The sequence below is a fragment of the Syngnathus acus genome, chromosome 6 (genome assembly GCF_901709675.1).
Source record: "Syngnathus acus chromosome 6, fSynAcu1.2, whole genome shotgun sequence".
NCBI classification, from domain to species: domain Eukaryota; kingdom Metazoa; phylum Chordata; class Actinopteri; order Syngnathiformes; family Syngnathidae; genus Syngnathus; species Syngnathus acus.
The window spans coordinates 7,744,665-8,033,022 of NC_051092.1; the positions used below are offsets into that span (position 1 = coordinate 7,744,665).

A 288,358-nucleotide genomic window follows, 5' to 3' on the forward strand; every position below is an offset into this window, starting at 1 on the left:
AATTATGTTTGATAATTAAGGATGTTGCCTTGATAGTTTTGGTCACATCACGGGGATAGCTGAATGAAGTTTAAAATAATAATAAAAAAACAAAACATGTCTGGCACAAGAAAAAAAAGACACCTATTTAATAACGTTTCACAGATACGTTTTGAATTCATTTTATGCTTGAGATAACTGTATGATTGATTTGTGTTTACGAATGAATAAGTTTAAACATGATGCGTTTGGAGGAAACTAACAACAACACGCACCAAACGGTACCGGAAGTGCTTGCTGCTGGCGGGAAATATGCTACTGTTAGGAGGTTGTGGAAAGACTGTTTACCTTGTTGTGTTGATCTTGCACTATGAAGGCAGACGTGGACAGAATTATTTCCTTATCCAATGCTGACAGTTCTGGAGAACTTCAGAAATATTTGTCCACTCTCACTGAAGGCAAGGTAAACTGGTGTTGACATGCATGAGTTGCACTGTTCGATCAAATATTTTCTGGTTAGTAATGGAAAACACTTTTCTGTTTTGAAGTTGACTGCGCTGATTTCCAATTGTGCACTAAAGGGAAATACGATCGGCAAAATTATTAAAGCCATTTTCAAAGGTAAGAACTTTTGGATATTTTTACTATTTATCCTTATTTCGTGTTGCACGATTAAAACGTTCCTAGTTTGTGAACTCCTATACTGACAATGGTAATAAAGCAGATTCTCATTCAGGTTTTTTTTGTTTGTGAATTATTGTAAAATATGTATTTGTAACCCCTTTCTCTACTCTTTATCATCATTCTAGCTATTAGCGTGCTTCTGGATCTAGACCACAGGTGTCAAACTCAAGGCCCGGGGGCCAGATACGGCCCGCCACATCATTTTATGTGGCCCGCGAAGACAAATTGTGCATCAAATTTGTGTCATTACTAGAATTGCAAATTGTCTTCACTTTTAATAATATCTTCTTTTTTAAACATGTGACCAGTTTTTACTCGTCTGATTTGAAAACGAGTTGTCAGTTTGTTTAGAAGCTTTTACTGTATATAATATGAGGTGCTCATACATTTATTTGGGTTGACAGTCATAATGGCCCTCCGAAAGAAGCTATGACTACAATGCGGCCTGTGAAAAAAAATGAGTTTGATTCTAGATTCTAGACCCAAGTGTGACTTTTACACATCACACACATAATCGCTGCCAGATAAACAATATATATGTATGTTGCCACTTGATTTTAGGCTCACCACCTGGATCTACTGATGGGTCAAAACGAAGACTCCTGCTTTATCAACATTGCATCCCTCTCTGTGGGTCTGGTGACCTCCAAAGTGAAGTGGCAGCAGATCTCATTGGACTGCTCATGCTGGAGGTACAAAAGCATAATTCATCTTACAAAAATGCAACAGAGAATAAAGCAATTGAAAATATGAACACGTTCACGTCCAAGATAATTGTGGAAACTGTTTTTGTCGCAATGAATGCCTTTACAGTGTATTACTTGGTTGATAAGTGTTTGATTGTCTTCTGTAAATGCAGACGCACACTCTGGTTGGACCCTGTCTTGCACAACTAGCAAATCTATTTGTTGAAGAAATCAAGGCAGGAAAAATAGGCAATGGCAAATCCTTGGAGCTATTTCCTACTGTACTTACTGCCTTGACAGCTTGTGAAACATTGTCGTACGGCAAAGGTTCGTACAAATAGTGAATGAGTATGCTAGTATACATTATATATGGTTTAAACTTTGGAATTAACTGTTTTCTGTTGTACCTCTTTTTTTAAACTTCAGGTGAGCTCAGTGGTGAGCAATACAAGAAACAACTAATCAACAGCCTTTGCTCTAGCAGGTGATGTAATGCAATAACTCATACTTTCAGCCTTACAAAATATTATTTTTTTACTCATAGCAGCTCTGTGCACCAACATTAAGTAACAATGGCAATTTGATTCAATCACCAAAAACTAGTAAATACTGAACAATCATTTACACTCGGGGTATAAACTCACCACGAGTTGTATTTTTGCTGCAGATGGGACACACAATGTGTTATCCACCTAACTACAATGTTCAGGTAACTTCTCGCTTTAGTTGTATTTACCAACATTTTCAAAGTCGTGTTTTGACCCTTTTGAATGTCCCTGCTTTATTTTAGAGATGTGCCCCTGTCATCGGATGAGTTGCAGTTTGTGGTTCAAAAAACGCTGCGGATGTTCAGCAAGCTCGACCTGCAGGAGATTCCGCCACTTGTTTATCAGTTGCTCTTGCTATCTGCAAAGGTAGAATTGTGTGTGACAGGCATGTCTTGCTTTCAAGTCCTCCATTCAGTCTAAAATGCTATGCTGCATCTTTTAGGGTTGCAAGAAACAGGTCCTCGAGGGAATTGTCAGTTATTTTAAGCAGCAAGACCTTCACCACCAAAAGGAGCAGAAACACGGAGAGTGGGTGATTTAAACAATGCAAGTGACATTGCCATTGCCTTTCATGACTGTCCTTCTTCCCATTTTCAGGAACTTGGATTTAGAAGTTCAATCTATTCCACAGGACCAATTAAGATATGTGGAGGGCACTGTTATTCTCCACATTGTTTTTGCTTTGAGGCTCGACCACGAACTTGGGAGAGAATTCCTGAAAAGCGTCAAGGTGCCTCATCTGTCACTTCCTAAAACTGACAATCGAATGAATACGTTTCATGGATGTCATCAATTGTTCCTTTCCACCAGGCTTCCTTTGGGGACTTTTGCCCTTTCAGCGTGGCTGTATTGCTCTCTGTTACACGAATACAGCTCTATGAGGAAAAGGTCAGAAGTCACTATCATGCTACTTTTATCTTCATCTGTCTCTTGTTAGCTTATTCATGACAAACATTCTCTGGTTTCAATAGGTGTTTACACTTTTCAAGGGGGCAATCATCAAGAGCTTCAAAGATGAGGAGCTACTGCAGGGGTCAAAGTTCTTGCAGGACCTTGTGCCTGGTCACTTAAGTGTCGCTGAGATGATTTTGGACACGGTGAAGAGCAGGTGTGGGCAGGAGTTCATTTGATCATAGACAGCAATCAAAATATGGATAAAGTAGGGAGAAATGTGTTATAGGGTCATAGCTTTTATTAACTGTACAGGCAATGTCATCAAATGCTGTCACTATCAAATATTTGATCAATTAGTTATCAATGAATTGATTTAATTTGACAGCTCTAATGTAATCATTCATATCTTTGCATGACTCTTTTTGTGCAGTGTCTTTGGATGGGATCATGTGACCCAGGGCCTGGTGCAGCTGGGCTTCTTTCTAATGGATACGTTTGGACCTAAACCCGGACCATTTGGAAAGCCCAATGAAGGTTCTTCTACTGTGGCCCGGACCCCCACTCAGCTGGCATGTAAACTTGGAGGTCAGGTACTCCTCCAGGGCTTTAAGGTAACTTTTCTTTTTTTTGGGGGGTGTAATATCTGTACTTTTTTACTGTACTGTCATCCTGTGATGTGTTTTTGCGCTGTAAGATGCATGAGGCAATCAGAGGCGAGATCCTGGAGCAAGTTCTGAATCGACTGGTCGCAAAGACTGCCTCACCTGTCAATCATTTTTTAGGTAACGCAATGTTCAATCATTTCCCACATTGTTGTGTACACTTACACAGTATGATCCAATACAGTTCAAAACTCAACTTTACTCTTTGTAAAGGCAGGTGGGATTTAAGGACACCACTCTTGTATTGCATCTCAGTAGATTGTGCAAGTGGTCCTAATGTTGTGGCTGGCAAGTGGAGCTCTTAAATGAAAAAAGTGCTGTCGGGTCTAATTTGATTCGTGTCTGTGTGTCCTCAGACCTTTTCTCAGACATTGTAACCTCCGCTCCAATGATATTGCTGGAGTCATCCTCCAAGGTTACCGAGACGTTTGACCATCTGTCATATCTCCCCCTGCCCACTGTACAGGGCTTGCTAAAAGCTATCCAGGTACTAAAACCACGCAGCATACAAATACGTAACTAGAAACAGGTTCTAAATGTTTTCACTGTTTGACTCCCAGCCTCTGCTGAAAGTCAGCATGTCCATGAAAGACGCATTGATTCTGGTGCTCCGCAAGGCCATGTTTTCAAGGTATGTGGACTGTTACATTGCATTCTTTTTTTTGTCATTGGAATTGTATTTTAATGTTGAATATTTGCCACATCATGGTAGCTACATACTAGCCAAATGGGCATCTTGAGATTCCTGTTAAAGATCTTTTCTGATTCTTTTCCAGTCAGTTGGATGGACGAAAGTCCGCTGTTACTGGCTTCCTGTTGCTGCTGAAGAACTTCAAAGTGCTTGGCAGCCTGGCCTCCAGTCAGTGCAGCCAGACAATCTCCTCCAGCCAGGTAGGTCATTACTTGATGCATTATTTGTATGTGCATTTAAGTGATTCAAGTTTGTACGACTGCCTGAAATTGTTGAAAGGGTTAGTTTGTTTCCACATGTTGGAAAATTGCCGAATTTTTGCAGTCACGGTCATGTTTTCCAGCGACCTAAGAATTCTGAACATGAAAAAACGCACGACTCCTTTAAAGCACATGAAGCTAGAATTAAATCGTAATAAAGCAAGAGGGCAAAATACATATGCTTATGATATAAATTCTGCCAGTTGCTCAACTGTTGTCCCGTAAATCCAACCAGATCCAAGTGGATGTTCATTCTCGATATAACGCTGCTGCCAATGAGGCCTTCTGTCTGGAAATCTTGAGCAGCTTGCGCCGTTGCCTTGGCCAGCAGGCTGACGTGCGCCTTATGCTCTATGAGGTTTGTGATGTTTTTTTAAAGTCTTGTGATCAACTTCCATTATTTTCTATACATTTTGCAGGGAATATACATCGATTCAGATTTGAACGTCTGAATGGTTGCTTTTGCTTGTGGTGATTGTATAGCTGCGAAACAAATGCGTAACGAGTTCCAGCGACCGCCCGACAGCAGAAGCCAACATTTTAAAACTGCATAATATTACATTGCATTCTTGTTTAAGAAAAGATGCATCCCCTTTTTGTATGAGCTGTGTTGACGGATGTGTTACTCAAGGGCTTCTATGATGTTCTTCGTCGGAACTCCCAACTTGCAAGTTCCGTCATGCAGACGCTGTTCTCACAGGTTGAAACGTCTCTTACTATTCGTGTATGATGACCATATCATGTTATATGCGTTTTAGATTTTTGGTTTGTTTGTTTCCTAGTTGAGGAAGTACTACGAACCCGAACAAGATCTTTTGCCCCCGGTGAAATTGCAGCCTTGCATCACAGCTAATGCAGAACAGATCCACCTTCAGGAGCCTCTGGTACCGTTGAAATTTAGTGAAGCTGGTTTATTGGTTTACATTCGTTTTTAATTATGGCTGTTCTACATCCCTCTGGATCAACAGACAATTATTACCATGTCAAAGTCCTGTTAGAATCTTACCTCAAGAGTGGAAGCCTTAATCTGTAATTTTGTGTATCTGCTATGTGACTCTTTACAATCTCAGGCCCACCTGGTAGGCTGTACCGTGCAGTGTCTGTTGTGGCTTTTAAATATGAAGCGATCAGCCAAAATCAGATCCGACGACAGTGATGATGATGATGATGATGACGAGGATGAGGGGTACCAGTCCGAGCTACAGACGATCCTAGACAGCATCACAAAACGCATGATCAAAAGTGAAATGGAGGACTTTGAACTGGTACTACACCAGAGTCAATTGTCTACACTTGAAGCGACCCCATTCTTCCCAGTTCCATGGTCGTATTCTGTTTCATCAGGACAAGTCAGCAGAATTCTCCACCGCATCCAGTGTTGGTGTGAAGAATAATATCTACGCTGGGCTCGTAATAGGACTCTATGAGGTCCTCTTGGAGTACAACTTTGTCAAAGGCAATTACAGGTATTTGTCAATTCCTTTTCGTGTTTCATAATTATGTGGGGAATTTCATATCGGGAAACTTTGTGGGACACTTGTAGTAAAAATGCCTTTGAGGAGCTGTTGGAGCTGTTTAACCGCTACAACAAGCTGTGTGAGATCCTGAGGGAGAAATCCGGGAAAGGTCGACAGCTGTCAAACAAGACTCCTAGAAGTTTGCTCTCGGTGCGCTTCATATCGACTCTGGTCACTGCGCTCTTTAGGTATGTACACGTGCACTTTGTATTCTTGTGAATGTTTTCCTTGTTCGTTGGCCAAACAAGCATAGCTGAGAAAACAAATGAGGTGCTCTAATCATTTTTGGGAAGCCAATTTGAATGGATTGACTTATTCGCAAGTGTGTGAAAATTGATGCATCTGCCCACCCTGCGTAACATTACACTTAAAATTGGGGACAGCATACCCAGAAAAGCTCTTCCCAGAGCGCATGGCTGTTGTCAAGCAGTAGACGTAGTATGATGATAAGTACTAGATGCAAACATAAGTACAAAAACATATATACTGACCTTGGCACAGGTAATAAAGAAAGAATATTGCGGTTTCCAGAGACAGCTCTCAGAGCAGAGAGGAGGCTCTCAACGTGCTGCGCTCCAGTGGAGAATTTGTACGTTATGCGCTTAGCGTGGCTGTGCAGAAGATCCAGCAGCTAGAAGATAGCGGAGTTACTGACGGCCCAGATGGCCAAAGTTCAAACTTGATGTTCCGCTTCCTGTGTGAAATGACAAGGTAAGGGATCATTTTGCTGCATTTGATATACATTCAGGGAAGACGTGTTTTGACATTTTGTACACAAGATACCTGTTTGTAACGCGACGACCATTTTACAGCGTGCTGATGTGGCGGTATACCAACGTTCCCAGCGCAGCGGAAGATGCTGGGAAAAAAGAAAAACGATCCAGCCTGTCACAATTGAGCCTGGAAGGCCTTCTCGGGATATTCACTACCTGCCAGCAGCGCTACCCTGATAAGATGTCCAAACTTCTCTCATTCATTGGTTGGACTCTCAGGTTTAATAGAGATAAAAGACATGAGAGTGTAATTTCATTGCAATCTGTTTTATCTTTTAGACAATTCGGAGGACATTGCTGAGTCAGAAGATTGCGAACAGATGACGTACTCTTACATTCGTCAATTTCAGGTCTTTATTTCCTCTCGACATGTTTGCCGTGTTTTTTTTAAGCACTCAATTTTTTCACGCATTCCAAACTTAATTTTGATTAAAGACTCAAGTTGCTGACCAGTTCAGGGTGTACCCAGCCTTTCGCCCAAAGTCAGCAGGATTAAGCTCCAGCTCTCCTTTACCTTGTACAGGATAAACTGTATCGATGATGAATGGCTAGATTGCTGCTCATATTGTTTAAAAGTCTCCACTCATTGACCGTTTCGTCGTTTGTAAACAGAGAGCGCTGTTCGCCCAGTTGAGTGGAGGAGAGGAGGAATTTAACAGCAAAGAAGCTCAGCTATTGGTTAACATTCTGAGCGTGCTTTCACTCCAGCTAAAGCCCTCCTCTCAGCAGGTACACATCGTACTTATATTTAAATGCTCTTATGGTAGATCTGCTAACATTTGCATCAAATAAACAGTTTACTCAGATGATCACATGGACAGTGAAAATCTGCAAGGAGACCAGCGTTGGTGAGTTAATGCCAGAGTGTGTCATTGTCTGGTTTTGATTAGTTGTACTAAAAGATCTCCTTGTTTTCAGAGGACTCTGCTTTGTCAAAGGGGCTGCTTTCACTTCTCTTCAGCCTGCATGTTCTTTTTAAGAGCCCTACCAGCTTGTTGCTCGAACTCTGTCAGGACATCCATAGCCACCTCGGAGATATTGATGAGGTACAAATTGTGAGAGATGCTGTTGCCAAACTGAAATGTTGGACAGCAAGAGTTTGGATGTCTGACGCAATGACAATGTCGTTATTGCCGCATCATTACTGACTCTACTAAAAGTATAGAAAATGGGAGGGATGAATGCATACCGTCATGTCAGCCTTATTGTTGTCTTTATCAGGATGTTGAGGTAGAAAAGCAGTCCCACTTTGCTATTGTGAGCATGAAAACGGCATCGACAGCAGCAGTAAGTGCTCCCCGCCCCTGCCGCTCCCCTTCGAGAAGCCAAGTTACTTTCTCATAACAGACATGTTTGTCATCTTTTAACTCCAGATGCTGGTCCTGCCTCTAGTGGACAAGGTGCTAGATGAAGTGGACTGGCTAATTGGCAAAAGGAAAAACCAGTTGGCTACTGACAAATCAGATCCAGGTAGGATTCCTTTTTTTTTTTTTTTAAACAATAATGCTCACTGGCAAGTTTAAGGCTTTCTTGTCTATGAATAATGCCAACAAACACTGATATGTTTCTGACAAATAGAAGCGGCCACGCAATCTGCAGGCCACCAGGATCCGGTTGAGAAAGCAGTGACACTGCAGCTTGGAACCCTTCTGACGGCATTAAACGAGTTGGTCCAGACCGCATTGCAGCTTGGAACCTGCACCATCACATTGCTCCGAGCGTTGAGTCGCACTTATACCATCCTCACCACGCTGGTTAAATATGTATGTACTCTGTCTCCTTATTGTCAGGGATGCAAAATTCACAGGAAACATTCTAAACTTTCTGTGGAAATTAATGGGAATAAAGCAGGTAGCTTCCAATAGTCACCTAATCTAAACAAATAGAATTACTGAATTATGCCCTCATGTGGGCAAGGGGCTATTTTGTTCTGGTTGCTTACAACCAAATGTTTAAGCCTCAATATAATACCTTTCCATTCAATTACCCTCAATTCTCAGTTAATTCACATTCAAAAAGTTTTCAGTTTGGATACTTCCACAATTTCCCATCTTAATTTGAAATTTACTTTTTTTTCCATTTCTGGTCTTACGGTACCCAGTTTGATATAAATGTTTTTTCTTTCTTTGTAGTACATTCAATTTTGTGCCAGTCAGAGTGCTAGATTACCTTCACGCTTTGAAAAGCTGGTGAGTCTGGGCCACATGAAGGAGTTTGATGTCATGCTTATTATTATTTTTTTTTAATGTTTTTTTTTTTTTTTTTAACACAGGTCAAACTGTCTGGATCTCATCTGACTCCACAATGCTACTTTTTCATCACATATGTTCAGGTGCGGATGGATTCAAATGATCAAAATCGTTCCGTGCATTGTTTGGACACCAGCTGTCATTTAATATCAAATACTGTTGGTGAGTGTTTCCATTAATTCTCTGCAGGGGGGAGATTCAAGTGTTGGAGGGGCAGACAAGAAGAAAAAGAAGAACGAAGTGAACACTGCTGCCACTGTAAGGAATTTGTATTGACAGTGATCCCTCACCACTTCGCGCTTCACCTTTCGCAAATGTGCTACTTCGCGGGTTTATAAGTGACGGGAAAACGGCGTTTAAATACATGCTGAGAGCGCGGCAGCCAGCCTGTCACAAACGAGGCGGTACAACCATGTGCAACACGGACTGTTTATTTAGAGTGGGTGCACGTGGTGACCAGTCAGTGAGCTCGCGTTGTGCGTCGTGGTGGCATCTCGTTACACAGCGGATCAGGAAATTGGGAATCAGATGGAAGGCGTGTGTGTCAAAGCAGACAAAATGACGACAACCGACTGGCGAATGGTGTCTATATACACACACCCTAATCAGCCCTAACCACGGGATAGATGGTGGCTAAATCATTCCCTTATGCTGGTCAGTATCAAGTGAGCTGGAGTTTATCCAAGTTGACTTAACTCTCTCAACTCTTGAATGTTATGAATTTGCTTTCACTGCCGGTGCGCTACTAAGCACAATAATGCTGCCCACAAGCCTGATAATACATTATAATTTTTGTTAAAAATAAATGTCTATAAACTGTACAATATACATTTGAAACGAAAGCATGACATGAATACACCCATGTTGTTTTCTGGGTAGGCAAAACTTCTGCGTCAGACCAAGGCCATACCAAACTTGATCTTCAGCATTGAAGAGTATGAGAAATACATGATCACACTCTCAAAGAAGTCAAAGGTATGTGTGAATGTTGGGGGGGGGGGGGGGGGGGGGGGAAGTGTGCAACAAAACAAAATCTTTTCAACAATTGGCACTGTCCAGGTAAATCTGATGCAATACATGAAACTGAGCACCTCGAGAGATTTCCGCATCAATGCTGCCACTCTGGATGCAGCCCTACAAGAACAAGACGACACTGTGGAAGTAAGCGTCATCTCCACACAAAGGGGGGGGGGGGGTAAATCTGTCCCGGCCTGCTTTCACCATTTGTATCCGTTTGTGTTCCTTAGGGTGAGTCACAAGATGTAGAAGAGACTCAAGAACCCAAACGGAAAAAGAAGCGAAAACAATAAGCCGCTCCAATTGGTTACACGCATCACTAAGCTGATGAGCTTCCAGGCATCTCTCCATTTTGCGTTCATGTTACGAGAGTCCTTCACCTGGTCCATAAACTGTTATCTTCCTTTATTAAGGGAGCCTTTGGTGATGTCAACTATTTGGTAGATGTCCAAGGCTTCACCTGAAAGCATATCTTGTATGTTCATCTGTTTTCTCCAACTGTGCAATTTAATTAATAAACTTTATATTGAGCACATTTTCTATTACTTAACACATAACTGACTTGTAGAGGTTCTCCCATAGTTGCCATTAAACTGTACTATACTGTATCATTGGTGCTAAGTAATAAATTAACTTAATTAGCTTAATTCTTGATCTACTGTAACTGGAAGCTTAATCGATAAATCACTCATTCCACAATATATATCCACAGTCTCACAAGATCTAATAATAAAACTGTAATCAAAAGTCAGTCACAATTATAGTGAAATCTATGCTTGAGATTTTATGTTTGTAAGCAGTGTACTGACAGCTGTTTAAATAATATGGATCACCTCACTCAACTACATGACTGCACTCTGCTAGAATGGCTGGCAGTTTGCAACTACCAACGTTGAAAATAATTGTCGATAAGTATGCAGTATTTGGTTTGAGGCTCACCAGGAGGAAGGCCATATTTTCTTTCCACACCCGTAGGGTTGGAGGGGGTCACACAATCCATCGTCACCTCTTTCCTCAGACACGTGTCGATGTCAACCGCACTGAAGAAAGCCACAGACTGTGGAAGGTCCCGCATGCCTAAAGCGTGTGCAAACATACTCCTGCGGGAGACAGAAGAACACAGAATACTATAAATCGCATTTCCAACAATTTAGTTTTGAGAGGCATCCATCCCATCGTTTGTCAGACCTGGTAAGAAGGTTGGTGATCTGCAATGCCAGTGCCGCTCGGTATCGATCTTCGCTGCGGACGAGGTAGCGCACCTCGTCATGGATGCTGATGCAGAAGCGGCCGTCGATGTCGTGCTCCTCGAAGAGCCACCTCATCGCCACCAGCATCAGATGAAGGTAATCCACTGCAGAGCTCTGGACCACCCAGTTCACTCTGCTAGTAATGAACTGACACGAAAACAAAAATAAACTGGCATATATATATATATATATATATATACACACACACGAGATCTCACATGTTAAATATCTAAGCCTTAGAACGTGCACTGCAGGTGAAGCTATTGTTGCAAACTATAATAGTAAATGTTAGACAAATAAATTACCTCTAACGTCTGTAGATTTTTTTTTGGCTCGGTTGCGTCACTCACCTCATCCTTCACTGCTTTGGGCTCCAGAGCTCTGCTTATCCTGCAGCCCAGAACAGGTGTCGCTGGTTGGTCTGAATGCGCAATGCTCTCCAGTTTGTTGAACATGTCTGACTCTGTACCCCCAAACCATATTCGTTTGCTAACTAAATCCCATTTCCTCCGCCGAGAGCTTTTGGGTCAAATAGTAATACAGAAAACGTGAATAATAATCCGAGATTTACAAAACTGTCGTTTAATCGTCGTCATTTCTCACCTCTGTGAAGCCAGTCGACTGATCTTCCGCAACTCTTGGAGGGAAACGCTGCCATCGTCCTCCCTTTCCACCTCAATTCCCAGCTCAGTGACAAGCCACTCACCTTCGTCTGATAGTTCATATCTGCCCCAAAAAAAGAAAAACACCACAGAGATGCACCATCTTGTCATTTTGGAAAGTGCTTTGTGTTACGAGCATGGTAGAGAACAATTTCAAACTCTTAAGCCAAGGCACTGCATTCCAATGAATGAGAGTACCTGCGTAATCCCTTTGTCAAAGCATACATCTGTCTGGCCTTATTGGCCGCATCTGTCTGACTGAGGCGATGATTGAACTGCATCAGCAGCCTTTCGGCAAAGGGCTGCCCGGCACCGTAGATGCGGCCATAGTTGAACACCTTGGCGTGCTCCCTGCTGATGCCCACGGCGTCAGCGGTACGGCTGTGCAAGTCGGTGGCCTGGCTCTTCTTCCCTTGAAGTGTCATCCAGCCAAACGCCGTACAACCTGAACCGCGCAGAAAGATCTTGCGTGACTGGCTTACAGGTGCGACATAACGTGTTTTTGTTGTTACAGGTTGACTCTAGTTTCATCACTGAAATAGAATTAAGCCTTTACGGCTCCTCATATGAAGTTGACTTTACTTTCAAAAGAGCAGAAGCTGGCGATAAACAATACTCAAGATAAATAAGTAATCTGTAATATAATTTATTTATTTAGGTTAATTTGAGTACTGCATATGCAAGATAAATAAATTATACTAATTCGATTTACTCACGGCACTCTCAATGAATAAGTTAAACACAAGGCAACAGCTTTGCATGCATATTGTATTTTACATGCTAAAAGTCTTCAGAAAGCAAAGACAACCACTAAACAAGCTGCTGAAAAAGCCAAAATATGATTCAATTTGCTACGTAAGAAAGAATGGGAAGGATAGGCCGACGTAAGAAAGAGTGTGAAGGGTAGGCTGTGTCAGTGGTATGATTGACAGGTCCAGGGCGTACAAGTCCGCTTCCCACCGTGACCTTGAACAATGGTATCAAAAAATGAACAGATAGATGCCAAATCTCACCATGTACGCCTGCAAAGTGGGCCTCTCCGAGCACAGCCGCAATCCACAACTCTTGAGAGTCCACGTCGGCTCCAACAAGGTGGTAACCTGGTGGTGCTTGCACCATCGCCTTAAGCTCACTGCCCACTCTGTCCCGCTAAGGACACAAAACAGATAGGCTGTGTTTGGAATACTCATTCCATACTCCTAAATTACTTCATAAGGATTTTCATTTCAAACACTACACAAGCATGCCTTTAAGTATTTCCTGCTATTGCATAATTATGACGTATTCGATTAAGGTCAAGATGATAAAAAATAACACAAGAACCAATCCTTATTTGTGCTTCTTATACTAAAGATATTTTGCTGCCATAACCTATAAATTGGTCGTAGATCCCCGCGGTCAGTAATTTTCAGTCGGTTTCTTTGCTTGGAAAGAAGCAAGGTGACTGCATGATGTTGACCGCCAGAATGCGGTTTATATTATAAGATAAAATTCTGAACATTACATGCTTGAAATTACAAACCTGAGCTTTTGCTTTTGTAGTCTATGCTGTCGGATCTGACTGGGCCAGAGCGGCGTGTTGTGTACAAATCGACTGCCGCCCCCCTACCGCCCCTTTCTTCCTCACCGCCCCCCCAGATCTTTCCACCGCCCCCAGGGGGGCGGTACCGCCCACTTTGGGAACCACTGATGTAGAGTGACTACAAATTTGAACAGCACTGCAAAATGGCATAACCATTAGATGTGTACATAGGGAGTGATGAGTGTGTCTCTTACGCGTGCATTACTGGCAGTCAGCCACGTTGGCTCCACAGCCCTTCGTGTGACAGTTCCAGCAGTGACCACCTGAGGTAATATCGCACCGTACTGCCCCTCTTCATCAAAGTCTTTGTGCCTTTGGAAACCACACCAATCATTGTATGAATAATGAGTTCCCTTTTACTTTTCGTGGTCACTACTGATACGACGCAATGGTAGTAGACTACTAACCTGCTCACCACACGAGGAAGCTCTCCTTTCCGTAGCCATAGAACCATCTGGGAGCTAGAAAACATGATATGTTCCAGGTTGATTTCAAGCAATTTTATATGATCTAAGCTTCTATTTGTAGTACTAAAATGTTTTGTACTTTTTGTATACAACACTCTAACAAGGAGGAGAACAGCAAAATTCACGATCCATGAATCAACAATGTTCTGTGAGATCAGACCTGAAATTTTGCAATGACAAGAAACTGTATACATCCAATGAATGCTACCTTATGCGTTTATGAGCGTTCCTCCAGAAGGACATCATTTTGTTGATCTCTAAGGCACGTGTGGCATTCGTTCCACTCCTTCCCGCTCTGAGAGTCCATCCTCCATCTTAGGAAGGAAGTCTTTTGAAAAAGGACTGCCAACGTTATTCTGATTACCATCCTGAAAAAGACAGAGATTTGCGAGTTTCACTAACTGACTAAGCACTGACACCTTACCTTATGTGGTAGTTTAAAAAACCAACACCCAGGTATGTTTATTTCGTTGTAGGGGCCGATTCCTTGGTGATAGTGGCAGTGACTGTCCTCTAGGACAGGGTGGGACTTGCGGGTAGGTTGTGGCTTCTGTAAAAACAATAACTACGTATAATGTTTTATGCGACATTTTTAGGACATTAGAACAAAGGTCAATTTGGATACCACGTTTGTCAGCGCTTTCACTCCTTGTTCCTCTGTTAATTTCTCCAGTGATCCGTACTCCTCCACCTGGTGGGGGGGAAATATTTTTTTTTAGTAGGAAGCCCTTTTTGTAGCATCTGATGGAAAAAAAAATATATATATATATATATATTTTTTTTTTTTTTAATGGATGTTTTTGAAGCAGCACTGTGAGTCATATCACATTCTGCTTCGGTACCTTTGCCCAAACAGCGCTGTCAGTCCACATAAGGTCATCGGATGGTGCACAGTCCCCAAACTCAGGCTCCCCCTTGCAGTTCTCATCACAATACTCTCTGTAAACATGCTCAATCTCTCTGTAGAGGACAAAAACCTCAAATACATCCTATGCAGGCGACATTTAGTAATTAGATTAGTGGTTCTCAAACTGTTTGGGTGCAGAGGAAAGTTTTCCAAGGACCCCCGCCCCATAATTGCAATGGCACTTGATCAGAACTAAGGTGAGTTCCCAAATGCCATGGGAGGTGTTATCTATTTATGTTTATGATTAGACTCTAAACCATAACCGAATTTGATTGAAAATAAGTTCAACGTGTGTTCACAACTGACCTTTTTTTTTTTTTTTTTAAAAAAGCCACTCACTTTTTCTTTGAATATTGCCAAACCCATGGTGGCCTTTGTGAAAGCAGTCCATGTTAAATTATTTTGTCCCAATGTGCTCACACTATTTTTGCTGAGTTCCCTTTGCCTTACATTGCTATCTAGCCAGGGAAGACACATTTATTTGAGATGTCACAATATCAGAGCCCTAAACTGTCCTAAACTATAGGAGACAGTAATTAGCTTGGTATGTTAATTTTATTGAGAAAAAGTCTCCACAGAATTTGCTGCAAATTATTCTGCCTCAGTTTGAGAACAACTATTTTAGCGCATGCTCCACAACATACCTGTGAGGGCAAACGGCTGGCCCGATGATTTCCTCCAGGGAGTCCAGGTTATCCCTACGTCCCGGAACCAGATACCCCCAGCCATGCTTCTCTGTGTAATGTAAGGGAAATCCGTCCCATGTCAGACCCATCAGTTTGGGGGTCACTCTCATCTGAAGACTAATGAGGTTTGCTCCAGGAGACCAGCTGTCTGCAGACATCTTTTCACACAGCTTACGATACCACCTGATGATGCAGTTGACATTGAGGAGCAGTGGAAAGTGAAAGTAAAATTGTCACTGTGGAGATCTGACCCAGGATGTCCAGGCAGGTGTTGCTTTCTCTTAGGAAGTCGAGTCACTGTTTTCTTGAGTTTATCCACAGCTAGCCTGCTGGGACAAGGACCCGCTGCAGTGTCCTCTTCAGATGGTGGCCCTGTATCTTGTAGAAGTAAATCAGAACATAATGGCTTTTTGGAATGAAGACCTCTATAATCTGGTTAGCCACACTTTGAGGAGATACCTTCCATCCAGTCTGCAAGAGGAGCAGCAGTTTGGGATTCAACTGCTTTTTCAGATGACTTCTTTTTGCTGGCTGGCAGCTTTTTCAGCTTGAATTCCTGCACATCCCACTCAAGGTCCCAAAGCCAAGGATCATTTCTGAATCTAGGGGAAAAATACATAAAGCATGAGATAAGGAAACCTAAAATATCTGTTGCTGTAATTTTCATGATATTGAAGTATTTGTAACATCTGGGATAACTGATGAGAGGTGAGAGGGCCTGAGTGATAATCTTGGTTCTAGTTGATCCCTTCTACTTTTTTTTAAATAGGGTTGAGTTTGGGATCCATGCATCCAAGCCTTTACGGTTCTGACTTTTCATACTGGTATAGAAGGTTCAGGTTAATTATATTTTACTCTCAAGGACTAAGTATATTATTCTGACAAAATGCAGTTCCAGAAATGAAGGTTTTTGTCTCACCCCTCGTCCTCCAGAAGTTGGCATGCATCATCGGCTAGAGTCATGAGAGATTTCTTCATTTCCCTCTGGAGCTCTTCGTAAACGTCCTGGGAATCCTCCAGGTATCGCCCCCAGTTCTGATTGACAGGAAGGTAGCTCACACCCATCTCCAGCATTCCGGCAAATGTTACTGGATGGGGACATCTTGTTTTGGGGGGGGGGACAAAACAATTATTAAGATCCACCAATTACTACAATTTAAGAAATATGTATTCCGAGTCCCAACCTCTCCATGAAGAGGGGCAGCTGTTCAATGAATATTTGATGGGTGGCCTGCACATCTGAGGCGCAGTACCGCATTAACTCCTGCAGGGGACAGCAAAGACAATGCTCCGGTACACTGTTGCATTGATAGCTGGATGAACAATGGACACAAAGTCAAACAGACCTGGAAGTTGTTCCTGACATCCATCATCGAGCCCTTTACAAAGGTCTCTCGTATCTCTTTCTGTAATGGTGGCCCTCCCACATACAGGGCATGGACATCAGCTAAATTGTTGATGCTGCCAATATTCACCCAGTCCCAGAATCCAATCTAAACACAAAAACATTAAATTGTGAATGTTTTCATTAGTTTATGTCTAAAACAATACCAACCCAGTGTCAAATACACAGACCTTGGGACTGTCTCTTTTCTGTCCCATTTTCTTCATGTGCTGGCTGACCTCTTGTAGGCCCACCTTCTTGCCCAACTTGTTGGCCATCCATAGTGTGCGCTGGAAGCCCGTCAGGCCCGAGATAGCCATGTGAAGACTCATCGTGTCCATGAAGCGCACCTTAGACCCCTTGAGAAATGAATATGAATTAAATGTCCTGCTACTCATACAGCCATTTTTAAAACATTCACCTTCAGTAAGTATTGCTCCTTAATGTGAGATCGGTCGAAACTGACATTGTGGCCCACAATGAGCCGTTCCTTCCACTGACCCCCTGGTGGACGGACAGTATTCATTGCTGTCTCCAATGGGATGAGGTCAGCGAGGATGAGCTCGTTTGACCAGGAGTAGCGCTCTTCGATCAGACGCTTGCTGCACCAAGAGTACCTAGTAATGGACACACATCAACTTGCATGACCGTACAGAACCCAGGCACGGTGGTACACTGTTACAAGTACCCCAATTTACAAGTTTTTAAAGTTATGAGCCTTCGCTTGATTTTGTTTTTGGTTAGAGATGAGAGCAAGCTTTAAACACACCACCATTCGAGTGATGTGAGAAAAAAGTCACTGATACACTCCCGACCATTTATTGAACGGGACTGTCAAAGAAGACAAATACAAAGTGAAACTGTTCGTATGGAGCATGGTGCGGACGCTAACACTACATTGAACAGAAGGCCAGAGCCCAGATTCGAACCCTGAACCTCAGACCTGCTTATCACTAGTTCACCACGTTACCATTTGCATTGAGCTTATCAACATAATCATTAAACTTGGCATGCCCTTACCAATGTGTTGGCGATAAAGCAACTGCCAAAGTTGGACACCGTCCCTCTGCCATGCACACCTCTACATCAAACACAAGTGCTGTCTCGTCTGGGAAGTCAACCCTTTGACTCTCCCCATCGGACCCATAACGTGTCCAGCCGACCTGCCATGCCCACTCCTGAGGCATGGGAGGAAGCTCTGCTTGCTGCAGCTCCGCCGCCGCTTCCAGGTAAGGAAGACTCTGCTTCTGGGCCAAAACACGGAAGTGCTCATCAATATTGTCCCCGTACATTTTGGGAAGCTTCAGCTCTATGTCCTGTAACAGTGCCGTTTCTTTCCCCCACAGCTGATGCTTCTGCAAGTGCTTTATAGCGTGTTCCACATCTTCTTCTCTGTACTCGGGCACCGGGCCTCGAAAGATCTGCTCGTGGAGATTTTTTGAGAGCATCTGGATGTTAAGGGGGTTCAGACGGGTCTCTCCTGTGTCCTCGCCCTGCACTGAGCGGGGCTTTGTGGAGCAGAGGGAGCGGGACCATATCCCTTTTGTGGAGATGATGGACTTGTGCACGGAACAGCGGATCACTTTCAACGTCACAAGCAGCATCATCTCATCTGGATAGATCGCTGCATCCTATGAAAAACATTCAGAACCGCATCACTATACTGTATTTTGTATTTGAGCCTCAAGCTCATGAAAAACATTCAGAACTGCATCAGTATATACAATGTTTGACTTGCACTTCAGCCAACAGTCGGATGAAGCAATGGCTTAAATATATCCGTGTAGTCTTAATAAAAGACGACCAATTTTATAAGACCGTTTCAAAAACGCGGTGAGCAGTAAGCAATCAGACAGATATTGATATATGTGTACAATGATACTAGGTGACGTCTTTCTATCAACTTACCTAAGTCAAATCATGATGGATCCATCCACGTGTTACCAACTGCAATGTTTGGCTCTTGCTTTTGCCTCGATTGTGAGCTAACGAGCCAATAGTTTCTGACTTCAAGTCTGCCTAACTCTCACGACAAGACAACGACCAAAAGCCACATAAATACGCACAAATTCATTAAGGCTATCAACCACAAATGTGATAAAAGTGACGAATAGATTCTTATCGAAAGCTTCCGCTGCTTCGGCATGCTGTCAAGTAGATGACAATGCTTTAACGACATCTAGTGGTCTGGATGACCGCGTTTACTCCGTTTGTTCGTAAAAGTAATGTTGGATGACTTTGAAAAATTCTATTCAATTGCCTGAATTCTATATTAAGTGCCTGGTATGCCGTTGAATAATATATTTGCAAATTTTGTGTGTCCAGAAACCGGGTTAGTTGGCTGTGTGGCCTAATGGATAAGGCATCTGACTTCATACTCAATCATAAAATATTGTTTTAAAAAAATAGCAATTATGCCATGTTAAATAATCGTTTGTAATAAAGTTGAATGTTACACTTCTATGCACTGATTATCCCTGATAAAAGTAGCCACATTTTCAACATTCAACAGAAATCCTTCTATTGACACTCACACACAGAATTCCAACACAACCACTTTGGTGTCTGCAGTCCATTAAATATTTCTTAAAGCAAAAAATAAGGGCAGATAACTTTATCCAGATATGTTCTTTGCTCCAATGTTCTCTCTTTAGACAATGGTTGTGTTTGAAAGTGTTCACTTATTCCCTACTCCCTGATCACAATACACGGTAAATTTCAAAGAGTATTTAAAAAATAGACTACCGCAAGTTGTATGCAGGCTCCTTTTAGTGATATGAGAAAGAAACACTGCTGAGGTAACAATTCAGTTGTATTTAACTTTTAAGTTCAATACAAATGCATTTCTGTGTAATCTTGAAAAAAAGAATGTAGGTACAGTTATAACTCTTATTTATTTTAACGCTTAACTAAATCATTAGTTTATTATTGGGGTACTTGAAGAAATCAATCTTTTAGGTGGCATTTAGACTAAAAATCTGAGAACCACAACTATAGAGTAAATCTTAGTCGTGGTTCTCAAACTTTTTTTTGGATCAGGGGTTTTCAAGTGGTTTTGTCCAAGGGACCACCATTATAACCAAGGAGCAACTCGGGGACCACTGCTTTGGTGGAATATTATTTTATTTTGCACCGAAAGAGGATAGACCTATACAGGCTATTTATTTGCATCTGTATGTCTATTTTGGGAATCTCAGACATAATTTGGACAGATAAATGATTCACAAAATTAGCTGGAAAATAAATCCAGTCTAAATAATTTGATTTAAAAAAAAATATTTTACAATTATTTTCCATTTCCAATCTTGCGGACCACCTGCAATCCAGTATAAAAGGAGGAGCATCTCCAAAAGGCTCAAGGTAAGGATGGGATGAGGGGTTGAGGTTCACCATTTTGTGATCCCTAATCATCCACCAGTTTAAGATCAACATTTTTTACTGTATAATTGAACATTGAAAAATGCTATAAAATAATATCATCAAAATATTAAGAGAATTCGTAAAAATATCTGCCTGTAAGCGGCGAGGCCAAAAAGCAACAATGAATGCCTGAGACCTTTGATCCCTCAACTTGCACAACATTAAAAAAACTGCATCATTGTGCAAAGGATATTGCCACATATATAGGCTCAGGAACACTTAAAAAGTTAGTTAACGCAGTTGGTCGCTATATCTACAAGCGTGAGTTGAAACTCTCCCAAGCGTAGCGAAAGCCATATATCAACAACAGTGTTGCCAAAAGGAAAGGTCAATCAATCAATGTTAACAGTTTAAACATCAAATACATTTGTAGTGAGTGTATTGTACTAAAAACGAGTTCATAATGATTTACCTTTACACATCCATTTACACAACCTCCCAAATTCATCAAAAATTAGGTTTGAATACAAAGATAATTACCATGTGAATGTTTTCCTCACAAAGATCAGAAACATTGATTTAACAGGGTAAGGGCACCATGTAGGTGATGTGGGACAACCCACAATTAGTACTATGCATTCAAACAGCACTACAAAATGGAGAAGTGAAAAAATTCTAGTGTGGATAGAGCGTGATTCTAAACACGGCCAATTCCTTTGACCTTGTCATGGCCTAATTTTTGACTTGATATGTTTGGTTATTCCTGTATTCTGTTGTCAAATAATACGATTTGTACAAACATCTCAAAGACCAGAGCAACTGAAGGAGTTAAACGGAAAACAATGAAACACAGAGTCAAAAATCAATATACTCATTTACAACATTTATTTTACAATAAGGCCGCAAAATAACAAAGGAATCTGTTGCACCAAAACTATATATTTTATAGCGGTAACATCCTAACACTTTTAACACTCTTTGAAAGCAGTTGGACTCAGCGATTGGTCAAACGGGGCGCTGGTTGTGACGTCATCCCAGAGCGGCTTGACTGACAGAAGAAGCGCGCAGCCTGGAGGAGAGGGAAAAGGTGGATGAACGAGGATGGACAAGGATGCTCGGCCTGGGCCCCATGCGAGAAAAAACACCCCGTGTGGCATATTCAAGTCGACTGTTGGTCAGGGACTTTACAGTCTCACAAATAGGTAAGGGAATGATTTTAAAGGAGACGATTTATGCCTACATCACTGGTTTGCTTCACACCATGAGTCTTACTGCCGTGCTGCATTCATGGAACGCACGATGTACGCGCTCACTTCGTAAAAATATAAATGAAAAATACGTAAGACAGATATTATGACTAAATATAATAATCTTCTACGTAATAATATCGCACACAATATTTTGGCGTTGTGTGCCTAACCCTACAGTTGTAAAAGTAGGCCAATGACATAAATTGAATTAAAAGTGAAGAATCGGGGCTGCTCTACAACATCAAGGAGACAAAACGAAGTCTGAGGACCTCAACTTTATCAAATGGCGAGTTAGGAAGGACTCGAGACATGGTCCCGGTCATCTTGACATTTCACGCCTTCGCCCCTTTCTTTCTTTCGCGACCACATGCAACGTGAGTTTGAACGCTTCCAAGTGTTTAATATAGGTTGTAGAAAAAATTGACGTTCAAAAAAGGCTACAGTCGCGGCCGCGTAAATCGCTTTAATATCAAAGATATTCTGTAATGTTCGTGGAAATATAAATGTGATCACGCGTCTCTAACGAAAGAAAAATAATGGACAACAAGGGTTTGATTTTCAATGTTTTCCATGACTAAAAATAAACTTTATTAATTAATGTTAAATAGGCCACGTGGACGGCTTTCGGCGTATCTTTCTATTTTTAACGGGGACTGTAATATGATTTGTTGTCATTTTGTGAGCTGTTCTTAAAATGTAACAAAATATATTTATCATAATATTTGAAAAAAATATATGCGTTTATTTTGCCCTGTGTTTTAGGATTATTTCACAAAATGCTGTAAATGGATTTTGACTCATTTTGGAAATACACTGACACGTGTTTACCTCCTCTAGATGCTATGTGGCATCCTGTGTGGTTACAACAATCAGAGATGGTTTGGGAGTCTGTTTCTGTCTTTGGTTATCTAGCTGTATGAGTGTTAAATACCTGTCATAAAGCTAGATAACCGAATGTAGGAATGACTTCCAGAATGAACCTTTAAAGAGAATGAAAGAAAGAAAGCAAGAAAGGCAACGAAAACCGGCCTTTACCTCAAAGGTAAGAATTTTCTTCTTTCATTGAACGTTTTTGCAAAAATAATGCTATACCCTTGATGATGTAAAATATCAAGCGGTCAGCATGTAAACTGTAATTTTGCTTACATATTCGAGCACACGTGTATACCACTGGACATAAGAAACACAATGAAAATCACAAGATACGTGCAGCAGTAAAAAGAAATCAAGGACTGTGGAGTACAAGCATAATAAACATGACAGTTTGCAACAGTATAATATTATAATTGGAATGTCCAAAATCAGTAAAGCTACAGAGTAATGATAAAAGAGTCAAGTGGACAAATATTAATGGGTAATCTTATCTAATTGGAATGTCATGCAAATGTAAATATGGCACATTGAATGACCACAAAATATGAATTCAAATCATATTAAAGTGTTCAGAAATATAAAATGTGTATAATCTTTGGGTATAATTGGATTTCACACAAGTGTATTTTGAGGATGCACATCACCAAGCCACTAATCAATCCAGTGGTATAAACGGCTTGTTTCAAACAGGTTTGGATCCCGAGTTAGGCATCAGGCTCCTTTGTTAAATAAGCTAACATACACGGTGGGCACTTTGTTTGATACAGACTAAAATACTCATAATGCCTGAATGACCTCGATTGGTGCATAAGATTGTCATAAAGTGCCGACGTGAATCTTTTAATTTCATTTAAATGTAGAATATCTCATGCGTTTTGTTGACAGAAGAAAGAAAAGGGGAAACGAGTGATTTGAGCCGTCAATAATGTCTCCAGGACTACTAATGATGCAGTGGAGTGGTCTCAGACCCTCCGGAGACCAGGATTAAAAAAAAACACTTGGCATTCGTGTTTAAAAGCTGTAACCAATCTTTGAGGTATATTGTAGCGGGCCTCAATGAGAGGGGGCGGCCCATCCTGTAGAGAGGAGCTGAACTTTTCAACTTGCTCCTTGAGTGTCATGCAGTCCATATCCGTGTGAGCCACTAAAGCCTGAAGAGCACCAGAGTGAGATGAGTTTGCATTCAGTATGTTAACCACCTATTGCAGTGGAGCTCGCTGTCTAATTGCTTCGTTTCACTGCAGGATATTAGGTATGTGAAAAGGGCTGTGGTCGGAGTCTCTTCCCGTTCGAGGTTATTTATGGGATGCCCTCGGGCACCATTGTGTCATTCTCTGTACCTCGACCACACAAACGATTCTTTACCTACATTCTCGCTCATGTGATGAGCAGCTGAATTTTAATTCCATTTTTACGGCAACATTTCATCGCCAATCTGAGAGTCAAGCATCCAAACGTTCTTTATTAGATTTCATCGTTACCAACGATTCAACGTGTGCTCGTTTTCTAAATCCTGACTGATGTTTTCGTTACAGAGTTTCAATTAGTGCCACTCTTGAAAAGATGGTGGAAGCATTGTTAAGCGAAAAAGAGGACGAGGTCGACGCGTTTCCTCCGCCCTTTCCTTTTTGCCCAGAAGCGATGGGATGCCATCTGCGTTGCCAGTGACAGACACTGTGCCCATTGCCAAGAGGCAGACAAAGACCTTGGCCGATCTCGGATCCTGGCCGCCGTCTGGAAAGCCATCTTGGGAGATGTTGCCGCGATATCCAAAATGGCTGCGCTGACGTACAAGGTGGGTTGCGTCATCCATTTTATGGAGGGTAACACTGGGCTTAGTAGGAAGTAAGTGGGAGGACGAATGACTACTGTGTGAGTGTGTGGACTGACTGATAGAAACGTGGATGAAGAAAAGATGAGTTCCTTATTTCTTCCCCAGTCGCACACACGCACACACACATGGCCTCCCCCCTTTTTCATCTTTCCTCTTCCTGCTAATTAGCAGTTAGTGGGTGATAGTGGGAGGCAGGGAGGGAGGGTGGCTCAGGGTGGTGGTGATAGAAGGGGGTTGGGTAGCAAAAAAAATTAATGAGCTGGCACTAGTTGAAGGAAAGCTGCCACCCTCTCTTGTCACGGTGCTCCTTTGCAAACAGCATGGTGGATGCCATGTTGTCATCCACCTGGCACATGTGATTGACACATGTTGTAAAGTACCACATTTTATATGTACATAGTATATCGATGTGTGTGTGTGTGTGTGTGTGTGTGTATATAATAAACAATTTTATTCATATACATAAAAAAATATATATTCATATATATCAGTAATTTTACTGATGTGATATTACTACTTTAATCCTACTTTTGGACTTGTGTGTGTGTGTGTTGAGTGTAGGTGTGTAAAATCCCAAGTATACATTAGCACATATATTTTGTGAGTTTTCCATTCATTCACTGATGTCGTTCAATTTCAAATTATTGATTTTCATTAGTGTGATTGGTTGGTATGGATATCTCTAGATTAAAAAGTATTACGATATGTTGTGGATAAAAATTGAGTGTATTCACAGCCATACACCTTATCGCAAAATCTCCCGATGTCATATAGCATGCATCTGTTGACATCAAATATTAAAATTCCCTGCCACCTTACTTACGCACACTCTCGGTCTGACACGTCCGCAGTGCACACACACACACACACACACACACACACACACACACACACACACACACACACACACACACACACACACACACACACACACACACACACACACACACACACACATACACACACACACAGTAGGAGTTGTATACATACAGATAGGCATAATTCAACCTAAGAGCTGGGTACAATATTTCATTGCAAAGGGAATGTTTCTCAGTATTGATGACACTCAGAAAGGTATTCATCCATTCGAATATTATTATTATTATTATGGTTGCAGAGAGTGGTGGCGTAGAACTGTACAGCACTATATAGAGTTGGACAGTGTCACAATTGCGCATTATCACTTTGTCCTAGATCAATTTGGATTCAGCTTTTGCGTTGTGTTGTGCTAATATTGTGACCGTCGGTTGGCTGCCCGGGCATCTCTGCAGTCAGGAGCAGCAAGCGGGAACACGTGAGCATGTGTGTGCACCGCCAACATGCGCAGCTGCCATGCTTGTGTGTTAATGAACAGCGTTGTGCGTTTTCACATTATCATTCAAGTCCGCTCTCTCTCTTTCACTGCCCTCTCAATAGCTGTTTAGCACCCCCCCCCACACATGTCCCCCCCATACACTCTTCTGACACTCCGCCACACCTTCCCCCCTTCTAAAAAAGCTCCCTTTCCCACAGTTGTGAGAGCTGGTGCCCCAGCGGGCCCGACCTGGGGGGCAGGGTGGGAAAGGCCCTCCAGACTAGACACGAGCAGATGCCTGAGACATTAGACTGTCGTGCGGAGCACCGAGGTCGGGCGAGGCGCTGAGTTTTAATGTGTTTGCAAGTGTATGTGTGTTTGATATGTGTGTTTTGGGGAAGGGGGGGGGGCTGGAGTGCCACCTGACTGTTCATTAGTCTAGTCATCCCCCTCTGCATGTCTGAAAGGCATGGAGATGCGATGCAGTTTTTCTCTACCAATTGAGAGGGATTCAACACACATTCATACACCGCAGTCACCGACCTACGCCATGTCACTCTTGGTTTTTATCGCAGGTGGAATGCAATTAGAAGTTGGCCACACATTCGCAGTCTCAATCTGATTGTATGTTGCCTGCAAACCTTTTGACTTATCTTAACGTCAGGCTGCAATTGATGTTACCATGATGGTCTGAAACATTTGAAATGGCACAAACGTATGTGTGCCTGTGACCCAGTCTGCATGACAGGCCCAATGATGGATCTCACTGATAATCATTCATAATAAGCGTCAGACGTGCAGATTTGTAATATATTATGCTACCCATGTCTATTTTTTAAAATGTTTGTAGTCATACACAGTGAAAATGTATTCTTCACTTGATTACGTAGGTGCAGATAGAAGAGAAATCATGATATAAAGGTCAAGTGTGACTCAATGGTGAAGCTTGCTGTAGAAAACAAATTTGCACAATGCAAATGTGTCAGTAGCTCATCTGAGTCTGAACAACCTTAATCCAGACACGCAGCTACAAATTGCACATCGTGCACACCCTCATTCATGAACCACATATTTTTGCTGAAAACAAATGGTTACAAACAGATGAGAATGAAACATGGGGTTGAAATACAGATCAAGATGGTCTTAAAATGAATATAGCTGACCACGAAATACTATCAGCTGGTCTGTTGTAGAGCCAAGTGTGACCACATCTCCTCAAAGGAGAGTAACTTACTCCTATCAAAACTGAATGCTTATATTATTATTTTTCTGTTTTTTAAGGCAGGGGTGAGATGATAGTCAAGCACTCAATAATTTGGGTGCCTGGTGATTGAACATAAGCGTCTGGATTTAATCTATGAAAACAAAGAGTGTTTTCAATCAAGACTATCCATCTGGCCAGTAAAGAGGATTTAGCACATGAATGTTTAGAGTTCCCTGCACCATGAGCATTCAAATCTTTATGGTACCTACTCTCCGGTGCATGAAATGATATTAATAATTGTGTAGAATTTGTGGTAGAACTAAGAGATAGATAGATAGATAGATAGATAGATAGATAGATAGATAGATAGATAGATAGATAGATAGATAGATAGATAGATAGATAGATAGATAGATAGATAGATAGATAGATAGATAGATAGATAGATAGATAGATGGAAGGACGGGATAGATGGCTGGATAGATGGATGGGGCTGCACAATACCGTATTGGCCCAAATATAAGACGACCCTGATTATAAAACGACCCCCTCTTTTTCAAGACTCGACTTTTTGAACACCAATTTTAATTCTTATACAGAAAATAATCACAGTACATCTGAAACAAATGATTATAATAATATATTCGAGAGAAAAAGCATGTTATTTTGCCTCATTCAAATCATGCAAAAATTGTCTATCACATCTTAATATCTGAACATTTAAATATGTAAACTAAAGTGCAATCACATTTGTAAATGAATAGATTCTGTTTTTTGAAATGTAAATCAACCAATCTACTGTGATAAAATAACAAAATTGCAATAACTGCATTAACCATCAAAGTGAAGTCTAACTGTAACTGTAGTCTTGAAACAAATCTGAATAAGGAAAAACATTGCAATAAAATAATGCAAACTGCTACCGCTATTTTTATTTTTCTTCTTTGTGACAGGGGTTCGCTTTGGCCTGGGGAGTTAAGTTCAGCATTCGCGTTAAAGATACCTGGCACCATCTAGCATTGTGAATGGGTATAATGTCTAGACCCCGAGTGTAAGTCGACCCCCACGTCTTATTTCAATGCAAAAAACACCGTCTTATATTCAGGCCAATACGGTATATCAAAAAATATCATCATGGTGATAATGGCCCATGCAGTGTGCATATTGGAAAGACGTACAATAAGTTTCATATGGGATTGTATGCGTTTGTCTGACTTTGACCAATCAATGCATTTCTTTCATTCGATAATGGATGTCAGGTACATATTAAATGTACGCACGCACGCACACACACACACACACACACACACACACACACACACACACACACACACACACACACACACACACACACACACACACACACATATCTCTACAAACTATTGCACATGTTACTTATTGACATGAGGATAAGCACACTAGTTTGAAGGAAGATAGTCGTCATTTGTCTATGGGCTTTGTTCTGCTTTTTGTGCTACTCTAAGGTCCTCCTGAGGCTCCAGCTCAGCTTTGGATCTCTCACTGCCGTATGAATGTTTAACACGCTGTAATATTTAATGCTCAGCTCATGGGCAGAACCCGAGAGTGGGGGCTGCCCTGCCATGTGGGTCAAGCAAGTGTCACATGGGCTCTTTCAATGCTTCTTGCACTAATCTAGCACAAAGCTCAGCGTTAAGTATCTTTAAGAAGGATGGCGAGACGCATGCTTGGATTAAGAGGAATCTCCAAGTTCAGGTCTTTCAGCAGAATTAGGTGACAATACCTTTAATACTTTTTTTTTCTAATCATTTCTTCCACCATGACAATTATTGGCTGCGTTCTGCTCAGACGTGATCATTCATCAGTTGGCTCCAACATTTCTCCAGCGTTAAGTTCAAGTTCATGAGTGCGGCTGCCGAGTGTGAGAGGAGACAGAGGTGTTCCCTGCATGCCTGTTGGAGGTTACATAGCCTTTGACCTCTGCTGCCGTTGCTAGGGGAAGAGGCTGGCAGGCACAGTAATGTAGAAATGAAAAGGCCGAACTGTCATTGCTTTGTGGCTTACACACACGCACACACACACATGCACTAAACGTCCATTCACGTTCACAAATGTCATCTGGAAGAAAGTGCAGCTTCTTTTTTCAAACAAGAAAATCACTTACAGGAGGAGTCTAATAGTAAAAACCACAATTGAGTAGTTTGGGTTATTGGGCAATCACAGACGTTTTGAAATTTTCCCTCAAAATGAATTTAAATGGAATAAAATCAAGCTGTGATTAAAGTGTAGACTTTCACAAACTGACTTGAGCTCATGCTGTCTATCTATGCAAAATGTCTCAAGAAAACGGACAGAGTGACATGTTTATTACTGCCCAGTTTGTGATGCACCATTGTCATTTCTTCCACTTATTATAAGTGATAACTTGGATTTGTGCAATTATGTCACTCTTCTCAAATGTGAATCCATTGTGACCGTGTATGTTGTTTGTATGCATTTTGAGAAAGTGTCAAGCCATCTGATTGGAATAAGTGTAAGTCTCTGTAAATCTCTGTAAATATGTGAAAGTGTGGCCTCATTTAAGGTTGCATTCATTGGGGGGGAAGGGCCCCCCCCACCCCTCACGAATAAAGGAGTGTGTATTTGCATATGCTGCATGCTGTCTGCAGAAAATAAAAGGAGCAGGCATAAAAAGCTATCAGAGGTGGACAAAGAACAAGGACAAATCCTTCATTGTGGGCTTGGTGGGAGAAAAGGCTTGTGTGAATTGGGGAGTGGGTGAAAATTGACAGAGAAAGAGTTGGGTCTGGTTCCCCGTGGGGATAAAAGCCTTGCGATGCCTCCATGATAGAGCTGGAAAAAGGGAGAGAAAATCATGTAGATACAGAAGCTTAAAAAAAAAAAAGGCGACTTTAAACCTGTCTCAGCTGATGTTTCGTATTTACTGTCAGCCCATTCAACAAAACTCATCGATGCACTTGTATTATTGAAAACGTATTTCTGTTTGTTTCTTTAAAAAAAAAAAATCCAATTTACATGTTATACATTCTGTATACTCTGTGCACTTGGGCCAGGTTGAAAAGTTGATGGAGTCTCTTTTTTATGTCCTCAGGATGGTGATGACAAACTGTGGAACATCCAGCCTGCGTGCATATTTTGGACCAAAATATCATCACCATTTTTTTTTCAAAGATATAACTCATTTCAACCTTAAACTAAGATTTGTTGTTATTTTTAAACCTTTCTGCACGTTGTAATGTGTTATCTTAAATAAAAACAATGAGAAATATGTGCACAATGTTTTCAGTGTGATTTGAAGTCTTAATAATGAAAAATGATGGATACTTTTGAATTAAATTAAATAAACACACAGAATTCGTTTATTGATTGATTGACATGACATAACTCAATAAAATTGTGTGTGTGTTTGTGTGTATACTTCATGTACACACACGTACACATGTAATCAAGAATGAATGAAGGTAAATAAAACAATTCTCCCATCTTCATTAGCATGCTCGAAAAAAGTAGGAAGGAGAAAAATAATGAAGACTTAAAGTTTTAATTTAAAACCATAGAAAATAGTAGTGTATTTTATTTTGAAGGGTAATGTTTCACCAGGCATGGTAGTGCTTTAATACTTACTTTTCTAAGCATCCGAAAAAAGTTTTACTTTAGTTTAAAAGAAACTGGACTGAGAAAAAAAATGCGACGTGCAAGATTTGCAGGCGTTTTTCCTTGTCGCGCCTTTTGAAGCCAAAAATAAAATTTGAATTGACAGCAGCTTCACGCGTGTTTTTAATTCAAATAAAATACGTTCGATAGCTTCGTTGGTTTGACATGAAAAATCGGTCCGATTACATGGCGTGATACCTTGTTCCCACCCAAACAAACAGCATGTGAAGACATGAATAAAAACTGCGGGATTCTCTTCCATTTAATGCTTCAGGTCCACACTCACGTTTACACACGCGCGCACAACACGCACGGATTATACACGCGCACAGGGTCGACACGGGATTGGACTCCATCCGTTTCTTCAAATACAAGAAAAACAAGTGCAATGCACACATTTCACAGGAACCCGGTAAGGTACTTTCAAGGCCTAAACAATTGGAACATGATGGGCCAGTGAAGCAACGTAATATTCTTGTATTGAAACTCCACGTTTATTTTCTTGCAGACTGAAAATTTAATTTTTATCCTTAACGTTTGAGAAACTGAAAACTACTTGTAAATTTGTCAGTCTATCCACCACACTAACAGTATTGTATGAAGTAGGATATATAATATAATATAATATAATATAATATAATATAATATAATATAATATAATATAGAGAAGTGGTTCATGAGGATGGATGATGGATGGATGGACAGGGAAAAAAAGTGACCAAATCTTTTTTGACATGGGAATATTCTAAATCCCATTGTACAGTTACATTTGGACATTAATTCACATAACTGTAAAATAAAATGGCTAATGTAATCAAATACTTGTATATTCAGTCTAAAATAACACGGATTCAGTGATGATGGGGAGGAGTTCATGGCGCCATGTTTTCCATACGTCTCAAATATTGTAGCAGGTCCTCCCTTTCTGGTTGAATGCAAAGCAATTAATGAAACCAGCCTCTGGAATGCTGAAATAAACACATGAATAAAACTGCTCCACTGGAGTATTTTAATTATTAAAAACTTATAGTGTGTTTTAAAGTCTGTATGCGTACTGCCATTTATAATTGGTACTCCCATCATCTGTATTGACCATGTAGGCTAAAATCGACCTTTTAATAGGTGTCTATTTGTTTTGGTGAAGTACTTGCAGGACACTAGGGGTCAGGGGCCGTGATCAGGATGGACCCCCAGAGGATAATAAACAGACCAGAGAGATGCTGAGGTCAGGAGCCAGAGTCAAAGGTCAAGGGCTGCTAATTAAGAGGCTATTTCCAGCCATTTCCCGGTGACCACTGGCTGCAAAAAGTGCCAAGAAAAAAAACAACAGTAACGTTCTAAAAAAGAGATGAGTCAGCAAAGGTGCAGAAGAGCAAAACAGGAGCACATTTCACTTCATGGAAATGTTACATTGTACATAATAATAGTCTGGAATATGGAGCAAAAGCAAGAGATGAGAGCTCTGATGCAGCAAGAGTTGAATGATTTCTGCCCAGTGAGTGAGTCTCCACATTTTGGAGGGAAAGTCGCTCTGAGCCGTTTATGCTTCGTGAAAGAGTCTGTAAGCGAAGCTTTAGCATAAGAATGGAGACAGGGGCCTGCGAACTCCTCTGAAGCCGACCATCCTCCCACTCTGAATAGTGGGCCATTCATTTGAGCCTTGGCCCTGGCCTAAACTCCCAATCGAGCTGATTTAACGTATCCTACAAGGTGCTCCTCATGTATACACGCCTTCCACACATTTAGTGCCTCGCCTTGTGAGTGAACACAGGCACTGAAAAGCCAAGGGGGGGCTTTCTGCCATTGGGTATTTGTGCAATTCGGTTTTCTCTCAGATAGTCCTCAATAATCTGGATTTTTTTTTATTTTTATTAGTTTAACTATCTTGATTTAAAAAACATTTATTTGGGTTTCCCTAGGGGAATTATTGCTTAGTTCTGGCTTGCATTTGAACTCCTGAATGGAGCTAAACAAAACAATCAAAACACTGTTAAATCACAGAGAGGTGTTTCTCAGTAAACCTGAGTTATCTTTGTGGAGTCAGATTTTTTTATCCTATTAATTCTGTCAGCTTTTCATTAAATACGCAGTCAACAATGTGGGTTCACATTGTTAAGTAAACTGTTGATAATATACTCAAAAGAAAAAAAAACAGGGGTTTGCAGCGTTTGCAGCACGCATTCAATGAACTTTGAATAGTTCCGATCTTTTTTTTTTAACCCATTTCGTCTGAGGTGCATTATTCAAGATATATTGATGATATATTATGCTCAAAAGACCACTGTTATGATTGGTTTGGAATTTTAATTATAGTTAATTTGTATTTAGTTTTTACTTTTGTTTTTTAAATTTAGTTAGTTTTGATTTGTTTTCAGGGTGTCTTTGTTAGTTTGTATTATTATTATTTATTTTTTTCAAAAACACAGTTTTAGTTTAATTTTGGTTAGTTTTAGTAATAGGTTTTGCTCTTTCTTAAAAAATGTGTTTTGCTTGTGCGCAAGAATAAAACAACACCATGGTAAGTAAGGTGTAGTAAACATTCAACAAAAACATTACATAAAACATTTTGATAATTTAAAATTGAGCCCAATGGCTTGTGTATAAAATGTATTGCAATAGACGAAAACGAAGGACATTTTTGGTTCAGTTATAATTAGATTATAATCTAAACAGATTAACGTTTCAGTTCGTTTTCTTTTTTTAAAGCATTTTTTTTCATTTTATTTTTTTTAGGATTTTTTCATTCAATTGTAGTTTAAGTTATTTTCTCGCTCACTTAACTAACCTTGCAAGGGACAAATTTGAATCTGTGCAAGCTACTATTGTTTTATCGGCCCTGCACAATGCGGTAGGTAACAAGTTACCACATGCTAATAGTCTGTGATTGGCTGGCATTCACAGTCAAGAGCTGCAAGCTAACATTTGCACTGCAAGCTGAATGCATGAAAATATATCATGGTCTTTGGTACCCATTTTAAGACAGTAATGCAGATACAAAATTATTTAAGACTATAAAAAGATACTACATGTCGTTATATTTCCCTGCCATCATTTTGAGCTGTGAAAGCACCTCAGGAATTCAAAGGCACATTCCAACAGGCTGGTTTTAGGTCATTTATCATTCAGCATTTATATGGACGCAGGGGACTCGAACCGTGTCTGATGTGTGACTGCTGTGTTAGCCTTTGACCCCAGACTGTCTGGAGGGCCGTGGTGACAGAGAAGTCAAGGTCAAGGGGAAGGGGGTTGGGGAGACGGGAAAGGGGACGGGCGGCATCTGACGAGTGGAAGGGTTCTGTGTCTGGGAGTGCAGAACTCAGACAGTCTCAGGCATCTAAGTGAGGCCAGGCAGGGTCCTTCGTGGACCCCTTTTACATCCAAAAGGCTGCACTTTATCTGCTGCACAGCCCTGGAGGGAGAACTGATGTCTGCACAAAACACAAACACTCACTTATCCTCCTACATGCAAATCAACACAAACTCATTGATTGAACATTAGGACCGCAATCAGCTGTGTTTGTCTCACCTTCATCACTGTTCTACAAGGAGGATGGTCCAGTTCCGTGCTTAAATGCTGACTCAGTATTATTTTCTTTTTACGATGAATTGTCGGATTTTACGGCTTGTGATTTTGCAGATATACCGCGTAGATAATATAAACAATTTGACTGAGATTTGTGCTGTTGTTTGTACGTGTGTATTTTGAGTGGTGAAAAATAGCCGTTGCGGTCACTTTCTCTTTGTGTCCAATGCTTCTGCATAATTTCCCAATAGTTGCACTGAGTAGTACTTTAGTGTTCTAAAAAGTTCTTATTTTCCCCAAAATATCAAAATATGATTGTCACTACAAAAAGAGACCAGAAGCAGCTCGGCAATAAGTATTAATTGATGCTACTTTTTGAATTTATTTACATAACGCCATCATATACTCCGTCTGCTCTCACTGCATAACTCACCAAAGTGCGCACACACACCCAGTCACAGATATAATGTCACCTCCCTCAGACCTCCTGGGTGATCTGCAGCGGAGCGTGTAGCCACCTGTCAATCACTTCTTCTCGCCCGCCTTAAGAGAGACATTTGGCCTGGGACAACAACAGCCCTGTCCCTCCCCATACATTCTGCCTCTCTTAGCAACCATGGCTGGGTGACTGAGAGGCTTTGTCCCCTCACAACAGGAGCGCGCCATTGAACCCAGATGCCCGTAGCAACCAGAATTAGAGGTTGCCAAAAAGGGGTATTTTCTGTGAAACTAGGGTAGGGTGAAAGCTCTGTTCTCGTCCATACGTCTGGGATTCATATCACAGGTCTGAATGGAGCCCCCTCCTCTTTTTTCAAAAGCTGGTGGAACGGACCGTAAGAAGGGGCTTGCGGGGATCGAATAGGATCATGCTTAATCTTCTGTTCCTCGCCACTGTGGTCTGATCGAGACATTTAAACAGTCTCTGTTGACAATTAGTGGAGTGGGTAGATACCTGGGGCACACACAGGTGGGAGCTTTCACAGATTTTTGGTGTGTGTTTCGGGAAAACTAAAGCCTACAAAACACATGTCGCGAAAACAGAAAGGTTTTATACCAAGGGTCCCAAACTCAATGTTGGAGCCACTGGAGATAAGTCTGGCTGTGTCTGGGCCACATCGAGTATTCCACAAAAATTCGGTTTGAGTATGAAAAAAAAAAAGTACAGCTAGTCCAATCTTAAACAAACAAACAAACAAACAAACAAACAAACAAACACCCAAGCAACGCCGAGACAAAAAACGTAGGGCCGCATATCATTAAACTTGAATGGCAAGTAGGTGGCCGCAAAATATTATCCAAATGGCCCATGGGCCGCAAGTTTGAGACCCCTAGTTTAAATACCTGTAGTTTATAAAAACATTTATGGACTTGCATAGGGCTTCATCAAGGCATTTTATGGCTCAGTTTGTTAGACTTATAACACAAATCCCTGAAAACATTAACAAGTGCCGTTAAACCTTGGAAGGTTGATCTTGCTAGTTAATAGACACAGTGGAACTTTAAAGTTGAAAACAACCCTGAGGCCATCTATTTCAGAATTTTCCCAACACGTTCAGGAAAAACATGGGAGTTGAAAATTTGGCCCAACTGAATTAATCAATTAACTGAATAGCCCTGGTGTACATGAACCTGTTTTCAACCTACATGATATCATTCCCGGAGCAACCCGACTGCATGTCACATGACGCACAAATGCAGCGTTGAAACTGGCCTTCATTTCCATGGCGACGGGCTTCTTTCTTATTATTGAAATATTTATTTAGGAACTCCAAACATGTCAACATAACCTGAAGAAATAAAGCACTCAAGGTTTTGTGTTTTTTAGAATTTGTGTGTTGACCAACATATATAAATTAGGTTTCTGTTTAATGTATTGACATATCATAACATGCCATTTAGCCAACAGTATCTTAGAAATGTATAGATTCGTTGCATGGGTAGCACTTAAGTATTTTTGATTCACTCTTTTTTTTTTTTTGCACTCCGTTGTTAGAAAAGAAATTTGTGACGGCAGCTTTGTAGCAGACATTGCTCCACTCTGTACGACAGCAATGCATTTAACACTGACAAGCTCACTCGCCCAAGCTGTCGAAAACGAAGATGAACAATGTGCATAAATAGGACGCTGCCTATTAATTTGTACAGAGATAGTCCACCTGTCCAAATTCGCCACGTCTTACGCGATCCACGGAGGTGGAGCTTCCAGGGCTGTGAAGGACCCAGCCTTCAAACCGGCCTTGGAGGATGCAGCCAGTGAATTTGGACGCAGCTAATGTCTGGACCAAGGGTCTGAAACTGCTCACCTGAATGTTTCAGAAGTTTCTCTCCTGCTGATTCAAATGATCAGCTAATCCAATTCTGCAGTAGCCTGATAATGTTCCTGACTATTTGAATCAAGCAATTGCGTTTCCACTATTTTCAATAGGGAAAAAAATCTCAGAGGTTGCCCCGCAACACAGGGCAGACCTCTAACGTTCCACTGTACTACTTTTGCCATGAATGGATATCAGCAGGCACCCTCCCACAACGCCCCACAATGTTAATTCTGTCTTTCTATAAATTTCATAGCCATGTGTAAAGGATTACAAACTAATCTCAACCTGCAAACACTATGGCTGGCACACAGCGTAAACAGACATTTACTGGCGTGCTCTTTATCATTAATGAGCGTCTCTGTGGCCCCTTGTTTGGAAGTATGTTTTGTGCACTTTCTATTCTGGAGGCGTTGTTCTGTACTCCTTTCCCACCCTCTCTATATCCCCCCCCCCCCCCACCTGTCAATCAAAACATCATGATAGAGCCATTTGAGCCCAAGACGCTCAACTTGGGTCTCATGAGGCCCCTGGGCCTAGTGCACCTGCACCTTTAAGGAGGCTAACTGTCATTTAAACAATGCCTTGAATTAGTTCTGCATTTGTCCTTTAAGTAGATGGAGAATAAACATGAGTCAAGTTGGAGCGGGAACTCCAATGTGAAGGGCCGTGTGTGTGTGCGTGTGTGTGTGGTATCAGTGCAGAAATGTGGGAACCGTTTCTCCCAGTAGGGCGGCTTCTCCTTTAATTGGAGCACTTGTGGCATCATTACCTCCTTTACTCAAACATGCTCCTGAAGACAAAAGCGGAAGACTTAAGATGGAAGCCCGTTTTTGTTACCACTGAATGTGGAGATAAACTCCTTGCTGCTTTTCATTTGTGGGAAACATCTAAATGAATTACACAATGCCTGTTTTCCGTACTGGTCATCCTCTGTCAGATCGATGGAATGAAACACTGACTTTGACCTTTATTACTTGCTGCCCTTTGAACTGAGGTCACATTGAAAAGGCAAGGGCATGTTTAGTCACCATAGTGCCCCTTGCATGAGTTGGAGCCTTCTTCACAGTCTGTCTGACCCCTGGCAAAAGTGCTTGCTGGAGATCTAGGAAATGCCCTTCTTTTTGTGTATAAACCAACATTTTCTTTCAAGGGCATTTGACACAGAGTGGATACACCTTGTCCATTCGTTGAAAACTCAATTAGGATTCTCAAGAGAAATGACTGAATAGAAAAACAAAATGCATTTATAAAGATGTTGAGAAATAGGCTGTGTCCTTATGTCCAAAATATTCCTTATATAATGCACTATATAGGCTTTACGCCATTGACTGAATGTGCAGTGAGAAAAACAATGGTGAACTCAGATTTTGCCACAACATACTTGGAACATTCGTGTGCATCGATGGTCACTCAATCGGTTAATGTAGACCACAATGCATTGTGAGCAGGAAGTGTGGCGTCAGTGAATAAGGAATTGGGGACACCACCATCGTCTTCACAGACTAATGAGCCTTAAAAAAAGTAATAGAAACATCTCTTGGTGCAATTTGATATAGTAAACTAGTTAAAATATTTTGAAATTCAACACCTTTTTGACACTTGAGCAAAATCAGTCAAATCTGGAATTTATAAGTTGCAAATATTTTCTTTACATACCATGAACACACAGCAAAAAAGATGATCTTGTCCAGTGACTCATTGAAGTTGACGATTTTTATACATCCAAAAATAACATTTACCTCCCACAAAAAATCTCACTAAACATTAAAAAAAAAAAAAAAAGTCTCACACGCACCAGAAATTCTCTCACTATACCAAATAACAGGCAGGCAGACAGACTGCCAGACACACAAAAAACTCAAAGTCATACATCAAAACATCCATGTGAAAAATGAGAGAAATGTTTTTAGGCCTATACAGTACCTCATACGTTCAACCCAAAATTTAAAACCATGACATCAAGCAAGTGTGGCTGGATTCGACACACAAAGCGAACCACAAGCGAACAATGCAAACAGCGTTCCAGTGATCCATTCTAATTTTACCCGTCATCACACAAAAAACATTTTATCCGGCATTAACATCATTGCAATCTGGAATTCTCAGACAACAACAAATCAACATTAGCTCAGGAAAGATCAGTTATTGTGTCCTGCTTGTTTAAGGGGCCAAATTCATATTGTGAATTCACTTGAGTAAATACTGTCTTGAATTAGACCATGGAAACCATTTAACTAAACAAACCGATCAATTGACCGATTATTTACACGTTAGATTGTTTATCCAACCTAAATTTCTAGAAATATACTCACCGGTTGGACAATACACATTTTTTTGGAATGAACTATTGTATCAGTAAGATTATAAAAAGGGACTAACAGAGAACAGCAAACCACCATCATCAAGACATTGGGTCAGTTCTGCTCCATGGTGAAATTTGACTCAGTTCTAAAAATAAACAAATCAATAAAGGCACATAATTAAAAACACCAATTATACAGTAAAATGTGTCACTTCAAATGTGTCATTGACGAAAATAAAATATTTCATATGTCTCATCGAATGAGGTTATTTACCGTCAACGTTGCATCTCCAAGGTCATCTTGTGCAAGTTGCATGCGCGTGCGTGTGTGCGTGCGCGCGCGTGTCCGTGTTCATTTTTACTAAAACCAGTGCTGCCACCAAGAGGATAATAAATGCAACAATAGCACCTCGCTTAAAATATTGTACTAATGTCAAACTAGTACAATTATATTTTAGTGTGTAATTATTATTTTTGTTTTTGGTGCTCAACGTTTATAATTTGGGTAAAACGTTTTTAAAAAGCTTTTTCAGTGTTAAGAACTTGAAGCTGAACAATATTGCACAATATCCACAATCTGTGTGGTGCAGTTATTGAAAGATTGAATGACTATATGAATATATTAATTTAACCTGAACACCTACAAAATAAAACACTTACATATCTTTGTTGAGCATGTGATTGTTGTACTGTAGGACTGGTGGAATACTCTCCTCCTCATCAGGCACCTGCAAACAATTTCAACATCAGTCAGGGGTAGCAACTCTGTTAACTGTCATTTTTACCGGTCAAGTCGTAAAATAGAAATTAATAATGCATAATCACAGCTGCTTTCTTCATCACATTTTATCATCGATGAAGTTGCACTTTCTGTCATTTGTGCTAGAGCGGAGCTCGTTCCTATTTATTACATTGCAACTTTGTTGTATTCAACTTAACTTAGTGATTTCCCGCTAGTCGTCGCTCCAATGAGGTGAGTGAACAACCGTCGCTGACTCTTGGTTACTATACTATACTAAAATGTGTTGTGACTTGTGAAAGGCACTTATTTATGACATTGGTGGAGTCACTAACCTCCCAGTAGGGTTCATCATCAAAGCAATTGTCATCCGCCGGGTCGCCCCAGATGGGTAATCTTAAAATAGAACCTGTAAAGGGTGCAAAGACGTCATGAAAGTGCACCAAAACTATATAAGGACCTGGAGAGTTTTGCGGTGTATTTAGCTTACCAACCATGATGCCTCCACCCACACCGAAACAAACAGCCACACAGATGCCTGCAGCCTGATGACCACCTTGCCTTGTGGGGGTCATGTGTTCAAAAGCACCCTCAAAGTCAAAGGTGTTAATCAGTCTTTTAAATAAAAAAGAAAAGAAAAGATTCAGGGTGGTCAAAAGTCTGACTTCATCTAAAATCCCATGATGCCGACATGCTTCTCACCCTTCTTTACCATACACCGACTCAGAGGCAGCTGCAGCAGTAATAGCGCCCACAATGCCACCTATGAGCCCTGGCATGGCGTGGAGGTTGTGGATTCCACATGTGTCTTGAATCTTCAGGTGCTTCTCCATAAATGGCTGTGAAAGAAGTGTCACAAAGTGCAGTTCAACAACTATGAAGACACACCTCTACTACAGGTGACAGCATTTTGACCCTAATCAAAAGTGGCTGATGACCCAGTCTGCGCTTTTACCAAGTTCTCATTCTATGCTAAATGGTATCAATTAAAAATAAATCATCTTTAAAAAAATTAGGATTATGTGGACAATTGCATATTTGGGCCTTTTTTTGTTACACTGAACTTTCCCCTAATGAACAACGACAGTGACAAAAGTATTGGTACACCTTTTTAATTAACTGTACGTCTTGTTATCTGAGGGATTCATTGATTTTTTTTTCAGAATTAACTAATCCATCAACCCCTTCATGTCATGTTGCTTTGTACTGGAACAGAAATGGTACTTGTATAGAGTACCGTAATTTTCGGACTATAAGTCGCACCGGAGTATAAGTCGCACCAGCCATAAAATGCCCCAAAAAGTGAAAAAAAACATATATATGTATATAAGTCGCTCCTGAGTATAAGTCGCCCCCCCACCCAAACTATGAAAAAAACCGCGACTTATAGTCCGAAAATTACGGTATACAAAGTATACTTGTATACAAAGTATAGAAGTGTTCTTGAAAAACCAAGGGAACTGAACTTGACCAACATCAAAATGCTCGTTAAGATCAAATCTAAATGTGAACAATACCGTGAGGAAGATATAACCCAATGTGGAAATGACGCCGCAGCAGAACCCAACTATCAGAGACCCGTAGGGCATCAGCATAAATTCTGCTGCAGTTCCCACCGCAACACCACCAGCCAAAGTGGAGTTTTGAATGTGGACCTGTGCAGAAGACAAACAAAAATGTTCGTGAACTAAATTAGATTCTCATCAAGTCCCTCGGGGAGTGTTACCATGTCTAGTTTGCCGTGCTTCTGGAAGAGGCTCGAGAAAGCCACAGTGGTGAGCACTGTTGCAGCCAAAGCCAGGTAAGTGTTGATGGCGGCTCGGTGCTGCCCGTCGCCGTGGTCGGCGATAGCTGAATTGAAACTGGGCCAGAACATCCACAGGAAGAGAGTTCCTACCCATATATATGTATATAATATTAGGAAGAAGTCAGAACAACAACAAAGCATTTGGTGACGCCAGCCAACCTATCATAGCAAAGACATCTGAGTGGTAAACTGAGCCCTGAAGACGACTGCTCTGATCCAGGTTGGGTCGATAGAGCATCCACGAGATGGAAAGGCCATAATAAGCGCCGAATGTGTGGATCACCATGGAGCCTCCCGCATCTCGAGCCTTCAGGTCAACAAGGGTTATTTATTAGTCACCAAACAGGTTTTTTGATCTGTGCATTCCTTTCAGAACTGAGCCTGACTTGGTTTGCTGGTCAGCCGGGGAGAAACAACCACTCAAACGAGTGCTCCTACTCACGTGTATAACAGTGAGGATGATATATTCCTCCACAGCAAACAATGTGATGCCAAACAGGGTCAAGACCATCAGCTGGACTGGACTGACTTTACCAAGCACGGCTCCATAGGCAATCAAGCAGCCCGCCACACAGAAATCTGCATTAATTAAACTTGAAGAGACAAATAGAACATTGAGGAGTCACTAAAGTTGTAAATACTGATCAGCTTTCTTAAAAAAAATCTAAAAAAATATTGCGAAGTTGACTGCTTTTCTTTCTGTGGAAACAGTTGGTGGAATCCATCAAACATTTATTCGGTATCAAAAAACTACTATGAGCATCACTTGTTTTAAATAATTGGATAATCCAGTAATTACAATTAGGTTGAAAAGGAAATCGGTCTATCGTACTTTTCAACGCCAATTTTGATCTTTCCATCAGTGTAATCCAGGGAGTGGAACCAGCCCTGCATTAGGAGCGCCCATTGGAGGCCAAATGCTGCGATGAGGAAGTTGAAACCCACGGCGCCAAAACTGTAGCGCTTGAGAAAAGTCATCAAGAAGCCAAAGCCCACGAAGATCATCACGTGGACATCTTGAAAACCTTGACAAAAAAAGCTGTGTTAGGACATCGGTCACGCACAATTACGACACAATAATGGCACAATAATGGCTCATTATTTAACATTTGTATGACAGGGGGAAAAAAAACTGTCAAAAAAGCCTTTAAAGGGAAAGTTAGTCCCCAAATTTTCCTTGTAATAATATGTATGTTCCGTGTAGCTTGTCAAGTCAAAATACAGTGTTCTGATTAATGTTTCTTTTGTGGAATATGAATTCAACAGGCAAAATCCACTTGTTTTTACCCATGTCAGGGGGCGGACATTATGCAACTTGCAGGAAGTGGCAAAATGGCAGCCCCCTGAGATACATAAAAACAAATGAATTCAGCAGCTTAATTCACATTCCACAAACGCAATATTAATCAGAATGCCGTGTTTAGGCTAATAGGGGGCACATACAACATATTATTGTAAAGAACATTTTAGGGTTGACTTACCCTTTAAGGTTGCAATCGTTTGACCCTGTGACAATGATTTTCAAAAATTATTTTCTAAGGAGGAATACTTGTTTGGAAAGGTGATCAAAGTCAACCAAGGTCCTGGACTGGATTGTGTTGCACTTTATATTAAATGTCTTAAAAGTCAACTTATAAATGTATTTGCTCGCATTTTTTTCCCCTTACAGAATATGAATATATTCTGAAACTTGGTCAATATATATTTTGTTTTTATGAAGACTAAAAAGGTGTGTCTATTTCATAGCTATTTCATAAAAGTATTATTTATACATTAGATTTCCTTTTTATATTTAGTTCGTTTTTTTAATACAAGTATTTTGTGACTGTAGATCAGTGATCATTGTTATCTATTTGAAAGGGGATTTTTTTAACAAGTCCTGCTATTGGCTCTCTGATGGATACCAGCATCACCCGCTGGTGTCCTTTACAAAAACATGACCACAAACCATTTGAGACATCTACTGGCACAATATGTTGTCACTGTGAAACATTAGGAGACATTAGTAACAGCATTGTGTAAAGTGGAATGCAGGTAAAGAAAACGGTCTTTATTTGCCTCAATAATAATAATAATAGAAAACAGCTTCTTGACAATATTACCTATGGTGATTTGTGAACCAACACAACAGGTTGTTATTGATCTCATCATGAAACAAAGAGAGTATAAAACCAGGATCTTATATTTATTTTAGCAAGCCTGGTGATAACGCTAACAAACTAACCTCAAGAGAAATAATCACCTGTTGACGTCAGCAATGTCAACTCATTGCATATAAATCAATTGATTCCAGTCCATTGTAAAAAGTCATTTGAAATTATTCTCTAAAAGTAAAATACAGACACTTCATTCACAAATACTTCAAGAGCAGAGGTTGTATTGAACAATTTGTCATGGAAAAAAAGTGACACTGATTGATATGAATTTACTTACTTGGGTATCTGAAGTAGAAGTCATTCTCAATGTCACTTGATATATTTTCTATTTTCCGGTGCTCTATCCAGTGTGCATCAGACTCCTCATCATAACGAATAAAAACTCCAAACAAGATAATCATAGCTGTTTGCCAAACGATACACACTGCTGGAAGACTAAGACGAACATTTGTATTTTTAGTACGATCACAGAATTCTCTGAAGCTTTGAACGCTGCCCATCCTGTTGAGTTTTCTGGTTTTTTTTTGCCAATTTTGTTTGGAAGTTGATTGATTCAGCTTGGATGTGCTCAGGTGCAGTTCCTAACAAACTGAACGCCAAGCTCATATGAAGGTGAGCGAAGATGAGAGGACACTCCCACAGTAACTCCCTCGACACTTTCTGGAAGGCTGACATGCAGTGCCAGGAGGTAACCGAGTACAAATAGTATTTATGCACTTACAGGAAGTAAATATTTCAGGTATCTGCACTTTGATGGATTGCTGTGTTTATTTTTCAGATGCTTTACTTGTACCCCTGACCTTTGAAAATAGATGTCAGGACTTTTTACTGCTTTGTCATACTAGGCTTGTTAATTCTTTTTACCTAAACTGACGATGAGACAAAATGATGTCAACGCAGAAAGGTGAAGTCACATGCTGTTCATATCTTCATTGATTGAGATATTGGGGACTTATAAGGCAGTTCAATAATTCTCCAAATAGAAAAAAACACAAGGTGTATTTTTCCATTTCTGTTATAAATTTTAAAGTGATAAAAGAACAACAAATAGATTATTTTGATATCAGAGGTCAAGCCAGCTTGTTAGGTCTTAAAAATTGTGTGAATTGCTACATCGTTTTTCCCTCTTTTTCTCAGTACGAGACTGTGAAAGTTTATAAAAAAGGGAAAATATTTTGCTTGCTCACAAGTTTTCTCCCCTGAGTTTTTAAAACAAGTAGCATACATACAGTTATTAGCAAACAATGGTTCCACCTTTGAAATGATTTTTTTTTCTCAAAAATGATGGCATATAAACACTATATGGGGGGATGGTATTGGTTACTCCTCCCACATCACAGTGTGCATGCATGTTTGTGGTGTGTGTGTGTGTGTGTGTGCGATGTAATGGAGATTTCATGGAGGGGTGGGGGGTTGTTCTCATGACCTCAGTAGTCAGACCCTGTCAAGCATGCACTGTAAATAACGTTTCCCACAAGACATGAGAAAGGTGCTTGACAGGTTTGACTCAGTCAACCATTACAGCACCGGGCTCAAGGTGAATACAGGTGACCACAGAACAGTTAAGTTAACACACAGAGTCAAGATTTGATGCAAATCCTGTAATTGACACAGCCAGTTTCACATTTTCACCATTAATTTAATTATGAATTTATCAGAAATTATTCATAACGGGCAGCACACTAGTTGGTGGGTAGTGACGAGTAAACCAAAGTTTAAGTCGTAGTCTTATGATTTTTTTGATCAATTATGTGTTTTGATATTGAGGAAAAACAAGGTCGTCATCATCAGATGAAAACACACCTCGCTGCACTAATCATTTGTGTTGGCATCACTGTCTTGGTGATGTCATTCAAGCACATGATAAAACTCCACTGGGATCATGCTCGACTTCGATTCATATTGGCCTACACGCTGATTGGGAAGATTTGGTCTTAGTATAGTGGAGTCCTTTTTTTCAATATATTGTAGGCTACTTTGGTTCATATCATATATTGGGTTTCTGATCAAAAGATGAATGTAACCCAAAAGGTCAGAATTACATCTTTTATCTTGTGATATTTACTGTACACTACATCAGTATATCTACTTATATCCATCAATCACTCAGTATATGTAAATATTTTTTCCCTTTTACTGAAAAATAAATAACGGCCTCCTTGACTACTAATAATCTCTCTCTGGTTTTTATCATTATTTGGGAAAACTGTTGGCATCTTTGAAAGTGACCGCACACACACTCTTGGCAAAGTTTAAATTTGTCATTTATTAATATTATAAGGACTGAGCAGAACTCAACATGTTTTGTCAAATCATTACAGTGTCATTAAATGATGAGTCAGCTGCTTTTCCAATTGTAGGAAATCTTCATGCGGGAGAAGATAACGCTGAATGATTTCTATAACACGTGACTCAGTGGTGAGCTCATAGGCCTTCTTGTTCTTAAATGGTAGATGTCCAGCAAGCTCGCATAGTGCAACATTGAGAGCGGACTCCTCTTTGGTACCAAAACAAGCTACTCTGGGCCACACGGCAATGCGTACGCCTTTTCTTAATAACTTGTCATCATCGTCTTCGCAGGGTGGGGCTCCTCTGGTCATGAAGAGGTTGTGAGCGACATTGGCCTCCACTAGAAAGTCAGTGACATGACAGATGGCACTGGCGACATCCTTCACTCCCTTGGATTCGGTGTAGAATAGAAAACCTGCAGGAAATCCTCCCAAAGTATAAAATCCTTTGTCGGGAATAAGCGGACGGACAGGAATAGTTTCAATCCTGAGCTTATACTTCAAGTAATATCCATGAAGATGTAAATGATTGACAGATGCAAATGCCCCGAGACTGTTGAAGCCTACACGAAAAGATGGATCAGAGCTGAGCAGGACCGATTCAATACCAACTTCAACGGCAAACCTTGTGAGGATTTGAGGAAAGCAGCGTGCTGGATCTGGAACAAAAAGACAATGTCCAAACTCCAGAGGACTGACATTGACCAACACAATAGTCTTACACGATTGACGGCCAATTTCATGCCCTTCCTCAGATTCCTTAATCATCTCAAATATGATCTCATCTGGATTGACTTTGTTAAAATGAAACAGCTCAGCATTGAAATCTTGCTGAATACTTAGGATCTCTTGAGGCTTTCTTCGCTCTAGTCCTCTCTTGATATTTAACTGGGCAACAAAACCACAGGGGCCAGGCAGGATACGTGTCTGTAAATCGTCCAAACGATAGCGAAGGAGCCCCCTCTCCATCCTGTCCATCCATCCAGCTTGAATGGCAGTGTCAAACCTCGATTTCCATGCCGACGTGTTATTGGTATTGACGGGCACATCTTTTGTAAAGTCTTGATTCCAGTAAACAAACTGGACTGGCATGGCTGTGGAGGTGGGGTGGAGGGTGTTGACGTTTTACATTGCTTGCGTAGATAAACAGGCTGGCGTCATCTTACGTCTAGTCGTATGCCAGGTGTTTGGTTCCAATTCATAGGGTGAAAGGACAATAAATATTTCAGTCAGAATATCAACTACAAAGTAAATCATACGTATGATCACGCAAAACAGGTGACTTACATTTGTGCACGTTTAACTAATGTTAAGCTCCTGTTAGTTCCCGAATAGTTACGTTGGTTCTTCGTCGTTGGTATTCGTATTTCCGGTTTGAATTGCCAAAATAAAAGCTATCCACAGTTTTCCGGCCGTGACTTGAATGTTAATTGTGTTTATTTGTCGTCATCATCACGATAATATGAAGCGAGTAAATGTTTGAATAAGATATAAACAACAGTATTGTACATATATAGGCAAACAAAGCGTGTATCCTATATTATTTTACAACTGTTCAGCCCCTGTCACGTTTCTATTCTTTCTATCGGTTACACTTGCATTTCCTGCTTGAGGTGCCAAAATAAAAGTATTATAACATTAGTAAGAATGCTATAAATTGAATTTCAACTTTAGTGTATTGTTACAGCCCCATGCAATACTCATCTTGTTTATTCACATTGCTAAAATACAGTACAACTTCGGATCTCAACGCTAATTTGTTCTAGAAAGAGTGTTGAGAAGTGAAACCGTTGAGTTCCGAAGCAATTTCCCCCATTAGAAATAACTGAAAATGTAATAATCTGTTCTCAGCCAGCAAGATTTTACCCTTTTTTTTTTTTTTTTTTCAGAGCGAAAATGCATAGGGTTGAATATGCTATATAAATTAAATAAGAAACACACCATTAAAAAAAAAAAAAATTTAAGATCTACATAATGTGACATTGATTTGGCGCTGAATCTATGAACACGAATGAATGGAAGGGGAATCCAATTCCGTAAGAAAAATCCGGTCGCTGCATTTTGTCAGTGTTTTCCTTTCTTTGTTTTTTCCACTGGGACCTGGCCGGTAACCCCAGGTAACCTCCTTAGTAACACTAGCAGTTTTTATCACCTCTCTATTCCTCAAAAAAGAATTAATGGTCAATCTCGGCACTTTGAATCAGTCCATCACACAAACGCCTCTTTTATACTTGTCTATGATCAACATTTTCAGCTCTATCGTCATTCTCGCCATTATCCTCTTCTGCTTTTCTCCTGCGTCTTTCTTGGGATCCATGTTTTTTCTCTGGCACAGTGCAACCTTACAGTGCTCTACAACCCACCAATTGTGATTCCGGGGTTCCACTGTACTGTATGTCTATAAAATAAAGAAGCAAACAAACTAGCAGAATTACGTTTCATTATATCAATGTAGTTAGTGTAGCAGTGTAAATTGTCTGGTTGTGGTTATTTATCTATTTATTTATTTACTCATTTATTTTTTGTCTAGTCACGTCTGCTTACTGTTTTGTAACCCATGGTTTGGACTAACTTTAGAAGCAGCAGCTGGCCACTCAGTCATGTGTCTATTTTAGCGGCTGAGTAACTGCATGCTTTTGGAGATAAAGCAGACGGTGACTGCTGGAAGTTATATGTGTTTGGCTGCTTGGGAGCACTGCTTCATTTCATAGTATCTCAAACAGCATTAAGATAAGTTGGTTTTGTTTGTTAGATTTTTTTTCTTGCCGAGTAAAAGGACAACTACTGTGAAATAAGGATGGAAGCAGGAACAGACAAAGAAGTAAGTCCTTTTTTTAAACTTGTGCAAAAAATATAACAACATTGTATGCATTTTCGCTTGTATATCGTTTAGAGTTTGCATCTTTTCATCTTGGACAATAATGCATCTGTTTATTAAAATACCATGCCATACTTTAACACATTAGCATATTAAAGTTTTTCATGGCACCATGTAAGAATTACGCATCAGTGCTTTAATTTAATTCACTGACATCGATCTATTTTGTAGACAGGAAATGAAAGAAATGATACAGCTCAGCCCCTACATGATAGTAATCCCGAGTCATCCACCTCTGCTATTGTTGAAGGTATGCAAAGCACACATCTAGTCATCATAAAGTTTTCACTGTAAATTTGATTTATGACTGCATTTTGAAAATATAATTACAAACTCAACATTTCTTTAAATCGTTTAAATCGTTGTGGGATAAAGCCTTACATGATGTTTTATTTATTTGCTCTGAGGTTCTACAGGGCAGATGGCTGGGTCTGTTGAAAGGAACACACAAAATCCCAAAGACCAGTCTGCTGTCGATACGGCAAAGGAAACGGCTTTAAAACCAACCCTCCAACTGACTATTACTACGTTTACAGTGAAAAATGGTGATGATTTGAAAGTCGAAATACCAGTGCTGGGTAATCCAGCCCCAAAGATAGAATGGAAAAAAAATGGACAGGCCGTCAAAGAGACATCCAGGCTGGAGATCTCAACGACATCATCGATGACAGTTTTTCATATCAGACACGCTACCAGGGAGCATGTTGGTCAATACTCCATCAAAGCAAGCAACAATGCTGGAAGCTACACAGGAGAAATCACAGTGGTCGTTCTTGAAAAGCCCGACCCCCCCATTGGGCCTGTGAAAATTGATGAAGTTAGTTCCGACTATGTGTCCATTTCCTGGGAGCCACCCGAATACACAGGAGGCTGTCAGCTTGACAACTATGTCGTGGAGAAACGTGACATTACTAACATGGAGTGGCAAACCGTATCAGCAACGACAGTGCGGACAACAATCAAAGTCACCAAACTAAAGACAGGTAGTGAGTATCAATTCAGAGTGTTTGCAGAAAATAGGTATGGAAAGAGTGCTGCCATCACATCTTCAATTGTACTTGCACAGTACCCATTTAGTGTGCCTGCGGCTCCTGGTACACCTTTTATATCCACAGTGTCAAAGTACAGTATGTTAGTTGAATGGGCACCCCCAGGCAGAGATGGAGGTAGTGCTGTCACTGGCTATCATCTGGAGCGAAAGGAGAAAAACAGCATCTTATGGACCAAGCTGAACAAACTTGCCATACCTGACACCCGATTCAAAACGACTGGCCTGGAAGAAGGCATTGAGTATGAATTCAGAGTCTTTGCTGAAAATATTGCTGGACTCAGTCCATCGAGCAAGATATCTGACTGTTATGTCGCAAGAGATCCCTGTGATCCACCTGGTAAACCTGAAGCTGTTGTCATTACAAAAGAGAATATCACACTCCAGTGGGCCAAACCTAGCTATGATGGTGGGAGCTCTATTACAGGCTACGTCGTTGAAAAGAAGGAGCTCCCAGATGGCCGATGGATGAAAGCAAACTTCACAAATGTTATTGAAAATCAGTTCACAGTTACAGATCTGACGGGAGGCCAAAGTTACATGTTCAGGGTCACTGCCAAGAATGGTGCAGGTGTCTGGAGCAAACCTTCTGAATGTGTAACCATCTTTGCTGAAGATGTAATTGAAAGACCTTCTGCGATTATGGACCCCAAGTTCAAGAGTACAGTTATTGCTCAGGCTGGGGAAACACTTATAATTGAAGCGGATTACTTTGGAAAACCCCTTCCCGAAGTAAGGTGGCTGAAGGATGGTGAGGAAATTAACAAAGCTACCCCAAGGACTGATGTAAAAAACACCATCACTCATACAACACTGACTATCAGGGACTGTACACGAGTGGACGGGGGATGCTTCGTCCTGAGTCTCACTAACATTGATGGAACAACATCTATGCCGGTTAATGTAAAGGTGCTGGACAGACCCGGTTCCCCAGAAGGACCTTTAAGGGTGAAAGCTGTCAGTGGTGAAAAGTGTAATCTTCATTGGAACCCCCCTTTAAATGATGGCGGAGCCAGTGTTTCACATTACATTCTTGAAAAAAGGGAGACAAGCCGTGTTACATGGACAGGAGTTGATCCTCATGTTGAAACTGTCAGTTACAAAGCAACCAAGCTGACACCCGGGAGAGAATACATATTCCGTGTTTGCGCCGTGAACAAATTTGGTGTCGGGGAATATCTGGAATCAGAACCTTTCATCGCACAAAATCCTTTCAAAACACCCAGTGCTCCTTCTACCCCTGCTGCCAGTGCTGTGACCGGAGACTCTGTCATGTTGACGTGGGAAAGACCTGAGACTGATGGGGGCTCTGAGATAGATGGCTACATCCTGGAGAAACGTGATAAAGATGGTGTTAGGTGGACAAAATGCAACAAGAGAAGACTGAGTGACTTGCGCTTCAGATGCACAGGACTCACAGAGGGACATTATTATCAGTTTAGAGTATCGGCAGAGAATACTGCTGGTGTTGGTGCACCCAGTGAGCCAAGCGATTATATTAAAGTGTGTGATACATCATACCCTCCTGGTCCCCCTACCAACCTCAAAGTGACAGACCATTCGTGCAGTACTGTCTCTCTATCCTGGTCCAAACCTATCTATGATGGTGGCGCGCCCATTAATGGATTTGTTGTTGAGATGAAAGAAGCAGCAGATGATAAGTGGCTAACATGCACACCAAACACTGAAGATACAAAAGACACCATAAAAGGTCTGAAGCAAAATGCGGAGTACAACTTTCGGGTGCGCGCAACAAATGCCAATGGAGTCGGCGAACCGGTGGAATTACCAGGGTCTGTGGTTGCAGCTGAGAAACTAGAGCACCCCGAAATTGAGTTGGACACAGCTTTGAGAAAGCTAGTTAGTGTTCGAGCCTGTTCAACATTACGTCTCTATGTTGCTATCAGAGGAAGGCCGGAACCTGAAGTCCAATGGTCAAAGGAAGGTGGTGCTCTCAGTGAGAACGCACAAATAGAGGTGACAGGCACCTACACGTTGCTGATGATTGAAAATGTGAACAGAAATGACACAGGGAAATATGTATTGACTGTTACGAACTGCAAGGGCTCTAAGTCAGCATTCGTCAATGTGCGAGTGTTGGATACTCCCAGTGTACCAACAAACCTCCAAGTGAAAGATATTCAGAGAGATTCTGTGCTCATCACCTGGGAGGCTCCTCTCATTGATGGAGGAGCAGTGATTTCACATTATGCCGTGGAAAAGAGAGAGGAGAATAGAAAGGTCTTCACAAGTGTGTGTAGTAACTGCACAAGGAACTCGTATAAAATTGACAACCTCCAAGAGGGATGTTTTTATTACTTCCGTGTCTTGGCTGTAAACGAGTATGGAAGTGGACAATCAGCTGAAACAAAAGAACCTGTTAAGGTTTCTGAAGTGCCTTCTCCTCCTGGGAAAATTACACACAGCGATGTCACCAATGACAGCGTAAAACTCTCATGGGAAAAGCCAGATCATGACGGAGGCAGCAAAATTACATGTTATATTGTCGAAATGCAAGCAAAAGGACATGACAAGTGGAGAACCTGTTCTGAGAGTAAAACACTGGAAACAGTCATTCATGGGCTGACAAAAGAAATGGAGTATTTCTTCAGAGTTAGTGCTGTGAATGAAAAGGGGAAGAGTGAGCCCAAGCTCCTGTTGACACCTGTTACCGTGAAAGACACAAGTGCTCAACCCATTATTAGTTTGCTGTCAAGCACATTTAGTGTGAAGGCAGGGAATGATTTGAAAATTGATGTGCCATTCAAGGGTGTACCACAGCCCACTGTAACATGGAAGAAAGATGGCAACATACTCAAAGAGACCTGCAGGGTCAATGTGTGTACATCAGAGACATCATCTCAAATCATAATCAAAGATGCAACAAAGACAGATGTTGGCCTGTATGAGGTAACCGTCACCAATTCCGCTGGAACGACATCTGCTGAGATCCATGTGAATGTTTTTGAAAAACCTGGACCACCGTGTGATCTCACTGTGGAAGAAGTGAGCGCTGAATTTGTGGCTCTGAAATGGCAGCCCCCTCATTATTGTGGAGGATGTCAAATCTCTAATTATGTTGTTGAGAAGAGAGATACAAACAGCACAATCTGGCAGACTGTGTCAGCCACCGTTGCCAGGACCTCGATAAAAATATCCCGTCTGACACAGGGCAGTGAATATTACTTTCGTGTTGCTGCAGAAAATCGCTACGGGAAGAGCTCCTTTGCTGAGTCTGAACCAGTTATTGCTCAATATCCTTTCAAGGTTCCAAGTCCACCAAGCAATATCTCTGTTGTGAGTGCTTCAAAGTCTCTCATGGTCATTACATGGGACCCAGCGAGCAGTGATGGTGGCAGCCCGATTATTGGCTATCATATTGAACGCAAAGATCAAAGTAGTATTCTGTGGACAAAATTAAACAAAAGTCCAGTGACAGAGAACAGATTCAAAGTTACAAACGTTGAAGAAGGCCTCGTATATGAATTTCGGGTCTATGCTGAGAATATTGTTGGTGTAGGTCCCTGCAGTAATACCTCTGAGCCTGTTGCAGCGAGAGACCAGTGTGACCCCCCACGAAACCTCACAGTTTCCAACATAACAAACTCTTCAGTTTCCCTCTCCTGGGAGAAACCAAACTATGACGGTGGGGCTAAAATTATTACTTTCATTGTAGAGCGGAAAGAGCTTCCGGATACATGTTGGCTAAAATGTAACTTCACCAACTTACTTGATACCTTTTGGGAGGTAACTGGTCTCACAGAGGGTGAACAATATGACTTCAGGGTTCTTGCAAAGAATGCAGCTGAGCTCTTCAGTGCACCATCTGAGGCCACAGGACCCGTGACTGTGCAGCATGATGTGGAGCCACCTAAAATTATCATAGAGGACAAATTTAAACAGGTTTTGGTTGTCAAAGTAGGTGATCTCCTAAGAATAGATGCTGACATCTCAGGTCGCCCAAACCCTACAGTGTTATGGTCAAAGAATAGTAGAACCATTGGCACAAAGGGTAGGGTTGAGATTACAACAACCAAGACGCATACGTGTCTGTTAATCCGGGAGAGTGTTCGAAAAGACTCTGGACAGTACACTCTGAGCCTCCAAAGTACTGCGGGTACCACATCTATTTCGTTTACATGCAAAGTCTTAGACAGGCCTGGTCCTCCAGCTGGACCCCTGCAAGTGTCTGGACTTTCAGCGGAGAAACTGACTTTATCATGGGGACCCCCTCACGAGACAGGCGGTGCAGAGATCATGCATTATATCGTTGAGAAGTGTGAAACCAGTCGTGTGGCCTGGACTCTTACCTATGGTGACTTGATGGCAACTACTTGCAAAATAACTAAGCTGCTTAAAGGGAATGAATACCTCTTTAGGGTGAGGGCAGTAAACAAGTATGGCGAAGGGGAGACTTTGGAAAGTGATCCCATCAGGGCAGTCGACCCCTTCAACATCCCATCTGCTCCAACGGATGTGGAGGTCACAAGTGCAACGAGTGACGCTATGACTATCTGCTGGAAGAGGCCAGTATCTGATGGAGGGAGCCGAATCAGCGGGTACATCATTGAGAAGCGGGACAAGCAAGGCATTCGTTGGCTGCGTGTTAATAAGAAGCCTGTCTACGACCTACGAGTCAAAGCCACCGGCTTACATGAAGGATGTGAATATGAATTCCGGGTTTTTGCAGAGAATGCTGCAGGGATAAGCGAACCCAGTCTACCATGTCCTCTCACCATGGCAGAAGATCCACAGTTTCTGCCTTCCCCTCCCGGAAAACCCACACTTCTCGATTCTTCCAAGTCCTCAATCACTCTGTCATGGAACAAGCCGCTGTTTGATGGAGGAGCACCAATTACAGGCTACAAAGTTGAATTCAGAAAATGCGCAGAAGAAGACTGGTCCGTTGGGACACAAAACACAGATAAAACTGAGTTTAAAGTAACTGGGCTCACTTCAGGGACAGAATATGTTTTTGTTGTTAGATCAATAAATAAGGTAGGCATCAGTGAAGCCAGTCGTGAAACGGATCCTTATGCGACTGTGGATAGAGTGGAAGAACCTAGGTTTGATATTAGCACTGACATGAAGAAGACCCTCCATGTCAAAGAAGGAAGTGACTTCACCTTCACCGTGCCTTTCAGGGGCAAACCTATTCCCAGTGTGACTTGGGAAAAAGCAGATGTGGATTTAAGAATCAGAGGACTGATCAACACCACCGACTCCGTCACCTCCATCACTGTGGAAAAAGTAACCCGCGATGATACAGGCAAATACATAGTCAAATTGCAAAACGATGCCGGGAATGCCTCTTTGACTCTAAGTGTGAAGGTTCTGGATTCCCCTGGTCCACCAACACATTTAGCTGTTAAAGATGTTACCAAGAACTCTGCCACAGTTACTTGGGACATTCCTGAGAATGAGGGAGGAGCCTCCGTTAAGAACTATCTTGTTGACATCCTGGACATCAGCAGAAAAGGATGGACAAGACTCACAAACAGATGCCACAGGTTGTCCTACAAGGTGACTGACCTGGAGGAAAGGGGGATCTACTACTTTAGAGTCACCGCTGAAAATGAATTTGGAATCGGTGTTCCGGCTGAGACGAGGGAAGGAACAACAATGACAGGTAGAGTCTGAAAAAAAAAACATTAATAATGTTGAGTTACCATCTAAATAAGTTGTTCAGTCAAATAAATCTAAGAGAAAGAATTATTACATGCTGTTTTAATTATGTTAGCACTTTGTTCCACTGTATTCCATTGTGTGATTGATTCTCTTTTTATGTATTTCATTTTAGATTCAACAAACTGGGAAACAAACCCGGGTGCTTAGTTTGTGTTTCCTCCAGAGTTGAGCTGAACACTTCGGCATGTTGAGAAGATTGCTGAGCTATCCAAACTTTGTTCAATTACAAAAAGTATCAGTTCTTTGAATTCACGCATATTGTGCTGTAAGTCAAACTAATATGTTTTTATAGCATTCTTGTCCAAGTTTAATGAAATAAAATAAAAGATGACATAACCAGTTTGGATTTGAAATTGTAAAACATTAGTAATTTATCTGTTTTAAACATCCAGCCATCCATCTACAAACCCCAATTCCCGTAAAGTCGCAACCTTGTGTATAATGTAAATAAAAACAGAATACAATGATTTGCAATTTTTTTTTACCTGTATTTAATACACTAAGTCAAAATATTTAATATTCAAACTAACAAACCTTAGTTTATTTTACTTTTTCTCTACTATTTGGAATCTGATGCCTGCAATATGTTCTAAAAACGAACAGAGGGTCATGATTATTACTGTTACACCACTTTTCCTAACACACAATTGTTTTAGCTTTGTAGGTGGAATGTCTTGCATTCTGTTTAACAACAAAGTCACTCTGTTTGTTGTAAGACATGCAGAATGTGGCTTAGCATTCATTGTCTTGCTGAAATAAGTTTGCTTGGATGGCAGCATATGTTGCTTCAAAACATACTTAGCATTAATGTTGCATTTGGTCATGATCCGCTTTGCCTCTAAACGTTACGATTAAAAAAAAAAACTTTGGGCGATATTATGTGAATTATGTACACGATGAAAAGACAAATCAATGCGAGAAACGTCTTTGTTTACAAAAATAATTTCCACATTTCAGACTGCATAACGACTATATATGTAGACAAAGCACCGCGTCACTAACCCTGAGAATACAAAGAAATGTCTTTTGGGACTTTGGTGACCATAGATTGTATGATCTTTTGGACTTTAGCTAACATCCGTACGGGGAGCTTGTCAAGCATGAAATGGTTAACAGGCTCACCGGAAGTACAGCGGCAACACAGTGTTTATAAGACAAAAAAAGTTTAACGTTGGAAACTAACTATAGTACAAGATGGGGACAACGGCGAGTCAACTCGGAAAGGATTTGCTCTCAGAATACCAAGTAAGTGATCAACGATAAGAAACGCGATGCCGTCCTGGCTGATTTCCTGCCAAACAAACACTTGTTCCACCCAGCAACGTTAGCCAACTTAAAGCTATTTTAGCGTAACCCAAAAGAAGCAGCCTTCTACGCCAATTTTCAATTTGAAACAACAGTGGTGTCTCATAATGTTGAATCCGAAATCAGAAAAGTAATATGTTGCTAACACCATGTACTATAGGATTTCCAATATTTTGTGGGTGACTGTCATTCTACTTTCAGGAGCTGACGTTTTTAACAAAACAAGAAATTCTTCTGTAAGTGACCATTTGCATGCCACACGCTGAATATATTTGGTGTTTGAATGGCCAGGATTAATACGGTAGCTGCTTATGTAACACAATATTATGTTGTGGCTATTAATACCAGGGCGCATAAAAGATTCACTGAGCTGCTCATGAAAGATGAGAGAGACCTTCCAAATGCCAGGGTGCCCATGGAGAAGATCCTCACCCTTCCAGAACTCAAGGTACAATGTGTCACTGCTCTTATAGCGGAGTCATTCATCTGGTTAAAAGGAATTTCGCAATGACCCTTGTACTTGTTCCTGTTTCAGTCCAACCCATTTCGAACGAGGATCTGCCACGTCTTTTCAACATCCGAAGCGAAAGATGGAAGCCTCACCTTTGAGGACTTTCTAGATCTTTTGAGTGCCTTCAGTGACTCGGCAACACTGGAAATCAAGTCCCACTATGCATTCCGTATATTTGGTAAAAATGTTGTTAAAGAAACTTAGCATGTGATTGGTTTATTCAAAGCAATAGCATATTTAATGCTATTTTGTCATCGTTAGACTTTGATGATGATGGAACTCTCGACTGTGGTGATCTGGAGAAACTGGTCAACTGCCTGACCGGCGAGACCGATGACACGAGACTAACCCCCGAGGAGATGAGACAGCTCATCAATAACGTGAGCGAGATCCTGCAATATGGACACAACATAATCAAATGTGTAATAATACCGGATGTCGTTTAGATTCTCGACGAGTCAGACATTGACAAGGATGGAACTGTGAACCTCTCAGAGTTTCAGCACGTCATTTCAAGGTCACCGGATTTTATCAGGTGAACATGAAAATGTAATTAAAAATGTGTGTCTTTGACAAATCAATTAACATATTTCCAAAATATTCTCCACAGTTCCTTCAAGATTGTGCTGTGAAGACAGAAATTGACCACCTACATTTATTATTGTTTAATCAGTTATATAAAGTAGTTATTTGCTGTAAATTTCTATGGAATTTATTGACTTTACTGTTATATGTAAAACACCTATTTGTAATTTTTAAATCTCTCTTTATATTTCCATATAAAAAGTTTTACAAAGTTGTCAAGCTTTTTATTGAGTGTATACAAAATACTTGTACTGTAATTCAAGTCTTAAATTGTCACTTTGTACGATACAGTGCAAAGTCCATGTTTAGCAATAGGATTCCATAATATTTAAGAGGCAGCTACTTCCTCCCTGACGACAGCAGCAAAAGTATTCCATGCCCCACACGTCACATCGACAACACGCATTCGTTGTTCACTGAAGAACTCCACACGGCGCGGCTCATCTGAACAGGATGTCTCGTATCCAAGCTGACCGTATTGACCTGAGGAGAAAAACAAGGAAGTTACCATCTCTCTTGTAAATCAAATGTAAATTATGTATGCTGCGAATATTAGAGTTGGATTCAAACTCACCCCATCCCCATGTGTAGAGGTCACCTGTGGCTAAAATGAGAAAGATCACATTGAAAACAGAAGTCCAACCCCAATTCAATGTAAAAAAATGTCTCGTGTGAGTTTGATAGTTAAGAAATTGTTTGGAAGTTGCAATCTTAAAGAGCGATCTGTGCTCTCTGCATGCTCTGAGCCTAGTTTTCACATTGGGAGTAGTAATTTCATGCGGACATAGGGAAGTGACATCATGACTTACATGTCACAGCAGCTGTGTGACGGGAGCCACAGCCAACTGTCTTAATCTCACACGATGGAGTAACGTCCAGTAGTGCTGGGAATGCCTGGATAGATATGAACACTTCTTCGTCCTTCTCTCCCTCCGGTGTGTCTTTACATAAAAACAAGTTGGTAACAAGAGTTGAAAGATCTGTAGTTGTTAAACATAGTTTCATTTGGAAATTTGATTTTTAAGACAACTATTGTGATACAAATGCTGTTGATATTCTTCATGCGACATATCAAGCATCATGCATGTAAATGTGATTTCAGCAGTAAGGTAAGACAAGTGAAAAATGATCACAACACACATTGGAATGACTGACAGAAAATAATCCAGCATTTTAAATATTTTACATAACCGACCTGCTTCCTTTTGACTTTTTTGATGTTGCTGTGCCCTCCGAGCAGCTCGCGAGGGAAGTCCAAGCTGGCCACTCTCGTTCCAGCCCCACACATACAAGTCACCCCCGTCTGTCAATACATTGAAATACCATTTGTGGGCATCCCTGATTACACTGGCAGCATCACAAGTGGTTCTTACCACTAATGCAGACAGTGTGCCAGCCTCCTGTGGCCACCCAGCTCATGGTCATGCCCCAAAGGGCCTCCACCACTCTGGGCTGCTCTTCAGATGAGAGGACACCGTGCCCTAATTGACCGTGACTGTAAAGTAGTTAAAAAATGATACAATAATGGTGTTCTGTAGAGCAGGGATACCAAATCTTTAATGGGAAATTTTACTTTAAAAAAAAAAGTTAACCGTATGCCATCTCGTTGAATCTGTCTTTGTTCATGTAATTAGGCCAGTGAGGTACACTACTGTTCAAAAGTTTGGGGTCACCCAGACAATTTTGTGTTTTCCATGAAAACTAACATAATTGCACAAGAGTTTTAAAGTGTTTTCTAATCATCCATCAGCCTTCTAACACAATTAGCAAACAAAAGAAAATTAGTGTTAGGGTTGACAATTTATTTTGATCGTATGATTATGTTGAAATGTTGATTAGAATCATTTACTGTTAAAACTTTCCACCTTCCCTTGACTCGTTAAAACTTTCCACATTCCCTTGAGTTGTTGAAACGTTCCATGTTGTGCAAACGTTCTTGCTTAGTTTGTTGTCTAAAGATGCTCCACCAGTATCTGTTTATAAAACTTTGTAAAACAAAGAGATAATACCCTCTGCACTGACTAAATCAGTTTGCAGAGGCGACCCAGAAACCTGTTCACCCTCACCGCCACCCTGCTTTCTCTCAATAAATAGACTCCTGCAAGAGGCGAAAGTCAGACAGCTTTCAGGCGCTCTTCTGTGACACAAGAGTGATGATGGCTTTCTCCGCTTGCAAGCGTAAAAGGGGCAAACTGTCTCTCATGTGGTTCTTGCATTAAAGGTATTGAAGAAAACTATCAATTAGACCACTGGAGGGATGGTTGCTGGAAATGGGCCTTCATACATCTATGTAGATATTGCATTAAAAGCCAGACGTTTGCAGCTAGAATAGTCATTTACCACATTGACAATGTATAGAGTGTATTCCTGATTAATTTAATGTTACACTCATTGAAAAATAGCCATTTTATTTAAAAAAAAAAAGAGGACATTTCTAAGTGACCCCAAACCTTTGAACCGTAGTGTACACACTGTAATTATTCCATCTTCCGTGTATCCACTTATTGCTGGTGATTTAGTTACTTATTTATTGTCAAAATATGCACCTTGGCAAAAACGAGGCTTAGAAACACTGCGCGAGATGACCAAAACTGACAAGTGTCTGAGTTATACCTGCCCAGTCCCCATGTGTACACACTTCCAGAGGCACTGAGGAGAATGCAGTGCTCTGCACCCAGAGCCAGCCTGGTGGCCCTCAGGTGCGGAGACAATGGCCGATAGAAGGGAGGTTTTATGGCAATGTAACCATCTGGGACTAACGGCAGATTCGGGGGCGTACCTGGAAAGCATCAAAGTGTGATTTCAGTGAAGATGTTGATACAAACACCCAAATCTATCCAGAGGATGGCGCTATGGTGAATAGCGTCTTCCGTTTAAACGCCACAGACTACAGCAATTATTACCAGCGCTTTCGGATGGAGTTTTGACTTCCATGCTCCATACTGGGGTCTTCTTCTCGTTGTCCAGGTCCCATGATTCAATTCTGTTTGGAAAAGCGAGGATTAAGAAAGACTCCCCGACAGTGGCGTCCGTGCACCCTGTCCCACAAATCCCACTCGCAGCGTTGAAACCTGCCAAGCACAAACCTGGCAACACAGCAACGTCGAGCCATTTTCAGTGATAATGCATCAACGTAATTTGGCATTTTATTAGCTAAGTGAAACTTTTCATCGGTCGCTCACCATTTGCGTGAAGAGTTGCTCTTCGACTCCAGCTCGCTCGGAGTCCACTTATTTCTCGACAGCAGCTTCCGTCAACATGACACTTGAACTCAAATGGCGTTATGACTTTAACCCTGTTGGTAGTGTCGTCGTCTGTACTAACAGGTTCACATATATGTATCTGTCCAAAGGCGTTGAAGCCGAACCCAAACCAGGGCATTAGAATGGCTTAAGTTAGGTGACTCCAGGAGAACGTCAACGATGCAGCTTCCCTCAAAATGATTGGTATTGCGCATGCGCATTCACAAAAAGTCACGACTCTGGTAGTTTATTGTGGAGTGTAAATAATAGTTCATAAAAACATGCAGTGTCAAATAATTGTATAATTGTATGAAAAGTGGACCACGTTTTTTGTGCATTGGTGTACATGTCATTGCAAATATACATATTTTGATAGTGTGATAAATACAGTACTTTTTTTTACCGAAGTATAAAACATTGTGACAAAATGATAACATTAAAATGTCATTGCTGCTTCCTTTACTAAATTTAGGAAGTTCTTGGTCTTTTAGGAGTATTTCAGCAGGAAAAACATTGAAATGGCTGAAATGTTCAGGTACTAGGTATTGCTCTGATTTAAGCTTTAGTTCCTTCCTGCATGTCCTTTCCCTCTCTACTCATGATGATGCCGTACTCCATTGCCTTATCTAGGCAGTTCTGAGCTACCTTTGAGGCTGGTACTGATGTGCCCTGTCTTCCCTTTGTCAAGACAAACAGAATCTCCAGGACTTCACTCTCAATAAGTTTCTCTGCCAGACTCTTCTCAGCTCGCATCATGTTAAAAACAATGACCGCACCGCGATGGCACAAGTCAGTTATTTCACTGAGTAGCAGTGCCTGCAGGATTTCCAGCCAGTGGGTAGTCTGAAAAAGAGGTGTGTGAGTAGCAATGTGACGGTCACGGTGAGAGACACAAAGCTTTGCTCACTGTTGTGGTGATACGAGCACAAAGCTCAGGCTGCTCGGCAGTCAGCATGGCTAATGTTCCTGAAGCGGCTCTTCTCAGCCTTTCGTCGTCCTCGCCACAGTAGAGTACAAGGAGCTTCAGGCGATCGTTGCCAGTGGCAAGGTACAGCTCTTGCACCTGATTATGCACATCAGGCGCAAACACACCGTTAGGCTCCCGAGTTCAGCTTTTCAACACGTGCATCTGATTGTATGCCATACCTCTGTGCTCAGGATGAGGTTACACATGCACTCTGTGGCAGCTGCTCGGACCAGGTCGTGCTCCTCAAACATGTAGCCTTCAATTTTTGGCACAGCCTTCTCTTTTATTATCTTTTGTCTGTGGGGAAAAAAAACATTTCAACAAAAGCAGCAACAAACCAAACGAAACTAAATTAAAATGTAATAGGACGAGAACTGTTGAGATATATTTAGAAAATCAAGAGAAGACAAAAGGACTAAAACAATGAATTAAAACGGTCTTCCAAACGTTCTCTTGCTTTAGACTGGTGGCAACATTTAATTGCACTTAGTATGCATAGTAAAGCTTCCTGCAGTCACATTTTGTTGTTAAAAAAGATGAGATGACTCTGGTAAAGTATACTTCATGTTCAGACCTTAAAGTGAACAACTACAAATGACATTTTCTAAGAAGACACTTCCCCCTAGTGGCCAACCTGAGTCTTTCACTGATTCCAGCCAGGTTGGTCAGAGCCATGAGTGCCTCAAAATTCTGTAGCAGGGTGCAGTGAAGATTTAAGAGACTGAGAAGAGGGCGCACAACCTCATAAATCTGTAATAACAACACAAGATCAGTTTAACACCAAAAATATAGTTTTAAAAGCAGAATTACATTAGTGGATTTATTTTTACCCTTTCTCCAGGGAAGGCAATCTCTGGATTAGATGTGATAGTAATTTTGGAAAGTGCTTGTGCTGCTTTGACCTTTCCTACATCAGTGTTATCAGTTGTCAGTGGGATGAGAGCCTATGGTGGAAAACAACATTTGTACATTAGATTACATGAGACCCTAGGTATGGGCTCAACCAAGCATATTGATGTACACCAATATACCTTTCCCCCACCCTGGGCTACTACTGTGCCTCTGTCTTCTTGTCGCTCCACTAAAGCCAAGAACACCCTGATGGGAATGATGACAAACAGACTGAGTAAATGTACACAATACACACACACACACACACACAAAAAGAAAAAACGCTCCGACCAACTTCATACCTGGAGATACATTCTCTACAGGCATCTGTGAGAGCCGGACTCTCATGTTTAACCATACACACTAATGCCGAAACCACTCCAGCCTCCAGCAACTTTGTTAGCCGCTTCTCCACATAGGCAGCTGCATCCTGACAGATGACAAAGTTTCACATGATCTAGTTTTACACAATAAAAACTACAGTATGTATGGAATTCTGTTCAAGCGTTGGATCTACCTACTCACAAACATTTCAGGAAAAGAAGCAGACAACCACTTTTCAAAGGGTATTGAAACGTTACCTTGGGGTGCTCCTCCGGCACATGCTGCTTTGCATACTTAGCCAGCTCGACCATCTGAGGATCAGGCTTTTCCACTTCATAGCTGTTAGTGCAGTTTACCAGAGTGGAGCCTACAGCGAAGAGTACTGTTTTGTCCTCAGACTGCAAGAAAAATAAAGGCAAGAATATTCACGTTATCCAAGATTGGTACAGTATGTGTGCTATACTGATCGTAGTCTCACATACTATGGAGCAGGGGAAAAGAAAAACGGATAAAAAAATATATATATATGTAACAAGAGTGAGGAATTAGATGATGTTTGTGTCTAATATTACACTTGTCAAATGAAACCTTTGCTAGTTCAAACATGGCCTGAAGAGCATTTCTGTCTTCAACAAAGTCCTCTTTCACATCAGCATCAAAGGTGAGATAGGCGAGGCCTTCCACGGACCATCGCCGGGACGTAGGAGGCAGCGACTCATTACAAAGCCACCTAACGGGAAAGTATTCGACAACCACCACTTAGCAACACAATAGTCCTAAACAGAACTCTGTTGGAAAATGAAGAAGTTATTCTTACTTCCTGCATTGTTTGGATAACTTTAGTGTGGATCCTTCGGCAAACTGCTTCATGCTGAAATCAGTCCCTCCCGCTGATCCAAGCTTGCACAACCCCTGAATAACCATAAAGGGCCATTGTTAGATCTGTTCGAAATTTAGAGACGTTGACGTCATACACCGGTTTGCTTACCACCAGGGCTCTCACACGTATTCTGTCATTCTCGCTTTTCTTGTAGAGGTCCTTGAGAAGCGCCACACCATTGGCTGTGATGAAGGAAGCTCTCTTAGCTTTACCTGCTGCATGAATAACAGACTCCACTGCTATCTGCTGGTGAATCACATCTTCAGAGGCACATAAGGATATAACTGCATCCATCATTCCTGACATCTCCAAGGTTCGGTTGCCGACATCGCTCGGCCCTTGGAGGAGCACAGATACGGTCTGGATGGCTCGCAGCTTGCCTCCAAGGCCCGTTTGGGTAAAGTGTTGTCTAAGCCAAATATAAACAGCAATATGTGAAGGAAGTTACCATTTAGATATAGAGTGCAATTTCTCTGTTTGGTAACACAGTTGATTTGTTTTTGAGCAACCTGGGTTACCAACTCACCGAACGTAGTCTTCACACAGATTATTGAAGTTCTCCCTCTCCTTGTCACTTTGAAGATCGTCATAAAGCTTGGTAAGCAAGACTGAGCAACTCATGTGGGAGTTCTCGGTAAGTGTTGGCCCTTCTGAGAGCTCAGGCACTGATGCAGCCACCTCCAAAATCTTATTCAGCCCTGCAAGAGTTGAACCAAGTAAATCCATGCCACTACACAACAGAAAGAAAATCTCTGAAGTTGCCTTTGATAAGCAGAAACCTCTATTTCCTCATTGTCTCTTACATCAACAAGACTCAAAAGGTGAAATATGGCTTTATGGAAATGAAATTTTCTTAAGAAGTGACATACCCTGGTCAATCACCCATAGTGTCAGGGAGTTGTCTGGGTTCTTCAAGGACTTGCGGGGTACTTGTTTGACTAGAAGGTTGATGGCGTTGTCTCTTCCAGGTCCTGACACGTTTGACGCTGGCATCATCTCCAAGAGGTGACGCAACATCGACCGAAGCTCCTTGGATGGTTCTGTTTGAAAAATCCACACAGCCCACAAACATTGAATGTACTTTACCTGAGAGAAGGCACCTCATCAAATACAGTAATACTTGAGAAACATCTTTCTGTTGTACTTGAATATCAAATTCTGAGACTCTGGTGAAAGAAATATTTAATGAAACAAAAATGACGAGTCCAAACTCACCAGGAAGTATAGCTTCCTCCTTTCCCCTGATCTCCCTCTTCATGCCCTGCGTGAGAGCCTCAAACATCACCTTCAGCAGGTGGCAGGTGGCCAGTGAAACAGCAGAGCCTCCCGATCCCATGATTGCACACAGTTGCTCCATGCCCAGCTCGTTCACTATTGCCATCGTCTAGGAATAAAAGCATACATTCCAGCATGAAGACCAGAAATGCGGTGCTGTCTTTCAGTAATGCAGACAAATATGGACGTTCAGTATAAGTCAAGAAATTAAAACGACACAGTCACAGACATAGGCAACAACAGTACACTGCAGTTTTTTCTCTAGATTTTCTCATACAATTGAAAATGTATGTCAACTAGACAGGCTGTTTTAAATAGCCGAACTCTCCCAACTAAGTCCACTACGACAGCCTCAAACAAAGACAATCAGTACAGAAATCGGATGAAGGGAAAATTTGTTGAATTTACTCTGGACTGATGCTCAGTACATAAGCCAACCAGAGTCCTCAGAGCAGAAAGGACAACATCCTCCTGCTTTGAATGAAGAAGCTGGTCAATCAGCTTCACGCCATCGTTACGGAAGATCTGCTCAGCTCCTGCGTCTTCTCGAGATAACACCACCAGATTTTGGGCAGCCTGAAATCAGTCAATTGACCCATATTACTTGAACAGTAGAAACACATCATATCATAGAGTCTTTCCTGGGAAGGCAAACCTACCTTTTGTCGGTCAGAATCTTTCACAGATGTATCCACAAGGAGTGAGAACATCTGTTGCACACGTGCATCTGTGGAGTTTAACTGTAGTGACTACAAAGATTAAAAGCAAAAAAGGCTGGTGAGCACTGCCTTTTTTCGGAAGATCACAGAATACTCCTAAGGGTATTTTACATCACCTTTTGATGGATCTCTGCCCCCAGCTGTCTGAGGAGATCCTGGAATGCTTTGTTTTTGGGCTCAAGCTGGGCACATGTCTGTGCATCCACAAAGGCCTGGTCAAAACGTCCAAGTTTCTGGAAAGCCTGGGCCCTCCGAAATCTGGCTTTCACATCGCTTGGGTCAGTATTGAGAGCTAAAAGACAAACAAACAAAGAATCAAATCATTACAAGAGGTAACTGTGCACATAGAAACACTGGCTATACAATTATATTCACATGCAAAACCTAATGCGATCCAATATCAGGTCTGTACTGTATATTAAAATTGACCTTTACCAAGACAATTATCCAAAGTTTTGCTAGCCAAGAGACGTATACATAGTGCAGTATACTATATCAGAACAACAGGGTCAAATTAAAATGATTGTAGCAAAAGCATGTGAGGTTGTCAAACGTGTTTCTTGTACTCTCACCTATTTTTAAGCTTTTAACTAGGGTGGTTAAGTTGTTCAGCTATTGAATCGTGGTTTTCAGATTTTTAAGTGTACCAAATGAAGTGCCCAGTTTAGTGGGTGTGTATCAGGGTGTGTCATTGAGGGCAATCTCTTGTAACTACAATTGTCTGATACATTTTCCATGAATCAGTGCAAAACATCTATAGGACATACGCCATGAACAAGAACTGTATTACATTTGGAGGCATCCGTCTCTGCCTTGTTATAGTCCTCCATTTTCAAGTAGCATGCAGATCGGTTGCGGTAAAGTACAGCGCTTTCTTGTTTGTTGTCACTCAGCTTCAGTGCTCTGGTGTAACAAGACACAGCACCCTGCAGATCGCCGGCCTTGAAAAGCTTGTTCCCCTCTTCCCTCAGGGCTGCAGGACCCTGAAAGGAAAAAAAAAAAAAAAAAAGAATTCAGCTCACCACTGACTCCGATGTGACTCGAACAATGCGTCTGCTGTTTCGTGACCCAAATTTGTTACCTTCTCGTTTTCTGTTTCGCTCATCTTCAAAATGTTCCACGCGGTTCGGCGTTGAGTATTTCACGTTTAACTTAAAGCTACTCATAAAAAGTACTCGCAAACACTTCTAGTAAATTATTAACGAGCTCCACTTCCGGGTGTATGTCGCGAAACGATGACGTTTGGTGTCGGACGCGCCACCTCCATAGGCTGCAATACTATAAAAGGAAAACAAGCACGCTCGTACATTGTAATCAAATATTTTGGTTGTGGTTACATCCCCATTGTCTGTCCTCAATATGTTCTAACCCAGATAGTTTTCATTCTTTTTGTTGACACGAATTTTGTTTAATAAATAAACATCTTTGATGAGTAGGGTAAATAACCAAAAAGCCATTGGAGATCATTTAAAACAGTGTAAAATAAAATAAGCATTCACACTCACATTCACACAAATAAAGAGTCTTCAATGAACCTAACCTGTGTTGAGAATGTGGGATGAAGTCAAAACAAAACAAAAACCAAGCATGGGCAGAAGGAAAACCCAAGCATGGACAGAACATGCAAATGTCAGAAAGGCCAGACCTTTGTAACCCACGCTATTAAAATAACATAATTCAATTAGTAAGAGTAAGTATTCCTTGGGGAAAAAGCGTCTAACTTATTATCTAATGTAAACAAACCAAAAAAGCAGCTAAAAATATACAAGAAGAAAATTCGAACATTATTTTGCCAAATGGTGAGTAGGCCTCCAAAGACATCTCACAAACAAACCATGTGCTCTTGATCACATTTTGTATTTAGAGATATACAAATAAATAAAAATCAAGCCGTTTTCAAATTTTGGGTGTTGATTAAAGCCATCTTTAAATTGTACACCATATGATGGTTTAGTGATTAGTACGAGACCAACGTGGCTTTTAGATGAGTCCACAGAAAGGAAGAGGTTGTTTGCTGACCGCAAGCAGCCGAAGCTGTCGACCAATCATCGTACTCTCCTCCTTCAAGCTTTTGCAGCAGCTAACGACGCAAGCTAGCTAGCTAGCTAGCTGCTCACGCTAGTCGTCTACTATCATCGGTTAGCTGTCAGCCTTGCTTTGACTTGTATGTAGCCTGAGCCACACACGTACACACAAGGCACGCTCCTCGCTTACGGTCCACTTGCCCCATTGACAGGTAACGTCAGAATTCCTAATTTTAAACGTCAGAATCCTCTAATAAATCACGAATTTCTTTTGCACGGGATTAGACGAAAACTAATAGGTTAGCTTTACTTCACTCGGGTAAGGTTATATTGCACGTAAGCCACAAGCCAACACTTGTCGTGGCAAACACATTGATGACGATTGTTTTGCTTTATACTTTAATACTGTGAAATGGATCTATAATCCCGCCATGCTCGTAAATCAGCGTATTAGGTCATTTCAATTGTATACCTCGTCACTGAGTGCTAGCTTGTTCCATTGCAGTATAGTGGCGACTTTTGGATTAGTGACACATTTATGTTGCTTACAGGTTCGTTCAGCAGCTGCGTGTACAATTGGGAATCTAACGTTTGCGTTCCGTTTCATCGACGTGCTTTCTTGTCTAAAACTCGTCAAAGTTAAATCTTAACAGAGCTGCAGCCTTTTGTCAATAACAGAGTTTGGTGGGGTTGTCATTGTTTACACAGTAGGCGCATTGCTCAAACTGGGTAAATACTACGCACGTGATTGTACTTCGTCTGCCTTTGGTGAGATGACATTTGGTGGTATGGACATATCATATCAAGATTATTGTTTGATCATTTTCTAATAGTCAGCTCCTAGAAGTGAGCCGATTAGTCTTGTTGGATTGCACACTGTGCTGAACCGGGAAGATCCGCTAGAGCTTAAAGGAAGTCCACTCCCCACCATCTGCTTCCCTACTGTTTCCCCCTTTCTTTTTTACCGTGTATTGCATTTTCTCACCACTCTGTTCCTGTCACGTGTACTCAATGGAGCATGTTAGTTTTAATAGCCTGATTACAAAATGTTGCACGCACCATTAATCTTTTTTTTTTTTTTAAATTGTTTCAGCAGTTAAGGAAGATTTCCTCTTGGCCACTGTGATCAAGCACTGATTTCCTGCTATTTTCAATTTGATGACAGCACTGTGAGGACACCTTTTCCCCCCGGAATGCCTGGAGCTGCTTTTGAAGAACCAGAATCCGCTATGAAACAGACAAGTGATCAGACTTGTTAAGGCACTGGAAGGGAGCGAAGAAAACCTATACTGACTGATTAGCTGCTGCTGCGGCAGTGGAGGACTGGACCAGTAAGTGCCGGCCCACTGGGAGTCACCTGATGTAGCAGAGACACTAGACTTCCTGTTGGATCTCTTCCATTTGTTTTGAGCTTGTTTTCTCCGTTCCTGCTGTCTCATAGATTTGGATGATCGAGCACAACGACCATTTTAAAGCAGCCCGCTGGTGGCTGTGGCCTGGCCAGAGCTGATGGACTTCTTGCCAGTTATTGCTGATTTATTCGCTTAATTCAAATCCACTGCAGCCATTGCCCACTTCTGTGTAGTCGCCAGTATCATGAATGGAGGCTGGAGGACACATTTGTGAGGAACTAAACCCTTGGGATTTTTTTTTGATTTTTTTTTTTGCCCAATGAAGGGGTGTTTTTTATTTTGAGCCCCATTTTCTGTGTTGCTTGAAAAAGCAGCTGTGGTTTCTATAGAATCTGTAGAAGAGCCTGTAGAAGATGAAACTGAGGAAACAGGTGACAGTGTGTGGAGGGGCCATCTTCTGTGTGGCTGTGTTCTCACTTTACCTCATGTTGGACCGCGTCCAGCATGACCCTGCAAGGCGACAAAATGGTGGAAACTTTCCACGGGTAAGAATAAATGTACACGGCTCTTTGGATTTTGTTGCATGATATGTAGTACATTTCATTTAGTCAATCTCTTTGGGATTGATTGCTAAATTGACCTTTTGCACATTGACATTAGGCAGAAAGTACAGGAGAAGATTCAAAGTGTCAAATAACACATTGTCTTGTCATTTGTAATTGTAAATAATAAATATTGTCAATTATCACCATTTAGCCGAGCTAAGGTTTTAGAAAACATCTAGGAGCCACCATGAGCCGTATTGTGGTTCCCCTGCCAGAACCGGCACTGGCTCTAGACATACATGTATATTCTTCATATAAGTATCAGTGATGGTTTCCGATTTATTTAGTGTCTTTATACTGTATTATTTAAGCTTCTAAAAGAAGAAAGTATGCATTATTTTCAAGTACTAAATAATGCTGTTATAGCACCTGTGACTGCATCTTTTTCATGGGTTTTTGACATGGATGCGTGGTTTACAAAAATGGATGGGTAACCGAATTACATAGCGTTAGCAGGGGCCAGTGGTGGGTCCAAAGACTGAAGAGGGATGTCCTACAGCCGTAGTGTTGTCGGGTTCCGTATGGTAGGCTTGAATGACAAAGTCGGCGGCCATGACAGCATAGAGTTGTCCGTGCCAACTACGTGGATGTCTGTTCAAGATTCAAGAGTTTTTTATTCGCCATGTTTGAGCGTGCCAAACAAGGAATTTGACTTCGGTAAAACACACCCTCTGTTCAACATTTAGGTGACTAACACTCAGGACATGTGAAAATGGCAAACACATGAACACGGCGGATATGGCAGCAAGCTGACATTGGTGCCGTCCCTGGGGGAAATTTACAATTTTTCGGGGATAACCGAAAAAAGTGAAAAATTCTGGAAATCAAGAAGTCATTGTGTTAATTGGCATTATGGATAATGATAATTAAGCCTTATAGCTGTAAAGTAAACCAATTATTATTATAATAATTATTTAGGGTTAGGGTTAGGGGTGTGAGAACTGGTGAATTGAATGGGGTGCGAACAAGGAAAAAGGTTAAGAACCACTGCTCTAAGTGGAACCGGAAGTGTCTGGTGGCGAGGAAAGGTTAGGGGAGCTCTTTGTCAAAGGTGCTCTACTTCCTCTCGTCACGGAGCTGCCTGCTGAAGAAGGCCAGTGGTTGCCAGACCCCGCCAACTAACTGCTCACAACCACTGCAAGGTCTGTCATGAGGGCGACCGGGGCAGTTGGCGGGTGCATGGTGGCAAAGTCCTCTTCAGCGATCGCAAGCTTGGCTGAGTCCAGGTGCCGCCCACGAGCATGCATGCAGTGATGATGTGGTGCTCCATGTCTTGGATAGGCGCAGCTGCCGAGAACGTGGACTTGGTGAGGTTAGGAAATTCGGGCATTCAATATTGGTTTTCGGCTTTTATATGCAGATGTCTCCAGATCCTCAGAATCTTTTAATTATATTATGGACAGTAGATGATGAAATCCCAAAATTATAAGGATTTTTTCATGTTTTAGGCACATTTTTTTCAGGACATTCTGGTTGAAATTCAAATTGTTTGAGTTAGCTTTTCAGTGAACATGAATATGGTTGTTCCGTTAAATTCAAGTGCCCTCATGTTACCTTGTTATTTGTATGTTATAGAGCCAAATTTCAGTCCTGCAGAACCGGATAGAGCAGTTGGAGCAGCTGCTCGAGGAAAACCATCAAATCATCAGTCACATAAAAGACTCTGTGATGGAGCTCACAGACACAGGAGCAGTGTCTCCCAGTGGCCACCTGCCCTTTAGGAGTACCAATGGCTCCTGGGTCCTTCCCTTTGACAGGCGCCCCACTTTCCTCGCTGTCAAGCCCCAGGACTGTCAGTTGGCTGCAGGCAGTCACAGTCAGGCAGATGTTCAGGTGAGCTTACTGCAATTTGGAACAAATGCATACATGTCACTTTATTCAGTCAAATGTAACCTGTTTTTGTGTGTCTGTATGTTACGTATTCATTTTCAGATGTTGGATGTATACTCCCTTCTCAAGTTTGACAACCCGGATGGTGGTGTGTGGAAACAGGGATTTGACATAACTTACGATGCTGATGAGTGGGACAAAGAACCTCTGCAAGTGTTTGTGGTCCCACACTCTCATAATGATCCAGGTAATCACCTCAAGCCCGCCTGCATTAAACTGATCAATTTTCCATTTTATTTTATGGAACATTTTTCACCTGTGGTCTGGATCGGTATTTTTCAGAGTGGAGTATGAATACTTGCAGTATTGCATTAGAGGTGCCACATATTAGGCAAAGTTTGAAAGAGTCTGCTCACTTAGTTCCCGTCCCCACAATCAGACTATTTGTCTGTAAAAATGATTGTTCTGTTTGAGTGGTGTAAAGAGCAGATTTGTCCCCCAAATTTTGGTTTATTTCTTCATTTGTTCTGTCTCTTATTTTTAAACTCATGCATTTATTGTGGCGCAAGCAATGTAAAGCAGGAGCTGTTGGGGGCGGAGAAGTTACAGTTGAAGAAAAAAAAAAAGATACGTACTTCCCATGCATGTTTTTTCTTAAATTGTAAGTCAACTTGTTACCAGATAGTTCTAAATTGTACTTTGCCATGTATGGAACTAAAGAGTGCATGGAACGTGTGACTCTGCCAATTAACTCTGTGGACAAAATAGATTGACTTGTAAATCATGAGCCATATTTTATATCCGTTTCTGCCCTTTTCCCTTACTGTTAGCGTACCTGGATTTTTTTTTATGGTGGTAACAGAAATCTATCTTCTTGTTAGGTTGGGTTAAGACGTTTGATCAGTACTTCACAGACCAGACACAACATATTTTAAACAACATGGTGGTGAAGCTGACTGAAGATCCTCGCAGAAAGTTCATCTGGTCTGAGATTTCCTTTTTCTCCAAGTGGTGGGAGGGTGCAGATGCACAAAAGCAGGAGGCTGCACGCAAGTGAGTTGGTGCTCCATTTTTTTTTTTTTTTAATTCCGCCAGCAAAAAAACTAGCCCAGATGGCTTTAAAGCAATGACGCACTAGCGGATTGTGAAAATAACTTTCTATCTGGGTAATGTGATTTTTGCACATTGGGGCAGGATTCTTTCTTCTCACCTGCTTTTTTATTTTTATTTTTTTTATATATTTTTTTATAAATCTCTCTGTTCAACAGACTCATCCTCGAAGGACAGCTCGAGATTGTCACAGGAGGCTGGGTGATGACAGACGAAGCCAACGTTCATTACTTTGCCATGATAGACCAACTTATTGAGGGACATCAGTGGCTGGAGAGAAACATAGGTGCATCAGACACTATCCGTGTTACTCTGTGATGGTTAATGTATTGTATTATTATTGCATTATAATGTGTTATAATGTCGTTAGACTAAAGTTAAAATGGTTCTAACCTTGTCACTGTCCCATCATGAAATCTTCCAAGGCCACATTCAGTTTGTTAAGCCTCAACAGGTGATTTAGGATGAAACAATATATAAATTAGGGATGCCCGGCCAGAGCAATGAGGGTTTGAACTGTGGACTTATGAACACCAAGACTTTTTGATACTGACTGTGTATATCTTTCCAAATCTGTACAAAAAAAATCCACCAAGTCAATCCGACTGATATTTGTAGCTTGACCTCATTAGATCTATTTACATCAGACATCTCATGAGTGTTACTGAGTGTGACAGTTTTTTTGAGGAATAAGCTGAAATCCATCCTCATCTGATTTGTAACTACAGGAAACGTCTGGGGGGAGGATATTGCTGCTAAAGAAAGCAAAACCAGTTACCGTATTTTTCGGACTAAAAGTCGCTCCGGAATATAGGTCGCATTAGCCATAAAATGCACAATAACGTGAAAAAAAACCCATATAAATCGCTCCGGAGTACAAGTCGGATTTTGGGGGAAATTCGTGTCACGGATCGGCGTGGAAATGGAGCAGGGCGACCAAGTGCAGCTATGGACATGATCGGGGACGAGTCGTGACAATTTGCTCCTCGGTATAAGTCGCCCCCCCACCCGAGCTATGGAATAAAAACGCGACTTATAGTCCAAAAAATACGGTATATAAACCAACGGTTCATAACTTTTTCCTCCCTGCATTGTGAATATGAAACGTTATTTTTACTTTTCCAGGGGCAACCCCCCACAGTGGATGGGCAATAGACCCTTTTGGGCACAGCTCTACGATGGCCTATGTGCTGAAGAGAGCCAACCTGACCAACATGCTCATCCAGAGGGTCCACTACTCAGTCAAAAAGCATTTCGCTGCCACACGCAACCTGGAGTTTATGTGGCGGCAGCCCTGGGGTGAGTTAAGCACAGAAAAAGATATGTTGTAATGTAATACAAACCCAAGGAGTTAAACTGTCATTGTTCACTCTAATAATAGTAATGTGACAAGTGGCCGCCATCTTGGAGAATTTTCTAAAAACAATGGAACAAATGCTTCCCACGCTTCTAAACTCCTCCATAACAAATACATAGAAAACCTATTGAGGATTCTCATTCTTCACCTATTGATGTTTCAATTTTTAAAATGACATTAATAATTATTTGTGTTGTTACTAATAATGTGTTCATTATTAAATGTTAAGGTAAATTTTCTCAAACTTGTTAAAAATTTGAAGTCCCCCTCAAAATTCTTCTGTGAACTGTTTATTCTAAAAGCAGTTCCTTTTGCTTCAAGATGCATGTTCTCAATGGGCGGCATGGTGGCGCACTGGTTAGCACGTCCGCCTCACAGTTCAGAGGGTGCGGGTTTGATTCAGCCTTTGGCCCTCCCTGTGTGGCGTTTGCATGTTCACCCCGTGCCTGCGTGGGTTTCCCCCCAGGAACTCCGGTTTCCTCCCACATCCCAAAAATATGCTTGGTAGGCCGATTGAGCGCTCTAAATTGCCCGTAGGTGTGAGTGCGAGTGTGGATGGTTGTTTGTCTCTGTGTGCCCTGCGATCGGCTGGCAACCGGTTCAGGGTGTCCCCTCCGCCTACTGCCCAATGACAACTGGGATAGGCTCCAGCACGCCTGTGACCCCAGTGGGGACAGGCGGTATAGAAAATGGATGGATGGATGGATGCATGCATGCATGCATGTTCTCAATCCAAGATATTTGAATGCTTACTTGTATTCCCTTTCCAGACACTGGTTCCAGTTCAGACATCTTATGCCATATGATGCCCTTCTACAGCTATGATGTGCCTCATACATGCGGGCCTGACCCAAAGATCTGCTGCCAATTTGACTTCAAGAGGCTACCAGGTGGCCGTATCAACTGTCCATGGAAAGTGGCACCAAAAACTGTGGTCGAAGCAAATGTAGCAGAAAGGTGCGTTATACTGCTGTAAAATCTTAAAGGGATACTCTATTTTTAAGCCATGAACAAACGTCAGAGAGAGGGCATACAGGGAGGAAGGTAACTATCCAAACAGATTGTTCTTCAGGCCTAGTAGGCAGCTTTTAACAGCCATAAATAACATCTGACTGCACATTTTACTGACTAATGGCAAATGGCTCTCACCTATTGTGACCCTGCTATTTCCAATGTTGTAGTAATTTTCTTAGAAAGCTGGTATTGAAGACTGCACATGCTGTCTACATCAATTCAGGGCACAACTCCTCCTGGATCAGTACCGCAAGAAGTCCAAACTTTACCGTAGCAAGGTGCTCCTCATCCCTCTGGGGGATGACTTTCGCTACGACAAGGCCTTGGAGTGGGACCAGCAATATACCAACTATCAGAAGCTCTTCGATTACATGAATTCTCACCCTGAGATGCATGCCAAGGTGAGAAAGGAATTTGGCAACTGTCACAGCCACTATTCTATTTTGGTTACTGTTTTCCATGCTCCCTAGCTTGTAGTGACTATTTGAGTGGACAGGACAAACTTTTATATGGTAATGAATTCTATTTAACTTGCTGAGGCAACAAAAGACATGTCATGGATCAGTGTTTAATTCAAAGCCCAGAAAGTCTGAGGCATAGGTATCAGTATCTTTTTGTTCTGTTCTGCGTTTCGGTTTTAGCAATGTATTTTCTTAAGGTTGAACTTTTCCCGCATCTCTGCTTCCATCTGCAGGCTCAGTTTGGAACTCTCACCGACTACTTCAATGCTTTGTATAAATCCTATGGATTGGCTCCAGGATCCCGACCTACAGACTTCCCTGTGCTCAGTGGGGATTTCTTTGCCTATGCAGACCGAGAAAAACACTACTGGACTGGCTACTTTACATCCCGGCCCTTTTATAAGAGCTTGGATCGTGTCATCGAATCACACCTCAGGTTTGGTCATTCCATTCTCTCATCAGTCTTACTTTGCAAACTGTGCTTTGTGTGTGTGTTAACTGTTCAACAGGGAACTTTGCTCTTCTTGGAATACACTGCAAACAAGCTCACATATCAAATATCCCTCACATATTCCTTGCTTACTTAGACAGACAGACTAGATGATATGACTCTGGAAGTTCCCTTGAAGGGCTAGGCAAAATACAAATTCAATTCACAGGATGAATGTGAATTTGAATTGACGCCATCCCAAACAGAATGTTGACTTGCATTTGAATGACAGAAAGTGGAATTTAATTGAATGCAATTCAGAGTAACTCATTCTCATTACTTGTCAGGTGTGGTTCAAAATGTTTGTAGCCATTTTTCAACTTAGATAGAGCAAGGTATTCCCGGAAATGAAGTGCCATTCTCCCTTCATATCAAACAAAAGTGTTCACAGTATAATTGATCCGTTTTATCTGAGTAGGCTTTTAATGTTAAAAAAAACTATTACGCCACTTTACCATTGATTTTAATGATTGTGTACATCGTCTTTATGAAATTTAAGCTGTAAATACATTTTTTGCTGTAAATCTTAATTGTGAAATACACGTAAATTTTGCATCATGAATTTCTTTGAATCTCAGTTTTACTTCCTGCAATTTGAATTTCAATTGTATATATGCTCCCTGTTTGCCACCTCACTTCAAATTAAAATTCAAGAATTCATTCATAATGTAGGGGTTTTCAATTCTATTCTGACAAAAACATGAAGGGAAACCAGGGCTGTACAAACTAGGCAGAGTCACTCCCGCACCATATTGGGCAGTGGAGACCTTGTGTGGCTGTATCTGTCCACGTGATTGCATTCACTGCACCTTTCTTGAGCAGAAGCTTTGAAAACAAACACACTGTACCATCAGTGGTGTATTTCTGTAGTCATGGAACAAGAAATGTTCAGTTCCAGTTTGACAAAAGTCTGATGTGATGTTTATGGTTAGGAAGCAGATAAAGTCTCTCTCGCACAGTTTCTCGTCGTAATTGCAAGTGTTATGCGTGTTTCAGGGGAGCTGAGATACTTTACAGCTTAGCGGTCGCCAACGCCCGACACCTGGGCATGGAAGGACGCTATCCGGTCTCAGATTACGCCCTGCTCGTTGATGCCAGGCGCTCTGTGGGCCTCTTCCAGCATCATGATGCCATCACTGGTACTGCGAAAGAGAATGTTGTTGTCGACTATGGCACCAGGTAGGGAATGACAGTGGCCGTGATAGACAAATTAAGATGAGATGAGTTCACTCAAGAAATAAAGATAAGAGAAACATTTTGCCAGGCTGGCATTGTAAATGAGAATCCTTTTTCAATTGCCTTATCTGGATTAATTAAGGTTAAATAAGTTTTTGTATGAAAAGGATCATTTAATCCTCCTTGTTTTACAGGTTTGATACCCAGTCAAAAAATAACACGGCATCTGATGTTGATTGCGTGATGATTGTCTCCTGTCATCCATAGATTACTACGCTCACTCATCGGTTTGAAGAGAGTTATCATCAATGCTGCACATTTCCTAATAATGAAGAACAAAGAATTCTATCGCTTCTACCAAACAGAGCCTTTCCTAGAGACGGTAAGAGCAAACACTGGAGGTGATTTCTAAGAAAACAATAAACAATTTACATACAACTTACGTAGCATTTTACTGACCTGGAGCCATGTGCTCAGTGTCAAAATGGGTGCATATTTATTTTCATGGGGCAAGTTTGATTGACCACGTTGCGCCTCTCTAGGCCTGTTTTTTTGTTTGATAATCTCCTGCACTAGTCCCATTGAGTCAATTTCTGCTTCTGAGATGTCGAGGACTGCACTCATTTTAAAGGGAATGAGGGGAGCTATTTCGATTAGCTGGGAGCCACCTGCGTTCCATCCCATGACCACGCAATTGCCGAGGCACCGGGGAACACCTTTTTGTACCTATGCTTGTCTGGCGAAATACCAAATGAAAAAAACTGCACTTTACACTGGGCAAAATAGGGCACTCAGTGTTTTGTTCCATAGTGACAATGGTTCAAATGTAGGTCTTGCTGTGTGGTGTTCTCTTCACTGTGTCCTTGTGTGGGTATTTTCTGGGTATGTCCTCCTAGTCCAAAACCATTTGGTAGGTTCATTGCTAAAGTTCCCTGAAATGAGAATGTGAGTGTGCGGGGGTTGTCTGCTCTGTAATTGATTGTCAACTTGGATAGAATCCAGCTTCCTTGTGACACTGAACAGGATACGAAATTAGGTTGATGGATAAATATTGGTCTTGTGTGCGTTTGATTTTGTAGGATGACAGACGTGCTACTCAGGACTCCCTTCCGCAGCACACTTTAATCGAGCTGGATCCGGCAGGGCCAAGGTGAGGCCCATGTCATGTCTAACATGACGCCCCCTTTCCTTCAGGTCCTTCAATCCCAAAAGACTGATTGCTATTTTCCATTTTGCTGTCAGATACCTGGTCCTGTTTAACCCACTTGAGCAGGAGCGGCTATGTGCCGTGACCGTGTTGGTCAACACTCACAAGGTGAGGGTGCTCACTGAAGACGGACAGACTCTCCCCACGCAAGTGAGCGCTCAGTGGAGCTCAGCCAATCAAATGAGTGCTGAAGTGTTTGAGGTGAGAGATGACTTTGCATAAATCTTAATGATTGTACTCGGTAGTACAAAATACTGATTGAAACATCACCACCTATTTCTACTACCGCAATCCTTTTCACAGGCTACATTCATGGTGCGTCTACCATCGCTGGCGCTCACGGTCTTCCATATGTATACCTCTCCGGACTCGCCCATGACTCTGCGCTCGGACACCCTTTTCCGGCTGCCGCAAGGCGCCCTGACTGCCCACGCTTTGGACCCCCTACCTGTTCGGTCTCAGCAAAGTGACCCTCAGACCTTCTACATCAGCAGCCAGTTTCTGACACTGGGCTTCTCTGGGACCACAGGCTTGCTGGAGGTTTGAGTCAGAACTACTCGTCTTTGATCTCAGTGATGCTCACTTTGCTAAATCTGCCTCAACCTGCAGACTATCAAACACAAGGAAGATCCCCAGGAAATGAAGGTTCAGATGCACTTCGTTCTGTATGGAACTCATCCTAAGGACAAAAGTGGTGCTTATCTTTTCATGCCAGATGGAAAAGCAACGGTATTGACTCACTTTCTGTGTTCTAAACCCCACAAAGCTTCTCTTGCCCCTATAAGGAGCAGCCCTTTTCCTTCTTGCTGCTTTCAGCCCTACGACCACCAAAAGCCACCTGTTGTACGTGTAGTTGAGGGACCTCTCTTCTCTGAAGTAGTGGCAAACTACCAACACTTTCAGCAGGCAATTCGTATCCACAACGTGCCAGGTAACAAAACTTTTATGGGCTCTTTTCAAATTGCAAATGCAGAAGCTGTCGTCTGTTTACTTTATGAAACTACTAGGGTCAATGTGTTCCGAATAATAGGACACTTACACCCCATTAAAATATGTTTGTAAAGTCCTTCCTTTCGCTTTTCACATTGTGTTTCCAGGTGTGGATGGTCTCTCTGTGGACATCACCACCACAGTGGACATCAGAGATCAGACCAACAAGGAGCTGGCCCTGCGACTGGTCACTGACATCCAGAGCGGAGATGTCTTCTACACAGACCTCAATGGCTTCCAGGTCAGTGTGATAGTGTTTTGTTAGATATTACCTATGCATATTCTGTCGCAATCTCAAAATGTTAAGAAGCTGTCACCCACCTCTCGTAGATGCAGCTTCGTCGCCGCCACCAGAAACTCCCCTTGCAAGCTAACTTCTACCCAATGCCCAGCCAGGCCTACATCCAGGACAACCATCACAGGCTTACGCTGCACACGGCACAGGCTCTGGGTGTCAGCAGCTTGGAGAATGGTTTGCCTTTTATTTGATTTGATTTTGTTAATTGTTTCTCACTCACTCTCCTATTGTTGTATGAGTCGTAAAGGTTTGAATGTGCAGTGTTACTTTACGATCTCCTCTAGGCCAGTTGGAGGTCATTTTGGACCGCCGACTGATGCAGGATGATAATCGTGGGCTGGGTCAAGGCCTAAAGGACAACAAGAGGACGATCAACCGCTTCCGATTACTTCTGGAGAGGAGATTGAAGGGAAACAAGGTAAGATTCAAGATAGCAGATAAGGGGGAGATTTTTTCCTCCTTTAACAGCTTCACGTACACTGAACGGACAAAAGTATTGGTGCAATTAAAAAAAGTTTTTCCATCATTAATGTTCAGCTATGACCTACGTATACATCTCAATTGGAAAAAAGACCGAAGGTAAAGTAAGCGTCTATGACCAAACCCAGAAAACGTGTGAGCCATGACATTTTCAAGCTGAGCCCTTAGGCACTGTGCTGTCATTTTCAATCGCCAGCCAGTGGCACGCCATGGAAAAATGGCAGCCCCCTGAGATGGATAAAAGCAGGTGGATTCTTCTGTCTAATCCACATTTCATGAAGATCAGTATTAATCAGAAGGCCTTGATTAGTGGGGGTGTATAGAACATGTTATCGTCAAGAAAAGTTTGGACTTCCGCGTTCGAGGACAAGTTTGATCAAAATCCTCCAAGGGATTTTATTTAATTCTGTATGTATATTATTATTACCAATGGTATTATTATTTTGTTTACATGTTCAAAATAGGTAATCAATTCTGTTCTGTCTATACCATCGTCGTCATGTTTTCCGCTCGGTTCACATTTCATGCATTTGTTTTCCATCTTTTTCCCTTGTGTTGCCTTCAGCCTGATGGCTTCTTTGCAAAACTCTCTTCCTTGTTTCACACTCTCCTCCGCAAAATGTTGAGTGACAGAGTTGAAGAGGTAATGTTGTCATGGCAACACTGCTGATCATCGTCCCCTTAGTTTGTGCTCTGTTGCTCTTGTTTTCCTTTGTCATAGGTCCTCATAGCTAAAAGTAACAAATGGTACTTTTGATCAAACAAATTTTACCGTGTAGCTCTTCAAACCCGCTCATGATTCTTTTGGATATAGTGTCTCTGCTTTAGAAGTAGACTTCAACCACAGCCACTGTGAATTGATAGTTGTGTCTAAAATGAAACAAGAAGCTACTGTCTATCACGCTAATCATCATCATTCCTTATTTTCTGTGCCCTTCTTCAGATGACAGACAACTCCGTGATGATGAGCTTCCCCTCTCTGCTTGGTCACATGACCAACGCCATCCTGAATCACAATGTTCTGGCGCTACCTGTCCTGCCTAAAAGGCGCGGCGTGCCTCCTCTGCAAACCTTTGCGCCACTCAAGTCAATGCTCCCCTGTGACTTTCACCTTCTAAACCTTCGCAGCATTCAAAGCCAAGTAAAGAAGCCACCTTGAGTCTTAAATTTGATCTATTACAGCTTAACCTTTATGACTGAACATGCATTCATTCAAGTGTCACCATTTCTATTTGTTTGCACTCAAGTGACATGATTCAGATATGTATCACTGGCAGCAATACCTGGAATCAGATGCTTTAATCTTCTGATAGGAATTCTGTTTCTTCCTAATCTGACAGGTATCAAATATGCCAGTTCAAGTGAAGCGTACTTTGACAGAAGGGATCTACCGTATTTTTCGGACTAAAAGTCGCTCCGAAATATTGGTCGCATTAGCCATAAAATGCACAATAACGTGAAAAAAAACATATATAAGTCGCTCCGGAGAATAAGTCACATTTTGGGGGAAATTTATTCGACAGAATCCAACACCAAGAACAGACATGAACGAGCAACAACAGGCTAAACGATAGGTATGATAACGTGAGATAAACAGAAACGAAGAGCTGAGAACGGGCCTGACGTAACATTTAGAGTTATTCAAATAACTATTACATACACTACCGTTCAAAAGTTTGGGGTCACAAAATTGTTTGGGTGACCCCAAACTTTTGAACGGTAGTGTAAATATTATTATAATAAAATATTATGAATTAAATATTATAAATGATATCTTATATTTGTATAAGATTATATATAATCTATGAATATAAGTATACATATATATTATAAGATTTTTTACACAGAAGATTATATATATAATCTATAAATAATTATCTAAATAAATATATACACTACCGTTCAAAAGTTTGGGGTCACCCAAACAATTTTGTGACCCCAAACTTTTGAACGGTAGTGTAAATAACACGTTTATAAAACCATCTGTGTCACTCCAATTCATTAAATCCATCGATCGTCCTTTGTCAACAATGGGTGCGCGCCGCTGACGGCGCTTGCATTTCAAAAATATTCCACAGGCCCATATAACGATATATAAATTATATATCAAATAACTATTATATAAGCAATAATATTATCAAACCATCTGTGTCACTCCAGATCATTAAATCCTCGCCCTGACGTCAGCCTCGTCGTTATTCCACAGATCTAGTATATAACTATATTGTAGGTTAACAAAGTACAAGGACCCAAGTACCGGCATCGACTTACAGGCGTGTGGCGGCGTGGACTTCCATCCCCGGAGTTGGCACTTCCAGCCACAGAGGTGGAAGAGCGCTCCATAGGGCGTGCGTAAAAGCCATGTCCGAGCCCCATCCACCGTCCCCGGACAGCCACCCGCCCGAGCGCCGGCCCCGACTTCCATCCACGGAGGTGAAAGAGAGCTCCGTAGAGTAGGACCAGGCGTGCGTAAAAGCCATCATAGTTTTTCAAACCTTCTGTGTCACTCCAAATCCTTCAAACTCTTCGTCCTCCGTGTCACTTACAATCAAAGCCGCTAATGATGCCGGTTGTACGTGGGACCCTTCGTCATCTTCGTCATCACGTGATCGAATCTTTGTCCTTTATGTAAAGAACCGCCGCGCCGCGCTGCTGACGTCACTTGAAATTCAAATTACAGTAATCCCTTGCTACATCGCGGTTTCACTTTTTTTTTTTAACTTTTGAAAATTTATGAAAGAATTCACATATAAGTCGCTCCTCAGTATAAGTCGCCCCCCCCACCCAAACTATGAAACAAACCGCGACTTATAGTCCGAAAAATACGGTAATCAGCAAGCTCTGCAGAAGTTGTATAATGATCCTATTATCACGCGGTTATTTTATTTTAGGTTCATACTTTTTGCACATTTTTTACTATTTGCATTTCTGCTTTACAATGTCACTCTGTGCAGTTAGTGAAGATTTCATGGTAACAGGTTGACCATGGCACAGTTTTGTGTTTCTGCAACAGCATAGGAGCAAAATTATTTCCAACTCCAGACAAATAGGAGAAGGACCAGTGTTCTGAGTTTGATTTTAGAGGTTACACTGCTATTTTTCTTTTAAGTGGAATCTTTTGTGTGCATGTGCAGGACCCCAATGCTCCATCACCATACACAGCTTTAATTCTTCACCGTCTTGGCCTCGACTGTGCTTTGGATGTTCCAAGCTTGGGATTCAACTGCACCACCACCCAAGGACAGGTGAGGAGCCCCTTATAAAATCCAGTTGTACCTTGAATTACCATTGCCCCAGCGTACAAGGTAAACATTTTTTTTTTGAGCTATGAGCCTGTCTTGCCAAAATGGACTATTTGCACCTTGCATCAGACACGACCATAACTGTAATGGTGTTTGTTCCATTATGATTTATTTGTTTGTTAGTAAAAAACAAAAAAAGCTACATTGATATTTTCTAAAATAATGTCCAGTTTGATCATTTTGTAGGAATTTTATTTGCAGACACACTTCCGCTTTTTCGCATGCATGGTATGGTTGCTGCCCATATTGCTGTCCTCTACTGAGTAAAGCAAAACAATGGTGAACAAATACTAGCATCGGGGAAAGAGTCCAAATACCTCACAAAACAGCTTTTGGACGTACTTTTCAATTAAGTGATTACGAAAGAAAGAAAGCAACATTTTCACGTTATGAAAACGGTGTCTCATGAGAAAGCTCACTGGTGTGTCTGGCAATAGACGACGGTTGAAAAAAGTGCAGTGCTTATCATATTTCCTCACAAGGAGGCTAAATTGGAGGACCAAAAATGTCAAAATAGAAAATACATAGAAGTACAAATAAAAAGTATAAAAAATAAATAAAATTAATTGAAATTAAAACAACAAAATAATGAATACTACCAGAGATTAAAAATTAAAAATAGAAAAATAAATAAATGAAGAAATAAATAACAAAATATGAAAATAGAATTAAATATCAGTCAACAAATATATGTATATATATATATATATTTTTTTTTTTTTAATGCCGCAGACATTGTCAGCATGAAATGCAGAAGGAAATGTTTTTCGAATGAGGGGGCAGTCTTAAGTCTCTTGAGTTGAACTAGTTGACTGTTGGTTGCTGGACATGTAAGTGCACAAATCCAGTCGCTATTCCTCAGCAAGAGCAAATGTACAGGGAGGCGGGGACCATTGATGCTGAATGGAGAAACATATGCTGCCAACAAACGTTTATCAGGGTAATCATGTCTGCCTTTTCCATTTGTCCTCTTGTGTGCAGCTGAATGTTTCCAGCCTCTTCAAGAACTTGGACCTGCAGCTGCTGCAGCCCATGTCTTTGACCCTAATGTACTCTAGTCCACCACTGGCCAACCATTCCACAGTCAGCCTGGATCCAATGGAGATCTCAGTCTTCAAGCTCAAACTGCGCTAGGAGCTAATGTGATCCTGCAAGCTCAGAGTCTTTGGACCCACAACTGGAGCCTTGGAGCTTTGGACCAGAACAGGGCACTCTGATTTGGCTGTGACAAACGCATTGTGCAGAACCACAAACTCTCATGAGAACACAGCCGCAGTGGGTTCTACTGCGTAAGAATGTGTTTCAGCCTGGAACTGAACTACTGAATGTAAATATCCCAATGATGTGCAAGTGGTAGTAAGAGGGAGGAGATGGTGGGGTTAAGGGGTTCATAAAAAATGTGTGCAGCAGGAGTGCAATTTCCAAAGCTTTATTTGTTGTATTATGAGCTTTTATTTTTTTAATTTTCTATGCTCACACTGATGTTGGCAACATTGAAATCACTTTTTTTTTCTCCCCCGATTTAACGTTACATTTCTTTGTTGCCTCAATGCAACAAAGACGATATCCTGTGTGGATATTCAGAGATGCAAGTGGGTCTCCACTCTGTGCAGTAACAAGTAGATCACGTAAGCGCGCTGCTCATCATTCAGAGCTTCCTTGACATCGCGGGCGAACATTTGTTTTAAGCCTTGTGTTGGCATGTCACAACTGAGTGGCTGTGTGTATAGTTGTGCTTCACCAACACTAGACTGTGTGTGTGTGTGCGTGCGTGTTAGGGGCCACCACTTGGGACATGTACAGTTAGCGGGATGGAGCAAAGAAGCATCAAGATAGAGATGACAGGATTTTTTTTTAATCATATTTTAGTCACTATGGTGGCATCAATGCAACTTTTCATCTTGCTGGAATTATTATGGCCATGCCTCACACAGTGTTTGGAAAGTCAAAGTGCACTTCTTTGTATTATGAGAAATACAGGGGAGTGTCTCAATAAAAATGTAAGTGCACTGACTTTCTGTACATCCTGTAGCTGTATGTGATTATAGCATTAACAAATCTAAACCAGTGCCCTCCTCCCATTTTTCCATCAGGGCCCAATTTATGGTAGTACTGATTTTTTACTGACTGGCAAACATTGAGTGCTGACTGTGGGGGTGGTGGTCTTGTGTCATTGTGAATTCCTGATTGGCTGGGGTGACCCCATGTATTGCTGATCGGGACGTATATGCTCTGCTATGAATGCCCCCAGCCAATTTATCTGTGCGGCCTGGTGGTTGGGGACTATTGGATTAAACAACAAATCTACTGCTGGCGTAAGACTTTTTTTTTTTTTTTTGCACAGTGCTATCATTTATGTATGCATGGAGTATGTCAGGGAAAATTTGTGATGCTGTAACTGCAGGTTCAGCTCGGTAGTTGAATGCAAAGTGATTTCGATTTCAGCCATTGGTTTCTAATCCGTAGAAATCAAACTGAGGTTTTTGCTGTTAACTTCCTGGGTTTGTTGTCTTTAAATAATGAAGTTCAACCCCACGGAGATTTGCAATAATTAATAATCCTATTTTCAGTTAGTTTACATCAGTAATACCCATCATGGTGAAATCTTATTAAGTTTGGTCAAAAAAACGACACGTCTGAAAATGGACTTTAAAGAAATGTCTTGTGAAAATTCCAATGGCCTGTTTTTCCAGCTGATGGTTTTATCAACTTTTCAAAATTGGGAGGCAGAGCTGAGTTAAAGTGTAGTGACAAAGTGTAGGTGGCTGATGTGTGGAACACTCGGTGCTACATACAAAATCCCATTTGCATTTCGAACTGCATTTTCTCGAGGCTGAGTCTGCTCAGCATGGAGTTATGGACATACATTCTTATGATTGGGCATTAAATAACTGTTTGGTTAGTTCATTTCCCTCAGGAGGTCTGTCACATCATGTGCTGCTCTGGCTTCTATTAACATTTCAATGTGACCACATTTAAGTTCCTGCTCTTTTGTCCCTAGATCTCTAGCTCAGCTCTTTCACAATGTGTCACATGGAAATTGTGGAAATTTGTCTTAATAAAATAAAAATGGTTTAGAAGTAATATATGGTGGCAGGCTATCTTCTGTATTCAGTGTCGGTGGAGTAATAATGTGGTGAAACTTAAACCTAAACTAAATAATTTAATAAAATGGAGAAGGGGGGAAAAAAAAACAGAAGATCGAGATTAGAAGAAAACGCAAAAATGAAAAAAACTCCTTAAACTACAACTTGTCCTATATACAAAATAGAGAAAAGGAGAGAATCCTGTTTGTGCCTTTCTACTTGGGCTTCCTGCTTCTGTTAGATTATGAATTAAAATTGAGTTGAAATATTAAACTGTATGAATTACAATGTTAATTATTTGAAAATATTTATTTACTCGAGTCATGGAACTGCACCTACATGGAGTCAATTTCCTAAACTAGTTTAATGACTGGTCTCCCTGCAGGGGGCAGCATTGAGTCAGTTCAAACGCTGTCCACTTGGCTCCGGCAGGAGCTACACAAAGCTGAAGTGATAAAATGGATAACCATGTATTTCCCTTAGAGAGCATATTCTATTGCTTTGAAAATATAGTATCACGAAAAAGTATGCCCCTTCTAATTTAAAATTAGTATCTGTCCATATTTTTTTGTGTAAAAACAGTCAATGTAAAGGTCAGACAAAGATAACCGAAGTAATTATAAAATGCACATTGTAAATGGTGACTTAATTAAAGGGGGTATTCAAAGCTAGCGGAAGAGGCTGGCAAAAAATCACATTCATAGCAGAGAATAAATAATCTATGGACTGACAAAATGAAAGGTCAACTTTTCGGTATATCTATCATACATGAAAAAGAACATCGTACAGTCAAACATGGTGGTGGCAGTGTGATGCTCTGGGGCTACTTTGGGACCTTGATGACTTGTTCTGATTGAATAAGACAATGGATTCTCGGTGACTCGTTTCTCGATGTGTCAGTTATAAAATTGCAGATCCTTTATTCTTCGTCCTTTTATTATAAATTCATTCTGTCTTAAGCCTGATTCCTAATGGATCAGTTGCTATGCATTTGCAGTTTCCCTTCCTTATATGCGTTGTCCTGTTATGTCAAACTTTATTCTGTCCTGATCTCTTACAGCAGGGGTGTCAAACTCATTTTTTCACGGGCCACTTTGTAGTCATAGCTTCTTTCCCAAATAAATGTATGAGCGCCTCATTTAGAGTAAAAGCTACAAAACAAACTGACAAATAACTCGTTTTCAAATCAGACGAGTAAAAACTGGTCAAATATTTAAAAAAAAAGATATTAAAAGTGAAAACAATTTGCAATTCTAGTAATGACACAAATTTGATGCACAATTTGTCATCGCGGGCCACATAAAATGATGTGGCGGGCCGTATCTGGCCCACGGCCCTTGAGTTTGACACCTGTGTCTTACAGTATGTAAGCTCGGGTTACTCTGTGAGAGTAATTGAGTGAAGGGGAAAACAATTTTTAACACCACTGTAAATGCTTTTTGTTTCTGCAAGATAAAAAAGGTATAAAAAAGTGAATGGTGGGAGCAAGCAAATATTTCAGTGTAGGGCCACATTCAAATTGCTAATTCAGACAGACAGACAGATAGATAGATAGATTCTGATATTACCTCACCGCACATCATTGCACAACCAACTCCAGGTGGCTGCTAGTTTCTGACACATGCCTACTAATTGGGTCTCATAGTATCACAGTGCAGTTTAGGAGTTTACTAGTAAGGTTTATTTGTGTACTGTGTTATTTGTGACACTATTAACAAGACACGGTCAATCTACTTGTACGTCTTACTCGTACGGCTAAAGTGCATAGTAGGACACGGAACTTAAGGTGGACATTGATTATCAAAAATATCCTCAAATAGCTGTGCATAAATGAGTGCTGGTGCTTCGTGATAAAGCTGAAACGAGGCCAGGGAGATGTTAACAGCCATCTGCTTGCTTGGAGAGCAAATACAATTAGCAATGCTAAGTGTGTGTCTAGAATATAGAAAAGACAAAGCGGTCTTTGCAAACACCGACGCCATTTTATTCCAGCCTGAAACTGATCTCCATGATATATTCCACTGTGAGTTAAATAGAAAAAGTAATAATATAAAAAAATAATACAAGATTTCATTTGAACTTAATCAGTGTAATCTGATTACGTCATTGTACGAGGGACCATGAAAAATAAAATGAATAATAACAAAATGGTGGTTGTGATCCAATGAGAATAAAGTTTTACTTTTAATAGTTTTAATGTGAAGTGCTTCAGGGTAGCCTAGAGGTTAGTATGCCTGCCATACTGTTCTGAGGTTTGGGGTTCAAATGTCAGCTCAGGAATGGAAATGCAATGGATGAGTGGATTCCGATAACTTGGCATTTTTACCCTTTTTTTTTTTTGCACAGTGGCCTCGATCGTCCTATTACGGCTGTTATACAAGGCAATTGAAGGAAAAATAACTTAATTTTTGCTTACAAGGAGTCCTCACCTTACCTGAGATGTTCTGGGAATAAATCAACATTGCTTCAGGCTAGAAAAGAGAGCAGAAATATCTTGATAGTAAAGCACTTTAATCGGCAACAAACATGGAGAAAATTTCTGGCTTTCTCACTGTAAGGACCTGAGCCTTTGTTCCGAGTGGCTGTTCTGTTCTGTTTAAATGGCAGAAACCGCCTTGGGAGGGACCACAATGGAAGCATGTCTGGAATGCTGTAAAGCGCTGCCCCACAAACATTTTCTATACCACACTTCAAATTGTATAAATACAATAAAATACTGCGTTGTTGAGTGAAAGAAAGCAAAATGTATCAGTACTTAAGATTCTGTGAAAATAAATACATAATTAAATACAAAGTCTTTTGCTATGGCGCCATAATGTCTCATTGCAAAAAAAACCCAAAAAGCTCAAGCAGGGGTGTCAAACCTTTTTCTATTACTCAAACAAATTCAATTACAATTAATATTATGTCCACTAGCCCGAAGATGATCTGCTTGATCTGTTTGTTTACAGGCAATTCTAGCGCATGTTCTGTGTAAGGGCCTTTATCATCATTAACCTTTTTAAGAAAACTTGTGGCAAACTTTTGCAGGCCACAAAAAATGATATGTAGGGCCAGATCTGGTCTGCAGGAGTTTGACAACTGTGAGCTAACTGCCTAATCTACTTTACCATTATATAAATAGAGGATTTCAGAATTAAGCAAGTGACACATTAACAAATACACAATTATTAAAAAAAGGTGGGCAGAATAGGTAAGACATTTGGTGGGACAAGTAGGCCTTCGTTTTGTTTTCCTCCCCAAAGTACAAATAATATTTAATCGTGTTGGGGTCTGAAACGGTTACAGGGGTCCTCGTTTCCAGACGAAGGATGTTTGACGGTACGAACAAATCAGAGTGAAGTGGTGAAAGAATACATCTCGCGACACAAGGCGCTAGCAGTTCCTTGATTATTTCATAGTGTTCGTTTTTCCCATTTTAAATTTATTTAAATGATCACTTGATTACATGAAAAATGTTTCATATCAAACATTAGTTTTACATTAGTTAGTTTTACTTTCCCTTTTTCACAGTAAAAAATGAAATTCACGAACAAGAAAAAGGCATTTTGTGTGGAATATGCTAGAAAAATTAAGGGTGCATTTCCGAGGAAATTCAAATGCGTGTCGCAAGCGGTGCATGTTTTTGGTTCTCAAATCTCAATTTCAATAAGTTGTTGTAATATGTAATGCGGGGGGAAGCCCAGAGACGAGTTATGCAAGCAGAGTGAGAAGCCTGAATTTATTCAGATATTCATAATTCAATTGATTTAAATTTTTAGGAACACTACAACAAACTACATGTTCTGACAAATTCGGAGGACTTCCATTGTAAACCGAGGACCCCTGTATCTTGGGATGGGGTCATCTAGATGGCACTCTGCGTCTTGATGAAAGCTGTCCTTTCGCTGTGACCTTCGACTTCCTCACTGTCTGATTCAGACTCGTAGGCGGTCATGTCCTCATCCCCCCACACAGTGGGGATTCCCTTGTAGCATATGCGAGCCTTCCTCTTCTGTCCTCGGCCCGGTCCGAAACCAAAGCCCACATGTCTATCGGGCAGTTTGGTCCTCCGGCCAGAAGAGACTCCACGCGAGCGCAGTTGCAGTATCAGAAACACTCCGGCAAAGGCCGTCAAGATAAAGGCACAGCTGAGGATCGCCACAACGACGGGAAAGTGAGAAGACGAGCGAGGATCAGGTGGGGCCACCCCACCGACGCTTTTATCATCATCATCATCTAATTTTGGATCCTCTCCTCTGGGCTCCCCTCCGGCAAGAGGAGATTTGCGCTGCACCTGGTTCTGATGCAGGCAGGAGGTGAGGACTAGGCGACTGTGAGGAGGGCAGGACAGACAGTCCGTGGGCCCCGTGGCAGAGCAGCTGAGACAGGCGGGATGACAGGGCAGGCAGGCTTGTACTGAAGACAAGTCGACCCAGTTCTCGAGAGAGAGATTGAGGAGCTGCGGCCCCGACGTGAAACCAGGAGGGCACAACTTAACGCAGCCTTGGAGGAAGAGTGAGAAGCCTGGGCTGCATTCTGTGGCAGGAGCAAGACAAAAACATGAACTTTGTTTTTGCACGTTTAATCTAAATCAGGCCTTCAACTAAATGCGGGCTGATTACTTCCTGTCTGCTGTCAGTCGCTCGTTTGCAATTTAAACTGACAAGCTATATTTCCTTGTGGGCTTTAATGGAGTAAGTACGCTTTGCAAACATGTATTGTCATCAGAAAAAAAGCAATATCCACTTCAGCGCTTCATACGTAATAAAGCGCAATTTTACTTTGCTCAAGACTTTTCTTGGTATGTGACCCATATAAGTTGTTGGTTCCCCCGATGTGAAGACAACCGATGACTCACCGATGCAGATCTGCTGGGCATCGAACGTCTTGCAGCTGTTGTTGGAGGGCCGAGGGAAGTCCGACGACAACGGGCTGACCCCACTGGACCCTGTGCCCCACAGAGTGAGTGTGAATTGACTCAGCACTCCTGAAAGAGATGGACGGACCAACAGGAAGTAAAGTTTACAATTTCTAAAAAAGGAAGTGGTGGTGTTATTAATATGATGGCAGTATTGCTGCTATACATGGAAATGCATTGAGAACACTGACTGCTATTTTTAGACAATTCTGAAAAGGAATACCACATTTGATACATTTTTTTTCATGTTTTGACTTGTGGATGCGAGTGTGCGAATATAAAAGCGTTCATAAGATTTTGGAGCTTTACTCGGCCATTATCCTATGCCATTATTCTGAACAAAATCACATTGCTTTCACGCCCAGCTGCTCTGAGAAAACGATATAGGGGCTGTTCAGGCTATAGGAACAGTGCCAAATGGATATTTGTGTGAATCAGTTCATTTAAAACGACTGACACACATGAAGGATCATTTCACACGCTGGGGTGGACTATTCCCAGTGTTGATGAATGATGTGTAAATATACAAGGCAGCATCCTAATGGGCTCTCTTTTAGTCAGTGCCATTTTTTAATAAAATACACTGAAATGCGTGATGAGGACACATAGGGGGACGTAAATATATGCTGTAAGTTACGTGACCACAACACCAAAGACGGCGCAGACAAGAGAGCAGACGCTCTGAGCATGCAAAGCCTCAGGTTGTAAAATAATCAGTGAATATTCTTATTATGCCCTTTTTTAGAAAAAAACTAAAAAGGTTCATGTAGCTGATGAGGACTTCGCCAAAGGGTGATGATAAGACTTGTCGGGCAGACAAGTGCCAAAATTGGCCAATTTTCAATTTGACATTTGCATGGGCATTCTTTGTGAGAAAGTGGCACGATAACACAAATGTTATCTATCGCACTTTTCAATTTCTCAGTGCCTTAATTCCGTGTTCCTTGCTTTTGTAGTTTCCTAGAACTGAAGGAGGACAAAAAAGGTTGGGCAGTACTGTGGATAATTTGCCCTTCAGCAGACAATATACCAATTAGGAAGATAACAATATGTTGGCATATTATAAAACCACCGTGCTCATTACCTGACACCAAAAGAAGGGTACAATCTTAATTCTTGAATATGAAAACGAGAGCCGGGGATTTTAGAAAAACGTGGTGCTGATGAGGGAGAGGAATGTGACACAGAAATGACAAAATAAATAGAAGACCTGATCACGGAGTAAGACGATAACAATTTTCAATGAGGCTGGAAAAATAATGTTTTCCATCTTGTGCGGCAGCAAAGGTCAGTCAGTTTCAGTCAATACAGATGAGAGATAAAGGCTTACTGTCACAGATCGGACGGAGCAGGGCTAGCAAATGCAGCTTGGACCAGGGTTTATACAGCAAAACAATCTAATAGACTCGGCAAACTGACATGACTTAACGAAATAACAAAATGACTAACCAACAGGGACGCGAAACAAAGGACGTGAAGACATTAAGACACCAGGAACCAAACGACATCAAGACAACAACACATAATGATCCGACGGTGCGTGAGGGGCAGACAGGACTTATACACACGACAAGTAACAAGAGGAAGGTGAGAATAATCAGACTAATCATGGGCACACAGGAGGGGAGGGGCGAGCACACAGACAGAAACCAAGACAGAGACACATAGTAACACGGCTGGGGTCGAGACGTGACACTTATCATGTCTTTTTACTCTTAATTCTAGTGAGAGACTTTTACTGTAGCATATCTGCCTACTTCAAGGATTGACATGAGTTATTCAGTTAGTTAACTACCAGGATTATGCCAAAAATGTGATAAACTTTTATATATATGTAGGTGTGCTGACCAATAGCCCATTTAGTTTTGCTGTAAATCCAAATGATTGTTTTATATTTGCTCCTTTGGCCATTTGTATCATGGTGGAAACAATTCCCTTCACACCAAAAATTAAAGAAATGGTACGATCCCTCCAAATACAACATACTGTGTATTTGGATGCAAAGGTTTTGGCACTTCTGTGAATGAAAGAATGCCTCACAATGGTCACAGAAATAACTTGAATGTAACAAAAGTTCAAAAAATTATATTAGAATTAACCAATGAAAATCAGTCCCTGCTTTTGAATTGTGGTTCATCAGATTTTTAATATTTATTATTATTAAATTCCAGGATCACTTTTTTTTATCAATAATTTATATCCGCCTCCATTTTGTTCATCGTCTATAAAGTCCCCTTTGGCTCAAACGATGGATGTTACAATCTGACGCTAATGTACCTTGACCTTGGGGGTGACCTTCAATTTCTTTGGCTGTTGCTCTGGGCTCTTTGGTTGCCATTTGTATTATCCATCACTTCAATTTCTCCTTCATTTCTCTCCTGCGGCCAGGTTGAGGGAGGTTGGCTACGGTCCCGTTGATCTTGAATTTCTGAATAATACTTGCAACATAGGAGCATCAAGCTGCTCGGAGATTGTCCTATTATAGATTTTAACATGCTTGTCCTTAATTTTCCTTTTAATGCCCTGAAACAGCAGCAGTAATGCTAATTAGGAAACACACTTTGGTTAAAGATATTTCATCAGCATGTTTTTTTTAAATCTGCTGAATCACAATTTTAATTGGCTGATTTTCTTTAATTTTCAAAAATGTATTACTTTCATCAGATTCAAGTTATTTTTCTGACCACTGTGGGCTTTTCTCTCATTTGGGGTTACCAACAATTTTGCCCATGTTTGAGTCGACCTTGCTGTTTATTCTAATTTATTTTGTGTTTTATTGAAAAGATTAAATGGCTGCAAGAAGGAGAGTTTTTTTTGTCTTTTGAATTTGTGTGTGGGTTCATATTGAAGTCCATCCAATGCCGTGTACTTGACTTGTCAGAGAACACTGCAGCTATAATTGGAAAAAAATCAATACAGTGTTTTAGAATATTATTTCTCCACTTTTGTTAACGGTTCAACCTTGCCGGAGATCAGTTATCTACAGAGTACCGTTGTGAAATAGTTTATCCAATCATCCATTTTTTACATTCTTTTTATGTTCAGGGTCACATGTGAGTTGACTTCGGATGGGGTGAGAGGCAGGACACTTTCTGAAAAAGTCGCCTGAAGGACATATGTATAAACAAAATTAACATTCTCATTTAATTGTCCGATAATGTTACCATGAATTTAATGCAATGTGAGAGCTGGCTAGAGTAGCTGAAGAAAAGCCATCTAAACCTGGGGAGAATATGCTAACGCCACACAGACTAATGTCCAGCTCCACCGTACCAATATTGTAGTTCAAATAAATAAATAAATAAATAAATACAAAAAAATGGTCTTGGGTTATGGGTGTTTGATGTGATGTAAGTGATAAATAATGGAAGCCAATTCGGTTACCATAGTCTCGGCTATTAGCAGCAACATTTTCTATTTCCAAGGTCCATTCCCCTTGAGGATCCTCATCCCACGAGTGGGTGGTCATAAAGGCCCAGTCATTGAATCCCTCAGTGGAGAAGTCATTTGGCCTGCAAGAATAGGGACAGTATTTTTTTTTCTCTGTATCGAAATGAAAAGTGTGTTTTAGAAAGTGTTATCGAGAGCAACTCAATAGTACTGAATGGAAATAAAGCAAATCCTGCATGTTTATATACCTTCATTAATATTATGTCCAATGGAACGTTTCTTAATAGTTCCAAATTTTTGTACTAAGTTCATTTTGTTTTTACTTGTTAATCACTTCACTGGTTCTTTTATCTCAAACAAATTTGTTTGAGATAAAAGAACCAGTGAAGATTTATTTTAACAGATTTTTTTTCTATTTGTCTGTCAGGACTCTGCATCACAAATTCTAGGTTTGTACACCTCACATGTGAAATTCAGAGTGGAAAAAAAAGTGTTTCTTTGTGTACCTGGGAAACAAGAGGGTAGAGCGTGTGCCCAGTGGACTGATGAGATGAATAGCCAGCTTGCCTCTCTGGTTGTGGAGGAGAGTAAGACGAGCCTGAACGTGCTCCAGAGAGCTGACATAGTCTGGCCGTCCCCAGCAGGCATCCACGCTTTTACTGAACATCAGCCTGCTCCCGATGTCTCTGCAGATTTGACAAGACAGCTTAATGGTACGTGTCTACACAAATAAATGTGCCACTCCTGAGGGGCAATATGGTGACTGATGTGTCCAACACTCACCTTGGTTCTGTGAGCATTGTGTGAACACACTGGTGCTGTGGCCCCACTCTGGTCCAGTTTTGCGCTAAAGCCACCATTGCGCCAGCATCCAGGAGCCCATAACCATATGAGTGACTCACTGTGGGGGGGACGGGGTGTTGTTAGTAAACACAGTTCATTAGCATTATTTTCTAGTAAGGGAGACACAAATTGCAAATCAGCCTTTTAATCACTCATTGCAAATTACCAAAGAAATTACAATGTACTGAAGACCTACAGCATACATGACCTAATAAATTATTTTACAACAGCTGTATTGTGAGATTATTGCGGTTAGTAGAAAAGATATTCACAAACCTATCAAGTCCAAATTTGAGCTTTTTGTGACTCTACAGTTAAAATTCTTGACTACTCAGTCAGTCATCATCCCCGGCAAACAGTGTAAGCAATACAAAGACTGTAAAACATCTCTATACAGCTCAGTGAAAATGCCACATTTTTGTGGTCTGATAAAATGAGACTGGCATAAATCACTTCAGGGTGGCACGGTGGTTGACTGGTTAGCACATCCGCCTCACAGTGCAGAGGTTGTGGTTTCGATTTTGAATCCGACTTTCCTGTGTGGAGTTTGCATGTTCTCCACGTGCCGGTGTGGATTTCCTCAGGGTACTCCTGTTTTCTCCTACATTTAAAAAACATGTATGGTAGGCCGATTGACCACTTCAAATTGCCCATCGGTGAGAGTATGAGTGCGAACGGTTGTTTATGTGTGCCCTGCAGTTGACTGCTGACCGATTCAGGGTGTCCGCCGCCTACTGCCCGATGACTGCTGGAATAGGCTCCAGCATGCACGCTACTCTTGTGCGAAAAAGTGTTTCAGAAAATGGATGGGTGGATAAATCACTCAAAGGTTTTTCAACCATCAATGTGACCTATGATTTGTACTGTTTTAGAGGAGGAACACAAATAAACTGAGCTAACAGTGTTATTTCCACCCCTCAAAAAGATTTATTTTCCTTTTCCTTTTAAATTGACTCATACAGTTTAAGGTCACATAAATGCTAGAAAAAATATTTATCTTGGAAAAATCTTCCATTTGAACTACATCATATTTTTTTATAGTGATAGAACACAATAATGACTACTGTAAGAGATTAACTTGGCAAACAGGGACCTGCTCCTACTCACTGGGGGAGGCCTGTTTTACCATTTCTCCCTGTCTTTTCCTGTCCTCTACCTCAGTTAAACTTTTCCTTGCAATCAGAACTAAAAAAAAAAACCCAAGGCTATAGAATAGTTGCCTAATACTGTGGCATAATACACCAAGATGTGTCATCATTGTAACAGACCATCGCAAAGTTAATAAAATGCTTATGAATGCTACTGACGATGTTGGTTGTCACTTTATAAAGGTCAGTCCATTTATTACATGCATCGCCTCACTGACAGACCTGCCACATTCAGTACGGCGAACACACAGAGCATACGCATACATCCGACATTTTGGTGACGTGTAAAATCAGAAAAGGATGCTTTTGAAACAAAATCATCAGTACTACCTCTGCGTCCAACTCCATTGGTCCTCCAGTCTCCTGCGTTGAGACGTTTGGGTCGGGCTGTTCTCACCACCAGGTGCTGCATGTCCCTCCAGGTCAGGTTCATACTGCCGAAATGTGGGAAAGAGACCACTTAATCTTCATGTCACTTAACAGTAGAAGGAGTAATTTAGTTCCCGTCATATATTATGAGCTGTCAGACTTGGCTGACCTCTAACTATACAGCAAAAGGAAGGAAGCAGTGGAATGTGAAAAACATTCAGCCGTCTGTAGCCCTTGCTGAAATATAATTCAGAATGTTAAAATGGAGAGGCGGAATGTTTTTCGAATATAAGGATCATTTCAGTTAACCATGACAACTATCCTGTTTCACACTATGGTTTTAACACTGGCTTTAAAGTTCAGTGAACGCAGTAAAACAGGAACGCGTCGAGACATCTTTGTAATGACCGTTACTGAGCTGTATGATGCTGTAGAAAGGATACTTAATGTTATGTATATAGAATACCAAGAAGTTGAATGAAAAAGCCCAACACAACAGCAGCGTCAGTGTCAGCTATACTGTAGAATGGGGATGTGTTTTTAATAGACATGATTCCCCATTATTTCAGTGACACTTAACAAGTAGTGGCAAGGGTGACTGATGGAGAAATGGAACAGCAGAAAGATAAAACATCCTTTTGAATGAATCTATCTGACAGGGAGGGCAAATTCATAGATGAGATTACAGTGTGATAAACTGAAACATTGTCACAGATGACAGTCTGTAGTCCCCGCCAGGAGATCAGCGTTTGAAAAATGTCTTTTTGTAAAGCACTGACAAATACAAATCACAGGCATGGCCTTTGAACCCAGCTCCCACAAACATCTTTGATATGATATTAGTACTCATGAAAGGGAAAACACGCTGAATGTGATCTTTGACTACCTGCCCCTTTGGTCAGACATACTTTGACATAATTGTATAGAACATAAATTGATTTGAGTTTGAATAAGATCAATGATTTGTAGAAGCCTCAAAACGAAAACACACCAAGTACGAGTTGAATCTCAAATTCAACTGACAGCACTCTTGAGTTCAAATGTACAAATGTAACATTTATTGGAAGAGTCGGGTTCTTCATTGTTAATCGGAATAATTGAATATTGAATGAATTGAATAATGTTTTGTATTTTTTGCCCTGACAAGAAATGTCAAAGTATCACACAGAGATACTTACTTTCTTCACATCTTTACTTAAATAGCCCTGTGGGGGTTTTCAGGGTTTCAAATAAAATGCTGCCAGCTAATTGCTAAAATGGGAATTACAAGCATTATGAAGATAAGCAAACTAAATATGCCAAGATAAGATAAAAGGCAAGCCTATCATGGAACACATTAGAATTGCTGAATTTGGAAACCTGGATGAGAAATAACGTGACACACTTTCTAGTGTAAGACGTCACAATCAGCTGTAAGATATTCTGATGTCTTTTGGGGATAAAGTCACTAATTTGTCTGGCTAATAAAGTGATTATAAAAAGATCCGTTTGCTGGGTGAACAAGTGGGTTGGGTTTTAGGCTGACTGTGTGCACACAAATATTCATATTAACCTCTGAGCCTACAGTGATGCATACAAAATAAGGTTAAAGAACATCTGATGGGCCATAAGGCTGGCTCCATGGAGGCAGAAGAAGGGTGATTCAACTTACTTGGCCTCCAGTGCCAGAGCAATGATTCCAGCAGCTAGTGGTGCTGAAGCTGACGTTCCTGTGTGTGAATCGGTGCACTTTTGCCTAAGGTCTGTTGTCACCTTGGAGACAGACATGGAAATTGAGAGATACATTCAATTTTACACATCCACTATTCCACTTATGTGTGCTGGAAAGTCACAGTGAAAGATGTTGAGTGTTAGTCATTGAGGGCCCGGCAACCAGAAGACCCTTTAATGAGCAATTGGTAACAGGAAAGAAAATGGAAGGGTCAGCTTGTTTTTCAGTCTCATGTGTCTAGTAATGGAACCATACTACTAGAAACCCCAATGGCAATGTTTACTTGAGAACAATGTAGTCTCTGCATTTTTGCAGTTTTGGAAATTCAATTCAGACAATCCCCATGCACATATCGGGACCAAAATATGCCTAAAGACAATCTTGTTTTAGTCTGGTGTTTGCAGGCGCGTTCCCGTTGAAGATGATAATTTGCTTTCAATTGCCTTATCTGGGAAAATAAAGGTTAAATGAATAACAAATGTGATTGGCACAACATACATAATTAATCATTCACACAAAACTGGTTCTGTTTCCAACCGCAAATACATTTAATACATATATTGTACACTACCAGTCAAAAGCTTGGACACAACTTCTCATATTATTGAATATAAAACTCTTTCCAAATCTTTGACTGGTAATGTATTTGGTTTCAGAATTTAGAATATGTGACTAACATGTTTCCACTGGTCACAGTCAGTCATTGGTGAAACGTTATCACAAAGCCACGCACAAACAAAAGTCAGTATGCTATTTAAATCAATAATAGTAGTAACTTATTTGGACAAGGATGTGCAGGAAGAAGATGTTCACATCTTCTGGTTGTAAAAGGTTCGGCCATTCAGTTTTACAACAGCAGCAAGAGCGTTTTCAAAGACGTCCACTAGTTTTTACGAACTGAAAACTTGCAAAAAGGGGCAAAAAAACCTTGTTGAAGGCTTATTCCATTGTCAAATTATACATTCTATGTTTTTACCAAAAAATACGAACTTATGTCGTATAGATGGCTTAAGAAAGTTGAGCAGTAGCTCTTGATCCATAGGATATTTTAACAAGCATGTCACAGACATCTTAAGACACCCAGGAAATGTTTCAAATGGCGAATATCTCTCCTATTAAAAGAAAATACTATATATATATACATACATATATACATATATATGTATGTATATATATATATATATATAGTATATATATACATATATATATATATAGTATATATACACACACTATATGTATATAAATCATGCATTCAAATCAAACATATTTTCTATCCATGCATCTATTCTCCATACCGCTTATCCTCACTCGAGTCATGTTTACTAACCATCTGTCAATATTCACAGCTACATTTCTGTTCATCCTGGGTGTGAAAGATATTACAAACTGAGATACAAGAGGCATGGGCCCTGAAAACAGAACACGAAGACAAACTAAACAGAGCAGAAATGAGGATGATCAGATGGATGTGTGGTGTGTCAATGAGGGAGGAAAAGACCAGTGCAGAGCTGAGAAAGAAGATGGGAGTGGAGGCCATAGTGGATGTGCTGAGGAGAGGCAGACTGCGATGGTACGGACATGTAGTGAGGAAGGACGAGAACGACTGGGTGAAGAAAGTTATGTCGTATAACGGAGAGGGAACAAGACCCAGTGGCCGACCTAAAAAGACCTGGCAGACGACCGTGGCAGCCGACATGAAGGCACTCGGCATCAACCACGAGATGGCCATGGACCGTTCCCGGTGGAAGAAAGCCATATCGAGAACCCAGTCCAACCCAGCGGTGCCTGGCAAGCGGACTTTAAACCGATGATGATGATACAAGAAGGGATGTCAGTTAAAATAAATTGCTAAAGATACTCTTATCGCCATTTTTGAAGAGTCAAAATGTGTTCTCTGGCAAATAAAAACCCGATGCTACCAATACAAAAAGAAACAAAGGAGGACATCTATACATTTGTTTTGGCCCGCCTGCAGCATGCATCCTTAGAGAGGATTGATAGTTATCTGTTCCTTGTCCCCGAGGCAAGCGTTTTTTGACAAGTCGCGCCAAGGAGGCATGTTGCTATTTCTCAGTCATTGTCAGCTTCTATTTTAACAACAGAAAGATTCCCTTATGCGTGTCAATGTTAGACAAGGTTTGAGTTTGAATATGTAAGCTTCCATCTTGTCTTGAAACACAATACATCATTTTGACATTTGGACAGTTTCCTTTCGAGCACAAAAGCCCAGATTTTCCATGAGTGTATACTGTGTATTTGCGTACACCTACTATCTGTTTTTCCCCAGGGTCTCCGGAGCTGAAGGTGGTGGCGAGGGTAGATGAACAAGGCTCGCTGTACCATGGCACATTTCCAGATTGTGTGGTGCTGCTGATGGACAATGTGTAGATGCTGTTGGTGTAGCCGTCACAGTTGCAGTTGTCTTGCTCTCTGCCGCCGTTTCCAGAAGCCCACACAAAAATGGAGCCTAGTCCACCACGTCCCTGAGGTAAAGAAAGAATGAACACATTATTCCAAATGACCGCACAACAGTAATTATGAGAGACATAGAGAGAGCCGATTATGCCCCACTGCTCAAATGCCTTGTTAGTTACATGTTGTCTTTGGAAAGTGAGCTGTACAACCATTAGTCTTCTTATCTTTTCATGTGAGGCACCGTGTTAAAACAGAAGATATAAGGGAATAAAAAAAATCAAACGGAATATTTAGAGGCCAGATGAATGCCAAAGCGATAGGTGCCGATGAGACTGTTTTGCTCCAGTTTCCTAAAGCACTAACAGTATATCACCCATTCAATCTGATTAAGTGTTGCACTTTACAAGCAGCCTAACAATCGTGAGGTGATTTATGTGTCATAATAAGAATATGACCGAAGTAACAAATTATATACTCTGTCAGGTTAAAAAAGAAATTTATTTCCACACGCACCAAGAATTTGGTCTTGCATCTTTATCGAAAGGTACTTATGACTGGAATGTCTAGCCTTTCAAGAGATAAATCTTGGTTGCCTTCATGCACTGGTTACTTTTCATTTTTAGAATACATTTTTGGAATGGAGGTGGCGCACTGGTTAGCACGTCTGCCTCATGGTTCAGAGGTTGTGGGTTAGATATCACCTCCGGCCCTACCTGTGTGGTGTTTCCATGTTCTCCCCGTGCCCGTGTGGGTTTTCCCCGAGAGCTCCCACATCCCAAAAATAATGCTTGGTAGGCCGATTGAGCACCCTAAATTGCCCATGGTGAGAGTGTGTGTGTGTGAATGGTTGTTCCTTCGTCTTTGTGTACTCTGCGATTGGCTGGCAACCAGTTCAGGGTGTCCCTTGCTTACTGCCCGATGATTGCTGAGATAGGCTCCAGCATGCCCGCGACCCCCGGGGGACAAGCGGTACAGATAATGGAAGGATGACTGAATGGAATTTTTTAAATGTCCCCACCAAAGGCACACAGAGTGATGCTGCCCTTTCATACATTGATGGCCTGCTTTTTGCAGCTCGTAATAGCTGCAGGTCTATGGACCAGTTCTGTCCTTCTTGGCCATACTGGAATAAAAGGGAACGGGGGAATCTGCTGTCAGCAGTCCACAACTTCAAAGTAGCCTTTGTGAAAATGTCCTTTCGTTTGAGCGACGTTTGGACGTTTGTTGGATAAGATCATCTTATCTACTCATTTTAACATGATGCAAATTTACACATGTATGATGGCAATTTACCAGAAAATCCGATTCATACCCAGCACTAAAGACATGAGGTAGCACAGAATTGCTGAATTAGACACACCATTTATATATACTATACAGTTAAAGTAGAGTGGAAGTCAAAAGGGTTTGATTTACTAAAGGTCCGTGGAGAAAATGCAGGAACAAACTTGAATGCCCACGCAAACAAATGTGGAAGCTGATCTTCTTACGAGGTGCAACCAGGATTGTGTCTGCCAAATGACCAATATTGCAATACAGTTAATTTCATGCGTTCTGGAAGGAGTATATTCAAATAGACAAATACTATAATGGTTAAATGATTTAACGCCTTTAAATACTGTGTCTGAAAGGCAGGAACCAAACCGGCACACGCAGCGGTGCCAGCATAGCACAGGCAAAATGAAAACCGGCAGGCAGAACTTTTCTGCTTGGGCTATTGTTTTTTTAAATGCCAAAAACAACACCAAAAATGTCATGACATATTGTCTATTCAGCAATGTAATTTGGGAGCTTCTAAGGGCTGACCTATAGCCAGTCTTAGTCAGGAGTCATGCCATATCCTCTGTGACAAAACTCCTCTCAACTTTCATTCTATCTGCTTCTGGGTCATTCAAGTTCTGGTGCTGGCCTCTCTCAGAGCAGTTTTTTGGGTATATGTTTTATAAGGCAATCTTTCGAAATATTGGTGAACACAGGCAATACACGCACGCATATGATATGTAGATATTCACACATGAGTTCAAACAGACAAGAACATGGCTTTTATGGTATGATATATGCAGATATTCACACAAAGCTACCACATGCAGTACAGTTTGGGCCTATTCATGTATGCAATTTTGTTGCATTTTCACTGCAAAAATAGCGGAGGGACCAAAAAAAAAAACCTGTTTTGTTCACTACCATATTTGGAACCCTTTTCTTGAAGTATTAATTACATGGATGCATTATGCAGGACGGGCAAGTCATTTTTCAAAGGGGCCGTCTGAGAAAATGGTTGTCGAGGGCAACACCATTCTTACCTCAATTGTGTTCACTACGAATGTAACGTCTTATAAAGCAGTCAATTGTGTTGTTTTAATAAGATAATACTAGCTTAGATATGGAATATAATTAAATAAGCCTTTGTTAAAATATTGCTTCATAAAACAAGAGTTACAAACGCGTACAAACACGTACAATGCAAAATTGAGACAGAAAGATCGGAGTAGACAAACATGTCGACAAAGATGCAGTAATGACACCAAGAGAAATGAAACAGAATCAAATAAAACAGAATACAAAAATATGAAGGGAGCTCTATGCAAAGGCTTTGCAACATGAATGAGGCATTGCTTCAAATATTTTAAGGATTCATTAGCTCTAACAGATTGTGGGAGATGCCTTCACAGAGCTGGGACTAGGAATGCAAATGTGCGATCAGCTTTTGATTTGTGGTGTGTGTGTGCGTGTGTGTGCGTGTGTGTGCGCGTGTGTGTGTGTGTGAGGGATAGATAAAAGGCCAAGATATGTGGAAGGGAGAGGTCGTGTAGTGGAATGATGAACTCAGAGATGTAGTAGCTGGGGGGGAGGTCATGTCGATCAAGAGGAGCTAGTAGTTTATTCTGAATTTTATTGGAAACCAATGGTGGGAGGCCAAAACAGGGGTTAGTCTAAGCTTTAGCAGCTATTTAAAAAAAAAAAAAAAAAGCGACGCGCGGCAATATCAACAGCAACCTTAAAACTGTTGGTTTAAAAATTGGACAGACCCAGGAGGTTGTGTCATTTTGACCCAACTTTAGGTTGTTTTGCAAAATAAATAAATAAAAAAAATAAAATAAAAAAAATAAAAATAAAAAATTGCGTTGCTTTGTACAAAATAATGAGAATTTTGGGGCAAAACGTTGAGTCAAATTCTTGCTGGTTCGGTCCAATTTTCAACCCAAATTGGGTCATTTTTAACCCAGCAATTTTAAGGGTGTAATGACAGGTAATGTTAAGTTGTCTGACCAACCTTGGTGATTCCCTGCTGGAAAGCCTCCTTGGCCAGCTTAGCAGGGCCGTCCAGAGATTTGCCATCATCTTCTGGGCCCCAGCTGGCACTGTATATGTGAATGTGCTGGGGGTTGAGACCAAGAGAGTGGGCCTCTACCACGTCTGTCACCTCCCCATCCAACATACGGACTCCTGTTAAATGCACACACAGAGCAGCTCACGTTAGGTCAGCAGTTAAATATGGGAGGCAAGAGAACAGCAGAATAAATTGCAGCCTTTGAATGTTTAAAACTAAGGGGAAAAACATGGAAGACAAGCACAGGAAACGTCTCATCAGTGACAAGTGGGAAGAAAAGGAAAATACAGATTTCTTTTAAAGCTTGTACATCTGATGAACACCCATCTAAAAAATAGGATAAGAGAGCCTGCAACAGAATGGTGTGTCCAGAGGGTAGAACCAAAATGAAATATTTAATCACACCTAAGCACACCACTGCCTTGGCGTTTGATGTGAGCAGCCTCAGATCAGTCCCGTGGACATTAATGGCAGTAGAAAGGTGTGAAATGAACCACCTTCAAATGAAGTCTATTACTGGGACTACACCCGCGGACCTGAGACAAGACAGACATCCACATTAAGACTTCAATAATCGATTCAGGACAACCCGCTGAGTCTCTCCGGCAGGGCTGCACACAGATTAAGTGGGATCGCTGTAGGAGGAGATTTTGCTTACAAAGGTTTGAATGCCAAATCGCAAATAGTGACACAAAGAAAAGATGTTTACTCGGTCATCATTATGTACACACTGTGTTGCAGCAGTAGACATAATCACTGTTGTTACAATTCTCTTTTACTTCCTACAGCTCAGCGACACTGCTAGTGTGAGTACTCAGAAGCGTGACCAGGTCAGAAGTAGTGTGCTACCGCAAATGAATGAGTGTGCGTGGAAGAGAGATGCATGAGCAAATGTTAATTGAGCCAACTAATGTCAACTGGAGTGTTTAAACGCTTATCACTTTATCATTACTCAGCAAGGATACAACCAATAAAGCGTCGTTCTTTGTACTCGTGAACATACAGAACAACACAACACAGCCGCTCTTTAGCAAGCTCTAAGGACGTGAACAAATTCACAGAGGATTAATTATTGAAAAGCACGGCCAATATGTTGCTCAGTCGAGAGACAAATGTTAATGAAGACAAAGAAGGAGAGTTATGAGGAACATCTGGAATGGGGCTAATTCATGTTCCTCAGGGCCTGCATGCAACATCAGGCTGGCTTCTATCATCATGCAATTTAACAGATCATCTGATGCCAAAACCTACAACATTTTTCCTCCAGTTCATTGTGAGACTATCAGAAGCATCTAAAAAAAATGAATAAATCATTTTGAATACAATTCCAAAGTCAAGCACCACAAAATTGAAATTGGAGCTCAACCAAAATGTTCTGGAAAAATACGCTTCCAAGGTCAAATCATTAGAACTTTTATATAATGTATTTTTTAGACGGCCCCCCCGATCTGAACCCGAGCGGTGTTCTATTGTTGGACTTCTGTGCTCGACACGGATTTTCAATAATGAACACCATGTTCAAACATAAGGGTGTCCATGTGTGCACTTGGCACCAGGACACCCTAGGCCGCAGTTCGATGATCGACTTTGTAGTCGTGTCATCGGATTTGCGGCCGCATGTTTTGGACACTCGGGCGAAGAGAGGGGCGGAGCTGTCAACTGATCACCACCTGGTGGTGGGTTGGCTCCGATGGTGGGGGAAGATGCCGGTCCGACCTGGCAGACCCAAACGTTCTGTGAGGGTCTGCTGGGAACGTCTGGCGGAATCCCCTGTCAGGAAGAGCTTCAACTCCCACCTCCGGCAGAGCTTTTCCCACGTCCCGGGGGAGGCGGGGGACATTGAGTCCGAGTGGACCTTGTTCCGCGCCTCCATTGTTGAGGCGGCCGACCGGAGCTGTGGCCGTAAGGTCATTGGTGCCTGTCGTGGCGGCAATCCCCGAACCCGCTGGTGGACACCGGCGGTAAGGGATGCCGTCAAGCTGAAGAAGGAGTCCTATCGGGCCGTTTTGGCCTGCGGGACTCCGGAGGCAGCTGACAGGTACCGGATGGCCAAGCGGAACGCGGCTTCGGCGGTTGCTGAGGCAAAAACCCGGGCATGGGAGGAGTTCGGCGAGGCCATGGAGAATGACTTCCGGACGGCTTCGAGGAAATTCTGGTCCACCATCCGGCGTCTCAGGAGGGGGAAGCAGTGCAACGTCAACACTGTTTACAGTGGAGATGGCGTGCTGCTGACCTCGACTCGGGACGTCGTGTGTCGGTGGGGAGAATACTTCGAAGACCTCCTCAATTCCACCGACACGCCTTCCATTGTGGAAGCAGGGCCTGGGGACTCTGAGGCGGACTCTCCAATCTCTGGGGTTGAAGTCACTGAGGTAGTTAAAAAACTCCTCGGTGGCAAGGCCCCGGGGGTGGATGAGATCCGCCCGGATTTCTTAAGGGCTCTGGATGTTGTGGGGCTGTCATGGCTGACACGTCTCTACAGCATCGCGTGGACATCGGGGACAGTGCCTCTGGATTGGCAGACTGGGGTGGTGGTTCCCCTCTTTAAGAAGGGGGACCGGAGGGTGTGTTCCAATTACAGGGGAATTACACTCCTCAGCCTCCCTGGTAAGGTCTATTCAGGGGTGCTGGAGAGGAGGGTCCGTCGGGAGGTCGAACCTCGGATTCAGGAGGAACAGTGTGGCTTTCGTCCTGGCCGTGGAACAGTGGACCAGCTCTTCACCCTCAACAGGATCCTCGAGGGTGCATGGGAGTTCGCCCAACCAGTCCACATGTGTTTTGTGGACTTGGAGAAGGCGTTCGACCGTGTCCCTCGGGAGGTTCTGTGGGGGGTGCTTCGGGAGTACGGGGTACCGAGCCAACTGATAAGGGCGGTTCGGTCCCTGTATCACCGATGCCAGAGTGTGGTCCGCATTTCCGGCAGTAAGTCGGATTCGTTCCCAGTGAGGGTTGGACTCCGCCAAGGCTGCCCTTTGTCACCGATTCTGTTCATAATTTTTATGGACAGAATTTCTAGGCGCAGCCGAGGCGTTGAGGGTGTCCGGTTTGGGGACCTCAGCATCGCGTCTCTGCTTTTTGCAGACGACGTGGTGCTGTTGGCTTCTTCAGGCCGTGATCTCCAGCTCTCACTGGAGCGGTTCGCAGCCGAGTGCGAAGCGGTCGGGATGAGGGTCAGCACCTCCAAATCCGAGTCCATGGTCCTCGATCGGAAAAGGGTGGAATGCCCTCTCCGGATCGGGGATGAGATCCTGCCCCAAGTGGAGGAGTTTAAGTATCTTGGGGTCTTGTTCACGAGTGAGGGGAGGATGGAGCGCGAGATCGACAGGCGGATCGGTGCAGCGTCGGCAGTAATGCGGACTCTGTACCGGTCCGTCGTGGTAAAGAGAGAGCTGAGCCAAAAGGCAAAGCTCTCAATTTACCGGTCGATTTACGCTCCTACCCTCACCTATGGTCACGAGCTATGGGTCGTGACCGAAAGAACGAGATCCCGGATACAAGCGGCCGAAATGAGTTTTCTCCGCAGGATGTCCGGGCTCTCCCTTAGAGATAGGGTGAGGAGTTCGGTCATCCGGGAGAGACTCGGAGTAGAGTCGCTACTCCTCCACGTTGAGAGGAGCCAGATGAGGTGGCTCGGGCATCTCATCAGGATGCCTCCTGGACGCCTCCCTGGGGAGGTGTTCCGGGCATGTCCCACCGGTAGGAGACCCCGGGGACGACCCAGGACGCGCTGGAGAGACTATGTCTCTCGGCTGGCCTGGGAACGCCTTGGGATCCCCCGGGATGAGCTAGATGAAGTGGCTGGGGAGAGGGAAGTCTGGGAGTCCCTCCTGAAGCTGCTGCCCCCGCGACCCGACCCCGGATAAGCGGAAGAAGATGGATGGATGGATGGATGGTATTTTTTAGAACGACTCTGTACAATACTCATCTTTTCATGCATCAATTTTTTTACTGCTTGTCCTGTTCTGTTGAACAGATCTTGATTGGAGGCATGTTACAACCTGAATTGGTTTCCAGACAATTGCAAGGGAGACTGACAACCACTCACACTCATGTTCATACCTTTGGGAAATTTAGCATCTTGTATTTACCCAACTTGCATGTTTTTGGAATGTGGGTACATGATGGTGAAAGGATTTTTATCAAGCGCATTTCACAACAGCTGCAAGTGTAAGAAGGCCCTTTACATATAAAGGTACAGTGAAAACAGTACATTATACAACACAGTAGCATAGTGGGCATAGTAAGCGTCGTAAGTGTAATAATAAATAATAAATAGAATAAATACAATAAATAAAAAAGAAATAAAGTAATAAATAAGTAAATAAGTAAATAAGTCAAATAAAATGCACAATGTAAAATACAAACTGTACTTGGATAAATGTTTAGAAACAAACAGCAGTTAAATGGAAAGCCATCAAACTTTAAAGTAAAACAACTCTTGTATTCTATCTATCTATCTATCTATCTATCTATCTATCTATCTATCTATCTATCTATCTATCTATCTATCTATCTATCTATCTATCTATCTATCTATCTATCTATCTATCTATCTATCTGTCTATCTGTCTATCTATCTATCTATCTATCTATCTATCTATCTATCTATCTATCTATCTATCTATCTGTCTGTCTGTCTGTCTGTCTGTCTGTCTGTCTGTCTGTCTATCTATCTATCTATCTATCTATCTATCTATCTATCTATCTATCTAGCATATGTAATACAATAAGACACAATAAGAATATCTTAAGTCCACGCACCATCACAGTATAATCAGTCTGATAATTCTTGTGTTTATTATCATATTTTTTTTTTATTCAGACTTTGTGTGAGCACATTTAAAAGAAAACAAGATAAATAAAAAAATACATATATCCTCATTAATACGGTGCACTCACCTCCAATCTTAGCATTATAGGCCACACCCACGCCACACACACCATTGTTAGCTGCAGCTGCCACCTCTCCTGCACATCGAGTTCCATGTCTTTGAAGAAAGCAGAAATGAAGGTCTATGAAAGACAATTCATCCAGCCATCCATTATCTGACACCAACATAATATTTACAATTGAGTGCTGAACAATTAAAGTCTGTTAGCCCTGAATTGAGATCATTTGCAGGTTACCAGCATAGTTAGTGCCCCCAAAATGTTATTTATCAATAAGAAAACTAGGTGTTGTAGTTTCCTCTTTGCAGAGAGATGATATATACTTCAGGGCCAACTACCTCAGTGCGTGTCTGAGTTGCAGACTCTACTGTATTTTCTTTGCTCGCAACTACGTTGCTTGCTGTGCCATGGGCTTTTGTGCTGCAGGTGACAAGGCTGCAAACCAACATTTCCACTGTTCTCTATTGATTTGCAAACTTAAGTCGTGTGCAGCATAAAATGAGATCACAAAAAACACATAATACATCTTAGTCCTCAGAGATGCTGATTAATAAATGTATTAAAGTGTGAAGCTCACTGCAGACATTCTTTTCTAATCAAACTTGGTTTGCTGTAACAAAACATTAGAGGATGAAAAAAAAGCTGACGTTACTGTAGGCCAGCTCTGGGGCAAACTTGAAATCTGACTGTTTAAAGAAACCGTCCCATTTCTCAATAAAATGAAACCTCTACTAACAAACGTTTACATACTTATGAACATTTTGAGATACGAATCGGAGCCTCAAGAATTTTTTGCCTCTTCTCATCAACCAAATTCGACTTCTGAACCCGTGAGTGACTCTCTCAGGGCATGTCTGGTGAGATTGTGACGTGTGTGTATGTATATGTCATTTACCCATTTTCATATTGTCTTTACCCTTCGCTTGGTCACTTCGCGTGTTTCTGACAAGTTCATCGGTAGTTTATCTGGAATCTTTGTAGTCAATCATGACTCCTAAGAGGGCTAGTGCAAAAAGCGGCGAGGGGAGTCAGAAGAGCAACGTAGAAATTAAGCATATGGTACATGTCTACCCCCCATCGCACCCCCCGTCTCTCAAGCGTCTACTCCTATAGCAAGTCGTAACTTCTTTCAAGGTAAAGCACTTAAACATGAATCTTCCATTTGACATTAATTCTTATGGGAAAAATGGCTTTTACGCCATTTAATATTTAAGAACTTTTTGACCTACGAACGCGATCACGAAACAAATTAAATTAGTAAGTAGAGGTTGCACAGTAAATTCTGAAGGCCGAGGGCAGATTAAATTGAAATGGCAGCACATTGAGGTCAAATCTGAAGTGAGCGGTGACACTGACAGACATCGACCCATCTCTTTACCTTGACAGCCACACCTCTGAACTAATCTATTTGATCAATGCAGATTAATCATTCATTTAGTAATTTATTAATGCGAGTGCTGAGTTTTAGAGGGCACATAATCAATGATGAAAAATGCAGCAACCTATCACAAATGTATACTCCCCTATCAGTGATACATGCTAATAAAGTCTGTAAGATATAATTATGACCTTGGCACATTGACCGTTACGATGCCGTACACACAATAATTCCCTTGCATCTATCGTCTATACCTAACGTTACTGGCTGACACTTTCAGCTATAAAATACAGATGAACAAATGCTTCTCATTTTAAAATTCAGTCCTCTTACCTCATTAAAATGTTTTAATATGTGATAGAGAAGGCTTGCTGTCTCTGGGACTTACTATCTCAACAGTATCAAAACGAAGGTAATTACAGCCACAGTGCTGCTATGGCAGAGCAAAGAACAAAACAAAACTCTTTTTGATCCAAAGTCACTTCACAGGGTCAGAGCACAGCAACGCCTGATTAAGCACTGGAACACAGTGATGTATCACCATCATGTTATTCCCACTCCATCACATTTCCAACTCACCCAGGGCCTGATTTACTCGGTGTTTGCACAGGAAGAATTGAACTTTTCTGCTTTTGAAAAAAAATAAAAAATAAAATAAAATGCCAGAAACAAAAATGATCACATATTGCTTATTCAGCAATTCAATTTTGGAGATTCTGATCATCCTAAGGGCTTTTTTGGAGGCAGTCACAGTCATATCATATACAATAACAATTTATTTTTTATTTTATCCACTGATCGGTTGGCACTTTTTAAATGTCGTTGTACATGTGTGACAATGACAATAAAGATCTATTCTATTCTATAAAAATCCTTTTAACTCCAGACTTTTTCATTTCTGGGTCATTTCAATGCACTGAGAAAAGTGGTACTGGCCTGTCCTAGAACCATTTTCTGGGTGAGTTGTCACAAGTTTTAAATGAAATATTACACAAGTTGGACACATGTACTCTGTTCGAGTTAAATCAATCAAACCATAGCTTTTATAATGTTGCTAGCATAATAAATCGGATCAGAAACATTTCCTTTTGTTTGCCTCTTCCCCTTACTTCCAATTCCATTATTTGAAACTTCATTTTGCTCTCCCAAATTTTCCATGCTGACACCCATCAGAACTACCTAAAGCATAAAACCCTCTTTTAAATATATTGGAGGATGTTAAACATAACTTGTGCGTGTAATTAAATGCTGCAATTACTGTCTGGAGTTTTTATTTCCAGTTGACTGCTCTTATAATATATTAATGTAAAGCAGTTAATGGTGACTTGACGCTTCCTTCATTAACTACATACTGTACGTAATCAAGGGGCAAATTGAGACTCATTATGCAGGTAACAGCATGAGCAAAGAGAACGTTTCCTCTTCAGACACCATAGTGGAACATTAAACAGTAAAAACAGTTCATTTGAGTTCAACTCTTTTTATAGGACTAATTCAGTTGATGCATTTTTGTTACTCAGATTATCTCTCACAGAAGTGATCTGAAAACTTGAACCTAAAACTTGAAATGGAAATACAGTCCACAACACAAAATCAAGAATCCAATCAAGGAAAAACTGGCCAGTATGGGTGTTTGTCCTTGACTTGTATATCTGACGGTGTTTTTCTTTTATTTTAATGTTTTGATTGACTATTTTGACTTATTCATGATGTTAAGACAAGAAAAAGGAAATATGACGGTAGTAAAACGGAACAGGAAGGTCAGGTTTGCTTTACATTTTAGATGTCCATTAAATAATAATTTCCGTTACCTAAAACATCAACTGTACAGTGCGTTTAAAGTTTCTGATGGTGCAAGTTTGACCCCTCAATAGAATGATAGTAATTTATTATCATTTTTTATGATTTCTTATGCCGACTAGTATACAACACTTAGACTGTACTTTGTTAATATTTCTACTTCTACTTGTTGAACGTTACCAAAGTACACAATTCAATGACTAAAGTGCTTATTTAAAAAAAAGAATCCAAGTACAGTATGTCATCCGATGTAAATGTTATATCACCCAACCATCAATTTCAGTGAAGATGGAACGTTCTGTAGAATGTAAATTAAAAACTAAAATAAACAAATTTGCAAATCTGTTTCAACTTGTATTCAATTGAAATAATTAAAGACCAAATTTTTTTTTTGCAAATAGTATTTTGAATTTGATGCTTGCATCACGTTGCAAAAAAGAATCAATTCAACCTATAAACTTTTCAGCAATGTTTTTCTTGCAAGCCATTATATTCAAATATGTTTCTTCAAATGTTTTATACTGAGAACCGATTAGTTCCAGTGGGTGAAGCTGAAATGATACCATTTACTGTGTAACGAGAGCATTCAAATGCTGGTGGAGCAGCACAGCCACAAGTATACCCTTGCTTGTGTTGGGTTTTGACTGTGAGTAGGAAGCGAGAAAGCATGACCAAATGTGCCTCTCAGCATGGCCATGCTTGGCTTAATTGTAGGGATGTGTCTCTTGGCACCACTTTTGATTTCAATCTGTTTCTATGGGGTGTCTCGTCAATGGTGCAACCCAATAGTTTCTGCTGTTTTTTGCTCAGTTGCAGTGTAAGACAGCTCTGTCCAAAAGAATAGATTGGAGATAAGGATATGGTGAGAAACACTTCCAACCACAAAGTTGCATTCTCTAGCATGCCAAATGATTTTTTTGTTTCAATTCAGGGCTTCATTGTTTTAGGTTTGATCAAACCAGACACATAAATTCATTGCTATTTCTAATGCGCGCTCTGCCTCTCAATATCAACATCACACTGACATTAGAGAGACAATGAAAGAAAAAAAAAACCCGAGCACTGTTCTGATTGAGAGCCTTGCTGTGATCAGCGAGGACTAACAAGAACCCAGCCTTCAGTGTATCCTGTCTCCATTCCACTAATATCTGTCAAAACTGCCAACTCATGAAGCACAGAGCCTGACATGCTAATTATAAACAAGGGAAACAACCTTTGTGTCAGCGTTTTAATCAAAGTGGCAGCCTGAAAACCCTCCTTACTCCCTCTTGCCTATGAATTATCTCATAAAATTTGATTGCAAGGGAGATATTGAAATTACTCACATGCTGTACTATATGTTCAGTGTTACTCTAAATCACTGCAGACTTTATTTATTTTATTTATCTCATTGGTAACACATAGTGAGTGCACTTTAACTGACTCGGTAATAGAGTATGTGAGTGAAAGTGTCTGATTTTAATAGGGTGCATGTGCATCTTTTCAATGGTGATGGTTTGGCTCCATATTGGAACTGAATCAGAGGCGGTGAGTAATCCCCTGCAGTGGTGCTTTGTTCTGTCACAGGATATTATTAATGTACTTTTAAATAAACAATTTTTTTTGGACAAGAAACAACATTTCTTATCACAATTACAGTCACGAAAGAATAAAAAACTCCCACCACATTTAAAAGGTAAAAACATAAAGTGGCATGTACCATGCCTGAAAGAGAAAATGCACGGCAGCAAAGAAAGCTGCAGTCTTTGAAGAAAACAGACAGATTTAGAACAAGATTTGAAAAGACATGTAGCCTTTCATGTACGCCATGGGGTTTAGACTACGGCCCACTTGTTGCCATGGGCACACCCACACGCGTTGAAAAGTGTTGAAAAATTAACACACATTTTTCTAAAATCAAATTTGTTTTATTTTTATTATTCTAGTATTTATTTTTGTGTTAAGAAATTGTGTGTTCTTCATCAAAAGAAACATTTATAAAATAAAAATAAAATGGTGTCATTTTGCTTGATTGATGATAATCTAATCTGTGACAGACAAGCAAGCGGCAAAGTACACTGTATTGCCAAAAGTTTTCACTCAACTGCCTTGACACACAAATGACCGTAAGTGACATCCCATTCTTAATCCAAAGGGTTCGTATTGAACCGTTCATTGTGATGTTGGTCCACCTTTTGCAGCTATAACAGCTTCAACTCTTCTGGGAGGGCTATCTAAAAGGTTTAGCAGTGCATCTTGTCCATTCTCCCAGAATTGCATTTATGAGATCAGGCACCGATGTCGGGCAAGAAGACCCGCTCTAATTCATACTGAACACGCCGAAGCATTCGTCACACCACCAGATTTTGGACAATTCCACTCTCCTAACTTTCCTCTTTCGACATGACATTGCACCAATACATAAAGCAAGGTATGGTGGGGGCCTGCACAGAATATCGACCTCAACCTTTAGGATGAAGCAGAGCGCTGACTGAGAGGCAGGCCTTCTCATGCAACATCAGTGTGTGAATCACACTAGGACTGAGGCATCGCAAAACCACATTACAAGAAAGAGTGAGATTGAGATTTAGGCTTTATTCCTTGCTGGAGCTTTATGCTCAACATTGAAGCATGGTAAATATTTATGAATGTAATCAAAGGCTTGAGGGGCAACCTAAGGCAGGTGAAAAGTTTCGAACAAATCAGCGCCAAAATGGCTGCGAGGCTTTTGTGTGGAAGCCAAGGAAATTGGTATTTTCTAGACTTGAGTATAGGCCAAGCAGCACCTTCAAACTTGATTGTAGTGAAGTGCATACATATTATCAAGCTAAATCGTGCTATTTCTTAGCCTTTTTGAATGCACTTGTTTGCTTTCCTCATTTAGGGGTAGTTAAAAGTAATACCTTGGCAAATTGATGAATTCACTGCATACCTTACCTGTTCTCATTACGCTGAGTGTATCTTGGTTGTGGGTCAGCATCTCCATCATTGACATCATAACTGGCCTCCGGATCCTAAAAGACCAGGAACCAAGGTTATAACTCTCAGCATGTTTCAAGGAGGTTCTTAATAATGCAAAGTCTGAATAAGTTGACTAACATAATTGTTGATGAGATCTGGGTGGTCTTTCTCAATGCCGTCATCCAGGATAGTCACCACAATACCTTTTCCAGTGTAGCCCTGAGCCCAAGCTACTTTGGTATTTAAGTCTTGATGAGTCAGAGTGGACTGAAGACATATGGTTATTAGACAGGTCAACATCATGTGAGACACAGGAATCTTCTCAACAAGCCGTACTCCTCTGGTAAACTAAAATCCAGTTTAGATTTTTGATTGTCGATTTACATGTATTCCCAGTGGTGTTAAAAAGTATTTCATGATTCATGGTTTCACAAGGGAGCAAGTAAATTACCTTTTCACACAGGGTCGGGTAGCTATGAATAGTTTACCTTTAATAAATCAAATCATTTAAAAACTGCATTTATGTTTACTTAGGTTATAATTTTATACTACTACTACTACTACTACTAATAATAATAATAATGATAATAATATAATTCAGAATAATAGTGTCGAATAATAGTGTCGAAAACCAAATCTGAAGACAAATTAGAGATCATTACACACCAGGTACCACTGCTTGGAAAAATCAGGGTCGGTTGGTTCCTCAAAGACTTCTCTCCTCTTCCTCCTTTTCACCACTTGCTGCTCCGCCCATAGAACCTGAGGTGTGCAAACATACACAAGCACAGACACTCATCATTTTGGCATTGTTGGACTTTAATGTCATAGGATATTGCAAAAGCCACCAAACTTTAGCTCTAGTTGTGTGCAACGAGCCTAGCTACAAGTAACAAGAGACAGATTTCGCACACTGTTGGTGAGCATGTTTTGTGTGACTTAATAAGACTGCAATCTTTTATTACAATCCAAGTAGCAGGTGTTTGAATTTTTTCTACCCCAAGTCTAAGCAGGGGTTTCAAACTTAAAACCCGGGGGCCATTTGCAGCCTGCTGGATGATATTTTGCGGCCCCCTACTTGATATCTATTATTTTGTGGAACACTTGACGCGAACAAGTTGAGTTTGAGACCACTGACCTAAAAGGCAAAACGTGTAAAAAGGGCTGCAAAGACATACTGTGGATATGGAAGCCAAGCGATAAACGTTGAACTCTTTCATACAAACTACATTTGCAATCCCTCCTGTCATTCTAAGTATAAGTAGCGGTTCAGACAAGCAGCGAGTTCTCCTGGGAAAACCGAGCTGCTTGTATAAGGCAAAATTGTAGGCGAGGAGGACAGGAGATGTGCTTCGTTGTTCTTATGGTAATTATTTTGCACTCAAAAGTCCAGACAGCTTGGTTTGCATTTTTAAAAGAGAGTTTTGCGCTTTAGGTTGAACCACTTTGATGGTTTTGAAGAGCACTGTGAAAGCAAAATGAAGATAGTAGGGATGGGATGCAAAGTGTTAGTGGTAGAGGCAAAAAGCCTATTACTGTGTTTCAGAAAAGAAATCGATCAAGCTGATAATTTTGGGGATGACAGCAACCAAGTGTGTGACAATTGGCTGTACAGGTAGTTGTAAATGTTATCAATCCAGATGTTAGATTTTGAAAGTGGAAATGAATTTTCTTCACAAAGTTTCTTCTCTCTACTGACTCTCTTTGTGTCGTGGTAATATTCTTTCATTTAATTCTTTAATTCTTTGATTTCTTGTTTCATGGTAACCTTGTCCTACACAATGAGCTGTTTAGATGGAAATGCTTTCAATACATCAACGGTGGTGGTTCAATCATACAGTAGTGGTGATGCAACTCAAACTTGGCTTAAAGAACGAGGGCATCAATGTTGCTTCAGTGACAAATCAATATTTAATTTCCTTATTTACGCGTAACGGACATCTTGGCACCAGCTACCACAGGGCACATTGTAAAGTTGTGTTGGCAAAATTAAACGCAAACAAAAGCGCACATGTTCTGTCTTTTAATATTTTTGTCAGATGGGATTTTATTGAAAATATTTGATTGACATCAGCTGCTTGCTGTGGCTGGTATAAAAATTAATTTGTAAGTACATCTTGGGTCTTTTTTTGTTTTTGTTGTAGAACCTCAAAGTTAAAAAGAAAAACTAAAGGTTTGGGGGATTTCTTTGGAGGGAGCCATAGCTACCATCGACCGGCAGCCCGAGTTTTTACTGAACTACTACTTTACTAAAGTGTTTAAATAATTTAAAATGGCAAAATTGGCAAACAAGGAAATACCGGTTGTCGTCATGTTTGATGACGCAGATCCAATATGGCATCAAGTCGATAACGTAACAAGCACTGTCCAAATTCTGCAGGTTTTGTTCACTCGCAGCCTCCGCACTCAAACATTTTGTGTATTTCCCCTAGGTGTTCACTTTACTCAAGACTGTAGGGTGTAGTGCGAGTATTTGGACGAGGCCCTTGAGCACATTTACTTTTGCAAACATTGCGTTGTGAGTGACATCTCTTTCTGCTGTACATGCGGGTCACTTTGGAGATGCATATGTTCATACATCAGACGAAGTGAGGTCACATCTAGTTTGGAATGTGAACGCTAACACACACATCCAAAAATCGGATTCCAAAAATCCAAATTAAGCCTTAAGACCGGTGTGAGAGGCCAACAGCGTGTAAACAAAGACATTGGTACACTGCCTAGCTGGGCTTTATTGGCGACTGCTTAAAAGGCTCTGTAAGAAAGAAATCCATGACAGTGGCTGCCTGGCAACACAGTGAACGCCCGGCAGCACGGCACTATGTTCATACCATTTTAATCAAAGAAAGGGTAAAAAATGATTGCTTTTTTTTTTTTAACCAAATCAAATTAGTGGTGGAACATGGTTTTATAAAAAAAAAATTATATAACAAAAATTGTTAGCAAAAAATCCATATGCTGAGCTTGTTAGTGATAAATGGACTGTCATGACAATATGGATTTTTTAACCTAATATACATGTATCTAGAATGTGGGAGAAGGCCAGAGTACCAGGAGAAAAAAACAATGCAAGCTCCACACAGAAAGGCTTCACTCATTCAAATTCAGAACATTTGACCGTCAGCATAATGTAAAACGTCAAGAGTAAAAATACATGTTATGCTAACTTGTTCTCTATCATTGATGAGCTTTTGCATTTTCTAGGCCTCTGAGCCAGTGTGTTCTCAGTGCTGTCAATCATTACTACTAATTAAGTTTTCGGGGTCGTTCGATATGAGCACGGATGCTACAACAAAGTTTCTTAGAGCGTTGCAGTTACAAAAAAAATTCATCTAAGTCAGCTGCATTTACACCGAAGCCCGGATTGTTGTTGCTGAGTCAGGAGACAGAGACATTGTCCGAGAGTATGGCTTTTCAGCTCGTGCTCAGTCTTAAAGTAATTACATTTTTTTACATCCTTGGCTGTTTGATGGTTTTAGATGAAAAACAAATCAAACGTACTGTAAGTTGCATGGTTGTCTTTAGTCAAACGTATCAGCCAAGTCTTGAAATAGAAGTGAATCTAGTCGAGGCATTCATCAAACATCCTCAATGATTTTAGTGCTAGCTTTCCTACAACTGAAATGCAGAATATTCTGGAAATGACTATAACTTTCCCTTCTTGTGGCTAATGCTCCATTTAATTTTTAATTTTGGTGAAGATTTCCCATGTTAAAATGTTACACTAAACCCATTTGGATAACAATCATATGAAAAATTAATTTCAAAATGAGGAGAGGATAGAAGCATTAGTGGGACTTGCCAAAACAGATTAAAATGAGCTGTCCTTCACATCAACATCAGTTTCTTCTAATGATTCACATGCAAATTGATTTTAAGCCTCAGTAATTAGCTGTGATTGAATGAAAAAGTCTTACTTGTGCATCTTGTTGCAGTCTGATGTGCAGCCCCGTGTGTCTAGAAAAAGCTCGCTTCTCCACAGCGTGATGTCTGAAGTGATAATAATCTCCAAAAACCTACAGAAATACAGAAATGTCAACAGTAAATATGTTTACAGTTTGTTTAAAGGTTGCTAATTGGTAACTGTGTTGTGATGGACATTACATTTTGTCACTTGCACTGATGTATGCCTTGGTACAAATGTTTGGTGGTGGTCGGACTGGCAGCCAAGCAACATCCATCCATCCATCCATCCATCCATCCATCCATCCATCCATCCATCCATCCATCCATCCATCCATCCATCCATCCATCCATCCATCCATCCATCCATCCATCCATCCATCCATCCATCCATCCATCCATCCATCCATCCATCCATCCATCCATCCATCCATCCATCCATCCATCCATCCATCCATCCACCTATCCATCCATACATACATAGATACATGAAAATAAATTGTGTGCACTAATGCACAAAAATTTAACAACAAAGGAAAAGTAAAGAAAAGTCTTCATTGAGGAAATATTGCAATATGTACTGAGGTGCCACTGGAGAGTGACTCACCTTCCCTGCCTCGTGAAGCAGAAAAGGAGAAGCAGAAAGGCAAAGAAGAAGGGAGGGAAGAGTGGAGTGAGATGCAAGATTTGACAAGCACACCAAGAAGAATGGATGTGTTTGAAGAGAAAGACGAGAGAGAGAAGACAACAGGATGAAAGCCCTCTTGGGGCTGCCGGCTGACTGACCAGACTGGAGGCATGAAGCCTCGTCTGGAAGGATTGAGAAAGTTGCCAGCTGTCCCATTTGATTTGAATTTAAAAATTACGACGGGACAACAAATCCGATGAGAGTAAATCACCCTTATTACTTTGCAATGTAACAAGTCATAATTTTCTTTCGAAGTGCATACAAATCTACATGGCAGGCCCATTGAATTGCACCATTTCCAAAGAGAAAGCTTCGTGAAAAAGCTCTCATGATGCAAACTAAAATGCCAACATAAAATACACATTGCTGATTCAAACAATTGTAATGAATTTAAATCCAGCAACTTGTCACCAATGGTGTCTATCAAAATACTGCATCCTCTCTGTTTTAATGTGTAAATGAAACTTTTACACCAAACAAATTTGAATGACAACAGCTGCATGACTATGTGATGAAGTTTAGTGTGTTCATGCAACAATTGTAAATGGAGATGATAGATTCAAACCACTGCCTGTCAAACGTACCTTTATATAATACACAACACCACCAGCACAGCATACTGTAGGCTGCATATACGTACATATATAGAGCAAACTGAGCTTTATCTTTCACAGTACACTATCAATGTTTGCCTAAAGCTATCATTACAAACACTTTGGACAGTTTTGAAAAACTCTCTTTTTACGAAGTCCAAGGCTGAAATAAAAGCCCTCACTAGTTGGTTAAAAATTTACATGGGCTACCTCCTTGAGTCTTAAAATAATGAAAAAAGACATAAAAGGAAACCCCCTAATGAATAATGCAAGACATAGGTGTGACCCATGAAATTAATGGGATCAACATCACCGTTAATAACGACAAGGCAGCAGAGTGACTTGTGCTGCACTAAGGCGGTGCTTCTGTGGAACAAACCTGTTTCTAATACTTGCAGTGCCAAGGTATTTATACATTAGACCAAGACTCTATGGTTCCTAATAAATAATGAGTTTGCATTAGATGCTAACTGCACTCTAAACTACTCACTGAACAGTTTCGGAAGTTCATATTTTTCAAGTTCAGGGTTCTCACTTAAATTATTTCGCTCTCTTTCCACCCTGTCTACACCTTCATGCCTCAAGGTATAGTACAAACAAATGTGCTTTGAATCCTTAGTAAATAGATCCCCAGCTAAACTGTTTCTATTACCAGAAAAGCCCATAAGTCCCACCAGAATCCACCAGCAAAAGACTTTGAAGGCTCATTGGAATTTTTCTATTTAAACATTTTCATGGAAAATTTCATTAAAAGGTAGGGATTGAACAACCAGTTCTTTTTCTATATTCAAGACGACTATAATGTGATGGCTAAAATTGAAGAACAATCGAACAAGCTATAACCATCATTGCGCAGTGGTCAAGTCGATGCTTTGCCTAGTCAACGAGTCGTTGCAAATCGTATAAGGATAACTGGAGAAATAACGTGCTCATTGGAAATGCGCTGCATCAAAATGTTAAATAGTGCATTAATAATAATGAATACAGTGGACAAGCATGTACAAGATTTGAGGATTTATATGCTCTTTACAGTCATCCCAAAAAAATACAATGTACAAAACAGGCAAATGCACAATTGCTGGTGATACACGCGGATATGTGCATCCATTGCTGAATATAATGTCATTTCACTTCAATGGCTTTAAATATAAATATAAAAAAGCGAGAAGTGTTATTTTAACTGTTCAAATGCTGTCAACTTAATAGCAAGCCCTCTTGATAGCTATCAATACAGTGAAACCTCTACTTACCAATGGCCATACTTACAAACTCTTTGCGATTGATTATTTATTTTGGGCGTAAAAGTAAGAAGACAAAGACAAACAACTAAATATAAATAAAATAGCATTTTAGCTCAAAAAGGAGTGGGAAGAAGACATGCCTATACTCCCAGAAGCCTGGAGTCTATCAGACCAGCAGCAGAGAGCTCCTCCGTGCACCTTGCGCCTCTTCATTTTGAATTTATGCGTTGGGTGTTTATCCCGCTGAATAAATAGCTGAAAGTGCAACAGTGACTGTTGCTGCGGTCCTGCCCCCTTTTCTTTTACTTCACTCAAGTGGCAGTGTATCTGAAACTAACCCTAACCCCAAGCCCTATAAATGTACACATGAAAATCCAGCAAAATGGGTGGATGGATGGATGGATGGATGGATGGATGGATGGATTGACAGACTGATGGACAGATGGTGTAAAGTCAGGGTCAACTTCATGAGACAAGTGACATCATTAGCTGACTACTATAAAAGAAGCACCCAACCTTGACAGATGATGCAAAGCTCCAACTGTTGTTTCACTGAGATGGAAATAATAGACACAATTATCGAACTGTCACCATCTCAATGGGCTTTTATTTGCTGCCATTTGTTATAGGGCATTTACACAAAACGCACACACAGTAAGTAAAGTAAAAGAAAAAATATGACAGATTTTGATGGCCACACACACACACACACACACACAGACATGCACACACGCTCGCACGCACACACACACACATACACACAATTTGCAATCGACCCAGTTGCTATCTTTAGACAAATTACAGCTGAAAGGCCTGGTCTAAAACCAGAGCTAATTGGGTATTTTCAAATGAGAGGTAATTATTTGTTTACATCCTAGCTCTAACTGCAGCCTCCTTGCCTCGACTGCATTCATCAGGAAAATTGCCTTGGGAAAAGCTAAGCTGTGAAAAGCCTCAAACAATTATGTGGGCGCATTGCAAAGATTTTATGTGAAAATATATCACAAGCATAATAGAGACACACCAAGTAAATAAGCTGGTCACTGGGCCACTGGTCGAATTTACCTCATGTTTTTTCTTGGGGTTTTTAATTCAAGTCTGTTAAGTATGCATGTTAGCTTCCTCATTATTGGTTAAATGTTTATATCTGCCAATTTTCTGTATGTAAATAACATATATTTCTGTACATTTGAGTCTGAAGATGAAAAAAATTATAATTCAGGTGTTTGGGAAACCCTGCATAAAAACACTCTCACCCAAAATTAAATACTGCAAAGACATGGAATGTAAATTCTGTAATCACAAATGATAATGTAGTTTCTACCCTGATTAGTTTGAATAATACATAATAAAACAACTTGAAACAGACAAGAGTATTACTGGATATTAATTACTGACAATGATGAAATTTGCTCACAGAAATCAGCCATTCTTTACATTTAAGGCAGAATTAACAGTTGTTTTAACAAAAGAAACCACCAAATGCCTTGGCACCTTACTCGCCACCCCTACTTTCAGAATTTAATCAATAAACATCTATTAAAGAACAGGTCGTGCATGATGAAGCTAAGCTTATGAAAAATTAAAGCACGTCAAATCTCGATGGAAAAATTAAAAGGAAAAAATTAGATCACATCATATTTTCAAAAAAATCATGTCAAATCTCAGTGCACCATCCAGCAAAAAGTCTCTTTTCTATTCTCTTGAGCCGAGACAGAAACAGAATTGTAGAGTATCGTACCATCATTTCTTGAGAATAACACATCCTTTTTTCTTTTGCAAACCTTCACTAAATTTAATTTTCAAAATAATATTAGGGAACATGATGGAATCATGTTTGAAAAAAATTTCAGCAAGAATATTAAAAGATAAAAAAAAGTACGTCTTTTTTAGGCTTTTTAATGACCGTATAAAGAACATAAATTTACAGCAGATAAAGAAGTGTGGTTGGATCTACTTACTAAGACATGATGAAAAATATGCCACTGTGATGAGTGCATCTGACAAAGAGCATAAGCAATGACGCATAGAATTATGCAAATAAGGGCAATCTTTAGAATCTGTATTGCCATTGCAGAGGTTTTCTTTTTTTTAAATATTCTTATTTTATTATTTTATTTCATGACGGTTGGTGCGAGAGTGATCAGTTGAAGCGGCTGCTGTTTGTTTGTCTGTCTGTTTGTTCCTGAACCATAAGACAGGAAATATTGTAGTTTGGGGTTAGAACTGGGGCTCCCTTTAGTCTTTCAACCTCAATGCATCAAAAGAAAGTTGCACAATACCATTTTGGGTCTAGAGTCTAGACAGTGAGTAATTCATCCCTGACTCAAAACTCTTCTGTGTGTCTCCATCATGCAAAAAATATGTACATATATCTATCCCCTGCATCTGCTACATATCAAGAGTGTGGGCTATTGGACTAGAAAATAGATAAAGGTCCAGACTGATACTTGTTTGTACAGAAGATTGAAAAGATCAGTGGTACTATCACTCAGAACATTTTTAGCAAGATAACTTAATATCAATTCATCTATTTGTAGATACAAGACTGGAGGCAGGGATGACTGTGGGTGTATTGCAGCAATGATGAAACACAGGAAGGAAATATGTTAAACAGGCTCATCTCCGTATTCTGACCTTCAAGGGCTTAGCTCAGAAAAATGGAGGCTGTCGGCACTTTTAAACACATAGCACAAAAAGGCAAACCTACTTAGAAAAAAAGTAGGACTTGTACCAACCACACCATTCTTTATTGAGATTAATATCTGCAATAATACAATCCCTCCCTCCTGTTTGTTGTTTAGATGGTGCCCTACTGAATAACATCTTAGTCCTTTGATGCTACTGTATTATTAAAAGGTGCAGCCTGCGATGTTCAAGCTGGTAGAACGTTGGAATGCAGCCTCATTTAGCTTTGCCCACCCTATCCTTATGCCACTGGTCAAAGCAAAGATAACACTGACTGCAAATGATTGATAGTACAAATTGATAGCATGTTCACACACTGTAGGTGTTATTTTATTTCGTTTAACCCTTTTCTCAACACATTGCCGCGTCAAGTGCGTCAAAACAGAATGACTGAGACTGGTGCAAAGAATTGTGATCAGGACAAACCCACTTAGAGTAGTAGTAGCTGGTTTCCAAAGATAGGGACAAAGCATAAGATAAGGATAAAGAATAACAGTGACGGTCACACTGACATTGTCTGCAATAAATATCAGCTCATGTTTCATTATTTTTTTCGCACAATGAAATGACTAAGGAATACTGTAATGTGCAAATCAGTTATCAAATACTGCCATTGCTCTCATACAGCACAAATGGCTTTGTATTTAGGAAGGGATACCTGTACATACATGGAATGACATTGATGAGTTGTGACTATAATACAGAACATAAAAAAAGTGTCTCTTAAAATGTAAGTTACTCTCAGTTTCTCCTTATCGGGAGTCTCCACAGCGAGCCACTCGCATGATATAGTTGGCACAGTTTTTTCAAGTTCAGGGAAATGCTGGTGGACTTTAGGAGGCCCAGGCCTCATCCAGAGCCTGTGGCCATCAATGGAGTCTGTGTAGAGGTGGTGCAGACGTGTAAATATCTTGGAGTGTTGCTGGACGACAAACATAACCAGTCAGCTCACGTGAACGCTTTGTGCAAGAAAGGACAATGGCAATGGCAACAGCTGTACTTTGTCTGTCTGACTGTCTGTCCGTCTGTCTGTCCACACCAGATTCCCTTCCTGAGGCAACCCATGCATTCTTTTTCATCTGGGCTTGGGACCAGCAGTGGCTGGAAATCCGTGTATAGCGTACAGGGTCTTGCCGAGAGACCCAATTGAATGTTACCATTCGCCCTGTGTTGCAGCAGGGAGACATATAAAATATGCAGGACACCAGACCCTGAAGATCAGGATTGAAGATCCCTGCTCTATACAGTCATTTGTGCTGTGCTTGGTGTAAACATTTATGTGGCTGCACTGACAGCAAAAGAGACCACAGAATATCGGAAAGACCTCTGAGCATGGTCTCATGACAGCCTTCATAATAATGATAAATAATGCTTTGCTATTGTGCATTATGACTAGATCTCTCGGGACCTCTATTACTCACAAAAAGGGAACATACTGTTATTACAGCAGATTAACATCCTGAATGTATTTCATATATAGAAATACACATTCATGACAGATCAGCTGACAAATTGCATTACAGTCATGCAGCATTTATGGAGGATGGTTTTGTGCTACTTCTATCAATTTATTTTGATAGATACATCTAACAAAAAGCTATCAATACTTCATGTATAATCTTGCAAGTATAAAGGATACTTTAATCCACTTTACAGTATAAAGTGGGTCTGCGTGCACTCAGAGCTCATGCAAACAACGATAACACACTGGCATACACACTGTATTCATTCATTCATTCATTCATTCATTCATTCATTCATTCATTCATTCATTCATTCATTCATCAATCAATTCATTTGATATATATTTTTTTTTAATTTAATTGTCAAGCCAATTTTAAGACAACCTAAGATAAAATGCTTTTTCTAAATGACAATTTTATACATTAAGGGGAAAAAAATCCAAACAGCCCTGTGGAAAAAGTAAAAGAAAATACCTTGCCAACATTAATTCTTTACTTAAAAAAATAAAAATCCCGATTTACAAAGATAGCAATTGGTGTTACATATACTGGATAACTACCATGCCATTTCAGACAATATTCAGAGAAGCCCTAAGGCATTTACATTTTAGATAAAGCTGCTCATGCAGCACTGCAGCTCGACTGTGCACTATAGATTCACAAGGTGAATGCAATTGGGACAAAAAATGTCAACGTACACTGCATTCATCCCTGACTCTGAGAAGCATTTGTTCCACACAGCATACATTCTCTACTGAAGCCGGGGATGTTCTGGCTTTTAAAAGTGTGTGTGTGCGTGCGTGCGTGCGTGTGTTTGTTTGTGTGTTGTGCATGCGCGCAAGAGAGAGCATTGTGCAGTGGTTCTTAATCTGGGTTCAATTGAACACTGGCAGTTCAGTGAATGCGTCTCAAGGGTGCAGCAAACAGAAATATTTGGTTTTTCAACGCCATATACTGTAGTTGTGTGTGTAGAATGGAAAACCTAAAAGTGAAGCACATTTTGAAGCGAGCTCACAACAATGCCTTTGAGAGATGACACTTTGACCTCAATAATGGGATTTTAACATGAATGAAAAAACACTCTTTCATTAAAAAGGTCTATGCAATCGCTATTCGTTCGACTATAGTGACAGAAGCTAGCACACTTCCTCACCCCAAATGTGGAAAGGATAGGTACATATAGTCCGATGTTCACTGTTGCTTGACCCATTTTAGAAATGCATTTTTGATTCTATAGTGTATCTTTAAGAGATTTTTTTTTACAGACTAAAAATTATTTTTTCATAATACGACCCCCCACCAATTTTTCCAGATACCATTTATAAAAAAAAAAAAAAAAATCACCATTTACAGCTTTTGAGTTAGCAGAAGATATCCTTGATTTTGTGAAAACTGATAACACATATGTCTACATTTCCCTTCCTAGCAACAATTAATTGGGGACACTAATATTCTACGGTGTTTGAATGCAAGCAGATGGGAAATGTAGAAGTGGGAATCAGAACAGCTGCACCAGAATGTCTATCCGCATTGTGCAATGCCCAAAGGTAGAGCTCAGAACTCTATGTATTAGTCTGGCTCATGGTAAAAAGTCAAACAGATCCAAAAATTCATCAAATCAACCCAACACATGTCATATCACCAGATGGTTGTATTTTTATCAAGTAGACTGTGCCTCTAGCCACATCTAGTTTAAAGGCAGATAATTGCCTACGGCAGCAGAGTCTTGGATAAGGTCATACCAATCGCTTTAATTCCTGCAAGGATTAATTAGTTGTATTACAGTTGACAGCTACTGACTGCAGTTGAAGCATATCAATATAATTGGAGCATTTCTGTGATCAAATCAGCGCAGCAACTGCATTGCAGTGACGGATAATTACTTCACACATTTAATTGTAGCGTCATTACCTTCACTTAACTTATTCAACTGCAGCTTTCTGAGTATTGCAAATGTACAAACGATGGCAGAAGAAAAGTGGTGCATTTCACAGGAAACACCTTCACACATACAATTTAACAGTTAACTAACAGAGACTTGATTTGAGATTTGGCCACAGAACATTTTGCTGTGAAGCAGCAGCACTGCCTCTAGTCAAAAGAGAAACCACTGTTTTTCAGACGTATTCACTGCTTCTGAGAATCCAAGTCAGAAATCTAACCCATTTAATTAATATACAAATATATTATTGTAATAAAATATTGGGGATTTTAATGAATGTGTAATTACAAAAAAGCAACAACAAATCTGGGCAGTAAATGGCAAATACACCAGGTTTGTTGGTTTGATGTATAGTGTGGGTGAAATAATGTAGAGGCAGAAGTGCCTTGTGACTTGACTTTAAAAAAGCCTCTGAAGAGGAGACAATGTTAAAACAAGCAGATACTGTCTCAGAGGAGACTGCTTTCATCTGCTCTCTTACTCATCTAGTCAGCCGTCACCTTTAGAAGTATTTGTTTACTTCTTCACAAAGCAAATTTTGACTGCAATAATGCCTGACATTGTCTCAGTAGTATTAGTTTTCCATCCATCCGTCCATCTGTCCGTACGTCCATCCATCCATTTTCTGAACCGCTTTTCGCACGATGTTCGAAATTCCTGGAACAAGTGGAAGATTGTATGCCTATCAATTCTTGTGGAGGAAGTGGAAAGGCCTGTGGGAGGCCAAAAGCAGCTGATGGCTATAGGGAGGCCAAGTGGAATGCACCTTTATGGTCAATAAGGCAAAAACTGCATGTCTCCTTGGTGAGGTATTCTATTGTATGCATGTCTGGAGAGACCATGTCTACTGGTTGACCTGAGAGTCTCGACTTCCTTGCTTAGACACCAAAGACCACAAAAGAAGTCGGATGGATATTTAAAATCGCATATACCTATTTTAAAACTAAAATCAAAAGTCTTGGCTAGAGGTTTAATTCACAATGGAGTGACGCATTTCAACAAGAGGCAGCAATAAGACAAGCAGGACTATTTTCCTGAGAACGAGAAGCACTTGATTAAAGTAGAAACTATTGAATGGAGGAAAGTGGAGGATGAAAAACTAAAGAGAAAGCGCTTGTAACATTAAGAGCTCTGCAAGAACTTCTTGCAGCTTAATAGTGTAAGTGACGAAAAGAAGGAGAGGTTGAAAAAGAAAAAGAGCAACAGTTGTCAGTCATTCTTTATTAGTTGTTTGAACACAAACAAAATGAAAAAAATACATAAAAAATGCAGTGTAATATTCTTTATTATTCACCAAGATATGATAAGATATCTAAAAATTTAACCATGGGGGGGAAAAAACCCTCCCCATAACAATACACAACCCATAACAATCATTGTTATATGGGATTCCAAAAAAAGCAGATAGAAAGACTTCACAGCTTTTCTCTGGATAGGCTGCCCTTATTTTTCCTTCAGAGTCTTGTGGGAATTGACAGCAGATACTCCAAGGGCAACCATCGTGCTTTTGAGCTGCATAACACTGTGGAGTGTGAGTTGAAACATCTCAAAACACAAATGAACTGGAGAGAAAACAAGGCGATGTGACTGGGGTGGGGAAGAGTGGTACTGGGGGGTTGCAAAAGCAAGCTAGAGAAAGATACTTTGATGCATCTTTAAATAAATCATTTCATAGCTGAACAAATGAGTGGCAATAGACAAGCACACAAAAACCATGCCTCCTGGCATGCCTAAATGATATCTTCTGATATATTCATTTTGACAATTGTAAAAGACACCTGAAAATACTACAATCAACTCTCCAAAGCCTAAAGTTAGAGCAAATTGCATGCATGCAGTCACTTGAGGAAGCATCTGTCATTTCTGAGCAAAACTATCAACTCATCCCACACAGCCAGAGACAAATTATCTGACACATCTGAAGACCGCAGACTGGGCTGTAGTATTGTTTGCTTTGCGACAAGATCATGCAAGTCATTTGATGTGAACTGGAAAGAAGATGATGAATTGACCCAGCAGGCTGGTGGCTCAAACGCAAGTTGTCTGAGCATTGAGAGAAATTGGCAATAGTCCTACAGCCTTGGCAATATAACTATCCAGCAGAGAGCAAGAATATTTCGGCTTAATTTTGCAGCACTGAGGGAATTATGGCTCGATAGCTTGATTCTGATTTTGAAATATTAGATCTTAGACTCATAATATTGAGTTTCTGCCAGCTTGATGCAATTCTGGCAGCTGCCGCTGTTGTGATTTTATTGCTCCAGCGAGTATGGAATCAGAGATATGGCGACTTCTATAGCTTCCCACCATTTGTTATCTCAACAGAGGAAGATAACATAATTTGATGCACCATGCACCACCGATGCTTTAGCCACACTGGGAAAAAAAAGAGTGGTAGGTGGGAAAACTGGAATGAGGCAACCAGGGCTAGAGTGGGGGGTTACTTGAAAATTGTATTCCTTCCGAGACAGTTCCAAGTTACAGGTGTAAAAACGTATTCAGAAATGCAATCCAAGTACACCTAAATCTTGATTTCACGTGGACTTTGGGGTCCAGAATTTGGGGAGCAGATGACAATATCAGATTGAGTAAGTCATTTTGATGCTATGTGAATTGGATGGAGGAGAGAATAAATCAGCCACTAATTCTACTTGTGTGTCTGGCGACACTTTTTGACTTGTGAGTGACTGTGTGGATGAGGTGCTTCCCTGAACTTCCCGCTTTCCGAATGAAAACTAATCCGAGCTATCCTTAACACTGTAATAAAGCAGTAATAAAGATCAAACAGCCTAACTTTTTATTATCTAACGTCTTTAAAGTGATCATGGAGTTTTATCAGATCACTAGCGCTAAGGTTTATGCGCTCGTCATATAACTTCATACGTCCTTCTATAGTCCATTTAAAATGCTACTTGAAAATATATTTACAAGGGCACACATAGACAAACAACCATTCACACTCACACCAACGATCAATTTGGATGGTCTAATCGGCCTAAAAACCCCAAACAAACCTGAAATCAGGACTGGGCCAAATAGTTTTCAACTGCGCTGGATAAAGTATCAATAGTTATCATGTGGTTGTCAATAACAGCTCATTCTTTCTATATCTAATTTCTTATTTGCTTGAAATAAAATGGAATTTGTCAACTGGTGCCAAACTATAAAACAATTAAGTACATGGAGATAGTTGGGTTTTGAAAAATCAATCAGGAAGCATACCCTACCCCTCTACAATGCCTCGTACTAAACACTTACAAACACAATTTCTCATCCTCAAGACAAGTCAAACACAATTAAACTGAATTACGATATGCAAAACTACACATTCATCAATATACTATACATTTGTACATTACTGGACATAGAAGTGAACACCTAATCAGCTTTCTGATGATCCTATAATCACATTAGAAAGAGAAATCCAATTAGCCTCTATTATACATCCGTTCCCTCAGCCTCCCTTTGGAACTACCACCATGGATGACAGAAAAATGACTAAGACCTTTCCAGTCTTATCCCCCAGCTTCAAAATGCCTTGCCAGATGTATTCCCTCTCATAACCCTTGCTGTACAGTCACTGTACTGTCACATATATTCAGCACATCGTTCCTCTGGAGCAGCACCTTCTCTCAGTGGCCAGAGACTAAAATAATAAAAATGGCTGATGAGGCACTGCGCCAAAAGGAAATCCCAGACAATGAAAATAATACATAATGTAACAACTCCATTTTTTTTTTGCCTAGTAACATCAAGCAACATTATAAGATTTTTTTTCTTTAATCCAGAAATTTTACTCAACATAACTCACCACATGGTATCTCCTTAGAGTGAGCCCCCATTTACTGCAGTTGGTGGAGACCCACTAGAAATAGGTTTAAATCTGTGCAGTCGAGAGACTATATAATACACGGTGGTCCCTTAATTTACAAGCGACCCAATTTGCGAGTTTTCGAGTTTTTCACCTTGAGTTCACTTGAGTTTAAAATGTGATTCTACACCGCTCCAGTCAAGTGAAAAAAATGGAGCAGAAAGTGTCATCCTCCACTGCTCCAAGTACAGTTAAAAAAGTAAATGAAGCAATAAAGTTCGTATCTCACTGAGTGCCGAAGGTTAGTGAGTGTTTGCGCACAGCCCAAATGTTGTTTTTCCGTCAGGGTTCGTTCAAGGATGCAACAATTCAGGTTCAAGTTTATGACATGGCACTGGCCTGTAACTCATTTTGTATTCACTCAAATTACGCGTATAAATTGATATGCTTGAGAGTTTAAATTAGAGGATTATAATTTCTAGAAATAAGGATGAGATGCTAGCAAGGTAAAGTTTTCTTTGCAATACTCTACCTTTCTTAAAATTCTTACTACTCTAACAATTGAGTGGTTATCATAAAACTAATTAGAACTGCTCACAAGTCTTGTGACCTGGCATTATCATACGCTAAAAGAAATGAATATGAAAGGTTTGCAAGCAAGTCTAAAGCATGACAAGTCAGCGCTAAAAGAAGAGTGGTGGGCTACAGATTTTTGTTGCAGAGAGAATTCTAACACAACCAGAGTTAGTGCCACACGGAATGTCAGGACAATCATACTTGACAGCAACATCTTGAGAGCAAACGAAGCACGCACAGTTACAGCGCATTATATGTTCGACTCACATTGCCATGGTTGATGAAACCGTGTTCCTTTGCGATGCGATCAGCCTCCTCAGGGCCTCCATTAATCTGGACAGCCCAAGCATTGGTGTAGACCTCTGCAGTATCAATCCAATTCAGTTCTGCTGTCAGGACAAGGACTGTCCATACGTGCAGGAGAGCCACCTGGGCATCCATGACAAGTGAAACACAGGGCAGTGTATTTGTGGGTTTATCACTGCGTCACAGCCAAATTGGAGCTGGAATCTCTTGTGGTGGTAAAGTAGAACAGTGGCCTAGAGATGACAAAACACAAAGTGAGTGATAAAGTTAAATATTTTCTTGATGGTGTCACTTCTGGGTCAGAATTCCCCACTTACACCAAAGCGAAAAGTAGACAGCACAGCCACAATATTAATGAGGCCGTGGTTGGCAGTAAAACTTAACATGACTTTTTACAACCCTTTCAATAAATATGTAAAGCACTGTTAACTATACATACTATACTTTTGTGGTGATGATTATGAAATGTACATCCTTATTCGTAAAATAAGAACTGTGTGTACATGTTTTAGGTACTTTTTTTTTAATTGGATGTAATTAAATACTTTTTGCATTGTGGTATTAATAATAATTAATCAAAGGGAAATTCATTTGGAATTTTCTGTACTCCACGCTGTTTGAAAATTTGATATTCAATAGAAATTGATAGACAGGGCTTCAGCATTTTAGTCATTTCTGCTAAATGACCAGCAGGGCCAGTTGGAGACCAATGATACAATGACAATTGTCTTTGTCCCCTCTTGTTATAATCCACAATTATTTAAGACAATAGGAATCAAACTGCAATGTTATCAACAAAACCCAGCTAAATTACAACTAATAGTCTGCTACTGGGTATTTTTAGGCCATGAAAAAAAAAATCATCTCTAATGGACGACCCCATCCCCCAATTATACTGTTAAATTGAGGTTACACTGTACATGCAAACTGTACATAAAATGGCACGGAACAGATAGACAGAAATGTCTGTTTCCTGATCTCTAGGCAGTAGTGTCTTTTCAAATGCCCGACCTGTTCTATTTAAAAACTGAGCATTTGCAAGGAAGTCAAGTATTGGTTTACTGTTCTAACTGAGAGACTGAGGAACTCAAATACAGCAATTTCCATTGACTGAACAGCAAAAAACGATGTGTTGCTTAAAAAAAAGTCACAGATTCTTCCTTTTCTATGTTAGATTCTTCCAGTCAGCTCATCTTATAGTTTTTTCATTTATGCAAACAAAGCTGGCCAAAATGTAACTTGCTGGCTTCACCGGTGAATAGTAAGTAGGTAGCACAACATAACCAGCACTTGAGTTCTATTTCAGGCTGTGCCCAAGTTAAATCAGCACCCACCACGCTTCGGGCTGCCCTCTAAAAGAATGCACAGCAGTATGTTGCTGTGATTGTGCGGGAGAACCTTGACAGGTGAGTGTCCATTTATAAAAGCAGATGAAGTTCAGTATGACAGGAAAAAATTGCGTATTGCACTGTGCTCAGTCAGGACACACAGTAGGAAAAGAGCTTTTTACCTGAGATGCACTGGAAATTGAGTGAGCAATAAGATAGAGTTCATCAGATCCAATTTTTTGCTCTTACTGCAATTCGACAGTGGGACTTCCAGAAAATGCGGTCTACGAATGCAGCAATGGCCCCATGAGTAAACAATATCTATAATAACCTCTTTTGTCTTGCTATATTGTTCTCCGATGCTTGACTGCTTTGTGTCCTCTGTAAATACTGTTTCCAATGATCTTACAGCTGAAATTGATCTGCACTGCTGTAACAATTTCAACACATGACAAGGTTAGGTCAAGGGTGAATCTATAATGTTGTAAAAACAAATGAACCTTTCCTTTACGAAGAAATATGTAGCAACTGTATGCACTATGCAGTGTATACAGTATTTGTGTGTTGCAAGTCAAATGGGATTTAACATTAAAGCCACATTGCTTCAATACTAAACTAGAATCAAACGATATTAACTGGAATAAATTACAGTTAAGGTCTTGCTATGGTGACCTTGACCCCCAATATCAACACACCCATCCAAAAAGGAAAGTTAACAAATCTACAATGGCCATAATTTACAAGTTTTATATGTCGCTTTATTTACCCCAACCTCACACCGTTTATTACCGTGAAGCTTGATTGGGGGGTGGGGAGTGGGGCGTTTGTTTTTCTGAAAGTCAAGCCTACAAAACATTTTACTAGTCATTAATTCCTACCGCACGCAAATACATGCAATTGATGAGAGAAGTTGTCTAATGAAGGCGTGGATAATTATGAAAAAAATTAATGCATTGTCTGACTGTTGTAGGCTGTAACGTGCATATAAAGCCATGAATATGAAACTGACTATATGCAATGGAAAAATGCTTTAGTTGTCATAAGAAAAAATAATAAAAAAATCAACGAGTGACAGTCTTACCTCCTACAAACTTCAGAGAGGACGCGCCGCGGAGAGCGTGTCCATTGTGGTGCTCATTCAAGCCCCCTAGAAGAGGTCCACCTGCGTTGGATCACATTGCCTAGGAGCGAGACTGGGAACGGATTCGCCGTCACTGGGCAGACTGGTGAGATGCTTGTCGGCAGCTCTCGCACGGATTTAAAGCTAAAATAGAAATGAGGTTTCTGCTAACGTTTCAATTGCACCCGCCCACTTTGCCATAGCGACCCTCCCTGTGGGAAACACGTTTTACTCGTAGTTTCGTCAACAACAAAAATGCGCTCGTACCGTGACATGTCAAAATCCAAGACGTCATGCACTCCATCCCCATCTTCAGCCAGACGGGACTGATCCTTTCTCTCGCCACTTGTCTTTTAACTTTCCAATTATTTCTATTATATTGTCGGCTTAAGATGAAATCCAATGCTAGCTTGTCCAACTTGCCATCCTCAGCATTATTTTATTTTGCCGGTGACTTCAACCTTCGAAGGCAATTCCTCTTTCCTTTAAACGCCGTTCTTCTGTTTATAAGACAGAGTTGCACAAACGTAAACACGAGTGTCGAAACGGGTCAATTGAAGCTGCAGGGGATCAGAGGAGGATGGGAGCGCTTGAGAGCTGCTGAATGACAACAAACCTGCTCCTTTGTCCGGGAAATGCGTCACACCGAAAGCGTATAGAGCGCGTGCTTGAATCGTGAAACCATAATTGTTCGGAGGGGTGCGGCTAAAGGTCATTTAAATGGTCTTCTCTGCGTTTATACAAGAAATAATTAATTTGGATGAATGTTCTAGCTATACAAGGAGATAAAAACAGGTAAATCGTTTATTCATCACAGAGAGGATACTACAGCGGTGCAGGGTAACGCATCAAGACAATAATAATAATAATAATAATAATAATAATAATAATACATCACAAAAGACGTTTTCTACAACTACTGTTAAAAAACACATTTTTAAGTGACGTGTCTCGGGTTTGAGTTTGTTATAATTTGCGTTAATCTGTACAGATTTAGAGTTTCTCAGTTCTTTTCTGTTACACCACCCAGAAAGAAGAAAATATTTAAATATATGTAATTATAAAATATTCCACCCGTCCTCCTCAGTGACTATTAGTAAAAAAAACACTTCTGCATGACATTGAATCCTAATTAACATGTTCCCTGGGGTCACGGGCGCCCCATCCTTGACTATATAAACACTGGATTACCACGAGACCCCCCCCCCCCCCCCCCCCACACACACACACATACAGATGTATGACAAAAATGCCAATCTAAACAAAAACTACTTTTTCATCGTTTCTGTCAGAATAAATACAAGTATTGTATCTCAATACAATAATTTACCCCTGATAGAAAAAAAGGGGGGAGGCGCTCTTATTTCTATTACAGTGTGGTAGCGTCATCTTGCGGAATAATATCTACATTACAGTTCAATTAAACCACGTACTGGAATAGAGGGCGCTACAGCAGCACAGGACCGGTCTAGCCTGTTGGCTCGAATGCGTTTGCGCCGTACTATGTTAGACCGGGACAGTTATCCCGGAATAAGATAGCAGGCATGTACAGTTGCCCCGGATATAGTTTTCCCTTAGTTGCGGCGTCCCCATTTGACAAGCCTGTATTAGATCGTAGATGTCTCGCTTTAGGAGAAGAAGTATTTCGAGGACGTGCACTTTTGATATACGGTGAGCGAAGCAAGTGGGTAAATGTGCAATGCATTATTTAATTTAGATAGTCAGTTTTAGTTTGCACGTCATGAAAATCCTGAAAATGTTAAAATGCATTTCTATGTCCTTAAAATGGTTGTAAAATAGATTTCCGTGAAAGTTTCAAGTTATTGAAATTTTGCATGGATAATACTTCAAATATATAAAATTGAGTTTAAATAAATGATTTAAACAATAAAATACGTCTAATACCAGTTTTTTAAAGTGATTTTGTCTTCCTTAACTACAAATTTGAAAAACGTTTACCGAGTCTGTTACTGCGTGCATTTCGAAGTCATGATTTAAATCTGCCTACGTCATCTTTCGTTGTGAGGCAAGATAATAAACGGCAACACAGTGAAACACGATAAACAGCGTCACTCAAGTCACTCAAAATAAGATCATGACTTTGGCTCACCGAGTGATAAATTACGAGAGACATTCATCGGCGGATACACGCCTCCCTAGTACATATATCTTATTTTATACCAAGTAAAGCGAACGTTTGTGCATGATACACTGTCCGACTCTGGGACGCTCATTGCACATTGCTTCAAAAGGCACATATGATAATTTTCTTCAACCCGAACTTTTATTTCGGTTATTCTCTACCTGCTGCTAATGTCGAAGGGATTGCCAATAATAATAATAATAATAATAGTAATAATAATAATAGTAATAATAATAATAACAAATAGAACTTTGGTAAATGTATAGTACATTATAAAATAATAAAGGCTAATGGGAATTAAAATTCATCGAGAAGTTCAAACGATTTAATCCAAAAAATAAGTGGTTAGCCCCATTCACTTGGATCAGTAGTGTCAGGACTTTTTCTTCCCAGGTCAACGTACAAAATAAATCAAAGGAGGCTTAGAAACACCCCTGGACTGAATAACAACAGATTCACATCGCCATACTTAAAACCATAACAGAACTTTGCTGTACGAAGCTTGCCTTGGCATCACATCCTTATCGAATGATGTGTGAGTGTTTCAAAACCAGGGTGGGAGAAATGAGAAGGAACCTTTCTCCTACCTTAATTGCCACCCAGGATAAAAATGAAGCAGGCAAATGACACTGACCATGCAGCAGGTTGCTAATAAATGCATGGTAATGGTTTGGATACACGTGATTTAAACCATGCAAACCTTTTGGACCCGCCCTGGCCCTTTGAAAGAATACTAATAATTGAGAATCAATCGTGCAAATTCAAACCAACTTTAACCCTACTTGCAGCTCAACATGCGTGAAATAAGTACTTAGTGTATTTGCAAACAAAGTGCCGTGGAGCTTGAGTAAAGTGTTTGGAAAAGTCATTTCTGAAACGAAATAACTGTGGCTAAAAAAGTGCATGAACCTCATAAATTAAAGACACAAGTTGGGATATAAAATCTTTCCTTGAATCCTAGATCAACATGTGATGACAAAGTTTAGACCTCTGATTCTTCACTATGTTGCAGATAATCTCCAGCGAGCGGAAGGATGGACCCTCGTTGCAAGAGGCACGAGCGGGGCAGCAACTGGACCGACCAAGAGATTGTGGAGCTGCTGCAGCTGTGGTCAGACGAGTCCATTCAGATAGAACTGGAAAGCTCATTGCGCAACCAGCGTGTGTTTGACCGCATCGCACTCATTCTGCGTGAAAAGGGCATGTACCGCACAGGTGATCAGTGCAGAGAGAAGATTAAAAAAATGAAGTTGGAGTATCGTCGTATTAAGGAGAACCACAAACTGAGATCTTGGAAATTCTACGACGTGATGGATCGGGTCTTGGCAAACCGACCGGCTATCACATACTCCACTCAGGGTGGAACATTTGTTGCACAGCAATTTTTTCAGAGTCCAGATGGAAGTGACTCATTTTTACAGGGGAATTCTTCACTAGGCTCTTTTGGTCCAACTTCTTCGGGTGGGTTTCTGTTTGGTCAGCCCCCTAAAACTCAAAATCCACTGGATGTCAAATGTGAGGGAGTGAAAGAAATTCTCTCAAACGCTCATGTAGCACGACCAGATCTGTGTTACAGATCAGGAGATGAACAGGAAACAGATGGACAATCTTTTCTTGGAACAGAGGATACACTCGGTCAAGGAGACAATTCTGCTCATTCAAGAATTTCCCCCTCAGGTTGTTGATTTTTAAAAAAATGTTTTTTTTTAAATTAACAGTATTTTTGCTACAGATATTGCATCACAACATTACTGCTACTTGCAAAATTTTGTCCATCCATCCATCCATCCATCCATCCATCCATCCATCCATCCATCCATCCATCCATCCATCCATCCATCCATCCATCCATCCATCAATTAATTAATTACATGAACGGCTTATCCTCATGAGGGTCGCAGGCGTGCTGGAGCCTATCCCAGCTGAGTTAGGGCAGTAGGCAGGGGACACTCTGAACTGGTTACCAGCCAATCGCAGGACACATAGAGAAACAAACATTCACACTCACACCTATGGGCAATTTGGAATGCTCAGTCGGCTTACCATGCATGCCTTTGGAATGTGGGAGGAAACCGGAGTACCCGGAGAAAACCCACGCAGGCACGGGGAGAACATGCAAACTTCACACAGGAAGGCCGGAGCTGCAATCAAATCCTGCACTCATGAACTGTGAGGCGGATGTACTAACAAGTGCTTCCCCGTGGATTAGGGGATATTGCTAATATTTGCTAACCGTGGATCTATGAAGCCCTTTGAGACTCTAAGGCCTGTACAAATAAACTGGACAGTTCAACAGGTGTAAATGAGTAAATACACTTACCAGATATACCAACTTCCAGACTGATTATGTTCTTCATAATGTGTCCCATGATTGGTTGGTGACCAGGCCCAGGGTGTATGTCTCCTCTCCCCCAAAGATAGTCTGCCGCACGCACGCACGCACGCACGCACGCACACACGCACGCACGCACGCACGCACGCACGCACGCACGCACACACACACAGAGTTTTATTATTTTGTATAGAGGCATGTCTCTAAGCAATCACGTCATCTCATGCTTTTCTCACATCCGCAGATTCAGCTGACCTGAACGTTGATGCGTCTGCTTCCCATTTAGGCACTGTTCCCGTGCCACATGACGCATCTAGGGAGGGCCTCCGTCCCCTGGCTGCCTTAAAACAGAGGAGACGTCGTAAGGCAAAGGCAGGGAAAAGCACGTGTGGCCACGGAAATGGAAAGTGTTGCAGCCAGGGGCCTCTCAACAAAGCTCTTGCCAGCGTCCTCATGTGGCAGCGGTGTGCTGAAGATCGCCTCCTCTCCTGGGAGGAAGCACGACTAGAGAAGGAGTTGCAAGCTGATGAGCGCAGACAGCAGCAAGAAGAGAGAAGAATGGAAAAGGAGCACCAGCATGAGCTGCACCTTTTCAGCATGCTTACGGGGGCGTTAACTGCCATTAGACAGGGTGCTGTGACCACAGAAACAGCACCCACTAACATCCCCGTTCCTCCGCTAGATCATCCGTCACCTGTACTGGCGACATCAACTGCTTCCTGTGCGCCATCTCAACCATATACACAGACTCCCTCTGCACACTCTGTTTCCACTAAGGGGACAATAAAGCCGGAGCCACACCCATCAGGCAGGGCCTGCACAACAGCCGAGAGTACTTTTGCAACTCCGAGAGGTGTCAAGTCTCCTGAGGCCAGCGTGTATCTGTCCAATCGTGGGAACAGTATTCGACAGCATCAAGGCATCCTCCAGGAAGGCTTTGCTCAATATAGAGGAAACAAATATGACATTGACAACCCTAATGTGAGTCAGCAGATAGGTTTTGTAAATGCTAAAGTGGCTACAGGTATGTCTCTGTGCCCCATGTTGCAGGGTGTCATCAATATGGGAACAAGCGAGAACAAGCTCTGCTATGATCTTCTTCATAAAAGGGTAATATGTGCTTTATTTTCATACATCAATACAAGACAGGAATACGATTTCACTTTCATTTTCATTGCAGTTGACCCAATCTGACATGCTACATGTTGACCCAGCACTGTTACAGTATGGTGATTGGAAGGGACATGCATTGTAAGTGATTTGATTTCATTTAGATTTAAAAAGGAACATTTCCAATTATTCTGTTTCAATGTTGTGTTTCAGCCTGAGAGAAGTGGTCGCAGAGTTTCTAACTCACTACTGCTGTTCTCCAAAGCTATTGAAAGCTGAAAATGTGAGTGGAAGTTATGGATCTCAAAATTTAATGGTCACTATTTAAATGCAATTTTTTTTGCCATTTGTCACAGTTAATGTATTTATTTAGCATTTCAATTGAGCAAGAGCATTCTTCAGCGGTCTCACATAAACAGAGTGCAAATTTGTCATAGCAAGGTTACAGTTTCATTGTTATAACGTCAACATGGTATGTCAAGTTTCAATCGCTAAATAATTGAATTCAATGATTATAAACAGCAATCGCATTGGAACTAGCATTTTGAAGAGGAAGAAAAAATAACAGCATATAGATACACATTGTGCAGAAGACATACAGTGCATCCAGAAAGTATTCACAGCGCTTTACTTTTTCCACATTTTGTGTTATAGCATCATTCTGAATGAATTCTTATTTTTCTTAAAATTTGACACACAACAACCCATAAAAACAATGTAAAAAAAGTTGTACTTGAATTTTTTTTTAAATTTATTAATAATAAAAAAATGCACCCTTAAATGCTTGGTTAAAAACAACACAATTTGGGTTAAAAATTGGAGCGACCCCGGAAGTTGGGTCAAATGTTGCACAAAAACCCCCAATTTCTTTGTACAATAAAACCCAGCAACCCAAAGTATGGTCAAACTGACTACCTTAAACCATAACATCAACTGTTTCCTCTAAATATGACAGCGTAAATGAGAAGTATTTGCTTTATTGAAGAAGAATGAATCTAGTGCATGTGACCAAAAATTAATGAGGGAATTGTTTTTGTGTAATTTTTAATGAAAGGAATCACCCCCTACTGGCTTTGCAGGCTTTAGGCGATTCTCCAACTAATTTAAACTAAAAACAAGGCTGCACTCATTGTCGTACAGCTGATGTTGCCAAATCAGTTAATTTGAATTACTTGATTAGCCAAATCGCCATTTAATTAAGAAGTTAAGTGTGCACGTGTGCATCGTCAGGCTTTCCTATGTGCCAACAAGGTTCTTTGCGGCTGTGAAATAACACTGTCCATTTGTGTACTTGGTCAGGTTGTGGTGATGAATGGATGTAGTGCTCTCTTTTCGTGCATTGCAGCAGTCATTTGTGACCCAAAAGGTAGGTCCCCAAACCCAGTTTGTAAAAGTAAAATTTAGCAAGGACAGGGGTGGTTGGTGCTGAAGCCTATCCCAGCTGACATCTGGCAAAAGGCAGACTTCACTCTGAACTGGTCGCCAGCCAGTCGCAGTGCACATGTAGAGACAAACTTGTTTAGTTCCTCTTTAAGCACAATACATATTTCATTTTATTAGTGAATGTTTCCTCATTCTATGTTCCAAATTCTATTGCCTTTCAAATAACTCTATTTTTCTTGTTTTTGTTATAGATGCCATTCTAATTCCAAGCCCTTTCTACGGTGTTATTACTGAGGACCTGCAGTTGTACAGTGACGTCAAGTTGTTTCATGTCCCACTCCAATGTGAGGTAGAAGCCTTCGTCTTGTATTTATTTTTCGCTTCTTAAACAGTAGACGCTTGAACGATTGTACCTTTTCTGAGAATTTCCTTTCCTCGAGGCCACCAGTTGTTCAATTTTTTCTTTTTGAGTGAGATCTGCTTTTTCGCTGGTTGTTCCTTTCTTCTTCATTGCAATTATGTGGGCACATCAATTATTCACAAATTGTGCCTCTTCACAGTCAGGCTCTGTCCTTGTCCCTACACATGTGAGGTTTCTGTACTGCCTTGATTATATACATTTCAGCTGCACTCTTTGTCATGTTGTATTTACCGTATTTTCCGCACTATAAGGCGCACCTAAAAACCTCCAATTTTCTCAAAAGCCGACAGTGCGCCTTATAATCAGGTGCGTCTTATATATGGACCAATATTGAGCCACTACAGCAGGCGTGTCCAAAGTCTGGCCCGCGGGCCAAATGTATATATCTTATATATGGACAAAGTTTTAAAATGGGCCATTCATTGAAGGTGCGCATTATAATCCGGTGCGCCTTATAGTGCGGAAAATACGGTACTACTAGATACTTAAGTTAATGTTATACAGCTGGCTATCAGTGGACGTTTAGACCTTCCTTGTCTTTTGCAAATATTTATAGGATGGTAATAATGATGGTCGACATTTTCATCTCACCGTGAGCAAACTGGAGGAAGCTGTAAAAAGGGCGAAGCAAGAGGTAATCCATGCATGTCTTTGTTTCACATTTAATATTTTAATAAAGTGCTAACCCATCTAAAGCAGATTCTGGAAACCTTGCATCCTGTTTCACTGACGGATAACTGTTGCATTTCAAATAGGGGGTTATCATTCGGGCTATTATACTAATGAACCCGCACAATCCTCTTGCTGAGATCTACACCCCAAAGGAGATGCTTTCCTTCTTGGAATTTGCTAAAAGGTAGGGTCTGCTCCTCAGTTACCACATGCTGTGGTAAAGCAAAACATTTAACAGAAGATAACATACAGTGGCTCTAAAAAGTCTCTAAAAAGTTTACTGCCGGGTTTTTAAAGTGTACCGTCGGAGTTCCCACATTGAAGTCTTGATGGGTAAAGGGAGCAATATTGTACAGTTTGATAAATATTTGGCGTTCCAATTTTCTTGTCTAGTCTTGTATTGGCCAATCCCCTGTTTTATTTTAATGCACGGCACCATGTTGGGAATAGATGACATTGAGACGTTGGATATATTTATTTATTTATCTATTCATTTATTTATTTCGTTATTTACCTTGCATCAGTAATGATGCTGGAAAGTTGCGAGAATAACTCAGATGCCGTGTTGAATTGAGGAGGCGGCCAAGCCAAGACAGTTGTGAATGCCTTTGCATAACGGCTCTCCTTCAGCTCCCTTCTTCCAAGCAAGTATGGGTGCTTCCAGGATGCCTCAACAAATAAATTCAGCAAGCATTATTAGCTTGCTTTGTGTAACCAGAATTTTTGTTGTTGTTGATAAACCGTATATATTTCTCCCTAATTCTGAGCTACGTAGGTACACTTTAAGAATCAGGATATTGTCAAGTGCAACAATATGATCAGGAAGGCCCTTAATGTTTTGTTGTTTTGTAAATGCGATTGCCAGCGCAATAGTCGCCGTATATCTTCCCAGTTAGTCAGCTGCTGTATACATAAATCACTTTTTTTTAATTATGTATTATGCTTTAACTGTATGCCATGTTGTCTTTGTTGTCAATCGTCATACCTTTTGCACTACATATGGTATGTCGAGCTGACTATTCAGTATCTGTCTCCTGCTTTAGAAATGAGATCCATGCCATCATAGATGAAGTGTACATGCTGACAGTGTTTGATGAGTCAGTAACATTTCACAGTGTCCTCAGTCTGGAAAGGTACAGTGTTGTTAACCTATCCTCTTTATTATTACTCATGTATACCCTTTATCATGATAATTATGGATGGAGATTGCCTCTTAAGTGCTAATGATGTGCCCTTATTTCAGTTTGCCCGACCCACAGAGGACACATATAATGTGGGGGCTGAGCAAGGTACGTGCTGGTGCTGCACCACATTATGTGGAGGACTTTTTTTTTTTTTATGACTCCTGACAGAACTGTAAATTCTCTGCTTTTCCTCGCAAAAGATTTTCAGTCAGAGCCATTTCGCTTCTTGACTTCATCTTGCCCTTTCCAGGACTTTGCAATGGCTGGAAACAGATTAGGGACTCTTTATACTGAGAATCAAGACATTGTGGAGGCTTTGGCCCAATTGGGCTCATTCCATGGTATATCTGGGATAACTCAGCACCAGGTTGCACAACTTCTTCAGGACAGAGGTATGGTTATGTGACTTGGAGAAAACATGCTATTGTAGTTTTGACCTCAATGTTGTTTGTTACATCGAAAGATTATCCTATATTGTGGAAAACTTGTTAGTTTTGCGTGACCTACCAGGAGACATTAAAAAATGGTCAGTTGTTTAGTCAGGGAATGCAAGTATGTCACAGACATGTCATTGATTGTTTGTTGCCTTTTTCAAACCTTAGATAAGGTTTAGATGGATTGTTTTAGGACAAAATGCACACTCATTATTTATTAGAACAAAGCACCGATTAGAAGAAATATGCATTTACATTTTAAATACATTGGTTTTATCCTTTTTGTCACAAAGCACATGATCGCAGGTTTGATAGATGATGACAAAGGTGTCTCGGGTCACATTTCAAGTCTGTCATCGGCAATCAGATGTCAATGCATTTGAAATTTAAATTTGCACTTATACAGCGGAAACCAGCTTTTCCCAATCCAAGCAGTCACTTTATTGGGTTATTCTTTCTTTGTTAAACCTGCATGTAGATCAGCTGGCATAGTTGAAATTTAGCTTTAACCTGTGTCCCTCTCCTACTTCAGCTCATGCTGCAAATCATCCTGAACAATTTGTAACACAATGTAAACTAGTGCTGGGAAGCTAATGATGCCTCTCCCTGTCATGGTGTGGATTGGATAAGCAAGGAGTTTTTGCTAATGATGCCTCTCACTGTCATGGTGTAGATTGGATAAGCAAGGAGTTTTTGCCTGAGAACCGACGCAGATTGAAAGCTGCTCACTGCTACCTGACAAATGAGTTGCAGAAAATGGATATTCACTACCTGGACAGGCCTGCTGCTTTGTATGTCTGGGCTGACTTCAGGAAGGTAACTTGAATAAGGTCACATTGTAATGCTGTGGTTGCTGGGGTTGATAATCAAATGCTAATTTGTGCAGAGGTAATTGGATTGCAAGGAGAAAGTCATTGTCATTAAAAACATTTTATTCACGAGGTTTGATGTCAACTTCTTGTCTGTTTTGCTAGTTTCTCAGGGCCCCTTCATTTGAGGAGGAGTTGCGGATGTGGCGGTGCTTCCTCAAACACAAAGTTGTATTGAGCTGCGGGCAAGCCTTCTCCTGCTCCACACCTGGCTGGTTTCGCATCGTATTTGCCGACCATCAGCACTACCTTCAACTTGGTCCGTCAATATATCTACACTGTAGTTATATAGTATTTAGTTCAACCCAATAGAAAGGCATCCATTTATTGCTAAGTACACTTGCACTGACCATATTTCAGTATATAGGATGTATTCCACAGGTGAAGAAATGCGGAAGAGATTTCTTGCATTTCTACCGAATATTACGATGAGAGAAGCTAGCCAAGAGAGTTTACTTTTAGCTTAAGCTTTAAAGCTTTAGTTCTTGGTATGAAATGAGCACTCAACACATTAACTGCAAAATAAACGAGTTCTGATATTACTTGCTTTCATTCTACTTTGATCTCAGTTCATACATTAACTGAATACCAATTATTGACTTGTTTTATGTTCATTTTGTTTTAGGGTTGAAAAGAATTGGAGAGGCCTTAAAAGAAATCAAAGAAAGCAGTATGGACAGGGATTCCTTCATTGTCAAAGAAGGCAGTGAGGAGAACAAGAGATCAGTGAAAGAGGACAGTGCTACTTCAGACAATGCCACAATTGAAAATTCAACATCATCCCCCCAGAGCAAGTCATCAGACCAGCTAAAGAAAAAGGAGAGTTCTGTTCCTGACACAAGCTGGCTCGCCCCTGATGAGTTTGTCTTGCTGGACTGCCAAGCCTCTAAGCCTGCGGAGAGCCTGGACTCTCTGATTGGTACACTCAAGCATCAAATCCGCTCTTCTGATTGGTTGGAAAAGAACACGCCAGAGCGGTCTGCAGAGGAAGACCCAGAGATTCTTGATGTGTTTCAAAGCCTGTTGGCACGAGCCAGAAAGTGAAGTTACGGCTAAACAGGCAACGATATGGCTGCCAATTTACAGTGGGGAGCACTCAATAATCCCTCTTGTGACTGACTTTATGGCAAAAACAGTTCATTTTCTGTTTGTTTTTTTCATATCTGTAATCATGCCTTAGAGTTGAATGTTGATGGGTGATTAATTTCACATTCCAGTCCATCTATAATCAAGATATTTATAAGCTGAATTAAATGCCAAATGTAATTAAACCAAAACAACTCGCAACGTTTATGATGTGCCAATTTCCTGTTATTTGAGTTTGCCTTAATACACTCATAACAGCATGTTTTATATTATTATTTTTATTTGACATTTTTTATCGCCAATAAGGCAATTGAGAGGTTTGATATTCTTATTTCCTATGCCGACCTGGTTGATTTGAAATGTGTATTGATAATAGTTGCTATATGCAGTATGCTTTATGTACAAAAAGTGTGATACACCTGCCATCACCATTGAAGAAGTGAGGTGAAGAGACAAGGTCTCCCCTCGCAGTCTAGTGTGTAAGTGTGTGTGTCTCTAAAAATGTTTGACTCATCCTGTTCATTGATGCAAGACTAGAGGCCCTGGCTCACAATTTTGGTTGTAGTTCTTCCTCAAACTTTTTAATAAGTGGAACTAAGGGGGGGCGGGGCGCTCCTGAAAAATGCCCAGATAATTGACTTTTGGGGGACACATTTTTCCAGCGGTTTTCTTTTTTTTTTTCCCCCTTAACATTTTCACCTGACCCTGTATCAGCATTTTCTGAATAATATTTTGGGGGTTTATTATTATTATTATTATTACTTCTATTGTTAATTTATTTTTTGAGGTAGATACATTTTTTTGTCATCTCATCTCGTACTGATCCGGAATTAAACAACATAAGGTATGTGTTTCAGATTTATTGTCTAGTTGGCTTTGTAGATACTGTACTGTGCAAATTATAAAACCTTGTGAGGCCAGTTCTGCCTCAAAGAATGGAAAACAAAGGGGGATGATTTGTGACGGCACTTTGAATAGTAGATGGGTAGCCTTTTGCTGTTCTATCAGATGGAATGCCACCAACAAAGTATCTCAGACAAATTTGAGTGCATATCTGGCTCGTTCTCACTTATTTTTCAATTGGTAAGCTTTCTTGTAATGTTTAAAATAATCAAACAACCTTGAGCTTCCTCAAATAGGCCAACCCTGTGTTGTTTCACTTTCACTATGAGATCGTGGGCCACAGAGATGTCACAGCAGCATGCTACTAGAGGAGTTTCCAGTTCAATGGAGGCGGAGTATGAGTGGGTGATGAGCACAGCAAAACAAAAAAAAAGTGTGATTCAAGGTGTTGAATACAGTACAGAAGAGGTACAGTCAAGAAAGGCTGAGATGCTTTGATTTGGCTTTGAACAAAGGTAAGGTGATGACTTATCATCATTTGACATCATTATACAGGTTAGGATTTGATAATGAGAACTTTGAGAATATGGCAACCTGAACGGTAAACTTCTGCTTCCCCTCTCTTAGTGCTCTTTTAACATGAAGCTGCCAGAATTCAAGGACACGATCAGTCGCTTCAGATTCACACAATGTTGTGTGGGGCTTGGTGGTTGCCTGTGTGTGTCTTATGCAGTCTGGACACCATTCTGGTTAAAGGATGGCGGACTTTGGACTGAGTGGAATAAGACAAAGGGTGACCCTGTCATTGATGGTGTGATCTTCAATGGTGAGCAAGACATCTCAATTAGCTAGATTCTGATGGCTTTTAAACATAAAGCAATGTCAAACCTAATGGTTTCTTTTGTGCTGAAAAGAAGCAATACTGCGTTCCCCATTGTCCAGGCTGAGGGAGTCATACCACACAGTAAACAGAAAAGCCTTTACCAAAGTAGTAAACAAGTCTGAGCATGTCACTGCTCCGAGAAGTGCATTCTTTTCAACAAGTATATCTTACATATATTGGATAGGATAGGAGTCATTCACTTGAGCAGATTGAGAATAGTTGAAAACCTGATCTCTGTTTTTTTTTTCTTAAATTTGCAAATTGTTATTGTTTGACAATTGCTGTAGAGGTTGTGTTCTCTGCCAATTCCTTATTCCGTCAACATGCTTGTTGCATGCGTGTGTAATATTCCCACGAGAGGCATGCTGTAGTTATGGTTAGCTGAAGGCTATATTGACTGTGAAAACCAGGTAAATGTCACCACATCTTAATATTCATGCAGTCTTTTTGAACGCCGCTTATCCGGTTCAGGGCTAACAAAACGCTAGTAATAGCTGTAGAAAGTGAAGAGACATACCTCTAATAAATCCTTTTTTTTTTTTGCTCAAGGAAAGATAGACCTACCTGAACCACAACAATCTAATCGTATTACATCAGATATTCTGTGGAATACAAATATCCCAATGTTCTGTTTTGATTGACACTCAGAGACATTTATTGAACTTGTTCATTATATTTGTTGTTCTCAGTGGTGCAGAATTGTACTGCATGATTTATTTCTGTTTAAATAAGCAACTGACATGTTTGAGAGTGCATACATCCCATTATGTTGCTTTAGAGTTCTACACGACACAAACTGCTACTACAATAATGATAATCAAATTCTTCAATTAATATGTCACAGATCAATGGAGCATTATCACAAGGGCCGCTGCGGCTGAAAACCAACATTTCCGTTTTCTTTTCATTGAAATTTAGAAAATTTAGAAACATCCAGGCTTTGAAAAGGCATTAGAAAAAAGTGACAGCTTATGTCACAAAGCATAAATCAATGGAACTAATGATGATCTTATCTCAATTTATTCACAAATTTACTTTGTCAGTGAATATAGTGGCCTTAGAGCGTAAAATATTCTATTGATCTAGCGCTGTACTATAAATGGCCACAAATAGAATTCATTTATGATTAATTGCTGGAATGTTTTGTATTGTATTTGAAGCTTTAGATACATATAAATATGATTCATTGCAATTTGGGGATTTTGTTGGAGAGTCTGACAGCTGCAGGAAGGAATAACCTGCGATATTGCTCGGTTACACACTTGGGCGTTGCATCCTTTCACTTAAGGAGCTCCACAGTGCAGCGAGTGTGTGATGGAGGGGGTAAGAGTCTTTGTCCAGCATGGAGGACAGCTTAGCTGAGATCCTCCTCTCTCTCTCACCTCCTTCACTATTTGCAGAGGGCATCCCAGAACGGAGATGGCATTCTTAATTAGCTTGTCCAGCCTCTTCCTGTCAGCTGCTGTAATGCTGCTCCTCCAGCAGACCACTCCATAGAAGATGGCAGAGGTCTTACCATCTCAATGTCCCTTCCTTGGATGTTCACAACCAACTCAGTCTTTCCAGTGTTAATGTGGAGGTGGAATCAGTCCATAAAGTCCCTCACAAGTTCTCTGTATACTCGATCGTCCCCATCAATTATGAGCCCGACGATGGCAGAGTCATCAGAGAACTTTGGCAGATGGATGACAGGTGAGAAGAGTCTGTGGTGTAGAGCGGTGAAGAGGAAGGGTGCTCCGTTTCCTGGGGGCCCTTACACTACAGAAGACAGTCTCTTGACACACAGTCCCAGATTGTTGGTGACAGTTGGTGAGGTAATCCACAAATCAGCATGTGAGGTGTTGGTCCACTCTGGCGAGCTCAAGCTTGTCCCTCAGGATGGCTGGCCTGATGGTGTTGAAAGCACTATTGAGGTCCAAGAAAAGGACCCACATAGAGCTCCCAGGAGCACTGCTGAGGTCCAAGGAAAGGACCCACATAGAGCTCCCAGGAGCACTGCTGAGGTCCAAGAAAAGGACCCAGATAGAGCTCCTAGGACACTCCAGGTGAGGCAAAGCTTGCTGGAGCTCGTTGATGTTGCCGTCCACTCCGATGCCGGTCTAGTATGCAAACTGCAGCAGGTCCATAGACGGGTGGACAAGGGCTAAGATCCATGGCCTCATGAGGTGCAATGTTAGGGCCACCAGTCAAAAGCAACTGGGGTTGTTATGTGTCGCTAGCATAGACAGATGAACAAAGATTTGTCGTAAATATACATTTTCAGACCAATGAAGTGAAATAGGATAATTTCCTCACGCACAACAGATGATGTCTTACAGCGCACTGGTTGGGAGGCACAGCTGTATTACAGTAAAACTGGGGATTTTTGTTTTTTTACGAAACCAAATGCAGAGTGAACATTTACACCAACACAAAATACATTTTTATTGCAGAAGTTTGAAGAAAGGCCCACTCACATTGACTTGTCTTCATTTTCTGATGCAGCCCTGGAAGCAGAGAGAGTGTTTGGGGTTCTGTCCTTCCTGTTGGCGTTGAGCACAGGAGCTCTCTCGCTTGTCTTCGCCCTCTGGTGGACATCAGAGACCGTGCGCTCCTACTCCAACACTCGTTCTCTGCTTATGGCAGGACAGGCACTCTACCCCACCACCTTGTTGCTCCTCACCATGTTATCTACAGGTAATACATGCCCATGATTACTTTTATTCACACTGTCAGAAATATGGAAACGTTAGGACCCATAGGGGTCAGTTTTTAACTATCGCAGTCAAGTACAATTGTCATCTTAAGGACTGGTTGGCACTGTATCATTCCAATTCATTTTTTTTTTTATTCATCACAGAGTAGCTATGTACTGTTAATGATGAAACTTATCCTCCTCAAGACCTCTGCTTCAGTTAAATAAAGACCTCATTGTCCGGTAGTGCAACTATATTGTTATTTTAATGTGTAAATTGTCTCAATGTACTTTGCAATTCATGGTGACCAGTCAGAGGTGTACAATGCCTCTGACCCAGTGTTACTTGGGATAGATGCCATTCACTCATGACGGTAAATGAAGGCAAGAGGGATAGAACATGGATACAGGGCTGCATCTAACCAAATTGGAGCCCCAAGCAAAATTGTGTTTGGAGGCCACCCCACCCCACATCTCCCTTCACAAATATATCATAGATAAAAAATAACCAAAACACAAGATTCCATTTAACATCCTTTAGTAACAGCAAACAGTTAAAGGGGAAGTCATCCCCCAAATTTTCTTTGTTCTGTGCATTCCAACTCGGTGAAACACATTGTTCTGATGAATGTTTCGGGTCAGCTTCATAAACCTGGTGAGCCATAATTAGTTGTGACCTGAGACCTGAGCAACTGTAACAGCATTTTCAGTTGACACCAAGTGCCCCCCGTGTTTGCCTCGTTATTTTATTCCACAAACGCAATATTAAAATTAGAGCAACCCAGGAAATTGGGTCAATTCGACCCAGGAATTGACACAACTTTCTGAGTTGTTTTGAACTAAACAACCAATTTTTGTATGGTTGTTTCGATCAAATTTACCCAACTTCCCGTGTCGGTCCAATTTTTAACCCAGCCATTTTAAGGGTGTACGATATGGGTCCTTTAAATGGCGTAAATGGGTACGTTTTGCCACTCAATGGATGGACAGACGGATGACAGACAGACAGACAGATAAATCAGTTTACGGTAGTGACAAACAAACAAGCAAGCAACCAAACGAACAAACAAACAAACAAATATTACTAACTTAGCATGATAGTTTTTGGGAAAATACATCCTAAAAAATGATCGTGACCGGCCAAGGTGACACAAACGCAACTCCCCCAAATACACAAGGAAAGAAGACATCCATCTACTGGATTTGGAGAGGATGTTGTTTTTGTCTTGACGTTTAAATATAGCACATTTGGAAGCAAAGTCCTAAAATAGCTGTTTTCTCTTAACCTCCAAGAGACTTTGTTGTGTTGATTTTGGTTAAATTCAAGAAGACTTTAATGTTTTGCATTTACATACCCTCAAGGGCAGAATGTGTTTAAATAGACTTTTTAACTTTCTTTTCCATTATCATAAAAGCTTGAGGGTACCAATAATAGGCTTAATGACATTTTAAATGTGGTAACTCGTTGTTTTACTGCTCTTTTCCCTCCATTGACAGGTTTCTTCTTCCTACTGAGCTGGTCCATTTTCACTTATCACCACTATGAAGAAATCTACGAGGATTTCTCAATCCTAGGTTCCTCTTACTGGCTGGGTGCTTTAGGCTGGATCCTACTGTTAGTTGTGGAAACGATCGTCTTCGTCGCTGAGCAAGCTATTGTGCCAGACATCCTCGAAGACCTGGAGAAGGCAGTGGAGTCATGGAGGGTCACCAGTCAGCCGAGTCGTAGCTTCAGTGAAGGTTGTCCTCACCCTGCAGTCAGTAAAAGTAAGCTAGCTCCAAAGAGGTACATGTCAGTACCTTAAATGGGCCACATTACTTGGATATGACAGAGAATACGAGTGTAATAATTTCACATGAAAATGCTGAGCAGACTCCATGGGGAAACCGGCAAGCAGTATGAATATCGAGGGCATTTTCCAATCAGATTGACTTGTAACAAAACAAAAAACTATACGAAACAATGAAGCCCGATCTACTAAAAGTGACTGGCTCCACGATTTACTCGCGACCAGTTCAGTCGTCTTGCCCAAAGTACAGTATAACGGGTAAAGGCTTCAATTATCTGCAACCCTAATTAGGACAAGCACGACAGAAAATGGATGGATGATGAAGGGTCTCACTGTCAATGGATTAAAAAAAAAATTACAAAACAGTTAACAGAAACAGTTCCGTTTTTGTTGTTTTGTAATTGTGTTAGAGTTGTACAAATGATTCTGATGTTGAAATGAATGTTATCTTTGCATAAAGAAATGGATCACATTAATCATTAATCATCAATTTGCAAATCCTTTCAATGGAACAATATATTCCTTCTCATAATGTCATGTTTGTACATGAACTTGAGAGCTTTGTAAGCAAGTGTTAAGCATGTCTGCCTCACAATAGAGCGCTTTTGAGCGCATCTTCCCTTCCTTCTGTGGCAGAACCAAAGTGGGTGCACACTACCACGAACATTTTTGTTTTGCCAACTGAGATTCAACCATTCACTACCGTAGACGGATTTATTTGTCAAGTAATTATTTTCAGTGGGTACAGGCATGGAAGAGTGTCTCTTTGAATTCATGAGCAATGTTGGGGTGCCCTTTTGCTCCTTTTAACACCCCTTATTTACTGCATTGGGTGGTGCCTCCCTGAGCATTGGTTGCTCATCTGTGGAATTTTAGCATGCAGGTTGTTGGAAATATGCTCTTATTACTGTGACTCCCACTCTACAAATTGTTCCACAGCATCTGCATACATATTGCAGATACAGACAGTACTGTTTTACACTTTTTTAAAAAATACATTTTAAAAACTACTCTACACCAACATGTTAATATCAACATGACTTCATTGGGATTCTATTTATATACCGTATTTTCCGCACTATAAGGCGCACCTAAAAACCTCAAATTTTCTCAAAAGCCGACAGTGCGCCTGAGAATCAGGTGCACCTTATATATGGACCAATATTGAGCCACTACAGCAGGCGTGTCCTAGTCCGGCCCGCGGGCCAAATGTATATATCTTAAATATGGACAAAGTTTTAAAATGGGCCATTCATTGAAGGTGCGCCTTGTAATCTGGTGCGCCTTATAGTTAGTGCGGAAAATACGGTATTTGTATCCTTTATTTCGTTAATTTTTCAAGACAGTCAAATCCAAAAGTGCCGCATAAAACAAAAACATTGCCTCTTTAGCTGACGCAACTGGCATTCACATAATACTGAAGCTCTATTACAGGTATGTTTCAAACCTGATTTTGTCACTGAGTTTTATGTCCAGAGAAAAAGAGAAAAATAACCTCAACTAAATAAACCAAATTCTCTCAAAGCTTTCATTTGTTTGCTTTCTGTATCTGCTGTGACAACGCATACATACATCATCCCAACGTGAGTTGGAAGTGTGTTGCGAAAAGGTTGCAGCTGCCATGTGTTAGGACCACCCGATGACAGACTGCCTCCAAAGGCATTACATGTAACGTTGTCTCGCATTCCCACGAGGAGGCGTAGGATAGACTTGAGACTGCTTAGGCTTGTATGCTGAATGTGCCAAAGTGGGGAAAATGAAGAGGCACCGGCTTTGTTAATTGGGCGTTAATCAGGTGGTGCTCTGATTAAAAGGCAGTTCCGCCCTGTTGGACCCCGCTAATGAGTTTGTTATTAAATCCACAGAGGATTTTGGTCTCTTTTTCAATTTAGCAACGGGGTAGTGCTTAATTGCTGTGTAAATGAGGCAAATGTCCTTGAGGGTCGTCGTCCTGCATCAGCTCTCAAACCACAAATAGAATCCCACTTAAATATAAAACTACGCAATTCATTGTGGTGTGTGTACTCTTGTGTCCAGCTGTGCCTCTCAGGATTTGCTGTTGTTTGCTCTACTCTCTCAAAGAAAGCTCTTGAAATCTAATTAAATATTTGAGAGAGCTGGAAACATCTAATGTAGAAGTACTTTTCAAATGGATTCATTTTTCTAAGATTCTCGTCCCTTGGCGGTATATGGTCTTAGATAAATTCCAATATCCAGGAACAAACATTTAGATTCCCTGTTTTTGGGCCAATTCGTGGGGGGGGGGGGCATTGTTTGAAAACGTCTTCCCAAAAGCTCGTGTGAATCAAGGTAGAGTGAATCAACACGTCAGACGATGATGCACAAAGGAAGCAAGAACAGGAGAATGCTCGGGGATGCAACCACAGATATGAGATCGTGGCTGCTGATTGTTGAAGGGCATTTGCTAAACAGACATCAATCAGAGGACGTCTCCCTGCTTAAAGGCCACTGGCACTTCCTGCAGGCAGCTGGCAGCATGTGCAGAACACAACCTGTGCTCATCCACTGCTCTTCATATCAATTAGAAACTCATTATCCAGCCATGTCCTTCTAATTATGTTAACACCACCCCCCACAGGATGAACGCTTAGTATGTACTTGCCGTTCTGTAGTTGCACTAACTGAGTTAAATAAATGTACCTAGAAACAAAGCACTGTCCGATTTTACAGATAAGTCTGGATTTTGCAGGAAAGGAAGTGCCACTAACTGAACAGATTCTTGTTTGGCCTGTTGGTGGTGCTAGTGTAACATTCATATCTGACAATGTCATTTGGCTCAGCAGAGGAAATCTTGTCAGATGAGCAATGCTACATAGAAATCTCTGCATGTATATATACATTTTTTTTCCTGTGTAAAATCGGCAAAACAGGACAAATATAAACTACAAAATAATAGTTTGATTGCCAGGCAACTTTTGAGATATGGAGCTTGGGTTGCGCATTTGGAAGCAAAATACATTATGAAATAAAGCCAGACTTCAATGCTTTTTACAGTTTAATCTCTTTGGACTTAACATAATTCACTTTGAACATTTCTGATATATTAATACAATTGGATTGAAAGTTTTTTTATTCAAAAAAAGATGCAGAAATGTGCAGAATGACAAGACAGCAGGGGGGCAGCCGACTCGAGATGAGATGAGGGGAGGAGAGAGCAGAGAACAAAGGATTGGAGGGAGGATTTAGATGCCGTAGAAGAGCTTCACACTGTCACTGAAATCTGTATAGCATTGTGATGAACCATCTACCTCACTCTCTCCTCCTCTCCATTGTCACCATCCTTCTTTAGCTTTAAAATATTTGGTGTAGTTGAAATAAGAACATGGCCTCTATGTCCTTCACTGCATAAGCAGACACATTTGGGGAAGTCAGGAATCTTGATGTGAAGACTCCACAATGTTAGAAAAATCCTAAAAAGGGAGGCTAATATCACTGTGTCCTTCAGCCATGCTTTTTGCCAGGACTTCAGTGCCTCTCGCCTGTGGAATCCTCAATGAGCCATTGCTCTTTGTGATGGACGTGCCACCCAGACCACCCTTTCTGATTACATTTGTTCACTCCAACTGACATTGAAACGAGGCAGACGGAAGGAAAGGGAGTTTCATTCTTATTCTGCACTTGAAATTCCTTTAGAATACACAAGTCTTTGCATGACTTTTTATGCTGTTTTGTGTGTTAACATTGCTTTTTGTGTCCTCGACTTGATAGATATTGGATCATCACATACATCGTGTAAGTGGTGTTTTCTCAGACATCTACATACGTCCCATTCGAGCATCGCTCTAGTCAACCTTGGCCAACTGTAGTCGTTCCATTTTCTTATCTATGTGTGACCAAGGAAATTAAATTACAAATATAATCACTTCCTGCCAGTTTCTTAAACAGTGTGCCTCTGCTTTGCATATAGAGTGTACTTGCTTTGGAGACACGCACTGTGAGGTTACTTATTGGCTTATTTACAATAATGGGCTCAGCTCCACAAGAATAGTCACACGTAACTTCTCATAATGGCACAAGGAGGCGGAATGGAGGAATACAAAAAGCTGTCCCTGCCAGCCCGAGGACTTCACTAAGTCATATTTTAAGAGGTACTTTTTAAAACCCAGAATGTGTTCCAGCGTGCAGACCAAATTTGATGCTAATCTACCTAACATCAGAAGAGGCATCTTAATAATCAATTTTCAAGTAAAATACGCTGGCGTTCTCAGAATTTGTCAGTTTCAACAGAAAGCCCCTGAACAGATGAACCCCAGTCAAGAATCCAATCCAATCCAGGCACTTTCTCAGTCCTCATCTGTTTTACCCTATAGTTGGGACACAGCATTTCTGCCCTCCCCCCATACCCACGCCAAGAGCCTTTTGTAGATGGTTTTCTCCTCAGCTCAAATCAATTTTGCACACGATAGTCCATCTGACTGAATAAACAATCCCGATCTCTCATCTCTTTCCTCTCTCCATTGCTCCAGCGGGTCCTTCACTGAAAGGGAAGGGATGAAAATCACTGCATATCAGTCATGTGGGAGCAAGCTGATAAAGCTTGAGTGAGTATGAATAGAAAAATAGAGGTTAAAATGACACACCATACTCGCTTCCTTCCCTTATTCCCCATTCAGATCAGACTGTAAATACTTATGTATGCAGAGTCTGTTGTACTTGCCAGCAAAAACTGATCTGCAAATGCAAACTGTACCAATACTTCTAAGGCCATGATTTAGACAGGTGGACAGCAATTTTCTTGTTTATGAATTCAGAGCAATTTAAATCTCACATTCCTCATGTATGCAAAGCCCTCTTTTGACCAAGCAGTTCGGTTTGATTTAGTTTAAATGATATGCTGTGACAAAGCATGGCGTTGTTGTGTATGTGACCACCAGGCAAAAGCATCTTAGCTGTGGATATGTCCTGAGGCAATCAGAGGCATGCCCATTTGGAAAGACCCTTTGACACCTGTTTAATCCAACCTGTACCATTGTACTGTTTCGTTGGCGTACCGCGACTGACTGAGAGGTGGAGGTGTACTGATGGCCAGTCAATCACAAGGCATTTCTCAGACAATTACACACCATCTCTACCGTCATCCTAACAATCAACAGGTTGCACAGAGGACGGGCCAGAGCAAAAATGGCTCTCTGATGGATTATATTTTCATTGTCATGGCTCAATGATTAATACTCCACCACCTGGACTTTTGTTCTCATTGTAATTTCTCTACCAAAAACGGACTGTCTGCTAAATACAGTACAAACAGCCTTCCTTACTTCAGTCATGTACCAACAAATCAAAGCCTTTGCAACTTCTCCCTTCACCTGAAATAATTTCCTTGTGACCTTTTCTGAGCCAAGGCACATTTTTTTCCCCATTTTTGTCTCAAATATGAATCCGATAAGCAAAAAGAAAATTATTTTATAAGCATGCATATTTTTACTCACTCAGGCCTGTTTTGACAAACAGCTGATATGCTGGCAGGAATCGAACACACAAAGCCCTTCCTCAACATCTCGCTGTCTCTCGGTTTGTAGTTTTCATAGTAGTCAGGCTTGGAAAGCTCACTTCACACTTATGTCACGGAGAATGGGTACAATGTCCAAATAGCTCCTTGGCAATCACCAACCAAAAACTGTCCAAAGGTGGATCAGCAAAGGTTAGCTTTGAATGTTATCAATTTTGTCTCAGTCAGTTGCTCCTGGCTCCAGTAGTGTACAATAATGACCTGTCCTTAAACTGATGCTGAGCTACTGTATATGGGTCCCTAACCCAGTTAAGGCATTCACTGTAGGCTGAACAGAAATAAAACAATCTCCTCAACACATTTGAAATGTCAGGTAAAAAAGCCTGCTTTTACTTTATATTTTATTTTTTTAATCAATTTTTTGTAAGTGAAGTCAGGAAAGACTAAATGTATTTGTAGTTTTCAATAAATAAATAAAAAAACAAGTAATACATTAATGTAAAGTGACATTTAGAAAAGATTCTTAAAAATAAATAAAAAGCATGTGAAGTCAAAAAAGATAAAACGTTGTCTATTATTTAATGAAAACAAACTTTATTCTTAAATATCATTGTTAAAGTGACAGTCGATTGGCCTGAACATGGACACTTTTGTATACATGTGTATAAAAATGATGTCAGCACTGAAATTCGCTCCCTGCATTTTTTTATGACGACATTCAACACATCTTCCTGAAACCCAGTATTTGTGGGGGGGCTGCTTTTTTTCCACACACCAGCCTGACTCTGTAATTGAAGCGAGGAGGCAAACAAGCGTTGCAATATTGTTTCTTGCTTTGTCACATTCTATTGTCATCTAGTGTCTGGTAATTTTAACCAATCATCACCAAAACTCCAATCCACTGTCTACTCCATGCAGGGGGTTGTGTGACCTTGAACGAACCCTGACAAACTGACAAGAACACAACATTCACTGCCTTCGAAAAACTCCTAATTGTTCGTTGCTGAGTGGCAACTAAATGTTCGCAGAATGTTTGCTCGAGGTACACCCAAAGTGACTTTTCTTGTGTGCGAGGAAATTTTGAACAAGAAAAGTACAGGCAAACATCTGCTGAATGTCTGGAGAATATTTGAGACCTTGACAAACCCTGCCGAGAATGCAACATTTTGCTTCCTTATGTTCAGTTCCTCCTCTCACATGAGAAGATGGATGGGGGCATGGCAACAGTATATTTCTGACCAGAAAGGAGCATTTGGAGAGCAGTTATTTCCTGATTTCGCCAAAACAAATTGATTAAAAATGCAAGCTAATACGATTTATCTGATTAAAAAATACATTGAGAATTTCTAAGTGAAAATCGGGACATCCTCGATGCACTTCCAATTAAGTAAAATGGCAAAACCAGGTGTCATTTTTATGTTTTGCAGAGCTGTCGTCATCTGCAAAATATATATCTAAAGTAACTTGTAATCTAAGTTAGTTTCTTTTAAAATTAAGTAATCAGAAAAGTAACTATCAATTACCTTACCTTTTAGAGCTAGTAACTTTTCAAGGTAACTGTGGCAACACTTGCTGCAGCACAGTGCTCGGAAAACACAGTTTGAAATCAGCAATGCATCTGAGTGTGTTTCTGTGCCCATTGTTCCTTTGTCTGAGCTTTGAGAATTGACTGAAGAAAAGGGCACAGCTGTCTTGGTCTTTCCTATAATGACTTTTTAATTATAAAGACAAGACAATTATAATGGGATCTACATGCAGAATGGATCTTTTTGTGTTTGGTGGAAATTTAAAACGTTTTGCGCTTCCCATTCCTTGATACATAATAGAACTGATTTTGCTTTGTATATACATATAGCTGCCTTGCAGCCACAATTTTCCCTTTACATAACGGGAACAGGTACTACTTGACACAGTTTGGAACGTGTACTGCTATTGTTTTTTTTAATTCTTCATATTTAAGAACTGTATAGATATAACACACTAAATGTTCACCTTCCCATAAAAGAGGGAAAGTGAACATTTTAAATATTAAGTGGTTGTTTGCAAGCTACTATTCCTCAGATGACAGACCTTCTGTGTAAATCTGCATCAGACAGTTCGAAAAAGAGGCTGAATACTTGTTTAAACAAAAGCCAAATGCAGTTTAGAGGGTTTTTACTCGGCTCGAAGTCCCCTAGCAACAGGAGGACTGTTCTGTAATTAGGGATATTGCCATTTAATTAAACACGGAATACACAGAAGTATATTACTATTTTGATTAAAGACACTGGTCCTGATCCCCCAATCTTTCGTGGTCTTGAAACATCATGGCTTATACTTTTGATTTCATTTGATTGTCTACAAGTGGATCACCATCCATCTGGATTGCCTTCCCAGTTGTAGGTTTTGCTTTTGGGAAGGCTAAACATAATCGCCCAGAGTATGAGACTTAATTTCCCTATGCTATTTAACTTGTGGATGCCCATCGTTCTGTGGCAACAGGAGATTTCCAATTCTGGAGAAGCTCCGCAAATGGTATAAACAAATTTGCTCTAACTTGCTTTCCATATTATTTAACACACCAGAGAAGTGGAAATACCTGCAACCAGTCCAAGGAAAAAATAAATCTGCATTTTCAGAGGAGATATTAATGCAAGACTTTGATGAGGCCTAAAATAAAAATTTGGCCCCTAATGATTGACAAATACATACAATCCATCATTGACATGGCAGGGAAACGCCATTCTCAAGCTCTAGTCTAATTTACGCTGGATATATAAACTTGTGCAACCCTTTTCTCAGTTGAATTTTGCAATTTATGTGATTGTGGAAAACATTTTAAAATAATTCATTTTGGTGTCATTGCTTTCACAAAATCCTGGCATTTGAGCAGGGGTGTGTAAACTTTTTATACTCACTACACACCATGCTGACGCTTTTCTTTGAGAAAGATAGTGGACGCATCAGTGCTATTCATTTAGAGTCCTTTTCTTCTTTTTTCTTAAAGCTACATTGTCTGAGCTGAGCGGTGGTCTTTTTAGACTTCTGGCTTTAGCAGTTGTATTTGGAAGCCTTGATCTCTGCAGCCCTTTCCTTGTCACAGCCTGCGATCAACCTAAAGCCCTTATGTGTTCTTTACGCTGTACTAAGCCTGTTATTCTTTGCTAGCAATTCATACAAGATCACTGCAACATACTATATCCTTTGTCGATAAAATTCCTGTCTTACAATGTCCTCTTCTCCCCAATGTTTTACAGTATATAGACAAACCCTAAAGGAAGGTTGCTTTCCGGCAGTATCCTACAAAAAGAAGGCACAGTTCTGAGACATCCGCAGGAGTCAAACTGCAAATTGTTATATTCCACTCCAGTTTAACCTCATACAATGTTCATGCATAGCAACAGTGGTAAAAGCATTGCTTTATTCATGAATTTATTCATCTTTCAAACGGCTTAGGGTCGCAGGTCTGCTGCTGTTCTGCTTTCATGCTTACAGACCTCTCAGGGAAAATACTCAAAACTAACCCTAACCCGGGAAGCGTAACTTGACATGAATTGCATTTGGCTAACATGACTAACAACAACAGCAAAGACCAAAAGAAAGCAGGGAACTTAACTTGCATTTGAGGAAATTGGGAAGTCAGAACAAACCCATTCGGACTGTCCGAGTTCTGCCCTCAGAGTTTGAGCCGAATGAAAAAGACAAAGATGGCTGACAAGTGACATCATATTGAAGCCATTCAGTGTACTCAGGGTCCTCATTTTTGCAACTCAGAGTCAACTTTTAAAGGGGTTTAAAAGTGTGTTTAAAGGGGTGTTCTAGTATACTTTTCCTCGCCCACCTTCCTCAAATGCAGCATACAACAATAAATACAAAGTGACAATATAACAAGGCACATCTGAAAAAGAAACGAGTGGATGGAGGAAGTTGACTGTTATTTTCAAAGGGAACAGGGCTGACGAGAACAGATGCACACAAAAACCTAGCAAGCGGACATGATATTGAAAAAAAAGAGAAAGCTGCTCAAAACAGCACCTGAAACACCCGCTTGTGCACATGCACAACTAATTTAATGTTTAAATTGTTCCCATTAAATAAAACAAACACACGCACACACGCACACACACAAAGTGTCACTGCAACATAACCTTGAAAATGGCACAAAAATCTGCTCATCATATTCACGACACTACTCTATGTCACAATGGTCTCTCCGAAAGTTCTCCTCCCTGTGGATCAAAATGTCCTCAATAGCAAGACAATGAGCAGGCACAGAGAGAGACAAAGGTCTCAGGGGGTCATTGCTTGTTTGTTTCATCTGACAGTCTTGTGAGTGTCAGTTTCAGTTCAGTTCAGTTTAAATTTCAAAGGTTAGATGTTAGTTCTTGTCACACGCTTATCTTAAAACACTGTGTACAGCTGTTGCTCATACCCTTTTGTAGATGGAGGTAGAATGTCCAAAATGGTGGCAAGCAGGCATGCAGGCTGAGGGAGAGGGGCAATGGCAGGCAAACTGGTAACACACAGGTGCAAATCCAAATTGTTTGTAATTCAACTAAGGTTTCAACATAAAGGGTTCCAAGAAGTAAACTAAAGTTTGTTTTCTAAATTTCAAGTTTCAAGTTCCAAAAAATGTACAAGCTTAGAGCAGACTTGAAGTAGCTTGAAGCTGCCTTTTAGTAGTAAAAAACTATGTCACTACTATCTTCCTTCTTTGTCAAACTGAGACTGACTACCAAGTGGGAGCAGCCTATTTCCCTGATCAGGTGACTGACCTGGTGATCACAGGCTTTGTCAAATAAAAGTCCATGGCCCAAGGCCAGCGAATCTTAAACAAAAATAAGAATTTAAGCTAAGGAAACTAAATTGGCTCCAACAAGTCTCATCTCTGTCTGCCACAATCGGGCTTAGTTACTGGGTACAAGAGTGCATATACATGGCGAACATCATGTCAATTGTATTCATATCAACAGGAGTAGAACATTTTGTTGCAATATATCATTTTGTGGTACCTTGCTAAACTATCTATCATATAACTTGCACTTTGTCTCAGCAGAAGGTGGATAAGTAATACAACACAGTCAAATTATGCTTTGCCTATTTGTCACAAAACACACACTGCATACAATATCAGTTCAAACTACATCATATGCAGCCAATGTATTAATCCAGCCAGGCTTTTATGAAGACAGGAAATTGAGAAGGACTGTGATAAAGTAATTGCAATTCATCCTAAAATTTAACAAAAAGTGTTGTTTTGTTGATTTCCCTGCAAACAAATCAGTTTAATTCAAAATGCCATGCCCACATAATATTTTTCTTGGTCATAAACTGTAATATGAGTCTGGCTTTTCAAATGATGGTATATTGCTTTGTCTGAAAAGTTGTTTATCTGAAAACCTTGCGTTTCACTTCCCTGCACAAAATCAGCACAAAGCAGATGGTCATCTATTGTACAGATTCTTTGGATATATTCAATTCAAAGGTTCAATAAATTCAGTTTGTCAAATACACACATGCATACAAGACATGCAAATACACCCACATGCACTGTTTTTGGATCCTTGATCTTGTCAGTTGCTATGGTCCTTTTTTTCACATGGTTGGGCGTTGCTTGATGTCTTATCGTATTTACGTAAGTTCAGGTTGCTCAGTGACACGTCGCGTCAGACCTTGTTTTTTTCTCTTACCTCTTTGTTGGACGCTGCAGCACCATTGTGTTCAGCTGTGCTTGCTATTGATCCTTTATTTATGCTACCAATTTGAGTTACAGTAAAGTTAAATATCCAGCCATTATCTATCTCTTATCCTTTTAATGGTCACCAGTGAACTGGAGCCTATTCCAGTTGACTTTGGGGGAGAGGGGTGATACACTCATATTTGGGGAATGTTAGAGCTTTGGGTAACCAACAAGCATGTTTTTAGAATGTGGGACGAAGGCGACCCAAGCGAGTATGGGGAGAAGAAATTCCTACTGTGACTCCATGCAGAAAAGATGGAGCTGAGATTTAAACCTTGAAGGTCAAATATGCAGAAAACATATTTTTTGCTTCATATTTTATGTCATATATACATGGTACATCTTCAAACAGACATGACATTTAAATGACATTTTAAAATGACAAGCCAATGTATTCAGCCAGATGCCATTTGGAGGCCGTTTCCCTTTTAGTGTTGCACCCGATTGCAACCATATTTCTCAGTGGAAATTAAACATTGCTTTCTAAAAATTGTTTAAGGGCTGCAACTAACAATTATATTAATAATCAATTGATCTGACCATTATTTGGTCAATTAAATAATGAATCGGCTTGCTAAAAAGTATCTCAATTTCATTTCAATAAAAAAGAATCAAGCATTATTCCAAATTACTGCACAACATGCCCAAATAAAAAGTAATTACGATTCAGGGACTGGTTTGGTCCATAACACATCATAAATAAAAGGCAAAAATGTTGCTGATTGTTTTTGAAAGTAAAAGCAAACATTTTATTTTTATTCATCACAAAGATAATCATCCCACTGCATAGACGACGACAGAAATTGGATAATATTTACAGCTGAGAAACTGAAATGACATTTGGACAATTTTAAAATTTCAAATTAAAAGATTTCTCAGTAATTAATTGATTATCAAATAGCAAAATGGATGGTTTAATCTGATGACCAATTAGTTGTCGACTCATAGATAAATCAATTTATTGATGAATCGTCTAAATTGCTGAGTGCAATGCAATATACATATGCAGTACACTCCTTTTTGGGTTGAAAGCACTGACTAAATTCCACATGTGATTGTGATTCTACAAGAAAGATGAAGGCAAAACAAATTACCTTTTAAATCCAGAGGTCAAGTTTCTCTCTCTCTCTCTCTCTCTCTCTCTCTCTCTCTCTCTCTCTCTCTCTCTCTCTCTCTCTCTCTCTCTCTCTCTCTCTCTCTCTCTCTCTCTCTCTCTCTCTCTCTCTCTCTCTCTCTCTCTCTATCTCCAACTTATATTTTAACACATGCACATTTGGTCATTAATGTGAAAACTGTATATGTATATTTTTTTGCCTTTATTTCTCTGTTTGGTGGGGTAGGAAAGTTGTTTGTCTGCAGCTCAAACTGTGCATGTGTAAACCGCTGTGGCTCTGACCTTGTTTTTTTTCCTCCCAAAAATCAGCTGCTTGCATCAGGTGGCGAGAGTTGACAGTTGGGATCCTGACAAGGAAAGGTATAAACACAAGCCACATAAGTAAAGACAGCATCAATTCCCGGCAATGGAGCTTTGACTCATGGTAACAGATGCCTCAAGCTGTGAAAGACAAACACATACAGCAGTGTGTTTAGGCCTATAGCTCCAGGGCTTCCCTTGTGCCCCCGTGCAGAGAGGAGCCCCAGGGGACTGACGGCAGCTGAGATTAAAAACAAGGTAAGAGCCCAGCTGAATCTTATGCACACAGCCTCAGCTGTTTGTCTCAAAAGAGAGAAGTAAATAAAGGCCTCTAAAATGAAGGAGGTTTCCAGGGAGCACATTGAAAGATGGTTAGACAGGAGATGCTGTAAGAAGAGTGCCATCGGTATAATTATGGTAAGACAAAAAATTGATCAAATAATTCATAGATTATTCAACATTCTTATGATCAGCTTGCTTTACAGTAATGTCTAATGTGGTCATGTTAATTCAGCTAGAATAAGGTCAACATTGTAATATTTGCAGTTTGCCGAAACATCATATATTCAAATGTCTGCTAAATTAAGTGCTGCTACACTGAACAATGTTGTATTTGGAATAATACATTATTATCTCTATTTAGTGCGATGGCATCTTGTTTTCTTTTCCTCTTTACCTCCCCTGTCAGTATCAATGCATTGTGAAATAAGTTTAACTGTCTTCAATTTTCCCCCTGCCTTCACAAAGCCACTTTATGGCTCCCGGAGCTCCGATCCTCTCTCCATCTTGGAAAATGACAAATATAAATGATTGACAGTCTTCCAGGGATAAGGGTGGGTGGTGGTGGTGGTGGTCAGGGGGGCGGGGGGTGTTAACAAGTTCTCTGTGTCAAAGAAATACAGTCTGATAGGCTCCCAAGGCAGGAAGAGATGAGATGAGAGAAATGAAGATTTTGGTGCTATATTGATCACACAGCGCTTGTTTCATGAGGTCAATATATTGGTGTAAAACAGTCCTGCAGGTCAGTAGTCACGTCTTGTTCAATGGATTTTAGGTTACATATGTAAAGATATGTTTTATAGGAATGACAATTGTTAGGGCGCCAAGCCAAAAGACCCTGGGTTGGGACAAAGAAATAGTTAAAACCCCAAAATGTGTCTTTACATCTTTGGTATGAATTTGTTCATTTTCCCAAAGATTTGTCACCCATTTTAAGGCATTCTCATCTTACTCTGTTATTCCATCAACTTCTCCTCTCCTAGGCTCAAGTCAAATCATGGCAGAGGAAAGCCTGGAGACAGATGGCCCCAGATCATCTATGCCGGCTGAGCTCCACCATCCCTATCCTAAGTACACTCAGTGGAAGTTTAAACTGTTTAGAGTGAAGTCCATGGAGAAGGCCCCTATGTCAAGTGAGACAAAACTTGAGAAGGAAGCCATGTCTGGGATCGCTAAATCCTACGTCTGTACAGCTCCAAATGTACAGTTAGATAATGGTAGTACAGGTAGCATTATGAAATTTTGCCCAGATGCAAAAAGCAAGAAAACTACTGAACCACCTGACCAGAGCATGGACATGAAGCTCGCAGAAATTGACACTCACATGAACCACCTCAGGTAATTAACATTAAGCCTTGTTGATAACATGCTCTGTTTCATCTCACAATGACACATATAATAATAATATATATATATATTTTTTTTATGAAGAGGTCTGTGCCGTCTTTGTGGAATCTCATTAAGAAAAATCAGCGGCCCAATCCATGATGTTCACGCAGTTCTGGATAACGACAGCAAGAATTGCTTACGCAAAATGTGCTGTACATCAACAAAATGGCCAGAGGTCATCCACAAGGTTTTTAAAGTGGATGTGACTGAAGATACAGAATCCGTCCACCCGCTTTCCTTCTGCCATCGCTGCTGGATGACTGCCATACGAGGAGGGGGTGTATGCAATCTTTCCAAGACAAAAGTCCCTGAGTGGAAACCTCATTGCACCCTCTGTCATCTTTGCTCACCCAAGAAACAATTATTCCACAAGACTGGCAGAAAGAGGATGAAAACCACTCCCAGAGCCCAAAGCTTAGCAAAAAGACCCAAGTTGGACCACAACCACATCACTGTCAGTGGTGAGAGTCGAGTTCTGAGACCATTTGGCGGCCATCTTCATGGATATGTCCTTAAGACATGGAGAAGTCCCAGTGTCCAAAGGGAGCATTGGGTGAGGACCATCACACACTGTCAGAAAGAGCACCTGAGTAGCAACCTTATATCTGAGAATTTCCCAGTTGATTTCCTCTGTTCTTTCACTTGCATGGTGTGTGACCATCTGCTCTCTGACCCAGTTCAAGCCCCCTGTGGGCACCTCTTTTGCCACAACTGTATTATGAAATACAAAAACTTTATAGGGCCTCACTGTCCTTCCTGCAACTTACCCTGCTCCAGCGATGACCTCATTCCTCCTGCAAAAACCTTTTTGTTAGTCCTGCATTCTCTGCTTTTGCTCTGTCCGAGAGACGGCTGTGGTCAGCATGTAAAACTAGACTCATTTAAAGCTCACTGTATGAGCCATGATGCGGAAAAGCAGGATGCTAGACAGCAATCATCACAGCTTGACAACTACCTGATAACCAATAAAGGGGGAAGACCTCGCCAGCACTTGCTATCCCTCACGCGTCGTGCCCAGAAGCATCGACTGAGGGATCTGAAGAACCAGGTGAAGATGTTTGCAGACAAAGAGGAAGGTGGTGACCTAAAGTCTGTGTGTCTGACACTATATCTGCTGGCACTGAGATCTGGGAATGAACACCGGATGGCAGATGAGCTGGAGGTCACGATGCAAGGTAAGTGGCCATGAATCAGTCTCTTGTTCAATCAGTTTACACCCCCTTAGCACCAAAAGACAGACACAAACAAATTAATTAGAGCTCATTAAATTCTGCCATAGTCTGAGGGCAGTGCTCATCCCTTAATTAACAATGAGTTGAAAAGTTCACTGTTTAGTAGAGAAGAGTTTCTGTGATTTTGATTGCAAAGCTTTTCATGCTTGTCCATTGTGTTTTTGATTGCAAAGCTTTTCAAACTTGTCCATCTCTGTCCATTAAGCTAGCATTGTTGGCCTTTGCTGAATTTCTCAAGCTCTCACTATCCTTCTGCCTGACTGTCATACTTTCATTTTCACACCCCTCTATGATAAATGATATAAACTCATGTGAAGGGCCTGTTAGAATCAGATCATCAGCAGCTCTTGTATCTGCAAATGACACAGACAGCACCAACGTTCCCCTTTGGGAATTGAAGGCAGCTGGTGTCTGTTTTCATCTGTAGCCAATACAGCTCGCCTTTTCAGCGGCTTTATTGTTTCATCCTCAAGCCCATTATGACATTTAGAAATAAGGAAACATTACATTGTTTATCCAAGGGTTTGTGTGCTCTGGACAACAATACATTCATGATCTTGCTGTGTTGTTGTAGGAATGACTCCACATTTAAATGAGAAAAAAAATCCCCAGCTCTTTCTAAAGTTTGAGCTTCACAGTTTGGTGCTGAATAATTCTCTTAGTGTTTTATTTTGCCTCATTCTGTGTTTGAAACTTTTTAATTTGTCTCTATCTACAGGCAGAGGCTTTGCGTTGCACCCTGCTGTGTGTTTGGCCATCCGGGTCAATACTTTCCTGAGCTGTAGCCAGTATCACAAAGTGTACCGGACTGTCAAAGCCACCAGCGGCCGCCAGATCTTTCAGCCCTTACACAGTTTGCGTGCTGCAGAGAAAGAGCTTCTCCCTGGCTTTCACCAGTTTGAATGGCAGCCAGCTTTGAAGAACGTCTCTTCATCTTGCAACGTTGGTATCATAAATGGGCTCTGTGGATGGACTTCCTCTTTGGATGACTCACCATCCAATACCATCACACGCCGATTCCGCTATGATGTGGCTCTGGTGTCCGCAATAAAGGATCTGGAGGAGGACATTGTGGAGGGGCTGAGAAAGAAGGGGGTGGAAGACAGTGCCTGTACCCAAAGCTTCAATGTTACGATCAAAGAATCTTGTGACGGCATGGGAGATGTCAGTGAAAAGCACGGCGGAGGACCAGTTGTTCCTGAGAAAGCTGTTCGTTTCTCTTTCACCATTATGTCTATTTCTGTATTGCTTGGTGAAGATAATAAGCAGGAGGTTACAATCTTCACTGAGCCAAAGCCAAACTCAGAATTGTCTTGCAAGCCCCTCTGTCTGATGTTTGTTGATGAAGCGGACCACGAAACACTCACAGCTGTCTTGTCGCCCTTGGTTGCAGAACGTAGCACAATGAAGGAGAGCAGGCTCATCCTGTCGATAGCTGGACTGCCTCGATCCTTCCGCTTCCAGTTTAGAGGGTCAGGATACGACGAAAAGATGGTCCGTGAATTGGAGGGCTTGGAAGCCTCTGGATCCACGTATGTCTGCACACTGTGTGACTCGAGTCGAGTGGAGGCCTCTAAAAATATAGTACTTCATTCTGTCACACGCAGTCATGATGAGAACTTGTCTCGCTATGAAATCTGGAGAACTAATCCATTTTCTGAGTCTATAGAGGAACTGCGGGACAGAGTCAAGGGGGTCTCTGCCAAGCCCTTCATGGAGACCCAATCCACACTTGATGCGTTACACTGTGACATTGGTAATGCCACTGAGTTCTACAAAATTTTCCAGGATGAAATAGGCGAGGTGTACCGAAACAAAAATCCCAGCCGGGAGGAACGGCGCAGCTGGCGGGCAGCCCTGGATAAAGCACTGAGGCAGAAGCTGAAACTCAAACCTGTGATGAGGATGAACGGCAACTATGCCCGGAAGCTAATGACCTTCGAGGCTGTGCAAGTGGTGTGTGAGCTGGTGCCCTTAGAGGAGAGGAGGGAGGCCCTGAGGGAGCTGATGCGGCTGTACCTCCAGATGAAGCCTGTGTGGCGCTCTACATGCCCAACCAAAGAGTGTCCTGACCAGCTCTGCCGCTACACCTTCAATTCCCAGAGTTTTGCTGACCTCATTTCCACTACTTTCAAATACAGGTACAATGGCAAAATAACCAATTATCTGCACAAGACCCTGGCCCATGTCCCCGAAATAATTGAGCGTGATGGATCCATCGGTGCATGGGCTAGTGAGGGGAATGAGTCAGCAAACAAACTGTTCAGGCGTTTCCGTAAGATGAATGCACGTCAGTCAAAAGCCTTTGAGCTTGAGGATGTCTTGAAACATCACTGGCTCTACACATCAAAGTACTTACAGAAGTTTATGCAGGCTCATAAGTACTCTGCCAAAGCCACCATTGACCCAACAAAATTCCAGGACAGTGAAAGTGTGGCCCACGAGGTCTTTGATTTTTGATATGTTTTGTGTGAAATTAAGCATAAATATTTCAATTTCACTTATTTGATGTAATTTGGTTTTAAGTTTTTCTTTTAAACTCCTATTCTTTTAAAACGTTTTCTCTGAGAACTTTGTCAAGTTTCAGTTTGTTTATTCATTCATTTATTAATGTTGGACTTGACAGAACGACAATGTTTAAGCTGTTGGACTTTATTAATTGTATGTCTTGGCTTTTTGGATGGTCATGTTGAAATGGTAGTGAATTTATATACACAGTCACTGGCGGAGCTAGAGGGGAGGCCACGGGAATACTGCCACCCCTTAAATATGTGCCAGGCCCAATAATTGACTTTTTGGTATTCTCTTAAGAATTACTTTCAGAACACCTTACTTTCACCTTTACTTTCTGTAAAAAAAAAAAAAAAGGAATTTATTTTGCAGACACACTAAGATAACCTTACCCCCCCCCACCCGAAGAAAAAAATCTTAGCTCCGCCAGTGGAGTCAGTGACACACAGACTCTCATTTGGCAACAAAAAAGTCTTTTTTCTTTTCCTATGAGTGAAATGTGGCTTATTTTATTGCAGGCATGTGACAGCTTTATGAATTTATGAAGTGGATATTTATGAAAGCAGACAAAAATGGTATAACTCATAGTGGAGAAATGTGTTAAATTGACCATATTTGAGAATTTGTGGTCATTTTGAAGAGAGAAAAATGTAATCACAGCAAGTTTAATGCTATTTGTTTCATGGCTGCCCTCTGCAAAAGATTAATTTATTGCTTTATCCTGGCACCCTCGAGGGGCGGAATATCTGCCAGGTCACTTTGAACCAAATTTTATCTTTTTTATTTTGTACACATTAGATAATACATCATGCTTTATTCGACATCTTCACATAAAATAAAGCATATACTGGCCTTTTTCATAAATCCTTAAAATGCATTTTAAAGCCAAACGTCTTGCAGAGTCTCGAGCAGGGATTTTTCTTTAGCTCGGTATAAAACTGCACTTTTCCTCTTTTGACATATCTTCATCACACTGGCTTAAGATGGAGGAGGGACAGAAGGATGTTATATAAAGTTTGTTGGCAACTTTATTTCTTTGATTGATTGCATTGTCTTTTCCTGCCCTTGACATTTGTGGGTGCGACAAGCAATTTTGTTTTCTTATTTTATTGGATGTTTGATTCCTTTTTACTGTCATAAGTGCAACAATACACCAGCAGGGCTGTCACTGGCCTCAACAGACATCATCTTTTAGAATGCATTTTATGACGGCTTGTCTCATAGATGTGTTTTTGCAAAATAAATTGCATCTCCAAGTAAATTGGTGATGGATGATTCACAAACATTTCCGTCTTAGCTTTTCTCATTTTCTGTTTGTCCTCTCCACTGAATTACATGTCAGTTTGCACATCAAATTTTTACAGTAAGTTGATAGGCGGAACCTTTTTTCATGTGTTTCTATAAATAAAGACAACACAATTAAACTCCCCTTACTGTGACATATTTGAGCCGAACACAATTGCCGGGTGCATACATGATTATTTCCTTCTAAAATATGCTTTCACAGATACTCAAAATGAGGTCATTGTGATTTCATTCATGCCATGTAGATACATATATTGAATGAATGAATGAATGAATGAATGAATGAATCTTTATTTCGAACATGATTTAAAGAATAAAAACAATAAAAAACATACAACAAAAAAACAAACAAACAATATATATCACTGTTCGAAAAGTGAGTGAATGCTTGGATGTTTTTACACCCATGAATACATTTGACATGTATCCTGCAGTTTTTTTCTATTTTGGGACTTGCAAAAGTTTAGAAACATTTGACTTAATCTCAAAATAGAAGAGACATGAATAAGTCAATTTTCATTTTATCACTGTATTTTATTTAATGACATAAACACAACCACTCTCTTGTTGATTCATTTATTTTTCCATAAAATGAATAAGAAAGTGTTATTCAATGATTAGTTCACTACGGTCACTGAGAGCAATTGTAAACAATTAGGAAAAACAAACAAACAAGCAAGCAATAAAATTTCCAAATCTAATAAAAATGAATATCAACATCAGGGGCAGTGAAAATGAACAATTTATCATCTTAATCACTGGTGTTTTTTCTGGTGTTATTTGAATCAGTATAGAAAGTTGGAGGTAAAATCGAATACATTTATACATACAGTTATGATGACAAGTGACCTGTTTATTATAAGGAGTACCGTCAATTTTCAAGATAAGTGCACCTTGTAGTGCAGAAAATACGATAAATGAATTTGTCCTTAATAACAACAAGATAATAACATGATTAACATTACCTGTTAGATAATTTGGGAAAAAACGTTTCAGAAATATGTATTAAACTTTTAGGCAATCTACCAAAGAATGAGCTCTTAGCTTCATAAAGGTTTAGTGACCCCCGCTCTACTTGACAAAAGACACATTTTACACATGGATAATTCATTCTTAGTTATTATTTCACAATATAATAAACTTGTTAATCAAAAAGTCTCCTGAAAACATTTTTGGCTCTGGGCATCTTGAGGGATGTATGAGATTTCCTTTGCTTGACTTTTAAAGGCTTATGTGTTAGTGGTATAACCTTTTGAGGTGGGGTCATCTCCTGCTTCGGAAGACCCCCGTGTTCTCGGCAGAAGTATTTTTTGTTTCCCTGCGACAGTTCGAGGAGCATTGTTTCAGACAGCCCCATGCACTGGGCATGGACCCAGTGTCCGGCTTCTCCTTTGGAACAAAAGATCATGGCTGGCCATTGGAGCTCAGTGGAGTAATACGGCTCCCATGTATTGACATCCAGCTGACAACCACGGCAACATTTGATCCAGTAGCCATATTGCGACTCATCCTCCTCATCTTTCTCATTGTAGGTATTACCTTCAACCTCACTACTATCATCAAGCTCTTGAGGCTCACGGCCAAAATAGAGCTCATCTGAATCTTCGAGAGGAGTGGAATTGTCTGTTAGCTCTTGGCTGCAACCCTCCTGGTCTTCTTTGCTGTCGACCTCTTTCTGGAAGTTTACTAGATAAAAGTAATTCATATTTGTTTGGCACGACCTGCCCTCACTTGGTACAGCTAGCAACATACTTTGTTCCCCTGCGGCACCGCCATACCAAGTCCCACTGTGAACGATATCTGGAGTCCAGTTTGGGGGGTCAAGAGGTTCTATGTGAATCCCCTTCTCATCCAGAATGACAGTACTGCACTCCATTCTTTTTTGAGAGTTAAATTGATACCCTCCTATTATAATATACTTGTGAGCGGGGCCTGTGCGAGTGATCATAGCGCTTGAGATGGACAGACCAAAGTCGAGAAGGTCACACGACAATAATGGACAACCTTGTAGGAGTTCGACGTGCAGACAAAAGAGCCGAGGTGGCCGGCCGTCACTTTTCAAAGAGTGACCGCCGAGGATGTAAACACGGTCCTCTCTCGCAAGGGCCACGTGGAATGACTGTCCATCACAGAGTTCTGGAAAAGTGTAAGCAGAACAACAACCAAACTGCATGTCGAACAGGAACACTTGAGGAGGACAATCAATGACACAATTCCAGTTCTCTGAGGTCCTCTCTTTTGCAGGCATGTAGGACCTTCCACCAAAAACTACAAAGGCTGTCTTCCCTTTGCTCTGAACTACCGTGACTGTGTGGCCATATCTAGCACCTGGCACTTCTCCAACTAGTTCTTTCTCTTTACATTTCAGGGTCAGTTTGCGATTGCAGCCACGACTATCCATGCTCAGTGCATAAAGACTTGTTGAGATGTCATTGTTGGGGGTGCGGCCACCGTGGATGAGATAACTCTCCGGGAGACCATCATGTGGATCAAGGCGGCAAACGGCAGGATAACGCAAAGGAGGAAGGTACTGGGAGTCATTGGAGAAAGATATGGCTCTCAACCTCAGCTCACCATGTTTCAAGCGCACACCAAATACTCCTGTTGGACAGGAGCGCTTTGGCCATCCTTTCTGGCCAAACAGGAGAACTTCACCGTCAAGCTGCAGAAGAGAACAGCCAGGTTGCAGAAGACCTTCGCAGTTGACTGGCTTTAATGGTTGCAGAGTCATCCTGGGTGCAGGCGTCTGCTTCAAAACAGCACACAGGCACGCACACACAGATCTTGTTTATTTTCATCACTTTTCAAAACTACTTCCTGGTCATCATCATTATCAACATAATGGTTCCCTGTCTCATCTTAATAATATAATAAAAACTTAAACTCACATGTAAAATGTGGACATTACAATAAAATTTTAATTAGAAATAACCACAGTTGGACGGCCTTTTTTGTTCAGAGCAAACTATGCCACAAGTCAATTCAAACTAGATAAAGTGGGATTCATTTAGTCAACCTTACATCATAGTTACAATCATACAGTTTCATTCTTATAGGCTAACAATGAATAATTGATTGATCTGTCTACGTAACCTTGCTCTTTTTTGACCATATCACAATTGGTTGCATTTAATGAAGTACAGTAGTAACAACTACTTAAATGTTATCAGCCTAATCTAAAGCTTGGTTCATATTACTGAAATACCACAAAATTTCATTACCTGCAGCACAAGTCGACATTTATTTTAAACAATCCTTTGTTCATGTTTATCTTTATATACAGTGTCTGTACTGTAACATACAGGTTATTATACTATTATAATAAAATGATGAAAAGTACCCATGAATATTTGTAACCTCATAACTTCCAGTAATTTCAGATCAATTTTAATGCGCTTACCTTGCAGTCAGGCTGAGGAGTCGAGCGTGTTGAGACCTTTAGCTCACTTTACTGTGAATTTTAAGATCACTAAACTAAACCTAATCACTCTTTATATAGCCTGTCTTTGACAAAAGTAGACTCTGGCAGTGAGTTTGTGAAGCTTCGTTGACTCACAAACACTTCCAGTTCTTGAGGTTAACTGTGTGTGACTGCTGCTCATTGGCAGCGCTGCCTGAATGCATTTAGCAAGTCACTTCAGAGGTACAGTCACAGATAAAACACACCTAAGAAGCTAGGAAAAGCAGCGACAGATTTTGTTGTGCAGTCTGAACTCATCAGATGTTTAAATATGTTGAGCTATGCTTGCAAAAAAGCTTCAATGACATGCCTTAAAAAACAAGCGGTCTGTTTGTTATTCTTTTACTTCCTAAATTTCCACAAGGGAGCACAACAATTGTATCATACACTAATTGTAATTAACAACAGCTAAATAATTAAGACATGCTGATAATTGCTGCAGAGGCCACACCACAACCAGCATGAAAATACAGTAAGGTGGAAAAATGACCTAAATTATGCAGTCAATGTACGATGACAGAAAATTAGTCATTGACTCTTGCAGCAGAGCAGATATATTTAGGACTGCCCATTCTCAATGCCACAACAAGAAAAATATTCTAATACACAAAATCAAAAGTGACAAAAGACAGTGTTCATTTATAATGCCATAAAATCCTGACTGACATTTCAGTTTTATTACCTTTAAGAGAAGCATTATTTGTGGCATATCACCATGTCATCTTCATTATAATTGGTAAACAACAATTTGCATGCAGCCCATTACTATATGAAACCCTCCATGATATGAAAACACAAACTTCCACATTGGATTCCCTACCTGCCTTTAGTTTTTCCTCGAGCACATCAGGTTTTAATATAATAATCATAATAACAACAATGTAATAATAGTATAATATGTAATATTATTTACGAATATTTACAAATTAAGGGCTCGGTTCATCAACAAGTGTTTCTTTTTTCTCAAACGTCATAGCTATAAAGAACAAGGCATGGTAAAGTCTATATTGCGCAAGATTTTATAGGTCAAACTTAAATACAAATAATGGAAATAGGAAAATAGGAAAGAATTTTTTAAAATCAGGGACACATACTATCTGATTAAAATTGACTGTTGACAAGTGTAATTATTTCCAATGACTTAAAAACAAGCGATTTTATTGAGACTAAACAAATTTTGTTTGACAGATAAAGACATTTTCCAGTGTATTTATCAGTTGTATCCTTTATTAGTATGCAACATTTATTGTTGTACAGCTTAGATTGTGTTGCATTCAATTAAACGCTTTGTTTCAGTGTTGCCCAATGTGTGCTTATTTTCTCATGTGTTTACACTCACACAAAGCCTCTTCTGTCTTCCTTCTGCTCATCCCTTAAGGTTGTGCTCATTTCTGGCATCGAAATTAATTGCAGGCTTTAAAAATTGCCAGCGAGCCAAACAGACCCACATACATTTTAATAGAGTTGTTTCTCGGAGGCATTTCATTTGTGCACATCTCATTCACCTGCTGATTAAAATCTGTATATTGTACACAGGCCATTGAGCCATAGAGATCAGTACGTGTGCATATTAGTCTAAAATGATGTTGCATGATGAGATGATGGCAAAGATGTCTGTCCACCCATCTGTCTGATCAGCTGAGGTTTGAAAAGAAAGAACACACCTAAACACCCAGAGAAATACTGAACTCAAAGCAGATGTACACTCTCTCATTAACATAATGTTTTTGTGCTCTGAGCAGCTGAGCGAACACTCGAACTGTGAAAAACAAAGGCTGAAACCACAAGTGCCTGGAAAACCGTTAGGGCTTGAAAAGTGTGCAGCACCTGTGTGCCTAAACCGATGCTTACAGAGCTGAGTTGTGGAGAGAAGACGTTTCCCATGTTCCTGGAGGATATTACATGATGTCTGTCAGTTGGAAGTGTTTTGTCTTTATTTCCCAACAATTGTTCCATCTGTAGAAATTCAGCAAAGAGAGGAAAACTCAACTTTTCAGGCCACCTCAAGGCATTCACTCAGAGTACTGCTGAAGCATGCTGTGGAGCCACTAATGGGCTTTTTTTGTGTAATGTGCAGAGTATGCAGTGTGGGCGCACCTTAGGCAGTGCATGGATCTGTACATAATTAATAGAAGAAAGTCATTAGACGCTACAGTGGCACCTGTTTCTGTCCCTTGTAATGCATCACTATCTGGCTGTTGCTACCCTGATTTTGACAGATGACATCTGTTCGAATCCTTTTCTTGTAAATCTGAAACAAGGCACAATGGCGTGTTGTCACATCATCAGTATCTAAACACTAAAAATGTACTAATCATTGACCCAATGCAGAATCTCAAAAGTTGAATCCAATCCATTTTGTGAGGTTGTTTGACTTCAATTCAGTACATATTTGTATAAAACACCTGACCATGATTCTAAAACAATATGAAAAGTTTCAAAAAGACAGCCATTCAATTATTTGAAAACATAATAAATTGATTGATATTCTGCTGTAAAGACAAAGAATAGGAAGAAGGAAAATGAAGAAGAAAACAAAGACGGCAAAAACAAGGTCTCGAAGAAGACCATGGCTCATGTTTCTGTTTGGCTTCGTTTTGTAATAACTCATAGAATTCTTTTGTGATTTTGACGCGGATTGGTTTGTTCCAAACATCAGATAAGCAGCCCATGATACAAAGCACGTGTCATTTAACAAAGACCATCACAATAAAAAGCTCCATGCATTGATGTCCATGCCAGTGTCCGCCTGCTTGCAGCCCGTGTTAGTTTTAAGGTAAATATTTAAATAAAGAAAATACATACTTTAATCTCCATGATTTCTTGCCATACACTGGCCTACGGCAGATTGCATGTGGTCTGAACTTACATAAAGAGCCAGTAACACACTGTCTTTGTGGACAAACAATTTGTGTTTCTTTGCACATACGTACTTTCTTTATCGGCGATTACATTCCATGATGCCTTAGGGACTAGAGATTGAATGCATTTATTGTTGTTTATTGGTCTTACACTTAGATAAAAAGAAATCTTTACATTCTCTTCTGATGCTTTATTGATCACAGAAAGAGAAAAATTTTATTATTTGATGCAACATTCTGTACTAACTATGCGTTGAGAAATTCTTTGGAGTAGCTTTACCATGTTTTTCACGGTGAAAAATGTGTGCGTGCGTGTGTGTGCATCTGTGAGTGTATTTGTGTGTGTATCTTCACCGGATTGAACCAGCATGATATTTTCTCCAATAAATTCCCGGGGCTTGACTTACTACTACTACTAATATAATAATAATAATAATAATAATAATAATAATGATGATAATGGCGGTGCACTGATGAGAACGTCCGACTCGCAGTTCAGAGGGTGCGGGTTTGATTTGACCTCCGGCCCCTCCCTGTGTGGAGTTTGCGTGTGCTCGCCGTGCCTGCATGGATTTTCTCCGGGCACTCCGGTTTCCTCCCATATCCCAAAAACATGCAATGGTAGGCTGGCTGAGAACTGCAAATTACCCGTAGGTGTGAATGTGAATGGTTGCTAGTCTTTGTGTGCCCTGCGGTTGGCTGGCACCCAGTTCAGGGTGTCCCCCGCCTACTGCCCGAGACTGCTGGGATTGACTTCAGCATGTTTGCGAACCTCGATAGGAGAAGCGGTTCAGAGAATGGAAGGATACTACTACTACTACGACTACTATTACTACTACTACTACTATTCTGCAGTGATCAAGTGGCTCAGTAAAAGTAATTGTTTCATATAGGCAGTTGTCCAGAATTAATACAGTGTAACTCTGACACTCTTATTTTTGCAATGTATAGGAGTGGAAGTAATATTACAGGACTATGTTTCATCATAGTTTTACTGGGCCAGTTACAGTGCCCATCACTCAAAGAAAAGTAATCACAAGTATCTTGCATGTATTATTGATTGGCATTTTTCTTTCTAGTGTCTGGACAGTTGGGAGGCACTCATGCTGAACTGTTTCCTATGCTAAGGGTCTCTTCTCGTTTTAAATGTAATCAAGAATCTTATTAATTAGAAGCCAAATATTGGATCCTTGCTGGGACCATCAGTTTCACTGTATAGTCTACTGATCTGGGGTATTGACTGCAACAAGGAGCCCTCTAATCAGAATCATGGCAAAATCAATAGCTGTTATAGGCTGAAGTTCTGTCCACGCCTCAGTGTACACATCTGTACGAAACTCCCCAGCGTTCCAACAGTACCTCCATGTCTTTTAGAAAAAGGATTGTCACTGGAAAAGGTAACCTTTGGAGCAGTAAATCAAATATACTATATAGAGAACGTGACAGATAGAGGAGATTTAAATGTGAAAGATATGTAGCATTTTTTTAATATCCATCCATCAATCAAGATTTCTTTGAAACTAAAAGGCTTCCTTTGTGCTTCACAGACAACTTCCATACATCCACAATGCTGTCATAATGTTGTCAACCCTTATCATTTCTCAGCTCTTCCTCTCTTGTTTGATCTCCCCCACCCTCGATCCCCCCCATCTCCCATGGGACCAAGTGAAGTTGCAGGGCCACTCTCCAGTACCGTTTCCCTGTAGGCCAAAAGGCCTTGCAGATCTAAGCATCTTAATATTAAAGCATATGAAAACATGCCTTAAGATCATCATACAAAGTAGGAGTGCTCTAGAGTGACCACTGGCAAGGAAGTGCTCTTTCTGAGGACTGAAATCCTGAGACATTTTATATCGGAAGGGAACCGAATATGTGCAGCTTGTCTCTTTCTGGCCGTTTTTAGAATGTGGTTATTTTTGCACATTCAGAAAGGCATTTATGATGTCACTGATGTTGGATGCAAAGAGTCATAGACACAATCTCAGTTCTACTTCACTCCAAAGAGATTTGAGGAGGTTGAAGTTAGGGCACTCAAATTCCTTCACACCATATTGGATTCCACCGTGACGGGAACAGAAATTTGTCTCTAGATGGTTCCCACAAAGTGGAAAGGATGAAAGAATATTCAATAGTTATGATCACATTGAAATAAATCATTGAATTGCATTTTACGCTTCCTTTCTGTAAATGTGAAAGTAAATGCACAGTAATGTGTAAAGTAACTCTGTTACAGGTAAATTATTTTGTCTTAAATTGGATAGGGGTGGGATTAAATAAATCTTGCTTCTTCCCACTCCTTTTCAGACATGTAAAGTCTGCCCATTATATGTGGTATATTGTATTCTGTTTGTATCTAGCACTTATACAAAGTCATAATTTACATGACTCACTTTGATACATTGATGTATTGTTTACACGTTTGAGACAAATAAATTCATTCATTCAATATTGCTGCTGTTGGGCCAAAACATTTTGCCTCCAAAATAGTCACTTTTCAGGCGACCCCAAAAATGTCAAATTTGTTCAACCATTAAGTAATGTAATGCTTTAGATTGGTCAATAATATACATTACATATCGAAACTGGAAATTTGAAGCAATGAGTGCAAGTGGGCCTCAGAAAATTCTTCCAAATTATTGACCTTTTTTTACATCTACATTTTCCATATTTGTTGTATTTTTTTCTCATTAATATGCAAGTGTATTCCATAATTCATAAACCTTTAGATTATTAGATTTACCCAAATGTGCTCTATGATAAATAGTCCACCAAAATGCAATAAAATAAAACTATATATTCTTGAGCTCTTCCAGTGATTTTATTCCGTGTAATAAAATAGATTATTAATGGCCACATTGGGACAGTAATGTGGGCTGTCTGATAATATGTATTATGGACTACAGCATCAGGCATGCATATACTACATTGATGAATAACTTTCGATAAAGGACGATATACTTCATCGTTGAAAGGGTTTAATCCCTGTGTGCCAAAAATGCCATTGTGTCACGATCATGATATAATATCTAGAACTCAAAGGATACCAAGAACCCAAACCTTTATTTAGAAAGATATGCACTACAAAGCAGTATAAACCAAACATTAAATCAATACATTTTTGTCCACTCCTTGTTTTGAAAACAGTGTCATAATGTGACTACTGTGCGTCATTTTGTGAACTTTAAATTGAGTTTGTGTCTAATATGTATTGTGGTTTACTTCCAGTGGTATTTAACATGCCTGTATGCATGGCATGTAGCTAACTGTTTTAGACAGCACCTGCAGAGGAGCAAAGTTTATGCAAGCATCAAATGACTTTGATCCCCCTAACAAATGATTTATTTTATACAACATTGGACTATTCATTTTTTTGTCAATAAATGTAATTCCTGTTCATCCATCCATCCATTTTCTGAACCGCTTAGTCCCCACGGGGGTCGAAACTTTAAAAAGGACAATGCCCAATTCTCAATTATTTTGAAATTAGAGGAGTCCTATCTTTCTCTGCTGCATCGATTTGAAGTCTTAGGATGGTCACAGTGTTTTTGCACACACAACTTTTTTTTTCTAATTGAATGAAAATTGGATTTGTTGTGTTCTTAAGCAATGCTGCCAAATCAAACAGGGACTTGTTATTCGTTTACATATTGACTTTTCTGTAAGCTTGTGAAAAACCGCTTTAATGAGGTGGGTTGGAGATATTAAAAACACAATATCATTTATTTTCATGACGAATCCAAGTTCCACACAAAGTCTTTTGGTTTAAAGACACAACTCACTATTTGATCAAGTCCAACCTTGACTTCAGTCTGATAATCAAAGCAAGAAAATGTCTTTGCCTTATGCATGTTGCATGTTGTGCAGACATGTTCAATCAACGGCAGGCGTGGAATTTGATGTTGAGAGGAAAAGCAGCGGGCTAAGGTCATCCCTGCCAATTGACACAGAAGTTATTTGGCAGGCGCCTCTAATGCCACTCAGTGATGCTGACATCATGGAAGAGCCCACTGTGAGCTACCACCTTTATTATCAGGTTTAATTATGAATATACTGCTGCAAGCATTAAAATGAGAGTGAAAGATGGTGTTTTCAAAGAGTTTTTGACTTGAAGTGGAAACAAACAAGCTCTGTCACAGAACAAATCATCGCTGGACATTTTGTATTAGCATGAATAAATCAGTTATTTGGGGAAAGTAAGGCCAAGTTGGAATTTGACCGAGCAATACATTTTGTAATCTGCTGCTAAAACTAAGGATATTTAAAACTAAACCATACGGCTTTGAAACACAAAACATTGTTGGCACTGTGTGAATGTCAAGAGGCTTATTATTTGAAATGCTCCTGCCAGTGGAAAGCGGCCATATTTGTTATGAAGGGATTAATTTATGTTGCATGCTTTGGCACATGCCTTCGTTGGGACTCTTTGCTGTCCTATTTATTTATTTTATTAAGTGAACCTGCCAATATTTAATGACTTCTAAAGCTAGTCTAGCTTGTTTAAAATGATGTGCGGACTATGGTGAGCCATTTTACAATTTAAGTGCCAGTAAAAATGTGAAAACAACCTTTATCCTCAACCACATGGAAATGATCTTGGGAATGATGATGGAAATGTTGCATCATAAAGGTTTACTATTTCACTGGGGCATTGCATCGTCTATGACTAATTGAACGAATGGAGTTGTAGAATTTTCTTGTGAGCAATCATTTAATTTTTAGTGGTATTTCACAAGTAAAGGAAGAAAAAAAAACACTAACTGTTGTTATTTCATGTTACACCGCGCTCATCATTACCAAACTAAGGAGGAAAATCGATTCGCAGGATAGGAAAGTAGGGGTGGCAGGTTGAGGGTTGTCAAAATATAATAGCGTTGGCTCCCTAAAATGGCTTGAAATTCCTTTTTATGAACACAATCGTACAAAACTGTCTACACTCTTTGACAGTTACCTCGTATTTTGCTTTGAGCCTGCCCCATCTGGGCCAATTGATGTGATCGTTTTGTCTGCATGCTATTATTTTGTGTTTCTGACCCTGCCTGTCTCTTCTGTCTCTTATCTGCCTTTGGATTCCATTAGTACAGTGACAGAGGTGATTACAACCAGCTCAGGTCGTTTAATAAAAACGAATCATCGTCCGTGACGCTTTTCATCTGCCGGTCTGCACAACAGCTTTCCCTCCCCCTCTTGGGCCTCTTACCTCGGACTTGTTGATATGGCTTTGCTATTCTCCTCCAATGCCACATCGTATATCTTTTCTGTTCTTTGCAGCAGTGGAGATCAGCTCCTCGGGTGAGGTCTTTAATTTTGATGTGCTCGTTTAGTTCATCTACAATCTGAAACCGGAGGTTTTCTCTCACTGGTACTGAACTCAATTTTGAGGCTATTAGTGTAGATTACACCAAAACAACAAAAAAATCATGATTGCTGAAGGAATGTTTTTTCTCCAGTTTTACAATGCAAAACATTCTTTTAGTCTAAACATTGGAAAGATAAACTGTATAGTCGTGTGTTTGTTTTGTATTTTGTGGACATTATTTTGCTGTCTTTTGCTGGCAGGTTTTTTGCATTTCTCACATTTGCCCCTGGTGCGACACAATCAAAACTCTGACAATGTCGCTTAATATTACTAATTTTGTAAAAACAGAAGTTTTGATACAGCTCTTGAACTGGATCTTCTCACATTGACATTAAAGAAGTGTCTACTCAGAATATAGGAGCATGATTTTTTGGGCAATGTAACTTGAAAACACCATATACGTACGTAAGTGACCCCCCAAAAGTACCGGGAGACAGATTTCTAATTGCACACTACATCAGATCTCATTTCCACTAATGTGATTGTCATCCCCCAGAATTGTGTTTGATAATCACACCAAATTCAGCCACTGAGACAATCATTTGAACTGTTTTTCTGAGCGGTGTTTCGCCACACGTTGTGATCTAACGCGTGCACAGATTCGCCATGCAAGCAAAGGAAGCCGTCATTCTAAATCAAGCTGAACCAGTGGAGCGTCTGATGAGAAGATGGGAAAAGCTGGGAAAGGACTTAATGGTTTGGTCTCTCACATTTAATCATGCGGTTGTCTGCATTAAGTGTCCATTGGAAGCAACAGTCGTTATTATGTTGATATACTCTACGTGACCCAGGTGGGGAGTGTATATTTTCAAATGCATTTCAAAAAGTAGGATCAATCACTTGTCCTCTGGTGTCTTTCAGTTGGTAAAAAGTGAGGGCTGGTGTTCTGATTCACCTTCTTGTGTTACCCCTCACAGCTGCAAATGACCCTCAGCACCACATGAGGACACGCAAGATGTCACATCGCACCTTGAAGCGATAATGAAATGTTGTAGCCCATATGCTCTTTGTAGAAGGACACAATTATTTAAAACATAGGTAATCTCAGTCTTTTTATAGCTAGTATTTTTAATATTGACTTTAAAGGGCATGCAGAATGAGCAGATACATCTGTGAGGACAACAGGTTGGTAATTTATCGTTTTTGTCTGTCAATTGTCAACAGGCGGTGATGCCCTGAGATATGAGGGAGTTTTTAGAAATACGAGCCATGGTTTGGCCAATTCTTTGCTTTGACTTGCGTGCAACAATTTAAGATACAAGTGCTGTGTGGTGGAAGTAAACACAATTTGCAACAAGCAGCAGTAAATGGAAGATTGTGAATGATTCTTGGGGGGGGCTTCAAGTTGTTTCGATAAAAAATGAGATCACTGCAGATGCTGCAGTCAATCTCCATTCTTCCCTCACTTGTGAACACGAACCCAAGATAATTGAACTCCTTCACTTGGGCCTGATCTCATCCCTGACCTGGAGAGGGCAGGTCACCATTAGAAGAAAAAGAGGCCCATTGGAAGTGTTGATTCTCACCCCACTGCTTTACACTTGACTGCAAACCGTTGCAGTGAAAGTAAAAATCATCATCATGAATTGTAAACTCTATATTCCAATTTGTGCGGATGTCCCATTTGAGAATATTTGTATCCAGAAGAAGATACGTGGATGTTAGAAGAGCAGAGAAAGAGAAGAGGTGTTGGGATTGCTACTGTGAGGTGAGGTCATAAACTCTGACTGCTGCATTGTTGTCTTTCTCTCCATACAGTTTAGTAGGAGTATGTTCTACTGCAGTGGTCCCCAACCTTTTTTGCGCCACAGACCGGTTACATGTCAGAAATATTTTTGCAGACTGGCCTTTATATGAATAAATAATACATTTATATAAATAAATAATACATTTATAACAAATATATAAATAAATATATAAATACGATGAAATACAATTTTTCAAAATAAATTCTTACTCATTTTTGCCAGCTTTGCGGGCTCGACTGGGGAAACTTGTCACGTGACAGGGACGAGCGTCTTGACCTGAATTAATTGATCATTGATAAAAAAAATATTTTTTTATCAAGGTGGTGGTTGGGGACCTCTGTTCTACTGTACTAAATTCAGATGGAACCTGCTTGCATGTTTAACATACTGTACATATTCTTCCTTTTTTTTTTGACTGTCAAGCTCTCAAAGTAACAACCAAGAGCACCTGCTGGCCATGATTGACATTGCTATCGGTCACAACTTCTGACAGGTCACATGTACAACACTGGCACAACTCCGCCAGCAGAGGGAATTTTTAAGACTGAGATCTGTGGCCAAATCCTGTTGATCATTTGCCATTAAAAAAACAACAAAACACTGTCGGTTTATTGAAGAATAATTGGTTCAATCTTAGTGCATTGTTTTTGGTTAATTAAAAGGAGAGTAGTAGTAGGTTGAACCTCTGCTTAATTAACCTGCAAGAATATTAATTAGACTTTATGAACTTCATTAATGTATTTGTGTTATTTCTATGTTGAAAAACATGAGAAGAATTATCAGATAAACCTACTATCCAATCCTGCTTAATTCACCATGAAAAGACTTTGGATGCACTTAATTCAAACAAAATGTGAATGTATTTAACATTATCTTGTCTACCTGTTTGATTTTTACAACCATTATTGCTTTTTACATCATTTACAGAAAGAGTAATCTCGGAAACCTCCCCTGCACTATTCAGAGGTATTAGTTTCACAGTTAAGCTGGGTGACTTTTTTGGCTAAAATATTATTGAATGGTTTTCCAGCGACTGAATGCTTTCAGTCTCTTGTTCTGAACAGACCAATATTATCCTCAAATCGAAGCGGAAATCAGGAATATTGATATGAATCGTTCCAAACGTAATTAGGAACATATTTATATGTTAAGTGTGTATTTGCTATCATGATGTTAATGTCCAAGTGTCCATCAAATATCAAATGTATGACCATTTAAGCAAACATGCAATGATTTTAATCAGTTCAGTGTTTTATTCATAAACAGAAAGCATAAAGGAGAACAATCGTTACTGTTCTTTAAAAACAATCAGCCCAAATACTGACTAGGTTTCATTTTAAAACATTAGTGGGAGTAAGTTAACATGTGCACACTGGTTCAGAAGTGATGCATAGTTAATGCTTGCCCTCAGTCACTGAATTTTAATTGCTAGGTGCAAAAGCACAGCAAGTCCAAAGGACAAGACCTTTTCAGATGTGTCAAGATTTTCTTGCAGGTGCTCAAAGTAAAAACGGCTCGCAGGTCTGACACTTTTGCCATTGTCAGTGTATGAATGATGGTATTCTCTCGAGCACACATGCACAAAGTGCACTGTACACACCCACGGATAACCAAATGCATGACAATTTCAATAATGGGGGGTGGGGGGTCTGCGGGTTCTCTGAATATTCTGTCCACACCAAATTTAACAGATGTTGTGCTGTCTTTTTTGGAGGTAGCTAATCTTCCCATATCAGGCACTCTGTTGTTCTTCATTAAACAAATGACTAAACAGTGTCTCTCCTCAAATATTATGCCCATCTCTAATCTCCACCAAAAATACTTATGCTCTGGGGCAAACCTACTAAAAACTTCCAACAAACAAACAAACAAAAGGTCTCTGAGTAAGCTCATTTTGGTGAGAGATTTTACACACATTCTGAGAATGTAGTATTTTTCCAAGCTATTTTGCATGCTGCTGATTGTGTTTGTGTGGATGAGAAATGCTTCTACCCAAACAAATACCCTAGACTAGTAGGGGTCCTGCAGCCCTAATGCTCAGACTCATTCTCTCTCCAGGAGGTGCCTCTGCCTGTTGTGGCGAAAATGCAGCAAACCATAACCACAGACTTTCAGTTAGATAAAAGAGGCACAGGAAGCCTCAACTTGCCTCCTGTGTTGTCTGCAGGTGTGCTGGCAGTGGGGCACCAACAGTAGCAAGCAGGTGATAGAAAGGCAATGATGCAAGACAACAATTTGCATCTGTTCACGGCACTGTTTTGTCCACATAGTTTATAATATGATAATGTAGATTACTGTCACACAAAAATTCCAGAATGATGCAAGCTATTACGACCCATCATGATGAAATCAATAATTACATATATTCTACATTTAAAGGTAAGAATAGTATAACTCAGTTGATATGACTAAAATGACCCCACTAGAAAGTCTTTTGTACAGGAACATAATTCAAAGAGAACTTTAGAAAAATCACTTGATATGCTTATTATGATGTGCTTTTTTGTTTGATTGAGTGACTTAAGACCTTTTACCCATACAATTAAAATGTTCCCTTTTAAGTTACAGCATTATTGGGTTGAGGGATAAAATGTTACTCGATTGGGCTGTGACTCAAGTAGGGTCCATTTTAAATACCCATGTGCCAAATATTAGGATTTACAAACAAAAAATGAATTACAGCATGGTAATTCTCGAAAAAGTAGACGTGGGAAAAAAAAAACTGTCATTTCTGAATCTGTGAAAAAGGGTTGGATATAATTAGCTTCATTATGGACTTCAATTGCTGGAAGCAAGACATCTACATTTTGTACAACAGAGAGAGACAGACTGGGCCTTGGCTTATTGCAATACTATATTTATCACCCCGATTCAACAAACAACATGCCAATTTAGCCCGTTAAGCTTGATGGACTGCCAAGTAGACAGCAGCTGGAGTACAAACACTTGAACATTGTACAATCAACATTTGGCATTCGGATGACATTCAGAAGAAAATAACTTGGGCAAAGCCAGATGGATAATTGATGAATATTAGGGTAATAGTTAAGTTTATTATGAGCAGAATCTAAATGTGTACTCTGAGGACAGTAAGGGTTACTATGTTGCCTAACTGAGGTTATTTGAGACTTTGATGGAGGACAGACTCGTTTGTCCATTTTATTGGCAGATGTAAACAATAGTGAAACATGATTTATTTGACCCCAGCACCCCCCCACACTTAAATATATATATATATATATATATACTATATATATACGTATATATACGTATATAATATATATATATATATATATATATATATACACATACATACATACATACATATACACACACACACACACACACGCGCACACACACACACACACACACACACACACACACACACACACACACACACACACACACGCACGCACGCACGCACACACACCAGGGATGAGTATACATAGAAGTGGAAATGTGTTTTTATTCTCCTGTGGATGTCACTGTTACTTCACACAGACTAATTCAGGGCTGCCTCTGCACTAATGGCTTTCACTGGCCACCACATTTGTGAAACACGATTTATGCACATGGCCAGGGCCACACACGCACACACGCACGCACGCACGCACACACACACACACACACACACACACACACACACACACACTGGCAGTGAGGAATGAGGCAGAATGCTGAATGCTCTAAATATGTTACATGGGAGAGTGTGTTAAGGTAGGTGCTCAGTTTTACTTACTGTGTTGTTAGATAAATAAAGGAAGACAACCAATTGGTCTGAAATAGCTTCGCGAGTAAGCACATTTGAAAGCTTTGGAGAAAAAGTCGTGAGATTTGCATTAGTCATAAATAGGGATTGATAAGATTTTTACGATTCCGATTCCATTTTCGATTCCGTTTAACCATTCTATCCTTTATCGATTCTCTTATCAATTCTCATTTGGGGAAAAAAGCAGCACATAAACGATTATGATCATTTTGTTTTATATATTGCAACTTTGTGTAACTATGAAATTACAAACATAAGAGTGAAGAATGCAAACATTCTCCTCCAATAGAAAGCATCACCTACTGAAAATCAGGGGCTTCTACAGTGGCTAATGGATGCAAGCTTTTAACTACAAACTTTATCACTGCACGATGACATTCCTAAGTCCTTTTGCTCCTCCGTGCCTCCGTGAACAGTTAAGCTCGAGGTACAGTACTGATGGCCTCTGAACCAGTGAGACGGTGTCTCTCATCGCCATCTACAATAAAACGAGACGCGATTTGCATGACAGATTTTAAAGTTATAGAAATAGAGCTGGTCTTTTAGTGACCAAAAAGAAGGGCCAAAAAGGAGTCCGCAGGGTCTAGAGCACTGGTTCTTAACCTGGGTTTGATCGAACCCTAGGAGTTCGGTGAGTCGGTCTCAGGGGTCCGGCAGAGCCTCCACTGCGGAGGTCCGAACACACCTGATTTATAAATTATGCATATCTGAAATGGTCTTGCAAAGGCAACAGCAGAAGTCACACTGATTTGCTAGTATGTCATTTGTTGTGAGTTCATGCATTGTGTTGGTTATGGCTTTTAATTAACCTGTGTTGGCCGATTCTCTGTCCTGCCCCCTCCCCCCTCCGTATGGGGAGGGCGTTAGGTGACACCGAAACTGAAAATGGCTGTCTGGATTTCATGTCGACCAATCGGGATGAGGGATCTGAGGTGAAATACCACCATCACAGACACTGCCATGACAATTGAGGGCGCCTTCCTGCAGCTCTTCACTTTGAATATGGACATCTACTTTTTCTTTGGATTGTTTTACATTATCTGTTCTATGCACCCTCTCTGCATCCATTGCAGCCTGATCATCCTGGAAGGGGTATCCTCCCATTTGTGGTCTCTTCTCAAGGTTTTTCATTTTTCCCCAGTAGGGGTTTTGGAGTTTTTCCTTGCCCTCCTGGGAGTTAAGATCAGGGGATGTTGAGAATATTTGTCAATTTTGCACATGTGAAGCCCTTTGAGACTTGTCTGTGATTCAGGGCTAAATAAATAAACTTGACTTCACTAGAGCTAGCACGAAAAGTAATGTTAGTTACCTGCAATAAAACTGCAAGTCAGGCTCGGGCTAGTGTTGCTGCCGGTGCTCCGCAGCGGATCAAACAGGCGACATTCCGTTAATGGCATGCTGTGTGTACAAATGCTTTTGCATATTAGTGGTATTTCCGCTCTTTGTTGAAATTTCAACATTGTAAGTATTTGTTTCAAGCACGTCTGTCCAAAGAGCTGCAGGAGCTACCATACATGCATCCATGTCAAATAGTTACCGATCCTTCCGACACTTCAGGCCGCTCGAGGACGACAAGGGGGATGCTAGGCAAGAAGCTATTTTCTTTTGCATCAGCTACGTGCTGCGCCTGGATACCTGGCACAGCTAACTTTCGTAAGACAACCTAGCCCTAAGAATCATTGGGACACATGAACCCCTTCACCTGAATACGGCAACGGCTTAGGGAAGGAGCTGAAGCCTCGTATAAAATTCTTGCTTTGGTTTCATCTTGTGGCATCTGTAAAAAATAATCCTCGTTTTTGGATGGGAATCAATTCCTTGCAGATTCTTGCTATTCTACAAATAGTTCCAGTCAAATACAATATCAAGTTGTCATGTTATTACCCCCTATCTTAATATTTTAAAAATGCGTATGTGGTAGTGGGTGTTTGGTAAAAGTACAAACTTAGCTGTTGACACAACTCTTTTTATAACATACTGCAAAGCTTCACAAATAAATTATATTCATTACTGGCTTTGGCTGCCCACAATCACTTTGAAATTTAGCAAGATAGATCTATGACAGTTTACAAGTATATGTTCTCATTACTGCAGCTGCTGAGCAAGGTGTAAAAGTAGTGAAAAGATTTTTGGAAAAGTGAAACACACATTACTCAATGGTAGGCAGTAGTGCACGACCGGACGGATTTTAAGAAATGCTGAGGTCAGTCTTCAACTACACGTAGTATACACACCTACCGATAATGGGAACACTGCTCAGAGGAATAGAGACTTGTCCAACCTTTTCTCGCCAAATTTAAAACATTATAAGGAAACCAGTCATTTTAAATAAAATACTATTAAATAAACAAACTAATTTATTTTAATTTGAATGGCATTTGCATCTGTTTTCTCATCTTAACCTAATCTGGTTTTATTTGTATATCCCCATAGTATCCATTAATTTTGCTTTGTTCTCTTGTGTCACAGTGAGCTAACACATTTATAGAAACCTAAATTGAATGTTAGTGAAAACAAGCGAGAACAGTAATACACTGAGGTAATAAAACAGACATCCCTCATCACAGATTTGAAGCAGACCCCAACACAAGTTCTGGCTTGTTGACCACCACACTCACACTGAAACAATAATAGACGTAAACTGCTGATACCACTGTTGTGGTGCACAGCTAATTTACATCTTACCAATAGCAGCAATAACACAGCAGTACAAATTCAAACAAAAGCCTGATGGGATGGTAGATCTCATTAAACAGGTACACACTGTGTAACTCAATCACTGTGGTTAAAAAAAGTTATACCAATGCATCTCTCTGCTGTGAGCAAAGCAACATTGAATGAATAATGAAAGTCAATAAAATGAAGAACTCATTTTGCAATTAATCGAGTCTATTGTGTTGCCTCTGAGCTCACTAGAATGACAAGAAACAAAGAAAAGCATACATCAGATGCAACAACAAACCCTATTATATGTGATAACTTGAACTCTTCCAATGGAATAAACGCATAATAAAAAAAGTACTTTTTTTTTAAAAACATTAACTTATTGCTAATTGGTTGTATATAATCAATGTAACAGATATGTGACAATAAATATTTACTACAGTTGGACAGTGTTTCCCAACCTTCAGTCAAGTTTTTTATGTATATCATTTTTCATTTGAAAACTTTAAATCTCACAACACAAACCAAACCAAAATGTCACAGAAAGTACGAGTACTGAAATGATGATTATCTTAGTGTGAAGGCTGGGCCTATTAAATTGACACAAAGCTGATGTATTCCCAGGAAGTCATGATTTGTTCTGACAATGCCTCGCCCATGTGACAGTGTGACTTCATGGTCTTAACTGAAAGCTATTAATATGTGTACAAAGGGAATTATAGAGAAGGAAAGCACAGCCCAAGTTAACTAGTATTTAATTATATGTGCCAAAGACGCCTAATTTAACTGGCAACGTGACTATGCAGTTTCATTGTAGCCATTTAATGGAAGAGCAATTAATTGTCCTGCCTGTCATAATATGTTACTGGCATAGATGAACAAAGATATACAGATATACTTGCCATATAAATAAAACATGTCAACGTTACCATAAGTCGAAGGTATTGAAACTACGTAAGTGTTTAAATTTGATCACAGCACTTTTTCTCTTTTTAAATATGCGTACAGTCCACATACTGTGGAAAAAGTTAAAAAACAAAATGTGACACAAGTGTAAAGGAAATTAATGTAACATCCTATTTACCAACATTGCATGAAAAGAATAAGCATTTAAGAATGCAAATGTACCACAGCTTAATAGAGAATGTACAAGGAAGGACCCGAAAAATTAACATGATTGCAAACTCTTTCTGTCATGTATGGTGCCCGTGTCTTGCAAGCCATGTCAATCACTAATTGTATGGGTCAAATAAGGAGTAAAGGATTTTGAACATGCCACTGAAGCTCCTTCACCTTCAAGCCTCAGACAAGACACAGGAGGAAAGTATCCTTTGTTTGGAGGTCAACTATTAATTTCATTTTAACTTGCTGTCTGCAGTTTGGGTATTTCACACGTGCATTATTTATGAAGCCTGAGAGTGTTGCAGACTGATGGTAAAATGTACTTGCTGGCTACCATTGCAGCTCCAGCTACCACAAGGCAAATGGTGGAAAATACTTTTGAACTTTCTGAGAGATCTAACAAAAGGAAATTGAGTCATGCCTTTCTCCGTGTATAATTTGCTACCTTCAGCGCAGACCATCATGGTGGTACCAACAGCTAGTGAAAAAAAGCAATTTTGTCTTTGTTTTATAGTTGGAGTACAGCAGCTGAGCGATTTGTATCACTAGAGGAACATTTTGTGCTTTGATAGCTCATAGACGCGGCAGCCTACAGGAAATGAGACTGAGTCTTTCATTTCCCTGTTGCGATCTCCACTCCCATACAAAATAAGTCCTTTCCCAAAGGCCCCGATTACATCTACCTGCGACTCGCATTGCAAGAGGAAGAAAGCAGTTCTGTAATCAAGAATGTAATCTGTGTTATGAATTTGATATTCATGGTAAATACTCATAAGCAACAAGGTCAAGAAAGCCTTGGGGAAGACGAAACTGGTACAATAATTGGTTTCACTTTCTGAACAGTCTCTGCACCAATGGGTAGTGAAGGATTGATTGACTGACATGACTGCAAGATGCATGCCGCATGAACAATGAACTCCATAACAGAAGAAGCAAATCAGTCTGATTTCATCAACTTTTTTGAGGATATCAAAATGGCAAATCACTATTTTCTTTTTTTCCTCAAATAAATCCATTCTTGGTACTGTGTAACTTATTTTGCAATTGAGTAATATCTGGAGGCTCAATAGTGGAACCTTTGAAAGACACTGCATGTCACCTGAATGTTGTTAGTCACTTAAATGTCGTACAGAGGCTGAGATCAACCGGAGTCAAGTTCCTTGTCTGGCATGCACAAACTTGGCCAATGAAGCTGATTCTGATAATGTGATTGTTTAGAGCCTACAGTTGGTACACTCTGTCCTTTATTATGATCCCACAATAGAAAGTGTATTTCTTTAAAATGATCTACCACCTTTATTTTGAGGGGAATTTTATGTACTAAAAGTACCAGTAATATCGGTACTTGCCATCGGTATCCGTGAGTTGAGTATTCGGTCTGAAAAAAAGTGGTACTATCATGTGTCTTTTTGTTTGAGCATTGTAAGCAGCTTTTATTTTGTCTTAGTGTTATTTTATGTGTTTGTTATTCATTATTTGCTCTTCATGTCATATTTTTGTTAATTAATCTCTAATGTTTTCATAGTATTTTGACAGTTGAGGTTAATTTGAACAGAAAATCCGTAGTTACACTATCTAACTTCAAGATGGATTGGCACCTACTTTGCTTCACAATGTAGGCAGGCCAATTCTGTTTGTGCTGCATACCTTTGTTGTTCTAATGAGACCACTTTAGTCCTTGGCTTTATTGGTTGCTTGTTAACCTTTAAGATGTCATTGAAAAGGTTGGACTCCTCATTATATCATTCCCTTTTGATTTATAAGTTTGCTTTGCTGTATATTTATTTGTGGAGCCCACATATGTACACTCTCAATGGAACAACACAATAATTCAGGTTGAATGCTAACCATCGGGAATATTTCAGCTTCATTTCAATCACTAAAACAACCCTTTTTTTTGGTCAAATTTAATTTACCTCAAATTGACAACTTCTGGGGTTGGTCCAATTTTTAAATCACCTTGCCGGTTAATCTATAGTTCACCCTTAAATCTTGCAGCTGACTGGGTAGCCTATCCACTTCTCCCTGTGTGGATTTACCGTCTTGAATATTGTTTTACTAATAGATTTCTCTAATATAAACTTAATCTAATTTATTTTGACTCTGACATTCAATTAACACAGAGTGAAAGAAAATGTTAAGATCATGTTGTGCCTACCTTTTTCAGAGAACATGATGAAAACGGATTATTTCGATGGAATTTTGGTATTACTATGGAATCAGGTTCATTTCATGAACCAGATGGCTGGCTATACCACTGCTTCTCCACCTGGACAAAAATTGTTGTGTGTACCGAAGACTTGGGTAAGTCATACAACTTCATTGGAGACATTTCTAAAGAGGTATAAGGAAAAAGGCTTATGCCTCATTTGTTTTAAGCACAAATGGCACTTCAACGCAGTGTTGACATAGATATGCAGAGCCACTTATCGCATGAGTGCATCCTCAGCTTATTTTTAATTTTTTTTAACAATGAGTGTTTCAGTGCAATGAGCGTTTCAGTGGTCAGTGTAGACATCTAAAAGGAATAATAATCGTGGAAATGTGAGGGGCTTTGTGTCAACAGAGTCTAAAAGAATAAATAAAAACAACAAACAATTAAATACTGAAATAAATTGTAGGATAGATGGTTGGATTCTGGAATTGTTGAAAGATGAGTTGGAATAGCAAAAGGTATAAACTGTAATGCTGAAAGTCTTTAGGATCAAATGGCTTGAATTCAAGAACAATGTATAAACCTTGCCTTTTAGTGTGCCTCTATGACCTTTAATTCAATAAACTACAAATACTGAAGCGATACAGGACCACACTAAAACAATGCTGAAGGAAATGTTTTAACGAGTATGCAGTGCTCAGTGTTGCCTCATTTATATATGCCCAAACTGGCTGTTGTGTCCGTTGGCCATTGTGTGCCACCTACGCTGGCCGATGGAATATTGCATTGCTGTTGTTGACGCAATGTGGACATGATTTATCTGATCTTTTTGTGGTGGGTGTTATTCACAGGAGGTAAAATTACTCACACACATCAAGGCATCTGTAGGTAGCCATGGCAACAGCGGAGCCAGCAGGTTTTGAGCGGAAGCTGGAGACTGACACATTTAATCTCTTTCTGTAATTTTGAGCGGGAAAAGGTAGACTGTAAAGCTTCATTATTGCTCAATATTATCACACCATGTACTTATCATCGAAGAATTAATCACAAAAGACATATTCAAATATGGAGAAAATAATGAAGAATACTATTACGGTTACTGTATATACTGTTCTGAAGTAATTTTTTTCCATAATGAGGCAAACTTGTTAATATCCATTTAAAGATCCTCTACCTCTGTGACCATTGTGTAATTGGCCCATTGTTTGCTTGCTAATATGATGATGGCTTGTGATCATTGTTTGCAACAAAAATACCATCTTTACAAAGGTTTGCGGAGTTAAAAAAAATACTTATTTCATTTTGCAGATGATACAAAATGTTTTTGAAATGTAGTTAAATGTTTCGTCATTTGTGTGAAGGGTTTTGCAAAAATAGCCAATAGTTACAAAAATGTGTTGAAGCCATCAGAAAAATCTGTAATATTTCTAATGTATCTCACTGGTCCAGTAAACTTGATAGGTTTTACCTTCAGCTTATTTCAGTCCTTGAACACGTGATGAAGGAGGGATGGGAATTCTGGAAACAAAGACGTGCTGAAATAGTATGTCAGTCAGGCTACACTTGTGTATTAAAAGAAGAGAGAGAGAAGACATATTGACTCAATCATCCCTGAGTGCCCTTGCTTGATGGCTTCCAGACAGGGAGCCTTGATGCTAATTATAATGGGAAGACAAAGACTCCCTCGCGGGCAGATAAAGAGAAGATATAGCTTCACCAAAGTTATCAATCATATCTCTTAGTTCAGCAGCTGCAAGGAGATCATTGTATTATCACTTACATTCCATTAAATGATGAATTCTCTGTAACAGCTCCAAGCCAAAATTTTACTATTATTATTATTATTATTTTTATTATTATTATTAAGACAACAAGACAATTGTATTTTGTGTAGTAACTAAATAAACCTTGTGAAACACTTTATGAACACTTTATGTTTATGTTTACACTTAATATGTTTTTGATTATTGACTAGGCACATTCAATTGTTTCAATTTAGTGATGAAGAGGTGTAATAAGAAGTGAGTAACTCTCCTCCAGGCTCCTCTATCTCAGGATCAGTGACATTAAGATCACATTGGGGACGTAATGTTATTTACATGCTTCATCAGCTAATGCAACACAAATCCATTTTTGCTCTAACAGGAGGGACCGCATAAATTTTTTGATGACCACGCAAAGTCAAGGGGGGACGACTAATGAGACTCAATGTAATTATTGCCCACCTCCATTCTAAAAACAAAATATATCCCTTGCACTCTGATTTAGGGTTCTAAACAGTGGGACAACAATATATTTTCACATCACCACCCAGCACCACAAAGGGCTTTTCTGTCACTGTTAAGTTCAGTGTTTATGCTTTTCATGACTCCCATAAATTGATGGCTCATCTCCTATAATTATTTCTCACGTACATGGATACAAGTACCAAGACATTAACTCACAATGTAATGGTGAAATTTGACAACTATATAATTAATCTTGTAGTTCTAAAACGAAAGAGCTACGAGATTAATAGAGACCCACTTTAAATGCAGAGCTGTTCTGGTCTAACTTTTTTTTCCCACCATAGTGTAACTTGAGTGTATTGGAGAGTTGGAGTGTTCGATAGCCGTCTTGGTCTTAAAATGGGTCGTCAGACAACTTTTTCAGAGTCCCCAATATTTGTTATTAAAGGTGTTATGAGTTTCTGCTACAGAAAAGAGGGCTTTTAGTAGAAGATGCATTGTAGTGTATTGAGATTCCATTGTTCAAACAATGTTGCAGTCACAGGTATTTCTCAGATACAATCTAAGACCACATAATTTCCCACTGACATCTCGAGACTACAATTACTTTTAATGGGATAATATTTTTGATAAATGTTCTACTCATAGCCCCTCAGAGAACCTTTTTTATTTCTTATTGTGGTTTTCCACAAATCTGTAAATAAAAACGTGTACACCAATATGCCCAAACTCCATAAATTAAAGTGAAAAGTGATGGAAGCATAAAAGGTAATGAGAGTTTTTCACCCGAGCACTCTGACGCTTGTTCATTGATAAAGGTTTCCTATCTAGGGCATTTGGAAGTGGTCCACCAAGGCATAGCTCGTCAGGCAGTAATTCACAAGATTCAGCAGCTGGAACATCTGTAAAAAAGATTGTTGTGGATTACAGTTTCACGTAATGTGCCCTTCCATCAACTGGAGTGGAACACGATTTGCTATACAGTCCTTTTTTGTCAAATAGCCCAGTTTTTAATCTTGCGACCAATATTTCGGTTGAGCTAACATTACTGTGTCTAACGGTCAAGTGATAAATCAATCACTCTCAAGTGCTCATCAGAAAAAACAAAGTGGATTGATCATCATCGCAAATTACGCAATGGGAGATTGTTAAATCAACCGGGTTTGAACACACATCAAACTGACAGTAGTCTCAGGTTAGATTTGATGGACCAGTGACATTTAACAAATGGCACCCCGACAACTGGGAGGCCAATGATGACTGCCAGATGGATGAACTCTTGCTCTACGTGCGAATAATAAATGATAGCGCGAATAATAAATGATATGTGTTTTGTCTCGTTTCGTTTTAGCTTGCCGATGCAACATGTTAAGGTTAATCTGTTTGATTTTGAGTTTAGTTCAGGTTTTGTTTTATTTGTTGTGGCTCGATTGTCCTGCAGAATGGAAATGTATTGTGCCATTGTAGAAATTAAAATTAAAAAATGTGGAAGACCAGTGTGATTAGAATATGCATGTACAATAAGAGTGTTGGTGGCTGGCAAGAAATAGGTTGTATGCACGCAGCTCAGAGGCATTCTGGGAGGTCTTTTTTTCCAACCACAGCTATCTTGGGTGGTTACACACATGCTGCATGAGAAGAATGCTTGGCCAGGTGTTAACTACCTGATGTTGACAGCATGCTCTGCGACACATTGCCAGATGAAAGCATACAAATCACTAAGGCTTACAACTATTGTGTAAGCAAAAAATGTTATCCAAAGAAGTCGTTTTAAGTTGTTGAGTGAATGTATCCCCCCCCCCCCCCTACACACCCACACACATATATATATGTTATATATATATATACACACACACACACCCTTCCAGCTTTTGGTTAGGAGCCTATGGCACAGTTTCCTGTGCACTTGTCCGCTTCAACAGTGTGGCATTATTAAGCTCTAAACAGCAGACATCAGACTGAAGAAAGGATAAACCATACGTAGATGTGAATTGAATGGTCACTTGCTAGAGGAAATAATGTCTCAGATTGCAAAAAAAGTATTTTTTAATTTAGCGTCACAATTCATTGTTAAACTGAAATGACCTTATTTTATGGGTTGATGTCATTTGTACATTTTACTGCACTCCACTACTATAACCGTACCCAATGTGCAGCTTGCGTGGGATGACTGACCTTTGCTCCAAATCACATTAAATAGGCACCAGCCATTGCTCTGATCTTTAACAAGATAAACAGTACAGAACCAGCTGTCATAGCCTCTCCATTTTGGCGGGGGGTACAATTTACCATGATAAAACTCTGAAATGAACTCGTTTTTTACTTAAACTTTCCAAGCTGTGCAGAGATGACTATTAAAGCTTCAGAAGCCATATCCTCCATTCCTCTGGTACATTTCATCATCAATTATAGCACATCTTTAGTGAGAAGGTCCACTATCTCAGTGATGCGGCCGAATATGCTAATTTTCAAGATTATTCTATTTTCTAGTTTTAATGAAAATACTTTTAAATACACCGTTTTTTGATCAAGTACATAATGATATACTGTTAAGTTGTCTGACAATAAATAAATAAATAAATAGATAATGAAAAGATGGATTTTCAGGAATCGAAAGGTAAAGAATTGTTTTTGTCCTTCTGAAAATCTACCCCCACCGAGATCGAAAATTGTTCAGTAGGCTGCCCTTTGATAGATAACCCCATTCTGCATATTGCATTATCGTTTGAATCTGCAATTATGAGGCAATTTGTAAAATGCCATATTTAAAATAAGTCTTCATTAATTCCACAATATTTGGGAGTTATCTAGACAAAGGTATGAAATGAATCCAAAACTTTTTTAAATTTGCTCATAAGTGTTGATTTCAACACACACATAATTCAGATGGATATCAAAATAGAAGGATGCTTGCTGTGGACATCTTAACACAATAACAGTATACATGCAAACATTTTCACCACGTGGAAAAAATTGCTATCAACAGGAAGGCCTTTCTGCTTGTCAACTGTGATAAATGTGTAGTCCCTCAAAAATACATCATAGATCGTTTTGAAGGAAAGGCTATAAAAGAAAACATAATTGCAGCGAATAAGTATGTTGCTGTATTTCTCACCTATCTGTCCTCAAACATTTCAGATATTTGGTCTTGCAAGAATTATCGGAATTTTTGCTCATGGGGAAATTGTTTTTATTGCACCCTTATTCCTCTCTTAACTGTTACAGGCTTCCGTGGGTGTGCACTATTGCATACAGTAAAAGTGCTAAGATTGCTGACACCATGTCATTCTGTGCTACTCCTTCTGGACCAAAAACATGATTTTATCACATATTACTGCTCTTCTGTTTTGTTTATCTCATACCTGCCTACCTGGTTTGTTTTTGTCTGAGGTTATTGGACTATGGTTATGATTGGAAGTGACAGCTATGATTGATGTTTGTCAAGCAAGCTAAACTTTCACCATTGCCATAGAATTGGGTGACCTCCAAAACACAAACTACCAAAGGAAAGTGACGATAAATACAAAGCAATGTTATGAGAAGGACCAAAAGCAGGGTTGGCTTCTATGTGTGACTTGACCTTTCAAGAAAAATTGTGCTGAGAATTTGTCATCACCCCCCGCCCCCCCATCTTTTTCCCTCTTCTTAGATTAAATTCCTCCTCTTTGGCTACTGAAGCGTAGGCTTGGTGGCACAGTGATCTTGTTGTGAACAACTGAGGGGTATGACCCAGAGGGGATTGATTGAAATACACAATAAGAGAGGCTCAAACACAGACCAAAGAAGACAAGAGGTTCGGGGTTTGAGGTTGAGTAAGGCAGTCTTGTATGAATTGAATCAGAGAGGGTCACAGAAGGAAACATTACACCATACACAAAGGATGTAGTCTGGTGCCAGAACATTTCATTTGCTTCGTTTTCTTGTTTCCACTTTCATCAATGTAGTGCTTAATGTATTATTACACCAACACTACATTTATGATGATGGTTTGCTTAATCATTTCGGGTATCAGGAATTCCACTTTTTTCTCTTTGTGGCTACACTGTCCATAGTTGCAGTCTACTGACCACCTCACATTAAAGAGTGGGAGTTATATCTGTTTTTTTTTTCCCATTCATGGTCTGTGTTTTGATTAGTTTTGTTTTGCCCAGTGTATTCTTGTTTCTTGTTTATTTGCGAACCAATGTTTTGACACATGCCTCAGCTATGCCAAGAATCATGTGATAACTGTGAGCGAGGCCTCATAACACTGTAGCGGTTTTGAGCTGGGTGGGCATGTTTGGCATGGTAGATGTTTGGTGTTTGGTAGAACATTCCGAATGTCTCCAAATGTGTCAGAATCACTCATCAAATGAGGAGATTTGCCAGCATTACTGATAGAATACTTCACAATGAATATTTTCCACATACAAGCCATGGCGAGAGAACATTTTGATTAGAAATATTTTCATTGTAACACAGTAACTCTACCTACAAATACTAGAGGTAGTTGCATACATACATAGATGGACTGATAGCATGCGTACAGCGACAATAAATTTTTGATACTGCCAAACACTTGATGGTAACACGTACATACACCATTCATTTCTTAAAATAACTAGAAAATAACTCAAATACAATGCCAGCTTATAACTATAGCCACACAATCAATTATCCACAAGTACTCCTACACGACCATTCAGAAGCACTCCAGGCACTTATGATGAGGAATTGAATTATAAAATTATAATATCTACCAGGAGATCCCAACAATGAAATATATTATATTGAAAGTCTCGTTGGAACATTCATCTACAGAAGAACATAATTACAGACTGGTTAGACAGCCGTTATTGAACACATGAAGCAGTGCCACACAAGAGATGGCTGACGTCAAAGACGCTTCGTCACCATTTCCCTCAAGAAGCAACAGGCAGATTTAGCTAAAAAAAAGGAGTGCATTTTAAATGTGTTAACTGCTTCTAAGCAGTGAATAATTTTCAAACAATTCTACCAAAGCTGTTCATTGCTGCAGAAAGCTTTGATTTCTTCATCTCTGGCGTTCCTGTTTCTCATGTCATTGTCTCCACTTGCTCTTGCCAGCCCGCTCCTCAAGTCAACCTACGATCCCTCTCTAACCACTTGTGTCTTGTCCAAGTTGTCTCATCAGTCTTGTTTGAATTGAGGTAACGGATGTCTTGGATCAATATGAAATGTCACGTGTCCTATGTCTTCTATTGTGGTGAGTCTGCCACTGCATTTCTTTTTTCACTTTGTAAATTACTAGTTCATTTTTAAAAAGTCAAAATTTCGGGAGTCATTTCAACCATTGAAAAGCACAAGTTCTGCACGAATAAATATACTTATTACACAAACCCATATAATCATACTTTCAAAGAATTTGTTTTTTCCCCTGTGAGAGCAGGAGCTTGAAAAAGGCTTAAACAGAAACTCAAAACCTGCCTCACCTTTGTACCGGAAATGCTTAATAGGTTGGCAGCATATGGTCCATCAACCCCAAAAACTAAATAACAGCGTTTTCTACCTTTGAGGACAGAAACCTTTGCTGCCCACTAATTTCTGACAAGTCGTAAAACTTTCTTTTATCAGCAGTTGGCTTTTAAAATAAGTGAATAAATCACTCACAGCAATCATCTGTATGCACTCACAAGGACTTCACACTACTTCCCACACTCTCACCTGTTAAAGTTACCTGATTTATACCACATTATATTGCACTTTGTAAATGCACATTGTTGTTTTGACTGAGACAAAATACCTATGCAAATAGAACTAAGAGAAAATAGGTCACAGACTTAATATAGTGTTCGCGATAAAAGGCTTTGTTTATAAATCATGACATAACTGGTATGTCTCACTATTTGTTGTTGTATAGAAGAAAGAGACCAATAGTCATTGGGTTTGAATGTTAATTATTGTGTATTCCGAAATATCTGATTTGATTCTATGCTTGGCTACAGTGCAGACTGGAATCCTGGTTAAAATAAGCCATTTTAAGCAAATGTGAGGCTTTGTAAAGCTCTTTGGCAGCCATCGAATGGTGTAGATTCTTTGATACACACTCCACCATTTTAATCAAATTGGATTTATCATCTGTTGGACAATTACTTTCTTTTTTCCCCCTCGGACTGACGGATGGACAGGCCAGAAAATGAAAGGTCCACTTGGAACAAATTAGGGTTCAGTGTCTTGCTCAAGGACACTTTGACATGGTCACCAGGGTTGAGGATTGGTTCCGATTTCCATCTTGTCGTCACCCTCCTTGCAAAGCTCTTGCTCGTCTGAAGTGCTAGGTCCCATATCTGTCTCTCCCTCACACTCTTTGTGATATTTAGATTGTTTGAGGGGTTGTCCTCGGACAGTTGTATTCTGCACTCAAGGATCCTCAGCCATATCCTTATCCTGGACTGCCCCCTCTGATTGGCCCTCAACTGGAATCTCCTCCTCTTGCTGCTGCGGTTTGTCACCCAGCATGTTGCTCTCCATCTGAGAGGCCTCACAGTGGGCCTCATCCACCACCTCCTCTGTCTCCACCTCTGAATCTTTCGTACACTCCCCATCTCCACCTCAGTCACTTTTGTGGTTATCCTTGTCCTCTTCTGTTTACATGTCAGAATTGTTCTTGTGGCGCTCCGCCTTCTCCACATCCATTTCACTATTTTGGTTTTCTTCCTTCAGCCTATCCACTTCTGATGATTTTCAAATGAGTTAGGTACATGTAGGGATAGCAAGCAAGGGTATGCTGGACACAATACGCACTCCATAAAACTTGCCTTGTCTGCTCATGAGCAGGTGAGCAGTCTACCAAGGACCACTGGATATTTCCCCTTATCAAACGTGCCTGCTCTGGTGTAGTCTCTGGAGGTGTGAAGCCATACCAGCACAGCAAGAGCATGCAACCTTCACGCATAGAGATTTTCCTGTCAAATACAGCTTATTTTTTTAGATTGAATATAACTTTTGTTTGGCTGCAGTTCCTGCTAAAAATGTTGACTCGCAGAGCATTGCGTTGTATATGGAGGATGCAACTCTCAATGATATTAAGGCATTATTTGCTGGGTCAAGAGGATAACATAGTAAAAAATAATTTCAGTGGAAATGTTGCTAACGTTGTACACATGCACGCGTGATTACTCAGTAAGGCGGTAGGGCTCTGCCGCAGTGAACAAGAGAGCACACCTAACAGGCTGCAGGCACTGATATCGATCGTCCTTGAAGGCTCAGGGATATAGATGAGTTACAAAACCACCATTAATTACAAATCACTTCAGCCATGAGGGTAAATGAGAGGAAAAAGCTGCAAAAAGTGACATAGGATACACATAGACATTCATATGTGCGTATGTACATACATACATACATGCATACGTACATACTACGTACACACTGTGTATAGTGTCTGATCATTTTGTTCAGCTATAATTAGGTGTGATTAAATTAATACAGCACTTGCACAGTTTACTTTATATATGGTATGCAACAATGATTATTAAATCAATATCTAGTGTCCATGAAAAATTATATGTATAAATGCTTAGCGGATGTATTCGTGCAAGCAGACACATCACGATACTGTAGTGAGTTGGTGCGTGGTGCTAATCCTACAACAGGTTCACAAATGCCTCTTCTTCTTGCAGTCTCAAGTAAGTAACAGTAAGGTTACACTTTGCATTAAAAACAGTATGCTTCTGCACAAACTGTTTAGTTCCATCTGACTTCCCTTCCAAATAGCAAGTTCTTGTGTCTCAAGTCTTAATATTATTAAATCCTATCCCATATTGAAATCATAATATTGTTATTATAAGACTTTATCCATCTAGGGGGGACTAATAACACTAATAACTAACAACACTAACTATTGTATGTTGGATTATTATGACCTCCATTTGACATACTGTGTTTTAAAAACAGTTTGTAGTCACCACCAACGCAGCCCTGACGGTGTTTACTGCCTCACTCCTTGTATTGTTTGAGAGTCTCTGTTCAGATGTCATCTCTGAGGTTAAGACTGGGGTTATATTTTTTTTCTTCCTTTGACTGTTGCCTGAATTATACAGTATGTGCAAGTCAATGTGATTCATGATGCTATGTACGGTAGCTTGTTACATACAGTATGCCAGCTTGGCTTCTTCACAGCACTTTTGCTTTGTTGAATAAATAAAGAGTGAAAAAACGCGGGGAGCTGAAAAGATTATAAGAAAACAACAACTCAGTACTGTGCTGATGGACCCAGAGAGCTGGTCCATGTGTTTGGAGCCGCAAACAGATGACTCACCCCATGCGTTTGCAACCCACACTGTGTCACGGACTTGACTTTATCTTTGCTGATTCGCTGGAGGAATTCAAACAGTTAGCAATCTTATATCAAGACCCAAATAAATTTCTGAACACCCACATTTGTTGTTGAATGCATATATTTTGGCAAACTGTCGACATGCCGCGAGACCGTGCACCATTTTAAAAGAGCTTGCTAATATAAAATTAAGAATGCAAATTGTAGCATTTTTTTTTCATGTCAAAAACATCTTATCAGTTTTATTGCCAACCAGAAGAACCACAAAAAACGTCTTTATTCTCTTTTTCTTTTTCTAAAATAAGCATTAAATTGGCAGTTTAAATTTAGGGCTTAGAGGGACTGTTGATTGGGCAGAACATAGATTGACACTGTATGTTACAGGTCTGTATGTAAAAATAAGGTCGGCACTAAAATTAGTAGTGATTCAGCCTGCCTATGTCATTGAAAGGTGAAGCCAAACATTGTCATATTGTTTCCTTGCTTACTTTACCATATTCTGTTGTCACCTAGTGTCACCAAAATTCATACGCAAAGGTTTACACATATCCACTTCAAACTATGAAAATATAAAAGAAATTGGCACAATATTTTGGATTATATTGACTTTAAATGTGAAATCCTATGAGGAGATCCTATTATCACCTTCACACCTTCACAAAATTAAAAATACTGTGTCGGTCGTTGTAATATTTTTATGTGCATATGGGTTTTGGTGGTGATTGGTCATAATTTTATGACATTTAGCGAGGCCAAATATTGATTGCCGTTTTTGGACCCAACGTACACAGCTACAATTACTTAAAATGGACAAACTGTGTCCGACTCCTAACGCAAAATGCCAATATTGCTGAGTAAACAGGGGTGTTGATTTCTCCAAAACATGCTGTTAAAATGGAAAATGTAAGCCAATTTGATTTTCTTGAGGTTTTGAGTGAAAATGGGCCATCGTGACTGGACTGTTCGTTTAATCTTTATCTTCAGGCATATTTGGCCTTCGACTTGTTTTTTTGCGCATCATTGTACAGATTTTGGGCATCATTTTGAATTTTTAGAGTGAAACGACTTGTCCGTGATTAATATTCGGTGTGTAGCTGTGTATGTGAGCAATCACAACTCATCCGTAAAGTCTACTTTTTCTAGGTCTGACAGGCATGCCTCAGCACACAGAGCTGCATGTTGTATTCTATGCCTACAAAGCTGATTTCCAATCACTGTTTCATTTGAGATGTAGTGCAAACGTATGAAGAAAAAGCGGGCGAAAGAAATCCACAGCTTTCTTTCCTTCTGTCTCTGCCTGACTCTCTTTCTGAGACTCCACTTGTGTTGCTTGTATTTTATAGTGACAAGACACGACCTGAATACGAAGGCCGTAATTCTTGACAGTCTCCCTTTATTTGCCTCTTATCGCCGTGATAAGATGATTTTCACTCTCTGGGTTTGTTGACAGAGGATGGCCTGGTCTCATTTTGTCTCTCGCTTGCACCTCTCCTATCTTCCACACGGTGCACAGTGCACACAGTGCTGTTTGTACAGTAGGAGGGTTGAAGAACACAAGATGATTATGGGAAGTCATTCTGCCAAACATACCACGAAGACAGCGTTAGGAAATAATGATGTTTAAATGTTTTATTCATTTGTGCCAATGCGACGCTTCATTATATAATAATGAGGATTAAATATCTGATTATGTACTCTATTTTCACTTGACATCTTTGGGAAACAGCAGAGAGGGACAACTTAAGGCTTTGGGAGCTTAAGATCAGGGGATGCTTTGAGAATAATTGTCAATTTTTGTCTATGTGAAGCCCTTTGAGACTGCTTGTGATTTAGGGCTATACAAATAAACTTGACTTGACTTATTTTTGACTATCAGAAAATGATTGATGGTCACAAAACGCATGTAAAATTAACTAGCGGAGACCATCTGAGCAGAAAACAGAAACATGACTCAAAGGGAGATTAAAATAGGTCAAACATTGTGTCTGCATAAGCCCACATTCCCAAACAATTACCGTGTTATGATGCCATTGAATTCTCTAGTAGTCTATGCATTGTGTTGAACTTTTCATCTTGCAAACAATATCTTCATTTTGATTAATGAGCCCAGAGAATATTCCTTTCAGTCATTAGTGTGTCACAAAAGATGTTGAGACAGTACATTCCAAACTGCTCAAGTGCGATGGATACAAATCTGAAGGCTGTTTCATAACGTCCACATTTACCCTTGACACTCTCTTCAAGATATGAAATACAAGCATATCTTTTGAAGATATTTTTCAAAATTTTCACTTGGGATGGAAGATCCATAAATTAATTGCCACATGTTTATTGTATATGTACATCTCTTGATAAAATCTCTTTCACTTGTACAGCCCCTTTCCACCTGTTGAGGCCCTCAAAGCGCTTCACACTGAAATCACACTCACCTACTGATGGCACAGCATCAGGAGCAATTGGTAGTTCAGTATCTTGCTCGAGGATATTTTGACAAGGTCACAATGGCCGGGGATCGAACCCCCAACCCCTGGGTTGGGAGACCACTGAGCCACGAAACCTGTAGATAAGATCTCTGACCATCTTCAGAAACAAGTTCATGGGCTACACTTAATTCTCAGGGAAAAAAAAAAAAAGTGTTGTGTCCACCGACCAGCTTTGCCCTCTTCTCACAAGGCTGGGACAAGAGTTAATTGTTCCCACGATGGTGTCAGGTTGTGGAATTGATCAATGTTAACGGCTCATTCCCTGGGACATTGCACGAGTGGGGGGAAAACAAACCGTATGAAAAAACGGTATTCTGTTTTTGTGACATCTGACAGGCAAAAGGACAGCATCTGATTATTTTTGCTCTGTTGGAATCACAAAATCAATGCACCGCCATTGCTCATACACTCATTAGCCTCCCTATTAAAGCAGATACACACTAAATGGATCAACTCGTGGCACTTCAGGACAGAGTTGACCCATTGCTTTTTGTTTTATTCCATGCGACCATACTTTATTTAACAAGGCTCTTAGCTTGAATGTTAATGTTTATTTGAACAAGGTTGTTTCACACCTTTGCACACCATAAAAACTATTAAAAACGACTCTGTTGCAGTTATATTCTAATAACATAAGCACGGATGGCGGGTTTGGTCATTTGTTTTAGCTGAAATCAAATGGAACTATCAAAATGTGCCATATGGCAGATTACACACATGATGTCAATGCCAGGCCCTCATTTATTTGTATTAGGGCCAATAAGATATCTGATTGAAACCAAACTGAGTAGGCCTGCCTTGTTTCAACATAATACTACGAAAATCTTAATAGATTAATTTAATTCTCCCTAATGTTTCTCCATCATTCATTACAGACGGCATGTCTACAGGAGCAGCTGCTTCCTCCTCTTCTCCTTCCTCTTGTGCATCTAGTTCATTTGATTATTCTGCATGTTCCACTAAGGCTTTGTTCAGACTGCAGGAAAATCAGATTTGTTTCTCAAATCGCATCACAAAGACAGACTTCCACACTGTTATTTGCAAATGATCAGATCCAATTGGAGTGTTCCGACAACACCAATTCCTTTTAGATGCCTCACTAATGATGTGAGTTTCTGTACATGTCAGTGACGTGGTTTAGTGCCATGCCGTAGCAAGGAAGCAGCTGCAACAGACAATCCTCATCAGTAACTGTTCACAAACCTGTTTTGTTGACTTACACACTGGAGTTCACTGCATGTGACAGAAACAACGATTTCAAAGACACAATGAAAGGAGGTGACACAAAACAGGTAGTTGGAGTTACAAAGTCAGTGTTCTCTCTGTGTTTGTCCTCCACTTGCTCACATGAAACAATGTCACCAACCAGGCCGTTCTAAGAATATATTATACAACTGAATATTTCTCAAGTCTGCAAGCCCACTGTGTCCAGATACCTAATGTGCTTGTCCTGATTTTAAAAGACTCACATGTCACTGGGTTCATTATTTCTGTGCTGTCCTACTGAAAGAAAAGGAGTGTTAAAAATGTCTCTTGGTTAAATGGCAGAGTTAATTGTACGGTTGCAAGAATCTGGTGTGATGATAAATGAAAATAACTCAAAGGAGCCCACACAGAATGCAATCCTCTGGTGAGAAGTCAAGCAAGGTTTACAGCTGTTACCATCTGCTTCAGCTAAGGTTCTTAATGAGTCAAAAGTAGTCCTGGAGAGCATCCTTTTGCATTAACTATTTAGTTTAAGCATGTTGCTGTAAACAACCCCCATACTTTATTTGACCACACTGTGACTTTCTCAGGCACATTATGAACTTCTCAATGTGGCAAGAATAAGTGAGTCATGAACAGCATTTATATACAGTTTGTTGTGATGTCACATGATTCCTAGCACTCTGCATTTTGAGTATCTGAAACTACACATTGTATTTAGTGCAAAGACTACTTTACTGCATTTCTGATTTTTTTTGTCGTTCTTTTTTCAATACAATAATCGATCACTTTTCAGACATGTCACTTAAGTATCCTTGCACCATATAACGAGTTCCGCCACGTAGTGAATTTGGAATTTGGAATTTAAATGCTAATTTGCTGTAGTCAAATACTGCTATGTTTTGTGGCATCAGTTAGTAGAAGAGGTATTATTCTAGAGTGTGCACCTCTAAATCTAACCGGCTATACCTTCTACACCTTTTAGGGGGCAGTGTAGCTCTATTAAAGAACACAGTACCATGAAGGGGGGGGGGGGGGGGGGGGGGGGGTTTGAACTGGAAGATTGGTCTCTCTGAACTCATTCCTTCATTAGGTTCCACGAACTGCCTGAATTACTGCCGCATCTAAGCATTAAAGTTCCTCTTTCTGTAGACCGCCTCCATCAAGCCAAAGTATGTGCTCCATGAATGCATACTGAAATCGGAATATCGGTTCACCTGGGTTGTTTTTATTGGCAATAGCATTGTTGGCTTCATGCAATCACAAGCGTAAAAAGGGGGAAATCTGTGACAGTGCATTTTGGGTCTGTCTGAAAGCCTAATTTGCCATCAAACTATTTATACTAGTCAAACATTCCACACACTGTGCTGACAATTTGGGATCACGCATTTGGGATCTAAATTTCTTGACATTCCCTTGCTAATGTTATGACAGCTAGTTAGCTTATTCATTCTATGGGAGGCTATGAGAGTTGACAGCGTGAATGGAGGTTTGTATCTCCAGGCTCTGCCCTTGTCCACGTTGCTCCCTTCTGTGTCAAGGAGACTTAATTCACAGTGAAGAGCAATCATCTGTGGGGTTAAAGTGCAACAAGGAAAGAGACCTTTGTCATGGAGCTGTCTCTAACCTGCAAGCCTCCACTCAACCTATGTATGGCAGTTTAAGCTTTTCAAATGGACAATTTATTTTCCCATGTATGATGATCAAAATTGAATATTTGGGCAATTACGTCATAATTCAAATACCTTGTTTGAAGAAACACCAGATAAAGAAACGACAAGAAAAGACATTTTTGGCATTTGAACATCGGGACCAATTCTCTTTTCATAGACTCTTGTGGAAAACTAATAGGTCATCTTAACATCATGTAAACTGACTGATGTATTGAGTTTGTGGGGACTTATTGCTGGAAGTAGTCATACATGAGAAACAAAAAGCCTTGCTGGTGTCCCTCTTTGCCTCCCCTGCGGTTGATAATCAATAGAAGGACAGAACTGCCAACTATTGACTGAGGAGTAATGAATGACACTGCTCCCCAAGGATCCATTTGAATTTTGACAGGCGGGATTCAAAGGTCTCGCCTTCCTTTAGTTGTGCCAGGAAGCAGCTTTTCACCGACACACAGGAGGCAACAGAAAAAGCTGATGCAGGGATGTAAGTGGGCTAAAATACATTAAGCTACAGACTCTTGGAGATCGAGTGTAAGCACTTTAAATCACTGCACATACACAATAGAAAAAAAGACACTACTGCAGTCTTATTCAAGTAGCTATCCTTCAAGAGAGCTGAAATTCGACTTGTGCAACGCACTTTGGAATACTATTGTCATCCTAAAAGAAAAATTGCCACTGCGGCTAATTGTAGGGTGCCTCAATCCCATATATTATTGTCTTTTCTAAATTCCATTGCACCCCTTCCCGTGTCACAATATGAGTCATCATCAAATGCCTGCTGTTTTCAACTCACAAATACTCCCACTAAATAAATTCATGTTGACCTTCTTTCCAAATGATCCAACCGTATGTTTTTGCATGTTTTGTACAATATTACTGACTTCCTAAATTAGGGAGCGACTACATTTTCTATACTTCTCCTCAGTAAAGATCCACTCTGCCATAAGCAAGCTGAAGACGTGCTGATACACCTGCTTGCATTGGATGATAAATTTATTCAGAGCAATCCAATTAAACTGCCTGTAGACCCAGTAATCCAGCATTATTACAGATGAATAGGACTGCATTATGACAAACCCTGATGGAATTACAATGATGGTTCCATTATTGAATATTTCCCTACCTGTACCTGGCAATCAGAATAATTTCAAGGTACAGGGAAAGGAAAAAGTGTTTTTATTTTTTTCCACAGGAAAATGCATTGTTTTGCTTTATGTTTATTATTATGTTAAAATGGTATTGTGTTGATCTGTCAAATGACTGACAACAAAACATTTTTTGTATGCTTCTACTAAATCTTGAACTTAAACTTCTGAATCTTACCACAAATCTGGAAGCTTTAATTCTCTGCAAGTTGTAATGGACATTTGTGCCATTTAATTTGTTGAATTACATTCAGTTAGTGTGTGTTTTTTTTTAAGTCTACAATGTTATCAGCAAAAACTAATTCCTATCAAAACAAGCCAATGCTAAAATTAGGATTAATTACTGTTTCTAAAGTTTTTAAAGAATTTAATCGATCATTCAATTGTTTACATTGAATTGACATAAAGGGCTCTATTTTTGTGCCCCGTGCAAGTCTAGCACAGAGTGCAGTCTGACTGTGCAGCTAAAAATGAAGGTTTGTGCAAAATCGAGTTCCAACACCTGCGTCACAACTTAGACCTGGTTTCACCTGGTCTAAAGTCGTGACTATTTTACCGTTAGCAAATTGTCAGGTGTGCTGACGGCATGTAAAGGAAAACACCCTCGGTCTGCCAGAATGCCCAGCAAGGACTAGCTCAGTCTGCTAAATTCCCGAACACCTACATTTACCACAGCAAGAAAATATAGCTTCACCAGATGTATTTAAGGGGTCACAGTTCACTAAAAACAACTAAACATTATGCCATATAAAGAAAAAAAATACTCTCCATTGATTACTTCTGCTTAGGACATGAGATTAATTTATGAGTTTGAAGATAAAATCATGACTCTCCATAGATTACTTCTATTTAAAACATGAGATTAATTTGTGAGTTAAAAGAAAAAATCATGACTTACTTTTCTACTCGTACTTTTATTCGTGATCGTCTACCAGCTAAAATATAAGTTTATGCCTGGGAGACAATTTGCAGTTAAAAGAAAATACACCCATTTATTTACAAACTTAATTAGGCATGAACAACAATCAGCCAAGCTCTCTTCCTTCTTTTTTTAACAGATATTGACTTGATTGCCTCAACGGGGGTTACCTCAATGCGTTCTCAACCTTACACACTGGTGCCATTAATTTTCATAATGGTATAATTCAACATAACTTAAAGGCATTTGCCTTACATTTGTATTGATGTAATACACAGCAACTGTATAACGTGATACTTTGCAATGTGTGTGTGAACCACTTTTTCCTCGCACAATTGCCTTGCTCTTCAGCTTGAGATCACCACTGACAGACACAATGAGATCTTGAAATTAGGTAATGAAACTAACACATGGCCTAATATTGACATTGAGGGTGACTGGAAAATCATTGGGTCTGGATTATTGGAATATTGCAACAGGAAACAAGTGTTGATGAATCACTAATGGTGTAGTGGCTCTCTTTTAATGACCATGAATTTGACCCCCAATTGCATGATATTATTTTTTTTAATGATTATTATTTATTAATTATTTTGCGTGTTTCCTCATTCGCACATTTACTTTGATGCACGTCATGATGAATATATTACTGCATTCAACCATGACTCACTTAGCATACACAAGGGCCTTTGCTCTCGTTTTCCCAATGTGATGCCCTCACATAAATTTGAAACATCCATCAAAGAGAAACATGTAAATGCAAGCCTAGACCACCCTGATCCTTATTGAGTTTGTCGTTTGTGCGTGATAGCTGACTAATACTTTTACTCATTAGTAAGGTGACAAACCTCCCAAGCATGTCGCAGTCCTTAGCATTGCAAAGACTGCACACATAGGGCACGATACCAAAACTAAATGTCTCTGATGTGTGAAGGCAACTATCGTAGAGTGCAAATATTTCCCCAAAGCAGTATGTGCCCTCTGTTTGTTGTTTTTATGGCAGTTGGTGACAATGTGACACGCAAGCATGCTGCACCATGCTATTTCTCAAGCTTGAGTGAGTTAGGTTCAGAGCTATTGCCAGACTGTTCCAAATCCCATCCCTCGCTAAGCCATTTAGATGGATAAGGTCTCCACTCTTTTAGCAACAAATTTACTGTATTCTCATTTATTGCCCATGTAAGAAGCAAATAGCCATTAGTCAGACTTCATCGTCCACAGTGAATGGGCCAAAAAAAGCATACAAGCATGAAATAGTTTCCATTCTCACATTATGGCAGGTGAAAGTGGACACTGCGGTAAAACAGGGTGCATGTTTAGATAGTTTCTTTGCGCTCTGGATTTCAAGTCATCTTTTACTGCACTCGAGCAAAAATGATAATTCTGTTATGATCCACTTCAAGGGAAATAATTATGCAGCTAATGAAATTTAATCCATGCCCTTGCGTCCCCCTCTGAGGAACAGGCATCTGCCAGCCAACAGGAAGACAGGGTTGTTGCCATTTAACATGCAACAAGCATTGCATTAACTGTGTTAGGGGACCAAAGAGCAATACCAAGAAGCGGGACACATTTTGTGGCCGATTTGATCCATTGCGACTTACTGGTAAAACAATTTAAGCCACAATGCATCTTGAGTGCTCATGAGCTGGATTGTGAAGCTTTTGTCTGAAGCATAATGTGCTATTTTGTTTGGTGAGGCCATGCATTGAGCTCAGAGGCTGAATATTAATGACTGTGGAGATGCCCTAGTTTTTTTTTTCAATCCAATGTCACTTTGAGTAAAGTCAAATATCTTATTTAAAACAATTATTTGTATGATTCTCAGCGTTTACATACTACTAATATATTTATCATCCTTTTTTAAATCCCTCAAGGGAAAATTCACTTCATACTCTGCTGTTTATTTGTCATAGCTCACTAAACAAGGAAGCAGACCACACAAACAGACAAGCTTTTCCCCTTTTCACATTGCGGAAATAAACAGTCCGTGTTGCACATGGTCGTCCTGCCTCATTTGTGACAGATTGGCTGCCATGCTTCCCGCGCTTGTCCGCAGTGTTGCTCAGAGGCACGCCCCGCGCTATCAGCCTGTATTTAAACACTGTTCTCCTGTCACTTATAAACCCGCAAAGTAGTGCATTCGCGAAAGGTGAAGCGCAAAGTGGTGAGGGATATATATAGTATATATGATCAAATGCAATATGGAGCAAATGGTATGCTATTTTGTATTGGTACACAAATAATGGGAAGATTACACATCCCTATTAACACCTTGTAAACTCAAGTGGGCCGGTCTGAGCCATGAAACTCTTCTTACAGATGAACAGGTGCCTTCAAGAACTTCATAGTACAAGGAGGATCAGTTTATCTTATCTTCAATTACTCACACAGTCTAGGCAAATGATTAAGTCTCTTATTCTTTTCAAGGTTGGCAATGTATCCAGCCCTTATCTTCTTCCCCATTACTTTATTAAACCAGAGTGTCATCCAGACACCTCCCTCTGTATCTCACGTCACCTTGTAAGAAAGATTATAATAATAATATAATCCAGCTCTGGAAGATCAAGTGTGATTGCTTTTTAAAGTACTCCCACTGATATACTACATTCAACACACATTTTTTTCAATAGTGAAAGAAATAATACTTATGTTGTCTGACCTTTAGATGTAGCTGCTCGAAGCAGACACCATACACGAGAGAGATCTGTGTGAAATCGCTTTGGACTGAACAGGCTGACAAGGACATTGAGCTGTGCTGATCGAGAAGGTGTATTACTTTTGGGAAGTGTTTACTTGGTACTGCGTACTGCTGTGACACTGTGCATGGTGGTAGATGGTGGTAGATCACAGTCAGGCTAAAAGTGTGTGTTGGTCATATTACTAACCTTCACAGCCTGTGCATGTTTATTACTCCTGCAATTATACTGTAGTGTGTTGAAAGCACAAGTAAATCAATTAAGAATTAACAATTAATTAACATTAATTAATGTTCTCGTGTGGCAGTGGATTTCGGAATGTACTGCAGTCTCCAAACCTTTTATTGTGGAAAAAGTTTTGTTGGGATCGGTCAATAGAATTTTAACTTGATTGTGGAAGGGCGGATACTAACAGGTGAGTCCCTTTCTAAGTTGTGCTAATGTCATCAGTATGTCTTTCATATACCCACTCTGCGGTATGAATGCTGCTGGAAAACTGACTTTCCCCCCCGGGATCAATAAAGTATCTCTCTCTCTCTCTCTCTCTCTCTCTCTCTCTCTCTCTGTCTGTCCGTCCATCCATCCATCCAGCCTTGGCACTGGCTAGGACCATTCTAATGAAGCTTGGGGTTCATTATCTGAGAAACCCAAGATAGTGAATGCTTTATAGAAATGACTGATTACTCGTTATTATTATAACATTGCATCTTAAAATTAATTTTATAATAATTTCACTGTGTCTTAATAATAACCATATGACACAACTTGTATGCCCACGAGCACTACTACTCACACAAAACATAATACAGTTACGGGTGAGTTGGAAGTTCAAGTTTACCTTGTCTCTTCAGAATTAGGCAGTAAGCATGGCAATAGGTTAGGGAGACAAAAATCCTGGAGCCATCCCAAATGCATCTTGATCATTTGGTGCTATGTCGTCAACAGAAGGACTTTAAGAGGTGATAAGGTCTCTAAGAGACCGTCTCTTCTTCTTGTTTTGACAAGTATTTAGTTAGGTTAATTAAAGACTCTAAATGACTCAAAAGAGGCCAGCCACAGAGTAATTTTCAATTGTATGGCATGTTGAAGAGTAAAACAAAGAAACAGACCACTGTTAAAATGACTACAGAAAGCATAGGAGCATCCAGAAAGCATAGGAGCATCCAGTCCATACACTCTGCAGAGAATATTGTCATTGTGGAAATCTAACATTCATCAGAAACACTGTCTAGTCAGGTTCTGGCTCTGCTTTAAACGGGGAAACTACTGGCTCAATAATAAAGATTTACATAGCCTGGGTCACCTGCGATAGGCTGCCACTTCCTGGAAGAGGATAAGGAATCTGGAAAGTAGATGGATGATTGTTGCTTTGAACTAATGCAGTCATTTGCTCTCCAAGTACTGTTGGAGTAGCCTTGAGCAAGGCACTGAATATTAATTCCCTTGACCCACCAAATCCGTTGGAGTACAGCATCCTTGTGCTAATGTTTCTCCATGAGTATCCTTTGGCTCCTGAGTGTGCATGTGTATATCTGCCCTTTAGCATGTTCATGTTACATAACAAAGTTTCCTCTTTTGGGCATCAATGAAGGGATACATTTAGGACAACCTTCAGCACTTGTTACAACTAAAAATGTAGTCAAATAACTCAAAACATTTTTCAAACAAAAGTTGAACTCGAGTGAAAAGTGACATGAATGTCAGGACGATCAATTACTGACATGTTAATGAAATGTAATTGTAACAGCAATTGATGTTTACGCATTTCTTTAACAAAGTATATTGTTAACAGTCATTTGTCAAGACAGGGATAGAGTGGAGATGGACTGCAGCACAGTGTACAGAGGAACTCGGCTGAAGCATTTTAAAGTATTTGCTCCGACAGGATATATTTACAAAACAGCAAGCCAGTGAAAATAGGATTTGTTCTTTCTTACATTTGCTAAAGGTGTGACGCATTACAGATTAGGCACACTTTTCTCGAGAAGCGTGCATTCTCTTTTTTGGAGCTCTTTATCAAGATCTTTTTGCAGTCTTTGTTATTTTCCCTTCCCCATTAATGCTTTGTTCGCCTTTTTGTTTCATTTAAATATTTGTTTGTTTTTTTGAGCGAACCACAGCCCCACATCGTTGCTTCCCACGCCACCTGATAGTTCATGTGTATACTGTAAAATGCAATTAAACAATGCCCCCAATGATAGTATACCAAAAGATATCAGACCACCTCTCTCATTGCTAGGAATATCTGGGCCATCAGCTGATGAAGACTTTAGATCAGTTGACTCAGTAGGCGTGACAATTTAGTACAGTAGCTCGGCATTGTGGCCTGCATAAACAAACACTATGGTGCAGCATATGCCACTGCAGCCACTGAGAAAATTGTTTCCAAATTATGTACTGCAATTATATTTAGATGATAAATTAATACTGTGCACTATAGAATGTATCTGTGACAGTGAATTGTATTGTACAATGCACGTTGGCCAGTCTCCATTTTTCCACTTTGCAAAGTGTTAGGTAATCATAATATCCCAAATACTTGAGATAGATGACAACAATACAGTTGTTGAGGTGCTATACTTAGATTTGTTTCCCTTTAATACACTGTTCATCAATTTGAGGAAGGTAAAAAGAAAATCTATAAATCACTTGCGAGTTACCAGGTTGCGGACCTGCAAGTACCTCTGTTTCGTGTGTCCTTGTGTGGAGTGCACTTCCACAATATGTATATCTTCTCAACATTAATTTTCTACCTCTCTTGGTGAACATGAACATTTGCTTTGTGTTGTAAACATCCTTTGTCTGGAATGATTTAGGTGTCCTGCAACATTTTAAGCGCATCTACACTCTCCAGGCATTTTTAGCGAAGTGCAATTCCATAATTCAAATTTACGTCTCAGTTTACCAATACATCACAACAACACTGTGCTCCATTACAGGCGGCTCGGCATTGTGGGAATATATTCAGGCTGGCATTATTATAATTGATAATAAATGCAGTGCATGTTGACAATCTCCTAAAAATGGTGCTGTACTGCAGACAATGGAGGTGGGTTGAAACTTTTTTTTCAAATAGTTTTGTTGGCATGCAGCACTGGGGATGACAAACTGAGTAAACACTGTTCAAAAGATCTTATTGAATATGGTATAGAAGTGTATGTCTAAAACATACACTTATATACTCCTCATGCATTGTAAAATGCCAAAATTGTATTTACGTAGGGCAGCTCTGTGGTGCTCTGGTTCGAACGTCGTTTCACAGTTCAGCGATACGGGTTAAAATCTGGCTCCGGCCTTGTGTGGTGTTTGCATGTTTTCCCCGTGCCTACGTGGGTTTCCCCCGGGTACTCTGGTTTACTCCCACATTCCAAAGACATGTATGTTAGTCCAAATTGCCCGTAGGTGTGAGTATGATTTGTTGTTTGTCTATGTGTGCCCTGCGATTGGCTGGCGATCAATTCAAGGTGTTTACCGCTGACTGCCCGAAGTCAGCTGGGATAGGCTTCAGTGCACCCGTGACCCTCATGAGAATAAGCCGTTCAGATAATAGATGGATGATTGGATGTGCACATGTACCGTATTTTCCGGACTATAAGGCGCACCTAAAAACCAAAAATTTTCTCAAAAGCTGGCAGTGCGCCTTATAGTCCGGTGCGCCTTATATACGGACCGAATTCCTAAATTTAAACTAGCCCGAAGCATTGTGTCATGAAATCAATCATATGTGGCCCGCTGAAGACTATGAATCATGAATCAAAAAGACTATGGATCATTATTTTGTGATTATAAAGTAATTTGTTGCGTCTGAAGATTAAATAAAAAAGATAAAATGGAGAATGATTTGATTTGGATTAAAAATCTGACATGATGCATTAATGGTGCGCCTTATAGTCCGGTGCGCCTTATATAAGGACAAAATTTTAAAATGGGCCATTCATTGAAGGTGCGCCTTATAGTCCGGTGCGCCTTATAGTCCGGAAAATACGGTAAATGTATAATCTATTTTTTAGATTTTTCACATGTTATTTGTTGGCTATTTTACAGTTTTGGTCGGATTGTGTGTGGATTGCTCGAATAAACTTAACACAGAAAACGACACACATTCTTTTCCAACATTCTTTACAACATGTCCTCCGAGATTGTACGCACATGATCTGACAAAAACACAGACCTTTCACTCCCATATGTTGGCATGTGTCCCCCTCCCCCAAACTCTGACAAAGCAAGGAATCTGAATATTAGGTGACCACTTGAAAATGCAGTGCCACATGTGAGCGAAATTATTTTGGAGCATCTTTCCAAACACTCAATTACAGCGATTAGTCAACCTCTCCAAGGTTACCAGAACAAAGTATAATTCCATTTAGTGTAATCCCTTTAATTCAGCTATTAATTGCTTCATGAATGGACTATGCAGATGAGGCACCAACTCTACCTTCTTTGTCACATAGACCTATGTGTGCAAAAAATGACTAGACAGTGACTTTGCTGCCTTTTGTGTATATTATTTTAATGCATTTAAATCTAGTTGAATGGATGCGGATGTGACCATTAAAATGTAAACAAATGATATTGCTCACTTGAAAGTAGACAGCAGTGAACATTTTATGTATGCACTGAATTGGAACTGAGCACTGCAGTCTAAGAATGGACCGGATGTACTGTGAGGGAATTTTCTTTTCTAGTTAAACACAATTGTATGTTGGGTATTGTGTAGTACAAGCAGTTAATTTAACTTTCACACGTTATGTGGTCATAGCTGAGTGGCAACCATACCGTATATGTCGCTTGGCACAACGGTGGTTGTGAAACAGCTTGCAGCTATGCTGTGATCTTGCCAGGGACTTGTTGTTTAGAGTGGGTAGGCCTAATTTCTGCACACCCAGACTGTCACTGGGTTATGTGAGTAGGACATCGGGGTGCACTTGCAGAGGGTAGACAGAAAATGAGAGATTGACGCCACAGTCGGAAAGCCATCCCTGAATGATGCTGCTTCGCTCTGAGTAGCTCCCTGTCAAGTCCAAATGAAAGATTTCAGACATCTGGTGAGACAGAGCATGAGAGTGGAAATATTTTTGCACTGTTCCCGTGTCCTCTCTTTGACAATAACTTTAAAAGTCAGCTGGCTGACCTTCAGAATGTAGAAAAGTTAATGGAATCCATTCTTCTCAAGGCACGTGTTACATTGATCCATCAAAATGTAGGCTGACTAAGAGGGAGGAAAAGTTTATGTTGTAAATTTGAAATACAGTAGGGTTCAATGTTTTGGCCTGTACAGTACAGGTCATATTCTCCTGTGTGCTTAAAAAAAGGCCCGCTCCAAGAAAATGACCGTGTCCTAACAGAGTGATGTCACATTGTTAGGAGCTACCGCCATTATATCAAACTGCATCATTTTCCTCGACAATAATCAATTTTCATAGAAGACCATAGCATAGTAACAATTTATGAGAAAAGTAGTGTAGCAAGCTGAATAGGTCATGTATTTTAGTCAGCAATTGTTTTCTTGTAAATATATCTTTTATGTAGGAGTTCAAAGTTGTTTGAAAAACTCATTCGTTCTGCAGAAAATCCACCATTGTAGACCCTTGTCACGAAAAGTACAAGTATTGTATGTTTTGCTTGAAAATAATGGTCGCTACCCTCATGAATTTTGGCAGAAATAATAGAGGAGCAGAACTCTGGGATTCACTCCTACAAATTGGCCTTATTTACTCTTTCATTTTTGCAACTTTTGAACCCTATTGGTTTCTGGCACTATGTATCACCTCACAAGTTTGTTTTGTTGTTGTTAAAATACCTTGTTTTAAACTATTTGTATTCACAGATTCCCAAAAGAATTTGGTTCATTCCCCAGATAGAAGTGTGTTTTCAATGAGCAGATTCCCACAGAGTATGTGACCCATGTAAACAAACTGGGAGGAAAAGGCGGCAAAATTATTGAACATTGTAAGGCCTGTGGCTAGAGGTCCTTGATCCCACCTTGAAGAGGACTAGCTCAGGCTGAAGTGGCAAGAGCAATGTCCTTGGATAATGAAGTCATTCATGTTACTGGCTGTGCCTCACGTTTCCAGATGTGAGTACGATTCAAATCCACTGGGGCATAATGTACTGATGTATCCATGTCGTGACCCAGGCAGTCAATGATGACCTGCAGTTCTAAGCGTCATAATTGTCATTTTTTTCCACAGACCGACTGTTGAGAACAGGTAAAGGAATCACTGATACTCCACAAATCCCAAATGGACATGGTATACACAAGAAATGTATTTCTGAATTTGTGCAGTTCATCCCATTCATTGTTAAAACTCTGGCACTTTTGATGGGAACTAATTGTGAACGGCTACCTTCAGGGCCCTCCAACTGATTTTTGGATGGCATTCAAGGCAGCTTTATTTCTACAGCAAATTTCATACACACAGCCTAATTTTAGCCTAAGCCCAGCCACTCAAGGACAGTTAAGCGTCTTTCCCTGAAGCTACTCCAGCTTTATATTTGCTGTGTGCTTCTGGCTGGTGTCATACTAAAAGGTGACCTGCTGCCCTAGTCTAAGAGTACATCAGCTCTGAATTTTTTTCCTTGCAGTCTTCTTTTCCAAGCCATTGAGAACCACGCCACCTGTCAACACCACATTCTGCTGTAGAGCCTGATGATAACCAGATAGAGCCTTAAGTCCAATTGCTTTTTGATAAAATACTTAAGGTTTTTTCAAGTGTTTGATGTTTGATTTGTCTTTGCTCGGCTCGAGAATTCAGATCAAGGCATCGGCTTGATGCATGTGTACAATGTAATCAGTACCGCCTGCAGTTATACTTGCACTATACTTGACTGAAGAAACATTTCTTGAACATCTGTTTGGGACAATTCGACAAACCAATAGAAACTTACTGGAATATACATCATTCTCTCTGTAAAATGTCATATGGTAGTATTGCATGACAGTATTGCATGTACTTTCAATTCATTGGATTTCACTGGATATGACTGAATTTTTTTTTATTTGGCCTTCAGAGACCAATTTAAGAAGAACAATGGCATTTTGGCATTGGCCTTTTATGCATTTTTTGTTTGCTTGTTTCAATAGTGACATTCTTATCAAACATGCCAACATCCCAAATTTGTAACTCCACTTAAATGTCATTTAGCTTCGGAAAATATTCATGGACAGGCAGTGTCATTTAATAGGGTTTGATAACAAATGACATAATTTACATTAATTTGATGTGATTGATTTTTCATCTTCATATGTGCCCTGCGATTGCTTGGCGATCAGTCTGCCTTTCACCTGATGTCAGCTAGGATAGGCTCCTGCACCTCTCGCAACCCTCATACAGATTGGCAGTGTTGAAAATGGAATGGATGGAATGAACATTGATTAGAAATTATATCATAATGGTGTAGATATCGCAGCACTGCAATCACATCTTGTTTTCCACTTAAGCAAATAAATGTGATAAATGTAAAATTGAGTTGAGCATTGAGTTAATTAGTTGATCTTTCAGGAGACCCTGTAACTTTCAGTTAGATTAATTGACAACATGAGTGGGTTGAAACATGCTTTTTTTTAAACTTTATGATAGGGGAATATGATACCTATGATACAGTACAGTACAGAACAGTGCAGTACAGTATATTACAGTACAGTCACAGAAGCCGAGATCCTTTTAGCCAGTTGCTGCCCAATGTTGGCTGACCTACAGTGTCTTTCATCAACCAAACCTGATAGGAACATTTGATCACTACAATTTTGTTGTTACAAACAGTTACCATGATGAATACAAAAACCGGCATTGGCCTTCACATATGCGCCTGCAGGCTGTTCAGCAGAATGAAGAAAATATTATAATGTTGTTTCAGAAAATAGCATGCAACCTGCTTTTAAAGCCCTCAATATACATTTTTGACATGTTTTGAGTGATGCTACTACCACTTGACAGATAGCATGTGTTTGTCAGTGTGGTTTGTTTCAGCATGATAAAATGCTAGAGGGTGGACGAATTACATGCAGCAACTTCTGGAAATTGTGTGAGTCAACATTTCCCCATCACTGGACTATTAAACATTTGCTGACTTATGAAACATCTTATAGGATTGGGTGAGTTTACAGTCAGTGTCTGTATGAGGGAACAAGCTGTAAAGCACGATAATCGTAGTCTGAGTCTCTGATGTGCCAAGAACTCTTCATTGCACTGAGCAAGAGAGCATTAAATTACTAAGATTCCCTCCTGTGCACCGCAGTCTGTTTGCAAATAAATATTCAAAGTGAGCAACACTTAAAAAAAATGATTTTTCTAGCTAAAATTTTAAAATTATGGATGTGGAGAAACAGAGCCCTAAATACAAAACAGCAGCAATAAGGAAAGTGGAAAAATTGGCATTCACCATGTTTATACTCGGCTTATGCTGTGGTCAACATATTTTAGGCACAAATTAAAATCATTTGGCAGGCTGGTAAAACTAAAGGGCAAGGGCACACAAACTCTAGCAAAAATGATGACTCGACTCACAAACAAGCTGCTGCTCTTCTGTGTAGAGAAAAGACAGATGAGGTGGATCGGGTATCTGATTGAGATGCTCTTGGGGCCTCTCACTGGTGAAGCGTTCCGGGCGTATCCCACCGGCAGGAGACCCCGGGACGACCCAGGACACGCTGGAGAGCCTATGTTTCCCGGCTGATCTGGGAAGGCCTTGGAATCACTCTAAAAGAGCTGGAAGAAGTGGCCGAGGAGAAAGAAGTTTGGGCTTTCTTGCTCAAGTTGCTGCCCTGCTACTTACTACAGTGGTTTTGGTGCTGTTGACCCAGTAATGACATTCTACTGTGGTGTTGGGATTTGAGTAAGAGCTCCATAGGACCAAGCTACTTCAATACGTCTGAATGCGCCTAGGTGTTTGGGTGATTAGATTTTTTTTCCCCCTTACACCCAACCATGTTCATTCACTAGGCCTCAATGATGATTGCTTTCATTCCCTTTTCAATGTTAATTACTTTAATTGGTGACTGTTTAAAAAATAAGAATCATCGGAAGCACATCTCTTGACATTTTCAGTAGCAAACCTGTATGTTGTCTTGAAAATTGATTCACGGATTAATTTCATATGGTGGCATTGTAAATACTAATCAACTCCCATCTTTTCAGTGCTTCCAATTAATTTGATGGAAAAGAAAGAGAATGAGATAACAGAGCAAGAGAAGAGGCTATTATAGAGGAAAGACTATATTCTCCTGGAATGTGCTTGCTGAGATGGCGCAAATGAGAGAACAATTGCAGCCATTCTAACATTTCATTACTGTAATGGTGGGTTCTATCATGGCCTTCAGAAAAGCCACAGCTCCCCTCCCATGCAAGCTATTCAGCATAAGCAGAAGCCAAGTGGCTAAGATCATTGCTTCCCACCGGGAGGGGAGCCCGGAGGGGGGGACCCCGATTAAAGTCACTGGCCAGCAGAAAGAAATCAGGGAAAAATCACCTGTCATCTTGACAGAGTTCGAGAGAATGAGGCAACAGACCATTCACCCCCAAAATTCTCCGGACACGTGGCTTGGGTGTCCTTGAGCAAGACACTGATACCTGTGAATTTAAGTAGCCACTGCTCCAATGGGGGCAACGCACAGTATGTGTTTGCTGTGTTCACTATTGTGATGGGTCAAATGCAGGGTGGTCCAATTTCATGTGCGTGTATGTACATGATTCATCTTCTTGCAGACTATTCTCGTCTTCATGGGGTCGTTGTTGTCTATCTGTATATTTTGAATGCACTGGCAACATGGCTGTTGCATGCTTCTTGTCAATTCTGCTCTCATTGATAAGAATGCTTGTACTAAAACTGCTTGTTTGCAAAGGAGCTATTAAGATGTATAAAGGAGTGGTCTGAGAACAACGTTTCTGCCATTAGATTTATTTGTAATGCTGTGTGTCTTATTTGTTCATATATTTGTTTTGTTTAGTGCAACATTATGAGTATGAATACATCACCGGTAATTTGCCCGATTTTCATTAAAAATATATGACCAATGTAATCATTTATTGCATGGGTAGACAACTCCAGTCCTCGAGGGCCAGTGTCCTGCATGTTTTCTATGTCTCCCTTGCAATACACCTTATTCAAATGGTCAGATAGTTAGCAAGGTCTGCAGAAGCTGGATAACTATCCTGATCATTTGAATCAGGTGTATTGCAAGTGGGAGGAAACTGGAGTGCCCGGAGACAACCCACGCAGGCACGGGGGAGAACATCGAACCCGCACCCTCTGAAGTGTGAGGCGGACGTGCTAACCAGCGCCCCACCGTGCCGCCTGTCCCGTGGAAATATTGTCTGATGATAATCCGGTCCGTGGTCCTATAAAGGTTGGGAGAAGACATTGCTACTTGTCTTAGCCAAGGCCAAACAAATATTATTGTGCTGCCACTGTAACCTTTAATAGTTTCCCAAACCAAGGACATGTTTGAGATGTTTGGGTTACTAGTCACATAAAGACAATACCTGTAAAGTGTTTCAAAGAGAAGGTCAAAGCGAAGAAAGTAAAATTTCCCAATACAAATAATAAATACATTAATAAATAAATAAATAGTCTGTGAATGCTTCATTCAGATCCATGAAAGGTTGTAATGATACAAAGTAACAAAAAAAGAAGTAAAAGTAGGTGATTATGTGTGTGAAATGTTTGACAGTATGTTTTGTCAGAATGATCTGTCATTATTTCTATTTTTCAATAACCCTAAAATAGGGGCCCATGTGTTTACAGTTGTATTCAGTTTTTTTTTCCAGCTGTAAAACTACCCTTGAAGAATGGGGAATCTGGGTTGATTGCATCTGTTCTCCCTCCTTGCTCAAACCCTCTCTGCTCTCTCTCTGCTAGCATTTCCATACTGTGTTCACATTCCCTACAGTATGGCATCACCATCAATAGTCATTTAGGAGAGAGCTGCTTTCCACACTACCGGATTCAATGAAGATTCATCGCCACCATTTCAAAAAGGTTGGAGATACAGAGAATGAGGATGAAAATTAGATATTGTGAACATACTATACTGCTGGCTATTGGGGGGGAAAATGCAGTATGGCCTTCGATGTCCGCTGAGCTGGATTCAATACACATCTGATGATAAATGCTTTTGACTGTGAATTAGTAGTAATGTTCAGAAGACAAAAAAAGGGAGGGATGGCAAATGAAGTGCTTTACGAGCTGTGCAACCTTGCACTGCATCATACAGACTAAAAAAATGCAGAAAAATTAAAGTTCATCTTGGCGTGCAGTATACTAATATACTCATACTAATATAGCCTACTGGTCACTGCAATAGTAATAACACAATTGATATATAGGGAGTTGTATAATTATTTAAAATTAGCCTGAATTTTGTGGCAGACATTACAACCAGGCCTCACACCCAGAAGGCATGTAGACTGGGGCGTGGATGGAGACTCTGTTGGTGAAAAATTGTGATTGTACATGACTTGATTATTGAGAGTCCAGAAGTAAAGACGTGTTTGCCTTCAACAATGTGGAACATGTTCCAAGCAGCAGATGAAATGGAGTCTTAAAAATCTTAAAGTCCTTAAATTCTTTAATCCTTAAAGTCCTAAAATACAACACACTCGAGCAGATTCTGCTCAGAATGTACTGTATGTCGAACTCGGAGTGTTACACCGGGGCTAGGTGGGGATAAAGCCTCTTCAGAAACGTGTGTAACCCCAGTTAAGTCTTTACAGATGTTTATTTGATATTCCACAATATATCTACAGTATAATGTATACACCTGGCCCCCGGTGTATGGTCAAGCCCTCCTTTAGCCTCAAGAGGAAAAGAAATTCTGGAGCCTGCACAGAAGGCAGATAGGCTCATTTCCCTGCCCGGGATGGGTGATGACACCTCCGTGGAAATCATGGACAAAATTCTGTCGCTATTGGGCTCCAATGAGGGGAGATTCATTTTCGCCTGCACTGTACATGGTGTTAGCTAACTCTGTCTGGCTGTGTGCTTTTCAGTCTGGGTGTTCGCCCAGGGAGTCATTCATCCCAGAACTGCCACTGGGAAATCACCATTCTTAAGGCATTTGAAGAGCAACGTCTACACCGATCTTTGAAAAATAGAAATATAATAAATATAACTATATAAAATTTCATAAAATGTGTCGCCTCCACACAGAATAAAACCTTACCATAGTCTTGATTACAGGATAGCCTCCCGAGACCCGAAAAAATGTATCATACATTTTAATTTTTTTGTGTAATTTCCAGTCACCTTAGCGTTGAATCAGCAATTCACAATTTAGAATTGTTTAAAATTATTCTACAATAGGATTTACAGTATATCTACTGTAGTGATTATTATTGCTAAAAGAACGTCTTAAAAATATTTATCTCTTATCCCAGAGGTGGGGATTCCATCCCCAGTGATGGTTTGTCCGTCCGCCATCACCAACGACTGTCACAGGAATACGGGCTGTGGTGACATTTTTATCCAGAGCTACAGTGCCATGAAAAAGTACCCTTCTTATACTCTTGTTTTTGGGGGAGGGTAAGTTCCCCACTTCAATATTATTAGACATAGATATGCCTTAAAAACACAGCTCAAATATAATTATATTGAAGAACAGAAGATGGTTGTTCCCCCAGATTTCCATTATTGATGATGGTCTTCACCATACTTAATTTTCTAATGTTCATAATTTAATATATTAAATTATATATTAAATTTTTGTGTATTAAAGGCGTTAAAGACGATCTTTCAGCCAACAAAGAACAAACAAGAACAAAGAAATAAAACATGGAAAACAGATTGATTGACAAGTTAAGTAGCAAATGTTGCTGCTATTAAAGTTAAAAGTATTCACACCGACAATGATTGGTTGAGGTTTTCCTGGTTCCACAGAGCATGCTAATATGTGTTAATATATATATATTTTAGACTACCTATTTAACAGTCTGTCAGTGGTATCAGTAGAAGCATTCAAGACACGTTTAAAAAACACATTTATATGCTATTGCCTTTAATTAACCTATGCTGGCCAATTTGGCTGTAGTGTGTGCCCTCCCCCCACTGCCTCGGCTTGGGGAGGGGGCTTGGTGATGCCCAAAAAGAAAGTTACTGTCAACTAACCGTGACGAGCCCTGAGGTGGACCACCTCCCCGCAGGCGCTGTCATGACAACTGAGGGCGTCTTCCTGCAGTTTTTTTATTTGATTATGGACATCTACATGACCTATTCTTTGGATTGTTTTTATATTGTGTAGTCAACATTGCCCACTCTGCATCCATTGTAGTCTGGTTGTCCTGGAAGGGGGATCCTCCCATCTGCGGTCCCTCCTCAATATGTCTCATTCTTTCCCCAGAAGAGATTTTGTGAGTTTTTCCTTATACTCCTGGGGGTTAAGATCAGGGGATGTCGAGAATAATCGTCAACTGTGGCCACGTGAAGCCCTTAGAGACTTTTTTTGTGATTAAGAGCTATATAAATAAATTTGACTTGACTTGAGTTTGACCTGTGATGATGGAACTCTTCAGCTTTTCTGCTTGGAGATATAATATTAATGAAATAACTTAAAGAAAGGTTAACTTAGATTCACACTGAGTAAACATCACTGAGATTCTCACCCTCTGTTGACAAGAATTGCAAATATGGCTAGAATCCAGATAAGTGTTCCTCAATTAGCGTACTTTCTCTTTCCATTTATTCAAACATTTTCATGGCTTATCTTGTTAAGGGCCACGGGTGAGTTAACATCTCCCTCAGCTGTCTGAGACACTCGACTGGTCAAAAATCAATCACTGGGCACATGCAGACAGATAATCGTTCGCATCCAGATTCCTACTTGACCGACTGTACATGTACACATTTTGCCAGAGAGAGAGGACACTGGATTATTCAGAGAAGCGCCTCGCAAGCAAAGGGCAAACATCCAACCTCGACAAAGAAATCCCTGAGCTAAGATTTGACTGTGAGGTAGACATGCTTGATGCTATATATTTCTCCTTCCACATTCCTTCTACTTAGTTTGTTTCTCAGTCCCATTTCAATAATAGCTTTCTCTCACATTTAGTAAAAGTTTTTTTTACGTGATAGTCTAATTATTCCCTTTGGTTAGGTATCTGATTTGAACTCTCTGTTGTGATATTGGTTTAAGGCCCTTAATTTCTAGCATATGACCCTGATGTTTTCTTCCTTTCCATTTTCTTTTTTTATCTAACTTTGGGTCTGATCTAAATTGTGGAATTGTCCTACCTCAGGCAAAAAGATACTGTTTCACAATTTGCATTTTTGTCTGTTGATGTAAAATCATGAAACCATAAGTGAACAATTTCAGCAACTGATAATACGCGTTCCCTGTGGTTCAATCCACTGTCTATAATGTTTTTTTGTCCACCAACTTATTTTGAATAATACAAAATAAGGCACAATCTTAAATCAATTAAATGAAAAGTATGTAATCCTTAAAATGGTGTAAATGTCCCACCCATCTAAAGTGAGATTATGGACAGCATCTACTTTGATTATTGTATTTTTGGGAAAATAAATAAACAAACATGAAAATAAATAAATATGATGTCACACCAACTGCTACGGTCTAATTCACAAGCATATGGATTTTGCTCTTAAGTATAGATATTGTAAAAAGTCATCTCAACTTAATGCAGTTGTCATACTGCATTTTAGTGCGGGTGGAAGTATTCATTCTGAATTAAATGGCTAGTTACTGTTGGTATTTTACTCGATTAACAAAAAGCACAATATGTTATCATAACATGCAATATTAAGTATATTTTCTCTCAAACCTAGGATACACATGTTATTATGATCATGTTAGATTCACACACGCATCTGCACACGCACGTACACTTGCACACGTGCACGCACGTACGCACAGGCGCACGCACGCACAGACAACCCCACACACATTGAGCGGCAAAGAGATTCCTCTGAAGTAGAGGCAGCATTTCATCATCAAGCCGCCCGCTGAATTACACTTGATAAAGAGGTAATGTGACACATCACCAAACAGAAGACAGGTTTTACAGACTGAAATACTGCATCCAAATAGTTTGACAAGAACATCTACCGTATTTTCCGAACTATAAGCCGCTACGTTTTGCACAAGCTTTGATTCTTGATTTTTGTGATGTCTAATACACTTATACACTCGTTAGTAAAAAGGTTGTAGACCGTGGTTGTGCGGCACCGCTTTGCTTGACGGAGGGATATGTGACCAGACACACGGTCACTGGGGAGAAGAGTGCTGTGTTGATCGCATCTTCGCCTGCCAGGCAAATAGTGCCACACAATTGACACAAACAAGAGACAGAACAAGATCAAAACGGACATTACTGGAGAAAGGAAGCTTTTATACACAAACCCTCATTATGGGGGACACAAGAACTGCACATGATGCCACTTTTAAGTTAAAGGCAGTCGATTTGGTTGGGGACCTCTGTTATACAGAATCAATCAAACAGTACACTAAAATTTAGGTTGGATGAGAGTGATAGTGGATTAAATCATAGTTTATTCTCATTCCTCATGAGGTCCAATCCTTTGTAACTGACTCTGAATTATGGTTCGATGCTTTACAGTAATTGTCACGATAAAGTGTATGCTGAAGTGCATGGTGCCCTTCCTGCTCTTAAAGAGGACTGAGGTAGATCGCCAAGGGTGCGTCTGCTACTTTGGTGTGCACTTGTGTGAGTCTCAGGTAATTACGGCATCTGTTAAGAGCAAACACAGATTGTTTTTCATCTCCACATGGTCACCACTCCAGAAAACCAATTACCCAGGGGAATACTATAGTAAATCACAAAGACTGATTTGTTATTCTGCTGCAAAAGACCGAAAAAGTTGGATCAGTAAGTTAATGTGGTGTATCTCTACACACGCAGTTTGAACAAAACAGAAAAGTACTGTCAATGGGTTTGATTTTGGGTTTTCTACCATCTCTGCCAGCAGAAAACCATCAATCTGTTACATCGACAATATATAAAGTAACTGGATAGTAAACTACAAAAGTAAGAATGAGACTTAATTTTATCATCAGGAGTGAAGATCAGGTGAAGCCACCGGAAAATAACCTTAGTAAATAGGCCAGCCATACGAGTAGACCTAGTTTCTGTTTGCTGCTATTTAGGGACTTGCGTGTGTGGTTGACTCAGATGCATAGTGTACACGATGCGTGTATCACTTAGAGCAGTGTTGTTACTCATATTTAGCAGATGCTTGCCTGTATGCAGTCTGCTACAAGGCTGGTGTCCTGTTCCAAAATGCCAGTTACAAAGATTTATTTCTTCAGTATTGTGACTTTATACACTTCAACTATTTCAATGGCTATATGTTGTAATTTACTTTTATTGTTCATTATTTCAATTCAGTAAATTCCTTCCCTGTTCCTCGACCTTAGTCTTCACTGTCTTTTGAAAACTGAGCTCTATTTGTCCCCCCTTTTACTCCAAATGCAGCATTTTGGTGGAAATCTATAAGCCGATTGAAGTTTATGTTTAAAGGGGGAAGGGATCACGGAAAGAAAGAAGGGAAGCTTTATTTTCTTGAAACAGCGCCATATTGGCTTTATAGCAGTGCCTGAACCCTTTTTGTACTGCCAGTTCTTTAAACTACCGTGTCTAATTGCGATGGCATTTTTAATTAAAAGTCAAGGATATGTGGTTGTTTGTGAAGAGAGACTAATCTGTTCTTGCCTCCACCTCTCCCCGTGCTAGCTATCTTCCATCTATCTGGCTAATGAGAAAATAGAGAAGCTCTGGTGTTGGACTTGTTGATATTTGCCTTTCTCTAAGCAGATTTGTGTGAATTTACGATTAGGAAGTGAGCCTCAGACCATGCAGCTCTGTTGCTCCAAGACCTCATGGATTGCTTAAGATGACAGTATTCTTTTACTTCTGGCTATTAATAATGTATTAACCTTGACTATCCACTATATTCAATATTTTATATGAAAAATAAATGAAAGACAGAGCTCTAGATCTAATGTCATTGGAGTGGTTCATTCATTTAACTTCATTTAAAAAAAAATCTTACTCAGTGACAGTGTGAATCAGTGACGTGCGGTGAGGTTCATGACTGGGGAGGCAAAATATAAATAATAAATAATATAAAATAAAATAATAAATAAATATATAATATAAAAATAAATCCAACATCTTAAATCAATATAGAACAACTAACATATTGCTTATGTAAAACTTTTTGCATGCCTGAATCTTGACAAAATGAAATGAGAACTTGTAGTGTCAGGTCTGCATTTCGGCACCGTGAACTCCGCTTCCAATCGTGTGTGTGCATGTCTAGTAGCAAATTTAGGTGCGAGTGCGTGTGCGGATGGTTGTTCGTCTCTGTGTGCCCTGCGATTGGCTGGCAACCAGTTCAGGGTGTCTCCTGCCTACTGCCCAAAAGTCTGTTGGGATAGGCTCCAGCGTGCCTGCCACCCCCGTGAAGACAAGCGGTACAGATGATGGATGGATGGATGGATGGATGGATGGATGGATGGATGGATGGATGGATGGACTCAAAATAAGCCACAAATCTGTAGTCAGTAAGTCAACCACGGTGTGACTTCCTGGACTGAAGGATAGATGTAAAAGATGTCTGTTTAGGACGTTATCACGAATTGCAATTTGCTCAATTTACTATTGTACTATTCTACAATTTTCCCCCCCAAATTATTTTGAGTTCATCCATCATTCTAAATTTTTGAGCATGAAGTTGTAATATATATATATATATATATATATATATATATATATATATATATATATATAGATATATACATTGGTGTGTGTGTATATATTACATATTTAGCGAAGGCAATGTGCGTTTTCAGATGTACATCAATGTTTTACCATTTTACCAGCAGTTCCCCATTGCCCTAATGATAGTCGCCAGAAGGTGAAAGAAAACTTAGCATCTAAATCAGGCTAGTTTTGTAATAGGTCAACACCATGCTGCTGATAATAATGAGCAGAAAAGGTGAATCCCTTATTAGAGGATTTGAGTGTGTGCTGTGTGCACCTATGTCACAATGCCCTTGAAATAACTCTCATTACAGGGAGTCAAGATGCAGGAGGATAATGTTGGAAATTAAATATGCTTATTAAAGGTGAAGGATCAATGGATTATTTTTTAATTGGTCTGTTATTATAAGTGTTTGATTGGGTTGTCCTTTGCAGGTTATTGATCTTAAGCCTGAGGTTGATTAAGAGGACTTCGCTAAGAATGAGTGAGAATATAGGTAATCAAACTACATATAGATACTTTTAGGACTTTAAAAATCAGTGCATTTTTAAAATATTAGGCTTATATAGCCTTTCATGTGTAATGTTATAATGATATACACAGATGCCGTTTCTATCATCAAAGTCTTATCTCTCCGGCAACTGTATGTTAAAGTACAAACATGCATTTTCTGTGCCGCTTTGGGGAAGCAGATGTGACTTCTGACCATAAAAAGGTTTACAGCAGCAGCATTTCGTGACTCTAATATCCTAGTGTGCTCCGCTTAGATTCCTGGAGCTAACCCCACATTCCAGGTCTCAACAACAATCCATGTGATTCTCCAAGCTACTCAAATAATTTATTTTTTTAAGCAATCTGACAGAATTTATCGTATTTTCCAACTAACAGCACTGCATGCATCACTCATTGCTTGAAAACACGATTTTCACTTGGGCCACAGGAGTCTGTTCTAAGGCTGCTACTAGTCATACCCCCGAGATAAAAACTGTATTTTACGAAAATGATTTTATGTATTGCACGTTTTGAGAACAGCAACAGCGTTACAAAAAACAATCACATTTTGCTTTTTTGTTAACGAGTAAAAATTAAAAATTCATTACACCTTTGTTTTGCTTTTCCTTTCATTCTTTGGTGCATGGCAAATATTGGCAAAAATTCAAAGAAATATACAGGGGGTCCTCGGTTCATGACGTCTATCCGTTCCTACATGGCGACATAAACCAAATTATGGTGTAAGTCGGAACTGTAATAAAATGAAACAGTACAGTAATCAAAAGGAGATGATTCCTTTCCTTTCCGTCATATCTTTGTTCTTCTCATAGTACAGTCTGTCACAACCATGACATATGGAACTCTCCCAAAAGTCAGCGCCGATGTTCTGCATCTTTTGTTTGATTACGTGAAACATAACATATACTGGTAATTTAATAATAGTAATGCATCAGATTTCTGGAGACTCAAAGATGCTTTACAGTGAATACATTATTCATGCGCTCACACATTCCCACTCTGTTGGTGGTAAACTATGTAAACAGCCACAGCTGCCCTGAGGCAGGCTGACTGAAATGTGTGCGCCTACGACCCCTCCGATGACCACCTAACATTCGTATCCAGGCATACATCAGTGTGAGTGGCACTGGAAGCAAGGTGTGTAAAGTGTCTTGTCCAAGGACGCGTGACTCGGACAGAGCCGGACTTCGGTTACCGAACGACCCGCTCAACTTCCCGAGCCACGGCTGCCACATAATGTAAAATTCCCAAAAGCTGTATTGTCATAATGAATAAAAAAAAATAAAAAATAAGAAAACAAAAAAACAAGTCTCAGAGCTTCATTTAAATATGATCAAGTGTTGACTCTCCCCAAATCTTCCCTGCAGACCAGCTTGCTGAGGTGATTTACCAGAATGTCCTGCTGCTTTGGTGTACTGCTGACTATTTCATTTACAGACATTGAGGTCATAGGGGGGACAAAGCTTGTACTGCAAAAATTCATTTCTCTAACACCATTGCCTTGAATAAGAGAGTAAGTCCCTAGAAAGGGTAGAATTAAAAGAGCTGGGAGAAATGTGCGAGCATCAAAAACATAACCACATATGAGCTGCCAAAGGTTAACTGTTAACATTTTTCCAGTGGCTGCTGCAGCATCAAGGCATGCTCAATGCCTAACTGTAAGGAGGCACAATCCATTTGTTATGATGTCAGTGACTGGGGAAATTGGAGACATTATCTTTTTTTCTCGCTTCCTCTTTTTCTATACAGTATGTCTCGTTTACTGACTGACAGTTTCCGGGCATTGAGGACATGCATGGCTTGTTAATTGAAAACCGATTGGAAGACTAAAGGACTGTACGTTGCGCTAAGGACGCTTTTTTTTTTTCTTCTCAAAGTGACTATCAACATGGTGTTCAAATGTTGTGAGTAATGTCAATCAAAGTGTACTCATATTTTCATCCATCCATCCATCCATTTTCTGTACCGCTTAGTCCCCACGGGGGTCGCGGGTGTGCTGGAGCCTATCCCAGCCGTCATCGGGCAGTAGGCGGGGGACACCCTGAACCGGTTGCCAGCCAATCGCAGGGCACACAGAGACAAACAACCATCAGCACTCGCACTCACGCCTAGGGCCAATTTGGAATGCTCAATCGGCCTACCAAGCATGTTTTTGGGATGTGGGAGGAAACCGGAGCGCCCGGAGAAAACCCACGCGGGCCCGGGGAGAACATGCAAACTCCACACAGGGAGGACCGTAGGTGGAATCGAACCCGCACCCTCCTAACTGTGAGGCGGACGTGCTACCCAGTGCGCCACCGATTTTCATCTTAATGTAATTAAATAATAAAGTTGTTCTTCTAGCTGCTGTTTGTATGACATTGTCACATTATATTGAATATTAGCAGCACTGCGCTTTAGATTGTGCAAGTGTGGTTAAACTCAGTATTGATTGGTCCCTGTAGGAATCAGTGATCACGGGATTTACTGCTGATTTCAAAGCTTCCACAGAAATGAATGCAGTCTATAGGGTGAGGTGTTAGCATCCTGCCAATGACGTACTCTGTTCACCGCCACACCCCAAGTGGAATCAGGGATTATCATTTTAAATCTAGTAAGCATTAGGTTCAGCTACAGGTGACATTTTCTCTCTAAAATGTAAAAAATGTTAGGTATAAATTACACCACATGATAAAATTCATCTTGCACAAGCTTTTAGAGGTCAAGTATAAACAAAATAAAAGAAGAAAATAACCTTATGATGAAACCTGATGTGTGTCAAAAAAAGTCATCTGTTATCTGAGTCAAAAAGACATTTAAGGAGACAAATGTTGATTAAAACATGCTGTTGAAAAGACCACTCTAAAATGTGCAGTTCCATTACACAGCATAATGCCTCAATATCTGAGAGTAAGAGACCTTTTGTGTACTTAGAAACAGTTTTAGGTCTATGAGTTCAGCTCATGCAAAATGGGAACAAAAACAAAGTGCATGTATTTTTGTTCAGTATATCCATTGCTGTATTAGTGTCTCAGTGTGTGTGTGTTTTCACATGAAGGTTGAATATTTCGTGCGTGCATATTGTAGCAGCTGGGTGCAATGACTTCACTAGGTTTGAAACAGTTGGAACAAACAATTCCCGTATTGACAGTTATGGCTTATATTTGAATATTTGGGAAAGCAAATAACTGTTTATCTACCACTTGGCTAAATTCACAGGAGTCAGATTGCCCATCATTTGATTTTACATGAATATTGGTCTCCCAACTGTAGTCCAATATGTAATGAATATACAGTATGTACTCTGTATGAGCAACATATTATAGGTTTATATATACACGATTGTCAACAATTTTTCCCATATTTCAAGTCTTAAAAGAACTATGCAACATTGCATAGTTTATTTAGCTTAGCAACCATTTTAAGCAACATTGCAGTTTTTCATTGAACCCCGCTCTGTCCCCTCCCTACGCTTTGAATGTAGGAGAACAGGCAAGATGTGTGCATTAATAATGCAGTGCTGCCTGGAAACCAAACGTGCTGCAGCAGAGCGCTGTGTAGAATGCTAAAGAGGTATTTGTTTGTACGGACTACCCAGATACTCCCACTCTTCATCACTTTTCATCTTTATACCTCCACCCCCACCTCAGCAACCATCCAAATATCAGTGTAAATCTCATTGGTTCTTCCCTACAAGGTATTTGCATGATAAACTGTTGGAGAGCTCAGGAATGGTTGAACTGTTGGTATGCTCACAACTCTATGTGCTGTTGAAATACTTTTTGATCTTGTTTGCAAACTACAATGATTAAAACGTAACACTTTGTACTCGTTAGCTTCTTCAGTTGAATTGGTGCTTAGGTGTTCATATATTTCCTTTTACAGGGTACACAGAGAGAGAGACAAGCGGGGACAGGCACAAACTGTTGCGCACTGCGCGATGCTGAGAAGGTGATCAGCCATAAACTCCCATTCATACAGTAAAAAACAATTCAGATTCAATCCACAAACATTTATTTGATCTTCTCTACGTTACATATAACTGAAAGTTGCCATGATTAGGCCTGAAAAAAGGAACGTTTGTTCACCCTGGGCTAAATATTTAAGAAATGCGAATGTGGTCAATATATCCAACAATATGTCGAAGAAATAGAACGTACAATGAGTTGTCATTCCCTTAGGGAGTTCAGATAGAGTTTCTCCTCTGTTAAGACAAGAATAGTTAAGATAATGGGCTAATATGCAAGTTTAAAAAGTTAAATACTGACAACAGGAATGGAGAGTCAGGATAATAATATTTGGACTTGAGGAGTCTTGCGCAATTTTTTATATATTGCCCCGTGCTATCAGCGTGTATTCAAATGCCATTCTCTCGTCGTTGCAGTTAAGAATAGAGTTTTCAAGTTATAATATAATGTCAGATTTACTTATCTGGTTTGCCTTTTCTCTATTTGATTGAAGTCCTCTCTCTCTCTGTGTACCCAGGTCTGTAATAGTCTCCAGGCAGGGCCTCCTTTGGAGTGTCTGTGTGTTGTGTTAGCCTGTGAAGTTTCTGCACGATGCATCTTGTTGATAGAGGGCATCCTGTGCATACTACCAGCTACCTGAAGGTTCATCTGGTCCAGTCTGGCCCATCTGTGTGATCCTCTGCCAGATAACTAGGGTTTGGCACTATGTGCGCCTCTCAGGATTATTTGACAGGAGATTAAGGGTAGGGAGAGCAAAAGAAAAATGCATACTGGACAACAAGCTTTGCATTTATTGCTCAGTCTTTGGGGACCTATGTCATATACTTGCTGTCCTCCACTCGCCAGAAAACTATCAATTGCTGTTGTTTAACAATGGACTGCTTCGGGATGGATAATGCACAGTATAACAACAAGATGCAGGTGTAGTGGTGACACGTGTATCCAATCCTGTATGACATTTAAATGTTGGGACTACAATTGATATATGGTAGTATTCCCTCAAGGTTCTATTTCAAATTTCTCTGTATTATTTAGAAGAAAATATAATTCAATAAATATAAAAACTCTGCATTAGGTTCCACACTTTTTGTCACGCTGACTTGCATGCAATTACAACAGTATATGTGCGTCATAGTGAAGATCATTATTTTGGAGCATGGACATATTTTGAGATTTTTGAAGGGTGCTCCATTGTTAGTCATGGATGAATTCAAATCAGTTATTGTACCTATGACAACTGCCACATTAACATAGCCAGCAAAATCATGGGGTAGAAAATATTGACTACCTTATGTTTGCATTTGACTCAGGGGACCAGTTGAAAACAGGTAAGCTATTATTCATTTTAAATTGTTGTGAGACAAAACAATAGATCCAAACTAATTATGCTGAGTGGAGATGCGTAAAAATGTTCAATATGTTTGTATTTAGCAAGTTCTACAACTCAATGTCTTTTGTCAAACGTACGGTGGCCTGTTGTTCAAATGACAAACACAAAAAAACAGTGAGGAAGCGGCTGAGCCAAGACAGCTGTCAACGCTGCAGCATCTTGGCTCTCCTTCGTCTCGCATTCTCTCAGGTAATATGGCTGTGCCCAGCGCGTCTCGACAAATAGGTTCTGCGAGCTAATATAACTTTGTTTTAATACAACCATTAACCGAAAATTTGTTTGGTTACAGTTTTCTTTGATGAACCATGAATAGTAATTTTGCTTCTGAGCTCCACAAATAGAGTAAAAAATGTATCCAATAAATGCCAATAATTTAAGCGTGATAAGTCAATAAAAAAGGAACAAGAGTGCTTCAGAGGCAAATACAATGAAGAATGCATTTATTTATTTTTGTAAGTCAGAACCCTTTGTAGGCTATAAATGAGACATGTTAGACTCCTAACAGTACATTAAAGGTCAAATACTAAAGAGGATTGTAATTAAGCTGCTTTAACACTAGAAATGATTGGGTCAAGAGACTGATATTTATGGTTAATGGCCCTGAAGGAAGCATACTTACTCGAAGATTCATCCTCAAGGGATGTATTCAGTGTTAAGCTTTTCACAATGAGCTACCATAATATTCTTAATGAAGCATTATGGGAGAGAATGCAGACAAAATATCGAGAAGATTTCAAAAATCTTTAGTCTTGTGGCATCTTTATTATATTATATTATATTATATATCATATATCATATTTACTTAAAAAGGTGTCACAATTTAATGTCTTTACATTTGGAATAGGACTAGGTTTTGACCGTGTAAATGAAACTGAACGAATTACTGTGAGGCCATTGTGACAGTATAGAAAAAGTTTTGAAATAACTTATCTTGGTCTTATTATTCTAAGTCACAAAAACTTTCCATTTATAAATGAGACTGTGGACTTTCTATATCCACTGTAAATGCTGCAAACAAGAGGGATCTTGATTCATTGTTTGGGGACATAGCATAACTGAATTATTTAATGGCACTACAAAACGATCTTGATTGAGATCATGAAAGGCCTTTACGATATCAGGACAACAAAAGCTGCTGAGTCCAGATGGCATGAGCAAATTAATTAAAGACATGCCATAGATGGTTTATAGGTCGCCTAGTTGTGATTACCTTCACCTCAAAATTAATTAGGTCCATAATTAATTATTTGGTTGAGGAAAACATTGAAATTATATTTTACCGTCGAATCTAAACGGTAGTGCAATTAAAGGTTTTGAGTCATCATATTTTGACTATTGCTTAGCGGTTTGGTCAAGCAATCTTACGTCTTGTATGAAGAAACTTCGCATTGCTCAGAATAAGGCAGTACATTGTTTACTCCATTCATTCTATAAGGTACTTGAACTCCTCCACTTGGTGCAGAATCTCATCTCCGACCTGGAGAGGGCACTTCACCTTTTTCCGGTTGAGGACCGTGACCTCATATTTGGAGGTGCGAAACGCTCCAGGAAGTGTTGAAGAACACAACTTGATACAGTCAACTGCACCTAGAAATTCTGTTCATAAAAAGTTCTGAACAGGGTTAGTGACAAAGGTTGGCAGTGTCCAATCCTGAACGGAAACAAACCTGACAACCGGCAAAAATGCAATACGAGCACGAAAACTAAAGAGCAAGTGAATCATACACTTTGATGTCAAGACGACACAGCAGTTTGGCATGAGGCTGCTGGATGTTTGAAGTACGTATGTGGAATGATAAAGTGCATGGTAGAGTGGAAAAACGACGCCCCTCTCGCCAACTTGCCCATATTTGGAGGTGCTGAAACAACACCCTACTGGGAAGTAAGTTGAAACAAATTTTTGTCGTGGGCCGCATTGTAGTCATAGTTTCCCTCGGAGGGCCATTATGATTGGCAACATCTTCTATATAAAATATAGGCTACAAAAAAAACTGATGAATAACTAATTTTGAAATCAGAGACTAGTAAAAACTGTTCAAATATTTTAAAAAGTCAAATGGTGAAAATTGCAAGCAATGTCTTTTCTAGGCATTTGCAAGATGTGAAAAAAGGTTGGGAAACACTGTATTCACCCACTGCAAAGTACTACCATCCCAGTAATCTGAATAAATGAATACCTTAATCCGAACTGATTTCTGTCTTCCCTCATTGAGTCGTGCAAAGGTAACGGAATTCAGATTAACTTAAATGTTCTTCCAATCCACAACCCCATTTCATCTTTATATTATTTCGAGGTTCACTGCAACTCAAAGGTTGAACCTGTCCAGCAGGGGTCACTGTGGTCTTGATAAGTGCAACAATTTACGTTTCTACTCTTGTTCACTACAACAGGCAGTATTTACTGCAACTTGCAAAAAAAAACCTTCTAATCAAAGCATCTCATCTTCATTTTTAAATGATTGCATATGCACTTAAAAATGAAGCAATAAGAAGGATGTTCGATGAACCACAATATATGTTTTGGGAACTTGTGTTCAATAATGCCTTAACCTGTGATGGAATGCTGCTTTTAGTATGAAGTGAATAAAGTGGGGCATGTATTATTTCCAAAGGTAAAGCGAAGCCTTTAGGTATTAGCCGTGGAAAGCTGAATAAGTCGTCAATGATCAAGTTAACGATATACTATAATATTGACAGACATTCATTCTGTCACAATGAATGAATGGAAACATTAAATACAACACCATCCACCAATATGTGTTTGCAGAAGTAGCCTGTGCATTTCATGAATATGGCTCAAGGCTGAACAAAGTATTCAAAAAGTGTAGTCAGTGTTTTAATTTAGAAGTAGAGTATTTTTTTTTATCTATGGCCAATCTGCTGCCATATTTACCTTCGCAGTTTGAAGGAGAGGATTTTGTGCCTTCCACTGACAGCACGTATAAAGCACACATACAGATTAAAAAGCTGGTTGTGTGTGTGTGTTGTGGGAGCATTTAGCTGCTTTGTTATAGCTTTGCGGTTATGTCCATATGTTCATGTTTGTATTTGCGCAGTTAAACTTGAAAAGTGCAAGACAAATTGGACATCTTCACCTAATAACATCATTAGTTTCTGTACTCCACCAAGGTTTCATGTACACTCAATTAACTGAACATGCAAGGTCAGCCCACCCTGCTAACTACCTCCAACAACATCGGGTAAAATATTACCCACTCACTTAAGCTGCAACTATCTGACAAAAACAGATAATAGTTTAAAATGCTTCTTTTCACATTTGCTGTGCATCGTTAAAAGCTGCCATTCACAGTGTAGTAAAGTTCGCAGGCACCTTTTTATTGGTGACGGAAAGCAAAGGACCCCAGCCTGAATGCTATTAGCAGGCTTGTCAAACATTTGCAATCAGGAAATTCATTGTGTGAAGGCATTCCAAGCCACAGTGACAAATCTGCCAAGAAAGACACAGTGAGGGCAGTAAGAAGGGCAGGAATGAAAGGACGGAGGCAAAGATAGAGAACATCAAACCCAAGAAAATCAATGTGACCTGTTCTTGTCGTGTTTCCTGGGCATGGGAATGATTAAGTTAATTAGCTAAAGATTCTCAAACGCAAGCTTGTGCCCAACTAATCCCCTAGAGCTCTGCTGTTAAATCCCCATCCCCAAACACATACTTGTAAACATCTGATGTGAAATGCAACAAAAGTGCATACAATTAAAATCCATGTTCCATCTATTTTCTATACTACTTATCCTGTTTATAGCTACAGATGGCAAGAAGTAGGGTACACCCAGTACTGATTTCCAATCATAGGGCTCACATATACAGAATACAGACGATGCCGTATTAATGAACATTTGTGAACATTCAGACTAAATGCTTAATAAACACACAGATTATGACTGACGCTCCCCCGAAAGGCACAGAGTCTAAAACTGAGCCAATATTCAGAGAATTTGAGTTTATTCCGGCCAGTCCTTTTATGAGAATGGCGGCATGCCAACAATGATTGATATAAGCAGGCAAAATAGCAAACATGACCCCAAACCCCCCAAGATAGTGCTGACTGTGATATTGAATTGAGACAGTTTACTAGTTCATTTATAAACTTATTTAACCAATATTTAATTGCAATGCTGACCCGGCTACCGACAGTGGAGGAAAAGCAAAATAAAGCAAATACAGATAAATCCATACACAACAGACAATATGATGTGGCTACATAATCCACCCAAATCTTAATTTTACTCGCTTCGATCATACATGACGCGGTTTGGTCATGGACCCCAATTTTTTTCATTTTTTTGGTCATAAATACATTTTCAAGTAGTATTTTAAGTGGATGATATGTATAAGGACCGTACAAAGCTAAATGACTAGGGCGTAAACCTAAACCATTTGATAAATTTCCATGATCAATTTAAAGGCGTTAGATAATAATAAGTCGATCTTTGATCTTTATGACTGCTTTATTACAGTGTTAAGGATAGCTAGGATCGTTTTTCTTTTTTCAAAAAAAATAAAGCAGTGCTGGTGGGAGCTTTCTTCCAAAGAGGTTTCCTTCACTTCCCCAAGTTGTAAATGCAAACAGCACTCAGCCGACTACAAATGTCACTTTTCCCCACGTTTCCATCCTTTCTCATCAGCACAATAATTTATCTTTGTCCCGCATACACATTTGGTTGATCACTCAACAATTTCAGATATTTTGTTAATTTAAAAGAAGGAAAGTTTAAAAAATAAAAAATAAAAAAAAGTTCACAACTGGATTTGAAAAGAGCTCCAGAGAGTTTAAGAACAACGGCGAAATGTTTGCCACCCTATTTCAATTGGAGTGGCCATCACTGGCATGAAGATGTGGTTACTGATAAATATAGAGAAGGGCCTGATTTAAAATTAGCATAAATGTAATAATGCATTTCCCCAAAACAATTACGAAGGTAAGGACGGAATGAGACCGGAAATATATGCTATGTTTGTTCTTCCTATCATCGAGACCCAAGATTGTGTCGATTCGGATAAGGACTTCAGACTTCATTATCCAAACATAGATTTGAATTCAATAAAATCGGTCACCAAGTGACTCACTGGGGCATTTATTCTGCAGAACGAGTGCAATTAAATAGCAAATCACTTCAAAATCAAAGTGATCTGAGTGTGTAATGGCACTGATCAATTACTATATCTCAAAATACCTTTTCAAGTATGCTGTTTCTCCTTTGTTTACATAGCTTCCTTACTTGAGGGCCTCATCTGCTTATTTTTAGATGGATTAGAATACACAGATGAGAGATGGGGTGTGAGATATTCCTAGCACCACAAGCATAATAATACCTTATTAAAATGATAGATTTTTTTAGCTATTTCTATGTATCATGCTGCTACATGAGCTCACTAACTGTAGCAGGTATTTGCATGTGGCAGATTGCAATCTGGTCTGCGCGTAGGCTTGTAGTAGGGTGTCACATTTTTCCAGCTAGCAACAACTAAACATCATTATTCGATCCAAAAAACACATACCACATTTCTATGCTTAAAATTGGACCATATATATAATTTAAACAGATAATTCTGTCATAATCTCACCCGCACAAGGGCTGCCAAGTTAAAACTTTAATAAAAGCTATATATATATATATATATATATATATATATATATATACACACAGTTAATGCTTTTCGTCTTCTGTTGGCAGGGCTTGGCACTGACTTTTCTTGATTTTGAATATGTACTGTAAACTGTAGGTGTCGATTAAAACAATCACACCGACCTGTCAAGTAGGTAAGTAGAAACAAATTTGCTGCAGAATTTCATGATGTGCCACATTATGATAAAAGAATAAGCACAAATGTGACCTTCCTAAAGTAGTGACTTCCTGAAATAAGTCCTTCCTATTTTATGAATGAGTAAGTGTTCTTTCAGTAAAAAAATAAATACATGTACAAAATCAGTGATTGCAGTCCAAGAACGAAAACACATAATGTGATAATCATGCACTTTAGTCCTTGCACAGTACACATGTACCCAGGAGACCAGTGTTTCTTACCAGCTCCATCGCTATAATAACCATATTCTTCCGCTGAAGCACAGCATCCGTTAAACAGCAGGGTGACTGAACACACAACACAGACCACCATTAAAACATGCACTGCTGAACACCCGGTCCTAGTTTATACAGCTAGGTGACTAGATAAGCATAAACGAGAAGAGGGAGACTGGATTGGAATTTATGCAAATTTATTGCGGGCTAACAAATATCATTCAGTAAAGGCTTTGGTATATATATGTGGAAGTGTATATATATATATATATATATATATATATATATATATATATATATACATATGTGTGTGGAAGGGAAACATAAGTAAGCAGTACCAATGTGTTAGATCGAACTTTAGTCGGTTCCGATCACTTTTATAGGAGATAGTTTGAGAAACGCTATTGTTTACTGAGGGCTCATTGGTTATTGGCTAGTGGATGCATACCGCAACCCTATGCGCCTTTCAATCCGGGGCGGCCTATATATGAAATAATTTCTAAAATAAAAAATTCAATGAGGGTGCGCCTTATAATTCAGTACGCCTTTTAGTGTAAAAATACTGTAGCTGCTGGATGAGGATAAATGTGCAGGTGCTATTCAAACTGGGTCCACTACTGACAACATGGTTGTTTTTGAACACATCTATTTAGCACTGGGAAGATATGCACTTTTTATTTTTTGATGTTGCCACTATCAGACGTTTGTGCATTCTGTATACATGAAAGAATCCATTCCATTTTTTTCTGTCAGGTCAGTTTAGCATAACAATGCCATTAAAATACTATTACTGTACCTATTACACTTTATGCTAGTGTTATAGGATAATTACCGCTTATTTATTTATTGCTATGCAATTTCATTACAATACCTACCTTCTTTCTCTTATTTTCCATGCGTTAAATACTGCAGCAAAATGTTAGCATATTGCTTGTTACAAAACTCATTAGGTGGACAATAATGTAGTGTCAGCTCATTACGTGGGAAGTTTTGTCCTGTAAACACATTGTTCAAGTAATCAGAGTAAATGGGAGGAAAAGATGATGAGCAGATTTTCCAGACAAATGAGCAGAACAAAAAAAAATTCCATAATGAATCCTTGAATAGTGATGCACAAAGTAGATTGAGGCAGAAGGAGGGCCAAATTGTGTGGGGGAGGAGAAAAGAAAATAGGCGAACAATAAATCGTCCCAAAAAGGCTGTTTGAATGTGTTTCCATCTGGTTCTCATTTTAACAGATATATTATGAATTGTTTTCACACTTTGGGTTGACAAATTACTGGTGTGGATTTTGTTCTGAATGTGGAACAGTGAATCCGCTCTACATACTGGGCAGAGTACTGGAGGGGTGTATAGGAGTTTGGCCAGCCAGTGTTTTGTGAAAGATGTCCCACCATGTCCCTCAAAGAAGTCCATTCGGGTCTGTTTCCAGCCTCAAACAACTGTTGACCTTTGAATTGTCCTCATCCATCCCGATCGTGCTGTTCAGTTCATCGCCAAGGTGGACATTTTGAACTTATGGGTTGGATCCATGCTCTACCAGAGAAATTCCAGGGAGGAAAAGGTACCCTTGTGCAATTTTTCCGCATATACTGTGACCCTTTTCATGCTTTATTAGAACACCTTTGTGGGACATTGACCTGCTCAGATCTTTGTCACCATTCAAAATTATCTTTCCCCAAATGTGGATGTGTTAAGCACCGAGTGCTCACTGCTTCAGAAGCTTGGGGCTTGATCCCCAACCATTGTGACCATGCCAAAGTATCCTTGAGGAAGATACTGAATCCGATGGTATGTCATCAGTAGGTGAATGAGGAACAAGCGTGAAAGAAGCGCTTTGACTACCAAAGGTCAAAAAGCAATAGCTTCTTCTTTCTCCTTTTTTGAACATGATGATTTATGTGCCTTATTGGCATAACATGAAATTATGTGAAAATGTGAAAAAATGATTTTGTGTTTGGTCGATCTTATGTTCAAAAATAAATTTCACTTCACATTTCAAAAAAAAAAAGAAAAGAGCGATACAAGTACAGCCCAAATTTAACAAATCAATTACAATTTACTGTCAATGTAAAACAACTTAAATAATAAAAATAAAATGTAATTAAAAAATAGGTTATTTCTAGTTACCTGGATACATTAACACATAGACATATATTGAAATAAGACACAATAATAGATGTTTTCCATGCACAATAGACTGTCCCACGTGGTCTTTCATCTGTTTGACGACTGAATAGCTTTTGTATCTCCATCTTAGTTGTAAAAACCCGAGATAATTGTTTCGAAGGCAACAGTGGTCAGGAATTCAATTGTTTCCATCTTATATAACTATCACATTTTCTGTCTGAATTAGTCCCATTTTGATTCTACTTTATGACTTAGTTTAGTTTATGAAATAAGATGATAATCGACAATATAGTTGCATGTGACTTAATGAGACAACAGGAAGACGTCTCACGGATTTACACTAGTACATTGACAGGTGACGTGAATTTAAGTTAACATGGTCACATGTGATGAGAAAGAACCTGACTGAGAGTAAAATTGTAGCATTGAAGACATAAATGCAAAGTTCAACACGCCTGTGGTTTTTAACCATTTTTCCAGCCTTTTTCCATCTCTCATTGACTCTCACTATTTCTGCTGACGGAGAAAGAAAACTAAAAAGTGCTAACCATGTGCTCTCTAAGCCTTTGCTCGGTGTGCAGTATGAATGTAGAGTTTATCTTTTATTTTTTGCGACTTTTGTTGAATGAGATTTGTAGAAGGTGACTTTTAGTCCTTATAGGGGGGAAAAGAATGCACTTATTCACGGTGCTGAAATCGGTTGACTCGGGGGCAAAAAAAAAAAGCCGGATAATAGGAAACGCTATTGCATGAGACCCATTTGCTTAGCAACTGCTATCTTTGTGTTTGACTCCTGGACTGCTTACTTTGATGAAAGCAAGCATTGAATATCATAAAATTCTAAGATGCAGTCTGGGATATACAAGATGGAATGAGTGCTGCCTTAAAATATGTGAATATTTCAAAGCTGTTTAATTTCTATTGCCTCAGAAGTTTAGGACTCCCAGGATTATACTTCAAGGTGAGAGGAAGTGTGATTTTATAAACTTTAAACGAACAGAATAATCATCACAAGATTGTGCATTAGATGGAGCTTTGTGGTGAACGGGCTTTTCTATTTTGTCTGAGGCCTCTATTATGAGTGAAGGTCATGAACTTGTGAACCCACTGCTACGTTTTTTTTGAGCAGAAGAGCTGATCAAAAACATCCAGCATATCTGACCAAATCACTGCACCTTTTTCAAATGAGTCTGGTAGGGTCATGGTGAGTTGGGGCATGGGGATGATTTAAAATTGTGATTAGCCCCTTGGGTCAAAAAAAGAGCTGATCTGCAGTGCAACCTGAAGACCAGCTCGATATACTAGTCCCAAGTCAGTCTTGTGTTCTCCTTCATTTCCCCTTTCCAGTGCCCACACAATTACACAAGTATTTGCCCTCTTCACAAACGATATCTTTCTGTATAGTTCTTCCTCTTCAACAAAAACTAAATTATCAGACAAAGATAAGTAAACAGAAAATAGTTTTATGAATCAAGATTTAATTTATAAAGGGAAAAAAACAATTAAAAAGGATAAGTACTTGACCACCTTGCTAAATCATCAATTCACTGTGGCTAATCACATTTTTTGGAATGCTGAGTCCATGAGTTCCTCTATGGAAGCATGGAGACACCAATTATATTAACATCCCTCCCTCCTTCCCTCCTTCCCTCCTTCCCTCCCTCCCTCCCTCCCTCCCTCACTCACTCACTCACTCACTCACTCACTCACTCACTCACTCACTCACTCACTCACTCACTCACTCACTCACTCACTCACTCACTCACTCACTCACTCACTCACTCACTCATTTTGTTTAAGATCAAATGGAAACTGGAGCGACTTTGGACGAGAGAGCATGCAAATGCCAAAAAAAGACCAAAAGCAAAACTGACATGCCGAGTCTTTATACATTGAGGTGACTCAAGCAGCACAGCAGGGGACATGATGGAATACAACAAAATACAGCAATAATGAGGTACAGTGTGAGCCAATCTTTCCTGTACATATGTACAGGTATGCATATACAGGAATTACTTATTTAAAACTGTGTATTATTAACAATGGGAATTTAAGATTTAGTGTTGTGTGTTCTATTAAAAATAAAAACTCAAGCGATATTTCGTTGCATTCGGCTACATCATTTCATCGTTTGTGACTTTCTCTTAATTGCCTTTAAGAAGACAAGGTTGACAGCAAAGCTGTTGACGAGCCTCTTTCTCATACACTATGAGTGTATTGCACCTTCACATTCTGTACCCTCGGATAGGAAGGTTGTACTAAGGCAAGATAGTCTGAATTCAACTCCATTCAGTCGTGAGCAGTACACTTTATCATCCGGATGTTCTGGTCTTCTTGAGTAGAGTAGGTGACTCGAAAGTATTTTGCTAGCCAGATACCATCCCAGATAAAAAGGCAGTGGCTTTGTAAATTGTTGGAAGAAAACCAGCAAAGAAAATGGTGCTTTACTTGCATTAATACTATCCATCAACTTGCAATGCTCAATTGTATTCTTAGTACGATGATGAAAGTGGTATTTCACGGTAGGTCGTTAAATATGAATCACGGCACATTTCTAGGAAATTTTAATGATGGCATATTGGCCAGTTCATTGATTTACAGGGTAGCATGTTACAGTGAGGGACTGTTACCTGACACTCTCTGGCACAATAATATGACCTTAGTATTGATCAATGACAACATTTTCTCACGGCCGAATTTATCAGTGTTAACCATTCACATGTTGAATTGTCTTGCGTCTGTCTCTTTAATCTGTAAATTAAAAGACAGTGCTTAATCTCAGTGTGCCTCCGCGATAACCCTTCAAACTCAAGTCAAAGAGGGGTGGATTGTTCACATATGTGCACGCACGCAGGCACATGCACACAGCAGAAAACAAGTTTCAGGAGATATCTCCCACAGAATGACACCCATCACGACGGGTGGGCAATTGGAGGCCATGCCCACCCATCAAAACAGATCTTCAACAGATCCTTGGAGCTGTGTGAAGTCCCATCCTGATTCAAACACTCCACCATTTTGCCAGTTCTCAAGAAACGTGTAATATCAGGACTGGACGACAATAATTCTGTCGGTCTGACATCTCTGGTCATGAATTCCTTTGAACGCCACATGCTGGACCACCCAAGGATCATTACTGGAGCCCTGGTAGACCCCCTGCAGTTTGTCTACTGAGCAACAGGTCAGTGGATGACTACTACACAGGCCTGCACTGAATGGTTTTAAATTGTGATGCATCTAACCATAGAATCTGAATTATACACTGCACTTATTGCATTTGCAAGTCTCTGAATTGTTTTACAGTACTTTTAATTGACTTGTTGATGGTTGTTCATCAACTTGTTTTTCATTCTATATTTTATTGAATGTTTTATTACACAATATCCATTGACTGTGACTATTTTAGTTTTGCACCAAAAATACATGTTTTTTTTTTTTTAATATAAAAATACAATTGGAAATAGTAAAGTCTAAAGAAAAGCTGTTTTTCTTTGGGGGGGGTAATGAAAACTAACAAACTTACTCTCCGCACTTATTTATTTACACAGAACATGTCTTCATGGTACTTTATGTTCTGGTACATGTTGGGAGAGGAAGGGGACATCACCAAACAGTTCAAAATGTGGGAGCATTGAATTATTCATAAATCTATACTGAAGCATTCAGATCGTTACACTAAAACTAAGGATGCCTCTGTGGAAATCCGTATTAGATTTGACTTGATTTAACTTTATTGTCATTGCAAATCACAGGTACAAGGTAGTGAAATGCGTAATGAATCAAATCAGAAGTTCTTATATACATAAAGTCCAATCTAAATATGATTTTGTAAAACACATGTTATGGAATGAAATATTCTCAGGGCAGTTGAATGCTATGCGAGTGTATAATAATATTTATGGTATGTACAGCGGTGCAAAAAAGAATGCGCAAGTGAATACTTGATAATGCGAGTCAATACTGAATGAGTATTTCGTTGATTCAACGCAATCGAGTGTCGTGTGTGTGCGTGAGAGAGAGCGAGAGAGCGAGAGAGATGTGAGAGAGTGTACGTTTAGCTAAAAAGTATATTGACAGTGCTCCGAAAGTAGAGACTATTTAGTTCCAGAGAAGAATTCGAACCTTGGACCATCTGGCGCTCGTCAAATCTTTGAGGACTGAGCTACTGTCCCCAACTGTGCTAATTTCCTGGTTGACTTGACACAAGTATCTTGAAATTGAAAGCACAGTTTTGGAGGCATGCAACTGAGCGGTGTATTTTAGCTCATAAGAGCAGATGTTTTTCCACACTACTACGCATGGGCTTTTCCCACTCTTATAGCATCCAGCATCAGGATGTCCTTGTGGGTATGCAATTTGGTAAAGACCAAAACCAAAAAGACATCCTTAGTCCTCTAATGGGAGATTTCCCCATCAAATGTACTCTAATGGGAGAATTTCCCCTCAAATGTACAGGCACTGAAAAAAAAACAAGGAGAGAGTGACTCTTTTGCAGCTAAGCTGGAAGCCTTCTGAGAAAAACAAATCTACACAATGTTGGAATGTGGCTGTGGGAATTTTTGGAGGTCAGACACCACTCATGTTCTTGGGTCTGGTTCACAATCTGTGTTCCAGTTCATTCCAAATGTCTTTAATGAAGATGGAGTTTGTTTGTGAAATCACAATACTTCCACACAAAACTCATCCATTTCTCTACCATATGGATTTTATGGATGTGTGCTCAACATGTGAACAAATTCAGATCCGCACACATTGCTAAACACTGACTTGAACTTCCAGTGAGCAGAATCATCCAATATCACACATACACATACAAGGCAAGACAGCTTTCTGTGAGGAAAGAGCAGACATATTTCATAATGTAGGTTGCATTCTTTAGCCCACATTAAATTCATTCCTCAGGACAGACTTCAACTTATGACCTCCACTATTAGCCCCTGTGCACTTGGACTGGTGATTAGAGAAACATTAGGAAATTAAAGGCAAATTGCATTACAAGAGACAGATAGCGAAGCTGCTGAGGACCCAACATGTAGGACATAGAACCTGCTGATGTTACGGCTTTTCACCCGCTCATCGGTCAATGTATGAAGCTAAAAGTCACCCTCAGGTAGCAATCACTCAGGCTTTACAGTCTGATTAAAAGATAATGCCTGTAAGATGTGCCAGAATAGTTTAACCTGGGCGTTTGGTTTATGTAGGTCTGGAACCGTATCTTGTTACCACTGTCACACAACTCATGAAAAAATATCTCAAACTGAAAGTAACTTGGCTCTTTTATTGAAAGTTATAAATATTATAAGTAGCTATAACCATGAAAGTATAAATTAAGTACAATGACAGTGCAATATTTTCAAGAATAGCATACTGCAGAGTACCCGAAAATGTCACAAGTGGAAAAGAATGTGTAGCCATCTACTTTTAAATACAAGTTACAAGTGATATTAAATATACTGTATTACCATTCAAAAGTAGGTTGCTTAACAGTGGCACACCATGGCTATTATCCTTTTTACATAAAATGTAGTCTGCCACATGGTACATCTCAACAGTACAGAGAAGTAGACATACTTGATGGTTAAAAAACAAAAATCAATATTTTACTAGCTTAAGGGAAAAAAATGAAAGAAATGTGAGGGTGACCATTTTTCCGGTAAGAGTTACTTAAAGCTTTTAACGTTTCCAGCCTGACATCTGCTTTGTTCCAACACTCTAATGTGTCTGTCTGGTAGTGACACTGAATTGTTGTAAGCATGAATAGGATTTAATCAAATCTGGGGGTCCACCTCAAAGAACGAGCTTGTGCCACCCATGTAGATGAGATTTGTGCTTTGCAGCTTCATAGTTTTACAGTGCCGAACAATGTAGTATTACAGCAAATTCATTTAGGGATAATGTACACTCAGGACATGTGAAAAATGGCAAAAACAGTGTAGACAAATTCAAAAAAGGTGTGAAGAGCAGGAGATTACTGTGCAATAACATCCTGCTCTTTACACCTTTTTTGAATTTGTCTACACTGTTTTTGCCATTTTTCACATGTCCTGAGTGTTGTTAGTCACCTAAATGTTGAACAGAGGGTGTGTTTTACCAAAGTCAGATTCCTTGTTTGGCACGCTCAAACATGGCGAATAAAAAACTCTTGAATCTCTTGAATCTTGAATCTGTAAATGTTGTACTTGAGCATCACCACTTGATTAGAGGTGTTCATACAGGTTTTGATTCTCCACCCAGCCATATTCTTTTGTCCTCATTAGGTTCACGGGTGGGCTGAATCCTATGCCAGCTGACTATGTGCAAGATTTAAACACCACACAGGTCACCAGCCAATCGCAGTACACATATACCAACCATTTGGACACTTCATTGACCTTTCCATGCATGTTTTTGAACATGTGAGGAAGCTGGAGAAGGCGGAGAAAGTGCACAGGAAAAACATGCAAACTCCACAATGGAGGGCCTGAGCCAAGATTCTAATCCAAAACCTCTCTCCTGCAAGGCAGAAATAGTACCCCCAACCCACCATAGATAGATATAAATTTTCTCTCATTGCTTATTTGGTTATGTTCTTTATATGATGAGAATGAGGTTTCAAAACAAGAAGCCACAGGTGACTTATTACAAAAAAGCTGCAACCATCAGGTGGATGATAAATCGACTGGTAAATATAGTTTCACCTTCCCTTTTGCCAGGAAAATTATTATTTTACCCTTACTACAGCAATGTTGAAGATCTGTCTTTTGTCATGATTTAATTATAAGGCACTTAGAGAAGAAGCTGTGGCGGTTGAGCAGCTAGTTGTTGTTTTTTTTAACTGCTCTTTATGTCAGGTAGCGTTAGGATCGGTGACGGCTCATCCATAGAAGGCGCTCGGGTAATGCCCACCCGCCCAACTGTGTCACAGTGAAAAGGATAAAAATTAAATGAGAATTAAAAATTATAATAAAAGTACTTAAAAATATGTGTATTGCATATCTGTTTTAAATGAGCAGGATCATGCTGTTATCGATGAGTAATTAATTTTCACTGGTGTCTAAAACTATGACATACTTCTGATTTGAGCGCATAGAATATTGCTAATAGACTCATTAAAAGTGTGACATGCACAACCAGTCCTTGTGCAATACACATCATTGGTTGCTAATAGACTCTCATTAAAAGTGTGACGTGCATGTATGATTGTGAGTGTGAATGGTTGGTCATTTCTGTGTGCCCTGCCATTGGCTTCCGACCAGTTCTGGGTGTACCCCGCCAACCCAAGACAACTGGGATAGGATCCAGCATCCCTGCAACCCTTGTGAGCGGTTTGGAAGATGGATGAATGAATCATTCATAGTGTATGCTCAAGCAAAGCTTTTTGGGAATAGCCGCATGCCAAAAAGGAGGAACACAATAATTGGTACTGAAATTTTGTCACTATTTAAGTAGTTAATGCACCAAAGTAACACCATTCAGTCAATCCAACTAATATAGAAAAAGGTAAAAAGACCAGGCATTGTTCCAGAAACTGAATTATTATGCATTGAATCTCGCTTATGGAGTATATTCAGAAAAAAATTGAAAGGAAATAAGGCAACAATTTTGGCACATTTTCTTTTTTAGATTGTATACTGGAGTCACAAACCAATAGAAATTCCTCAACTGTGAGCTACCGACATGGTCATAATGTGGTCCAATTGATTCTTCTGTTATGCCAATAAGACTTTTCCCCTGAGCCTCACTTCACCTGTTGTTAACATTCTCTTAGGGGGATTCTGTCAAGCACTGACAATGAGGAAAAACATATGGCCGCCTTCATGCATTAAAGCTGCATGGGAGAATTCCCTGGGAGGCTAGTTTGACCCTCTCAAGCAGTCTTCAAACTACAAATTAAACACGAATGGGTTTCTAACCTGAAGCCATTGTTCTTCCTTCACAACAGGAACATTTCAATGCAACTGTATAATAAAATTTTATTTAAAAAAAAAAATGAATCGAAACAATCACATTTTTGGCAACTGACAAAAATATAATATTGAGACATTTCAAACCAGTGTAGTCTCTAATTTGCAAACACAATAAATACAACTAAAACTGTAAGTTAGAAATAACAGTAAAATATATAATTTAACACAAATCCCACGTGTGGGATTCCACGAGCAAGAAAGCACTTTGATCAGTGTCAGTGTTTTGTAAAAGCAAACAACAAACAACTATTTCTAGAATTAATGACTTTTTGTACTCAATACTCTAATAATGTACAAAACATGTTAAGTAATAATGCTCAGGATTGAGTGTCATTAATGCCAGATGTAATGCAAAATATGTTTTGCATCCATCTTTATACAAAATTATTGTCTACAATCACATCAAAATGTTACACTCAGTTTTTAAGTTAGTATCCAAACACAATGATTGGTTCTTGTTTTCAAGAAGACCGTAAAAAATGTGATCTGTGTGTTACATTCAGAGCACTGCCTAAAGTCAAAATGTGTTATTTATATAAATGTTTAGGTGTGTAAACTGTTTAATTTGTAAAGTAAAAATGCACTCACTTTGCATAATGGCCCACAGGTCCTACATGAAGCACAGGGCATTCAATATTATTGTGTTGTGTTTAAACCAATGTCAAGAGTTCCTGGCCATCTTTCGGACAGGGCTATCTATGGTTGTTTATTTTATTTAAGAGCTAAGCAATACCAATGGACTGGAACACAGAATGCAAATGGGCCACAACTACTGATCTGCAAGCCAGTCTGTTAGAGCTGACCATTTGATGACCATTTCCCCTAGCTGGAGTTTTGAGTTTCTCCTTGCCCTTTTGGGAGTTTAAGATCAGGGGATGTTTGAGAATATTTGCCATTTTTCACATGTCCTGAGTGTTGTTAGTCACCTAAATGTTGAACAGAGGGTGTGATTTACCCAAGTCAAATTCCTTGTTTGGCACGCTCAAACATGGCGAATAAAAAAACTCTTGAATCTCGAACCGATAATTCTGTTATTTTTCTCTTGTAGTTTTGTGTGAGATGAAATTGAAATAAACCAGTAAAAGTGATGAATAGATTTCTGAATGCAGTTACATGCTTTGCCAGTTCTACATTGATAGTTTATATTACTGTTGTTGCACATTATTATTATTTCTTATTTAACAAAAATTTCCTCTAATTTTTGCTCGTGCGTCTTATTATCAGGTGCGTCTTATAGTCCAGAAATTACGGTAGTCTCCCTAACTTCGAACTGTGGTGAACTACAACTGTTTTTCTTTCTTTTTTTGCATGACTGCCCTGGACATCTTGCTTTTATATTTAGTGCATTCGTGAATATGAATAGTAAATTCTGGCAATATGCAGCTCCAAGATGTGGTCCTTAAACATAAACTTCAGCTCCATTCTAAATGTCAAATTTTGAGGGTTTCTGGGTAAGATGGTCAATATGGTCACTCGCCCTGAACAAACTGCATGGCATTTTGTAAATATAATTGCACACCATTTCAACCCAGCGCTCCACAGGCAGTCACAAAAAGCTTTGAAGCTCATCCCACACTTAAGGTTAAAGTCATTTGTAGGTTTCAGAAAACACTGTTAAATAAATTGCAATGACGACTGGGGTTATAACCATTTCCTGTGTTACCTTGTCCTCATCATCACCTCCCATCTATGTAACTGTCCATCTATTGTACCCATGGGAATTCATTTCATTATAGCTGGTAAAGGTTTTCAAGTCATTCTTATGGTGTCTTAACTGAGGCTGAATTATATCTTCCAGTCATAGTACCACAGTGTTTAACATGTTTAAACCAAGCATACAAGTATCTGTATTGTTGGCTAGATCAATTTGTGAGGCGAGCAACACAAGCTTTTCAGATTTCTATACAGATACTTTAATTTTTGAGCATGTATACCAGCAAATTGGGGGAGCATATTATACATGCGTACACAGGAAAATCAATTGTTGAAGGGTGATTTTTTGGGGTGCTTATGAAACATGTTATACTTGAGAAACTACGGTACTTGCAAACATTGTGTCTCATGTTGGCCATATGAAAGGAATGTTGTCGTCTCGAATCATCAAGAAATTACATATGCAGTTGCTCATCTGCCTACAACAGTGTTTCCCAACCACTGTGCCGCGGCACACTGGTGTGCCGTGAGAGATGTTCAGCTGTGCCGTGGGAAATTGTCCAATATTAATTACGAAGCGCATTTTAAACAGGATCGCCAAACCACTGGTTAGCGCAAGGCCTGGTCAGTGTGCGTGGCAAATCAGAGAATCTTGAGATCTCATATTGTGTCGGTCTGATTGTGCTGCATCAGCACAAATTCATATTTATGTGTGTGCTGCTGTGTGCTTTTGATAGCAGCGACGCTCTGACGGCCGTGATGCGTTTGCGAACTGACGGAAATACCTGCATGCAGTTCAACCGGAGAACTTTGATTGTGCATTTTTCATCAACATAAAGTAGCGTGGGTTCAAGGTGGTCTCCAATTCCCTACATTACATGCATGGACAATTACATCATGCGCAAGGGGAGAACTTGCCGTTTAACTGCCAATGTCATGCGTGGTCCACAGAAAGTCTATGTCTGTTTTTGCAATGTCAGGCATGGCTTACTCGAATGTACTGTGCTCTGACTGCCTCGATTTTAAAGCAAATGAGGCATGCCACGATGATTGGATCGGAAAAGTTTACTTCTATCCCACATTGACTCACAAATGCCATGTTATGTTCAATTTTACTCATGCAAAGTCTGGCAAATACCTAAAGTAGAAAACTACGGTTCTTTGTGCTGGACTCACACTGACCCAGAAACTTCACTGAATTCATGATCCTAAACCGCACGTGCACACCGTGTGATGTTATAGTGTGATTTACAGTACTGTACCTATTTCACATACAGTCTAAAATGTGTATATGAATAGATACCATTCATACTCATAACAATTGGATTTCCCAATAAGAGGGTTCCAATTGTACCCCTTTTTATATTTTCCATCTAAAAAAAAGATATCATATACTTTGTGTAATTGTATACTGTCAATTAGACATTGGCCAGTCAAATTCTCTTCTCCATTTGGCGTAATTGTTTTTCAATATATCGCCATCTATTTGTCTAAACTGATTTTTAAATTGTGTTGATGTCTCCCTTATGGACCACTACACACACAGGCAGTTTTGTTTCATTCTCTTCTTGACAGGTGGCAGCATTTTGTGTCTCTATAAGAGCTGTCATTCTGTCAAGCGGCATGAAAAACAGCAGGACAGGAAAATATTGTGGTATGGTGTGCGCTGTAAATGTTGGCAACAATCAAAAGGAGGGTTGTGAAGTTCAAAAATTCTAATTTGTTCTAGATCAACTTTTTTGGGGACCACGTTGACTCAGTAATGTTCCAAATGTGCTGACATTTTGCTTGCATCTACAGAGGTCAATAGAATTATAAATGTGCTAGATGTTGAAACAATTAAATGTAGAATCCAATGGTATTAGCAAGCATATACCATTACAACTATCTTGGCCTGCTTATCGGATATCTCTCAAGATCACCGATTAGCCTTTATTGTGGGATATGTTAAGGGATGAACAAGTTCAGATTTGTCAAAAATTCTTGCAATGATTAGCACTGAGGCTGGCCAATGATGTGAAACCTGGAACACCATGATGTGAAACATGGAAGCGAGTTATTGAGGACTGCCAACAAAGTTAAATAGCAATTAAAATGGCATTTGTCGTGATGGTGAAGAAATTCTTAATAGTGACTAAGAAAAAAAAAAGTTGAATAAGTCAAATAAAAAATACTTGCTAAAAAATTTCATTATGAAAATCAAAATATAAATTGAATTTCCTTTGTGTACCTGGCAAGAACAATTGCAGCCTGGCATCACATATACTGTACACCAATAATTGCTGTACACACACGTACAGTACATCTACCCAAACAAGTGTCCCATGGTAACAGAACAAGTACCTGCATTGAACTGAAAGCACAGCAAATGCGTGGACCATTAAAGTTGCTCTTAAACTGATACATTAGAAAGGCAAGGACCATTAAATAAGGACAATGATGAGTAGTAATGCTGATGTGTTATAACCAATGAGGGAAAGAAGCAGTCCATGCCTACCAAATATTATGAAATGTTTATTTTTTTATTTTAGTTTTTTTATCATGCATTTATTTATCATTTGCCTTTGTGTCGTTAAGTTGTTTATCCGCATTTTGGCCACGTGCATGCAAGTTGTTTTAGGTGTGCAGTAAATGTAAAGAGTGAGGTAACACCTTCTCTAGTCACCTTAAAAAACTTCAATCTCTACAAAAGAAAGTCATTCGGGCTCTGTCTTGGACTGTGTTTAATTCTCCAACCCTCCCTCTCTTCCGCCATTTTGAGTTACTAAGACTACCTGAACTGAATTAAGCAGATGTGTGCGCACCAGTATGAGTGTTGCTTGTAGGGGACCTCAGATTTGAAACGAAATGGATGAAGCCTTAAAGGTCATGCCTTTTAGCTCCAATTTAAAAAAACAAATTTTTAGCTACCTTATACAAACCTATAATTAAATCCACATTTCCATAGTTAGCTGGGTTGTGAGTGTGTACGTGGCTGTCTGTCCGTCAGTCCGTCAGTCCAACCGGGCGGGCCCTGTTATATAAGCTTATACTTAGCTTCACTCGGGGACCCTTTTCCTTATACTATTAAAATGTCATGTATGTATGTGTATGAAAGATTAATGATGGTGTGAAAATAAAAGTTTCATTCATTCATTCAGTGATAATTATATGGGTCATTTGAAAACATACATGAACACAGTCAAGCAGTCAATAAATTGAATAGGCCAGTAAGAAATTGTATTTTTGAATCCAAATGCAGCCAAATAAAGTTGAGTGCAAACATAAGTAATTAAGCACTGTTTATAGTCAAACAAAACATTGATTATCTCATCAAGACTTAATAATAAAATAATGTATATTTTAATAAAATATAAATAATAATTATAAAAAAATTAAATAAAACAGACTCATAAATCTATCTTATTGTTGTATACATTCTAGAAAGTCACTTGTGTTTCTTTTTTCCTCCTTTCTTTCTTTTTCTGTTATCGTTGTATCATAAGCAACATAATAGAAGTGTAATTATTGAGTCAGGCAATGTAAATCCTTGGTTAAAATCGGAGCGGGACAAGATAAGCAGAATTGCTTCAACCCGTTTCCCATTTTGTTTTGATGACATTTCCACTTCAAATTAACACCAGCATCGAACCACAGCTCAAGTTATCACACATTTAAAGAATCGGGTTATAGTTCCTCCGATATTATCTCAGTAGCTTGAAACGAGTGGGAAGTGGAAACATGTAAGCTACCTCACATTTCCACCGGTAATGCTCAATGTCTTTTGTTACATATGGTCCATTCCATTTGCAATTTCTTACTGTCAACAACAATAACAAATGTGAATTTAAATGGCGATTCCAAGCACTAGTATTATGCACATTGGATTTGCACACAGGCAATGAAGCACATTGACAGGGACAGATAATTATTCACACTTACACCACCATGAACAATAAAAGTGCTTAAATAAAGGAAAATGAAACAATGTTCTATTGCAGATAAAATATATGGCACATAAAAATTGCATTTTAAAAAAATCAGTATGTAATACAAAGAGTTCATGAAAAATAAATGCAAATGGTTTGCACTTAAAAGTTAATTATTACTATGCTGCACATAAAAATCACAAAACCTCATTCAAGATTCAAGATTCAAGATTCAAGAGTTTTTATTCGCCATGTTTGAGCGTGCCAAACAAGGAATTTGACTTCGGTAAAACACACCCTCTGTTCAACATATAGGTGACTAACAACACTCAGGACATGTGAATAATGGCAAAAACAGTGTAGACAAATTCAAAAGGTGTGAAGAGCAGGATGTTATTGCACAGTAATGCCTCTGAGACTCTATGAGTGGTGTGAGTTCATCAGAGCAACAGCCCGGGGGAAGAAGCTGTCTCGGTGTCTGCTGGTTTTGGCGTACCGAGCTCTATAACGCCGTCCGGAGGGGAGTAGTTCAAACAGACTGCAACCTGGGTGAGAAGGGTCTGTAGAGATGTTCCTTGCACGTTTCCTGGTCCTGGACAGGTACAAGTCTTGGATAGATGGGAGGTTGATTCCAATGATCTTTTCTGCAGTCCTGATTGTCCGTTGCAGTCTGTGCTTGTCTTGTTTGGAGGCTGATCCAAACCAGACAGTGATGGAGGTGCAGAGGACAGACTGGATGATGGCAGTGTAGAAAGTCTTCAGAAGCTCTCGCGGCAGGTTGAACTTCTTGAGCTGTCTCAGGAAGTACAGCCTCTGCTGGGCCTTCTTCCGGACAGAGTCTATGTGGCCGGTCCATTTCAGGTCCCGAGAGATTGTGGTTCCCAGGAACTTGAAGGTGTCTGTGGAGAGAATAGTATTACTGCGGATAGTGAGGGGTAAAAGTGGTGAAGGGTCTCGCCTGAAATCCACTGTCATCTCCACGGTCTTGAGCGGGTTCAGCTCCAGATGGTTTTGGTTGCACCAGTGGACCAGCCGCTCCACCTCCTGTCTGTACGCAGTCTCATCACCGTCCTGGATCAGTCCGATGAGAGTGGTGTCGTCTGCATACTTCAGGAGCTTCACAGGAGAGTCATCTGAGGAGAAATCATTGGTGTAGAGAGAGAAGAGCAGTGGGGAGAGGACGCACCCCTGAGGGGCTCCAGTATTGGTGGTCCGGGTGTCAGATGTGATGCCCCCCAGCCTCACACGCTGTCTCCTGTTGGTCAGGAAGCTGGTGATCCACTGACATGACACAAACTTAAGCCACAGTAACATTATGCCCAGTTTGACAATTCACTGGGCACCAAAATGCAATGGACAACCTTGGTTTACAACATAATTCATTCAGAAACTGTATTCACAAACTAAAGCAATTCTTCCTATTAAAATGAATGTGAAAGGAATCAATCACTTCCAGCCTAAAAACCAAGTCTCTTTTGTGAGCAGCCGGCACAGACACCCAGCAAGGAGAGGACAGCGGGGCCCCACGCCATGCGATTACACAGAGTCGAGACGCTGAGCCGCGAGCCTTCTACTGAGCTGCTATTTTTGAGCTTTCCCCACACTTCCGAGTACATAGTTATGCTTCCAGTGCGCTGGCTTTGACTCTGTGATGCAACAGCGGCTCCATTTCAGGCTATTTTTGTGCTTTCCTCGCACTTCCGTTTGACCAATTTTGCCTCCAGCGCACTAGATCTCACTCTATACTCGAAATAGCAGCTTCTTTTCAGGCCAGTAAGAGCTTGGTGCTGCTCACCTGCCCTACCAAAGATACCACTGCTTGAAACAGCACTCGGCTACTCTCATCCTTTTCTGTTTTCATGCTTAAGCGTGTTTGTACAGTGTTTTCTGTGCAAAAGAATATATCATAGAGCTGGACCTCATGCCAGCTGACGGGAAACAAGAGGCTCTTCAATAGCCCCCCCCAAAAAAAGACACCTTTTGGTTTGGGAGGGAAAATGACCACATTCTACTAGCAAGTACTCCTCTTGGGATACGTTTTTAGATAATGCAAAACACAAAATGGTCATGAAAACATAAAATGATAAGTCGAAGAGTTGCATAGAATGTGCTTCAATGCAATGCTCTGGAAGTGAAAGTATTTTAATTATTATTAACCTTGTTGACCACAGCGTACACTGCTGTTTGCCCAGCCAGATCTACTGAAAAAAAGAAATTCCTTTTTTGAAAAGGCTTGTATCATTGAATAAAAAGCATTCAAAGGAACAACGCTGCTTGGTGCTACGGAATTGTATTGCTCCATTTGTAAGACATTGTAAGAATAAATTGTTCTCAAAGTTGCTAGTCCTATCAATCCATCTATCCGTCTGTCCGTCCATCTGTCTGTCCATCCGCCCATCCAAATCCATCCATCCAAATCCATCCATCCATCCATCCATCCATCCATCCATCCATCCATCCATCCATCCCACACAAACCCATCCATCCATCCATCCATCCATCCATCCATCCCACACAAACCCATCCATCCATCCATACATCCATACATCCATACATCCATGCATCCATCGGAACTGTTTTTTGCACACAAAGATCACAGGAGTGCTGGAGCCTATCCCGGCTGACTTGCAGTAGGCGGGGAACAACCCAAGTCACATATTTCGAAATATAAATACTGCATGTATTTTCAACTTGCTTGCAAAAATCAGCTATAAATAAATAATTATCTGACAACTATCAGACATCAAAAGCGTAATTGCACATAAATATCAGTGATGTATGAGAAGGTTTGTGCTGCAATTTGCTGAATTGTTATCATAGCCACAAAGTGCAACATTAGGATATGCATGCTGCTGTTGAAACAGTCAGAAACCAAACATCTAGTGCTATAAGTCATGCATTATGCAAAAACAAAAGTGAATGCAATAATCCTTACACGCATCCATTCATTAGGCCACTAGTTGCAGGATATATTGCATCGTAATTTGAACTCCTTTATGTGTAACCTTGCTTATCATCTGACTGAGAGAGCTCAACCATCATCCTCTAGAACAGCCAGTTTCTCTTATCGACAGACCTCATGTCTGGGTCTTCTCTTTAACTTAATTTTAACTTCTCTTGGTCCTAGCTCAGGGTTTCAAACTCAATTTACCTGGGGGCCACTGGAGGTAGTGTATCGGGTGAGACTGGCCCGCATTGGATTTTTTAGGCTCGGATAAAAACTTTTAATGTTATCAAAAGTAAGAAAAATAATTAGCAAACAGTAATAAATAAATAAAATGATAGTAATGAAAACAATACTAATTCAGCAGACTGAAGAAACCACATATAGTTGCTGACTAGAGAAATGTATTATGATATTATTTAGCTGAGCCACATTTATTGTGAGGGAGGAACCAGTTGAGACCCTCAGTAGGTTTTGAAGATGCTCATCAGTAAGTCTGCACCTATAATTGGACTTATTGAAGTTCAAGGTAGAAAAGAGCTTTTCACACAAGTATGTGCTCCCAAAAAAACACATTCAAATCAGCACCGCACATAACCATTTACCGTATTTTCCGCACTATAAGGCGCACCTAAAAACCTCCAATTTTCTCAAAAGCCGACAGTGCGCCTTATAATACGGTGCGCCTTATATTTGGACCAATATTGAGCCACTACGGCAGGCGTGTCCAAATACATGGACACATATGTGGACAAAGTTTTAAAATGGGCCATTCATTGAAGGTGCGCCTTATAATCCGGTGCGCCTTATATATGGATAAAGTTTTCAAATGGGCCATTCATTGAAGGTGCGCCTTATAATCCGGTGCGCCTTATAGTGCGGAAAATACGGTATATCAAAATCGTGGGCCAAACTAACATTAAACATTCATATTGAGGTGAGGGCCACTAACAATCATCCTGCAGGCCACAATTGGCCCGCGGGTTTGAAATCCCTGTACTAGCTAAGAGGCTGGCTACTGTCTGGGAAACACTTGAGAAGCTTCTACGTGCCTTGCTCAAGGACACCTGAGCTATGCAGAGAGAAACCACTGGGGCCTTTTCAGTCATAGCCTGCATTCTTAACCCATCAACCATTTTCAATTAATCATAATAGAGCAAAATCAACACTGAATGAAAAAAAATTACATTAACGATAGATAGACTTTAATGTAAACTGTAGTCGGAGTGGGAAACATGCTTTGTAAAAAATAAAATGCTGCTGGGTGTTTATGTTACAAACACGGAGGATGTCATGCATAGGCAATAGAGAACAGCACTGTCGCTTGGATTAGATAAGTGTGGCACGTCAACTGACTGGCAGATTCAATTTGCCTGGCCATATTGCAGACGAGGCCTTGGCTCAAAACAAACGCTGTATAAGAGGTGAGAGGGGATAATATTGAGTATAGTCGCTGGTGAACAGAGGCTTGAGGACCTGACAGCCATATTGGGAAAGCTCAGCATCAATTCAGTCATGGAGAAATGAACTTGAATTTATGCAACATGTTGTAACTCGAAGGTTTTATAGCTTCAGCAACACATTCGAAACAAGATATTTGCCATCAGCTTCTTTCAAGTCGTCAATATTATACATCCTAATAGAGAAGATAGACAAGTATAAATGAGTATTATTTGAAAGCTTAAACTCGAAACCAGATAATATTTAGATTAGCTCAGCTGTCTACTGTTGACCAATGACTTGCCAGTCATTTTGATTCAGACCATTTGGATTATTACATAATACCACCAAACTAAATTTTACAAGATTGCATTCATGCTAATAGAAATTCGGTCCACCGACAGCTACTGTCAAACAGTTGTGGCAAATATTTTTACACTTTATTGAGGAATATTCATCTTGTCTCAATTAATGGGAGAAAACACAAAGATGTTCATTGTTCATGCATATATTTTATGTTTTGAGATTGTTTTGCCTCCCTAATATATATATGTATAGTGGACATGTGTGGAGATTACGTAATATTGATTTAACGGTGGGATCTTCCATATCAAATCGGGTTTAATTGCGTTTTAACAACTCACTTACATGGTGACATTTGAGACTTATGAGTGACACTGCTAAAGGCTCATCATTAGCTGAGTGTCGTTAATGTGGTCTTGAGGACAACAGCTCCTCAAGACACATGCGCACACGCACACACACACACACACACACACACGCACACACGTACAGAATTGCTATCGGCATGCATGAAAAGCCATCTGTATCTCGACGTCCATCGAATGCAATGACATACAGGACGTCTGCGAAGGAGACATTTAATGCCTTGTCAAAACATTACCCCTGTGACTGTTCTCCCTAAGTTTGACAGACTACCTTGTCAAGACATGAAGCGTTTTATGTCTCCCATCTGCCTCGTCCTGCTGACAGGCAGCTGAGTCGCATGGGCTGGCCTGAGAAGAAATGCATAGCACTGCACTGAACTACAGTCATTCGCTGACCCATTTACCATTTCTTTGTTCACTCAATATCCAGCTTGCATTATAGTTTTGTGCAATGTTAATTTGTTTACTTCCCAATTCTGACAAGAATGATCATGGAATCATGGGGCTATTTTCAAAACGACTGTGATAGCGGTCACACACGGAATTATTTAATTTTAATTGCAACCTGTTCTTAAAATACCAGTAATGCCAATAATAATGATGATGAAAAGATTTGCAAACACTCAAACACTCTTTCATGAGCTGTCCTAATGATTACCGTCCTGACAAGCAGTCAGTATATCATGAGTATATTTCACACATGATTTGTGGTCATTTTAGATTTGCCAATGTTTTTTTTTTTATAACAAAATAATGCTGGTCCGATTTGATCATCAAAGTGACTTAAAAAAAGGGTTGTGCTAAATTCCGTATACAATACTCAAGTGTAATAGCACCAAGCAGCTATGCGTAGCTAGTCTTTGGTGGCTGGATGAGTGTTTCTGTATAATAGTGATTCTATATTTTGTACATCCATTATGTGCTTTCTATCTTGGCCACATGAAGCACTTATAGTGAGCCCTCTCTGTGTGAAATAGTAAAATCTACTTATATACGTATGCTCATAGCATTCACACAAGTTAAAATGGTCAAGAGGTAGGCTTTATTTGCTATTCTTTACAGAGTTCTGATCTAGTTCCTGAAAAACCAGCTATTATGCTCTGATTCATGTTGTGTTTGCAGAATATGAACTAAGTAGCAAAATCCACTCCTTTTAATCCATCTAAAGTGGTGAAAATGACATGACGTTGCTCATGGCTCAGGTAACAACAAATCACGGGTCACCTGTTTTCAGAGTTTGGTCATGTGATATTTGCAAGCTGATCTGTGAGTGATCATGACAAGCAAGTGGCAAAAAGGCTGCCCACTTAGATGGATAAAAACAGATTTGGCTGCTTAATTCACATTCCATAACATTATTCAGAAGGCCCTTGTTAGACTAGTGGATGAGCATCGAACATATTATTGTAAAGAACATTGTCTACTTGACTTTCTCTTTAACCAATCACACTCTTATTGTATGCCCTTTTCTTTATTTCCCATTCCATATCCCTTATCCACTCTCACTCCTTCTTAATCTTAGGAGAATTTTACCGGCATGGTTCCATCATTCTACTCCTCTGCCTACCCAGTGCCATCAATGTATTGTAGCTGCCAGGAAATGAGAAAGGCACTCAATTACTGTGCTCACTGAATCATTAATGTCAAGGTTTTGTTGTGTTCTCCTGGCCAACAGGCAAGAGCACACAGACTGTGGACCGGGTAGCAAATCTTCTGCTCTATGTCCCAACAAGACAGGCACGGTTTGATATGGGTCTCACTGATAACAATGGATTGGATGGAAATCATGGCGAACACAATGATAAGAGCAGTATTAATGATGGACCTGGCTTGGCCTGAATACACAGCGATAGCATGATTTTGGCTTTAACAGCAGCAACAGAGCCATATCAGATGAGTGTGTGACCAGGCAAAGAGACTCATTAAAATCTAACCTTGTAAACCTGTATTTCTGTATGGATGGGATGGGGCTTTTATAAAACATAGAGAACACACATGGTAGAGTATCTGCTTATCACATCATGTAGTGTGCGCAAAAAGACCTGATGTTGGTAAAATATAATTTTGATTAATTAGTTCATACATAACTCGTTCATTTTAATAGGTGGCAATGTTAGCACATCTATTTCACAGTTCAGAGATGCAGGGTATGGTTCTGGCCTTGGCTTTCCTGTGTGGAATTTGTATGTTCTCGCTGTGCCTGCGTGTATTACATCCAGGTACTCCCGCTTCCTCCCACCTTCCAAAACAATGCATGGTAGGGAGATCGACCATTCCAAATTGTCCGTACATGTGATTGTGAGAGTGAATATTTTTTTATCTGTTCAGTGTGTAACCGCCTATTCACAATGAGACAGTTGGGATAGACTCCAGCTATTCCGCAGCCCTAGTGAGGATAAACCTTTTGGAAGAGGAATTGATGAATATTTATGCTAATTATTAATGGTTTTATTTTTAGCATTTTTAATGTATTTTTCTCAAATGTAATGGTAGCTAGTCTGAAGTAAAGTTCAAGTGTGCATTTGGATCATTATTCTTTTACATATCCTTCATTCAAAAAGAATTCGGCGATATAATCGGCTATCACTAAAATGTTATGAGGACGACTATTGTTAAATGATCAGTTATTGTCATCTGCTTTATCATTGGGGTAAAAAACAATGCACACACAAAATAGTGGTACAAGAAAAAAAAAAAAGACTGAACAGTCTTCCAGAATACTGTTAGTCAGTGTCTTGAAGATTGTATCAGTGCAGCTGCTCTCATTCAGGAAAGTCAAAGATTTTATGTGTGGGTCAAGTGTAGTGGTCAGATGAAGAAACTGAATCTTTGTGTTATCTGTGTCATGGTACTGGTCCTTAAATTCATGTAAAATAGCAGTTGCGATCTCTTTTACCGCTGAGTTAAGGTCATCGTGACTTCATGAAAGGCTTCTGTGTTTCTTTGGGTTTTCATTTAAACAGCTGGAATTGGATCAATGGTGGTTGTCAGGGGGTTTAAGAACCTGGATCACTGCCTCACCTAGTTTCAAGTGAGAGAAAAAAATACTAGCGGAGTGCGCATAAGAACAGATTTAACATTTTTTAGGCTTGCTCCACCTAAAGCATGTATCTGACATGGAGGTGAGTGACAGGCTGCTGACGCATACCTTTGCCTTTTCTTTCTTACACATGGAATAATGAGTCGTCTGCACTAGCTGAATGTTTTCTTTGTATTATGTAAATCCTGCAGTGCCAATCAAGGAGTCCACTTATCAAGCAATTTTGGTTGATTCTTTTGACCTAAGAAGATAATACGTAAATTAAATAGACCAGTTCATGCATGATGAAAAAAAGTCTATGGGCTAAAGGCAAGATTTGTAGGACTGTCAGAGAAGCATGATGGTTTCCTAACTACCTTCTACACAATGTTATTGAACTTGTTCAGGCTGGCCAAGGGGTGATGTTTCATTGATCTGACATAAGCCAAGGAGTCGTTTTTTAAAATTCATTCAGAAGTTGACTTGGTGTGTTTTTGATCATTGTGCTGTTGCAGTGTAGGTTGTAAACTGATGGCCGATTTTCTGGTAGAGAGTAGGTCATCCAGGCCATGAATTTACAAAACATGTTTTTGGAATGGGTCCGGAATCCAGAGCACCCTGAGGAAACCCACACAGGCACAAGCCATGCGAACGCAGGAAGGCGGGGGCCGAAATCAAACCATGCACCTTTGAACTGTGAGGCAATGTGCTAACCAGTGCACCAGACTGAAAATAATTTGAACATCCACACATTTCCTTTCAATCGATGAGAGAACCGTACATTTCAATACCTCCACATAGACATCTGCATTATTGAAGATGTTATTACAGCCATCTTCCCATTCTCTACCTGACATCATCTTCCGTTTGGTAACACATTTGAATGTATTTGTGAGTACGTTCAAACGTGTTTGACTATATGGTAATGTTTTTGAGTTTGTGTTTGCCAGTCATATGTTTTTTTACTTCACATTGGCAGCATCACACATCTGTATAACCATATAAAATGTTTGCATAAGTCAGAAGATTCATTCTTTTACCAATTTGAATTTTGGGACACAAAACTGTGTAACAAGTGCTGCCAGATTGGTTCTGTTATTTATTTTGTTACCTTACAAAAAAATATCATTTTAATTCTTGTTTGAATTGGTCTTTTTGTGTGGAGTTTGTTTGCAGTGTTAGTCTCTGCCACTGTCGAAAACTTCATCATTCAGCTGCTCCCATTAGGGGTCGCCGCACTAGATCAATCGTTTCCATCTCACTCAGGTTAAATGAAGACCCTGCCCGTAGATGTGAGTGTGAACAGCTGTCTGTTTCAAGGTAGCTGAGCCTGTGATTGACTGGTTATTTCTGGACCCCTGTCTGAACTCATCTGGGACAAGCATAAGCTCTCCATGAACTTGAACAGAATGATCATTATCAAAAATTGATGAATGGCCAAGAATCTGCTCTCTAATACCATCATAAGACACACAAGCCCTTGACTCTACTTTCACAAATCAGTCAATGATGTCAGCATTCAGATCATCGCATAACCTTTTTTCCTTTTTTCTATGTTTCATCAAAGACATAGACATACTATGTATTGTCACCAATTGTGGCCGTAATGTTATGATTGGGTTGGAATTGAGACTGCTTTGGCTCTACTGACTGGGAAATGTTTAAGCAGGCGGCCACTTGCAACGATCGGACGGACGTAGAGGAGTATACTGACTCTGTTTCCTCTTACATCACGAAGTGCATAACCCACTCGAAATTCATCGTCACTCGGGCTAACTGGAAGCCATGGCTGACAGGGGCTGTCCTCAGGCTGCTGAGGGCCAGGGACAAAGCCTTCAGGGCGGGGAATGAGGCTGGCTTGAGGACAGCGAGGGCCGACCTGTCCCGGGGCATCAGGGAAGCGAAAAGGGCATTCTCTTGCAAGATTACCGCCCACTTCAAGGACAGCAGGGACGCACGGAGCCTTTGGCAGGGCATTCAGACCATCACGGACTACAAGCCCGCACCTCAGAGCTGTGAGGGCGACATCCGCCTGCACAACGATCTTAACCGTTTCTTTGCTCGCTTCGACGCTCAGAACAGCACTTGCCCGCTGAAGACCCCTCCCCCTCCACACGAGCGGCCCCTGTGCCTCTCTGCCGATAGCGTGAGGAGGGCGCTTGCCGCTATCAACACCCGTAAGGCGGCGGGCCCTGACAACATCCCAGGTCGAGCGCTGAAGGACTGCGCTGGGGAGCTGACGGGTGTCTTCACGGACATCTTTAACATTTCCCTGCAGCAGGCCATCGTCCCTTCGTGTTTCAAGGCTGCCACCATCGTACCTGTGCCGAAGAAACCTGCTCCGTCCTGCTTCAATGACTACCGCCCCGTGGCACTGACGCCTATCATCATGAAGTGCTTTGAGCGGCTTGTCATGGAGCACATCAGATCCATTCTCCCCCCACCATAGACCCCTTCCAGTTTGCGTACCGAGCCAAACGGTCCTCTGAGGATGCCATCTGCTCTGCCCTCCACTCGGCCCTCACCCACCTGGAGAGAAGGGACTCGTATGTGAGATTGCTGTTTGTGGACTTCAGTTCTACCTTCAACACCATTGTGCCACAACGACTCATCTGCAAACTCGACAAGCTGGGCCTCAGTACCTACCTCTGCAACTGGCTACTGGACTTCCTCTGTCAGAGGCCTCAGGTGGTATGTGTTGGCGACAAAATCTCCACCAGCATCACGCTGAGCACGGGGGCCCCCCAAGGCTGCGTGCTCAGTCCGCTGCTCTTCACCCTGCTGACGCATGACTGCACTGCAACCTACAGCAACAACCGCATAGTGAAATTTGCTGACGACACGACTCTGGTGGGTCTCATCACCAAGGGCGACGAGACTCAATACAGGTTGGAGGTTGACCTTCTGACCGCGTGGTGCAGGGACAACAACCTCCTGCTGAACGTCAACAAGACCAAGGAGATTGTTGTTGACTTCCGGAAGGGTCACACCCAACACCAGCCGCTGACCATCGACGGTGCTGTGGTGGAGAGAGTGAGCAGCACCAGATTCGTGGGGGTGCACATCAGTGAGGATCTCTCCTGGTCCACCAACACCGCATCACTGGCGAAGAAAGCTCAGCGCCACCTGTACTTCCTGCGGAAACTCAGGCGAGCAAGTGCTCCTCCGGCCGTCATGACTACATTCTACCGTGGCACCATTGAGAGCGTTCTCTCCAGTTGTATCGCTGTTTGGGGTGGTAGCTGCACTGAATACAACATGAAGGCCCTGCAGCGCATAGTGAACACGGCTGGTAAGATTATTGGTGCTTCACTCCCCTCCCTGAAGGACATTTACACCTCCCGTCTCACCCGCAAGGCGACCGTGATTGTGAGTGATGTGAGTCACCCCGCTCACTCTCTGTTTGATCTTCTGCCCTCTGGGAAGAGGTACAGGAGCCTTCGCTCCAGCACCACCAGACTCACCAACAGCTTCATACTCCAGGCTGTTAGGATCCTGAACTCTCTCCCCCCTTCTGCGTAGCGTCCTGTACTTTTGCGCTATATCCTGACTGTCTGCTGTATGCACACTTGCTCCATTTTTGCTCCTCTTATTTATTATGTTATTTGTTTATTTATTATTTATTCATCACTCTTATTTATTCATTGTTTGTGCCTTCTTGTTTTTATTTTTTGTGTTGTTTACTTGTATGTATATTGTGTACTATGTCTTGTCACCGTGGGATAGTGGGAACGTAATTTCGATTTCTTTGTGTCTTGGCATGTGAAGAAATTGACAATAAAGCAGACTTTGACTTTGATTGTGGTTTGTTTTGTTGATGCTTCAAGAAACTAAAATGGAGTTCATGTGGTAAGACATGGGTTACCCCATGATCAACAGCTTCGAAATGAATCCCTTTATTTTCAGGCCATGGCTGTAAAAGTCAAAGTCTTCGTGCATAATCCTGTTAGTGCTACAAGCCCGCCATTGCTTATAGGCTCAGTACTGGTGTGTGAACATTTAGGATGAGAAGTATTACAATGAAGTATTTGCCCTCTAAATACGTATACTGAACAGAATTTAATTACCGTATTTTCCGCACTATAAGGCGCACCGGATTATAAGGCGCACCTTCAATGAATGGCCCATTTTAAAACTTTGTCCATATATAAGGCGCACCTTCAATGAATGGCCCATATTAAAACTTTGTCCATATATAAGATATATGCATTTGGCCCGCGGGCCAGACTTTGGACACGCCTGCTGTAGTGGCTCAATATTGGTCCATATATAAGGCGCACCTGATTATAAGGCGCACTGTCGGCTTTTGAGAAAATTGGAGGTTTTTAGGTGCGCCTTATAGTGCGGAAAATACGGTATTCACGCTTTTACTCTGGATTTGACCCTTCAACTGTGAAACATGTTTGATGAAGTTGGATCATACACTGTAAAACAATCATGAGTTTTATCGGAAATATATTACAATAATAAATAATGGAAATACAATTTGGAATTGAGGACACATTCTTGAATGTCATTATCAGGGAGAAAGCTGTGAATATTTTATCATATCTATTTTGGTTCTCCTTGATAGAGGGCGCATGCTGAAGACAAACGGTGCAAAGTTCTTCCTCAGGTGAAGATAGATTGTCCTGTCAGCCTGAGGGATCAGAAGTATCTGGTTCGGAAGGACTTTGACAGAACCATGCAGGTAAGCGCGCCTCGAGGTGAGTCACCAATGAAAAAAAAAAAAGAGTTACAGGCCGAGGTAACCAAAAATGTGCATACAAATAAGCAGCATGTAAGATACAAACAGTGCTCCCTTTGAAACAGCACTTTGGTCATGGGAAATAGTGACATTTGTATGGTGGAATAGAATCTTGTTTTTAAGGTGAAAAAAGGTACACAAAAAAAAAAAACCACTTGACGATAGACGACTTTCAGTTTTGTCAGAGAATAATATGACATCTCACTCGAAAACAAGTGTCCTTTTCCAGTAGATAATGGGGCAATCTGCATGATAATGGTTATATATGGAAAGTTAAGTGAGGTGTCTGACGAAGCTGAAATGGACTGTCATTGTTAGGTAATTGTGCTGAAGAAAACATAAAATTGCTTCCCATGGATAGACTAATAGAGCTTTCACAACAAAGGGATGGCAAAGACAAAAAGCTGTATAAGTTGTTTTGTGGCATTGAACATTTTCCAAATGGATGTAGATCACTATAGATTCATTGTGGATTCATTGTTTCAATGATATGAGAGTTGTTGTAAATGCTTAGATTGTATTTCTTTTTCAAAAAGAGAAGGATTGTTTTAAAGCGGGACTATTATGAGAAATAAACATTTTAATGTCTCTTACATAGAGTAGCAGTTTTTGAATATAGTTAGCCTGCCCAGTACTTCTTGTTGGTGACCGTACTTCGCGGATTTCACTTATCGCGGGTGGTTTTTAGAACCAATTTTCCGCGATAAATGAGGGATTACTGTATTGGTATTAGGATCTCCTGCTGAAAATACTATTGAACAATCCCGTATTACAACTTAACTGAATGGTACCGTAGTCATGGTGACGTCTGTATCGCTTTTACTGAGACAAAGAAATTTTGAGGAGGGTGGCAGGAACCCTGCCACACACAAAAAACTATAAATGTGCCGACATGCTTTACGGCATACGTCACTTTCTTTTTTGTTACAAAGTCGATGCAATCGTCTATGTGCAATTACTGCTCCACAACATCCAAAGAAACAGATGCAAGATGTTGTAAACATAGTAAAAATAAAATTAATACTACTAATAATGGAAGGGACAGTTATACAGTGAGATTTGAACTTGTGATGCCACCACACCCCGCACGGAGGGACTTACCCTTGTGGTTCTCCCATCTGCAGTCGCAACATGACGATCAGCATGGCTGCATAAACATGCACATCGGGGATTAGTCATGTGATGTTCAGAGTCTATCGTACGGGTGTTTGGTTGGTCCGTGGACGCTGCAATGATATGTTTGACTGTCAGAATCATTTGAAATGTATTGCCTTTCTAAAATTACTTCTACTGCTCTGAACAGAATTGCCTGCAGGTTGAGCAACTCAAGCCAAGAATGTAAAGAAAGAAGTAGAATCAACAAAAATCTTTTTCAATATTGACAGCCCCTAGAGTCTAGGGACTATCAATATTGAAAAACGTTTTTCAATATAGGGCCTAGACACGTGAGCGCCTTCATAAAAGGTGGCCCTGATCAGTTGTGTGGCTGACGGGTCCAGCGTAAGATACTGTGGCAAGGCCCCAATAGTTATATCTGTATTTTCCGCACCATAAGGCGCTTTGTGTTTAAAGGCGCAGACACAATTTCGGGGGCTCTTCTGTACTTAATCCACACATAGGGCGCACCGCATTACAGGGTGCATGCATGCCATGACTTACGGAAACAAAAAAAAAACAAAAAACACAAATAAAAAGCGTTGCTCTTTGCCAATGATCCAGTCTTTCCAGAAAGCTTTATTTGTGCCTCGTAAGCATGTCTCTTTGTCGATGCCATTTTAAAGGGTTCTAATGCCATTTGCGTTTGCACAAACCGATAGCGGAGGTACGTACACTGCGTATTACGTATTGGTTTTGCGTATTACTGGTTGGTTTACCGCTCCAAACTACAAAAAATGTAATGTCCTCTGATTGGTGCATTAGGGAAACATATTACGTCCTGTGGCGGCAGCCACATAACATTTACAGGATTTGGAATTTGGTCCAAATCACACACCATATTAAAATGCGCTCTTTCGGTGTTTGAGAAAATCAAAGGCTTTTAAATGCACCATATGCTGCAGGAAATATGATACTGTGTTTGATAGAATAGTAATTGAGAAATAAATTATATTATTATATTATATTGTTTCTAAGGAGTGAGTCTGGCATGCTGTTTATAACTGTTCTCCCTCAAACAGCACAGTGATGTCAAGCCTTTGTTATTTAACTTTTTGGTGTACTTGATTTATGGACATCTGTGTTTTCAAACTATGTTTAAGTATGTCTGAAAATTGTTACATGTAAGAATCTTTCTCAAAGGTGAGATAAATCCTGCAAAATGTGTTTTTATCTTTAATCTCGTTTTTTTTCCCCCCCTCTCTTGAAGCCCTAATTTCATGGTATAGTGCTCAAGCCAACTTTGCGCGTATAGGCTTGTGTTTGCAAAAGGGCACAATGAAATAAAACTCATTGAATTTAATTGTCACCATAAAATGTTTGCATAGCCTTTCCTCGATTGTAAAATTTCTCAGTCCTTTATCTGAACAGCAATAGCAGCAGTGGACTTGCATAATTGCATTCATACAAATAAAACAATAATACAACCACAAGGTAAACATTTGACCATACCGTAGTTGTTTTTCTCTGCAGCCCATTTTTACCTGAAATTTCAATGTTTACTAAGAGCTGACAGTAAATGGTGATACAGAGGTTGTTTTTAAGTCTGTCAGAAATGTTGGTTGATAACTGTTGGTCAGGCCTGAATGGCACTTAAAGAGCCTTTCAACAAGACACTTGTGTGTGGTGTATCTGATGATTGATGGCTGGTATATTCAATGTGGTCACGGGTTCTTCCATGCACCAATTTCCCCATTGACTGCATCGATTTAATCCAGGAGCAATGAATTACAAACCCTTCTAGTTGAAGCAAAGTGGATTCACGCCATCACTCATACTAACACCGTGAACACGGACAAGACTCGTGGCGCTTCATGACATTTCACATTTGGTCTAAAGTAGTGCAATAACGTCTTACACAGACAAGATGTGATGGGTGTTTTTGTCAGTTATTAGTGAAAGGGACGTCTGTCGATACTTGACCCGGTAGGGAACAATTGCGGGGACAGACAAAAGCCCATTTGCATCCTTGCTAAGTCCTTCCTTTATAAAACAAAAATATGAAATATTATAGGTAATGAGAAACTTCATCATAGGTTTGAATAGTTTGTCTGGATGTACCCTATGATTGATCAGTCAAGAGTGCACAAGTGCCCGAGGCCAGCTGGGATACACGACAGTTTATACATGACCCTCCATAGGCGCGATACAAAAAATGTATGACGGATAGTTGTCTCTTACTCCTATTATTTTTATTGTTTCTGAAGTGTCAAATACCTAAACATGTGGCTCCATGCGGTGCAAAGTATTGGTACGTGACACGTAAAAAACATAAAGATGTATATAATATCTCTTTATCACATGGGCCTTGATAAAGACAACATTGAGGAGAATATATTTGAGACAGTACTTTCAGACCAACCAAGTGTCCTGAACATAGTAGGACAAAAGCTTTTACTACATCTGTCAAATGAGCAGCATGAGCCACGAGACTGCCGCTCATGGAACACTGCTTCCTCTATGAGGTGCTTTTTTCTCATCCGCTGACATTCATGCTTGTCTCAAAAGCTGCACACACAAGCTGTATTCAAGTTTGACTCCCAGCAGGGAGCTTAACGGTGACAAAACAGGTCAAATGGTGCAAAGATGACTACGTCACAACAGACCCCACGTTTTTGTGATAATCCAATTCTACTCACTACTTTGAGGCAGCATCATCTATAAGAAGCAGCCAAGCCTACAATAAAAAGAAAGAGGACACTTTATTTTATTTTGCAATTTCACTTGGAGTCCCCCTGAATAGGAAATAGATGTGCTGAGAGTCGAGAAATTGAACCTTCTTTTCATAAATCCGCAAAGCACATATTGTGTGGCATCAAAAACTATTGATATTTTTGCTCAAACTTTATATTAAGGACAAAAATAGTATTTTAAGCATGAATACTGGAAACAATACTTCTGGGCACATTGTTGGATGTTCTGATAGGTTGAAAAAAATCATAAACAACAAGAACAAATAATAAATACATACAAAGATCATGCTAGCCTATCAGTTACTGTTTACTCACGCCACACCTTGTGGCAAATAGTCAGATCTGAGTTTATCTGACAAATTTTTTACCTAAACACTAGGTCATACCATGTTTACCGCCCTGCACATCTGGATGCTTCACCCCATGCCCCATGTTCGAGGTTCATGTTAACGCATATAACATGCACAGTATGAATAAATATACACATATTACTTAAAAACTAACTTTTAGCAAATTCAGGTTCAAGCCATTAATTCATCTGCCAGGGGTTACAGGTAGTGGGGAGGTACTAAGTTATCACACCACAGTCACGTGATGTTTTACCTAAAGGTGTTATGTTACATTAAAGCCAACTGTGGCATGCTATAGTTTACTTGAACTAGATTTACATTTAAATCCTCACTACAGATGCTGGTGAGCTGGGGCCTCACACTGGTCGAGAGGCAGTGTACATTGATTACATTGGTCACCAGCCAATCACAGGGCACATGTAAATAAAAAATATTCACACTTATGAACAACTGAGGGACTCCAACTGACCAACAATGCATATTTTTGGAAGGGAACCTGAGTACCCCAAGAAAACCCACAGAGGCAAGGGGAGAAAATCTAAACTCCTGACAGGAAAGTAGAGGCCAGAGTCTTCTGTTGGATTCCTGTCAGTATGCTGTTTGAGCCCAGTAGACTGTCTGACACTTACAACGGAAATATCCTTCAGTCTTCTAATTTGGGAATTTTTGGGCATTCTGGGCATTCAAATTTTGAGACAACACCGTATTTAAACACAGATCTGTTAGGGTTGAACATGTAAATCAGTGGACTTTAATAGCGAGTATACTTCAGAAACAATGTACGCATTCTGGGCCTAACACAGCAGGGGGTCTTGCATGGTGGGAATTGAATTTGCAGTGTTTGCAAAGATTTGGACCTCTAGTGAAGTTGAATACTTCCCCAGTATCCTTTCACTTTGATAGTGAGTTGTTTAACTTTATAAAATCCTGCTGGAGCCTGGCTTTTTTTTTTTTTTTTAACTTTAATTTTTACTTTTGCTGGTTTCCCCTCACTCGAGCAGCATATTCATAAATTGAAATAACTTTAAATCACTTAAGGTGATTGTGGCCACTCATGTGGCTGTAAACGGCTCTGCACATAACATTTGATTTGTGAAAAGTTGAGTAAACATAATTGGTAAATGCTGAAGTTGACACATCTACTGGCTTAAAAGTCTACAGAGTTCTTATAAAGACCTGCAGTGGATAGCGGGTGCATCTTATTCATGGAGAAAGTTCCTTGCATACAATCATTTGGCTGATTGACAGACCATCTTAATGAGCACAGATTGGTAAATCGATTTGAAGATGGCCACCAATCAGTCGTACAGACAGTAGCTAATTCCAAATAGTGTGTGTGTGTGTGTGTGTGTGTGTGTGTGTGTGTGCGCGCGCGCGTGCATGCATAATCTTCCATAGCACCCCTATTGATCTGATTGGGGGCGGCATGGTTCAGGTGGCAGAGTGGTTGTTTCACCGTTTCACCATTGTTTCACCGTTTTTCCACCATCTTTCACAACCCTAAGTGAATTTGGTGAATTGTGAATGTGGTCCTCAGCCCTTGTGACCATGTCCTTGAGCCATCAGCCTCCTGATGCTGTGTCATCAGTACATGAATGAGGAGTGTATGAATGAGTGTAAACACGCTATGAGTACCTTGAAGGTAGAAAAGCGCAATATATAAAGTGAAAGCCCATTTATCTTTCACGGCACACTAGTTGGGAACTAAGGTGCCACAATAGCCTGGTTCTACAAATCAATGTTTTAAAAAAAAAAAAAAAAAAAAAAAAATCGAAGGACGCACGGGAATGTTGCTTTAACATTTTTATGAACATTCAGCTAAAATATTTTGGCGAATAAAATTGATGGGTATGTTCTGAGAGCTTAGAGTTTAAGCTGTAATAACTGTATTAAGGGGTTGTGGTGAATTCTCTTCGATGGTCAGCTGGTCTTCCAAACAAACGGTGAAAAAGTGGCTGGTTTGGGGAAGGAAAACTTCAGTCACACACGGCTGATTGGGGAAAGATTTTATTCAACCGATGTCAGAGAGAAGTGTCTCGCACCCTAGCCAAGATGTCGAGTCCCCTTGTCTACTCTCGCCCTAAAACCTAGACCCCCGCGCTTCCCTTCCCTCGGGTGCGTGCACACGGGGCTGTTGGATGATCTATGACCCCCCAGTCAGCCTCCCTAACTCTACACGGTGCATATCTTAGCAGTTGTTAATGGAAACCAGATGTGTCTGGTGCCAATGAGCCTACATTCCTGGACCAAGCCCCAAACAATCCCGTACGAACCTGACCCAAACATGACCCGGTCACACTTAGGCTTACCAGTGAGATATACATTGCATGATACCAGAATAAAAATTCACAACAGGGTCAACATAAATTATTTTAGATTCAAGCATTAGCCTTTGCATTTATCTTCTGCAAAACATTGTGAAGTGAAAAATACCTGTGTTTTCACAGTTAAAAGGCACTTTAGGCACATTAAGGTAAAAGGCAAGCTCCAACACCTCCTGGTTTGACAGTTTGACATCAGCACTTTCGTACTGACAAAAAACAGCAAGACTTTTTCGACTTCCTGATGCACTTCAACTATAATGTACGAATGTACTGGTTTTGTCAGCATGACCACGCATAGCGGGTCCCCTTAATGTCACAGAGATTGCTCAAATTGCTTTTCTAGAGTGTCATGACGTTAAGGACTTTGGAAAAGGTGCATGATAAGGCTTTTGTTTCTTTTAGTATTATTTTGGGTGGGGAGATGATATTAATTTAAAAATAAAAAGTAAAACTAATTTGTAAAATTTGTAAAAGTGCTATATAAATAAACTATTGATTGAGTGAAGGTATTTTGCGTGGCACTATTTTTGTTCTTCAAAAATAATTTGTAAAATTTGTAAAACTTTGAGCTACAATCTTTGTATGAAAAGTGCTATATAAATAAAGTTTTGATTGAGTGATGGTATTTTGAGCGGCACTATTTTTGTTCTTAAAAAATACATAAGCCCAAAAATCTATACAGAGGGAAGGAAAGTGGTGCACCCTCTTAGTTTATGATTTTATTATTTTTTTTATTCATATCTCTTTAACTGTAAATGACTAAAAGTATAATGTATGATGAGATGAGAAACAATTCAAAATAAGAAACAAAAGACAGACATGAGGCTACCCCAAATTCATGCTCTTTTGAGTAGCCGCTCGTCTCTGTTCCTGGACATGTACCAGTGGTTTGAAATAGCTTTAAACCGATGTGTGGAGACGTTTGTGAACTACAACACCAGAAATAAAACACCCTATATTTAAAAAAAAAAAAGAAGATTTGCTGGCCTCACATATGCAATAGGTGAAAGTTTTACTCGTACAAGCTACGTTAACATTGGCATTGATAATCCAGTCACGGTTGAGTTCGGATGCATTGTTTTCATGTACACAAAAAATATTGATCCTATTAGGATTTGCATGTTCATGCATAAAATCTTCGGTGGGAACAAATCCATTTGACGTGCAGATTGACCAAATATACCGGAAATAGACTTCCGTGTCGACAAAACATCATTCCATCCATATAAACGTAGCCATTATCTCAAATTTTAGGTAAAAAATGTTACCATTTAGGGATGGTTTGGAGTCCTTTAGATACCACAGAAATTAGTCGAAAGATTTTAGACTTCATGTTGACACCATCAGTTGGAGAAAGAGAGAAAAATCCTGAGTTGGCAAAGAGAATGAGATCGATACAAGGTAGCCCACACTGCATATCTGCTGACATCTGCTTACAGTATGTATTAATCACGTTTGTGTGATTCACAGACATGTGTTCCTGTCAATATTACCTCTGGTGTATTCCTCTGCAGTGGTAATAGCCCTATAATAATTGGTATACTGTAAGCCTACTCCAAAAATTTGGTTTGGCTATATTTTAAGTTTTGTAATTGGGGATGGGTACTGAGCCCCAATACTAAACTGGGGCTATAAAAAAATTTAAAAAAAAGTAAGAAAACAAACAAACAAACAGTATCGATAAGCTCGATAATGATCAAATGTGGGGTAATTTTCGAAAATGCTATAAGAAATCTTGTTTTACGTCACATGAAAAGTAATTAAACATCATACTAAAATAAAGCATGAAAATTTAATTTCTATCTTCGGCAAAAGTAATCGTTTGCCCAACTTGAGACCCTGGCAAATGACACACTGTCATTTAAAGACCAGCAATGGCAAAGCTCAACATGGAAAGTGTACAAAGCTTATCAAGGATTGACTCGGTAAGAGATATTTCAAACTTTTTCATTGCCTCAGAATACTTTTGGCGTGTGTTTTTTCATCATAGCTTTAAAGCATTGTGTGTTTTCTTGCAATGTGCTATTTTTCACAACTTAAAATACATTCGCACACAAACCACACAACAAATCTCAAATTGTCCATGTTATTTCTCTCATATGTCTAATATTGTAAGCAGTGAAAGGTGGTGATTGATTGTGATGGAAAGACAACAATGACTTTTGAAATGTGTCAGTATTTGACCAGTAAGTTTGACCACACATTCTGAGAACAACCCATTTCCTTTTAAAGGTGGGATGTCAATCTGTTTAGTAAGCTTTATATGTACGCTGAATGCATTTAATTTTTATTGTTCCATTTATGTATGATAATAGATAAGTGAATTTCAAGCACCTTATTGGAGAAGCATGCAACTTTAATATAGCGAAATGCATTCCTCTAATCATGACCTCTACTGGTAATTAACAGTTTAAGAACACTTGCTTTCTCAGCAGCATGCCACATGTCGATATGTCCCATTTTCTTTAACAAAAATGTGATTCAGCAGTATGATCGCCTGAAGCAGTGGCTGATGGTCCATTTTAAAGATACAAATTCCTGAAAGAATATACATACAACGCAGGTAACATAACATTCTCTTGACGTAACATTCTTCTCTTGAGACAGAAAAAGCGCAATTGTCAGTCTACTCAGGGATGTCAGTCTTTTTGTCTTTTTTTTCCCAGTCTGTTCCAACATAAGTGACAACATGAAACACCATGCCAATAGATGACTATGCTGTAGGCATTCTTTCCAATTTCAGTATTGATTCTCATTGAGGATGTAGTACAAATGGGAAGGTTGCGTACGCACGCACGCACACCTACACACGCATGCACGCACACACATACACACATATAATATATTCTATATATATTCTGCGCAGTCAGTATATGCCTGCATGTTCTCATTTGTTTACAATTTTCTTTTTTTAACTTAAGAGTCCAAATGCCTTATTCATTTCATTTGTCAGTCAAAAAGCACTAGTGTGGAGAATACTGGAGAGTCTTGGATGAGAGCCCATTCTCTTAGGCCTGGTAAACATTTTTTTTTCAAATCTTAAAAGATTTATCATTTGTGGCAGACCCCAAACATAAAGATCTTGCATTTCACAGTTGTATTGCTTCAATAATCTCAATTTAGGGCATCGCACACAAAATTCTGTCCGAAGGCAAGAAATCTCACATGTGATTGCGACAGAGCAGAAACTCAGATATGCATCAATATTATCAACTGTTTCCAAAGATGGGAGTGTTATAAAATGGCCATGTCATCAAGAAAACTGAGGTCTGCTAGGACATGTTTTGTTTTATTTACCACCGTCTATGTGAATAGCTACATTCTGTTCACTTCACAGATTCTTGACTCGGGGCGACATGAAGAATTTTGGTTGTGCGAGCCCTATGTAGTAATTTGTTACCTAGTTGCTACTTAAACATTGTTGGTTTGGAAATCACAGTCAAAAATTCCAAAATCCCCTTCTGTGTGCATATGATTAAATAAAATAGTTTGTTTATAAATATTTTCAAGCAAAACCTGCCTTTAACCTTTCTCTATTCATTTGTCTGGCACTTGATTGCTTTGGTCTAAGACTTTTCCATCTTATTACTGCCTTTGATTCAAAACAGTGCTGCTGAGAGCAGTTGCTCGCATTAGTAATGACAAGGCTGTTTGACCCCCTAGGTGGCAGTGTCCTATTAAAAGAAACACTGACAGGGCATAAATGATGGTAATTGGCAATTTTCTCAACAGGAGACCAAGGGTCTTACATCACCAATTCAGTCCAGAATTGCAACTGTTGGATGAAAGTCAATGTTCACAGAATTCCAACAGACGCGTTTTAAAATGCCTTCTTGTAGTAGCACCAGCTAGTACAACCAATATCTGAACACAACGGGAATCAAAAAATGAAAACAAAGATAATGAGATTCTTCCTGAATGAAAACTAACGGTTCTTCTGTCCTCATAGAGTATAAACAAAGGACAGTAGCAGTGTTTTGCCCATTTCAAAGGATTATTAATGTCCAATTTAGACTGCCAATGCAAAAACCATCAGCTCCATGTTCAATAAGAATTAAAATAGTTGTTTGTTTAGACAAAGGTCTGCAACAGAAGACCATGTGTGAAGCCTTATTTTGGTGCTCCAACATAAGTCAGAAGGAAAACTACCATGTTTGCAACAACTAGCAATTTATTTCTATCCCACGGATGTTTGCATGACCATTGTAAAACCCAATGCTTACGCCATTGGACTAAATTGTGTGGCATCTCTTCATCAAATTTTAATAAGTCAGTATGATTTATTCAATTTGCTATCCTTGAATAGGAAATGTGTAGACTGTCCATGATACTTAACTTGTGGAGGGGAAAAATGTATATTGCTTTGCTCCTGAGTCAAGTGCTTGTAGAATTTACTGGTCATTGGAGCCAGACAAATTTGTCCTGAGGCTGACCTCAGGCTGGCTATAAAATATCTACCTTGGAGAACCAGAGACCTAAATGTCGCAAACAGTGATAAATCAGTCACATTGTGAGACACTCGCTGGCTTCTGAAATAATATAAAGCACAATACTCTCTCTATTTTATTTATTCATACACACACTATATATATATATATGTATATATATATATGGAAATCATCCAATGATAAATAGTTTAAAATGATAATAGTCTTATGTATTTTCAACATGACATATGCAGAAAAACCAATCTTTAATCTGCAATTACTGGTTGGATAATGATATAATTACTGTAGATGACAGGAGAAGAAATTGGGAGCTTTTTCTTCTGTGTAATGACCCATGTGATAAAAGAGGATTAAAGCAAGAGCAAAAGGGTCGTAGAGGATTAGTGAAAAGGAAACAAAGACTGTCTCTGCCATTGATATGCTAATAATGATTTAATCTTTGCCCTAATTACTATGCGAGTTCACTGTTGATTGTTCTTTGTGGGAACAACAAATGCATTTACTTTATACTGGGTTTGAATATTTTGTGTACATTTCATATACGCAGATTTTTGATGTGAAGATGAAAAATAAAAACATTCAACAACAGATAGTTGATTATTCGTCCATTATCCGTCGCGCTTTTTTGCGGGTGTGCCGGAGCCTACCACAGCAGTCATCGGGGACTAGACGAACAACCATTCACAAACGGGCTCACGGGCAATTTGGAGTCTTAATGTTGTTGCTATTAGAAAATTGAAAGTATTCGAAATAGTGAAGCTTGTATGCACCTGTGTCAACAAATGTGTAAAGAGCCATGTGTCAAGTGTGTAATGAGCAGCTGACATTCTCGTCTTGCTGACTCTGCACTCAGTTTGATGGCATGCTGAGTGAGTTGTGGAGCTGATACATTACAGAACATTCGATTGATTTAAACATGCACACACGCGCATTTTCAATACAACTTAATCAGGTGACACCCTGGACTGGTCGCCAGGCAGTCACACCATTCACACATTTAGACGGTCGCGGAACCCACGTTGCATGCACCAAAGTCATGTACACCATCATATGTGCCCATTTTGACAGATATCTTTTAAATAAGTGTGCAAAAAAAACCTCTCACGGCCATAAATAAAGGGTGACAAAACTCAAATTAGCTTATTTCCATATAAATCACTAGCTGTTCATTCATTCTATAGACATGGGAATGGAGGAGAGCGAATGAAACAAGTCAATTTCTCCCCCTGTGAAATTGAAACAATGGTTGGAGAGTTGATAGGAGGAGAGCAATTGTGTCTGGAAGTCTCAGTAGATTGTCTAAACCAAATGAATCTGAGATGACAGAAATTGACTGAAGCCATCAATTTGGAATTTCCAAATGACTGAATTGTCTACATGTGTGCGTCTGCTTACGTGCATGTTTTTGATGAATATACCTGCTTCATCATAGAGCAGGATGACTATGGAAATATCAGTCACGATTGTTTGTTAAGACTTATATCATCAAAATAATTATTTAGTGATTCAAAACTACCATCATAGCTTCATGCCGATTCATCCCTGTGCGTTGAACACTTGAATATTTGAACTCAGTTTTTTTTTTTGTTCAAAATTCAAGCAAATTAATCAAAATGGTGACTGAAGTCTACATGAAGGTCAAGTCACAATACGGTGATCTCTTATTTTTTGCTTATGAATCTCCTGTTGCATTGTGGTCCTGTGCACAATATTAGTTTTTAAACCCTCCCCAATATTTTACAGAAACCTTTCTTGCTCCCTTAATAACCATTCTTGCACCGTTCGGTGCATGTACAAACACGATATCTCCCGACTTCTTCTGTATTTGGCCAGAGAATGGTGTAGGATGCAGCGATTCACCAATTCACCAAACCCAACTGGATGCACGCTGTATGTCCTCTTTTCCCCCACTTGAAAAAGGGCCATCGTTGGAACTCAAGAACAAGTCAGTCTTCCTCTTTTCTTTTTGCAGTTTATTGCACAATTAATTAGAGGGCGGTTAGTCAGGTTGATAACCTTAAACAAAGAAAACATTGCATTATTTAAGTTCAACTAAGTTCAGTTATTGCATAAATACATTAGGAAAACATGAAGCACAAAATGATTGAGCCACTCAAAGCCAAGACAAACACAACCTGCAACCCAAACCAAACAATTCAAACAAACCAAACATTTCAATCAAACTAAGCATTGAAGTCCATTTCCTACCAGTTGCGTGTGACCAGGAACTGAGAAGTCTCTTTGGGTTTCTTTTCTTTTCTCGGTTTAAGTTTTCCTTCTTCCACTAAGAGGCTTTCCCTTCCTTGTTGCCCAGTTTTTATACTGGTCTGTTGGCAATATGGCCAGCCTGTTTTTTCTCTGCCCCCTGCAGGTCTGGAGGGGGGGACTAGTGGATATTTTGTTGGGTGATCTCAGCCTCTGTTGGTTGACGTGACACTGTATGAGCAATGGGGTAAGGAATACATGGGCTTATGTTGCTTTTCACCCAGCCATTACTGTCTGCAGTCACATTCTTGACATCTCTGAGTGTGAGATGACAGTAATTAGACGAATGGACACATAGAGACAATGACTAGATAGAATAGAAACTGAGGCAATTAGGAGCCTGCTCATATTCAAATTACTAATGTCAAGGATTGACATAAGAAGATGACTGATCATTCTGCACATTTTAATTGTGTATTTTTCCACATTTCAACATGACTCTCAATACCAGAATTAATCATCTTACTTGTTAATATGACATTAATTTTATTTTAGTGTTTAAGTTATTTTACAGCACAATTAAATTTATTTTAACAAATTACACAACATAGTTCTGAGCATGTCACAGCAAAATATTGCTATCATTGGACACCTTACCACCCAACACTGAGTGAACAGATAGTACATCTGAAAGAATACTGTTGTTGTCTATCTGGAGTCTCCCAATGGGCTTATGCATCCATCTGGGATCCACCTGTGCTGTCGATAGTGCAATGATTTTTACAGCAGAGTGTGGCCTGTAGTCAACACAAA

At 40.0% G+C, this 288,358-nt stretch overlaps 13 protein-coding genes and 1 long non-coding RNA gene across 25 annotated transcripts; 7 read left to right on the forward strand and 7 right to left on the reverse strand.

Moving 5' to 3' along the window:
- Positions 1-243: 243 nt before the first annotated feature.
- Positions 244-10,493, forward strand: fanci (FA complementation group I). 3 transcript variants are annotated; one of them, XM_037255270.1, is made up of 37 exons: positions 244-442; positions 528-600; positions 1,225-1,355; positions 1,523-1,676; positions 1,776-1,833; positions 2,017-2,058; positions 2,140-2,263; positions 2,340-2,425; positions 2,495-2,627; positions 2,708-2,785; positions 2,869-3,005; positions 3,222-3,402; positions 3,486-3,573; positions 3,810-3,940; positions 4,014-4,084; positions 4,230-4,344; positions 4,640-4,762; positions 5,036-5,104; positions 5,187-5,288; positions 5,475-5,669; positions 5,749-5,870; positions 5,948-6,109; positions 6,453-6,632; positions 6,734-6,900; positions 6,974-7,044; positions 7,307-7,423; positions 7,491-7,542; positions 7,613-7,740; positions 7,916-7,981; positions 8,068-8,164; positions 8,273-8,457; positions 8,827-8,883; positions 8,967-9,026; positions 9,133-9,201; positions 9,823-9,918; positions 10,003-10,185; positions 10,285-10,493. In XM_037255270.1, the coding sequence occupies exons 1-37, from the start codon at positions 350-352 to the stop codon at positions 10,402-10,404; spliced, it is 4,116 nt and encodes a 1,371-aa protein (XP_037111165.1). In that variant the 5' UTR covers positions 244-349; the 3' UTR covers positions 10,405-10,493. The 3 variants fall into 3 exon arrangements, with proteins under 3 accessions (XP_037111165.1, XP_037111166.1, XP_037111167.1); XM_037255271.1 differs by having other exon boundaries at positions 10,003-10,104; positions 10,191-10,329; XM_037255272.1 differs by lacking the exons at positions 9,823-9,918; positions 10,003-10,185; positions 10,285-10,493 and adding an exon at positions 9,630-9,723 and having other exon boundaries at positions 9,133-9,220.
- On the reverse strand, positions 9,717-19,047 carry polg (polymerase (DNA directed), gamma). Its single transcript, XM_037255273.1, is given in 24 exon segments — positions 9,717-10,420; positions 10,900-11,060; positions 11,149-11,357; positions 11,561-11,729; positions 11,814-11,936; positions 12,071-12,317; positions 12,886-13,021; positions 13,649-13,766; positions 13,862-13,915; positions 14,130-14,223; positions 14,226-14,289; positions 14,346-14,471; positions 14,547-14,612; positions 14,764-14,881; positions 15,473-15,697; positions 15,766-15,892; positions 15,974-16,116; positions 16,434-16,616; positions 16,699-16,778; positions 16,861-17,007; positions 17,090-17,257; positions 17,320-17,515; positions 17,919-18,529; positions 18,807-19,047. Coding segments are annotated over 23 exon segments (3,606 nt in total). The 5' UTR covers positions 18,506-18,529; positions 18,807-19,047; the 3' UTR covers positions 9,717-10,355.
- Positions 19,048-21,327: 2,280 nt separating this feature from the next.
- LOC119124821 lies at positions 21,328-30,062 on the forward strand. The gene is made up of 4 exons (XR_005098341.1): positions 21,328-21,460; positions 22,346-22,550; positions 23,917-24,176; positions 29,805-30,062. It is a non-coding gene; the product is annotated as an uncharacterized LOC119124821 (long non-coding RNA).
- A 7,747-nt stretch (positions 30,063-37,809) lies between these two features.
- On the reverse strand, positions 37,810-44,131 carry rhcgb (Rh family, C glycoprotein b). Its single transcript, XM_037254855.1, has 11 exons — positions 43,487-44,131; positions 41,886-42,078; positions 41,496-41,646; positions 41,213-41,360; positions 40,973-41,139; positions 40,764-40,901; positions 39,949-40,085; positions 39,737-39,861; positions 39,582-39,655; positions 39,168-39,235; positions 37,810-38,653 (listed from the first exon to the last, which is right to left on the reverse strand). The coding sequence occupies exons 1-11, from the start codon at positions 43,707-43,709 to the stop codon at positions 38,620-38,622; spliced, it is 1,458 nt and encodes a 485-aa protein (XP_037110750.1). The 5' UTR covers positions 43,710-44,131; the 3' UTR covers positions 37,810-38,619.
- Positions 44,132-44,955: 824 nt separating this feature from the next.
- gdpgp1 (GDP-D-glucose phosphorylase 1) lies at positions 44,956-46,880 on the reverse strand. The gene is made up of 2 exons (XM_037254856.1): positions 46,785-46,880; positions 44,956-46,665 (listed from the first exon to the last, which is right to left on the reverse strand). The coding sequence occupies exon 2, from the start codon at positions 46,587-46,589 to the stop codon at positions 45,525-45,527; it is 1,065 nt and encodes a 354-aa protein (XP_037110751.1). The 5' UTR covers positions 46,590-46,665; positions 46,785-46,880; the 3' UTR covers positions 44,956-45,524.
- A 1,243-nt stretch (positions 46,881-48,123) lies between these two features.
- Positions 48,124-55,457, forward strand: LOC119124504 (titin-like). Of its 2 annotated transcripts, none has more exons than XM_037254553.1 (4): positions 48,124-48,318; positions 48,547-48,625; positions 48,783-55,052; positions 55,224-55,457. In XM_037254553.1, the coding sequence occupies exons 1-4, from the start codon at positions 48,295-48,297 to the stop codon at positions 55,256-55,258; spliced, it is 6,408 nt and encodes a 2,135-aa protein (XP_037110448.1). In that variant the 5' UTR covers positions 48,124-48,294; the 3' UTR covers positions 55,259-55,457. The 2 variants fall into 2 exon arrangements, with proteins under 2 accessions (XP_037110448.1, XP_037110449.1); XM_037254554.1 differs by having other exon boundaries at positions 48,792-55,052.
- Positions 55,458-55,789: 332 nt separating this feature from the next.
- Positions 55,790-57,726, forward strand: LOC119124506 (calcium and integrin-binding protein 1-like). The gene is made up of 7 exons (XM_037254557.1): positions 55,790-56,356; positions 56,618-56,652; positions 56,765-56,864; positions 56,952-57,105; positions 57,189-57,307; positions 57,374-57,462; positions 57,538-57,726. Exons 1-7 carry the CDS (start codon positions 56,306-56,308, stop codon positions 57,557-57,559), a joined length of 570 nt encoding a protein of 189 aa, XP_037110452.1. The 5' UTR covers positions 55,790-56,305; the 3' UTR covers positions 57,560-57,726.
- Positions 57,677-60,980, reverse strand: LOC119124505 (RCC1 domain-containing protein 1-like). Of its 2 annotated transcripts, none has more exons than XM_037254555.1 (8): positions 60,695-60,980; positions 60,416-60,598; positions 60,126-60,291; positions 58,886-59,007; positions 58,708-58,815; positions 58,322-58,453; positions 58,087-58,116; positions 57,677-57,995 (listed from the first exon to the last, which is right to left on the reverse strand). In XM_037254555.1, the coding sequence occupies exons 1-8, from the start codon at positions 60,891-60,893 to the stop codon at positions 57,841-57,843; spliced, it is 1,095 nt and encodes a 364-aa protein (XP_037110450.1). In that variant the 5' UTR covers positions 60,894-60,980; the 3' UTR covers positions 57,677-57,840. The 2 variants fall into 2 exon arrangements, with proteins under 2 accessions (XP_037110450.1, XP_037110451.1); XM_037254556.1 differs by having other exon boundaries at positions 60,416-60,495; positions 60,695-60,831.
- A 167-nt stretch (positions 60,981-61,147) lies between these two features.
- On the reverse strand, positions 61,148-67,052 carry unc45a (unc-45 myosin chaperone A). Its single transcript, XM_037254563.1, has 19 exons — positions 66,892-67,052; positions 66,601-66,793; positions 65,927-66,102; positions 65,751-65,840; positions 65,500-65,667; positions 65,032-65,200; positions 64,686-64,856; positions 64,343-64,514; positions 63,925-64,225; positions 63,754-63,848; positions 63,525-63,666; positions 63,194-63,334; positions 62,915-63,042; positions 62,753-62,819; positions 62,552-62,665; positions 62,356-62,471; positions 61,901-62,018; positions 61,662-61,817; positions 61,148-61,597 (listed from the first exon to the last, which is right to left on the reverse strand). The coding sequence occupies exons 1-19, from the start codon at positions 66,913-66,915 to the stop codon at positions 61,310-61,312; spliced, it is 2,829 nt and encodes a 942-aa protein (XP_037110458.1). The 5' UTR covers positions 66,916-67,052; the 3' UTR covers positions 61,148-61,309.
- An 838-nt stretch (positions 67,053-67,890) lies between these two features.
- On the forward strand, positions 67,891-86,587 carry man2a2 (mannosidase, alpha, class 2A, member 2). Of its 3 annotated transcripts, XM_037254558.1 has the most exons (24): positions 67,891-68,046; positions 68,931-69,165; positions 69,276-69,731; positions 71,367-71,624; positions 71,724-71,868; positions 72,503-72,674; positions 72,890-73,017; positions 73,857-74,030; positions 74,859-75,045; positions 75,326-75,503; positions 75,797-75,999; positions 77,050-77,232; positions 77,497-77,611; positions 78,309-78,379; positions 78,472-78,637; positions 78,740-78,976; positions 79,046-79,165; positions 79,253-79,367; positions 79,534-79,667; positions 79,757-79,898; positions 80,009-80,142; positions 81,148-81,345; positions 83,339-83,449; positions 84,488-86,587. In XM_037254558.1, the coding sequence occupies exons 3-24, from the start codon at positions 69,600-69,602 to the stop codon at positions 84,638-84,640; spliced, it is 3,456 nt and encodes a 1,151-aa protein (XP_037110453.1). In that variant the 5' UTR covers positions 67,891-68,046; positions 68,931-69,165; positions 69,276-69,599; the 3' UTR covers positions 84,641-86,587. The 3 variants fall into 3 exon arrangements, with proteins under 3 accessions (XP_037110453.1, XP_037110454.1, XP_037110455.1); XM_037254559.1 differs by having other exon boundaries at positions 68,928-69,731; XM_037254560.1 differs by having other exon boundaries at positions 69,000-69,731.
- Positions 86,588-90,299: 3,712 nt separating this feature from the next.
- On the reverse strand, positions 90,300-136,022 carry furinb (furin (paired basic amino acid cleaving enzyme) b). Of its 4 annotated transcripts, none has more exons than XM_037254567.1 (17): positions 135,634-136,022; positions 135,328-135,427; positions 132,880-133,151; positions 119,625-119,723; positions 116,374-116,469; positions 115,846-115,974; positions 115,684-115,760; positions 109,599-109,687; positions 104,643-104,815; positions 101,224-101,436; positions 98,894-98,994; positions 97,204-97,307; positions 95,666-95,783; positions 95,389-95,568; positions 94,877-95,004; positions 91,433-91,561; positions 90,300-91,110 (listed from the first exon to the last, which is right to left on the reverse strand). In XM_037254567.1, exons 3-17 carry the CDS (start codon positions 133,051-133,053, stop codon positions 90,440-90,442), a joined length of 2,481 nt encoding a protein of 826 aa, XP_037110462.1. In that variant the 5' UTR covers positions 133,054-133,151; positions 135,328-135,427; positions 135,634-136,022; the 3' UTR covers positions 90,300-90,439. The 4 variants fall into 4 exon arrangements, with proteins under 4 accessions (XP_037110462.1, XP_037110461.1, XP_037110463.1 ...); XM_037254566.1 differs by having other exon boundaries at positions 135,328-135,510; XM_037254568.1 differs by adding an exon at positions 134,429-134,530 and having other exon boundaries at positions 135,328-136,022.
- Positions 136,023-136,933: 911 nt separating this feature from the next.
- On the forward strand, positions 136,934-148,266 carry accs (1-aminocyclopropane-1-carboxylate synthase homolog (Arabidopsis)(non-functional)). 2 transcript variants are annotated; one of them, XM_037254561.1, is made up of 16 exons: positions 136,934-137,037; positions 138,522-139,186; positions 140,086-140,822; positions 140,892-140,951; positions 141,022-141,092; positions 141,165-141,234; positions 142,251-142,317; positions 142,586-142,683; positions 143,312-143,389; positions 143,511-143,611; positions 144,471-144,560; positions 144,671-144,716; positions 144,862-145,003; positions 145,719-145,861; positions 146,020-146,173; positions 146,540-148,266. In XM_037254561.1, exons 2-16 carry the CDS (start codon positions 138,544-138,546, stop codon positions 146,956-146,958), a joined length of 2,919 nt encoding a protein of 972 aa, XP_037110456.1. In that variant the 5' UTR covers positions 136,934-137,037; positions 138,522-138,543; the 3' UTR covers positions 146,959-148,266. The 2 variants fall into 2 exon arrangements, with proteins under 2 accessions (XP_037110456.1, XP_037110457.1); XM_037254562.1 differs by having other exon boundaries at positions 140,128-140,822.
- A 17,561-nt stretch (positions 148,267-165,827) lies between these two features.
- On the forward strand, positions 165,828-172,489 carry rag1 (recombination activating 1). 2 transcript variants are annotated; one of them, XM_037255246.1, is made up of 4 exons: positions 165,828-166,051; positions 167,056-167,410; positions 167,504-168,636; positions 169,412-172,489. In XM_037255246.1, exons 2-4 carry the CDS (start codon positions 167,070-167,072, stop codon positions 171,151-171,153), a joined length of 3,216 nt encoding a protein of 1,071 aa, XP_037111141.1. In that variant the 5' UTR covers positions 165,828-166,051; positions 167,056-167,069; the 3' UTR covers positions 171,154-172,489. The 2 variants fall into 2 exon arrangements, with proteins under 2 accessions (XP_037111141.1, XP_037111140.1); XM_037255245.1 differs by lacking the exon at positions 165,828-166,051 and adding an exon at positions 166,079-166,210.
- A 533-nt stretch (positions 172,490-173,022) lies between these two features.
- rag2 (recombination activating gene 2) lies at positions 173,023-176,191 on the reverse strand. Its single transcript, XM_037255298.1, has 2 exons — positions 175,910-176,191; positions 173,023-175,255 (listed from the first exon to the last, which is right to left on the reverse strand). The coding sequence occupies exon 2, from the start codon at positions 175,238-175,240 to the stop codon at positions 173,654-173,656; it is 1,587 nt and encodes a 528-aa protein (XP_037111193.1). The 5' UTR covers positions 175,241-175,255; positions 175,910-176,191; the 3' UTR covers positions 173,023-173,653.
- Positions 176,192-288,358: the final 112,167 nt, after the last annotated feature.

What these genes read in the sequence shown, in the direction of transcription:
- rag1 (XM_037255246.1), top strand. Translation starts at nt 167,070, where the DNA reads ATGGCAGAGGAAAGCCTGGAGACAGATGGCCCCAGATCATCTATGCCG. An exon ending in ACTCACATGAACCACCTCAG is followed by an intron (nt 167,411 to 167,503) that starts GTAATTAACATT and finishes TTTTTTATGAAG; the next exon opens with AGGTCTGTGCCGTCTTTGTG. An exon ending in GCTGGAGGTCACGATGCAAG is followed by an intron (nt 168,637 to 169,411) that starts GTAAGTGGCCAT and finishes CTCTATCTACAG; the next exon opens with GCAGAGGCTTTGCGTTGCAC.
- fanci (XM_037255270.1), top strand. Translation starts at nt 350, where the DNA reads ATGAAGGCAGACGTGGACAGAATTATTTCCTTATCCAATGCTGACAGT. An exon ending in AAGTGAACACTGCTGCCACT is followed by an intron (nt 9,202 to 9,822) that starts GTAAGGAATTTG and finishes TTTTCTGGGTAG; the next exon opens with GCAAAACTTCTGCGTCAGAC. An exon ending in CACTCTCAAAGAAGTCAAAG is followed by an intron (nt 9,919 to 10,002) that starts GTATGTGTGAAT and finishes GGCACTGTCCAG; the next exon opens with GTAAATCTGATGCAATACAT.
- LOC119124506 (XM_037254557.1), top strand. Translation starts at nt 56,306, where the DNA reads ATGGGGACAACGGCGAGTCAACTCGGAAAGGATTTGCTCTCAGAATAC. An exon ending in CTATGCATTCCGTATATTTG is followed by an intron (nt 57,106 to 57,188) that starts GTAAAAATGTTG and finishes TGTCATCGTTAG; the next exon opens with ACTTTGATGATGATGGAACT. An exon ending in AGGTCACCGGATTTTATCAG is followed by an intron (nt 57,463 to 57,537) that starts GTGAACATGAAA and finishes TATTCTCCACAG; the next exon opens with TTCCTTCAAGATTGTGCTGT.
- furinb (XM_037254567.1), bottom strand. Translation starts at nt 133,053, where the DNA reads ATGGATGCCCAGGTGGCTCTCCTGCACGTATGGACAGTCCTTGTCCTG. An exon ending in CAGATCTCATCAACAATTAT is followed by an intron (nt 115,761 to 115,845) that starts GTTAGTCAACTT and finishes CTGGTCTTTTAG; the next exon opens with GATCCGGAGGCCAGTTATGA. An exon ending in TGCCCAGCAGATCTGCATCG is followed by an intron (nt 91,111 to 91,432) that starts GTGAGTCATCGG and finishes CTCCTGCCACAG; the next exon opens with AATGCAGCCCAGGCTTCTCA.
- LOC119124505 (XM_037254555.1), bottom strand. Translation starts at nt 60,893, where the DNA reads ATGCCCTGGTTTGGGTTCGGCTTCAACGCCTTTGGACAGATACATATA. An exon ending in AAAAAGTCAAAAGGAAGCAG is followed by an intron (nt 58,454 to 58,707) that starts GTCGGTTATGTA and finishes TTTTATGTAAAG; the next exon opens with ACACACCGGAGGGAGAGAAG. An exon ending in CCTCTACACATGGGGATGGG is followed by an intron (nt 57,996 to 58,086) that starts GTGAGTTTGAAT and finishes TTTTCTCCTCAG; the next exon opens with GTCAATACGGTCAGCTTGGA.
- unc45a (XM_037254563.1), bottom strand. Translation starts at nt 66,915, where the DNA reads ATGAGCGAAACAGAAAACGAGAAG. An exon ending in GGGCAGAGATCCATCAAAAG is followed by an intron (nt 65,841 to 65,926) that starts GTGATGTAAAAT and finishes TAATCTTTGTAG; the next exon opens with TCACTACAGTTAAACTCCAC. An exon ending in CCATGTTTGAACTAGCAAAG is followed by an intron (nt 63,335 to 63,524) that starts GTTTCATTTGAC and finishes TTTTTCTTGCAG; the next exon opens with TCTGAGGACAAAACAGTACT.
- man2a2 (XM_037254559.1), top strand. Translation starts at nt 69,600, where the DNA reads ATGAAACTGAGGAAACAGGTGACAGTGTGTGGAGGGGCCATCTTCTGT. An exon ending in TATGTGGCGGCAGCCCTGGG is followed by an intron (nt 74,031 to 74,858) that starts GTGAGTTAAGCA and finishes TTCCCTTTCCAG; the next exon opens with ACACTGGTTCCAGTTCAGAC. An exon ending in GAAGCAAATGTAGCAGAAAG is followed by an intron (nt 75,046 to 75,325) that starts GTGCGTTATACT and finishes ACATCAATTCAG; the next exon opens with GGCACAACTCCTCCTGGATC.
- gdpgp1 (XM_037254856.1), bottom strand. Translation starts at nt 46,589, where the DNA reads ATGCCAGTCCAGTTTGTTTACTGGAATCAAGACTTTACAAAAGATGTG.
- LOC119124504 (XM_037254553.1), top strand. Translation starts at nt 48,295, where the DNA reads ATGGAAGCAGGAACAGACAAAGAA. An exon ending in AAGCAGGAACAGACAAAGAA is followed by an intron (nt 48,319 to 48,546) that starts GTAAGTCCTTTT and finishes TCTATTTTGTAG; the next exon opens with ACAGGAAATGAAAGAAATGA. An exon ending in CACCTCTGCTATTGTTGAAG is followed by an intron (nt 48,626 to 48,782) that starts GTATGCAAAGCA and finishes ATTTGCTCTGAG; the next exon opens with GTTCTACAGGGCAGATGGCT.
- rhcgb (XM_037254855.1), bottom strand. Translation starts at nt 43,709, where the DNA reads ATGGGCAGCGTTCAAAGCTTCAGAGAATTCTGTGATCGTACTAAAAAT. An exon ending in ATCAAAATTGGCGTTGAAAA is followed by an intron (nt 41,647 to 41,885) that starts GTACGATAGACC and finishes TGTCTCTTCAAG; the next exon opens with TTTAATTAATGCAGATTTCT. An exon ending in TCATCCTCACTGTTATACAC is followed by an intron (nt 41,361 to 41,495) that starts GTGAGTAGGAGC and finishes GTTGACCTGAAG; the next exon opens with GCTCGAGATGCGGGAGGCTC.
- accs (XM_037254561.1), top strand. Translation starts at nt 138,544, where the DNA reads ATGGACCCTCGTTGCAAGAGGCACGAGCGGGGCAGCAACTGGACCGAC. An exon ending in GATTGGAAGGGACATGCATT is followed by an intron (nt 141,093 to 141,164) that starts GTAAGTGATTTG and finishes GTTGTGTTTCAG; the next exon opens with CCTGAGAGAAGTGGTCGCAG. An exon ending in ATGTCCCACTCCAATGTGAG is followed by an intron (nt 142,684 to 143,311) that starts GTAGAAGCCTTC and finishes AAATATTTATAG; the next exon opens with GATGGTAATAATGATGGTCG.
- rag2 (XM_037255298.1), bottom strand. Translation starts at nt 175,240, where the DNA reads ATGACTCTGCAACCATTAAAGCCAGTCAACTGCGAAGGTCTTCTGCAA.